Genomic DNA, 243,793 nt, shown 5'->3' with positions numbered 1-243,793 from the left:
GTGTTGATCTTCTGCCATGGTGCCAGTAGGGAGGAGTCAATCCTGGCCACATCTCATAGGATCTCTGCGATAGTCTCCTCAGGTGTCTGCTGGATGTGGAAACCGTGGACATGTCAAGATGTTGGTATGCTTGTCCGCCCTTGAGGAAGATCCTGGGTTCACCCTGGATCTGCAAAGGCGTTGCATAGACTGAGTCTCTTCTACTGTCATCAATATGCAGGGATGCGCACTTCCTAGCGTTGAAGCGGAGTCCCATCCAGTTGGCAGCCTGGCTCGTGATGTCGAGCATTTATTGAAGACTCTCAGGGTTGTCTGCGATCAGGACCAGATCGTCTGCGTAGGCAAGGATATTCATGCTGTTGCCATACAGGTCAAAACTGCTGGTCAAAAATTCTAATGTTTCTGTAAGGTCAGAAAGTGGTATATAACAACAAAGGTTGCTTCATCAGTGTCTTTTCCTTGCATAAGAAATGTGAATTTATGCCGCTAAGGGAAGATTTTTTTTTTCATGATGCACAAAGGAAGTTGAAAGTGATCATATTTTTTTTGTCCAATCTCATTGCTTCCTACTGTGGAAAATAACTGACTTCACCAACCTAATGCAATGACATAACTCTGTGTGGTACGTACTATGTCTCTCTGCAGAATGGATGTTTTTTTTTTTTAAAGTTGCAGTCCCTTGAAACAGTTATTACTATTTATAGCCAACAGTGTGATGGCTGAAATCAGCATTTCTTATTGTTGGAGCATGTGTTCCTTGATCTTGTCCAAACACTAACTACTGTTAATTATGATTCTACTGTTTGAAAAACTTGACTCACTGGAATGGTTGGAAAAAGACATAGGTGCTAGCTTGCATTCACATGTAACAATTCACCCATGGAGATGGGCCTAGCCTGCAATATACATGTTGAGACCAGGATCTAAATTTTTCTCAGTTTGGAATCCAAGATTCTTGTTCAGATCCAAAGTTCTAGTTCTTGTCATACACTATCACAGGGGGGCTTAGTATGGATGGAGAATGATTTTTAAGGTGAGAAAAGATGCAATTGAATTGTCTGGTATGGATCAGCTGATCTAGGTCCCATGCTCAGAAGGAGACTAGTCATACTGTACTATGTTTTTCATCTTGCCTGAGCCAATCCTTGTGGGTCTGTGTGTTTACTCAGTTCCTACAGAATTCAGTGAGAGTTTTGTCCAAATAAGGAGTTCAGGATTTGGCTTAGAGAAAATAAACTTGTTTAAAGGGATATCAGCAAACAGTACAGGCTCCTAAATATAGGGTCCAGAGGCAGGGAAAGAATGGGTAAGTGGAAGGGTTTTCAAAAGTGGAAGTGTTTGCAAGTGTATTTACAATTTTAAAAATATAAATGAAACAAGCTTTTTGGAATGTGAATTAATCCTCTGCAGTTTTGCGAACCTACACATGGTAGCACTGCAAGAAAACCAGAAAGAACTAATTTGACTGTCCATGCTGGGAAAAGTGCAAAAAGTAGGTGTCATAATTAACACTAAAAGAAAAGGAGTACTTGTGGCACCTTAGAGACTAACCAATTTATTTGAGCATAAGCTTTCGTGAGCTACACAAAAAATACTGGAAAATGCAGAAGATGGTTTTTATATACACAGACCATGAAAAAATGGGTGTTTATCACTACAAAATCCAGGTTTTCTCTCTTCTCTCCCCCCCCGCCCCTTGTTGGTAATAGCTTATCTAAAGTGATGACTCTCCTTACAATGTGTATCATAATCAAGGTGGGCCATTTCCAGCACAAATCAAGGGTTTAACAAGAACGTCTGAGGAACAGTGCGGGGGGGAGAGGAATACACCATTTTTTCATGGTCTGTGTATATAAAAACATCATCTGTATTTTCCACAGTATGCATCCGATGAAGTGAGCTGTAGCTCACAAAAGCTTGTGCTCAAATAAATTGGTTAGTCTCTAAGGTGCCACAAGTACTCCTTTTCTTTTTGCGAATACAGACTAACACGGCTGTTACTCTGAAACCTATAATTAACACTCATAAACCTAAATTTGATTTTGAAAATTCTTCAATCTTAAATGTTAAAATGTACCGGAAGTTGGAAATACTAGATTGTTTTTTTTTTTTTTAAAATCTGTCAGTGAATCCACACACACACACACACACATCTTGTTGTTTTATCCTTTACTACCATATGGTTCCAGAAACAAAAGATCTTTCCTTGATTTTGATTAAAACTAAAGAAGCAGAAAGTCCATCTCCCTTTAGCAAACATTGATGTTTGGGAAGCAAGTGTCTTAGTTCTATGATTTCTTAAATTTTCAAAACATCTGCTGAACAGCACTAATTTTATGTCACTTAAAAATTTTAAACATCTTAAATGCTCTCATTTTGAGGGCAGTGTTCTAAAAGGTATTTATAACTTTTATTAGTAAACACAATGTACTGTACACTCAGTGCAAAATCAGAGGTCAGCAGCACTCAGAACTCTGCCGGATGCATAGCTAATGGGGTAGATATTCTCCACATGTGCTGGAACCATAAAAACATGCATAATATCTGGGACTGCAGTCAAGAAAAACTGAAGCCTTATTAGGCATTCAGATACTGACCACACCTATATGGCTTCAATTTATACCTCTGAATTATTAAATGTTTCCAAAACAAATAGAATCATAGAATATCAGGGTTGGAAGGGACCTCAGGAGGTCATCTAGTCCAACCCCCTGCTCAAAGCAGGACCAATCCCCAACTAAATCATCCCAGCCAGGGCTTTGTCAAGCCTGACCTTAAAAACTTCTAAAGAAGGAGATTCTACCACCTCCCTAGGTGACTCATTCCAGTGTTTCACCACCCTCCTAGTGAAAGTTTTTCCTAATATCCAACCTAAACCGCCCCCACTGCAACTTGAGACCATTACTCCTTGTTCTGTCATCTGCTACCACTGAGAACAGTCTAGATCCACCCTCTTTGGAACCCCCTCTCAGGTAGTTGAAAGCAGCTATCAAATCCCCCCTCATTCTTCTTTTCCGCAGACTAAACAATCCCAGTTCCCGCAGCCTCTCCTCATAAGTCATGTGTTCCAGGCCCCTAATCATTTTTGTTGCCCTCCGCTGGACTCTTTCCAATTTTTCCACATCCTTCTTGTAGTGTGGGGCCCAAAACTGGATATACTACTCCAGATGAGGCCTCACCAATGTCGAACAGAGGGGAACGATCACGTCCCTCGTTCTGCTGGCAATGCCCCTACTTATACATCCCAAAATTCCATTGGCCTTCTTGGCAAAAAGGGCACACTGTTGACTCATATCCAGCTTCTTGTCCACTGTAACCCCTAGGTCCTTTTCTGCAGAAGTGCTGCCTAGCCATTTGGTCCCTAGTCTGTAGCGGTGCATGGGATTCTTCTGTCCTAAGTACAGGACTCTGCACTTGTCCTTGTTGAACCTCATCAGATTTCTTTTGGCCCAATCCTCTAATTTGTCTAGGTCCCTCTGTGTCCTATCACTACCCTCCAGCGTATCTACCTCTCCTCCCAGTATAGTGTCATCTGCAAACTTGCTGAGGGTACTGTCCACACCATCCTCCAGATCATTTATGAAGATATTGAACAAAATCAGCCTGAGGACCGACCCTTGGGGCACTCCACTTGATACTGGCTGCCAACTAGACATGGAGCCATTGATCACTACCTATTGAGCCTGACGATCTAGCCAACTTTCTATTCACCTTATAGTCCATTCATCCAGCCCATACTTCTTTAACTTGCTGGCAAGAATTACTGTGGGAGACTGTAAAAAGCTTTGCTAAAGTCAAGGAACAACATGTCCACTGCTTTTCCCTCATCCACAGAGCCAGTTATCTCGTCGTAGAAGGCAATTAATTAGTCAGGCATGACTTGCCCTTAGTGAATCCATGCTGACTGTTCCTGATCACTTTCCTCTCCTCTAAGTGCTTCAGAATTGATTCCTTGAGGACCTGCTCCATGATTTTTCCAGGGACTGAGGTGAGGCTGACGGGCCCGTAGTTCCCCGAATCCTCCTCCTTCCCTTTTTTAAAGATGGGCACTACATTAGCCTTTTTCCAGTTGTCTGGGACTTCCCCCGATCACCATGAGTTGTCAAAGATAATGACCAATGGCTCTGCAATCACATCCGCCAACTCCTTTAGCACTCTTGGATGCAGCGCATCCGACCCCATGGACTTGTGCTCGTCCAGCTTTTCTAATTAGTCCCAAACCACTTCTTTCTCCACAGAGGGCTGGTCGCCTCCTCCCCATGCTGTACTGCCCAGTGCAGTAGTCTGGGAGCCGACCTTGTTCGTGAAGACAGAGGCAAAAAAAGCATTGAGTACATTAGCTTTTTCCCCATCCTCTGGCACTGGGTTGCCTCCCTCATTCAGTAAGGGGCCCCCACTTTCCTTAATACAATGTAAATAACCAGCCAAGATAACAATATTGAGAGAGGAATCACAGTACAATAAATCAGAATAGCTGCCAAGTTTAACTAATTCAGTGAGGGACAAAAAAAAAAAAATTATATAAATTGCAAAACATAATGGATTCCTCTGAGAACATGTGGCAATTCTTTGGCCCTTGGGCTGCAGTGGGTCACCTAATGGGACTACTCACCTGAGTAAAGTTAAACACATGTATAAACCTTTGCAAGGTTGGGGCCTTATTTAGCTATGATCAGAAAACGATAACCATTTTAATAAAGTCTGCTTTGCTTGAATTGGTGGCAGTGATGCAATGGTGGTAGCTTGATGATGACAACAGGGCTATTATTATCAACTATTATTTGATTAAAATTCAAGTCTGGGGAGACAAAGAATTGTTTGGCCAAATAATTCCTAATGGGTGCCGCCGACTGGATAATTTCAGGGACGCGATCAGGCTACGGGGCGCCACGCTTCTTTGCATGCTTTAGCGGGCACCGTGACAACCTCTGGGATTGTGGCCCCTGGGGGAGGCTGGCCCCGGGGGAGCGCAGGCCCGCACCGCAGGCAGCCAGAAGCAACCCTGCCACGGAGCCCGTTCAGACGGTGCCCGGGGGGGGGGGGGGGGGCTGTGGGGCGGGACAGGGGCCTTGACACCTTCCCGGGGCTACGGGCGGGGTTAACCCCCCCTCCGTCCCACAGAGCGGCGGGGGGTGGGAGGGGCCCAGCCCGGCCCCGCGCGCGGGGCAGAGGATGGCGGGGGTGGCGCGTGCGGAACGGGGGTTCCAGCCCCACGAGGCAAGGGCGGGGGAAGGGAGCGCAGAGGGGGCCCCCCCCGGGTGTGGTTGGGGGGCGGGGTCGCTCTATCCCTCCGCCGGGGTCTCGGTGGTGGGAGGCGGCCGCTCTGCCGTCGTCTCTATGGTCGGCGGCACGGGATGCGGGCTGGTACTGGCACCGCGGCGGAGGCAGGTGAGGAGCGGCCCGGTCCGCGCCCCCCTCCCCCGCCCCCGGGGGATCTGAGGCGGTAGCCGGGGGCGGGGGGGCGGTCACAGTCCCGGAGCTTCCCAGAACCGGCCCGGCTGGGGACTGGGCCCGTCACGGGTCACCGCCCCGTGGCCCGGCTCCAAGGAGCGACCTGCCCTTCCCGCGAGCGAAACAACGGGGCCCAGGGCAGAAAGCGGGGCGGGGCGGGGGGGCAGTAATACCGGCCCCCTCTCGGCAATACCGCTCCCGCCCCATGCCGCCCTTGCACGGGCCAAGCACGTAAAAGCTCCCGGAGCCGGGGCCGAAGCTCCAGCGCGAGGCCCGTTGCCGGCCGGCCGCGCTCCCCTCGCGCGAGCGGCTGCGGTAACGAGCCCGCGCCGCGCTGTGCGCGCTGGCAGCTGCGGCGTGCCTGCGAAGCCCTGTTTGCGTCGCTCTGGATTTCTAGCGTGCAAATGGAGAGGCGCCTCTCTGAGCACCTGCTTTGGAGTTGTGAAGTAGTTTGGGGCTTAGCGCCACCCCCCGGGGTGTGTGTGCGTGCGTGCGTGTGTACTGGGATCAGCCCCAGCTGTGAATTTGCGGTGGCTTTGCATTGCGGTGTCTCATCAGGAGTTTGGGGTGTGAAGTGAGTGGGCTGTCAGTCTGACTTCAGAAAAGCGACGGGGTGTGTATTTAGAGGAAGCTGTCGCCTCAGATTTGGTGCAGAGTTTAGACTCTCTGAAAACTAAGTTCCTTCAAAACCCAAGAATAGTATAAATCAGTGATGCTCAGACCTCAGTGGTTCAGAAGCCAAATTAGCCATCAACATTACACTATGGCTCTTTTGGGTGACTTCATTGTTTCATTTACTGTAGTATTATTCATATTTAAACACAAGGGAAATCTTTATATATAAAATTATTCTCACAGTATATAAGTTAGTAACTGAGTGCAAGCTGATAATATAATTGGTTAACAACATAATAAAAGCGTCTTGGCTGGTTAATAATTAAATCACATAGTGTTTTAATATCATGTTCTGCAGAGAGCGCCAGGAGACACATTAAAGAGCCATTTGTGGCTTGTGAGCCGTAGTCTGAATATCACTGGTATAAATGTTTCTATGAATTAAAGAAAGAATTCCCATGGAGACAAATAAGCAATCCACTGCAATATATGTGTAAGGACAACTCATATATAGTGCAGCAATGGGAAAAGGAAATCAACTATAAACAAAAGAGAAATGGTCTTCACTGATATTTCCTTGTCTTGGGAGAAATGCAAAAAGTAAAGCAACAACATAACAATGACAAGTAAATGTACCCTTTAAAATTATTCTACTATGAAGTTATTGGCAAAATAGGAGGGAAATTTGCTTACTAATGATTAACATTTGAATGGTTAGCATATTCAAAGCACTTTACTAGCATTAGCCCTTATACTGTGGTTGGGTAAGTCTAAGTCAGGGATTGGCAACCTTTAGCCTGCAGTCCACCAAGGTAAGCCCCCTGGTGGGCTGGGCCGGGCCGATTTGTTTACCTGCCGCGTCCACAGGTTCAGTCGATTGCAGCTCTCACTGGCCGCGGTTCGCCACTCCAGGCCAATGGGGGCGAACCGCCGCCAGTGGGAGCTGCGATCGGCTGAACCTGCGGACATGGAAGTGTTATTTACCCCTTCGTATAACATAATTTCATTGGGTGAGCCCTGTTCCTTAATAGGCAGCAGGTTTAAAACAAAGAAAAGGAAGTACTTCAGACAAAACACAGTCAGCCAGGGGATTTTGTGAAGGCCAGGGGTGTAACTGGGTTAAAAAAAGAATTAGATAAATTCATGGAGGATAGTTCCATTGATTGCTATTAGCCACAATGGTCAGGGACACAATCCCATTCTCTGGGTGTCCCTAAGCCTCTGACTGCCAGATGCTGGGACTGAGTGAAAGGGGTTGGATCACTCAGAAAATGCCCTGTTCTGTTCATTCCTTCTGACGCATCTGGCACTGACCACTGTTAAAAGACAGGATACTTGGCTAGATGGACCCTTGGTGTGACCCATATTAGGAGCATTCTTATGGGTTGCTGACTGGGGAAATGCCTTGAGAGCCTTGCCTGCCCAGGCCCTTTCAGAAAGAAGAAGGATTGGTACTTTTCCCTTCTCTGTTTTTCTCTTTGGTTTCCTGAAGGCTTAGGACTGACTTTCGAGGGCTATGGAAGCATATAGACTGTTTGGACTACTTTAGCTTCCCCAGTAAGGGGGCCAGACGTCCTGAATAGCACCGTGGGAGGGCTCTGACCTAGAATCTGAGGCTGTAGCAGTATCCACCCTCTCCCCAAGGAAGATGCTAGAGAGGTATAGCCTATTATAGTGACCTATGGGGAAAGGTTAAAAAAACTGGTCTTGTTTAGTCTTGAGAAAAGAAGATTGAGGGGTGACCTGCTAAGTCTTCAAATATTAAGAGCTGTTATAAAGAAGACGATAATCAGTTGTTCTCCATGTCTGTGGAAGGTAGGACAAGAATTAATGGGCTTAATCTGTAGTAAGGGAGATTTAGGTTAGACATTAAGAAAATTGTTTTAACGCTAGGGGTAGTTAAGCTCTTTACTAGGTTTCCAAGGGAGGTTGTGGAATCTACATCACTGGAGGTTTTTAAAGACATGTTGGAGAAATACCTGCCAGGGACAGTCTAGGGGTATGTCTACACTACGAAATTAGGTCGAATTTATAGAAGTCGGTTTTTTTGAAATCGGTTTTATATATTCGAGTGTGTGTGTCCCCACAGAAAATGCTCTAAAGTGCATTAAGTGCATTAACTCGGCGGAGCGCTTCCACAGTACCGAGGCAAGCGTCGACTTCTGGAGCGTTGCACTGTGGGTAGCTATCCCACAGTTCCCGCAGTCTCCGCTGCCCATTGGAATTCTGGGTTGATATCCCAATGCCTGATGCGGCAAAAAACATTGTCGCAGGTGGTTCTGGGTACATGTCGTCAGGACCCCATTCCCACCCTCCCTCCCCCCCTGAAAGCAAGGGCAGACAATCATTTCGCGCCTTTTTTGTCTGCCGCCAGCCAAAGATGTAAAGGATCGATGGAGTGGGTCAGAACAAGACATAGACCAGATTTGTTTTGGACTCATTTTCCTCCTCCCCTGTCTAGATCACACTGCAGTCAGTCACAGAGAAGGCGCAGCGAGGTTAATCTAGCCATGTATCAATCAGAGGCCAGGCTAACCTCCTTGTTCCAATAAGAACGATAACTTTGGTGCACCATTTCTTATTGGAACCCTCCGTGCAGTCCTGCCTGAAATACTCCTTGATGTACAGGCACACCCTTTGTTGATTTTAGCTCCCTGAAGCCAACCCTGTAAGCCGTGTCATCAGTCGCCCCTCACTCCATCAGAGCAACGGCAGACAATCGTTCCGCGCCTTCTTTCTGTGCGGACGCCATACCAAGGCAAGCATAGAGGCCGCTGAGCTCATTTTGGCAATTAGGAGCACATTAAACACCACACGCATTATCCAGCAATATATGCAGCACCAGAACATGGCAACGCGATACCGGGCGAGGAGGCGACGTCAGCGCGGTCCCGTGAGTGATCAGGACATGGACACAGATTTCTCTGAAAGCATGGGCCCTGACAATGCATGCATCATGGTGCTAATGGGGCAGGTTCATGCTGTGGAACGCCGATTCTGGGCTCGGGAAACAAGCACAGACTGGTGGGACCGCATAGTGTTGCAGGTCTGGGACGATTCCCAGTGGCTGCGAAACTTTCGCATGCGTAAGGGCACTTTCATGGAACTTTGTGACTTGCTTTCCCCTGCCCTGAAGCGCATGAATACCAGGATGAGAGCAGCCCTCACAGTTGAGAAGCGAGTGGCGATAGCCCTGTGGAAGCTTGCAACGCCAGACAGCTACCGGTCAGTTGGGAATCAATTTGGAGTGGGCAAATCTACTGTGGGGGCTGCTGTGATGCAAGTAGCTCATGCAATCAAAGATCTGCTGATATCAAGGGTAGTGACCCTGGGAAATGTGCAGGTCATAGTGGATGGCTTTGCTGTAATGGGATTCCCTAACTGTGGTGGGGCTATAGACGGAACCCATATCCCTATCTTGGCATCAGAGCACCAAGCCGGCGAGTACATAAACCGCAAGGGGTACTTTTCGATAGTGCTGCAAGCTCTGGTGGATCACAAGGGACGTTTCACCAACATCAACGTGGGATGGCCGGGAAAGGTGCATGACGCTCGCATCTTCAGGAACTCTGGTCTGTTTCAAAAGCTGCAGGAAGGGACTTTATTCCCAGACCAGAAAATAACTGTTGGGGATGTTGAAATGCCTATATGTATCCTTGGGGACCCAGCCTACCCCTTAATGCCATGGCTCATGAAGCCGTACACAGGCACCCTGGACAGTGGTCAGGAGCTGTTCAACTACAGGCTGAGCAAGTGCAGAATGGTGGTAGAATGTGCATTTGGACGTTTAAAGGCGCGCTGGCGCAGTTTACTGACTCGCTTAGACCTCAGCGAAACCAATATTCCCACTGTTATTACTGCTTAGAATCATAGAATATCAGGGTTGGAAGGGACCCCAGAAGGTCATCTAGTCCAACCCCCTGCTCAAAGCAGGACCAATTCCCAGTTAAATCATCCCAGCCAGGGCTTTGTCAAGCCTGACCTTAAAAACCTCTAAGGAAGGAGATTCTACCACCTCCCTAGGTAACGCATTCCAGTGTTTCACCACCCTCTTAGTGAAAAAGTTTTTCCTAATATCCAATCTAAACCTCCCCCACTGCAACTTGAGACCATTACTCCTCGTTCTGTCATCTGCTACCATTGAGAACAGTCTAGAGCCATCCTCTTTGGAACCCCCTTTCAGGTAGTTGAAAGCAGCTATCAAATCCCCCCTCATTCTTCTCTTCTGCAGGCTAAACAATCCCAGCTCCCTCAGCCTCTCCTCATAACTCATGTGTTCCAGTCCCCTAATCATTTTTGTTGCCCTTCGCTGGACTCTCTCCAATTTATCCACATCCTTCTTGAAGTGTGGGGCCCAAAACTGGACACAGTACTCCAGATGAGGCCTCACCAATGTCGAATAGAGGGGAACGATCACGTCCCTCGATCTGCTCGCTATGCCCCTACTTATACATCCCAAAATGCCATTGGCCTTCTTGGCAACAAGGGCACACTGCTGACTCATATCCAGCTTCTCGTCCACTGTCACCCCTAGGTCCTTTTCCGCAGAACTGCTGCCTAGCCATTCGGTCCCTAGTCTGTAGCTGTGCATTGGGTTCTTCCGTCCTAAGTGCAGGACCCTGCACTTATCCTTATTGAACCTCATCAGATTCCTTTTGGCCCAATCTTCCAATTGGTCTAGGTCCTTCTGTATCCTATCCCTCCCCTCCAGCGTATCTACCACTCCTCCCAGTTTAGTATCATCCGCAAATTTGCTGAGAGTGCAATCCACACCATCCTCCAGATCATTTATGAAGATATTGAATAAAACCGGCCCCAGGACCGACCCTTGGGGCACTCCACTTGATACCGGCTGCCAACTAGACATGGAGCCATTGATCACTACCCGTTGAGCCCGACAATCTAGCCAGCTTTCTACCCACCTTATAGTGCATTCATCCAGCCCATACTTCCTTAACTTGGTGACAAGAATACTATGGGAGACCGTGTCAAAAGCTTTGCTAAAGTCAAGAAACAATACATCCACTGCTTTCCCTTCATCCACAGAACCAGTAATCTCATCATAAAAGGTGATTAGATTAGTCAGGCATGACCTTCCCTTGGTGAATCCATGCTGGCTGTTCCTGATCACTTTCCTCTCATGCAAGTGCTTCAGGATTGATTCTTTGAGGACCTGCTCCATGATTTTTCCAGGAACTGAGGTGAGGCTGACTGGCCTGTGGAGCTTGCTGTGTGCTCCACAATATCTGTGAGAGTAAGGGGGAGACGTTTATGGCGGGGTGGGAGATTGAGGCAAATCGCCTGGCTGCTGGTTACGCGCAGCCAGACACCAGGGCGGTTAGAAGAGCTCAGGAGGGCGCGGCACGCATCAGAGAAGCTTTGAAAACCAGTTTCATGACTGGCCAGGCTACAGTGTGAAAGTTCTGTTTGTTTCTCCCTGATGAAACCCCCCGCCCCTTGGTTCACTCTACTTCCCTGTAAGCTAACCACCCTCCCCTCCTCCCTTTAATCACCGCTTGCAGAGGCAATAAAGTCATTGCTGCTTCACAGTCATGCATTCGTTATTCATTCATCACACAAATAGGGGGATGACTACCAAGGTATCCCAGGAGGGGTGGTGGAGGAGGGAAGGAAAATGCCACACAGCACATTAAGCACAGCACTTTAAAAGTTTACAACTTTAAAATTTATTGAATGACAGCCTTCTTTTTTTTGGGGAATCCTCTGTTGTGGAGTCGCTGGTTGGCCGGAGGCCCCCCCACCGCGTTCTTGGGCGTCTGGGTGTGGAGGCTATGGAACTTGGGGAGGAGGGCGGTTGGTTACAGAGGGGCAGCAGTGGCAGTCTGTGCTCCAGCTGCCTTTGCTGCAGCTCAACCATACACTGGAGCATTCTGGTTTGGTCCTGCAGCAGCCTCAGCATTGAATCCTGCCTTCTGTCATCACGCTGCCGCGACATTTGAGCTTCAGCCCTGTCTTCTGCCCGCCACTTACTCTCTTCAGCTCTCCACCTCTCCTCCCGGTCATTTTGTGCTTTCCTGCACTCTGACATTATTTGCCTCCACGCATTCGTCTGTGCTCTGTCAGTGTGGGAGGACAGCATTAGCTCGGAGAACATTTCATCTCGAGTGCGTTTTTTTTTCTTTCTAAGCTTCACTAGCCTCTGGGAAGGAGAAGATCCTGTGATCATTGAAACACATCCAGCTGGTGGAGAAAAAAAAAGGGACAGCGGTATTTAAAAAGACACATTTTATAAAACAGTGGCTACACTCTTTCAGGGTAAACCTTGCTGTTAACATTACATACATAGCACATGTGCTTTCGTTACAAGGTCGCATTTTGCCTCCTCCCACCGCGTGACTACCCCCTCAACCCTCCCCCCTCCCCGTGGCTAACAGCGGGGAACATTTCTGTTCAGCCACAGGCAAACAGCCCAGCAGGAATGTGTCCCTGAAGAAAAGCACCCTATTTCAACCAGGTGACCATGAATTATATCTCACTCTCCTGAGGATAACACAGAGAGAGAAAGAACGGATTTTGGTTGAATGCCAGCAAACATACACTGCAATGCTTTGTTCTACAGTGATTCCCGAGTATGTGTTACTGGCCTGGAGTGGTAAAGTGTCCTACCATGAAGGACGCAATAAGGCTGCCCTCCCCAGAAACCTTTTGCAAAGGCTTTAGGACTACATCTAGGAGAACCGCAAATGCCAGGGCAAAGTAATCCTTTCACATGCTTGCTTTTAAACCATGTATAGCATTTTAAAAGGTACACTCACCAGAGGTCCCTTCTCCGCCTGCTGGGTCCAGGAGGCAGCCTTGGGTGGTTTCGGGGGGTACTGGCTCCAGGTCCAGGGTGAGAAACAGTTCCTGGCTGTCGGGAAAACCGGTTTCTCCGCTTGCTTGCTGTGAGCCATCTACAACCTCCTCCTCCTCCTCATCTTCTTCGTCCCCAAAACCTGCTTCCGTATTGCCTCCATCTCCATTGAAGGAGTCAAACAACACGGCTGGGGTAGTGGTGGCTGAACCCCCTAAAATGGCATGCAGCTCATCATAGAAGCGGCATGTTTGGGGCTCTGACCCAGAGCGGCTGTTCGCCTCTCTGGTTTTCTGGTAGGCTTGCCTCAGCTCCTTCAGTTTCACGCGGCACTGCTTCGGGTCCCTGTTATGGCCTCTGTCCTTCATGCCCTGGGAGATTTTCACAAAGGTTTTGGCATTTCGAAAACTGGAACGGAGTTCTGATAGCACGGATTCCTCTCCCCAAACAGCGATCAGATCCCGTACCTCCCGTTCGGTCCATGCTGGAGCTCTTTTGCGATTCTGGGACTCCATCATGGTCACCTCTGCTGATGAGCTCTGCATGGTCACCTGCAGCTTGCCACACTGGCCAAACAGGAAATGAGATTCAAAAGTTCGCGGTTCTTTTCCTGTCTACCTGGCCAGTGCATCTGAGTTGAGAGTGCTGTCCAGAGCGGTCAGAATGGAGCACTCTGGGATAGCTCCCGGAGGCCAATAACATCGAATTGTGTCCACAGTACCCCAAATTCGAGCTGGGAACGTCGATTTAAGCGCTAATCCACTTGTCAGGGGTGGAGTAAGGAAATCGATTTTAAGAGCCCTTTAAGTCGAATTAAAGGGCTTCACTGTGTGGACGGGTGCAGGTTTAAATCGATTTAACGCTGCTAAATTCGACCTAAAGTCCTAGTGTAGACCAGGGCTAGGTTAACTTGATCCTTCCTCAGCACAAGGGGATGGGGGATGGACTAGATAATCTCTTAGGGTTGGAAGGGACCTTATCTTTCTATGATAAGAAGAAAAACCACCTGCACATCTACCAATGTGATATATGCCATCATGTGCCAGCAGTGCCCCTCTGCCATGTACATTGGTCAAACTGGACAGTCTCTACGTAAAAGAATAAATGGACACAAATCAGATGTCAAGAATTATAACATTCAAAGACCAGTTGGAGAGCACTTCAATCTCTTTGGTCACTCGATTACAGACCTAAAAGTTGCAATTCTTCAACAAAAAAACTTCAAAACCAGACTCCAACGAGAGATTGCTGAATTGGAATTAATTTGCAAACTGGATACAATTAACTTAGGCTTGAATAGAGACTGGGAGTGGAAGTGTCATTACACAAAGTAAAACTATTTCCCCATGTTTATTCCCCCTGACCCTCCACTGTTCCTCAGACGTTCTTGTCAACTGCTGGAAATGGCCTACCTTGATTATCACTACAAAAGGTTCCCCCCCTCCCACTCTCCTGCTGGTAACAGCTCACCTTAAGTGATCACTCTTGTTACAGTGTGTATGGTAACACCCATTTTTTCATGTTCTGTGTGTATATAAATCTCCCCACTGTATTTTCCACTGAATTTATCCGATGAAGTGAGCTGAAGTTCATGAAAGCTTATGCTCAAATAAATTGGTTAGTCTCTAAGGTGCCACAAGTACTCCTTTTCTTTTTGCGAATACAGACTAGCACGGCTGCTACTCTGAAACCTCACAATATAAATGTCAGAGATCCAGGAAATGTACAGTTAAGGTGGTGATTCTCACAAAACACAGCCACACAACCTTGACTTTGACATCTTTGATGTCTGCCTGAGGTGTCTCTTAGGGATGTCCCAGTACATTACTCCTTCCTAAGGGTGTGTCTACACTACGAAATTAGGTTGAATTTATAGAAGTCAAATTTTTAGAAAGTGATTTTATATAGTCGATTGTGTATGTCCCCACCTAAAACCATTAAGACCATTAAGTCGGCGGAGTGCATCCACAGTACCAAGGCTAGCGTTGACTTCTGGAGTGTTGCACTGTGGGTAGCTATCCCACAGTTCCCGCAGTCTCCTCCGCCCATTGGAATTCTGGGTTGAGATCCCAATGCCTGATGGGGCAAAAAACATTGTTGTGGGAGGTTCTGGGTATATGTCGTCAGGCCCCCATTCCCTTCCTCCCTCTATGAAAGCAATGGCAGACAATTGTTTTGCGCCTTTTTTCATGGGTTACCCGTGCAGATGCCATACCACAGCAAGCATAGAGCACGCTCAGCTCACTGTCACCGTACATCTCCTGGGTGCTGGCAGACATGGGACTGCATTGCTACACAGCAGCAGCTCATTTGCTTTGTGGCAGCAGATAGTGCAGTATGACTGGTAGCCATCCTTGTTATCTCCTGGGTGCCCTGGCCGGCCTTGGTCAGATTGGTCGGGGCGCCTGGGCAGACATGGGTGTTCCTGGCAGATCTCGGTGAGGTCTGTCGGGGGTGCCTGCACATAAATGGGAGTGACTCAGGTCATTCTCTTCTTTAAGTTTTGTCTAATGAAGATTCAGTCCTGCGTGGAATATTGGCAGAGGGATAGCTCTCCCATCCAACAGCACTGTCTGCTGCCAGTCTACCCCTCCCTCCCTCTGTGAAAGCAACGGCCAACAATCATTTCATGCCTTTTTCCGTGCGGATGCCATATTGCTGACAGCATCGTCATCCACCCGCCGCTTCCGCTGCCACTTTGCTCTCTTGCTCACACCATACCACAGCAAGCATGGAGCTCGCTCAGATCACCGCAGCAGTTGTGACTGCTCTAAACACCACGCGCATTATCATGCGGTATATGCAGAACCAGAACCTGCAAAAGCAGGCGAGGAGGCGAAGGCAGCGCGGTGAGGAGAGTGATAAGGACATGGACACTGACTTCTCTCAAAGTACGATACCCAATGGCTACGAAATTTTGTATGCGTAAGGGCAGTTTCATGGAACTTTGTGACTTGCTTTCCCCTGACCTGAAGCGCTAGAATACCAAGATGAGAGCAGCCCTCACAGTTCACAAGCGAGTGGCGATAGCCCTCTGGAAGCTTGCAACGCCAGACAGCTACCGGTCAGTCGGGAATCAATTTGGAGTGGGCAGATCTACTGTGGGGGCTGCTGTGATGCAAGTAGCCAACGCAATCACTGACCTGCTGCTATCAAGGGTAGTGACTCCGGGAAATGTGCAGGTCATAGTGGATGGCTTTGCTGCAGTGGGATTCCCTAACGGTGGTGGGGCCATAGACGGAGCGCATATCCCTGTCTTGGGACCGGAGCACCAAGACAGCCAGTACATAAACTGAAAGGGGTACTTTTCAGTGCTGCTGCAAGCACTGGTGGATCACAAGGGACGTTTCACCAACATCAACGTGGGATGACTGGGAAAGGTACATGATGTTCGCATCTTTAGGAACTCTGGTCTGTGGGAACGGCTGCAGCAAGGGACTTACTTTCCAGACCAGAAAATAACTGTTGGGGATGTTGAAATGCCTATATGTATCCTTGGGGACCCAGCCTACCCTTAATGACATGGCTCATGAAGCCATACACAGACAGCCTGGACAGTAGTCAGGAGCAGTTCAACTATAGGCTAAGCAAGTGCAGAATGGTGGTAGACTGTGCATTTGGACGTTTAAAAGCGCACTGGAGCAGTTTACTGACTCGGTTAGACCTCAGCGAAACCAATATTCCCATTATTATTACTGCTTGCTGTGTGCTCCACAGTATCTGTGAGAGTAAGGGAGAGACATTTATGGCAGGGTGGGAAGTTGAGGCAAATCGTCAGGCCACTGATTACACGCAGCCAGACACCAGGGCGGTTAGAAGAGTACAGCAGGTCACACCGCGCATCAGAGAAGCTTTGAAAACCAGTTTCATGGCTGACTGGGCTACAGTATGAAAATTCTGTTTGTTTCTTGATGAAAACCCGCCCCCTTGGTTGACTCTACTTCCCTGTAAGCCAACCGCCCTCCCCTCCCCCCTTTGATCACCGCTTGCAGAGGCAATAAAGTCATTGTTGTTTCAAAATCATGCATTCTTTATGAATTCGTCACACAAATGGGGGGATAACTGCCAAGGTAGCCCGGGAGGGGTGGGGGATGAGGGAAGCACCGGGATGAGGGGTGGTGGAGGAGGGGAGGACGGAAGGACAAGGCCACACTGCACTTCAAAACTTATTGAATGCCAGCTTTCTGTTGCTTGGGCAGTCCTCTGGAGTGGAATGGTTGGGTGCCCGGAGGTCCCCCCCCACCGTGTTCTTGGCGTCTGGGTGAGGAGTCTATGGAACTTGGGGAGGAGGGCGGTTGGTTACACAGGGGCTGCAGAGGCGGTCTGTGCTCCTGCTGCCTTTCCTGCAGCTCAGCCATACGCCGGAGCATGTCAGTTTGATCCTCCAGTAGCCTTAGCATTGCTAGCATTGCATCCTGCCTCCTCTCATCACGCTGACGCCACCTCTCCTCGCGCTCGTCCCTCCTGTCCTCACGTTCGTTTTGTGCTTTCCTGGACTCTGCCATTGTCTGCCTCCATGCATTCTGCTGGGCTCTTTCAGCATGGGAGACCTGCATGAGCTCAGAGAACATTTCATCATGAGTGCGTTTTTGTTTGTTTGGGGTTTTTTTTGGTTTTTTTTTTTTGGCTTCTAATCTTTGATAGCCTCTGGGACAGAGATGATAGGGGGAGCGTTGAAACATTTGCAGCTGCGGGAGCGAAAAAAGGGAGATTAGTCTTTAAAAAGAGATATTTTAGAGAACAATGGGTAGACTCTTTCATGGTGAACCAAGCTGTTAGCATTACATAGCACGTGTGGTTTCTTTACAAGGTCACATTTTGCCTCTTATATTGAGGGCCTGCCAGTATGGTGTGAGAGATCACACATGCAGGGCCGGCGGGCAACAGAATTCGGCTTGCAGGCAGACATGGTAAGCCACAGTCTTTTGGCTTCTTTAACCTTCCTAACATGTGGGAATGGTTTCAAACAGCAGCACCTTCATTTCACATACCAAGCACCCGTTGGGTTGGCCCTTTAAAATGGGTTGGCCATTTAAAAGGAGGGGTTGCAGTTTTCAGGTTAACGTGCAGCACAAACCCAACTAACCGCCCCCCCCCCCCACACACCCAATTCTCTGGGATGATCGCTTCACCCCTCCCCCCACCACGTGGATAACAGCGGGGATGATTTCTGTTCAGCCACAGTTAAACAGCCCAGCAGGAATGGCCACCTCTGAATGTCCCCTTAATAAAATTCCCGTATTTCAACCAGGTAACCATGAATGGTATCACTCTCCTGAGGATAACACAGAGAGATAAAGAACGGATGTTGCTTGAATGGCACCAAACACCGGGACCACACGCTGCCATGCTTTCTTATGCAATGATTCCAGACTACGTGCTACCGGCCAGGCGTGGTAAAGTGTCCTACCCTGGAGGACGCAATAAGGCTGCCCTCTCCAGAAACCTTTTGCAAAGGTTTTGGGAGGACCTCCAGGAGAGCTTCATTGGGATGTCCCTGGAGGATTTCCGCTCCATCCCCAGATACGTTAACAGACCTTTCCAGTAGCTGTACTGGCCGCAAATGCATCCCAAGTCTTCAGGGCAAATTAATCATTAAACACGCTTGCTTTTAAACCGTGTATTATATTTACAAAGGTACACTCCCAGAGGTGCCTTCTCCGCCGTCAAGGTCTGGGAGCCCGGGTTGGGAGGGTATTGGCTCCAGGGTGATAAAGAGTTCCTGGCTGTCAGGGAGAACGGTTTCTCCACTTGCCTGGTGTGCGCTATCTTCAACCTCCCCCTCCTCCTCATCTTCTTTGTCCCCAAAATCCTCATCGCTGTTGCGTGAGACTCTGTTGCAGGAGTCCACGTACAGATGTGGGGTAGGTGTAGGGGCACCCCCTACAATTGAATGCAGCTCATCATAGAAGCGACATGTCTGGGACTCTGACCCCGAGCGGGCGTTTGCCTCTGTGGTTTTTTTGTAGGCTTGCCTGAGCTCCTTAAGTTTCATGGGGCACTGCTGCGGGTCCCTGTAAGAGCCTCTGTCCTTCATGCCCTTGGAGATTTTTTCAAATATTTTGGCATTTTGTGTTTTGAAATGGAGTTCTGATAGCACAGATTCATCTCCTCATACAGCGATCAGATCCATTACCTCCCGTTCGGTCCAGGGTGGAGCTCTTTTGCGATTCTGGGACTCCATGGTCACCTGTGCTGAAGAGCTCTGCATGGTCACCTCTGCTGATGAGCTCACCACACTGGCCAAACAGGAAATGAAATTCAAAAGTTCGCGGGGCTTTTCCAGTCTGCCTGGCTGGTGCATCTCAGTTGAGAGCACTGTCCAGAGCGGTCACAATGGAGCACTCTGGGATAGCTCGCAGAGGCCAATACAATCAAATTGCGTCCACACTACCCTAAATTCGACCCAGCGAGGTTGATTTCAGTGCTAATCCACTTGTTGGGGAGGAGTACAGAAACCGGTTTTAAGAGCCCTTAAAGTTGGAAAAAATGGCTTCGTAGTGTGGACGGGTGCAGGGCTAAACCGATCTAACGCTGCTAAATCTGACCTAAAGTCGTAGTGTAGACCAGGGCTAAGTGTTTGTTTAGTGTGCTCTCTTCCAACCAGAAACAAGTATGCTTTTGATCAGTGGTGGTGCCCAGAGCATGTTAGCGTGTATGAATAGGATAGCTGATTTGGAGTTAGGATAGGCACAGATAAAATGGCAGGTATTTTTAGAGATGAGTAAGGTCCTGGGGTCCCAGTTTCATTTGGTGTTCCTACAGGGCAAAGTTAAAGTTGTGTGGAGACTCTTGTCTTGCTTTGTTTTCCATGCTGCTCCTTATACATCAAATATCTTCTCAATCTTGGAGCGACAAACCTTTCCTCATTGAAATCCCTCTTAAATCCCTTCCTCCATGATGCTCACAAAAACTGAGATTTTAAAAATACATAAGACTTCCAAATTGTTTCTCAGTGCATCTTCTGTCGACCTTCTAGTTTATAAACTCATTGTGGCAGGGATTGCTGTTATTTCATTTTCTTGTATGCTGAACACAAAGAGACTTAGATAACAAATAATGATAATGAGGAGTGCAACCTGCACAACTGTTTATACTCTGGACACAAATAGGATTTTTCACTACCTGTGAATTTCTAGCCACGCCCCATAAATGCACATTGGTCTTTTTCTTTCCTTTAAATCATAAATTCCCCCTCTAAGGAATTCCGGTTGTGTTCTACACACTGACTTAAACCAAGTCAATCTGCTGTTGCCTGGAAATGTGTTGCCTATTGTCATCTTTATAAAATACTGTCAGTTCAACAGAAACCTGAGCCACCTTTTGCCATGTCCAGCCCTACCTAGCACCTCTATCATCCTGCTGCAGGAAGGTCACAAGTGCTACCATTAAACTAAAATTTAAGAAAAATAGTCAGAGGAGTGCAGAAGGTCATTGGAGCTAGAGCAGACTGTGACTGCTTCTTCCTGAAACTGACAGATGAGTGTCTGTTAGCAGCCAGTTCCTAGGCTTGGTGAGTGGTGATTGAGTAGCTGTGTTACTTACACTCTGCAGACTACTATAGGCACAGTAATTCTAGAACCATGGCTGGAAGTTTTCTATGTCAACCTAATTATGTCAGTGTCTACACTACAGCCTTTCTCCCACCTACCTAAGTTCCCTACTACACGGACATATTAACTTCACCTCCACTAGAGGCATAAAGCTTATGTCAGTATAGTTAGGGCCATGCCATGTCTGTGTAGGCACTGCATCCCTTACATCTATTTTGTCAGTTTCACAGCAGGACCCATGAAATTCACAAGAAAACCCCTGCTTCCCTGGAGAGCTAGGTGGCTGCAGACCCTGCTCCACCCGTTCTGTCAATTTCAGGGCTCCCTGATGCATGAAATTGACAAGGTTGCCTGGCTCCCAGTGGGTGGGAGAAGAGAAACCCTGGGTGGCTTCGGCCTGCTCTCAGCATGGAATGGGGAACAGAGGCAGCCTGTTCGGAGCCTGTGGGGCAGCCAGGCTCCTGGTAGGTAGCGGCCAGCGGAGCTGAGACCAGCTCTCCGCTCCCCACACTATCCCTGGCACCTCCTTATTCACCACTGTCATATACAGGCAGTCCTCAGACTTAGGACACAATTGGTTCCTGAAAATTGCATCGTAAGTTGAAACATCGTAACTCTGAACCGCAATCCACTCCATTGCGGGACCGAGCACCATAAAGTTGAAACCAATGTCGTAAGTCGAATCAGCGTGTCAATTCAGAAACGTCATAAGTGCTGTTTGTCGAACGTCATAAAGTCGAGGACTGCCTGTAATTAGGATATGTTTTGCACAAACTATGCCTTGTGAAGTATCATTCTAAAAGTCTTGATCTGCTAGACATTAATATCTCACTGGATTGTATGTGCTATTGTCGTATGTGAAGTTATGAAGTTTGGCTACATATGTGTTACTGAAACATGTTGTGAAGTTGAAAATACCCACAAGTAGCCTTTCAGGTGCAACAGTAAAAAGGCCAAACAATGTTAATGGCTTATTGAAGAAATGCACACAAGCACAAGGATTACCCCAGGAACTATGTACAATAGAAACCTCTCAGAGATAGCACTACACAATGGGAACTGTTTGACCCAGGTCACAGCAAAAGAGCTTTCCAGCAAGTGGGAAGAAGATACAAAAGGGGGAAATGACATCATGATGGTACCTCACTCTCCCTACAACACCACACCTGGAAACACCTGAGGAACAAAGACTGAACTAGGGGAAGTGATGGTCCCAGGCTAAAGGGATTTCTAGCCTGTGTAGGAAAACCCACGCTGCAAAGCAAAGGCAGCTTATGCCTTAAGACTGTGCCAGTCTATTTATCATTCAGGGTGAGAATTTGCTAATTCATATCCTACCTATCTAGTATGTTAAGCTCAGTTTGTGGTTTTGTTTATTTACTAGGTAATCTGCTTTGATCTGTTTGCTATCACTTAAAATTTATCCTTTTGTAGTTAATAAACTTTTATGTTTTAATCCAAACCAGTGTGTGTTTGACTAAGGTGTCTGGGGGAAATCTCAGCTTGGTTACAAGTGTGCATGGTCCTCTTCACACTGAGGGAGAGGTGGACCAGGTATTAAACCCATATACTGGCCAGATTTGACCAGGGCAGGATGGTACTGCTCCGAGGTCCTAGGCTGGGAGGCTGGTTGTTAGAGAGCCAGCATGTAACTGCAGCTGGGTGTGTCCCTTCCTGTGTGAATGCTGGCGAAAGAGCAGGCTTGGAGGGCTTTGCAGCTTGTCACAGCAGCACAGTGTGAGAAGACGCCCAGGCTGGTGGGTCGGAGGGCTCAGTGGTACCCCAGTTCCAGGTGGCATCCCAGGGGCAACCTGTCACACCCACCACCTACACTACTTCAAATTCTGGATTCAGTGCACAGCCTGTGTAACCACATTGTGCATTAGCAAGGTTCAAACATGTTGGAATGTTTCCCCTCAGCTACCTGACCATAGAAGCAGATGCTACCACAGCTAGAACTCCCACCTCTTAGGCTCATTGGATCAGATAGGAGGCAGGCTTCCAACTCCACCTTGTGGTCTCCTGGTAGGGAGGTGAGCGAGAGGGCATGATCACCTGTGCTTGATGCCTATGGAAACTTCCACTTACCAGCTCCTTACAGAGATGTAGAGGTTCTTATCTCTGATTATGGAGTGGCTGGGCGATTTTTTTTCACAGCCTACAAACCAAATGTTGCTGTTTTCAGTCTTGTTTAGGACTCTTCGTTCTTACCCTATACTCAGAGCAGGATTTTCCATCCAGTTGTACAATTATCTGACATTTTTATCTTTAAAACTGAAAGGGGAAAAAAAGCCAGATGCTTAATCACCATAATATAGACTTCCCTGTTAGTGATCAAAGAACTCCGGTGGGTAGATGCTCATTCCTCTTTGTACTTTTTGTAGGAGTCAGGAATTTGCTTTGTCATCCTTTGTCAAACATTTTCCACCCTTTGTTCTGTAGTGTGCTGCTTGGCTGCTGCCCTCCAACCCAAAGAGAGCTGCATTTCAATAGAATTGCATTAATACAGTTTGTGGCATGTGTTGGGATAAAAGGCATTGCATAAATGTAAATTTATCTCTAAAGTTTTAGGTAGCATTATTTCTAATACTTTTCCCTCTTATAAAAATAGTCTTCTTAGGATATCAAAGTGCTTCACAAATATGAACAAAGTCTCTCAATCCCCCTCTGTATTAAGTAAATGTTATTAACCCCTGTGATGGGGTTCTAGTGGACCAGCTATGGTAACTCAGTTAGGGTGAACTGCAAGAATGGGGCAGACAATCTTCATAAAGCTGGTGGATATTCCAATACCCAGATTTACCAAGCCAGCATAAAACAGCTTCTTTATTACTTCACTGGTTACTCAGAAGTCCAAACAACACAGTTCCCTTAAAATGATCCAGCCTCAGGCCTCAATCCAGGTACTCACATCAAATATGATGAAAATTTCTGTAAATCTTATTTCATCATATAAAAGAAACGGTTCTACCCCAATCCCAAAGGATTGGACACATTACCTCCCAGGTTATTGAATATTCCAGATCTTACCCAAATACACGTTACAGCCAATTCTTATTAACTAAACTAAAATTTATTAAAAAAACATGACATGAATTCAGTTCATTTAGGTGCAGATTCATAGCAGAGATGGTGAGCTTTGTGGTTGCAAAGAGTTCCTTTAGAATTCAATTCATAGGTCATATTTCAATGTCCAAATCTCATATTCAGGGTTTACCAGCAAAAGTGGGACCTCAGTCTTGCGACTCAAACTTCCCCTGACGAAGCCTAACCAGATCTGAGATGACAGAATCAGGACCCAAGGATCTTTTATACAATTGCATGTCTTTTGACAAGTTGGAATTCCTCAGGGAACAAAGGATGACTTTGAAGGAGATCCATAACGGGTACTTAGCTATATGAATTAACATAAGGCCATTCGCTTGTTCCTCCACCATTCACAGTACGTTTCAAAGAGAGATGAATACCGAGATATTCCATGTTTACAATTCATTTAAATGATAGGATCTTCTTTTGATCTCTGAATTATCAGAATACAGCATAGACAGGTAGGGACTGTTGATTACATTGTGGACCCTACTCATACATATGTAAATGCACAAAAAAACATTATCTCCTCACATGTCTTCTGTGGGTTATTTATTTTGCAGGATGTTTAACCCTTTCTAGCCAGGCGTCACACCCCCAATGTGAAACTGGTGTGGCAGAGCGAAAATAGAGCTCCTGGATACACCTTAATGACCTCCCAACATTGATCTGAGCTGTGTTTATATTGAGTTCTTTGTAAGGTGCACCAAATTATTGATGCATGCTTTGGCCCCAGCCAAAAACTTAGTCCATACTTTGTGAAACAATTTAGTGATTCCAGGGTTTGGTCTATGTGTTGACTTAACATAGCCATTAACGTTCTTCAGAGAGCACTTACTCTGGCATTCAGACATGAAGGCTGCGAGGTGTTGTACCTCAGTTTCCCTTTGTGCACAGCAGTTCAAGCTTGTAGTGGTTTTTCTGTCCTAGAATGTTTTAGAAATATGTCTATGCATTAGCTGTGAAGCCTCAGCCTTATTAGGCTTTTTAGCACAAGGTGTGTTGTCATGTAATGAGACAGTATAACCATGAAGGCCTTCACAATATAATGAGTTCTTATGCATCACTCCCAACATCTTCACTGGTTTTTCCAAAAAACCATGCACATTGTACATTTTTCACTTTGTGTGAGATCCTTACAGTGTGTATGATAACACCCATTTTTTCATGTTCTGTGTGTATATAAATCTCCTCACTGTATTTTACACTGAATGCATCCAAAGAAGTGAGCTGTAGCTCATGAAAGCTTATGCTCAAATAAATTGGTTAGTCTCTAAGCCCTGGTTTACACTAGGACTTTAGGTCGAATTTAGCAGCATTAAATCGATGTAAACCTGCACCTGTCCACACGATGAAGCCCTTTATTTTGACTTAAAGGGCTCTTAAAATCGATTTCCTTACTCCACCCCTGACAAGTGGATTAGCGCTTAAATCGGCCTTGCCGGCTCGAATTTGGGGTACTGTGGACACAATTCGACGGTATTGGCCTCCGGCAGCTATCCCAGAGTGCTCCATTGTGACCGCTCTGGACAGCACTCTCAACTCAGATGCACCGGCCAGGTAGACAGGAAAAGAACCGTGAACTTTTGAATCTCATTTCCTGTTTGGCCAGTGTGGCAAGCTGCAGGTGACCATGCAGAGCTCATCAGCAGAGGTGACCATGATGGAGTCCCAGAGTCGCAAAAGAGCTCCAGCATGGACCGAACGGGAGGTACGGGATCTGATCGCTGTATGGGGAGAGGAATCCGTGCTATCAGAACTCCGTTCCAGTTTTCGAAATGCCAAAACCTTTGTGAAAATCTCCCAGGGCATGAAGGACAGAGGCCATAACAGGGACCCGAAGCAGTGCCGCGTGAAACTGAAGGAGCTGAGGCAAGCCTACCAGAAAACCAGAGAGGCGAACGGCCACTCCGGGTCAGAGCCCCAAACATGCCGCTTCTATGATGAGCTGCATGCCATTTTAGGGGGTTCAGCCACCACTACCCCAGCCATGTTATTTGACTCCTTCAATGGAGATGGAGGCAATACGGAAGCAGGTTTTGGGGACGAAGAAGATGATGATGATGATGAGGTTGTAGATAGCTCACAGCAAGCAAGCGGAGAAACCGGTTTTCCCGACAGCCAGGAACTGTTTCTCACCCTGGACCTGGAGCCAGTACCCCCCGAACCCACCCAAGGCTGCCTCCTGGACCCGGCAGGCGGAGAAGGGACCTCCGGTGGGTGTACCTTTTAAAATACTATACATGGTTTAAAAGCAAGCATCTGAAAGGATTACTTTGCCCTGGCATTCGCGGCTCTCCTGGATGTACTCCCAAAGCCTTTGCAAAAGGTTTCTGGGGAGGGCAGCCTTATTGCGTCCTTCATGGTAGGACACTTTACCACTCCAGGCCAGTAACACGTACTCGGGAATCATTGTAGAACAAAGCATTGCAGTGTATGTTTGCTGGCGTTCAAACAACATCCGTTCTTTATCTCTCTGTGTTATCCTCAGGAGAGTGAGATATAATTAATGGTCACCTGGTTGAAATAGAGTGCTTTTCTTCAGGGGACACTCAGAGGAGCCCATTCCTGCTGGGCTGTTTGCCTGTGGCTAAACAGAAATGTTCCCCGCTGTTAGCCACAGGGAGGAGGGAGGGTTGAGGGGGTAGCCACGCGGTGGGGGGAGGCAAAATGCGACTTTGTAACGAAAGCACATGTGCTATGTATGTAATGTTAACAGCAAGGTTTACCCTGAAAGAGTGTAGCCACTGTTTTATAAAATGTGTCTTTTTAAATACCGCTGTCCCTTTTTTTTTCTCCACCAGCTGTATGTGTTTCAATGATCACAGGATCTTCTCCTTCCCAGAGGCTAGTAAAGCTTAGAAAGAAAAAAAAAACGCACTTGAAATGTTCTCCGAGCTCATGCTGTCCTCCCACACTGACAGAGCACAGACAAATGCGTGGAGGCAAATAATGTCAGAGTGCAGGAAAGCACAAAGTGACCGGGAGGAGAGGTGGCGGGCTGAAGAGAGTAAGTGGCGGGCTGAAGAGAGGGCTGAAGCTCAAATGTGGCGGCAGCGTGATGAGAGGAGGCAGGATTCAATGCTGAGGCTGCAGGAGGGCCAAACCAGTATGCTCCAGTGTATGGTTGAGCTGCAGCAAAGGCAGCTGGAGCACAGACTGCCACTACAGCCCCTGTGTAACCAACCGCCCTCCTCCCCAAGTTCCATAGCCTCCACACCCAGACGCCCAAGAACGCGGTGGGGGGGGCCACTGGCCAACCAGCCACTCCGCCACAGAGGATTGCCCAAAAAAAAGAAGGCTTGCATTCAATAAATTTTAAAGTTGTAAACTTTTAAAGTGCTGTGTGGCATTTTCTTTCCCTCCTTCACTACCCCTCCTTGGCTACCTTGGTAGTCATCCCCCTATTTGTGTGATGAATGAATAAAGAATGCATGAATGTGAAGCAACAATGACTTTATTGCCTCTGCAAGCGGTGATCGAAGGGAGGAGGGGAGGGTGGTTAGCTTACAGGGAAGTAGAGTGAACCAAGGGGTGGCGGGTTTCATCAAGGAGAAACAAACAATACTTTCACACCGTAGCCTGGCCAGTCATGAAACTGGTTTTCAAAGCTTCTCTGATGCGTACCGTGCCCTCCTGTGCTCTTCTAACCGCCCTGGTGTCTGGCTGTGCGTAACCAGCAGCCAGGCGATTTGCCTCAACCTCCCACCCCGCCATAAACGTCTCCCCCTTACTCTCACAGATATTGTGGAGCGCACAGCAAGCAGTAATAACGGTGGGAATATTGGTTTCACTGAGGTCTAAGCGAGTCAGTAAACTGCGCCAGCGCACTTTTAAACGTCCAAATGCACATTCTACCACCATTCTGCACTTGCTCAGCCTGTAGTTGAACAGCTCCTGACGACTGTCCAGGGTGCCTGTGTACGGCTTCATGAGCCATGGCATTAAGGGGTAGGCTGGGTCCCCAAGGATACATATAGGCATTTCAACATCCCCAACAGTTATTTTCTGGTCTGGGAATAAAGTCCCTTCCTGCAGCTTTTGAAACAGACCAGAGTTCCTGAAGATGCGAGCGTCATGTACCTTTCCCGGCCATCCCACATTGATGTTGGTGAAACATCCCTTGTGATCCACCAGAACTTGCAGCACTATTGAAAAGTACCCCTTGCAGTTTATGTACTCGGCGGCTTGGTGCTCCGGTGCCAAGATAGGAATATGGGTTCCGTCTATGGCCCCACCACAGTTAGGGAATCCCATTGCAGCAAAGCCATCCACTATGACCTGCACATTTCCCAGGGTCACTACCCTTGATATCAGCAGATCTTTGATTGTGTTGGCTACTTGCATCACAGCAGCCCCAACAGTAGATTTGCCCACTCCAAATTGATTCCCAACTGACCGGTAGCTGTCTGGCGTTGCAAGCTTCCAGAGGGCTATCGCCACTCGCTTGTGAACTGTGAGGGCTGCTCTCATCTTGGTATTCATGCGCCTCAGGGCAGGGGAAAGCAAGTCACAAAGTTCCATGAAAGTGCCCTTACGCATGCGAAAGTTTCGCAGCCACTGGGAATCGTCCCAGACCTGCAACACTATGCGGTCCCACCAGTCTGTGCTTGTTTCCCGAGCCCAGAATCGGCGTTCCACAGCATGAACCTGCCCCATTAGCACAATGATGCATGCATTGGCAGGGCCCATGCTTTCAGAGAAATCTGTGCCCATGTCCTGATCACTCACGTGACCGCGCTGACGTCGCCTCCTCGCCCGGTATCGCTTTGCCAGGTTCTGGTGCTGCATATACTGCTGGATAATGCATGTGGTGTTTAATGTGCTCCTAATTGCCAAAGTGAGCTGAGCGGCCTCCATGCTTGCCTTGGTATGGCGTCCGCACAGAAAAAAGGCGCGGAACGATTGTCTGCCGTTGCTCTGACGGAGGGAGGGGCGACTGACGACACGGCTTACAGGGTTGGCTTCAGGGAGCTAAAATCAACAAAGGGGGTGGCTTTACATCAAGGAGTATTTCAGGCAGGACTTCACGGAGGGTTCCAATAAGAAATGGTGCACCTAAGTTATTGTTCTTATTGGAACAAGGAGGTTAGCCTGGCCTCTGATTGATACATGGCTAGATTTACCTCGCTGCACCTTCTCTTTGAGTGACTGCAGTGTAACCTAGAGGAATGAGTCCCCTAGACGGGGGAGGAGGCAAATGAGTACAAAACAAATCTGGTCTATTTCTTGTTTTGATCCACTCCATCTATCTTTTACATCTTTGGCTGGCAGCAGACGGTGCAGAAGGACTGCATGCCATCCACATCTCATGGCTGCTCAGCAGAAGATGGTGCAGTAGGACTGCTAGCCATCCTCATCTCTTGCCTGCCCGGCAGAAGATGGTACAGTACGACTGCTAGCAATCTGTATCGCCTGCCTGCTCACCATAAGACGGTTCAATAGGACTGACTGCAGGACTAAAGAGAATGACCTGGTCAAGTCACTCCAAATTTAGTCCCTGCGCCCATGTCTGCCCAGGCGCTCCCAGCTGATGTGGCCAGGAGCACCTCGGACACGACAAGGACGGCTACCAGTCGTATTGCACCGTCTGCTGCCAGAAGGCAATGGGTTGCTGCTACTGTGTAGCAATGCCGTACCGTGTCTGCCAGCACCCAGGAGACATATGGTGACGGTTACCTGAGCAGGCTCCATGCTTGCCGTGGTATGGCGTCTGCACAGGTAACTCAGGAAAAAAGGCGCGAACCGATTGTCTGCCCTTGCTTTCACGGAGGGAGGGAGGGAAGGGGGGCCTGACGATATGTATCCAGAACCACCCGCGACAATGTTTTAGCCCCATCAGGCATTGGGATCTCAACCCAGAATTCCAATGGGCAGCGGAGACTGCGGGAACTGTGGGATAGCTATCCACAGTGCAACGCTCCGGAAGTCGACTCTAGCCTTGGTACTGTGGAAGCACTCCGCTGAGTTAATGCACTTAATGCACTTAGAGCATTTTCTGTGGGGACACACACACTCGAATATATAAAACCGATTTCTAAAAAACCAACTTCTATAAATTCGACCTTATTCCGTAGTGTAGACATACCCAAAGATGCCACAAGTACTCCTTTTCTTTTTGCGAATACAGACTAACATGGCTGCTACTCTGAAACCTATCATTGTACATTTTACAGTTCTTACTATCAGCAACAAGTTAGTTACAATCTTTAGCAATAACATCAGGTTTATCACAAGTGTACATTTATAATTATTTTTGTCATGCCAAGTCTTTGGTTTAGACAGATTATTCTTTAGGTCAGCTTGTTCAATGTCCTTCTTGAATCTTTGTTAGCTTTTTCTTGACCTCAGGGTCTTCCTTAACATAGGCTTTCAGTTTAACCACTTCCTTGATGTTTTGGTATTTTAGGGTTAATCTGTGGCTTTTTGCAAGGTTTAATCCTTCCTTTCCTCCCTGCCCAGTAGGGTCAAAATCTGAACTCTTTGGTGTAACAGAATCCATTGGCTGGCTGGGTACGTCCTCTTTGCTAATGGCTTTGGGCAAGTCTTTCTCTCCCAGTCAGTCAGGTAATTTGCATCAACACAGACACTAGCTTGTTTTCTATTTTTTAGATCCTCAAGTTTTACCAATTCCAAGGCTGGACTCTGTCTTAAAGAGATACCATCCATTTTCACTAGCATGTTAGACCTAATGTTCCTTTGTCCTTCCATTACCAACCTCTGCTTCCACATGGAATTAAATGTCTACAAATCATGTCCAAAATATCTAGAGATAAGAGTTTGCCTGCTCTGCCCTGCATCCTTGTAACCCAATCTTTCCTCAGTACCTGAGTCACAGACTGCTTACTTAAAGAATCAACATGGAGACATTCATGTTCCAACAACATTGTCTCCCCAACAAGCGGGTTAAGGTGATAGTGCTGTTTAAACTCCCTAACAATTTTTATTCCATCTGAAATCTCCGCAAAGCTATCCACAATGGATTTTTTTCAAAACAAATTCAGTGGATTCATTTTCATTTGAAAGACTTTGGCCACTAGGCACCAACACGCTTTCCTCAGAAGAGAGACTGTTTACTACCAACAGTCGTCCATCAAGAGTCATGGAAACAATTCCTTTTCACAGACTTCAAAGACTTCACCAAGAAATTCCTTTCCTTCTGCAATATCATGCTCTGCAACAGGTTCTTTCTGAGCTTTATTTATGTCCAGAACCAGCTTTGGCACAACAGACAAATCACCAAACTCTTTTTGAGTTTCACATACATCCAGAATTACCTCTGGCCCATCAGGAGGATTTTCACACAACTCCCTTTCAGGTAAACTGCTAGACTTCCTTGTCACAAGATTAGAAGCATTCTCCTCCTTGTTACAAGTTGCCACACTGTCAGTGGCTAACATAGTCAAATCACCTTCATGCTTTCCTTGTGCCCTGGCTATGATATCACCCTGATCAGACAAGGTTGTCATATCTTTACTCAGCAACTCACTAGCAATATGCAAAATAGGAGCACCAGAACTGCTTGGTCTGTGGGAGCTATTTGTGACCTCAACTGGATGCAACCCAGTAGCAATGTCATCATCCCTACAGATACAAATTTTGGACCACTTCCTTCCTGGGCTTTAGTTGTATCCAGAACCAACTTTGGGTCAACTGATAAATTTTCAACTGTCATAGGCTGACAGGCTTCTTCTCTCTGCTCTACAGACAGAAAAAAGCTGAAGAAACATTCCCCTTTAACAGACAAAGAGCTTGGGATATCATTTCCCTTGTCCCAGCACACATGGCTGTTCACAGACAATTGCTTGGAGATTGGGGTAGCTCCCTTCAGAGGCAAGTCATTACCCCTAACACACACAGGAACATTTCCTTCACTGTCACAATTCTCTACACTGGTAACAGGTAAGGTATATGGATACTCATGTTCCACTAACCTTGCCTTCCCAAACTGCTGATTAGACAAAGCTGCCTATGCTCATCTAAACTTACTTTGCTTTCCCCTCCCTTAGCAGTTTAGCTGTTGTTTTCCACAAATAGAGTCTTATTACACTGGGCTACTTTAAGCACATCACTTTTACCTGGGTCAGGCTTACTTTCCCAAGCTTTACTAGCCAACAATTTATCACTCACCAAGAATGTACCCCTTCCTTCCTCAGTTAGGGCTTTAACCTGATGACCAATTTTAATTTGCTCTAGAGAAACATCTTCCTGAGCCTTATCTAATGCCAGATTCACTTCTGAGATACCAGACAGACACTCCAAAATTTTTTCCACATATGCACTGCTTCTTTGCACAGATAAATAGCTATCTTCCTCAGACAGACATTTGGAGAAACCCTCCATAGGCAAATCCTTGCCCCTAGTAGACACAGGCTCAGGATTATTTCTTCGCTGTGACTGGTTTATGTCATCAACTTGACTGAACAAAGTTTTAATATCATCCCCAATCAAAAGATCCTTACGCAATAACTTTCTTACCCCAGCTGTAACTTCATGTTTAACACCATTCCATTCAAGATGGATTCTGGCTAAAGGCATACTTACAGTAAACTCACAAAAAGAAAAGGAGTACTTGTGGCACCTTAGAGACTAACCAATTTATTTGAGCATGAGCTTTCGTGAGCTACAGCTCACAGAGGATTACAATATTCACAATGACAGGTTTCAGAGTAACAGCCGTGTTAGTCTGTATTCGCAAAAAGAAAAGGAGTACTTGTGGCACCTTAGAGACTAACCAATTTATTTGAGCATGAGCTTTCGTGAGCTACAGCTCACTTCATCGGATGCATACCGTGGAAACTGCAGCAGACTTTATGTACACACAGAGATCATAAAACAATACCTCCTCCCACCCCACTGTCCTGCTGGTAATAGCTTATCTAAAGTGATCATCAAGTTGGGCCATTTCCAGCACAAATCCAGGTTTTCTCACCCTCCACCCCCCACACACACAAACTCACTCTCCTGCTGGCAATAGCCCATCCAAAGTGATAACTCTCTACACAATGTGCATGAAAATCAAGGTGGGCCATTTCCTGCACAAATCCAGGTTCTCTCACCCCCCCACCCCCCTCCAAAAAACACACACACAAACTCACTCTCCTGCTGGCAATAGCTCATCCAAAGCGACCACTCCCCCCACAACGTGCATGACAATCAAGGTGGGCCATTTCCAGCACAAATCCAGGTTTTCTCACCCCCCCCCACCCCCATACACACACAAACTTACTCTCCTGCTGGCAATAGCTCATCCAAACTGACCACTCTCCAAGTTTAAATCCAAGTTTAACCAGAACGTCGGGGGGTGGGGGTAGGAAAAAACAAGGGGAAATAGGCTACCTTGCATAATGACTTAGCCACTCCCAGTCTCTATTTAAGCCTAAATTAATAGTATCCAATTTGCAAATGAATTCCAATTCAGCAGTTTCTCGCTGGAGTCTGGATTTGAAGTTTTTTTGTTTTAAGATAGCGACCTTCATGTCTGTGATTGCGTGACCAGAGAGATTGAAGTGTTCTCTGACTGGTTTATGAATGTTATAATTCTTGACATCTGATTTGTGTCCATTTATTCTTTTACGTAGAGACTGTCCAGTTTGACCAATGTAAATGGCAGAGGGGCATTGCTGGCACATGATGGCATATATCACATTGGTGGATGTGCAGGTGAACAAGCCTCTGATAGTGTGGCTGATGTTATTAGGCCCTGTGATGGTGTCCCCTGAATAGATATGTGGGCACAGTTAGCAACGGGCTTTGTTGCAAGGATAAGTTCCTGGGTTAGTGGTTCTGTTGTGTGGTATGTGGTTGTTGGTGAGTATTTGCTTCAGGTTGCGGGGCTGTCTGTAGGCAAGGTTTGTGAGAGTGTTGGGTCATCCTTTAGGATAGGTTGTAGGTCCTTAATAATGCGTTGGAGGGGTTTTAGTTGGGGGCTGAAGGTGACGGTTAGTGGCGTTCTGTTATTTTCTTTGTTAGGCCTGTCCTGTAGTAGGTAACTTCTGGGAACTCTTCTGGCTCTATCAATCTGTTTCTTCACTTCCGCAGGTGGGTATTGCAGTTGTAAGAAAGCTTGACAGAGATCTTGTAGGTGTTTGTCTCTGTCTGAGGGGTTGGAGCAAATGCGGTTGTATCGCAGAGCTTGGCTGTAGACGATGGATCGTGTGGTGTGGTCAGGGTGAAAGCTGGAGGCATGTGGGTAGGAATAGCGGTCAGTAGGTTTCCGGTATAGGGTGGTGTTTATGTGACCATTGTTTATTAGCACTGTAGTGTCCAGGAAGTGGATCTCTTGTGTGGACTGGACCAGGCTGAGGTTGATGGTGGGATGGAAGTTGTTGAAATCATGGTGGAATTCCTCAAGGGCTTCTTTTCCATGGGTCCAGATGATGAAGATGTCATCAATATAGCGCAAGTAGAGTAGGGGCTTTAGGGGACGAGAGCTGAGGAAGCGTTGTTCTAAATCAGCCATAAAAATGTTGGCATACTGTGGGGCCATGTGGGTACCCATAGCAGTGCCGCTGATATGAAGGTATACATTGTCCCCAAATGTAAAATAGTTATGGGTGAGGACAAAGTCACAAAGTTCAGTCACCAGGTTAGCCGTGACATTATCGGGGATAGTGTTCTTGACGGCTTGTAGTCCATCTTTGTGTGGAATGTTGGTGTAGAGGGCTTCTACATCCATAGTGGCCAGGATGGTGCTATCAGGAAGATCACCGATGGATTGAAGTTTCCTCAGGAAGTCAGTGGTGTCTCGAAGGTAGCTGGGAGTGCTGGTAGCATAGGGCCTGAGGAGGGAGTCTACATAACCAGACAATCCTGCTGTCAGGGTGCCAATGCCTGAGATGATGGGGCGCCCAGGATTTCCAGGTTTATGGATCTTGGGTAGTAGATAGAATATCCCAGGTCGGGGTTCCAGGGGTGTGTCTGTGCGGATTTGATCTTGTGCTTTTTCAGGAAGTTTCTTGAGCAAATGCTGTAGTTGCTTTTGGTAACTCTCAGTGGGATCAGAGGGTAATGGCTTGTAGAAAGTGGTGTTGGAGAGCTGCCGAGCAGCCTCTTGTTCATATTCCGACCTATTCATGATGACAACAGCACTTCCTTTGTCAGCCTTTTTTGATTATGATGTCAGAGTTGTTTCTGAGGCTGTGGATGGCATTGCGTTCCGCATGGCTGAGGTTATGGGGCAAGTGATGCTGCTTTTCCACAATTTCAGCCCGTGCACGTCAGCGGAAGCACTCTATGTAGAAGTCCAGTCTGCTGTTTCGAAAACAGGGAAAGATTAAGAATGAGCTCTCAAAAATGGATACTCTCATAAAAAACCAACCTTCCACACAAACTTCCTCGTGGCTGGATTTTACTAAAACTAGACAAGCCATTTACAACGCACACTTTGCTTCTCTGCAAAAGAAAAAGGACACTAAACTTTCTAAACTACTACATGCTACAAGGGGCCACAGCAATGGTTCCCTCAACCCACCTAGCAATATTGTTAACCTATCCAACTATACTCTCAGCCCAGCAGAAGCAGCTGTCCTATCTCGGGGCCTCTCCTTCTGCCCCTCCACCCCCACAAACATGATACAGTTCTGTGGTGACCTAGAATCCTATTTTCGACGTCTCCGACTCAAGGAATATTTCCAAAATACCTCTGAACAACATACTAATCCACAGAGGCCTCCCTACCAACACTACAGAAAGAAGGATTCTAGGTGGACTCTTCCTGAAGGTCGAAACAGCAGACTGGACTTCTACATAGAGTGCTTCCGCCGACGTGCACGGGCTGAAATTGTGGAAAAGCAGCATCACTTGCCCCATAACCTCAGCCATGCGGAACGCAATGCCATCCACAGCCTCAGAAACAACTCTGACATCATAATCAAAAAAGGCTGACAAAGGAAGTGCTGTTGTCATCATGAATAGGTCGGAATATGAACAAGAGGCTGCTCGGCAGCTCTCCAACACCACTTTCTACAAGCCATTACCCTCTGACGATCCATCGTCTACAGCCAAGCTCTGCGATACAACCGCATTTGCTCCAACCCCTCAGACAGAGACAAACACCTACAAGATCTCTGTCAAGCTTTCTTACAACTGCAATACCCACCTGCGGAAGTGAAGAAACAGATTGATAGAGCCAGAAGAGTTCCCAGAAGTTACCTACTACAGGACAGGCCTAACAAAGAAAATAACAGAACGCCACTAACCGTCACCTTCAGCCCCCAACTAAAACCCCTCCAACGCATTATTAAGGACCTACAACCTATCCTAAAGGATGACCCAACACTCTCACAAACCTTGCCTACAGACAGCCCCGCAACCTGAAGCAAATACTCACCAACAACCACATACCACACAACAGAACCACTAACCCAGGAACTTATCCTTGCAACAAAGCCCGTTGCTAACTGTGCCCACATATCTATTCAGGGGATACCATCACAGGGCCTAATAACATCAGCCACACTATCAGAGGCTTGTTCACCTGCACATCCACCAATGTGATATATGCCATCATGTGCCAGCAGTGCCCCTCTGCCATTTACATTGGTCAAACTGGACAGTCTCTACGTAAAAGAATAAATGGACACAAATCAGATGTCAAGAATTATAACATTCATAAACTAGTCGGAGAACACTTCAATCTCTCTGGTCACGCAATCACAGACATGAAGGTCGCTATCTTAAAACAAAAAAACTTCAAATCCAGACTCCAGCGAGAAACTGCTGAATTGGAATTCATTTGCAAATTGGATACTATTAATTTAGGCTTAAATAGAGACTGGGAGTGGCTAAGTCATTATGCAAGGTAGCCTATTTCCCCTTGTTTTTTCCTACCCCCCCCCCCGGACGTTCTGGTTAAACTTGGATTTAAACTTGGAGAGTGGTCAGTTTGGATGAGCTATTGCCAGCAGGAGAGTGAGTTTGTGTGTGTGTGTTTTGGAGGGGGTTGGCGGGGTGAGAGAACCTGGATTTGTGCAGGAAATGGCCCACCTTGATTATCATGCACATGTTGTCACTTTGGATGGGCTATAACCAGTAGGAGAGTGAGTTTGTGTGTGGGGGGGTGGAGGGTGAGAAAACCTGGATTTGTGCTGGAAATGGCCCAACTTGATGATCACTTTAGATAAGCTATTACCAGCAGGACAGTGGGGTGGGAGGAGGTATTGTTTTATGATCTCTGTGTGTATATAAAGTCTGCTGCAGTTTCCACGGTATGCATCCGATGAAGTGAGCTGTAGCTCACGAAAGCTCATGCTCAAATAAATTGGTTAGTCTCTAAGGTGCCACAAGTACTCCTTTTCTTTTTGCGAATATTCACAATCTTATTTGGTAAATAATATTCCTCTTTGACAAGATCTGCTGTAACAAGAGTGATGTTAGAAGCTGTAATGTTCCCTGAACAGCTTTTACCATTGATTTTTACATTCTCTGCACAAGTTATGGGGTTACCTTCACCTGACCTCACAGTAAAAGCATTTACATAAAAGGTGGCAGTGTTGGGGTAAATTTGGTCACACACAGTCAACTGCTTAGAGTCAAACAACATACCAACGTTCTTGCAAACTGAATAGATTCTATCCCCATCTTTGTTGTTGAGAGGAGCTGGATTTTCAGGATGATTCAGTTCCTGTTGTTCCTTTATTCTTTTGAGTTGGAGCTTAAGTCTGTCCACTTTTGCCTTAGCTTCTAGTTCCTGCAATCAAATATATGCTATTATTTGTTGATATTCAAAACACAGGTGTTCTCTTTCAGTAGCTTCTCCTTCCATATCAGCTATTTTTTGCTTTTGTTCAAGTTCTAGCAGCTGGTTTCTTATTGCAAGCATTTTCGCTGGGTCTGCTTCCTTATCGCTGGCAATTAACAGATTTTTCAGTACCTGCTCTGGGGCCTTTTTCTTAAAAGACAACCCCCTCTGTGAGCACAATTCTTCCAGGCTTTTTCTGTCAGGATCTTGATCATGAGTCACTCACTGTAACTGATTTTTAACCCTTAATCTCTCCAATATCAAAATTAAATTTTGACAAGCATGGGGTTCTGATCCAAAAACCCAATTAACCTGTGGTAATGTGTGTCCAAGCACAACTATGCCACTGTGACCGGGGTCCTAGTGCGGGCCAGCTGTGGTCACTCAGTTAGGGTGAACTGCAAAGAATGGGGCAGGCAATCCTTATAAAGCTGGTGGATATTCCAATACCTAGATTTACCAAGCCAGCATAAAACAGCTTCTTTATTACCTCACTGGTTACTCAGAAGTCGAAACAACACAGTTCCCTTAAAATGATCCAGCCTCAGGCCTCCATCCAGGTACTCATATTTTCAGATATGAAAATTTCTGTAAATCTTGTTTCATCATAGAAAAGAAAAGGTTCTATCCCAATCCCAAAGGATTGGACATATTATCTCCCAGGTTATTGAATATTCCAGATCTTACCCAAATACACGCTACAGCCAATTCTTATTAACTAAACTAAAATGTATTAAAAAACAAAAGAGAGAGTATGGTTAAAAGATCAATATACATACAGACATGAGTTCAATTCATTTAGGGGCAGAGATGGTGAGCTTTGTGGTTGCAAAGAGTTCCTTTAGAATTCAGTTCATAGGTCATATTTCATATGTCCAAATCTCATATTCGGGGTTTACCAGCATAAGTGGGACCTCAGACTTGCGACTCAAACTTCCCCTGACAAAGCCTAAACAGATCTGAGATGACAGAATCAGGACCCAAGGATCCTTTATACAATTTCATGTCTTTTGACAAGTTGGAATTCCTCAGGGAACAAAAGGTAATTAGGATGACTTTGAAGGAGGTCCATTAACATAAGGCTATTTGCTTGTTCCTCCACCATTCACAGTACATTTCAGAGAGAGATGAATACCATGATATCCCATGTTTACAATTCATTTAAATGATAGGAACTTCTTTTGACCTCTGAATTATCAGAATACAGCATAGACAGGGACTGTTGATTACATTGTGGACCGTACTTATATGTATGTAAATACACAAAATCACAAACATCTCCCCATATGTCTTCTGTGGGTTATTTATTTTGCAGAATGTTTAACCCTTTCTAGCTATGCGTCACAACCACATTTTACAGATGGGAAAAACTGTAACAGACAGAATTAAGCCAACATTTTCAGAAGTAACCTCTCATTTGGAGTGCCTGGAGTTTTTGGATGCCCTAGTTGAAACACCTAAGTCCTGATTTTTTTTCAGAGATGTTGAACAACATACAGCTCCCATTGCCTTTAACTGGGTCTATGGGGGCTCAACAACTCTGAAAACTACACTCAAAGCATCTCGTCCTAAAACCAAGGAACCTAAAGCTCACTCTTCAAAATTTTGGTCTGACTTGTCCATGGTCACATACAGTCAGTGGCAGAGCTGAGAATAGAAGTCAGTTGTCATGACTGGGGCATGGGCAGTCTGACCTAGTGGAGGAGTTGGGTTTGGTCAGATGCCAGGAGGTCAGTCAGAGACAGGGCAGACCAAGAGTCAGGTGTCAGGAGGCAGGCAGGGTCAGGTTACTGGGGTTGGGTGTCAGGTTACTGACAGCAACCAAATAGTGAGGCCAAGGATGAACGAGGGTCGGAAACTGGAGTCTAGGATCTATTGCTAGCAGGGTCTGAAGTAGAAGCAGGGAGGTTGCTCAGACTGCTCCCCATCATCGCTTCCTGGTTTTATATACTGGTATCAGCCCACCCGGTGGCTATCAGGGGCTGCCAGTCAGGTCCTTTGGGGAAAGTACTTCCTGCTAAGTCTAGTTTTGTGGGGTCCTCCCAAGCACACCTAGCCCAAGCCTCTAGTGGTGATGTGGAGGCATCAGTAGCCCAGAAAACCCATGGTCTGAGATTCTAGCCTTGCAGGTTCTTACACCAGGAGTCTTGGGTAAAAACAACGTAGGCTTGTCTACATGAACATTAAGGGCAGCTCTGCACTTAAAGCTGCTGTAGCGGTTTAGTGAAGATGGTAGTGCGCAGATGGGAGAGGTTCTCCCATCGGCGTAGTTAATCCACCTCCGTGAGAGGTGGTAACTACGTCGACAGGAGAATCTCTCCTGTTGACGTAGCACAGTCCATCCCAGGGGTTAGGTAGGTATCACTGTGCTGCTCAGGGATGTGGATTTTTTCACACCCCTGAGCGATGTAGTTATATTGATGTAAGTTTGAAATGTACACCTGGCCTTAGTTTGCAGCAAGCTGGGTGTGACTTTACCCCATACTAACCAGCTCTGGCCTAACTGTCCATGAGGACACTGCTGACATGCATTAATAGTTTGTTAGGTTTGATCTAGTCCTCTTTGAAATGGGACTAAGTCAAAGCTCACTAACAAACTGTTAATGTATGTCAGCAAAATCCACACAAATTGTTAGTGCATGGCTGGCTAGTGTGAGGTAGAGTCACACCCTAGCTTGCTGCAAACTGATTGTTCATATAGACAAGTGCTATATCTCACTGAATCTGCCAGGGCTGTCGGAGTGCACTTGAAGAGAAGTATGTAGCGCAAAACTCTGTCCTTGATGATGTGCCACTGACTGACTTTCACTAACTGATACTGAGGGCATGTCTGCACTGGCAGAACTACAGCACCGGGAGTTACAGCGCTGCTCAGCGAGCATTGAAAGGAAACCACTGTTGTGTGTTCACACTGTCAGCTGCCTGTGCAATAGCATGTTCACATTTGTGGCACTTGCAGTGGTATTCGGAGCGGTGCACTCTAGGCAGCTATCCCACAGAGCATCTCTTCCTCTTCTGCCGCTAAGAGTTGTGGGAAGGCGGAGGGGGTCGCAGAGCATCTTGGGTCCTCTCTCAGTGCCCTGTGATGAATAGCTTCGCATCCCAGCAATCCCTGGGCTTCTGTCCACATTTGGCACCATCTTTCAACGGTTTCTGTATTACGTGCCCTGCTTCTTTGGGCTGCAGGAATGAATCCCGAACTGTTGACCTACTGGCTGCTTGCTCTGACCAACATGTCATGAGTGGCAGTGGAGTTATTCCTTAAAGTACAAAGGCAAGAGAAGTGCAACATTGATCTCACCACACGTCTTAGCTACGACATGAGATTGCTAGTGGCATTCACGGAGGTGCTGACTACAGTGGAACACCGCTTTTGGGCTCAGGAAACAAGCACTGAGTGGTGGGATCATATCATGATGCACATCTTGGATGATAAACAGTGGTTGCAGAACTTTCAGATGAGGAAAGCCATGTTCATGGGACTGTGTGATGAGCTCGCCCCAACCCTGCGGCACAAGGACATGGGAATGAGAGCTGCCCTGCTGTTCGAGAAGTGGGTGGCTATTGCCATCTGGAAGCTGGCAACTCCAGACTGCTACTGATCGGTTGCTAACCAGTTTGGAGTAGGAAAGTTGACCACTGGACTCGTGGTGACAGAAGTCTGCAGGGCCATTAATCTCATCCTGCTGTGAAAGACCGTGACTCTGGGCAACATGTGTGACATTGTGGATGGCTTTGTACAAATGGGCTTCCCTAACTACGGGGGGGTGGGGGGGGCGGTCAATAGATGGCATGCATATTCCAATTCTGGCACCAGGCCACCTAGCCACCAAGTACATTAATCGCAAGGGGTATTTCTCTATGGTTCTCCAGGCGCTTGTGGATCACCGTGGGCGTTTCACAGACATTAACTCAGGCTGGTCCGGAAAGGTTCATGACACACACATCTTTCAGAACACTGGCCTGTTCAGGAAACTGGAAGCAGGGACTTTCTTCCCAGACCAGAAAATCACCGTAGGGGAAGTCAAAATGCCCGTTTTGATCCTGGGAGACCCTGCCTACCCCTTGATGCCGTGGCTTATGAAGCCATACACAGAGCAACTTGACAGCAACAAGGAGCAGTTTATCAACAGGCTGAACAAGTGCAGAATGACTGTCGACTGTGCTTTTGGCATTTTAAAAGCCCGCTGGCGGTGCCTCTACGGGAAGCTGGACCTGGCCGATGACGATATTCCTATGCTTATAGCTGTGTGCTGTACGCTCCATAATATTTGTGAAGGGAAGGGTGAAAGCTTTACTCAGGGCTGAACCTCTGAGGCTTAGCGCCTGGAGGCTAAGTTTGAACAGCCAGAGACCGGGGCTATTAGAGGGGAGCAGTGCAGGGTCATAAGGATCAGGGATGCCTTGAGGCAGCAATTTGAAGCTCAAAGCCACTGATATTTGTTGCTATACTCAGGAGTGCGGTGCTTGTAATGCTAGGAGGTGATTGGTGCAGACAATGCAATATGTGCGTTTAACATAATTGTATGTTGCTTTGCAGGGCTCTTTTTGCTTTCACTTAGTAGAATGAAGATTGCTTTCAAACCAACAATTCTTTTATTAAAAAACAACAATCAGAGGAGAGAGTCAAACTGAAAAAAACCATCAGCAGTGAGGGGGATGGGGGAAGGGAAGGTCCCAGGAGGAGGAGGAGAAGGGGTCCTGGGATGGCTAAAGATTTGTGTTTTTCCAGGGATCATATCCAACCTTCTCCTTTGGAGTACAATGCAGTGGGTACTATGCTTCAGCAGGGCCAAACTACAGAGGGATGGGTGTTGTGGGTAGTGGGATTCCGCAGTGTTGGACTGTGAGGGGTGAGAAGTGGAATGCCACGGGTATAGACTGGAACCAGGTGATTGATAAGAGGGTGTCTGGAGGGAGCATGAGAAAGAGTTTTGCGACAGCGGCTGCAGGGGAGGGCAGGCACAGATCTGCTCGGTTTGAAGAGCAAGTATCTCCTGGAGCGTGTCTGCTTGGCACTCCATAACCTTTAAGAGCCGCTCTGTGGCTTCATTCTGGCATGCCGCGTTCTCCTTTTGGTCCCTCTTCTCGCTGTCCTACCACTCCTTCAATTCCTGTTTCTTGGCAGTGAAGTGCATCATAACATCATCCAGAAAGTCCTCCTTAGTTCTTCGTGGCCACTTTCTAATTCTGCACAGCCGTTCAGCCGCCAATAGCAAAAAGGGAGGCTGGGCTCCCAAGGTCATCTCTGTGAAGTTTAAACGCAGCATTTTGCAGAAGCAGTATTGTTTGCAACACAGAACACTGATTCAGTGATTTAAAACACCGCCAGTACTCACACACCTGTCACTAACTTGCTGACCTCAGGCAAGCACACATGAGCCACAAGATGAGTAGTGAGTGAGTAGCCACAGGGGCAGGGTAACTCACTTTTCCCAGACCCTGCTGAACACTGGGCATGTGTCTTGTGGGGAGCCAGCACTGTAGAGGGGGCCTCATAATCATTCCTGTCCCCATGCTTTCCACAGGATGTGATCATTATGGAAGATATCTCACTGTTGAGGGTGAGCAGGGACTCAAGAGAGGGTCTTCTCCAAGCCTGCGGCTTTCGCCCTGGCTCCTATGCAGCTCACCTGTGTGCAGCAATGGTCTTCTCTGCCCTCCCCCCAGTCCTGTGATGGCACAGTGGCGTGGGAAAGTTACCATTAATGGGGCAAGAAACAAAGCAGCTCTGCCCAGTATCTCCACAAGAGTTTCCTGGAGCTCTCTGAGGGAGATTCCTGTGAAGTGAGGGAGTCTATCAACAGCCTGTTCTGCCGCTCAGACTAGGCATGCGGTGGGAGACAAGCCTGCTTTCTCCAACCCTCCTTCCCCCCACCAACTCGCTTCAGCTATTCCCAAAATCAAATCCACTTACCAGGGGCCTTCTCTCCTGTTTGCGCGTCGCCAACATCCGACAGCAGTGACTGGCTAGCCTCCTCCGGGGTAGAAAAGAGCTGGCTGTATGCATCTCTGATCTCCGAGTCATCCTCTGAGTCCCCCACTCCACATCCTCCTCCAAGATTTCCTCCTCCTGGCTCAGTCCACTTTCAACTGGCACGTGAGCCACCGAAGTATTCACAGTGGTCTTCGCAGTGGAGGTGGGGTTGCCACAGAGTATCATGTCCAGCTCTTTGTAGAACTGGCAGCTCGTGGGCGCAGCACCGGAGCAGCAGTTTGCCTCCCGCGCCTTGTGGTAGGCGTTCCACAGCTCCTTCACTTTGACCCTGCACTGCAGTATGTCCCGGTGATGGCCCCTTTCTGTCAGGCATCGTGAAATCTGTCCGTAGGTCTCACAGCTCCTATGGCTGGAGCGCAGCTAGGATTGGACAGCCTCCTCTCCCCAAATGCTGATGAGGTAGAGCAGCTCAGCATTGCTCCAAGTGGAGGATTGCCTGCTGCATGGAGCAGGCACGGCCACCTGGAAAGATGTGCTTAGACCACTGCATGGGTCACTGAGCAAACAGGAAGGGGACTTCCAAAATTTCCAAGGAATTTACAAGATGGGGCTGATGGTTGGTCACCTGAGGGCAGGGCAGTAGAGTTTAAACCGATGACCGGAGAGGTGAGAACAGTCCTTGTGGGATACCTCCCAGAGGCCAATTGCAGCACTGTAATCGACCACGGTGTCTACACTGGCACTGCGGTGCTGTAGCCCTGGCGCAGAAATTTGTACTCCCCTCATTGGGGTGGGTTTTTTTAGAGCGTACCAACTGTGCAGTTTCTGTGCACTAAGTGGCTTGGCAGTGTGTACATCTCGGGAGTTGGTGTGTACACCTCAGAAAGCTGCTTTAGTGCGCAGAAACTTGCCAGTATAGACAGGGCCTGAGATAGGTGTAAGAAGTGCATATCTTCGGACACAGTGACAGTGTGATGGAGAGGTCTGTGGGTGTTGCTGGGGAGGAGGGCTTGGAAGATGGTGCTAGGCAGATTAACCTAGATAAGGATGATAGAAGCTGCACTTGAAGAATCTCTACAAGGACAGAGGCTATGGGGGCTCAGGTGAAAATCTTTTTTGTGTTTATGAGGCTCTTAATCTTTCATAATGCAGACTTACTGTTATTATTGTTCATTATTCGTATTGTGGTAGCACCTTTGGCATGTTGCCCTCCTGGATCTATCTGAACGCCTCCAGGATAGACTGCTGTGTGCTTTAAAAGATAGAGAGAAGCTCTCCGCACACTCAGAAAGGTGGGGGGGGGGGGGCATGGAGGAGGAGGAGCATGTAGGAAGGGACGAGGGAGTGGCCTGTGGGGTGGAAAAAACCGGAAAGTGTTGACTTAATTTTTTTTTCCGTTGCTCCCTGCAGTGTTGAGCTGACTCTTTCCTGGCATGTACGAGGCAATAAAGGCCTCTTTGTGGTGTGGGGTTTCATGGCTGAGAAGTGCCTGCCATTCACACAGGAATCTCCATAACACAGCACAGAGTGACTCCTCTACAGGAAAGAGAGCAGCAGCAGTAAGTAGATCTAATGTGCTTGCTTCCTCTTGGTTTGAAAAGATAAAAGGGGGGGGTGTTGGTTTGGCGGGGGTTGGTGGAAGCTTAATAGCCAGTGAATTCAGTCCCTTTCTGGGTGCAGATGGAAAAGTTGGTTGAAAAGATTTTCTTTCGGAAAAGGTGGAGAGGAAATTTTAAGCTTAGTGTGTAAGGAAGTGTCCTAAAGCGGTGACACGAATTAGAGTTAGCTTAATGGCAAACTAAAACATGTATTGACCTGAAAAAACCAGTGAGAAGGGGCTGGAATAAGCATTTAAAGAACTCAGAAGCTTGGACTGTCCTGCATGATAAGCAGATACCATAAGTTAGTATTTCTATTGAGTTGCCTGTAAAGAGATCACCTCCTTCTTGGAAGGTGTGGGCCAGAATGTCATTTTGTTAGTCCGTGCTGCCCTCGGCAATAACCTTGTTTCTACTTTCGGGATCCAGTTTGAGTACAGATGTTGAATCGTAAACTGCAGAATTCTGATCTGATAAACACTGTCCCAAGAACTCCTTTATACTTTGGTCCCTGCTACAGCATGTGTGGACCAAATGTGTTTTTCAGTATAGGTTGAATTTTATCCCGTCTTCTGCAGGTGTGGAAGGTCCTCTTTTAGTGGAACTGGTGTATTTCCACTGAGCAGGGGGTATTTGGCATCTCCTGTACAGCATGGAGCCCATTTTCATGGAGCTGTCAGCATGCTGTCATGCAAGACATGAAGAAGACAGTGGTTGGAAGGTTGGGGCTAGATTGTGCAGAAAAGGTCAGGGTCAGAGAATTTGCCACTATATGGTTCCCCTAATTGCTCTGCTGCTGCTCCCCATCCAGATTGCTATGTGGGATTCTTCCCCCTCTCCAGTGCTTAGCTGAATTACTTGGGCTGGAAAATGGGGAGAGATCTTTTCTCTGCAGGAGCCCCTTGTGGATACACTAACTCAGTGTGTGAGTATGCAAATGTCACTGGTATGTGTTATACCTGGAGGATGGGCAAATTAATTTGTTCCTTTTGGCAGGGTTGGCTGCAGTTCTGTATAGAGATGTGGTTTGCAATACATATCCTGGTATTTGTCTGTCTTGAAAAGGAGTGTCTGATGCACATAGTTCTCAAAAATTTGATAGTACTGTTCGTAAAGCCATTGACTTTGGTGTTCTGGCTAAATTCAAATTTGGATACTTATGTTTTACCTCCTTGTATTTTCCCATGGAGTTTCAGTTGCATATAATGGTGTTCTTTGCTTCCTGTCCTAAACTGCAGTATGTTTTTGCTGTGCACTAGTAAACATTCTACCACAGTTATGATTACACTTCATCGGCAGGGGGAAGTGATTCCTTTTCATATAGTTTGTGAAGTTATTGTACAAAATGAATAAAATGTTAAGGCTCTGCATGTTTCTCAATTATCTCTGCCCACCGTATGCAGGTTTATCTATTGTGAGAGGAGTTTATCTAACTGCAAAGTCAACAGTTATATCTTGGTATCCATATTTATGAGAAATAATTGTCCTGCATTAAAATACATAGATGCTGGCAGAACCACATTTGCAGGGCCTTGGAGGTATGAGTTCTTGCTGTAAAGTTTATATGATAGTATGCTAGCTGACCAGGGCTGGATTAACCTTTTGTGGGCCCTGGTGCCAAACATATTTGTGGGCCCCCTTGTAGTCACTGTGGGCTCCGAGTGTGGGCCTGATGGGCGGTGCCATAGTATACCTGGTGCTGAATCTCAGAGACATATTTCATTTTGATCACTCACACCTCTTCATGACGGTATGCATTGCCATACACAGTTCCCTCAGCCCCCAGTTTTTCACATTGAGCTGTACACCCATGTGGGTTTACCAGTGTCCATAGTGAGTAGAACTTTCATAGTGATCAGGGGAAACTTCCCACAGATTTATCTCCTTCCTCATTCAGACCTTCTATGTCTCCAGTACCACCCTATGTCACCAGTCACCGTATGTGGTTCTGGACTCAGCTCAATAAAGTTCCACAGCCAGCAGATACCTGATCAATTCTGACAAATGCCTCCCTCGGCACACATCCTGCCACATACATACATATAATATAACTATATAAAACTATATATTTATAAATAAAAATTTTATATATATATGAATAAACACATCTCATTACATTTCCTATACATTGCATTACACATTTTTGGATTGGCTTGGTTACTTTGCAGGAACCAATCATTGTCCACGCTTGACTTACCCTTTACCTCATCTCTACATTCCTAACTTATCTTGTTTATAGTAAATGGTTCTTTGGGTGTTCTCCCTCTTATCTTAGCTGGCTCAGTCATTCTCTCTTTTTAGCCTACAATATAAGGTGAATGGGGAAACTGAGTCATGCACAGTCTTTCATTAAAATAAAGAGTTCCCCAGTTCTCCAGTCTGGACTAGTAAATGTGGAAGAAATGCAAAAGAAAATTATTTCTACACAAGTATGTTGGGGTTCCCTCCGCGGCCTCTTTCAACTCAGCGTCCCAAGAATTCTGTCTGACTCCAGACTTCATCGCTCAAGTATCTTTATTTGGCATATCCCAGTGCTACGCTGACTGAGTTAGTCAGACTGAAATTGCGAGTGGGGGAGAAGCAGAGTACATCAGAGCTCCAAACTTACTCAGAAACTCCCTCCTTTTATTTATTTGTATTATATATATATTGTTGAAATAAACTCAGACTTGCTAAGGTGATCGGTGAGTTACAGGATGAATTGAAGCCTAAATCCCCAGTCCAGAGGGAGAGGGTATGCGTGTTCCCACCCTGAAAAAGGTGACAGCTTGAGGCATGAGACATAAGTGGGGGTACCCACAAGGAGGCCATGAAGGTGTCATTACGGTGAAACTGACACATGCACATTTCAGGTGTGGGTAGCTATTTTACCTTGTTTAAAGGAATACACTCTCTGAAGTGAAATCTGCTGTTAATGAAACCAAGCCTATAGATGACTGTAGTAAATTGGTCTTGGTCAAATGCATTTAAACAGAGTAAATATCCAGTTTGTTAAGAGCTATATAAAGATAACTATTTTATTTAATTTACCATCCCAAGGGTTCCTAGAGCTCTTTGCAAATCACACTATATACAGTGATAACTCACCCACCAACTAAGGGAAACTGTCTCTGGGGAGAAACGTATCAGTTGTTTAATGATGCATAGCAACACAGTGGTTTACGAAAGATAGTGAAGACGAATATTGTATCTAGTAGAAGCTAGAGGGAGAATTTAGGTAGGCAAAATGTAAATATGTGAGCTGAAATTTGGCTAGAATACCAGGGTTAACAATGCCGCCTTCTACGTGAAGGGGATTTTTGATGACCACAATTGGGAGTCAGGACATCATATGAAGTTTTACTTCAGTGAGTAGTACAGTAGAAATGACACTAGAGGAGTAGAAAGATCAGATAAGGAAAAACGTATTAAATGACAACTGAATGGGACTTGAAATTTTGGTGGAAAGTACTGATGTTTCGGCAAGCAACATTAAAGAACAAATGCTACCTTCAAAAAGAACAGGAGTACTTGTGGCACCTGAGAGACTAACACATTTATTAGAGCATAAGCTTTTGTGGGCTACAGCTCACTTCATCGCATGCATAGAATGGAACATATAGTAAAAAGAAATATATATACATACAGATAAGTTGGAAGTTGCCATACAAACTGTGAGAGGCTAATTAGTTAAGATGAGTTATTATCAGCAGAAGAAAAATACTTTTGTAGTGATAATCAAGATGGCCCATTTAGACAGTTGACAAGAAGGTGTGAGGATACTTAACTGTAGGGAAATAGATTCAATGTGTGTAATGACCCAGACACTCCCAGTCTCTATTCAAACCCAAGTTAATGGTATCTAGTTTGCATATTAATTCAAGCTCAGCAGTGTCTCGTTGGAGTCTGTTTTTGAAGTTTTTCTGTTGCAAAATTGCCATCCTTAAATCTTTTACTGAGTGGTCAGAGAGGTTGAGGTGTTCTCCTACTGGTTTTTGAATGTTACCATTCCTGATGTCAGATTTGTGTCCATTTATTGTTTTGGCCAATGTACATGGCAGAAGGGCATTGCTGGCACATGATGGCATATGTCACATTGGTAGATGTGCAGGTGAATGAGCCCCTGGTGGTGTGACTTATGTGATTAGGTCCTATGATGGTGTCACTTGAATAAATATTTGGACAGAGTTGGCATCGGGCTTTGTTGCAACAAAGCCCGATGCCAACTCTGTCCAAATATTTATTCAAGTGGAGGATAGGTTTATTTATTCAAGTGAAGGGTAGGTTTATTCAATATTTATTCAAGTGAAGGATAGGTTCCTGGGTTAGTGGTTTTTATTGTGTGGTGTGTGGTTGCTGGTGAGTATTTGCTTCAGGTTGGGGGGCTGTCTGTAAGTGAGGACTGGTCTGTCTCCGAAGAGCTGTCAGTTTGTATGGCAACTTCCAACTTATCTGTATGTATATATATTTCTTCTTACTATATGTTCCATTCTATGCATCCGATGAAGTGGGCTGTAGCCCACGAAAGCTTACGCTCTAATAAATTTGTTAGTCGCTAAGGTGCCACAAGTACTCCTGTTCTTTTTGCGGATACAGACTAACACAGCCGCTACTCTGAAACAAATGCTACCCTGTTAACTTAGTTTCAAACTCAGTGAGCAGTCATTTGACTCAAGTTATATCAGTTATAATATTTTGCCCTTGCCTTCTGTTACCCTCCTGAATATTTATTGGTGTGGCATGTCTGCTGGTGAGATTAAGCAAAATGTGGGAAAGTGACTTTTCAGAGCTGAAGTGAAATAGTGAAAATCTCAGCATTTTGTTTCCTCCTTGTTTTCCCTTATCTTTTTCCATTTCTTCCTTGTCTTTTTTCCATCCCTTTTCCTTTTCTTGTTTTTTTTCTTTTCATCTGCTGTTGCCTCCCTCTCTTTGGCCTCTTCGTGACTAAGCTTTTCCGTTCCTTTAGCAATTGCTCCTTCACCACTTCTTCTTCTTCTTCGTCTTTTCTTCTCCTCATTCTATTGCCTCTTCACTTCTTAGTAGTTTTCTCTATTCCCCTGGGTTGCTGCATGCATTCTCTCCGCCTTCACTACCTGTCCTGATAAGCTCTGAGTGTTCTTTCAGCTCATACGTAAAGGAGCAGGAGAAATGGAGAAATAGAGAGTGGGTTGAGTACTGGTGGCTGCAACTGTGTTAGCATTAACAAATCTCCATACCAATGTTCAGGTCCCTCTGGTAGCTCATTATGAGCACATGGAGACCCCATTATTGAGCTTGTTTTGGTGTTCACTGAACTAGCATACTGAGAAGTGCACTAGGCTTCCAGCATTTTAGAATGTAATAATGAAAGCCAAAGAATTGATAGACCATCCATTATGCATGCACTGAATGCCCTTGGGTAGAGATACCCATCAGCGAGGAGCAAGGTGAGGTTTTGGGCAATCTCCAGAGAACGCCGGAGGGAGTGGTCAGAAGGGGTTGGTTGGGATCTGTATACCAGGAGTGGAAGCATGAGGAATCTTCAGTGCTACTAATACAATTGTAAACCTAATCTCAGAGTGTTGGCAGCCATGGAAAGTCATGAGAACATCATGACTAACAGAAAAGTCAACCAGGCAGTGACCCTAGCCTGGTCAGTCACCCTAGCAAGTACATGAGGAGGAGAGGAGTGATGGCCAAGCTGCTGCAGGACTGCTTTGGAGTCCTGTAGCCACTGCAGCCCACCTCCAGTCTGGAGTGTGAAGAGAGCAACTGGGAGAGACCTGATGCCCCTCTCACACCCTGAGCCCCATCCCATCACATTGGACACCTGTTCCCTACCTGACACTACTCCACAGATCAGCTAACGGACCTCCAGCCATCAGGGAGACCCACTGCTAGAAGAGCTTCACTTTCACTTGATCACCCACTCCACAGCCACATGCCAAAGGCTGACCTGCCTATCATTGTCATTGCTCATGTGAGGAACAGCTCTGTAACGATGCTGGCTTTGGTGGGACCCAACTGAGAGTACCAATTCAGGAAAAATTGCTTAAAGCAGGGCAGTTACAGCCCAAGGCAAGTTACACCAAGGCAAGCCAAACCAGCCAAAGAGAGAAGACTTCGGTTTTACCCCACTGGCTAACCGTAAGTCACACAAGCAATTTCCTTAGACACTCCAGTTTCCCACTATCACCACCAGTGCCACTCGTTATGGGGACAAATGGTTATGAAAACCAATATCCCAGTAAAAGAAAAAAGGTTCTCCAGATCCCAAAGGACCAAGCCCCAGACCTAGGTCAATATACAAGTTAGATCTTACCCACAAATCAGACTGTTGCCAATCCTTTAGAATCTGGAATCTAAAAGTTTATTCATAAATGGAAAAAGATAGAGATGAGAGGTAGAATTGGTTAAATGGAATCAATTACATACAGTAATGGCAAAGTTCTTGGTTCAGGCTTGTAGCAGTGATGGAATAAATTGCAGGTTCAAATTAAGACTCTGGAGTACGTCCACAGCTGGGATGGGTCATTCAGTCCTTTGTTCAGAGCTTCAGTTTGTAGCTAAGTTCCTCCAGAGGTCAGAAGCAGGACTGAAGACAAGATGGAGGAGTTTTCAGGGCCTTTATATCCTCTGCCCTTGGAAGATCACAGCAGCAAGATCGTTGTCAGTCAAGTGTTTCTTGATTGGGCACTTACTGAGGCCTTGGCTACACTTGCGAGTTACAGCACAATAAAGCCGCCCAGAGCACTGTACCTCACTCCCTGTCCACACTGGCAAGGCTTGTACAGCGCTGTGTCTCCGCGGCTACAGCGCTGCTGGTACTCCACCTCCCCCAGAGGAATACAGCTTGTTGCGCCATGCGGTGCCAGTGTGGCCGCCCAATGCGCTCTGATTGGCCTCCAGAAGTATTAGGAAGTATCCCACAATGCTGGTTCTAGTCACTCTGGTCATCAGTTCGAACTCTATTGCCCTGGCCTCAGGAGACCAACCATCAGGCCCGCCCTTTAAATTCTCTGGGAATTTTGAAAATCACCTTCCTGTTTGCTCAGCCAGGTGTGGAGTGCTGTCAGCAAATCTTTCCAGGTGACCATGCCTCCATGCGCCAGGCAAGCCCCAGTATGGAGCAATGGAGAGTTGTTGGACCTCATCAGTGTTTGTGGGGAGGAAGCTGTCCAGTCCCAGCTGCACTCCAGCCGTAGGAATTACAATACTTTTGGGCAGCTATCAAGGGGCATGAGGGAAAGGGGCCATGACTGGGACGCACTGCAGTGCAGTATTAAAGTGAAGGAGCTGCGGAGTGCCTACTGCAAAGCCCGCGAGGCAAACAGCAGCTTGGGTGCTCCCCCCGCGACCTGCCAATTCTACAAAGAGCTGGATGTGACACTTGGGGGCAACCCCACCTCCACTCTGAGCACCACCATGGACACTTCAGTGCGGGAGGAGGAGGAGGAAAGTGAGAGTGAGGGTGCTGGGGGGGAGGGAGACACCCTGGAATCCCTGGAGGCATGTAGCCAGAAGCTGTTCTCAAGCCAGGAGGAAGGTAGCCAGTCGCAGCAGCTGGTACTTCGTGGAGGACAAACAGAAGAGCAGGTTCCCGGTAAGCGGCTTTTTTTTTCGGGAAGGAATTTTTTCGGTGCGGGCTCTTTGGGCGAGGAGGGTTAGGGCTGCATGCATGCCTAGATGCGGAATAGCGCATTGATGTGGTCTATCACATCACAGGAATCAACCTCGGTAATCTCTTAGAAGTCTCATCCAGAATGTGGGCAATGCGCTTGCACAGGTTTATTCAGAAAGTCACCGTGGTCCTTGTCCCAGTTAGGCTAACGTGTCCGCGCCATTGTGCCGCGAGGGGCAGGGAGACCATTGCTGCACACAGGCAAGCTGCATATGGGCCAGGGTGGAAGCCGCATTGCAGTAGAAGACCCTCCCTTGCTCCCCAGGTCACCCTCAGCAGCGAGATATCTTCCAGGACGGACTCCTGGGGAAATGTGGGGACAGTGTTCAGTATAGGGGCCCCCTGTGGCTGTTGGCTCTCTCCAAGGCACAGAAACCCAGAGGACAGTACAGCCTGAAACAATCAGTCCCCCTTGACCCTGTGCTTACTCACCATTTTGGGCTCCTGTGGGTTATGTGCGCTCTCTTTGGGATGGGAAAATTATGCTATTGTGTAAACTGTGCTTGCCCTCCTTAAGTTCAGGGGAATCATTACTCTGTCTGGTGTGAACAATGCTGCCTCTGTTAAGTGTTGCATTTTGACTTTACAGATGCAACCTTGAGATCTCAGCCGTCCGTGTTATCACCAGCCGAGAGACTGCAAAGACTCAGGAAGAGGCCACGTAGAAGCAAAGAAGACATGCTGCAAGAAGTGATGCAGCAATCTCTTAAAGAGAATCAAAAAGCGCAGGAGTGGAGGGAGAGCAAAAGCAGGATCCACCAGGAAAACGCAGTGCACTGGCGGCAAAGCACGGAGTTCCGGCGGCAAAGCACGGATTGGCTGATAAGCATCAGGGAGCGCCAAGCAGACTCCATCCAGGCGCTCGTAGCCATATAGGCGGAGCACTACTGTGCCTGCTCCCACATCCTGCAGCCATTGTCTCAAAACTCTTTCCCTTGTGCCCCCATGTCACCTCCAACCCACTTTTCCCAGCATCCGGGTTCTTATTGCCAGCAGCTGCCTCCAACACCTGTGGTTTCAGCACCCAGCCCTGAAAACTACGACCTTTACCCACTGCACTCAACCCCCATCCTGAATTATAGCCATCCTGAAGTGCAGCACTCATTGCACAGCACTCCAAAACAGGAAGGCTGAGTATGATAACAGGACATACGCAAATCTATGATTGAACCATTCCCCACCCCACCCCCTTGCTCTTTCTGTTTCCCAAGCAGTTGTGTTTCTTTTCAATAAATGGATTTTTTGGCTTTGAAAACATTCTTTATTATTGCATAAAGTAAAAGATACCTTAGCCCAGGAAAGAAACAGGCACTGCAATCAGCTTAGCAAACACAGATTCCTACTAACATTGAAGCCACTGCAGTTCACTCCCGTGCAGGGCACCAGACATTACTGGTGGTTTTCAGTCTCAAATTGCTCCCTCAAGGTATCCCTAATCCTTGCAGCCCCACGCTGGGCCCCTCTAATAGCCCTGTTCTCTGACTGTGCAAATTCAGCCTCCAGGTGTTGAAACTCTGAGTTCCATGCCTGAGTGAATCTTTCACCCATCCCTTCACAAATGTTATGGAGGGTACAGCACACGGATATAACCGGAGGGATGCTGTGTTCAGCCAAGTCCAGCTTCCCATACAGAGGTCGCCAGCGGCACTTTAAACGGCCAAAAGCACACTCCACAGTCATTCAGCACTGACTCAGCCTGTAGTTGAACCGTTCCTTGCTGCTGTCAAGGCTCCATGTGTAGGGTTTCATGAACCACGGCATTAAAGGGTAAGCAGGGTCTCCAAGGATCACAATGGGCATTTTGACTTCCCCTATGGTGATCTTCTGCTCTGGGAAAAAAGTCCCCCCTGCAGCTTCCTGAACAGGACAGTGTTCAAAAGATGCGTGCATTATGCACCTTTCCGGGCTAGCCTGTGTTAATGTCAATGAAACACCCACGGTGATCCACAAGCGCCTGGAGAACCATAGAGAAATACCCCTTCCGATTAACGTACTCGGAGGTTAGGTGGGCTGGAGCCAGAATTGGAACATGCGTGCCATCTATCGCCCCTCCACAGTTAGGGAAACCCATTTGTGCAAAGCCATCCACAATGTCCTGCACGTTACCCAGAGTCACGGTTCTTCTGAGCAGGATGTGATTAATGGCTCTGGAAACTTGCATCAACACGACTCCAACGGTCGACTTTCCCACTCCAAACTGGTTAGCGACCGATCAGTAGTTGTCTGGAGTTGCTGGCTTCCAGATGGCAATAGTCACCTGCTTCTCCACCGTCAGGGCAACTCTCAATCTCGTGTCGCTGGGCCGCAGGGTGGGGGCGAGCTCCTCACACAGTCCCACTAAAGTGTCTTTTCTCATCTGAAAGTTCTGCAGCCACTGCTCGTCATCCCAGAATTGCATGACTATGTGATCCCACCGCTCAGTGCTTGTTCCCCGAGCCCAAAAGCGGCATTCCATGGTGCTGAGCATGTCTGCGAATGCCACAACCAATCTCGTGTCGTACGCATTACACGACTCGATAGCATCGTCGGACTCCTCATTGTCACTCTGGATCTTAATAGCTCGACTGCCAAACGTGATGTGCTGGCGAGACTCGTCAGCATACTCCTCAGCAGTTCGGGCTCCATTTCCCGCAGACTGAAACGGAACACAAATCGTGCTGCACAGAAACAGTTGAAAGATGGCTCCAAGTGTGGACGGAAACACAGGGATTGCTGGTATGCGAAGCGATGCATCACGGGGCGTTGGGACAGGACCCAGAATGCCCCAAGCCCCGTTCACACAACCCACTACGCCAGAATGGGAAGAGGTGCTCTGTGGGATACCTGCCCATAATGCACTGCTCCCAGTGCCGCTGCTAGTGCTGCAAATGTGGCCACGACAGTGCGCTGGCAGCTGCCAATGTGGACAGACTGCAGGTCTTTTCCTACTCAGCTGTATGAAGGCGGGTTTAACTCACAGCGCTGTACATCTGCAAGTGTAGCCAAGGCCTGAGAATAGTTCTTTCTTAAGAAGCTGACCAAATGCTTCACTGGGGGTATTTAGAATCAAAGCACATTGATATTCACATACATAGCCAATATTTATAACTTCAACTACAGAGATGATACACCCATACAGATAGCATAATCATAATCAGCAAATCATAACCTTTCCATTGACACCTTACATGACAACCTTTGTACAATATTTGTTGCAAATATATAGCAGGTGACAGGTTATGTCAGTAACGTCACAAGCTACAAATTGGGTAGCCACCTAGCAAAGCTTCCATGAGGTGCTGGAAAGGAAGCAGCATGGTGGATCAAGAGGTACCAGGCTCAGCCCAGACCTAATCCATATAGCATGTAAAATACCAGTGGCTGCTGGCAGCCCATTTACACTCGGTTCTTCAGCTGTTGCTAACACCAGTGAAGCTGAACTTGCATTAGCAATAATGGGAAATGTTTTCAAAATTCCCTTAGTATAGATAAAGGTTATAGAATTTTACAGGCTTGACAAGCCTGTATGTTTCTAATTTAAAAGCAAGCAGGCAACCCCTCTGCCTCACCAAAAGGCTCACTTTTCAGGCTGCTTTTATCCATCATAAAGATGCCAAAAAAGGAAAAAGCCCAATTGTTTCCCCCTTTGCAGGTCTTCTTTAAATGTTATGACGCTGGTGCTTCCTCGATTCAAAAACAGTACTGTACATCAAGGCCACTTGGTTGTGAGAATGAAGAGTCCTGAGCTGATTGAAATGAACTTCGGAGACAGAATTCAGTGGTCGCCTAGCAGGAAGCCTATGAATCCCAGTCTTAGAAAAGGCAGACGCTGAACTGTTTCCCAGCAGGAAGCTCAAGGTGGCTCTACTTACATATTGTTCACTTGGCACACGCTTCAGGTGACTATGAAGTGAGCGGGAAGTGTTCCCGGTCTTTGATTATCGTAACATTTCACCTGTCTGATTTTATTCCGAACCAGTGAGTGTGTCAAGATTTACAGGCTCAGGAGATGGTCTGGTAATTCTGTGGCAGAAGGAAGGTGCTCTTGCCAACAGGTCTGACATTGCAAATATATGGGTGCAGGTAATACTTCATGCTCTAAACAATGCAATGGCACCTTCACCACAGAACCGTCTGTAGGGTCACCACCTTGGACACCGGTTAAACAGAGCCACAGCACATAATGGCTGCAGAGCTACAGTAGAACATAGCCAGAGTGGGACTGGGAGCCGAAGAATGGAGTGCGAGAGCGGCTGGACTCTTGGGTCTCACAGGACTCCCAAAGGGCATGCAAGCAGTGTTATTTCATAAACCAGTGTTGGAGGAATGTCAGTGACTTTCCTATCTGCTGTAACTGTGGCCCTTTCATCACCCAGGCAGTGGCCACTGGTACTCCATGTATCTTCATACCATTTTCAGTGTTATGAGTGGCAGACAAGATGTGCAGCGGCCAGTGTTGCTGCTAATGCAAGTTATGTGCACTGTTTCTTTAAATCCCATAGTACAGAGGTTGGGGGAGGTTCTAGGCAGAAGTTCTGCAGTGAAGCAGAGACAGACAGGCAGCAATCTTTATGGATAATACTGTCTTCCTTATTTTAAAAGAGTTTCTTGTTCATTGTCAGCAGAAAGTGACTCTCTAATTCTGACATTGCCACATAAATTGTGCACTGTTAGGAGTGTTAATAATATTCAAGCCTGTATATTTGCCTGAAATAGAATTTTGGCTCTTGTTTGCCCATTTAATTTTTGACATTTTTATATTCTTACTAATATGTCAGGTTTCAGAGTAACAGCCGTGTTAGTCTGTATTCGCAAAAAGAAAAGGAGTACTTGTGGCACCTTAGAGACTTACCAATTTATTTGAGCATAAGCTTTCGTGAGCTACAGCTCACTTCATCGGATGCATACTGTGGAAAATACAGAAGATGTTTTTATACACACAAACCATGAAAAAATGCATGATTATCACTACAAAAGGTTTTCTCTCCCCCCACCCCACTCTCCTGCTGGTAAAAGCTTATGTGTTCGATTATCATACACATTATAAGGAGAGTGATCACTTTACATAAGCTATTACCAGCAGGAGAGTGGGGTGGGGGGAGAGAAAACCTTTTGTAGTGATAATCACCCATTTTTTCATGGTTTGTGTGTATAAAAACATCTTCTGTATTTTCCACAGTATGCATCCGATGAAGTGAGCTGTAGCTCACGAAAGCTTATGCTCAAATAAATTGGTTAGTCTCTAAGGTGCCACAAGTACTCCTTTTCTTTTTACTAATATGTGTGAACAAAGACACTGTGTTACATCTGCCCACAAGCAAATGGGGGGAGGGGGAAGAAAGAGAGCTAAATTGTTATTAAGCAAAGTGGGAATGTAATATATGAGCATACACTTGAAGGACAGTCCTGCCTCAAACTCCTCTCCTGAAATAAGGTCAAGCAACCAGTTGGGAGGGGCAAGGGGGATGACGGGGGAAGGTATAAAAAATACTAAAAGGCCAAAGACATACCTGTCCCTGATCAAAGCATAACCTCACTCCTTACCCCTCCCGTGGGATACCAAAGGGGTAGTACTGAAGCCCACAGACTCACAACCCTCCAAAAAGGAACATGACCATAGATAGTAAGAGGTGGGGCCAAAGGCTTGCATTACAGGTATAATTATGCCTGCTAAGGAGGGGGAAAATAAAACACTGGGAAAAGGCTCTGTGGCGTCAGAGCTATGGATGTGCTTGCCTGAAACTAACCCCAATAAACATCGCATTGCCTGCACTTCGGACTTCTGGTCTTTTGCTTTCTGTCTGCATGACAAGAACCAGGGGAGGGAGTGGAGGGAAAGCCCCCTAACATGCACCTAAAAGATGCCAAGCAGATAGAGATGAGGGCCCAATCAGTGAAGTGTATTTGTAATTTCCCACTTTCCTATCTACAGACTAATTAAGTTCTTGACCTCTTATTTTTTTTAGACTGAATAATCTGTTTATTTAGAGAATAAGATCTTAAGATACAATTTGTAAAAGAAAAGCATTGCATTTAGAAAGTAAATATAAGGATCTTGTAGGGAGGCAGTGTGGTTCCCTGCCACCTTGGAGAGGGATGAGCTCCGCCGGACACCAGAGTGCGTGGAGCCAGAGCACTCCAAGCCCGCACCCCAGAGGGTCAGGTGCTGGACAGGAAGTATAAGAGCCAAACCCCAGAGCTCACTTGAGAGGCAGCCGCTGGAGAGGCCAGATGCCTCTGGCCCAGTTCCTGCTGGGGAAACTTCAGCAACCAGCGACGGACTTGGAGACTGGCCTGATCGGCCAATACTTGATGCAGATCAGTGTGTGGTAGAGTTGCTGAGCCTACCTGTTGCCAGCTACCCCAAGGATCCAGTGGTGATCGACCCCTGCCCTGAGGACACCACCTTGACCCAGGTACCTCCAGAGAGGGAGTTGGGAAGTAGCCCGGGGGCAGCTGACTCGAGTCTGGCTGCAACACAGCCGGAACCCATGTCAGTGTGTTGCCGCCAGGATCCCCACTGATACAGCAGTGGGCCTTTGGCTGCTGCTAGGGCCCCGGGCTGGGTCGCAGTGGAGTGGGAAGGCCTGCGTCCCACCCCTGCCACCCAACACATGGATGGCAGTCCCCCCATCCCTGGCTGCTCAGAGCCTGAAGCCTGGATGTGCTATTTACCTGTGTTTGCTCAGCTCCTACCTGAGCCTTGAACTCCTTGCTGCCCCGCCCTGACCCAGGGCCTGGGCCTGTTGACTATATATACTGCTGCTCAGCCCCCGCCTGAGCCTTGAACTCCTTGCTACCCCACCCTGACCCAGGCCTGGGCTTGTTAACTGCTAACTGTTACCTGTGGTTGCTCAGCCACTGCCGGATGGCTTGAACCAGGACTCCTGCGGCCCTACTGATTCCCCAAGGGCCAGTGCAGGGACTAAGGGAGGCGGTGTGGTTCCCTGCTGCCCCGGAGAGGGACGAGCTCTAAAGAACCCTCTCTACAGATCTATTAACATGAAGTCTCTGCTTTATTAATCTGTATGTCCTAAATATGCTTAATAATTTAAGTCCGATACTTTATATAATTGTTAGCAACCTGATCCTCAGTTCCCTGTAAGACCAAGAATGTTGTTTCTCTGACCCTCTTGAACTCCATGATTCTTTGTTGCTTCTTTGTCAAGGGTTTTGAAGAATGAGTTCTTTGCAGAGGTGGAAGGGAGAGGGAAATGTTGCATTGATGGAGATCAGCTTCTCTTGTCAGCACTTGATGGGGCAATACGTTCTGTGGGGTGTCGTTTAGCATGACTGGAGGTAGCACTAAAGTGGGGGAGCTCTTGAGAGGGTATTTGTAGCCAAGGTTATCTAGAGCAGAAATGGAGGGGATTAGCGGAGGCTTGTGGTGGGGTACGATTTCCACAGCTGACTTAATGTGGGGTGAGAAGTGTATAGGGCATGGCATGGGGGCAGAGAGGGGCCTGTCAGCTAGCAAACTAAGTGTGGTTTGCTGACATAGGACATGTAAAGCTGTGGGGTTTACTGAAGGCTGGGGGAGGAGAATGTTTTCAGGGGGCATTATTTGAGGGTATGTTTCTAGTGTGCTCATGGTAAGGGAGACAAAATGGGGACGCTCAGTCAATGAACTATGGGCTGCAGCTGTGGCATGGGACTGCGAGCTCCGCTCCCAACACACCCTCCATCGTGGAGATAATGTACAAGTACCTGAATTGGTTTTGACAAATCAGCATGGACACTGGCCCAAACTTAGACAGTTCAGCAAGGCTAGTGAGGATACGCTGAATTGTTTGTGCGTCAACCTGTTCAGATTCAAGTGTCTACTATGGATGACACTTAACGGTGAACGAGGGATGCCGTGCATAGTTCTTGGGCCCTCCTTTCCTCTGCACAGCTCACTTGAGTCACAAATAAGGAAGAGATGGGAAGAAGTTGCTGCTGCACTGAGTAGGAATCCTGTAGCCATTGCAGCCTACCTCTCTCCCTGCCAGTGCCTGTCCCTCTCATCAACTACTTCTAGTTTGAAGAGCTTGGTTTAATACAAAATATTATTTCATCTACCTTGTCTCTCTTCTAGTTTGAAGAGTTGATACTGAGAGTGAGCCTGGAGCACTGTTCTTCCTTCACAACTCCCTTCCCCACCAGCTAAGATAACCTCCTTTCCCACCTAATCTTCTAAAATCTTCTAGGGGAAACGCATCTACCTCAAGAATTAAAGGGATCTTTTCCTCACATTATCACTCAGCCTTTCTATCAGAGGGAACCTATTCCCAACCAATCAGCTCACAGAACTTGTGTGAGTGTGGAAGAATTCATTGATTTGTAGGGAGAGAGAATAAGGAACTGATGGATGTTTTTAGGGAAGAGTATTTTACCCAGAGAATGTTCCAAGTGTTGCTCATAGACTTTAAGGTCAGAAGGGTCCATTATGATCTTCTAGTCTGACCTCCTGCACAATGCAGGCCACAGAATCTTACCCACCGACTCCTGTAACAAACCCCTGACCTATATCTGAGCTACTGAAGTCCTCAATTCATGGCTTAAAGACTTCAAGGTTCAGAGAATCCTCCAGCAAGTGACCTGTGCCCTACGCTGCAGAGGAAGGTGAAAAACCTTCACAGAGGAAGGTGAAAGTCCTTGCCCCAAGGTGCTTAGTGTTGCATCCCTGACCATCCTGGCTAATAGCCATTGATGGACCTATCCTCCATGAACTTATCTAGTTCTTTTTTGAACCCTGTTGTAGGGTGCTGGTGCACATTGAGCGAATGTTTTCAGAGAACTATCCACAATGACTCCAAGACCTTTTTCTTGAGTGATAACAGCTAATTTAGATCCCATCATTTTGTATGTGTAGTTGGGATTATGTTTTCCAATGTTCAATACTTTGCACTTATCAACATTGAATTTCATCTGCCATTTTGTTTCCCAGTCACACAGTTTTGTGAGATCCCTTTGGAACTATTCACAGTCTGCTTTGGACTAGGGATGTAAAAATTTAACCAGTTAACCAATAAGCAAGAGTCTTATACTTCTGGGGGAATTCTGTGCGTGCGCAGAATTCATGTCCACTGCAGATTTCTTTTCTTCCCTGCAGAAAAATGACTTTGACAGGGAAGCAAAGGGAAGCTGCAAGAGCAGTCACACACCACTCCCTAGTAGTGCAGGTACAATGTTTCAGGCACCCAGTGGAGAGGTAAATCACCATGGGGCTGGGAACACCCCAGCCAGTGGCTCCTACCCTGATCCAGGATCAGCTGATAGTCCCGGCTTGGTTGGAGGCAGGAGAGGATGGGACTTCCTCTTCCCCTGCAAGGAGTGGCTGGGGCTGGGTCAGACACACCCCCAGAAACTTCTCCCAGCTGCAGGAAGCTCAGCATCCTGCCCTGCTTCCTGCCCCCATCACTCCTCAGCTGTGGAGGAGGGGTCACTGTATGGGGAGCTGCTCCCCCATCAACCCAACTCCTATGCATCCAGACCTCCCTGCCAAGCCTCATCTGATACATACAGAAGCCCCCTAGCCCTTCATACCCGAACCTCACCCCACTGAACCTCAACCCCTGTCTCTGGATGCCTACCCCTGCACCCAGACCACCCCCCATTGAGCTGCCTGCACTCAAACCCCCCCCCGATGCATCACCCTGAGCCCCCACATCCAGACCCTATGCCACTGACTGCCAACTGGCTGCACCCAGACCCCCACCAAGCCCCACTCTCCCAGCACTCCCCTACCCCCCCACCCTGTTAGCCGACGGCCAAGGATGTTTGGTGAGGTGCCAGCTATGCCCGTTTATACCATCTGTGACTTTAACCGCTAGGACGCACTGTCCCTTCGCGGCAGGCAGCCCGGGCTAGGCTGACGGATGCCCCAAGGTCTTAACCACCCGTGACTTTAACTGCTAGAGCTCAGAGCTCCTTCGCAGCGGGCAGTCAATACTGACTGACAGGTGCCCCAATGGCAGCACTAAGAGCCTCTCCACACCCGTGACTTTAACTGCTAGAGCTCAGAGCTCCTTCGCAGCGGGCAGCCAGGATTGACTGACAGGTGCCCCAAGAGTTTGCCCCGTGGAGGCAGCACAACTCAACGCTAGGCTCTTAGTACTCTCACCTAATGGCCAGGCTTTAGAGCCAAAACGGCTGAGGTTCTTTAATTGTGTTGGCTGCTTTACAGTAAACCAGAGAAAACAAGTCAGGCTTATGCACAAATGGTTACCAAAATTTATTAAGCTAGATTCTAATCATGTGGTTACAAAATTGCTAGTGCCTACTTATTTAAATGTAGAGATGTTACACACACAAACAAGTTACAAAACTGAAGCCACAATCCCAAAGAAAGAAAACAAAGTATAGAGCTCTATTTCAAAATATGTGTACACTAAAGATAGGAGATCAGGTGTGGGTGCTTCTTACCCTCCTTGCATCTCTCGATTCCAGCGGTGCCAAGCCAGGATCGGTCACTCAATTCCGCGGAAAGACGAATAAGGGACAAGGCGTAGGGACCCTCTTAGCTGCAGAAGCCTTGGGAGGCTGTCACTTATCTGACCAGCAGATAGATAGTGAAAAGCACTCAAGAATCATGGTGCTGTAGGTCCCCTACTTATACCTCTGTACTCCTTTATTCTCTTTCTCCTTTCTTATGCCAAATTGAGGCTGGTCTGTCGGGGTGACGCCAGCTTTCGCAAGAGTAGTTTACACTTGCAAGGGAGAGAAACAATAAGTTTCGACTACTGGATATTTCTTTTATCAGGGTAAATATTTTCCCACCTAGGATGTTGGTGTGTGTGCATCACGCTATTTAGTAGGGGCTAAGAGCCATGTCTGTCACAGGGCCTCTGCCTGCTGTGAGCTTAATCCTTGTATCTGTTCCCAGAGGCACATTGTAGCAGCACACCTGTGCTTTCACAGCTTCAAAGGCTGTGCTGGAATATATGTTAAGTGCCCTGTTCCGGCTTCCTCCTGTGTTTCCAGCAATGCTGGTCTGAGGGCGGGGGGGGGGGGGGGGCTGGCTGTCTGGCTACACACCCCCGCTGAGAACTCCCCCCCACAGAGCACTCTGCTGAGCCCCAACAAACTTTACCTGGAAGCCCCTGCAGAGTCTTATTGTACCTGGAACCCCCGCAATGAGCCTCTGTGCCTCCAGATCCCCCCACACCCAGACTCCCCACTGCCTGCCTGCATCCAGATTGTCTCACACAGAATTCTATCTCCTCACACTGAGCCCCTCCACACTTGGGTCCTGCCTGGTTGAGCCTGCCTGCCCCACACCTGCTGCACCTGGCACAGAGGGGCATGGCCCCAGGGTGTTTCTGGGGCAGGCCCAGGCCTTGTGCTGTGTCAGGGTTGGGTGCAACCTCTCCGCTGAGTCTGTGTTCTGGGGTGGGGGGGCTGCAGGGTGATCTTCCACCTTCGTGCAGCCAGTGGCCTGTGCTCCCCACTGCCATGCTGGAGCCTCTGCATTTATTTATTGACAAATAAAACTTGCAAAATTTTAAAATATTGTGTGCAGAATTTTTAGGCACAGAATGCTCTCAGGAGTAGTCTTACCGGTTTCGGTGAACAATTAAACTCCGCTGGCTGCTGGGACTCCTTAACGGTTAACTATTTAATTGATAAGAATTTTAATAGGTTAAACTGTTACTATTTTTAAACCCTATTTACATCCCTACTTTGGACTTAACTATCTTGAGTAATTTTTTATCGTCTCCAAACTTTGCAACCTCACTGTTTACCCCTTTTACCAGATCATTTATGAATATGTTTAACAACGCTGGTCTCAGTACAGATCCCTTGGCGACATCACTATTTACCTTTCTCCATTGTGAAAACTGACCACTTATTCCTACCCTTTGTTTTCTTTTAACCGGTTACCAATCCATGAGAGGAACTTCCTCTTATCCCATGACATCTTTGTTTAAGAACTCTTGGTGAGGGACCTTGTTAAAGGCTTTCTGAAATTCTAAGTACACTATATCCACTGGATCACCCTTGTCCACATGTTTGTTGGCCACCTCAAAGAATTCCAGTAGATTGGAGAGGCATGATTTCCTTTTACAAAAGCCAGGCTGACTCTTCCCCAACAAATTGTGTTCATCTGTGTGTCTGATAACTCTGTTCTTTACTACAATTTCAAACAATTTGCCTGGTACTGAAGTTAGGTTTACCAGCCTGTAATTGTGGAGATTGTTTCTAGAGCATTTAAAAAAAATTGTCATCACATTAGCTATCCTCCAGTCATTGTCTGGTACAGAAGCTGATTTAAGTGATAGGCTATGTATCACAGTTACAATCTAATTTCTTTCTTCCTTGTATGTTCTGCATCATGAAAAATTAACATAATAGCTATGTGATCATGATGCAGTGAGAAGAGTGTCTTCTGGACATGGAACCTGTGAGGTGGTTGGGGAAAGAAATAAAAAGTTGGATCTATCACTCTGTCTGGAGTGGCTCATGACCATGAGTGTTTACTTCAGAGCAGACTGTCAAAAACAGGGCAGACACCCCAAACTGGTGGTATGTTGGTAAAATGTAATTATACAACCCAGTAACAAATGTGAACTCCTGGATCACTGAAACAGTCTTACCATGGAGTCACAGACAGTTCCCTTAAGCTCTCCAGTCTATCTTGTCACTTAGGCAAGCTGGATTCAGTGATAAAAGGTCACTTACACCAAAAATCACAAAATAGTCAGGTTGCTTGCAATCCCAAGAGACCAGTCACTTACTCCAGCTCAGTTGGTATCTTGGATCTCTCATAAAAGATGCCTGTAGCCAGTTCTGTAATAAACTAACTAAAGGTTTATTAGCTAGGAAAAAGAAATAAGAGTTATATACAAGCATGTAACACAAATGCATTGCAATCTAAATCCTAAGAGTGATAGAGTTGTAGTGATCTGTCAATGCAAAATGTTCTCTTCCCCCCTTCCCCCCCTCCCCCCCCGGGCTAAACCATGCCAAGTGTCATGGGGAACTCTATGGTTGTGTTTAGGAATCCTTGCTCCTCCAAGTCCACACAGCCCCTTGTGCCACATGTTCTTCTAGTGAATTCGGGGGGGTGGGCATCGGAAGTGCATTGCAGTGCAGCTGAGGGAATATAAAATGACCTCTTGTCTCTGTTTTGTACTAGGGTGAGTCATGTGATGTTTGCCTTCCAACAATCACTGTACCAGAACTCCATGAATTCCAAAGCAACAGGAGGCTCAGCAGCCTTTGATATCTCCCAGCTTCCTGCCTTATTGTGACATTCCTTCTGGGTCCTTTATTTTCACCCGTCTGAGGTGTATGGTGAAAGAGCTGCATCAGGAAAATTGCTGAGAGAGTGGCTTGCATACGAGGGAGGGCCATGGGCTTGAGCTCTGCCATCCTTCACCTTTCCTACAAGTTCAGGCTGCTGCTGATCTTCATCTTCTGCATGATGGTGGTGGCATGGGCCACCTCCAGTTATCTTGTGGACACTGTACAGGAGACTCCCAAAGCAAAGAGCTTGGTGGAGAATTTCAGGAAGGCAACCATGCTGGAGAAGGAGAATCAGAAAAAGAAGTCCATGTCAACTGTAGAAGAAGTTCCCACAGTGAAGTCCACCGTGAGTCACTGCCCTGCTCTCTCTCCCTACCTGCGTAAGTGGCTCAGTCTTCAGTATCTTTAATGAATGAAATCTGCTTTTGTGCTACTGATTCCTTGGTTCCCCTCTAGCCATCTTTCACCCAGGTGCTTTTCCTGTGTATCAAACTCAAAGCTAGTGACAGTTGTATAAAAGATAAACTGCGTCCTCTCAACTGTTACATATCTGTTCACCCTAGAAATACTTAAGAAGTATAAAGAGATGTGTAGGACAGTTTAATACTTTATGGGGAGAGGTTGTTGGGTCCTTACCATGCCCAGTGGTGGTGCTTTGGCTAGGTAAACTAAACTAACTCTGGTAGCTCATGAGTTACCTAGATGCTGTCACCCTGACTTCATTCTGAAAGGCTAGCAAAAACGCACCATGCCAACACTGGAAGGAGATGGAATGGATGACATTTCTACTTGCCTATGAGACTAGTTTGGCCCATATGTCTATGGCAGCCCATATGTCTATGGCAGCCAGTTAGACAGGGGAACAGAAGGCGGGGAAGGAAAACCCATCAGAAATAGCTGTAGCAGCCTGATATCTGGATACTGTGCTCCATTGGCAACTGTAGGTACCTGGTTACTGGGCTCATTATGGGTCCCATACTGTGCTCTTCATTGTTTAATCTGTTAAATCTGCAGTACTTAAGTACAGCCCATCTTCTGAAATGTATATTGCAAAGTGCTGAACTCCAGAATAATAATTTAGTAGGGAATGGGCCTCTGCCCCTACCTGACTTGCTTGCTGGTTCCACTGCTTCCCACCCCCCCTTTTTCTTTTATGCTGAACCCTGCTTTTGTGGTAAGAGATTTCCATCCTCCTCACAACCCATACACTTCCGCTTTCCATCTCCACAGCAGATGTGAAAATCCTAATGGGAAACGAAATGCAGTTTCATAAGTGTATCTTCCTTTGACAAAGACTGTGTGACTGTTTTGGGGACTAATGCTATCCTCCTGGCTAGGGGTCAAATGGACATCTTCAGAGGCTTCCTTAGACTGGCCATTTTTATTAGTACCGTAGCTCCATGGAACTTTGAGCAGCCCATGGACCCTTGAGGTTTGCCATATTGGCCCATGCTACCTTTTTCAGCTTTACTGCCAGGGGGTGATTTCTGCGTTAGCAGCACAAAGCTTCTGGACCATGTTGTCCTCCTTGTATGCCCATGCTCATGCAAGCTGGTTGGGCGATGCTGACATTTTTTCCTGCCAAAAAAATAGTTTAAAAAAAATTCATTTTTCCTGGGAATTTTTTTCAGTCAAAACTTTGCAACCATCTCTAGTCACAGTTGTGTGATTTCTTCTCCCCCAAGTGAGCTTTCTCTATGTCAGCAGAGGCTATGATGAAAGATCAGCACAGCGGCCACTGAAAAGGTCTAATTTGGACATGGGAATGTTGGATTAGTAAGAGGCATTTTCTGACCCTAAAATGTTTACATCCTTCAGTGTCCATGGTTAAAGCCATGATGATTTCCTGCACTTCTACTCTCACATCTCTCTCCACTCTCTCTCCTCTTGAAGCCCATATTGAAACAATGACTATCCTTCTGATTGAGTGGGACTCCTTTTATACATCATTGACATTGCTTCTTCAAGTGAATAAATGCTAAGCAACTCCAAGTATCTACTCCCTCCAGGACCCATGTAATGCCTTTACAGCACTCTCCATTCCATTTGATCTGGGAAGCAAGATAAATTAGAATTTGAGATTGAACCCAAGCTTCTCATGCTGTTGTATGGACTGTGTTGTAAAGGAGGTCAGACAAGATCATCAGAGTGGCCCCTTCTGGTCTCGGAATCTATAAATGCTGGAGTGCAGAGTCACTCCCATGAAGGCACTTAGCTAGCCTGAAACCAGAAATGAATTAAGAATGCTTCCTGTACTTCTCCTGCAGAGGGCCCCAGCAAGCTCAAGTTCAAAGCATCTCTCACATTCGAAGAGGTACGGAAGGAGAATCCTCAGGTGGCAAAAGGCCGGCATCGCCCTGCAGAGTGCTCAGCACTGCAACGAGTGGCCATCCTGATCCCACACCGCAATCGAGAGAAGCACCTGTTGTACCTGCTGGAGCACCTCCACCCATTCCTACAGAGACAGCAACTGGACTATGGTATCTATGTCATCCACCAGGTGAGGTAATCATGAAGGCAAGAGAACTGCTTGCCTGGGGGGGGGGGGGGGGGGGTAGGAGATTAATTAACTCCTGTGCATCCCAAACTCTTCTGCCCTGCGGATATTTCTCCTGGCTTTGTGATGGTGCCTCAGGGCTGGCTGTCTCCTTTATTGGCTAGAGGACAATGGCATTCCTTTTGTTCAGTGATCCTGTCTGAATTAGAGAAGCTCTTTAAAAATGTCCCACCTTCCCTAACACCAATTCAGTTCTGTCTGTGTTAACAGTGCTGCGAGCAAACTGGCTGGTAGCTGCCTCTTGTGCTTTACGCAGGATGCCATCCAGCCTGCTCAGAACAAGTCTAATTATTATAGTGCTAACATGGATTTGGCAGCCCTTCTGCATTGGGGCTCACACTGGTGCTAGTACTGGGGAATCTGGACTATTGTTGATAAAGATGGGAATCTTTTTAGAAAATGTCCTTGATGTAGCTAGAGCCTTCAAAATCATACATAGAAAGCCCTTGCCAGCCTGAAGAAACTATGAAATGTATTGTAGCTTAGTTAAAAGAAACTAACCAATTTATTTGAGCATAAGCTTTCATGAGCTACAGCTCAAATAAATTGGTTAGTCTCTAAGGTGCCACAAGTCCTCCTTTTCTTTTTGCGAATACAGACTAACACAGCTGCTACGCTGAAACCTGTAGCTTAGTTAGCATTTCCGACCTAGGCCTTGAGGTGACCATCCTAATATTTGTTACTGAGAAAATTAACTTACCCAGCATGTTAAACTTAGACAAACTGGATGAAACGTTCTCAGCCCCAAAATTTTGGGGGTGTTCAGATCAAGGATCTTGGTTCATGGGTCTCTTCCACCCCTTCAGATAGTTTATTGATAGTGACAATCATTATTCACATCATAGTACTTGTGTATGAATTCCTGTTGTCTGGAATAAAACACTAAATAAGAGCTCTTTGGCATACAGATACGCTTTGAGTAGCAAAGATGAATGGAATGTGAAGTCCTGACAGTATGTTTGATACCTTCGAGATTCTGTTCACATTCAGTGGCTTTGCGCTAAATTAATTGCTAATTTTGTAGACCATTTTAACTCTTGCTTGGGTTTCTTTCATACCCAACATTGGTACTGTGGTCAGGTGAGCTTGAAGCATCAGTCTGCTCTGGGAGTGGAAGCCAGCAAATGCTTTTCTCGTAACCCAGTCTCAGGGCTTTCTGTTTTTAAACTTCCATTCACATATCTGCTCTACTTTGATTCATTCTTCAGATAGCAGGAAACAAATTTAATGCAAAACTCCTCACCCTGTCCTGTTTAAATAACCTCACAATTGTGTCATAAACCAACAAGAGGCAGGAAATTCTGAATGAAGGCCTATTTCTAGCTCTAAATCATCTAAGAACAGGAGCAGCAGTGATTGGCAGGATCTGCTTTTACTTGGAATATCCTGGGTTTTTTGTTTTTTTCATTGCTCTGAATCGGAGTTTTACAGGTTGGCTGAAGAGGGGGATGTCCTTCCTTTACTTCTTTAGGATGTATTAAAGAAGGCCCCAAAGCTCCGTCTGTCTAATCTATCACCAGTGCCAAGTCTTGTTTTCCCTGTTTTGCTGGAGGGTCTTTCTTTTGAAGACCCAGAGATGTGGACTGGGACTCTCCCATATCCTTTATTGTTAGGGGGTAGTGATGGATAGGCACACTCAAAACCAGAATGTGTAAACACAGAGAAGGGATTTTGAAGATCAGCTGTCACTTGCTCTTGTTAACGGTGAGGTCATAACCTTATTAGTTGTCCACACTGTGTTCCAGAAAAAGCAGGGTGGACCACACCTGACTTTTTAATACTAAACATGCGGAGACTGCCTCTTGGGTGATGGGGGAAAGAATCATAGACTATCAGGGTTGCAGGAGGTCATCTAGTCCAACCCCCTGCTCAAAGCAGGACTAATCCCCAATTTTTGCCCCAGATCCCAAATGGCACCCTCAAAGATTGAACTCACAACCCTGGGTTTAGCAGGCCAATGCTCAAACCTCTGAGTTATCCCTTCCCCCAAAGGGCCTTTTAAGTCTTCTCCATTGATCATGAAAAGGGCACCAAGCCAATTCTTTTCCCTCTGCAGGTCACCTTTACATTATTTTTAAAATATCATGTTTTTTTTTTTTAAGGGTGCTGGTGAAAGCCCTAAAGAACAAATCTTTCCTTTGTTCACAAAGTAGGTGCTGCACTGTTTGCCGCAATGTATTCGTTCCCCAGTGTGCCTTAAACTTGCCTATAGGGGGAGAGAGGGGAGTTTAATCTCCATGGATTATTCAGTCCTTGGGTTTAGGCTGAAACTGGCAACAAGAGGGCCAGTTAGAGCCAATGGTAATTGTGATGTGGCTTGCTGCATGTAGGAACTGGACTAGGATGACCTGATCAGTGACACCAAACAGCCTTCAGATGTTAGACTCTTTGTAACTACCAGCCTAGGCTGAATTTGACCTAATATGTAAATGAAAGGCTCCATATTCATACTCAACCTGTATGCATGCCTGCTCTTCCCCCAGGCTTACCATCCCCTGGATGTGAGAAGGAACAACTTTTTCAGACTCCTTCGCAGAGCACTTCTCTGTCTCCCTGGATGGATCCTGAAAGGACCCCCTCTTATTCCTCTGAGAAGGGCTTTTAAACTCTTAGGGCATGGCTACACTTGCAGATGTAGAATGCTGTGAGTTAAACCCGCTTTCATACAACTGAGTAGGGAAAGCGCTGCAGTCTGTCCACACTGACAGCTGCAAGCGCACTGGCATGGCCACATTTGTGGCACTTGCAGCGGCGTTGGGAGCGGTGCATTATGGGCAGCTATCCCACAGAGCACCTCTTCCCATTCTGGCGCTGTGGCTTGTGGGAACGAGGCGGGGAGTGTGGGGCATTCTGGGTCCTGTCCCAATGCCCCGTAATACATTGGTTCGCATCCCAGCATTCCCTTTGCTTCCGTCCACATTTGGCTCCATCTTTCAACGTTTTTTGTACTGCGTGCTCTGTCTTCCCTTTCGGTCTGCGGGAATGGAGCCCGAACTGCTGAGGAGTATGCTGATGAGTCTCGCCAGCACGTCACGTTTGGCAGTTGAGTTATTCCTTATGATCCGAAGTGACAGTGAGGGCTCGACGATGATATCGACTCAAGTAACGCATATGACATGAGTTTGCTTGTGGCATTCACGGACATGCTCACCACCACAGAATGCCCTTTTGGGCTCGGGAAACAGGCACTGAGTGGTGGGATCACATTGTCTTGCAAGTCTGGGATGACGAGCAGTGGCTGCAGAACTTTCGGAGGAGAAAAGCCACTTTCATGGGACTGTGTGATGAGCTCGCCCCCACCCTGTGGAACAAGGACACGATATTGAGAGCCGCCCTGATGGTGGAGAAGCAGGTGGCTATTGCCATCTGGAAGCCAGCAACTCCAGATAGCTACCGATCGGTTGCTAACCAGTTTGGAGTGGGGAAGTCGACCGCTGGACTCGTGTTGATGCAAGTTGGCAGGGCCATCAATCGCATCCTGCTCGGAAGAACCACGACTCTGGGTAATGTGCAGGACATTGTGGATGGTTTGCACAAATGGGTTTCCCTAACTGTGGAGGGGCAATAGATGGCACGCACGTTCCAATTCTGGCATCAGCCCACCTAGCCTCCAAGTACATTAATCGGAAGGGGTATTTCTCTATGGTTCTCCAGGCGCTTGTGGATCACCGTGGGTGTTTCATTGACATTAATGCATGCGAGCCCAGAAAGGTGCATGACGCACGCATCTTTTGGAACACTGCCCTGTTCAGGAAGCTGCAGGCGGGGACTTTTATCCCAGAGCAGAAGATCACCATAGGGGAAGTCGAAATGCCCATTGTGATCCTTGGAGATCCCGCTTACCCTTTAATGCCGTGGCTCATGAAACTCTACACAGGGAGCCTTGACAGCAGCAAGGAGCGGTTCAACAACAGGCTGAGCTGGTGCAGAATGACTGTGGAGTGTGCATTTGGCCGTTTAAAGGGCCGCTGGTGCTCTCTGATGGGAAGCTGGACCTGGCTGAAAACAACATCCCTCCGGTTATATCCGTGTGCTGTACCCTCCATAACATTTGTGAAGGGATGGATGAAAGATTCACTCAGGCATGGAACTCAGAGTTTCAACACCTGGAGGCTGAATTTGCACAGTCAGAGAGCAGGGCTATTAGAGGGGCCCGGCGTGGGGCTGCAAGGATTAGGGATGCCTTGAGGGAGCAATTTGAGACTGAAAGCCACCAATAATGTCTGGTGCCCTGCATGGGAATGAATTGCAGTGGTTCCAATGTTAGTAGGAATCTGTGTTTGCTAAGCTGACTTGCAGTGCCTGTTTCTTTCCTGGGCTAAGGTATCTTTTACTTTATGCAATAATAAAGAATGTTTTCAAAGCCAAAAAATCCATTTATTGAAAAGAAAATTCATTTATTGAAAAGAAACACAACTGCTTGGGAAACAGAAAGAGCAAGAGGGTGGGGTAGGGAACGGTACAATCACAGATTTGGGTGTGTCCTGTTATCATACTCAGCCTTCCTGTCTGGAGTGCTGTGCAATGAGTGCTGCACTTCAGGATGGCTATAATTCAGGATGGGGGTTGAGTGCAGAGGGTAAGAGTCGTAGTTTTCAGGGCTGGGTGGTGAAGCTACAGGTATTGGAGGCAGCTACTGGCGGTAAGAACCCGGATGCTGGGGAAAGTGGGTTGGAGGTGACATGGGGGCACAAGGGAAAGAGTTTTGGGACAAGGGCTGCGGCAGGAAGGCCGGCTTGGTAGTGCTCCGCCTGTATGGCTACGAGTGCCTGGATGGAGTCCACTTGGCGCTCCATGATGCTTATCAGCCGATCCGTGCTTTGCTGCCGGAGCACCGCGCTTTTGTGCCAGCACACCTCATTCTGCTGGCGGATCCTCCTTTCACTGTCCCGTCACTCTTGCACTTTTCGATTTTCATTATTTGAATGCTGCTTTACTTCATGCAACATCTTCCTTGCTTCTGCGTGGCCTCTTTCTGATTCTTTGGAGTCTTTCGGCTGGTGATAACACAGATGGCTGAGATCTCAAGGTTGCATCTGTAAAGGCAAAATGCAACACTTAACAGAGGCAGCATTGTTCACACCAGATAGAGCAATCATTCCCCCACTTAAGGGCAAGCACAGTCTACACAATAGCATAATTTGTCCATCCCAAAGCGAGCGCACATAACCCACAGGAGCCCCAAAATGGTGAGTAAGCACAGGGTCAAGTGTGATTGATCGTTTCACGGCTGTATTGTCCTCTGAGTTTCTGTGCCCTGGGGAGAGCCAACAGCATCAGGGGGCCCCTATACTGAACACTGTCCCCACATTTTCCACATGAGTTGTCCTGGAAGATATCTCACTGCTGAGGGTGACCTGGGAAGCAAGGGAGGGTCTTCTACTGCAATGCGGCTTCCACCCTGGCCCATATGCAGCTTGCCTGTGTGCAGCAATGGTCCCCCCGCCCCTCACGGCACAGTGGCGCGGACATGTTAGCCTGACTGGGACAAGGACCACAGTGGCTCTCCTGAGAAACCTGCGCAAGCGCATTGCCCAAGTTCTGGAGGAGACCTTTGACGAGATCACCGAGGCCGATTACCGCGATGTGATAGAGCACATCAATGCCCTACTCCGCATCTCGGCATGCCTGCAGCCCTAACCCTCCTCACCCCAAGAGCCCGTACCGAATAACCTCCTTCCCAAAATAAAAGCCGCTTACCGGGAACCTCCTCTGGTATTTGTCCTTCCCCAAGCACCGGCTGCCGCCACTGGCGACCTTCCTCCTGGCTTGAGAGCAGCTCCTGGCTGCATGCATCTAGGGATTCCGGGATGTCTTCCTCCTCCTCAGCACCCGCACTCCCACTTTTCTCCTCCTTCTACTCCTGCCTTGTTGAACTGAGCTCTGAAGAGTCCATGGCGGTACTCGGAGTGGAGGTGGGGTTGCCCCCAAGTATCGCGTCCAGCTCTTTGTAAAAACGGCAGGTTGCAGGGGCAGCACTGGAGTGGCTGTTTGCCTCCTGCGCTTTGCGGTAGGCATTCTGCAGCTTCTTCAATTTAATCCTGCCCTGCAGTGCGTCCCGGTCATGGCCCATTTCCATCATATCCCTTGATATCTGCCTGAAGGTATTGTAATTCCTACGGTTGGAGCACAGGTGGGACTGGACCCCTTCCTCCCCCCAAACACCTCGCCATTGCTCCATACTGGGGCTTGCCTGGCGCGTGGAGGCATGGTCACCTGGAAAGATTCCTTGAGAGCACTCCACACCTGGCTAAGCAAACAGGAAGGTGATTTTAAAAATTCCCAGAGAATTTAAATGGCGGGTTTGATGGTTGGTCACCTGAGGGCAGGGCAGTAGAGTTCAAAGTGATGAGCAGAGTGGCTAGCAGAGGCATTGTGGGACACTTCTGGAGGCTGATCAGAGTGCTCTATAGGACCAGTGCATCCACTCTGGCGCCACGGCGCTCCAGTAAGGGTGCAGCAAACGTTATTCCACTCGCTGAGGGGGAGTACCAGCAGCGCTGTAGCCACAGAGTCAGAGCGCTCTACGTGCCTTGCTAGAGCACCCGGGGCTCCTTTATTGCACTGTAACTCGCAAGTAGAGCCAAGCCCTGAGTGTTTTGATCTTCAGGCTCCCAGCTTTGGCAAAACAACTCTGACACTTCAACCTGGAGACAGGATCCTAGAAGCTAACAGCTTGCCCCATTGTCTTCCAAGTATGCACTTGTGGCTGCTTATCTAGGTTTATTGCATTGCTTTCCTGTTTGTCCTCCCTTCAGATCTGCATTAAGTTAGATCAGTACAGTCTTATAGGAAATTCTATTAACTCACCATAGTTACACAATAAATGTACCTCCCTGATCAGGTCACTTAAATATTCATATAATTATTGCACATCAGTAGTCCTAGATTAATACATTGCAGCTCATTGTCTGTCACAACTGAATCCTATGTGTGTGTGTGTGCTGCTGTGTCTGCAGGAAATATATTTTAGCCTAGGGTTAAGTCCAATGGCAACTGATAAAACAATATTGATCCTAATTTTTTAGCGATGGTTTTATAAAAATAAACATTTGTTATACTTATAAGAAGCACACGGGATCTTTATAAGGGAGAAGGCAGCATGCCGCATTTATTGAGAATACAACAGTTAGCATATGCTTTTCATTCACACACACAGTCCTGCCAGTCGATGTTTAGAGTTACGAGACCAGAGTCTGGATCAATCTAGTAGCCAGCCAGATTGGTCGCAGAGGGGAGCAGGGCTCTGTCTGTCGCGATCCGATGCTCCTGGAGTGTGACAAGATGAACCCAAAGTCCCATGGCCAAGCACCCTGTTCTTATAGTCTTTTTTCTCTGTTGAAGTCTATGGATTTTGCTGTGTCAGTTTGTGACCGGTTACTTCTTAATTGGTGTATCTTTTGATGTAAACTTTCCAATACACCACCGAGAGGGTCATCCTGTCCTGATTCCGATGTAATCAATTGTCCTGCCTTTAGGGGTGCCAGCCTTCACCTCAGGGTCGTCAATTTGCTCTTCCTTCATTATGGATGTGCGTTGATGATTTTGTGGTGTCATTAAGACTCTTTACTCCTTCTTCCTTGACCATCTGGCTATAACAATGGCCTTCACACCTTATCTTTTCCTGATGCATACATTCCTCATACACAAACAGTCTTTTTACAGAGACCTTTGAGAATACGAACAGTGTCTGTTTATTTTGACAGGTTTCAGAGTAACAGCCGTGTTAGTCTGTATTCGCAAAAAGAAAAGGAGGACTTGTGGCACCTTAGAGACTAACCAATTTATTAGAGCATAAGCTTTCGTGAGCTACAGCTCACTTCTTCATTTCCAGCACAAACATTCATAAACCAGTCGGAGAACACTTCAATCTCTCTGGTCACGCGATCACAGACATGAAGGTCGCTATCTTAAAACAAAAAAACTTCAAATCCAGACTCCAGCGAGAAACTGCTGAATTGGAATTCATTTGCAAATTGGATACTATTAATTTAGGCTTAAATAGAGACTTGGAGTGGCTAAGTCATTATGCAAGGTAGCCTGTTTCCTTTTGTTTTTTCCTACCCCCCCCCCAGATGTTCTGGTTTAACTTGGATTTTAACTTGAAGAGTGGTCAGTTTGGATGAGCTATTACCAGCAGGAGAGTGAGTTTGTGTGTGTATGGGGGTGGGGGGGATGTGAGAACCTGGATTTATGCAGGAAATAGCCCAGCTTAATTGTCATGCACATTGTGTAAAGAGTTATCACTTTGGATGGGCTATCACCAGCAGGAGAGTGAATTTGTGTGGGGGGGTGGAGGGTGAGAAAACCTGGATTTGTGCTGGAAATCACTTTAGATAAGCTATTACCAGCAGGACAGTGGGGTGGGAATAGGTATTGTTTCATATTCTCTGTGTATATATAAAGCCTGCTGCAGTTTCCACGATATGCATCTGAAGAAGTGAGCTGTAGCTCACGAAAGCTTATGCTCTAATAAATTGGTTAGTCTCTAAGGTGCCACAAGTCCTCCTTTTCTTTTTGTTTATTTTGAATCTTCTTAACATAGACACAGTACAAGATCCTGTCTCTTACTTACTTAACCTTAAAACAAAGAAATGTATATTTATCTAGAGTGCCTAATTTACATATAGGAAACCATAGTAGACATTATAACTTATCCTAAAACAAAAGGGTGACCATAATCAGTCATAAGGATTGTTCTGGTCTGTCCCTGCCTTAACATCAGTACAGATACTGGCAGTCAGATGCATTTCTACCAATGTCCCAGAGGGTCATTCCTTTCTGCTATTCAAATGGGGGAGTGGCTGGTAAAATGAAATCAAGACCTACATTAGTACCTCTTCTCTTATAGTACAATTATAAAATCCTGCTCCTACACATTGATAAAGATGGAAAATAGTCAAGTTCCTTTTTAAAGGGAATGTGAACTGTCATTCTCTTTCTGTTTGCACTGCAGGCCGTTGTTCACACATAGCCACAGGATGTGTTCTGCAGGCTAGCGTGTGGGTGCGTGCGTGCGTGCATTCAAATGCATGCATGCTCATGAGATGGCTGCGTCATTGCTCTAACTGAATTTTGTCACCATCATAGGCTTAAGAAACGACTAACTACAGCTCAAAATTCTTCAGCTACAATTAAAATAAACCTATAGAACAGATCCTTCTGAAAAGGGAAGAGGCACCAAACTATAGCAAAAAGTAAACATGTACAATCCAGTAAAAAATAGAATAGAATAAAATAAAATCCGAAGCCAGGAGTCCCGGTACAGCTCTGTGTATATAAAAGACAGTGTGTGTAGATTGCGAGTAGGGTACCAGACTGTGTGGTAGGAGTACCACATTTTTTCCCTAGCTCTGCACATAATGTGTGACCTTAAGCAAGTCACTAACTTCTATGTGCTTTAGTTTCTCTATATGGAAATAGCAATACTTTCCCTTGTTGTAAAGTGCTCGCAAATCAATGGAGGAAAAGTGCTAAATTTTAGAATAGAGTTATTTTTTATGTTTATGTAACTCATGCTAATAATAACTGCATTTACACTCCGCGCTTCCTAAGCCACATGGTCGTTGCTCTTTCATTACTTTGTCTGATGGAAATTCTAAGGCAAGAAGTGATGGGAGTAGGATAGCATCACACAACTTAGGTTACTTCTGGCAGCTAGATAACATTGTGCCTTGTCTGACTCTGTCTATGGCCATTCATGACAGGTAGGGGATGAAGAAACACCTCACAATATTGGCTGCTTTGTTGCCCAAATATAATGTCAAGGAATAGCTCTTTGTTTGGTGTGAGAACTTGGTACAGTATAAAGGCTGAGAGCCATGAAGGATACTGTAACCTATGCGATTAGGATGGAATCCAGGCAGGTTGCAAATAACCTTTAATGGGTTTGATGTATGCCTTGTTTTCCTTTCCTTATTCACAGGCTGGCAATACCAAGTTTAACCGAGCTAAATTGCTGAATGTAGGATATTTGGAGGCCCTGAAGGAGGAAAACTGGGACTGTTTCATTTTCCATGATGTGGACCTGGTGCCAGAGAATGACTTTAACATGTACATGTGTGACAAACAACCAAAGCACCTTGTAGTTGGCAGGAACAACACTGGGTACAGGTAGGAATGAAAGAGCTTGGAGAACATTTTGACTAGTAATTGCCAGATCGTTGGTAACATTCCCCTTTCTAAAGGACCCTTAGATTGGTGCCATCTCATATGATAGGTGCCCTTCTATAGTGCCTTCCATCCAAGGATCTTTACAAACATAAATGAATCTAGTCTCTCAAATCACCAGTGAGGTAGGTCACTGTGGTTAGCCCTGTTTCTCACATGGGGTAATGGAGGTTCTGAGGGGGCTAAGTGATGTACCACAGGTTATGCATAGACACTGTGGCAGAACCAGGAATTCATTTCAGGTCTCCTGGTCCTGTGATTTTAGCAGGATCATCCTCCCAAAAGTTACTCTAATAAAGTTTCCTCTTCTGTAAGATCTTCATATCAGGCCTACATCTGTAGAAGAGGAAACTGTATTAGAGCAACTTTAGGGAGAATGATCCTGCCTCTCTCATTAGCTGTTTTTACAGCTCATAGCACAGGGGGGTCCTGATGACAGTTGGGCCCTCTAGGTGTTACTGAAACACAAATAATATATCTAGAGTGTGAAATAGGAAATCAAGTCCCACCCGCCTCAAATAAACAAGGCCCTCAAATTTGGCCTGAATACTTAGAGGAGTTTGAGTAGGAATGTTGTAGCCTTTTCTTTGAAGATGTCCTTCCTTTTTTTATGCCATGCCAATACAAATATTAGTGATAAAAGTTGTGCTACTCAAAAGCTGATCTGCAGTGTGTAAAAGTAGAACTCTTCTATACCCTTTATAAAGAGATGTGGGGGAGGGGAGGGGAGGGGCAAGGAGAAGACTTTAATGTGCAGATCCTTACATGAGATAAACAGCCGCTTACCATATCTTTCCCAGACCTGAAGAAGAACTCTGTGGAGCTCCAAAGCTTGTCTCTTTCACGAACAGAAGTTGGTCCAATAAAAGATATTACCTCTCCCATTTTGTCTCCCTTACCACTCAGTCAGTCTAACTCCAGGATTCCAACCAGACTCATAACAGATTTCCGGAAGTACTGTGCCTTGCAAAGAGAATACCAGCCCACTGAACACAGTAGAAGCAAGCACCCCAGTTATTCAAGAGTCAGTTGGATTCCAGAAGAGTAACAATGGAATGACCCTTGAGGCACTTGAATGGCCTCAGATGCCCTAGTTACTGTATCTGTTTTGAGTAATGAATCACAGATGAATTTTTTCTCTTACTAGCGATTTTCTTCCAGTTAATTTTCTAAGCCGCCTTTTGTCCCTGGGAAAGAGCTGTTAGTTTTCATTCACATGACTTAGTGGTTTGAGCCTTGGTTTGGAGGCGGGGGGGAATCCGTCAGAGGGCTAGGTATGTTGTTAAGGCACTGGACTGGTGATCTTGGGTTAATTCTTGGCTCTGCCACACGCTTCCCATGTGAGCTTGGACAAGTCACTTTTTAAAATCTCTGCCTCCTGTACCCATCTTTAAAATTGGGACAGTTCTTCCCTATATCCCAGCAACTTCATTATCGTGTGAGAGAGACTCCGATCCTATGTTCAGGAGAGCCATGTAAGAACCTAGACAGATAGAGCCCTAGTGCCTGGAACCACGTCTTAAAACCCCATCGGGATTGACTCGGCCTTTTGTCCTGCTGAGGTGGCGAAATGAGGCAGTTTACTAGGTGCAGATCTTTCAGACAGGACCCAGGCGCTGACTTTTGTTTTTCCCAGGAGGTGCACCACCCTTGGTTGGCTTCTTCCCTGGAGGCCCTGCCCTTGCTCCGCCTCTTCCTGCCCCTGGTCCGCCGCTCCCCCGATGCTCCTCTCCGCTCCCCTCCCATAGGCGTAGTTTGACTGCTGTTTTGTGGGGAGGGAGCAGGAGTGTGCCCATGCATGCACACAGGTGCACACTGAAGCCAGTTTCTTTGGCTCACTGCGTCTCTCCCCCTGCCTGGAGTGGTACCGGGGGTGGTGGTGGTGGGGGAATGAATTGGCTTAACAGGGGAGCCCCAGCTGCTGCTGGCAGCCAGTTCGGTGCCAGCTGTGGCCGCAATGTCACTGCTCTAGTGCTGCTGCAGCCACCTCCCTGCTGGGGCTGTTGGTGCTGCCGAGCCGATGCCACATGCTGGGCTCCTGCTTCCTCCCCATCCATTCCCGTAACCCCTCCTCTTCCCTCTCCCCTCCCCCTTCCTCTCCCCACTGTCCCCTGCCCCATCTCCTTCTCTTTCCCTGCCCACTGTCTATTCTCCCCCCCCACCCCCGCACATACCGTTGTATGGTAAACAGGCGGGCATTAGGACCCAGGAGGCAGCAGCCCGGAGCACTGGAGAACAGCTGCTCTGTCCTGCCCGCTCTGCTCTGCCTGAGCCAAAACATGCCGGGCAGGGTGGGTAGAAGGGGGAGGCCTGCCCTGCGGGCCAAGCAGAGCAAGCCTGCTCTACAGCTCAGTGCTCACAGAAATCGGGGTGAAGGGGGGAGAAGTGGCACATGACCCCATGTAACACCCCCCCACACACACACACACCTCACCTCTGTTTGAGGGGAAAGTGCCTCCCTGCACTCCCCCAAACTGTGCCTGTGCCCTCTCCCCTGAGCACCTTCTGCTGGCTGCTCACTCCTTTCTGTCCCTCCTGCCTTAAGGGCGAGTGATGGGGGTGGAGAGGAGCAAGCGGTGGAGGCTTCGGGGAAGAGGTGAGGCAGGGGCATGAAGAGGCACCACGTGGGCGGGGCCACAGGGGAAGAGCCAGAGTGGAGGCAGGGCTTCAGTGCAGAGCACGGGCGGGGCCACTGTCCATGGGTGCTGAACATATCCTATTTTTTTTTTCCTAAGTACTTAAGCCCCAGAGCACCCACAGAGTTGGTGCCTGTGAAACAGGACCTTAAAATGCAAGGGCCTATCTGTTGTACATAGACACTTTTATAGGGCATTTTTTGTAAAAGGAGGGATTTGCCCTAGTGGCTTTGTAGAAAATCTCCTCTCATCTCCTGTTGCTATGTGGTGACTGTCTACTTGGCTGCTGCACTCACCCCAGAGTGGCTACATTTCGGTAGTTCTGTATTTGTATAGTTTGCAATTTGATCTTTGATTCTTTGGAACAGTAAGAACCTTTTCTCCTCAGACTTACAATATTGAATCCCAGAAGTTGAGGATGGAAAACCTTTCTAGCTCCCTGGGGCCAGAACACAGTTGTTGCTACTGTATATTTTCTAGTGTGTTTTTTTTTCCCAGTCTAGTTTTAACAGTCCCAGGTGAGAGGCTTCCACCTCTTCCCCTAAGAAAGAACGCCTCTGAGGTTGCTGGAACACTAATACACGCACAACTGGGTCATTAGGTGGAGTCTATCACTCCTTTCCTATTGCTTTGTTAAAAGCCCATTCACAAAACTCAAAAGAGATTGGCTTTTCCTGTTGTAATAAGCTGTTTTCAGCCTTAAAACCTGTTGTGCAACAGGGTGTCTTGAGTAAAGCAGGTTTGTGGAGCTTCACCTGATGAACAGCGGATTAGAAACAGCTCTTTATTATCCCCACTGTTGTGCACAACAAGTATTCACTGTTCCGCAGATGGGCATCCTGGAATTTCCTCAAGGCTGGGATGATGCCACTTGATTTGCTTCAAACAACAAAATCACATTCACATTGAGGCCCATAGGTTAATGGCTATAAACCCTTGTTTACTGTTCCAGCAAATGTGGATTATGGTGAGCAATAGGGATGATCACTTGGCAACACTATTGCAGGGAGTCCAATGACACATCCAATAGAGAGCAAAATTGGATTGTGAAATGGGTGAGGTGTGTGTATATGAGGCCTCATTATAATTCTGTTTACTTTGCACAGATCTAATGTGACTGGCCTGAAATGAATTCAAAACCTTGAATTGAAGTCAGTGGTTTTTTGGTCCCTCCCCATTCCTTGGCAGGCTTAACCCACCGTCCCATTTCAGATCGCTAGAAGAGCTACTAGTTTTAGGTGCAAGGGCTCATGCTTTCAAATGGGCTTGCACTCAAACCCCCGCATTTGTCTGTACAGATGAGGTACTTGCTGGTCCATCTAGCTGATCAAATCAGTCTGCTTTTCTAAACCACCCATCACTACAGTTTGTAGGTGGTGAGACACAGCTAAAATTCCCAGCAAGTTCTATCCAAAATAGGATCTCAAACCCTTTCCCCCCCCCCATCAATCCTTGCATGCTGCAGCCTGATGATCTCCTTTGGCATGCTGGGGGAGGAGGTGAAGGGAAAGCAGGAAGAGAAGTTGTAAGAAGGAGGGGAAGAAGAGAAAGAAGAGGTGAGACATCAGAGGGAGAGTGTATCCAGCCAGAACAGCGTCTTTCATTGCTCACAGATAGACAAGGCATGCTGTCTCTAGAGAAGCAGACTGCAGTCCCAGAGAGTGACAGGAGTACAAGGAGCAGCCTAAATCATCTGACTGTAGAAAGAAAATAGGCTGGGGAAATAGGTGGGTGGGAGCCCTTATTTTGGTCATTGGTGGGAGACTGTTCCATGCTGGGCACACTAAAGAAATGATCTTGGGTCTTCCAGGCTCAGTTTACTTTGCTTATCTTCTGTATAAACTGCAATGGACACCTTCTTCCAGTCTCTTCAGCTTACGCATTACATCTGCTTAGACTTACTCACCAACATATAATTTATAGCCACTTGCATATCACCTGGCAGGCTGTGTTGTAACCCAGGCCTTGAAGGCCAGAGGAGCGGAGTGTGTCAGAAAAAGCAACTAGCAAGAGGGTAAAAGAGCGAGTAAAGTGTGTCACCTAATTGATGTAATTTCCAGGACAGAGAAGCTAGAAGCTGAAATTAATCTCCCTTAGAGTCAAGCTTCCTTACACTAATTTATCACTATGTAATTTACACATTACAGTATCTTACACATCACCTCTGAATTTGTCCTGCAGTGCCTCTAGCTCCGTACCATTACAATCAGTTTTTCATATCCAGTCTTCAAGATTTTACTGTCAAATTGTAATACTACCAATCCACTAATTAGAAAATAGCTTGCCTTCCTTTCAGTATGTCATTGTGTAGCCTTGCTGCCTCCCTTTTCATTTAGAGCTCTTGGGATACAGAGCCATCTTTGACTGGCAAGGACAGGTCCAGAGTTAAAGAGCAAAGTAAAGAATGCTCCAGACTGCCAGTTGGAGAGAGAGTTGTTCTGATTAGTACTCTGAAGTGAATCATTCTTTTTTGGAGCAAAATGGGCCTAAATCCAGGACCTGAACACCTTTGAATTTTGGAGAAAGTTCAGACCTTGATTCAAACTTTGCAGCTTGGGCCCAAGGTTTCAGGGCTGTGTTTCCAGTAGTATTAGTTCTTAAATTTCATGTCACTTCTATCTTTCAGTTTTTTTCACTATACCTTCTTGTCCATTTCTAGGTTGCGTTACCAGGGATATTTTGGGGGAGTAACTGTTCTAACAAGGGATCAGTTTTCGAAGGTGAATGGATTCTCTAACAATTACTGGGGCTGGGGTGGAGAAGATGACGACCTCCGAATCAGGTAACCAAATGGCTAGTGGGAAATGGGTGTATATGGTATGGTATAGTATGGTATAGGATGTGGATGAATGGGATATCTGCCTATAATATCCCAAGTGTGATTTAACATGAGCACTTCAGTTCAGATGGAATAGGGAAGGGAATGTACCACTGGAAGTTCTTGAGATATGAAGAGTAAACGAGTTAGGGAATTTGCAATGCGTGTGGCAGGGTATTAGTGACTGATCAGCAGTGTGCTACTGGGTGGTGGAATCGAGATGACAACTGATTATGGTTGTGTCTGGCAGCAGGATACTTACATAGCTGCGCTGTCTGTGTTATGGGGAAATGATTGATTTCACCGAGAGCAGAAGCGTTACTTTTGAGTAGGATTTTCAGTGTTGTTTTCTTCTGGGTATCCAGAAGAGGGGCATCCCTTGAGAATCCTCCTTAGGGCTGCAGTGGAAGCAATTGCATCCGTATTCTGCTCTTTGACTCTGTATTAAACATACTACTCTCCTTTGAGCCTCCTCCTAAAGGAAGTTCTGTGAAGAGAGTCTGAGGATGCAAACTGAGTGTGTTTCATTCATTTGACAATTTACTGCTTATTCAGGATATGTCTACACTATGAAATTAGGTCGAATTTATAGAAGTCGATTTTTTAGAAAACGATTTTATACAGTCGATTGTGTGTCCCCCCACTAAGCGCATTAAGTCAGTGGAGTGCATCCACAGTACCGAGGCTAGCATCGACTTTTGGAGAGTTGCACTGTGGGTAGCTATCCCATAGTTCCCGCAGTCTTCGCCGCCCACTGGAATTTTGGGTTGAGCTCCCAATGCCTGATGGGGCAAAAGCATTGTCACAGGTGGTTTTGGGTACATGTCGTCAGTCGCCCCTCCCTCCATGAAAGCAATGGCAGACAATCGTTTTGTGCCTTTTTTCCGTGCGGGAGCCATACTGCTTTCAGCAGACGGTGCAGTAGGTCTGCAAACCGTCGTCATCGAACGACCGCTTCTGCTGCCACTCTGCTTTTCTGCTCTCCTGGTGGTCTCGCAGGTCCTCTGTCTATATGACCATCGTCGTCCACTGCTTCCACTGCAACTCTGCTCGGCTGCTCTTGTCTCGCCATACCACGGCAAGCATGCAGCCCGCTCAGCTGTTGTGTCCTGGAAGCAGACGGTGCAGCAGGTCTGCAAAACTGGTCATCCAACCACCGCTGCCCCTGCAACTCTGCTGTCCTGCAGACGCCATTACCACGGCAAGCATGGAGCCTGCTCAGATCACCATGGCAGTTATGAGCAGTGATGAGCTGCCAAAATCTTAACAACGGATTCCCTCCTCACCCCATGAGGGGGTCGTTGCCCACCCCCGCCCCCTGGGACTCCTGCCCCATCCAACCCCCCCGCGTTCCTTGACGCCCCCCCCAGGACATCTGCCCCATCCACCCTCCTCCGCTGTCCCCTGACTGCCCCCAGAACTGGGCAGGAGGGTCTCGTGGGCCACTGTAGTGGGTGCCCACCCCATCCCTAAGAGCCAGAGGCACCTACTGGGGGGGAGGTGGGGAGTCCTGGTGGTGCTTACCTGGGGCAGCTCCCAAGAAGCATCCGGCAGGTCCCTCTGGCTCCTAGGGGCAGGGGAGCGTAGCTGGGGGGGGGAGCAGGGGGAGCGACCGCTCCTCCACTGATCACATCAAAAGTGGCGGCTTAGGCGCCGACTCCCTGGGTGCTCCAGGGCTGGAGCACCCATGGGGAAAATTTGGAGGGTGCAGAGCACCCACCGGCAGCTCCCCGCCCCGTGCCCAGCCCCAGCTCACCTTACCTCCGCGCCGCCTCCTCCCCTGAATGCACCGCCCTGCTCTGCTTCTCCGCCCCCCAGCTTCCCACGAATCAGCTGTTCGGCGGGAAGCCGGGGAGGGTTGAGAAGCAGGTGGTGGCTTCCTGCTCAGGCTGAGGGTGGTGGAGGGGAGCTGGGGCAGGGAGCGGTTCCCCTGCTTGCCCGCCCCCCCCCGCCCCCGGGTTACTTGCTGCAGTGCGGGCGGCCCTCCTCGTGCCCCCCCGCCCCAGCTCACCTCCGCCTCCCTGGGCCTGAGCAGGAAGCCTGCCCCAGCTTCCCATGCGAAGAGCTGATTTGCGGGAAGCCTGGGGTGGGGGGCGGAGAAGCAGAGCAGGGCGGCGCATTCAGGGGAGGAGGCGGAGTGGAGGTGAGCTGGGGAGCTGCCGGTGGGTGCTCTGCACCCACCAAATTTTCCCCTTGGGTGCTCCAGGGCTGGAGCACCCATGGAGTCGGCGCCTAAGGCGCCACTTTTGTCCGGTTAAATTTAGAAGCCCTTTTAGAACTGGTTGTCCCTCGTGGAACAATCGGTTCTAAAAGGGCTTCTAAATTTAACAACCGGTTTTAGCGAACTGGTGGGAACCGGCTCCAGCTCACCACTGGTGAATCAGCATTGTAAACATCTCGCACATTATCATGCGGTATATGCAGAACCAGAACTTGCAAAAGCAGGCAAGGAGGCGACGGCAGCGCGGTGACGAGCGTGATGAGGACATGGACACAGACTTCTCTCAAAGCATGGGCCCCAGAAATTTGGGCATCCTGGTGGCAGTGGGGCAGGCCCATGCCATGGAATGCCGATTCTGGACCCGGGAAACAAGCACAGACTGGTGGGACCGCATAGTGTTGCAGGTCTGGGATGATTCCCAGTGGCTGCGAAACTTTTGCATGCGTAAGGGCACTGTCATGGAACTTTGTGACTTGCTTTCCCCTGCCCTGAAGTGCAAGAATACCGAGATGAGAGCAGCCCTCACAGTTCACAAGTGAGTGGCGATAGCCCTCTGGAAGCTTGCAACGCCAGACAGCTACCGGTCAGTCGGGAATCAATTTGGAATGGGCAAATCTACTGTGGGGGCTGCTGTGATGCAAGTAGCCAACGCGATCACTGAGCTGCTGCTATCAAGGGTAGTGACTCCGGGAAATGTGCAGGTCATAGTGGATGGCTTTGCTGCAGTGGGATTCCCTAATGGTGGTGGGGCCATAGACGGAGCGCATATCCCTGTCTTGGGACCGGAGCACCAGGGCAGCCAGTACATAAACCGAAAGGGGTACTTTTCAATGGTGCTGCAAGCACTGATGGATCACAAGAGACATTTCACCAACATCAACGTGGGATGACTGGGAAAGGTACATGATGCTCGCATCTTTAGGAACTCTGGTCTGTGGGAACGGCTGCAGCAAGGGACTTACTTTCCAGACCTGAAAATAACCACTGGGCAGTGATGAGATGCCAAAATCTTAACAACCGGTTCCCTCCTCACCCCACGAGGGCATCGTGGCCTGCCCCCGCCCCCTGGGACTCCTGCCCCATCCAACCCCCTCCTCTGTCCCCTGACTGCCCCTGGAACCAGGCAGGAGGGTCTTGTGGGCCACCGTAGTGGGTGCCTGCCCTGCCCCTAAGAGCCAGAGGGACCTGCTGGGGGGTGAGGTGGGGAGTCCTGGAGGTGCTTACCTGGGGTGGCTCCTGGGAAGCATCCAGCAGGTCCCTCTGGCTCCTAGGGGCAGGGTAGCGTAGCTAGCGGGGGAGCAGGGAGAGCGGCCGCTCCCCCCACTGATCACATCAAAAGTGGCGCCTTAGGTGCCGACTCTGTGGGTGCTCCGGGGCTGGGGCACCCACGGGGAAAATTTGGTGGGTGCTGCAGTTCACCTCCGCTCCGCCTCCTCCCCCGAACGTGCTGCCCTGCTCTGCTTCTCCACCCTCCTACCCCCGGCTTCCCGCGAATCAGCTGTTCGGCAGGAAGCCGGGGAGGGCTGAGAAGCAGGCGGCGGCTTCCCACTCAGGCCGAGGGTGGCGGAGGTGAGCTGGGGCAGGGAGCGGTTCCCTGCGCGCGCCCCCCCCCACCGGGTTACCTGCTGCAGCGTGGGTGGCCCTCCTTGCGCCCCCCCACCCCAGCTCACCTCCGCCTCCCTGGGCCTGAGCGCGAAGCCAAGGCCTGCTTCTCAGCCCTCCCAGGCTTCCTGTGCAAACAGCTGATTCGTGGGAAGCCGGGAAGGGGGGGCAGAGAAGCAGAGCGGGGCGGAGCGTAACTCAAGCGGGGAGACGGAGTGGAGGAAAGCTGGGGTCAGGGGTGGGGAGGGGAGCTGCCAGTGGGTGCTCTGCACCCACCAAATTTTCCCCATGGATACTCCAGCCCCAGAGCACCCACGGATTTGGCGCCTAAAGTGCCACTTTTGGCTGGTTGTTAAATTTAGAAGCCCTTTTAGAACCGGTTGTCGGCTTCTAAATTTAACAACCGGTTCCAGCGAACCAGTGCTGTCATAAATATAAAGGGAAGGCTAACCACCTTTAAATTCTTCCTGGCCAGAGGAAAAAAACCTTTCACCTGTAAAGGGTTAAGAAGCTAACATAACCTCGCTGGTACCTGACCAAAATGACCAATGAGGAGACAAGATACTTTCAAAGCTGGAGTGGGGGAAAACAAAGGGTTTTCTCTGTCTGTGTGTTTTTTCTTTTGCCGGGACCAGAGCAGGAATGCAGGTCAGAACTCCTGTAAAGGGTTAATAAGCAATCTAGTTAGATATGCGTTAGATTCTGATTTGTTTAAATGGCTGATAAAATAAGCTGTGCTGGAGGGAATGTATATTCCTGTTTTTATGTCTTTTTGTAACTTAAGGTTTTGCCTAGAGGGATTCTCAATGTTTTGAATCTAATTACCCTGTAAGGTATTTACCATCCTGATTGTACAGAGGTGATTCTTTTACTTTTTCTTCAATTAAAATTTTTCTTTTAAGAACCTGATTGCTTTTTCCTTGTTCTTAAGATCCAAGGGTTTGGGTTCACCTATGCAAATTGGTGAGGATTTTTATCAAGCCTTCCCCAGGAAAGGGGGTGTAGGGCTTGGGGGGATGTTGCGGGGAAAGACGTTTCCAAGCAGGCTCTTTCCTGGTTATATTTTGTTTGACGCTTGGTGGTGGCAGCAATAAAGTCCAGGGACAAAAGGAAAAATAGTTTGTACCTTGGGGAAGTTTTAACCTAAGCTGGTAAAAATAAGCTTAGGGGGTTTTTCATGCAGGTCCCCACATCTGTACCCTAGAGTTCAGAGTGGGGAAGGAACCTTGACAGGTGCGAACCAGCTCCAGCTCACCACTGCCGCTGGGGATTTTGAAATGCCTATAGTTATCCTCGGGGACCCAGCCTATCCCTTAATGCCATGGCTCATGAAGCCGTACACAGGCAGCCTGGACAGTCGTCAGGAGCTGTTCAACTACAGGCTGAGCAAGTGCAGAATGGGGATAGAATGTGCATTTGGACGTTTAAAAGCGCGCTGCCGCAGTTTACTGACTCGGTTAGACCTCAGTGAAACCAAAATTCCCATTGTTACTGCTGCTTGCTGCGTGCTCCACAGTCTCTGTGAGAGTAAGGGGGAGACATTTATGGCAGGGTGGGAAGTTGAGGCAAATCGCCTGGCGGCCGATTACGCGCAGCCAGACACCAGGGCGATTAGAAGAGTACAGCAGGGCGCACTGCACATCAGAGAAGCTTTGAAAACCAGTTTTATGGCTGACCGGGCTACGGTGTGAAAGTTCTGTTTGTTTCTTGATGAAAACCCGCCCCCTTGGTTGACTCTACTTCCCTGTAAGCCAACCGCCCTCCCCTCCCCCTTTTGATCACCGCTCGCAGAGGCAATAAAGTCATTGTTGTTTCAAATTCATGCATTCTTTATTAATTTGTCACACAAATGGGGGGATAACTGCCAAGGTAGCCTGGGAGGGGTGGGGGATGAGGGAAGCACCGGGTGGGGTGGTGGAGGAGGGGAGGACGGAAGGACAAGGCCACACTGCACTTCAAAACTTATTGAATGCCAGCTTTCTGTTGCTTGGGCAGTCCTCTGGGGTGGAATGGTTGGGTGCCCGGAGGTCCCCCCCACCGCGTTCTTGGCGTCTGGATGAGGAGGCTATGGAACTTGGGGAGGAGGGCGGTTGGTTACACAGGGGCTGCAGCGGCGGTCTGTGCTCCTGCTGCCTTTCCTGCAGCTCAGCCATACGCCGGAGCATATCAGTTTGATCCTCCAGTAGCCTTAGCATTACTAGCATTGCATCCTGCCTCCTCTCATCACGCTGACGCCACCTCTCCTCTCGCTTGTCCCTCCTGTCCTCGCGTTCATCCCTCCTGTCCTCGCGTTCATTTTGTGCTTTCCTGGACTCTGACATTGTCTGCCTCCATGCATTCTGCTGGGCTCTGTCACTGTGGGAGGACTGCATGAGCTCAGAGAACATTTAATCGTGAGTATGTTTTTTTCGCCTTCTTATCTGCGCTAGCCTCTGGGACGGAGATGCTCGTAGCAGCGTTGAAACATTTGCAGCTTCAGGAGGAAAAAAAGGGAGAGTAAAATTGAAAAAGACACATTGGCTGTTTAAAAGGAGTGGCTGATGTTTTTCGGCTAACGTGCAGCACAAACCCAACTAAACCCCCACACACAATTCTCTGGGATGATCTCTTCACCCCTCCCCCCACCACGTGGCTAACAGCGGGGATGATTTCTTTTCAGCCACAGGCAAACAGCCCAGCAGGAATGGCCACCTCTGCATGTCCCCTTAATAAAATTCCCGTATTTCAACCAGGTGACCATGAATGATATCACTCTCCTGCGGATAACACAGAGAGATAAAGAACGGATGTTGCTTGAATGCCAGCAAACACCGGGACCACACGCTGCCATGCTTTCTTATGCAATGATTCCAGACTACGTGCTACTGGCCTGGCATGGTAAAGTGTCCTACCATGGAGGACGCAATAAGGCTGCCCTCTCCAGAAACCTTTTGCAAAGGCTTTGGGAGTACCTCCAGGAGAGTTTCATTGGGATGTCCCTGGAGGATTTCTGCTCCATACGCAGACACGTTAACAGACTTTTCCGGTAGCTGTACTGGCCGCGAATGCATCCCAAGTCTTCAGGGCAAATTAATCATTAAACATGCTTGCTTTTAAACCGTGTATTATATTTACAAAGGTACACTCACCAGAGGTGCCTTCTCCGCCGTCAAGGTCCGGGAGCCCAGGTTGGGAGGGTATTGGCTCCAGGGTGATAAAGAGTTCCTGGCTGTCGGGGAGAACGGTTTCTCTGCTTGCCTGGTGTGCGCTATCTTCAAGCTCCCCCTCCTCATCATCTTCCTCGTCCCCAAAACCCTGATCCCTGTTACGTGACACTCCCTTGCAGGAGTCCACGTACAAATGTGGGGTAGGTGTAGGGGCACCCCCTAGAATTGCATGCAGCTCATTCTTGAAGCGATATGTCTGGGGCTCTGACCCCGAGCGGGCGTTTGCCTCTGTGGTGTTTTGGTAGGCTTGCCTGAGCTCCTTAAGTTTCACGCAGCACTGCTGCGGGCCCCTGTTATAGCCTCTGTCCTTCATGCCCTTGGAGATTTTTTCAAATATTTTGGAATTTCGTCTTTTGAAACGGAGTTCTGATGGCACAGATTCATCTCCCCATACAGCGATCAGATCCAGTATCTCCTGTTCGGTCCAGGGTGGAGCTCTTTTGCGATTTTGGGACTCCATGGTCACCTCTGCTGATGAAATCTGCACGGTCACCTGTGCTGATCAGCTTGCCACGGTGGCCAAACAGGAAATGAAATTCAAAAGTTTGTGGGCTTTTCCTGTCTACCTAGCCAGTGCATCCGAGTTGAGAGTGCTGTCCAGAGCAGTCACAATGGAGCACTCTGGGATAGCTCCCGGAGGGCAATACCATCTAATTGCATGCACACTACCTCAAATTTGACCCGGTGAAGTCGATTTCAGTGCTCTTCCTCTCGTTGGGAGGAGGAGTACAGAAATCGATTTTAAGAGCCCATTAAGTCGACAAAAATGGCTTCATTGTGTGGACAGGTGCAGGGTTAAATCAATCTAACGCTGCTAAATTTGACCTAAACTTGTAGTGTAGACCAGGGTTCAGTCATCAAGAAGCCTTAGGGCTTCAACTCTTCAAACCGTGTTTAGCTTTCTGACTGCAAGCTAGATGCTCTTTCAGCTGCTTTGGTGACAAATAGCCCTGGGTACTTCTCAATTCTGTGGCCACGAAATTTGCTTTCGCATTCTCCACTTGCAGGAGGATTATGCTCCATAAACTTTTATTTAAAAAACAAAACACCCAAAATGTTCAAAGGTGGGTGCCTGAAGTTAGGCTCTTAAATGCATGTGAGGAACTTCAGGTATCTAGTACTTGCTGTTGCAAGGAGACCCTTCAAAATGTAAAGAGGTTAAACTGATTCCATGATGTGTGGTGTTTCAGTCTGCAGACAGCCTGAAACAATAGGTCTGAGAGGTGCCAGCTGCCCAGTGAGTGCAGTGAGATGTTCATTCTGTACCCGAATGATGAATGTGAACCTATTGACTTCATTGGGGTCAGAATATCAATGTTATTATTTCCTTGCCCATGTGTCTTGGTCCTTCTAACAAACTGCCAGTTTGTGTGTTTACCCCGTTATGCTGAACTGCCTCCCCTGTTGCCAAAATCCACAAGGGTCCCCTGCCGTCCTTGTTGAAATCTTTAGCTTCCCTCTAACTTCTTCAATGCCATTGTGTTTTCAATGGGAAAGCCTGTAGCTCATTGAAAGTGGCATAAAATAATGTGACTTTAATATAAAAATAAATAATAGAATTAAATATGCATTCCATCATATAATCAAGACAGACTAGACTGTGTTGTTTTTAATTTTCCTGATGCTACCCTGGAATTTTCAACTGTCACCCGAGAGCCTCAGAATCCAGCACCCTGGCCACAGAAGTCAGGCCAAGTTCACTGTAGAATGAACGAGGCCTTGCCATAGACTCCCTGGATGAATACAGCCAACATGAAACAGGCTGCAAGGCTATAGAGAAAGACTGGCTGTTTAAATGCTCTGTAGTATAATGTGTTTAAACCCCCAAGTAAGCCATACTAACTTAACAGTTAATTGCTTGTGGTCAAAAGGAATGGATGGCTGGAGCCGTAACTGAGTGTGCTGTGGGAAAATAGATGTTTGCTAGGCTCCATTTCTATGGTGTAGTGTGGTGTGGGGGAAAGAGGAGGGCATAGCTGAGTTCTCTGGGGGTGTGGCTCTCTGTTCTGTCTATATTCGTGTGTTAGCTCCCCATCCTCTAGATGCCCTTGACAAGTCTGTGACCCCCTTCCTGCCATGCTTAAAGGTACTGTTCTGCTCACTGTACTATTATTACTTTCAGGGTTGAGATGCAGAAGATGAGGGTGATGCGGCCATCCCCTGCTGTAGGAAAGTACACTATGATCTTCCACACAAGAGACAGAGGAAATGAGGCGAATGGAGAAAGGTGAGTCAGGACTAGCATTCCATTCTACACCCTCTCGCCGTACGGGGAGACCGAAAGGACTGATGGTGCAGCCTCTCTCCTGCTAACACCATCTGGGAAAGTGCTTTCTGAGGTGTCCTTCTCCTGTGAGCCTTATAGGAGAAAGAGGCTAACTAGCTAGGCTTGTTCCTGGAGACCATTGCATGGTATCTGAGCACCTCTTAAAATTGTGCACATAAATCATCCCCCCGCCACCAACAGCTAAGACAGAGTTACAGTTAAAGGCACATATCCATCATTTGGGTGCACATTATCTTTCAAGCCTCAAAGGTTAGAAAGCCAGGAGTTTTCATGAAATTATAGGCTACCTGTACCTGTGAATCTGATCCTGCTGAGGGAAGGGAAAGCAGGACTTTGTGCTTCCCAGTACACATGCACACATGAGAATAGATGTAAAACTGTGTAAAAGGAACACAGTCTGTAAAGTGCTTTCACTTAGGGGGGAGGGATAGCTCAGTGGTTTGAGCATTGGCCTGCTAAACCCAGGGTTGTGAGTTCAATCCTTGAGGGGGCCATTTGGGATCTGGGGCAAAAATTGGGGCTTGGTCCTGCTTTGAGCAGGGGTTGGACTAGATGACCTCCTGAGGTCCCTTCCAACCCTGAGATTCTGTGATTCTCCTTCAGATCCACCAATAGCCTAGGTGCAGGGTAGAGCTTGATGCTCCTCTGCTGTGAATTGTAATGGCACCTCCAGCCCTGGAGTAGGGGTTTCTCAACTCTACAGTCCTATAAATACTTTTTTCTCTGATTTATATCCTTAGGATGAAACTCTTGCGGCAGGTGTCCCAAGTGTGGAAAACAGATGGGCTGAACTCCTGTTCCTATAAACTGCTCTCAGTGGAGCACAACCCTTTGTACACTAATGTCACAGTAGATTTCAGCATGCCACCCAAGATCTTGTAACATTGTTTCCTGTAGATTCTAGAAGACGGAAATAGATCTTCCTCTTGCGGTAGCTGCTGCAGTGACTGGAAAGGCAGCGTTGTGCCTCAAGGGGTCCCCCAGCAGCACAGAGACAATGCAGAGGAAATAGCTTCTTTCATCCTTTCTAATTGTTTGGTTACAAATTTGTTTTGTGGCAGCGCTGTGCGTTAAGCTGGAGACCTGAACTGACTGAGTGGATATGTCACCGTGCCTGTTAGTTTGTTTTCACTGGGATATTTAGAAAGTCTACTTGTTCGGGCTGTTGGCTTTTCATTGGCCTTGTTGGGAGCTTGAACTACACCCACTGAAAGCTTCAGCTCCAGTAGCTGTTTCCAAACCTTCTGCCATTAGAGAGCAAGACACAGTGTTTTCTAAAGGAGTGAGACTGTTATCATACAAAGCACAAGAATATTTTATAGCCTAAAGTCTTGTTTAGAAAGGCTGATTTGATCTCAGCCTGGGTAAATAAGGAAAGGGAGAGGGAAGTAATCATGTTAACTGCAGCCACGTTGAAGAGAATTTAAAAACTCTCAATAAAATACAACCCATTTCACTCCAAAGGATTCCCTTGTCCTTCATCAGTTCAATTCAGTACCTAGTGGGAGTGCTCAAGAGTCCTGTGCGTATATGAAAGGCTCACTTATTTCTGCAGCAAACCTGTAATACAGACAGTAGTATGGTTATCACCTACTGTGCCAGTCTGGGCTGGGCATTGAGGGAATACACACAAATAAGTAGTGTAAAATGGATTGAGACTACCCACAGTTTCTTGCTTCCTAGACACTGTTAGCCTGGTGCTCGGTGTGGTATAAATACCCAGTAATGACTTGGCTTTTTGTAGTTCTTGCTTTAGAAAAAATGGGGTGGATTTGTGGATAAACTGGTTAGCAGTTGCAGTAAATCGCAAGTTTTTCAACTGCAAATGTATGGGAGTGGTGTAAGCCCCTTCTCTACAGCAGCAGACAGCGCTGTATTGACACTTGCTTGATGGGTAGATGTTGGTTGCAATCAATAAATGTAAGATCATAGTCTTCTCAAGAAGAAAAGCTTTGATTCTGATGTTTGTTATATTAATTCCTCTAGAAAGCAGTAATTTAGTACCTAGAAACTTAAATATTAAAAACCCTCTTACGGTAGCATGAAGTCTAAAGAATTATTTCCTAGCTAGTTGCTAACCGTATTCATTCTGTCCTGCAGAGGAAAGACTCAAGAACAGTGTCCATCTTGGCCCCTGAATTTGCCAACTGCATCCATTTGACCTTCAGACTAGCTCTGAAATTACTAATATTTTGGAATGTAGCAAAAATTGCTGAGATTTTAAAACCAGTGACAGATTTTTCACTTCCACTATTTTCTGTTGTTGCTGATGGTCAGGCAGGTGGTTTTTTGAGGGGAGCGGGGAAAAAAATTCCATCTCTCCCCTCTGTAAAACTGTCCCAAAAGCAGCTGTTGCTCAAGCCCACCAGGGCTGAACAGGAGGACTGTATACAGTGAGGTCACAAAGGGGCAGGACCTCCCAGACACTGTTTCAGTCTGAAAAGTTAGATTTTTTACACTCTTACCTTTTTCCTCAAATCAAGCAAATGGGCCAAATTTTACATTTCAGTCATTCTTGCTCTCACTGTATTGTGTGCTTAGAGTGGTTTTATAATGGGAAAAGTGTGGAGGGTTTTCCTAACTTATTCCTTAAAACCAAGGATTTTATTTGTGTTTTAATTCTGCCAAAAAGCAAGAGACTGCATCTTGAAAACTTGAGACAAAAGGTCAATGTTTGGAAAATTAAAAATGTGTGGAAGTGAAAATTACAAATGATATATAATGGAAATAGCAGATGCTTGCTATCATTAATGCTATAAAAGCTATGAGATGCTGCTCCACCATGAACACTTTGAAAAGTAAATTCCATCATATGCTGCCATCTGCTGTTTCCCCCTGAATACTGCCGCAATAACTGCTCAAGGAAGCTGCAGCTGTCAAAAGTATCTTTCATGCAGCAGAGATCAGCAGCCCAGAGGAACTCCCGTGCCACCACAAATTGTGTTGTGGCTATGACACAAGGACTTCCTCATTTTGGCACTAGTAGACCTCATATGGTGCAGAGTATGATATAGTCTGTAGACTGAATACAAAGCGGCTGCTCTGGAGAAGTGGTTTTTAGAACAGACTCATCTCTAGTGCCACCTAATGATAAAAGGAAATTAAACTGTAGTTGCATTTAGTTTGGTTCACTTGTCATTCCTCCCCCCCTCCCCCCACACACAGAATGCTACCACCAGTCTACACTGACCAGGAAGGCTGAGTTAGCAAGTGCAGAAGACTGTAGCCTTTATTAATGGTATTTCTCTGCATGCCAGTGCTTATGCTCTTTCTAGTAGTTTCTGGATGCCATTTGAGAAGTTGGTTGGTGATAATTAAGTCCTGTTTTAATAGGCACAGGACATAAACTAGAGCAGCTTGGTAAGGCATAGAGAAGGAGCAAACAGCAGAGACAGTTGAGACACTGAGGCTTTTAATCCTAACGTGTGTGGATTCAGACCCTGCTAGGGGAAAGGAAATAAAAAAATAGGGCCTTCCCCTGAGACTGCCAGTCCTTACACAGCCAGTCTGTTGATTATCAGGACACAGTACAAAGCCTGTGTCTGTGTACTTCTGCCTTGTTTAAGAGGGGGTGGGGGGGAAGAAATTCAGTTTGTATTAAGAAACAGGACAGGACAATTCCAAGTGGTGCTTTACTGCAAATGTATCAAAAGGGTCCCTTTTAGACATTGATTTAATCTATCTGGGTGGTGTACACAGTCCAGCTTCAACTGCTTCTCCTTTATCCTGGGTAAAAGCAGACAGCTCAGTTCTACAATCTGTGTTCTTATTCCCATTAATGCTAAGTAATTTTTCCTTAACATGTCTCTTCCCACATCCTACAACAGAAAGGATCCAGACTGGAAGGCAGTGTGAAATGAAAGATAGGGGGCTTACTTTAGCTGGCAGTTAAAAAGATTCAACAACCTAAGAGAGTGACTGGTCTAATTAAACTTTCTTTGTTAGTGACTAGTCCTGAAGGTCACCCCACAGCTGTTTAGCAATGCTGCATTCCTCTTCCCCCAAAGAGATTAACACATTTAGCAGTGTGACCTCCAGACAACACACACAAGGAGTAGGGGACTGTTTAAATATCAGCTGCTTAGAAGATGTAACTCCGTAAGAAATTGGTTTTGAATACAGTAGGAGCAAAATTACTTTAGATTTATGACAAGGCTTGTGTGCAGTCAGCTAAGAATAAATGGCTGGTTCTAGGGGCACAGTGACACTGTTAGAATCCATAAGAAAGGCCATACTGGGTCAGACCAAAGGTCCATCCAGCCCAGTATCCTGTCTTCCGACAGTAGCCAATGCCAGGTGCCCCAGAGGGAGTGAACCTAACAGGTAATGATCTAGTGATCTCTCTTCTGCCATCCATCTCTGTGCTCTGACAAACAGAGGCTGGGGACACCGTTCCTTACCCATCCTGGCTAATGGGCATTCATGGACTTAACCTCTATGAATGTATCCAGTTCTCTTTTAAACCCTGTTATAGTCCTAGCCTTCACAACCTCCTCAGGCAAGGAGTTCCACAGGTTGACTGCGCTGAGTGAAGAACTTCCTTTTATTGGTTTTAAACCTGCTACCCATTAATTTCATTTGGTGGCCCCTAGTTCTTATATTATGGGAACAAGTAAATAACTTTTCCTTATTCACTTTCTCCACACCCCTCATGATTTTATATACCTCTATCATATCCCCCCTTAGTCTCCTCTTTTCCAAGCTGATTCAGAGGAAAGAGTGAAATGTACTAGCTGTCTCATATGATCTGTGAAAACTGAAAGATGGCCCACTGGATAGCTGAAAGGACTGGTAAAGGGGGAAGATAAGTGCCTTTAACTAGGTTGTTAGCCCAAGATTAGTTACTAAAGTATTAAGAAGTGGCACGTGTTGCAGAACTAGATGAGAATTCACACACTCACTGGAGAAAAGTGTCCATACCACAAAAGTGACAGGTTCCCCCTTTATTGCAGTTTCAGAGCTAGGCCAAGGACTGAACTGGCTGTGGAGACTGAACTCCCCACTTATTCAGATTTCTTCAGGGCAGCGTTTAGGTGGTGGCAGGAATTTAGCAAGGCCTGCATTGTACTTCTGAATGGATGAGAACTTCAGGCTCCCGCTGTCCAGCTCTCAAGGCAGTGCTGCTGCCAACAGCAGCACAGAAGTAAGGTTAGCAGTTCTGCAACTTCCCCTTCCATAACCTTGCGACCTCCCCACAACTCCTTTATGGGTCAGGACCCTTACAATTACAACACCATGAAACTTCAGATGTATATAGCTGAAATCATGAAATTTACCATTTGAAAAATCCTATAACTCTGAAAATGACCAAAATAGACTGTGAATATGGTAGAGCCCTACCAATTCCTGCAGCTGAGGGGAGACTAGTAGTGTTCTAAGTGAATAGATTTATAATTCGATCAGCGCTGGCAGGCACAAAAAATGCAGGAGGCCCAAACCCAGGTTCCTGCTCTAACGATGACTAGACAAAACTTTCTGCTATACCAAGCCGCTAGACTTCCTGTGGAGAAGCTCCCGTACACAGCAAATGGTCACATAAAACAGGAACCATAAGATGGCTGTTAACTTTCAAAATTTTTATTTAAACTTCCTGAAGAATATTTACAAATGTAACAGTTGGAAAGGGAAATATTTAACACTAATGGAAAAAAAAATCTTATTTCAAGAAAGATTGCAACTAGAGAATCTCTTTTCCAGGGAGACGGGACTGAGGTTGCTTTCAGACAAAACACAGAACATGTCCTCAGTGGGTTTAATCCCAATTACCATTTTAAAACAGTAAGCAGTAGGATATGCAGAGGTTATGTAGCTGGCATTCAACTAACTATCCAGCTAATGGGTCATGCTGATTTAAGAGTACACAGCTTAGAGTGGAGTTGTCTGGTGATGAAGGATGTACTCCTCAAGGCTGCAATGGAAGGGGGTGGGGGGGTGTGTGTGTGTGTGGAGGCTGGCTCAGTAGCATCACATTTTACAGCGCTTAAGGGATTCTCTACAATAAATTGAATCCAGTCTATTAGTGGTCATGCCTCATTCCTGAAGACTTTTCTTCTAACCCTCACATGTTTGGAGAAAAGGTGAAGTGCACAGCAGGAAACAATTCCTCAATCTTCGTAGACCTCTGATTCCTGATTAACTATAGGCTGGCACCTCGTGTGTTGCACAACTTTCAGGTGCTATACCAATGCTCAAGCTCTATGCTTTGTTTTTCTCCTCTGGAGGCAGCGTGGGAGCATTCCCAATGTCCACAGTGATGTTGGTATAAAGAAGGTGCTTCTTTCTTGAAAGGAGTTTGAACTCTACAGAATTCATTCCATCATCCTTCCATGTTTTTCTGGTGTTGTGCAGTGGAGCAGGCCTAAAGGGAGGAGAGTACCTGTAGTTAGATATTCCCATCTTTGTCCAGTCAGTTACAATACAACTCTTGAAAAATACACAACACACTCTGTTTGTGAATATGATTAAGTGGCTTAATCAGAGAGAAGAGAGGCACTGTTGGGTAACACTTGAAGTAAGATGTAGACAGGCAGATAGGGAAGCTGTTCCAGGTGGCAGCAGCTTTACAGGTAAAGTCTGTTCCACCAAAAGACCTCAGATTGTTCCTTCGCACAAAGGAAACCTGTTCTAGACAAGCAGAAAGAGCAGAGAGTGGAGCAGGGACATACTGTGAGGTGCAGGAGACTGGAGTAATTGTGTGGTGTTTATGAACGAGGACCGTTTGGAACTGCAGCCTGAAATGAATGGGGAGGACCAGTGGCATGTGAGAGTATAAGGATGATGTGGCCATGCCGATCTGTAGGTCTGAAAAGGCAGTGGCAGCACCATACTGCACATGTTGGAACATGGAGAGATGGGGCTTGAGGAGGCAAAGGTGGCAATGAGGATTTCAGAGGCAGAATGGAGATGCAGGTGGCTGTATGTCGATTTGCGAACATGTGAGAGAAGCTGTTAAAGAGCTTAGTCTTAAGGATGAGGCAAGTGGGAGGGCTGAGATGCCAATGTAGACAGCCTCCACCCCAGCATAAACACCTTCCTCCAGCTCTTGGTATGTAAGTAGGTTCTTGGGGATTTAAGTTAAAGATAAAGGTTCACCTTACCCATGTCTTCTGAATTCAGCGCTCCGATTTCACATTTTCACTGGGTCTGCATACAGCTTAGTGTTTGTCTACTGCTAGCATAATACTTTGTTACATAAAATCTTAAGACTTATTTTGTCTGAGATGTACATAAAAATCTTGAGAGGAGGGAAAACATAAGAGAACAAGCTTCAAGGCTGATTCTTAATGTTTCCAAGATACCTTGAGGTAACTAATGTGGAAGTTGTCTTGTTTCTTCATCTGAATATTTTAACAAACTATTACTGTAGTGTCTGGAGCCCTAATCATGGGCCAGGACCCCACCATGCTAGGCTGTGTACAAAACTCTTGCTAGCAACTGCCAATCAAAAGAATGAGCTTACTACTAAGGACTTCAAACAATGTGATGAAGTAGTATTAAAGCATCTACACTTTAAAAATATAACCACTGAAAGAAAGTAAGGTTCAGTTGTAATTGGCTTTTGACCAGACAATATTGCTGATATCACAAATGTTCTTTTATCCATGAGTCCAGAGGCTGCCAGCAGGACTGCAGAAATTTAAAAGTTGTAATCAAAACAAATCAAGCAAATGCTTCCACCCAGTGAATTTCCCAAACTCTGTGCTGAACAAAGTCAGAGACAGTTTCTTTAAATAGCATTTAAAAGCAGGATAGTGATAGGCACAGTCCAAGGAGCTGCTTTCTGCCCTGCATGAGGAGGAAGTTGCTAGCACTCAGTCAGCAAGCTCTTCAGACCAGGGATGGCCACACTGGAATTTGGACAAATGAGGACAGGGCCCTCCTACAATAGTTACCTTCTTAGGTGCTCTTCACTCCCTGTGTGTTGCTCAAGATCCACCATTTTGTAGCGTCCAAGATGAATAGGGGTCCTGACTATTTTCATTCCTGCTAACTGAATCCTTTAAAATGAAGACAGAGCAAAAGCTAGGTTTATATACAAGAATATGAAACTTTTTTGGGGGGGAGGGATAGCTCAGTGGTTTGAGCATTGGCCTGCTAAACCCATGGTTGTGAGTTCAGTACTTGAGGGGGTGGTCCTGCTTTGAGCAGGGGGTTGGACTAGATGACCTCCTGAGGTCCCTTCCAACCCTGATATTCTATGAATACCAGCTCTAGGCTACACAACGTACAGAGATGTTTCCTGGCAGAAACGCAACCGAAGCAAAACATACAACAGGGCTGAAAAGACAGTACTTCAAATTCAAGAAAAGGAAGTAAGATTATGGTACTCAGTGGTACCTCCTGAATTAGGCATAATGCACCACTGACTTAATGGACACCACTCATGGAGACTGTGATGGGAACACTTATTTTACTTAGAAGTAGTGTGGTACATAAATGTGAGCAGGCCAGCAGCAGTGCATTATGCTACCATTCAGATGACCTAGGGCAGTAGAGTTCCAGAGGCTGTATCAACTGCTGTGTCTGAATGCCCAGCCTAGGGAACTTTACAAAAAATTATTCCTAGTGCTACTACCACTTGTAGTGAATCACTGCCAGTTTTGGATAGATCTCAAGTGCAGAAAAGGCTCCAATAGCCAGACCCGTTGCTCCTACCATGTTTGTTTAATTTGCTGAAGATTTAGGCAGTTTAGTTTGGCAAATTAACATCTTTGAAACTTCTTTTTATTCAATTTCTTTCATTAAAAGTTTCATTTTAGAGATAGTGCTAGAGGTAGATAGCAGCAAGCTGCACTGCAATAGTCCTGCTCCCAGGCCCTTGGGAAAGGCCAGAGTGCCAACAATATTTAAATTTAGTCTAGAATTATCAAAAGATAAACCCAGAAATGGTATTAATTCATTAAGGGAGTATGTCTTAGCATTTGGTAAAGTACCATTACCTCAACCTGGGCTGTAGCAAAAAAGTTTGTATGTCTGCATTAAAAAAAACAAACCATACATTAATTACACTGCACATTCAAACAGAAAAATGGACAACTGCAAAAAAGCTGAGCTAACTTTGCTGTTGAACTCTAGTCTGGCGTTGCAAGACTAATTGTAGTAATGCAACTTTAAATACAAAAAGCTATGTTAATGCAACAATGAAAAACCCACAAAATTAGCATAAAACACCCCAAAACACGGTCTGTGCTTAATGTTAATACTTAAATGGTTTCTGTTCAGATATTGAAGCTCATTTCTCATAGGAGGTGAACGAGGAGGATACTAGTGCCTGAGATTAAGGTTCAAACACAACTAGCTGATGCTGTTGAACCCAAGTTTGCTTCATCTGTACTGACTGCAAAACTGGTCAGCACTGATTGGCCAACCTGGCTCTTCAGTTGTGTTTAATATAACAAAGCTTTAGAGAGAAGACAAGGCCAGCAAGCATTCATGCCATATTTCCAGTTTTATTTTTGCTGTTCTACAGCATAGGTGCTCAGTCCTTTCTAAAACTCAGCTCTCTTTTAGGGGTCTCAAGCTGGTCACTCAAAAATTGAGGCACCACAAATCACTACAAACTTTTGTAAACACATGCCTGTACGTTGGTGAACAAAGAATCATTATTAGCCTCCACCACTAATTGCAATGTGCCCCTCAAGTGGATGTGGTTATCAATTTGTAGTACATAATTCTCACAAGAGATTTACTTTCCTTCAAGGAAGGTATGCTTTGGGGTCTACTCAAGCGAACAGTGCCCCTGGAACAGATTTTTTTTTTTTTTAAATAAAGGAATACAAGGAAGGGCACCCTAATGCACAGGACTCTGGTATGGCACGTCTCACCACTGGCACCCCACTTGAGACCCACGTTAAGAGCTGAAATAGTGCAGAAAGCATTGGAGTGGGTCTTCTGTTTGTTTTTAGAAATTCAAGATGCACTATACCCTGATATTCCAATCATCAAATAGTACTTTCATTTAATTTTAAAAGTAATTATGTTCCTATAATAAGATTTCTCTGATCAAAGGAATTAACTTTTAAACACCTAACTTTCCACTCTCAGGAGCACAATGCTTGGGAAGACTCCCACAGTCCCTGAAGAGAATGTTCCACTGAAAATTACATAACCTGTCACACCGCGTAAGAGCGGGAAATAAATGTATGATTTTTACTGCCAGCTGAGTAGTATAACCTCCCCAACAGTTTGCCTCAATGTCCGCTACTAGAGCTGTACCACTGGTGAATTACAGCTACAATGTTTGCTAGAGTAGACAAGGCCAAGGGGTCTTTATTCTGTACTCTACAGAGCTGCACTGGGCACAGCAGCTGGAATTAAACGCTCTATATTCACACCCATAGCACGTCACCTTCCTAGCAACAAAACATCACATTTTGCCAACACTGACTCATAGGTATTTAAGGCTCTATGATACGTCACTATGTGTCTGACAGTTTAAAGATAGTAACGTAAGGAATCCAGATTCCTAGCTCCCCAAATACTGTGTACTTACTGAAACAGTCTTTCAGGTGGTAAATGCCATGTCCTGAATCCCCTCCTATTTTTAAATCTAAAGCTTCCCTAAAATCCCCTAGCTAACTTCTAGGTTTTCTACCTTGTCAGCCTAGTATTCTCTCCTATGGAATGATTAATTTTGGTGAGAGTCAACTATCAGTCACTAGTGGTTTATACAGCTCTTGGAAGAACTCCAGAGACAGCACAGGGGTATTCAATGCAACATTATCTAGCTCCTGAAGTCCAAGCTATCTGAAGAAAGCTTCTAATTTTGTTTAAAGTATCACTTTTGTACAGTAGGAAGTTAGATCTAACATGCCCTGACCATCAATTCTGAATTTAATGTCTCCAGAACTGAACTCTGGAAAGATGTTGATACACTGGAGAAGATTCAGAGAAGAGCCACCAGAATCGTTAAAACATTACAAAACATGCCTTACAGTGATAGGCTCAAAGAGCTCAATCTATTGATAGTTTAGCTTTAAGGGGGGGGGACTTCATTACAGTCTGTAAGTATCTCCATGGGGAACAAATATTTAACAGACTCTTCAATCTAGCAGAGAAAGTATAACTGTCTAGTTTCAACTTCCAGGCACTGGATTAATCTGGACTGGAAATAAGGTGTAAATTGTTAATGATGAGTGTAATTAACAATTGGACAATTTACTAAGGGCTGTGGTGGAGTCTACATCACTGACAATTTTTAAATCAAGATTGAATGTTTTTCTAACAGATATGGTCTAGGACAGGTGTTCTCAACTTTTTTCTTTCTGAGCCTCCCCCCGAACATGCTATAAAATACTCCACAGCCCACCTGTGCCACAAAAAATGTTTTTCTACATATCCAGTAGATTAAAAGCCAGGGCCAGCATTAGGGGGATAAAAAGCAGGGCAATTGCCCAAGGCCCCATGCCACAGGGGGCTCCTCAAATCTAAGCTGGCTTCATCCCCATGTGTCAGGGTTCAGACTTCATCCCCAGGGAGTGGGGCATGGGCTTCGGCTTTTTTCCCTAGGCCTCAGTGACTAGCGCCAGCCCTGCTCTCTGGTTTATTTCTGGTTGAGAACCACTGGTCTAGGAATTATTTTGGGGGAGTTCTGTGGCTTGTATTAAGTAGGAGGTCAGACTAGGTGATCATAATGGCCCCTTCTGGCCTTGGAATCTATGAATCATAGCACTATATAAAATTAAAATTGTCCAGAACCTATTAGCTCATGGAGACCATGCAATATGTTGTTACTTTTATATTTAGTTCTATTTTAAATGGCCCAGTTCTATCCGTTAGTACCTTGCAGCAATGTCATCATCTTCACCACGACTGCCCCAGTAGGTGTTTGGAAACCCATTTATCTTCATGTAATGCTCTGGAGTCAAAGCAGACACACCTCCAAAAAAGGACCAATATGGCAAACTGGAGAAGAGAAGAACAAATTGTCAAAATGGAGAGTTTGTCACTTTACAAACTGTCTTACACTGCAGTGATGAGTCACATGCATCTTGGTCTCAGCTTATTGTACTTATATTGCACAAGAAGCTGGATGATAGTTCTTTCATATTTATGTGGCAAGTATTGAACTAGAAAGATAACCTGTAGAAAGTTTTAGTCACTGAATAAGTGGGATATTAAGACTTCAGTACGGAAGATCAGACTGGTAAATTCAGCTGAGATTCCTTCTAACCAGCAAAATTCAGAGATTAACTGTTCTGCAATGGACAGGCATTTTTTCCCCCACTGTGAGGGAAATACCGTACTCTGCTCACAGAAGAAGGAAAGAAAATAATTAGCCATCCATCACAGGAAGATGAGTTTCAGTTTGCTTTGAATAGCTGCTGAAGGAAAAAAAAAAAAAAAAAAAAAAAAAAAAGGGTGGGGGCTCATAAAGGACTGGGTTTGCCCTGGTATGTCATAAAATGATCCATGATATTACATAGCTGCAGAGGAGGGAAGCCATAGTTGTTTAAAGTGATGTAGATTATGATTTCGTCAACATCTCAGTGTTCAGATTCCTACTCAGCAGCAGTACCATGTCACATTTACAACAAGGAGTCCAGTGGCACCTTAAAGACTAACAGATTTATTTGGGTATAAGTTTTTTCATGGATAAAAAACCCCCACTTCTTCAGATGCATGGAGTGAGAATTACAGATACAGGCATAAATATACTGGCACATGAAGAGAAGGGAGTTACCTTACAAGGGTGGATGAGGAGGTGTCAACACCAAGAGAGGGAAAATTGCTTTTCTAGTGAGCCAGCCACTCCCAGTCCCTATGCAAGCCCAAATTAATGGTGTTAAGTTTGCAAGTGAGCGAAAAGCATGTCATATTTGTGCTCTGTTCTGCTTAATGCTCTCCATCCTTCATCTAGGGGAAGGATCTGTCTTTCCGTTTTAATATGGGTGCATGGGGAGAGCGGCAGGAATCATTTGACTAGCTAATCTGACACATCCCTTCCTGCAACAGCCGCCCAGGTGGGAAAACACTGAAGTAACATCCTTCAGTGTCCAGTCCTAGGCTATACTATATGTTCCATGAAAAGGAACTGCTTATAAGATCATCAAAAGCATCCATCCCAAAAGCAGACCCTTACCTGTACTGGAATTTGTCTATGGCACTGGCAATGTGTTTGGGGTAGTATTCATCACAGACATAGAGGTTATAATCATTTTCAGGAATGAGGTCCACATCATGCAGGAGCAGACAATCCCAGTCCTCATCCTTCATGGCTTCCCGGACACCAACGTTAAGGAGCTTTGCTCGGTTAAAAGTAGCATTCCCAGCCTGGAAAAGAAAACGTACAGTTTACTCACCAACTCCTGGAATGGCTTCAAGGGTCTAAGGCTGCTCACACTGAAGTCAATGACAAAACTCCCATGGATTTCAATTTGAGTGAGACTGGAACCAAGTGATGCTGGGAAAAGCTTTCAGAAGTCCCTTAAATGCTTTTAAAAATCTGACCTACTGCCTTAGCAACTCTATGAACTTTGGGAAGTTGGAAGTCTTTTGCCCATGGGCATAAAGAGAAAAGGGATTCTAATCTCTGTAGCAGACTAAATGTAGATCTTCAACTATACTTCCCTGCACACAGAGATTATTGCCCTCATCCCTCTTTAGAAAGAAGCCAAAAATCAGAACACATATGCTAGTTACATACAATTGAAAGATACTCCCTAACTAGCCATCAGTTTTCACCACTAGTTAATTTCCCCTCTCTGGGGATCCTTCACAACACCAGAACTCATCAGTAACACCAACTGTTTGGCCTACGTAGGTGTGACCCAGAGCAGGATCAAATCCGAGTTTGTATCTCACTCTTGTCTAGGCAGACAGTAAAGATATCCGATTTCACTCTGGCACCTCCTTCTGACTGACTCAGAAGCAGCTCCAATGAACTTGAGAAGCGCCATATTCAGTCCTCTTTCGCAGGAAAGATTATCACCCTTTAAATTTCTCCCTCCAAAAAACAAACATGGAACAGTATCTAGTGCTAAGATACAATAAGTGCTTTAGAGATACAAAGAGAGTGGGTTAATTATGTGCCATTGTACGTTCATATTCACAAACTCCATATTTCTCATGGTGGGGGAAAATTGTGTCTCCACTTTTCATTTACAGCCAAACCACTCCTTAACTCAGAGGTGGACAAACTACGGCCTGGGGCCCGCATCCAGTGCTTCAGATGTTTTAATCCGGCCCTCAAGCTCCCACTGGGGAGGAGGGTCCAGGGCTTACCCCGCTCCAGCGAGGGAGCAGGGTGGGGGGCTTTCCCTGCTCTGCGCGTGCTGTGACTCCGTGCGGCCCCCAGAAGCAGCAGCAGCAGCATGTCCCCCCTCCAGCTCTTACATGTATGGGCAGCCAGGGGGCTCCGCCTGCTGCCCCAAGCAACACCCCCCCAGCTCCCATTAGCTGGGAACCAAGGCCATTGGCTGGGAACCAAGGCCAATGGGAGCTGCAGGGACAGTGCCTGCGGATGGGGCAGGGCGCAGAGCTGCTTGGCCGTGCCTCCGCGTAGGAGCCGGAGCATGGACATGCTGCTGCTTCCAGGAGCTGCTTGAGGTAAGCACTGCCCAGAGCCTGCACCTCTGATCCCCTCCCACGCCCCAACCCCCTGCCCCAGCCCTGATCCCTCTCCCACCCTCTTGGTACCAGCCCAGAGCACCCTCCTGCATGCCCAACCCCTCATACCCAGCCCCACCCCAGAGCCCACACCTCCAGACGGAGCCCTCACCTCCCCCCCTCCCAATCCCCTGCCTCAGCCTGGAGCCCCCTCCCACACCCTGAACTCATTTCTGGCCCCACTCCAGAGCCCTCACCCCCTCCCGCACCCCAACCCCCAATTTCATGAGCATTCATGGCCTGCCATACAATTTCCATACCCAGATGTGGCCCTCAGGCCACAAAGTTTGCCCACCCCTGCCTTAACTGGAAATCTCAGCAGCAGTGATAGACACACATGGTTTTGATTTACCTGGTGAATCAAGTAGATGCTGTAGTGAAGCTGTTGGCGCTGCAGGAAGGGATGTAGATAATAGAGAAGGTGTCGTAGGTGCTTCTCCTGGTTCTTGTGTGGTACAATGATGGCTGATTTGTAGCGAGCCAGGCAGTGAGGAGGGCTATAGCAGCCTCCAAACCGAACAAAGGGATTTTTTTTTATTATCCTTCTTTCACTGAGGAATGCATTGAAGGTGATGGTTAATGGACCAACTGTAAGAACGAGGGAAGGGGGGGGGGGAGAGAAAAGTGAAAATTTGGTGGATTTGAACAGTGATTTGGTTCAACCTCAAATTCATCAGAATAAAACCTTATACTTCTACTGCTGGAAACACTTGAGCTATACCCAACAGGGAGCAGTATACTGGGCATCTATCACATTACGGTTTGGAATCCACAAGGGAGGCCTTTCAGTGGGCTGATCCACAGTCCTGTTCTTTCGACATTTGCTGTTCTTCACTCACATTAGAAGAGAAGACCCAGACTCCTGTGAAGTACCTTGTGTAAGCAGACCACAAGGGAGTCTCGACAAAAGGCAAGATATTTATCATTGCAGGATGGTTGTTTCTCCAACTACTCTTCTACAATCATATCTGCCTTCTTTACTACCTTTTCCCATTTATTGATCAATGCCTCATTTCAGGCAAGGGCTCAAGGACAAAGTGGTCTGGAGGAATTGTAGTGACTACAAAGAAACTATTTTGGAGAAAACAGAACTTAAAGGGAGCAGGGGCACTTTCTCTCACGGCAGCCCATGCCACCCAAAGATAAGTTCCCCTTCTATTCTAAGGGCAATCTGATATTTAGTAGTAGGTGGAATATTTCCTCCTTTCAGAGTTCACAGCCAGCTCTCAGTCCATTCTGTTGTGAGAATGGGCTTTGCCACCTTTTTAGTGTCAGGAAATCAGACCATTGCTACTTTACAAATAGAATCATAGACTTTAAGGTCAGAAGGGACCATTATGATCATCTAGTCTGACCTCCTGCACAACGTAGGTCACGGAATCTCACCCACCAACTCCTGTAACAAACCCCTAACTTATGTCTGAGCTACTGAAGTCCTCAAATCGTGGTTTAAAGACTTCAAGGTGCAGAGAATCCTCCAGCAAGTGACCCATGCCCCACGCTGCAGAGGAAGGTGAAAAATACAAAGGCTTTGTAAAGATTCATAAATTCAGCCTCACAATACACCTGTTTGCTACAGCAGGACAGTATGAGCTCCAATGATTTTGGTGGCTTCTTCTCCCGCCCGCCCCCGATGAAACCCAAAGCTTTCCTACTTATTTAAAAATCAAGGAACCAGATATCTAACTAATGGAGAACTAGGAGTACTTGTGGCACCTTAGAGACTAAAAGGTGCCACAAGCGCTCCTCGTTCTTTTTGCGGATACAGACTAACACAGCTACCACTCTGAAACCTAATGGAGAACTCTGATTTTTGACTCTGTTACCAAGAATTTTCCTAACCAACTGCTGCCATGTTTGCTTAATTGCAACAAACAGAATGGCTGTTCTTCAGGTAACTATGCTATGGAGGAACAGCTCGAGATCATACCTACCATGGCTAGGTGATTACTATGATTGTATTAGCTGCTTCTATGGAACTCTCAGCTTCTGTCTTTAAAAACAAAACACTTCATTCCATTATTGTTTTTAATCTGTACATTTCTATTATACTGTTTTTATATTTAAAACAAAAAAAGTTAAAGTAACTGTTTTCATATGTAAGTACTAACTATTGCTCCAGTGTCAGTTGGCATTTGTCTAAGCGATACTAACAAAATGTGTCTATATTCAGATTCAGTTGCATTTATGGGAGTCACAACAACAAAGGGTATGAGGTTTTTTTTTTTTTTGTTTGTTTGTTTTTTAAAAAGAGATGGTGTTTTTTTCAGTATAATCAGGGCCCTGCATACTGCAGGACTAAATTCAGTAGCGCCAATCTGTAAATTCCACAACAGCAACTCCTGCTTTCTAAAAATCAACCTTAATTTATTCTACTGACGTGCAGTATTCTTACATTTTTGTTCTTCCACCCCCACGGCTCATAGATGAATTTTGGAAGCATTTTCCAACCATGATTATTTTAGAGAATAAAGTTGTTTGTCATGCTTTCCTGGCCATGTGGCTCTTCAGTTCCTATAATGTTGTTCAAGCAACCTAGCTCAGAACCTGCTTCTTTCCCTGGCACACATGGGGAGAAAAGAAAGGAAGCCTGTAAGCTGCATCTATGGCTCGTATCCCTAAGCACTTCTGGCTCCCCCACACTCCCTGGCTGCAAGCTGGACTTCAGGTCTGGGTCCCTAACCCCTGCCTCCTAGCTCCATGGAACAGCATAGGGAGCAAGCACTGTAATGCAACGAACTCCCTCTTGTGGGGAAAGTAAAGGCAGCTGCATACGGTTCTCTGCAGAGCAGGTAGACAGAAAAATCATTGTGGTCCAACAGGAGCAAAACCAACAAATTTCAGGGCAGAAGTACTGAAAAAATGCCATAGTCCACAGTTAAAATGAATGGATTAGTTCACACCTTTCAGAGCTATTATTTCAGCTCTCTGAACACTTGTGCAGACAGCACTTCATCAATTTACATTTTCAAAGTTCTCTCTACAACCATGAGTGCTATAAACAATATTTTATTTTTCAATCAACATTCAGATTCTGGAGCACAATTCCATGGTAAAGGATGAATTCCATAGCAAACTCTGCTGCCACAGAAGACAGGGCGCTGAGCACAGTGCACTCTTGTACCACAGAAGGAAGTAAGACGCTCTTGCCCTGCCCACTATCATTCATTCGCTCTCAGACGACACTATTTACATAAAGACCATGCTTCCAACCTGTGCTCCCTTGACCACCACTGGCTGACAGAATGTAACAAAGGCAAGCAGCGAGGAGTTCAGGTAGGAGATCCTCTCTTGAATCACATTACTTATGAAATGATTTGCAGAACAAACAGGTTAGAGTACTACTGAATCAAAATCTATAAAGTGTTATGGCCCCAAAGCTTCCTGAGCCTTTGCTCTGTATCTAACATTACATGGAAAAGAATCTTTTAACCATGTTTAGAGACGTATAATGGTCAACCAGAACAGGAAGCTTCTAGCTGTGTCAAGGTTCCTCCCCCACTCTGAACTCTAGGGTACAGATGTGGGGACCCGCATGAAAAACCTCCTAAGCTTATCTTTACCAGCTTAGGTCAAAACTTCCCCCAAGGTACAAAATATTCCACCCGTTGTCCTTGGACTGGCCGCTACCACCACCAAACTAATACTGGTTACTGGGGAAGAGCTGTTTGGACGCGTCTTTCCCCCCAAAATACTTCCCAAAACCTTCCACCTTACTTCCTGGACAAGGTTTGGTAAAAAGCCTCACCAATTTGCCTAGGTGACTACAGACCCAGACCCTTGGATCTTAAGAACAATGAACAATCCTCCCAACACTTGCACCCCCCTTTTCCTGGGAAATGTTGGATAAAAAGCCTCACCAATTTGCATAGGTGACCACAGACCCAAACCCTTGGATCTGAGAACAATGAAAAAGCATTCAGTTTTCTTACAAGAAGACTTTTAATAAAAATAGAAGTAAATAGAAATAAAGAAATCCCCCCTGTAAAATCAGGATGGTAGATATCTTACAGGGTAATTAGATTCAAAAACATAGAGAACCCCTCTAGGCAAAACCTTAAGTTACAAAAAAGATACACAGACAGAAATAGTTATTCTATTCAGCACAATTCTTTTCTCAGCCATTTAAAGAAATCATAATCTAACACATACCTAGCTAGATTACTTACTAAAAGTTCTAAGACTCCATTCCTGGTCTATCCCCGACAAAGACCAGCATATAGACAGACACACAGACCCTTTGTTTCTCTCCCTCCTCCCAGCTTTTGAAAGTATCTTGTCTCCTCATTGGTCATTTTGGTCAGGTGCCAGCGAGGTTACCTTTAGCTTCTTAACCCTTTACAGGTGAGAGGAGCTTTCCCCTGGCCAGGAGGGATTTCAAAGGGGTTTACCCTTCCCTTTATATTTATGACAAGCTGCATATATAAAAACCAGAGCCCCCCAGCCCATCCCTTTAGCTCATCAGCACCACTGCAGGACATATTCTCAGCCTGCTTTACTTATTAGGCAATGCGTTCAAACTGAGAGGTTTTTGCTGGATTTGGCTGAATCGAATTCATTTCGAGGGAAATGTGAGACCTTTCAGACCTCGAGTGTGCACACCTTAGGATCAGATGACCTTACAACGGTCCTCTTGGTACACATTTAATCTGGTGTAAGTGGATGCAACACCATTGACTTCAACAGAAGTTTTGCCATCAGCAAGATCTGCATGATTCAACCTGTCAAAGGGGAACTTAAACAATTAGATGTAAGCACTACCCTGAATGGAAATAGCTTGTCCTCATGGGGAAATTTATTGATAGAACTATACTAGTATGACTATACCACTATAGGTTTCAGAGTAACAGGCATGTTAGACAAGTACTCCTTTTCTTTATACCACTATAGTTATACTGGTATAACTCCCTGTGTGGACACCCTGAATCCAAAGTAAGAGTGTCCACATGTGCAGTTACATCAGCATACTGTAGGGTGACCACCTGTCCTGAATTGGGCAGGACAGTCCCGAAATGCAGAGTTCAAGTCCTGGTGTGAATGACTCCAGGACAGCATGTGTCTTGGATTTACTGCGGCGTCACTCCACGGCTGCCCAAGATTCCGGGGTGGCGCCAACCTCTTCCTTGTGTGTGCGCGCGCGTGCGGGGTGGGGTGGGGGGGATGACACACAACACGACACGACCAAGGTGGGCCTTCATCCCCCCTCGCCCCCCCAGCAGCCAGAGCCGGGCAGTAGTAAGAACCTTTCAGGGAGCCTGGGCTGTTGTGGGTAGCTCCTGACCCTCTACCTGTTCAGGACGGGGTGCCTGAGACCACAGCGGACCAAGCTCCCTGGGTGGCTCTTACTACTTCCCGGCTCTAGCTTGGCCTGGGCCACGGCGGTGGGCAGGGCTCCTGCATGTGTCCCACTTTTGCCTTTTGAAAAGGTGGTCACTCTAGTGCACTGGTATATCACCAGTTATGTCACTGTACTGGTACAATTATTCTGGTATAGTTCTGCCAGTACATTTCCCCATATAGACAAGCCCACATTGTTTAGATGAGGGAATAAGAAGCGGTAAAGGAGCATTAGCTAAAGCACCAAATCCTAATGATGGAGAATGGGCCGAATCCAGAAGTGTGTCCAAGCTAGGTCTCTCAACTGCAGCTAAAGGCTTAACCCCAATTCATAGAAATGCCCTTGCCTATTTTTTCCCCTTTAAATACAAAACAAAAGTACGAACCCTAATAGAAAAGTATCAGTTTGACACAACTGCAGGGACCACTCACTAGTACCATAGCAGATGGTCATGCTCCCAAGAAGGCTATGACAGATGGGAGTAAGGAGGAGGGACTATTTTCAAAGACATTGGACCAAGTCTGCTCCTGGTATAAACCCATTTAATTCAGCAGGTACATGAGGGAGGAAATTTGACCGATCAAGTTTTCCAGAGCTAAATCTAATCATACAAATCTAATCTAATATTACAAGCAAGGTGCAAAAACACAGGACTTTGAAGTTAAATGATAAATAGATGGATTCAGTTTGACTGGGCTCAAGTTGAGCATACAACTGCAGGTTAGACAAAAAAAAAAAAGAAATAGCAGGCATCGGACTTTTGCTTAGACAATCTTCAAGATGGAAATAAAGTTACTTGTTCCGTATAGTAATGAAGACACTGAACATTTACCACACACATAAATAGAGAAAGGGCTACACTTCATAGAAGGCCTAATCCAAAGCCCATGGGTATGGGAGTCTTTCCATTGACCTCAGAGGGATTTGGATCAGGCCCAAAGTGACCTATTACCAGTCTCTAACTTGGAGCTTCAAGAATTACATTTGAAGTCTTATTTAATGGAGACTATGAAATAAGTATTGGAAGGACAGATATTCTATTCCATATATGATGTTTTTAATTTCAATGGGACTCTTGAGAGAGGTTTTTATTAATAAATAATTTGTGTATCTATTTTAGTTCTAAGGAGGAGAGTAAATGCCTTTTACAGTAGCATACATTTAAAAGAGTTCATTTGGATGAGGTTTGAACACAATAGATCATGAGTATCTGGAGAAACAAATTTCTTTTTATGCACTAAAAAAGTGTTATTGTTTAGAAAGTTAGTAAACTAAAGCAGAATCTTATTTCACACACTGCAGCTGTTCCAACACCACACCAGGTTGCTTCCTGCAGCGTGCATTTGAAACAACATTATAATTCTAGTTTCCTCAAGAGGTTTCCATAAATGCTAATTACTCTAGAGTATTTAATCTATTTAAACTCCTTCTTTAATTTGCTCTCATTTTGGTAGCTCCATAGAAAACATTATTCTCTGATGGCTGAAAGGCAAGTTGTACAGTGCTCACCGTTTGTTTGGAGGTTAAAGATAAAGTAAAGCCTCCTATTTAAACAAAGCCTTTTAAGAGAGGAGGATTTTTGTTAGGGTTTGCTGAAAGTGAGTGCAAGCGTCCATTCGCTAGTCTACAACTTGGCTCATAGCGACTTAAAATTTTTACTATCTATCCAGGCCCCCTTAAGTGAATCAGTGAGCTCTAGTCCGCTCTACACCTCAAGAAATAATAACTGACATCTGTGCCAGTAGGCTAACGGACAATTATTTCAATGGCCACGAGGAGAGTTGTTCACAGAAGTGGCTGTTTCCAAGAGAGGATTGAGGCATACAAGCAATACAACACGAGTGAGAAACCATGCACATTGTCACTGAGATTAAATGAAATAAACACAGGCAGTGTGGTGGCAGAGGGAGAAACAAAGGATGATCAAATATTGTTATAACCCCTGTAGAGCTAGTTTAAATGCCCAGCCAGATGAGTAAATCCATGTTTTCTAACTAAACCAGGCAACTGTTCATGACAGCGGTGTTGTGCCCACACATTAAACAGAACACAATTATGTGTGAAGCAACGTTGTGTGTCCCCTCTTGCCATGCTGCCTGATCGCATTTGCGTCACTACATCTCAGAATATCTGGGCAGCTATCATCTCATGCCTCAGCAGTGGCTATTGTACATGAAAGACGTACACAGATTATGGCATTTGCAGCACGGGGGCAATAGACTGCGGTGCCCTACCACACAGAGCTGGGAGGACTGGCTAAACTGGTTACACAAGCAGTTAGGAAATGTAAAAACGTTTCCAGATTGGAACATGTGATGTAGCTGAATGAGTGCTACCAACAGTGAAACAAGCAGTTTATTTTTTAAAACCAGTGTCATCTAGCCTGTCTCAGAGTTCTACCTGATTGGATGCAGGTAATTTTGCAATCAGGCAGAAGTCTGAGAAAGGCTAGATGACACTGGAAAATATTGCATAGCACCCAATCTACACTATAGCTTGTACTGCAGCAGTTACAGTGCTACCTACTCCACTGCTGGAAAACTTTCAGAATTTCCTTGTGTACACAAAGGTCCTCTCCAAACAGCAAAACAACAGCATTACAAACTGGCAATAAGAATATGGGCCAGTCAAGGCCTCTAGGAATGTAAAACACTTAGCTGCCATGGTTACTGTGTTTTGTTAGTCTCTAAGGTGCCACAAGTCCTCCTTTTCTTTTTGCGAATACAGACTAACATGGCTGCTACTCTGAAACCTGTGTATTAACTATGTTATGTGTTGACAAAAAAAACAAAACCACCCACACACCACCTATTTAGCGTATACGACGTAACCAGCTAGAGCTGGTTACAAGCACACTGTGAAGTTTAGCATAAACAGGGCCTAAGCATACACTGAACAAAACCATCTGCACTGTTTGATAGCACCTGACACAGTCAAGACTCAGTAAATTTCCAGTATCTAGATTTAGGATGAAAGGGAGAGATTAATTTAACCCCAGAGTGGAAATGTTAGTAGAAGCTTCAAACACTATAGTAAATTATTGACAAATACGTTTCACTTTTGTAAAGTGAAAAGTGTTATTACACTGATGCACTAGTTCAGACACTAGCAGTTTATACATACCAAATATCGGTGACTGGGCTGTGCAATATGGCATAGTTTCTTCATTAGGAGCTCGGGTGAACAAGCTGAGGTTTGTATACACATCCTGTGTTTTTGAGTAATCCCAGGGCTGAGGTGCATCTAAAAATCCCCGAAACACACTTGATGCTCCACCTCGGTACAAAATCAGGATAAATATGGCTTGAAATACAGCTAGAAAGAGCAGAAAACAAGGATTTTCAACACGAGACAGGGACATGGTTTTAGGCCATCCACTGGAACTAGTCTTGCTGAGAGTTTAATTATCTAGAACAACTTCACATTTTAACTTCAGGGCTACATTTGTTTAAGTAAGAATGCTTGTCCTCTCCAAAGGGCTCAGCAAAACAATTAACGTCTTTTGACTGCAGCGCATATTTCAAGCATGGTTTCGGTTATGTGCAGTGCAAACTGCTAAACTTTAGCGATCTTCTGTGCATCCCTCTTCATTCTTCGTCAACATTCAATCTGCACAGCTAATAAAGAGAAAAGACAACTTGCTACAGTAATTCCACCACAGGATGTCTGCCAGTTTCCCTACTAATTACCATGGACAGTCAACTTCTGGTATACTAGGGCCAGGCCGGGTCTGCCTTCCCATCAGTAGCCCGCTCCCTGCCACGGCAGAAAACCAAACACGGGGTGAGCCCCCTTTGCGGGCGAGAGCTGGCTGGTGGCAGCCAGGCCGCACAGACCCGGAGCGAGCCGCGCCTTAAGGCGAGGGGAGTTCGGGCTCGTCCCCACGCCGGGCGGCTCCCTGTGTGGACGCTCCGATCCCGCCATAGCGCGGCCGGGTTTCACTCCGGATCCAACTCCAGGAGAACGCGGCGCGCTGACGCCCGAATCGGAGCGTCTACACAGTCAGCAGCTGCGTGAGGAGACGACTCCAGTCAGAGGCGGGCGGGGGGGAGGAGAGTCCAGGGCGGATACACCCCCCATGCGGGGGGGGGGGGGGGGTGTCGGAGCGGCCTGCGGGGCCTTAGGGCAGCCCTAGCGGCTGCTTCCCGAGCCCCCCGGCGCTGGGTTACGGGAGGGGCCGCAGCGACCACCCCCCTCGCCAGCGGCGGGAGCTGGTACGGGAAGGGCCGTCGCCTGTCTCCCCTCACCGCCAGAGCGAACCCAGGAGTCCGGGCGGCACCGCAGAAAGCCCCTCACCTGCCCGAAGAGGCAGCACGCGCCCCCGCTAAACTGCCAGCGCCGCCGCTCGCCGCGCTGGCCACGCCCCCTTCCCGGGCCGCGCCCACTCCCCGTAAAACCGCCCCCCGGTCTCGCTCCTGTAATTTGCATAAAATAGACCCGATCCGCGCCGCCTCATACTCGATGCGAGACCACAACGCCCAGCCTGCAAGGCGGCTCTTCAGGGACTACAGCTCCCAGCATGCAACGCGAGCGAGGGATTAAAATTCCCCAGTGTAGGTAGAAGACCCCCCCTGCCCCTTGCACTCAGATAGAACAGTGCATGCTGGGATGGGGGCGGTGGTCTTTAGGGGGTAACCCTCCAGATTGAAAGGGGTAACCACATGTGGTTATAGATGTGGGGCCCGCGGGCTGACTATGTATATCAGGCCCCATCACGGCCTGTGCTAAACCCATGATGCTGGGACGGGCCCATCCCAGGCTGAAAGGCACCGAGAAACACTTATACAGAATTCGCAAAAAGAACAGGAGGACCTGTGGCACCTTAGAGACTAACCAATTTATTTGAGCATGAGCTTTCGTGCGCTACAGCCCACTTAAATAAATTGGTTAGTCTCTAAGGTGCCACAGGTCCTCCTGTTCTTTTTGCGAATACCGACTAACACGGCTGTTACTCTGCAACCTGTCATTATACAGAATTGCCAGCTAGTGTGCTATTATGATGGAGCCCTTCACTAGGCCCTCCCACCCCGGAGAGGGCTGGGGGGGGGGAATGGGCACAACGAGACATGAGCACCAGGCTGGATGGTCTAATCCTGCTGTGAGTAGGTGGTATAACAACACCCGAGCCGTCACAAGAATGCCATGCCTGAGCATTCAAAATCAAGAGTCAGGCCTCCAAAAATCATGAGCCTGGTTGAACCGAGGTGCTGGAACAATTTTTATAGTGGAGGTGCTGATGGATACAATGGAAATCATGTATTTGGTGTTTGTTGTTAGTACTTCAAGCCAGCAGGTGTGTGACAGCACCCACAGCACTCCTACTTTCAGTACCACTGGACTGAACATAAAATAAGGTTTAGATTTCATTTTATTTATCTTCTGGTTTTGGAGCCTTTAGTGTGCACTAGCTTCCTGTTTTCAAGCTTATCTCTGTGATCATAAGGGCTAAAAACTTACTGGGGGAAAAAAAGAAAAGAAAGCTGGGAGGCTCATGTAATCACATGATTCCCACAGCTAGAGTGTAGTGGGGCAGTTACCCACTCCAGGGGAAAAAGCTAGGCTGATTGGGGAAGCAGCCACAGCTGGGGCCACGCCCCAATCAGGCCACACCTGGCCCTGTTATAAGGGCTTAGGGCGGAGCTGGGGTAGAGTCTCTCTCTAGGTGTAAAGAGAGAAGGACCTGGCTGTCTAGAAGTAGAGCTAGGGAAAGGTAAGAGGAGCTGGGGAGCTCTAGCCTAGTAAATCCCTTTGGCTGTGGGCCTTGTTAAAGGCCAAAGCAGGTAGTGGGTTTGCTGAACTACAACCTGGGGTTAGGCAGAGGCAGCTAGTCTGACCCCTTTGCCAGTGATGAGTTGCCTTTGCAGATTGCAGTTCTCCCCAGTGAGAGGAGGCTAGATGATGACTGGCAGTAGCCACTGAGGTAAGGTGGGTGTAGAGGGTTGGGGGTTCCCCTGGGAGGGGAGACTCAGTGTGTAGGGGTACAGCAGTGGGTAGAACCCCAGGGTAAAGGGGTCTGGGGAGGGGCCTGCTGATGGTGAGCCACTGGCCTGCTGATGGTGCTCTGAAGCTGGAGTTAAGCTAATTCCCAGGATGACCAGTAGGTGGTGCCACACTGGTGAGTTGTTGCTTTGCTACATGGAGTTTTAAGAAAAACACCAAATATCACAAAACTCATGATAAAATCATAAGTTGGCAATACTGCTCCCACTAAATTATGGATTCATTTTTATCACTTACTCTAGGATTGATTTAGTGCCAGAAGGATACTAGGTTTCAGAGTAACAGCTGTGTTAGTCTGTATTTGCAAAAAGAGTATTTGTGGCACCTTAGAAACTGCTCAATTTATTTGAGCATAAGCTTTTGTGAGCTACAGCTCACTTAATCGGATGCATACTGTGGAAAGTACAGAAGATTTTTTATACACACAAAGCATGAAAAAATGGGTGTTTACCACTACAAAAGGTTTTCTCCCCCCGCCCCCCCCACCCCACTCCCCTGCTGGTAATAGCTTATCTAAAGTGATCACTCTCCTTACAATGTGTGTGATAATCAAGGTGGGCCGTTTCCAGCACAAATCCAGGGTTTAACAAGAATGTTGGGGGAGGGTAGGAAAAAACAAGGGGAAATAGACTACCTTGCATAATGACTTAGCCACTCCCAGTCTCTATTCAAGCCCAAGTTAATTGTATCCAATTTGCAAATTAATTCCAATTCAACAGTCTCTCGCTGGAGTCTGGTTTTGAAGTTTTTTTTGTTGTAATATCGCAACTTTCATGTCTGTAATCGCATGACAGAGATTGAAGTGTTCTCCGACTGGTTTATGAACATTATGATTCCTGATGTCAGATTTGTGTCCATTTAGTCTTTTTTATGTAGAGACTGTCCAGTTTGACCAATGTACATGGCATTGCTGGCACATGATGGCATATATCACATTGGTGGATGTGCAAGTGAATGAGTCTCTGATAGTATGGCTGATGTTATTAGGCCCTGTGATGGTGTCCCCTGAATAGATATGTGGGCACAGTTGGCAATGGGCTTTGTTGCAAGGATAGGTTCCTGGGTTAGTGGTTCTGTTGTGTGGTATGTGGTTGCTGGTGAGTATTTGCTTCAGGTTGCGGGGCTGTCTGTAGGCAAGGACTGGCCTGTCTCCCAAGATTTGTGAGAGTGTTGGGTCATCCTTCAGGATAGGTTGTAGATCCTTGATAATGCGTTGCAGGGGTTTTAGTTGGGGGCTGAAGGTGACGGCTAGTGGCGTTCTGTTTTCTTTGTTAGGCCTGTCCTGTAGTAGGTGACTTCTGGGAACTCTTCTTGCTCTATCAATCTGTTTCTTCACTTCCGCAGGTGGGTATTGTTGTAAAAATGCTTGATAGAGATCTTGTAGGTGTTTTGCTCCAACCCCTCAGACAGAGACAATGCAGTTGTATTGCAGAGCTTGGCTGTAGACAATGGATTGTGTGGTGTGGTCAGGGTGAAAGCTGGAGGCATGTAGGTAGGAATAGCGGTCAGTAGGTTTTTGGTATAGGGTGGTGTTTATGTGACCATTGTTTATTAGCACTGTAGTGTCCAGGAAGTGGATCTCTTGTGTGGACTGGACCAGGCTGAGGTTGATGGTGGGATGGAAGTTGTTGAAATCATGGTGGAATTCCTCAAGGGCGTCCAGATGATGATGTCATCAATATAGCGCAAGTAGAGTAGGGGCGTTAGGGGACAAGAGCTGAGGAAGCGTTGTTCTAAGCCAGCCATAAAAATGTTCGCATACTGTGGGGCCATGCAGGTACCCATAGCAGTGCCGCTGATTTGAAGGTATACATTGTCCCCCAAATGTAAAATAGTTATGGGTAAGGACAAAGTCACAAAGTTCAGCCACCAGGTTAGTCATGACATTATCGGGCATAGTGTTCTTGATGGCTTGTAGTCCATCTTTGTGTGGAATGTTGGTGTAGAGGGCTTCTACATCCATAGTGGCCAGGATGGTGTTATCAGGAAGATCACCGATGGACTGTAGCTTCCTCAGGAAGTCAGTGGTGTCTCGAAGGTAGCTGGGAATGCTGGTAGTATAGGGCCTGAGGAGGGAGTCAACATAGCCAGACAATCCTGCTGTCAGGGTGCCAATGCCTGAGATGATGGTGTGCCCAGGATTTCCAGGTTTATGGATCTTGGGTAGTAGATAGAATATCCCAGGTCGGGGTTCCAGGGGTGTGTCTGCGGATTTGATCTTGTGCTTTTTCAGGGAGTTTCTTGAGCAAATTCTGTAGTTCCTTTTGGTAACTCTTAGTGGGATCAGAGGGTAATGGCTTGTAGAAAGTGGTGTTGGAGAGCTGCCAAGCAGCCTCTTGTTCATATTCCAACCTAGTCATGATGACAACAGCACCTCCTTTGTCAGCCTTTTTGATTATGATGTCATTTGTTTCTGAGGCTGTGGATGGCATTGTGTTCTGCACGGCTGAGGTTATGGGCAAGTGATGCTGCTTTCCACAATTTCAGCCCGTGCATATCAGCGGAAGCACTCTATGTAGAAGTCCAGTCTGCTGTCTTGACCTTCAGGAGGAGTCCACCTAGAATCCTTCTTTTTGTAGTGTTGGTAGGGAGGTCTCTGTGGATTAGTGTGGTGTTCAGAGGTGTGTTGGAAATATTCCTTGACTTGGAGACATCAAAAATAGGATTCTAGGTCACCACAGAACTGTATCATGTTTGTGGGGGTGGAGGGGCAGAAGGAGAGGCCCCGAGATAGGATGGCTGCTTCTGCTGGGCTAAGAGTATAGTTGGATAGGTTAACAATATTGCTGGGTGGGTTGAGGGAACCATTGCTGTGGCCCCTTGTGGCATGTAGTAGTTTAGAAAGTTTAGTGTCCTTTCTCTTTTGTAGAGAAGCAAAGTGTGTGTTGTAAATGGCTTGTCTAGTTTTAGTAAAGTCCAGCCACGAGGAATTTTGTGTGGCAGGTTGGTTTTTTATGAGTATCCCATTTTTGAGAGCTCATTCTTTCTTTCCCTGTTTGCTGTAGAGGATGTTGATCAGGTGGTTCCGCAGTTTCTTTGAGAGCGTGTGGCACAAGCTGTCCACACAGTCTGTGTGGTATGTAGATTGTAATGGATTTTTTACCTTCAGTCCTTTTGGTACGATGTCCATCTGTTTGCATTTGGAAAGGAAGATGTCTGTCTGTATCTGTACAAGTTTTTTCATAAAGCATGTGATGCAAGGGGTGTTACAGATATTTCCAGTCTAATTGTTTAATCCCTTTGGGCTGGATTCTGATCTTTATGGAGTACATCCATCAAAGTCAACAGGTGATACAGATTTACATGTGTGTATCTGTGACCAGAATCTGTCTTGCTGATCATGAGCTGGATTCTCCACTGCCTTGCACCTTGTTACTTTACAGTTGTGTAAAGTGAATGCACAGTAGATGTAAATCTACCAGAGCGAGATTCTCTGCTCCTGTTTCATTCTCAAAGACCTGCTGAATGACTGTTAAAACTGAAAGGTTATTTAACCTTTTGGACTGCTTTGTTCATATGGCTAAGTTGCTTGCAGCCTGAGTCCCCAGCATTCTGTTTTCCTCGTGTTCCCTCAATAATACCCTTCCCCCCCAGAAACATGCAACCTCTGACTATGATACAATCAACTTATAAACATTTTAAAGACAAATAATTGATGCCCAGACCCCCACCCTACATGCCTTTGCCCAGAGGTTGCTAGCCCATAGCCAGGTTGATATCTCATCTTTGCTACAGACTCAGCTGGTTACATAGTTTCTGAGGATAGGGTTGCCAACTTTCTAATCGGACAAAACCGAACACTCTTGCCCCGTCCCTGCTCACTCCATCCCTTGCTCTCCCCCACCCTCATTCACTTTCAAAGGGGTTGGGGCAGGGGGTTGAGGTGCAGGAGGGGGTTCAGGGCTGGGGCAGATGGTTGGGATGAGGGGTTTAGGGTGCAGAGGGGGATTGGGGCAGGGGATTGGGGTGCTGGAGCAGGTGTGGGTTCTGGGAGGGAGTTTGGGTGTAGGAGGCAGCTCAGAGCTGGGGTTGGGGTGTGGGAGGGGGTTCAGGGTGCAGGCTCCAGCTGGGCAGTGCTTACCTCAGGCAGCTCCCAGAAGCAGCCGGCATGTCCCTCTGGCTCCTATGCAGAGGGGCCAGGGGCTCTGCATGCTGCCTTCTCCCACAGGTGCTGCCCCCGCAACTTCTATTGGCTGCGATTCCCGGCCAATGGGAGCTGCGGAGCCAGCGCTCAGGGTGGGAGCGGCATGCGGCGCCCCCTGGCTACCCTGTGCCTAGGAGCCGGACATGCCATCTGCTTCTAGGAGCTGTGTGGAGCCAGGGCAGGCAGGGAGCCTGCCTTAGCTCGACTCCACTGAACTGCTGACCGGACTTTTAGTGGCCTGGTCAGCAGTGCTGATTGGAGCCGCCAGGGTCCCTGTTCGACTGGGTGTTCCGGTCAAAAACCAGATACCTGGCAAACCCTATCTGAGGAGTTTGATCTTCTGAACAGGCAACCACACCAGAAGTGTCTTGTCATCTGTCTCCAAGTCTAGCAAACTAGCTCTCTGTGGAGCTGGCCTCTAGATAGTTCTCAGTCTCTCTGTTCTGTCATGATCCCTGTATGTCTGTAGGCTCCCACTTAGTGTTGTGGCTGCTGGGGTGTAATTGTCCTGTTCCTTTGAATCACTTGTATCTCATGTGTAGTCACTGCATATGACCTGGGTACCACTGCACCCCTCAACTCCTTTCAGCTACTCTTTCTGATATTTCAGTGGCTGGATCCTTACAGGACTGCCTGTCTCCAGGGTCGGTAGGTCCTTGGCTAACCTTTCGTACTCCACAACCTGCTTTCTCTGATAGTTTCTCCATCTTTCAGGCTGCAACAGGTCTGCCCTAACTGATAACATGTTTTGGTCCTTCATCCCATTAATACCTGTACTGGATTGTTTTGGAACCCCTGTGATGGGGTATTCCTATATGCCAAAAATGCTAACAAAGGGACTGAAGCAGAAGAAACAGCCTTGTGTAACAATCCCTTAGCTGTTTTCACAGCTGATTCCACCTTACCCTTACTCTGTGGGTATGCTGGGGAGGTGGTGTGGTGGTCAAACTCCCATTTGCATGCAAATTCTGGGAATTGTTCTGAGGCAAACTGGGGTCTGACATCAGTGAATAGTGTCTGGAATGTCGTATCTTGCAAAGTGGGCTTTCAGTTTGCCAATCACTGACTTGCTTCTTGTAGCAGGCAGGGCATCAGTCTCCCAAAAATGTGAAAATTAGTTCACTGTAATCAAATACGGCGGCTGTTTGAAAGTAAAAAGTCTGCTCCACCTTTTCCTGTGCTCAGGTGAACGACACATATGGCAACGGAGCCTCTTTCTGCTGGTGGTTATCACATGGCTGGCAGGTGTCACATCCTTCTCTCAAGAAGCAGAGTTGTGTAATCTTTCTCGGCCAGTAAACACATTCTCAAGCCTGTCTAAGACAGTTGTCAATGCCCTGGTGTAATATGTATTTTTTGCATAACCTCCTTACATAATGAGGTGTGCCATAAATATAAAGGGAAGGGTAAAGACCTTTAAAATCCCTCCTGGCCAGAGGAAAAATCCTTTCACCTGTAAAGGGTTAAGAAGCTAGGATAACCTCGCTGGCACCTGACCAAAATGACCAATGAGGAAACAAGATACTTTGAAAAGCTGGGGGGAGGGAGAAACAAAGGGTCTCGGTCTGTGTGTGTGATGCTTTTGCCGGGGACAGAACAGGAATGGAGTCGTAGAATTTAGTAAGTAATCTAGCTAGATATGCGTTAGATTATGACTTCTTTAAATGGCTGAGGAAATAAGCGGTGCTGAAAGGAATGGATATTCCAGTTTTTGTGTCTTTTTGTAACTTAAGGTTTTGCCTAGAGGGATTCTCTGTTTTGAATCTAATTACCCTGTAAGGTATTTACCATCCTGATTTTACAGAGGTGATTCTTTTTACTTCTATTAAAATTCTTCTTTTCAGAAACTGAATACTTTTTCATTGTTCTTAATATCAAGGGTTTGGGTCTGTGGTCACCTATGCAAATTGATGAGGATTTTTACCAAACCTTCCCCAGGAAGTGGGATGCAAGGGTTGGGAGGATTTTTGGGGGAAGATGTTTCCAAACAACTTTCCCAGTAATTGGTTAAATGTTTGGTGGTGGCAGCGAAAGTCCAAGGGCAAAGGGTAAAATAGCTTGTACCTTGGGGAAATTTTAACCTAAGCTGGTAAAAGTAAGCTTAGGAGGCTTTCATGCAGGTCCCCACATCTGTACCCTAGAGTTCAGAGTGGAGAAGGAACCTTGACAAGGTGTTAACAGTTCTGTCCTCGCAATAAGATTCCATTCTGCATGCTCAGGTCATCTTTAATTTGAAAATATGGTTCTGCTCCTACTGGTACTGTTTGTTGTCTTCTGGCCACCCTCTTAGTATCACACTCTTGACTGCCTGTAATTGGGTGTCCTTTTTAGTAGCCTCATTGACTTCTATGAGCTTTGCTGTTGATACTGGGAGAGAGCGCAGCATGTTAATGGATTCAATGTCCTGATCCCCTTCCTCCAGATCACTGATGCTCAGTATATATGCCCTGTTCAGGGTGTCAACTAACACAAGTAACCATCCTGGACAATATCCATTTTCTACCTGATAACACTGCAGAAGCATCAATATGTGCTGCAGTCTCTTTGGAGCACTAAGAAGGGGCTTTACCATGATTATCTCTAGGGGTTTGTGGTCTGGTTGCACTATTATGGGGTGGCCATAGGTGTACTGATACCACAGCTGGAAGCTCTTTCTCTATTTGGGCATACCCCTATTTAGTCTCTGACAAGGCTCTTCTGGCATAAGGGACTGGCTGCTCCTGCAGAAGAGCTTCATCCAGTCTTTTCGCTGATGCATCACGCTGGAGTATCAGTGGCTCTTCTGGCTGGTAGTATCCTTGACTTCAGGATAGGGGCATCCCTTATCAATTGTTTCAGCATGCCAAATGCTCCTGGGGATCTCACCAGTCCCACTCAACATCCTACCTCGTAATTTGACATATGGGTCTTGCTACTGTTCTGTTCACAGAACTTGGACAGAAAATGTATCACTCCTCTGAAGTGTTGTACCCCTTTCACATCCACCAAAGCTGGCATGTCTGTGACTGCTTTGATCTTGTTGGGAGCTGCTTTCAGTCCCTCTGCCATGAGCAAATGTCCCAAGTATGACATCTCATGCTTTCTGAATCATGTTTTTTTGGGTTGAGGTTTACATTCTTCTACCCTAAAAGCGGCAAAGAGTTCTGTGGCACCTTATAGACTAACAGACGTATTGGAGTATAAGCTTTTGTGGGTGAATACCCACTTCGTTGGATGCATGACAGATGCATTCTCTACCCTGAATCACTGTACAAAAGTTGATAGTTTTCTGACATGGTCTCATTCAGCTTCTGTAACATTGCTTCTTTCACCTACAATTAGGATATCATCTGCAATTATTTTCATTCCAGGCAGTCCTTCCTGCACTTGAGTGAGGCTTCTGTAGAACACCTCTGGTGCTGAGTTTGTCCATTGGCATGCACAGACATCTGTAGTGACCAGCACGCGTGACTCTCTTTATCCAGGCTTATGTGCCAAAACCCATTCCTCACATCACAGGCCAGAAAGATTCTGGCTTTGGAAAGTTCTGGCAAGATGTCCTCAATGGAGGGAAGTGGACAGTGGCATCTTTTCAATGCCTCCTTCACTGGGTTTGGGTCTGTATAGATTCTTAGTTTGCCCCTGATTACTTGTTTACCCCTGCCAGACTATAGGGGCCTTTACAGGTGCTATGATACCCCTGATCTGCAGATTTTGGAGCTCCTTAAATACTAGATTTTGTAGTACCACAAAGTAGTATTCCAGTGGCAAGCACACAGGTCCCACTCTGGGGTCTACTTCCAATCACAGCTTTCCTTCACATCCTCATATGCTCTTAAAATTGTTTCCCTTGTCTGTGGGACTCCCCCTTTTGTTTCTTGCTCTGCAGCTCTAAAATTCTCATGCTGCACCCTAACCAGATCCATGGTTTGTGTGGCTGTATTCCTCAAAAGGGATCAGAGGTGCTTACTATCCACTGCCACAAACTTCAGCTGGTGATCTCTTATTTTTTGGACTAAGAGTTCACATTTTCCTATGGGCTGCATTATGCTTTTATTATACATTAGATTGTGCTTGCTCTTTGTAATGAGTGTCTTTGAGTCCAATTCACCCTGAGGAATCTCACTGCAGAAGCCCCACAATCCAGCTGAAATCGCACAAGGAATTTCCCTATTAACATTGTTGCACGCACAGAGATTGGTATTGTCCTCTGTTGCTTTCCTGTCCCGACAATCTAATATACTTTAGGCTCAAGGAGAGTGTTATGATGTCATCCCCACTGTCTGATGTGCCATCCCCCTCTTGTACAAGTCTGAATCATTCTGAGAACTTCCTCTGCTCTTGCACATACTGCTAAAATGGTTCAGCTTGCCACATTCCTTGCAATGGCGTCCTACTGCAGGGGACTTCTCGTAGGGCTTTCATACTTTTTCTTGAGGCTTCCACTGCACACCTCACATCTAAGCTGTGGAGCAGCTGGTAACTCCAATTCCAGCAGGTGGTAATTCCAAATGCCACAGACTAGCCTGTCCCAAATTAGGGAGTCAGTAAAGTCCCCAGAATTGCATGTAGCATCCAATGTGTGTAAGGCAGTAATGTAGGAGTCTATCCTCTTTGGACTTGTGTCTAGTGGAAAAACCTGTGTTGCTCACAGGATTGTTCTTCGGGGAGCACTAGGTCCCCAAGGCTCCTAGGGTTGGTGTGAGGCTTGAGGCAGTGTGGTGAGCTTCCGAGGGAGTCTCTACTTTGTTTCCCCAATAAGGTAAAACAATAGTTTTACTTTCCTGCTGCTGTCATCCTCCTGCATGGCCAGGTCTGTGTACAGCTCAAACTCCTCTCCACCAGGTCCTTCGTAGGGCTAGGTTTGTGTCATCAAAATCCGGGGCTCCAGGGGGCTTCAAACTGAGTTCCATGGCTCATGATCTTTCCGTCACAAAGACGGGTGCTGCTTGCAGGTTCAGCTGAAAGGTTATTTAACCTTTTGGACTGTTCAGGCTGGAAGCAACTCGGCCACCTGGACGAACTCCCCAACATTCCTTGTTTTCCTTGTGTCCCTGCAATAATACTCCCTCTAGGGAACACGAGTCTTCTGACTCCAGTTCCACTGATCATGATACAACTCCCACAGGTGTGATTGGAGAGTTGTGCATCACTAGCACTTTGCACAGGTATAAACGAGGACACAAGATGGGATGCAGTGGGGAATCTCCTTCTACCCTTCCATTTCTCTACAGCGCCAATCTCTACATCTTAATGTTTTATTCCCTCATCCTCTGGCTTAATTTGTCTGTTCATAAATCATCATTTCTCCTCTAAATCCTAGAGAAAGCCTTGTGCATATCATGGCAAACTGGACCTAAATTCTGTGACACTCTGGGACAGCAGCCTGGAAATTCAGGGATGGTTTCATTTACATTTAAAAACATCCATTCATAATGAGTTAAATATGAATAAGATCAGTACAGTAACCACTGCATTATTTATTCTGACATAAAATTCCTTATCCAGAAATGTACTGGAGGCAGTCTGGGACTCTGGAATAAGCATGGTATTTGTTGTTGATGTGAAATATGTACATTATTATGGTAACACCTTTTAGACCCCAGTTGAGACTGAGGCCTCTTGGTGCTATACAAATGCAAAAGAGGCATGCTCTCATGGCTTACAATCTAAAGGCACAAACAGATGAAGGGTAAAGAATATAACCTACAAGGAAATGAATGTAGGAAATAAGTGGCACAGCTTTGTTTGGGTTTTTTTTTAATTCAGTGTAAAGATGGGGAAGATTGTCACCTGCTTAGCCATCATCAGCAGGCTGCCTTTTGTTGGCATCATAGTTTCTTAGACTTTAAGACCAGAAGGGACTACTACATCATCTACTTTGACCTCCTGTGTCTCACAGGCCACTACATTTCATCCAGATACCCCTATACTGAATCCAAAGACTTTAGTTGGACCAAAGCATTGCCTCCCTGAGGAGGCAAAACTGTGTGCCACAGGCAGAGAACAGGAGAAATCAAGATGCCACTAATGCCCAAGGCCCTGCAATGGCAAGGAAATGATTAGGTGAGAGATGCCCAGATGACCCAGCAGGTGAACTATGCCCATGTGCCAGCAGAAAGCAAAAAACCCAAAAGGTGTCTGTCAATCTGGCAGGGGGTGTTCGTGGGGAAATGACTTCACATCTCCAGCTCTGGTGATCAGTTTGACCCTGAGCATGTAAGCAAAATAGATCAGCCAGGCATCTAAGAAAGAGAATTCTCTATACCATCTCAAAGCACCAGCCCACCCCATCCAGGTGTCCTGCCGTCAGCTGTGGCCAACCTCTGATGCCTCAGATGACAGCAAAACCCCTTTCTCCCAAACCCTAGAATACATATAGCCAATTATGCACTGTGGACAAAAAAAATCCTTCCAAGCCCCTGAAGGTGACTGTCTGAACCATAAGATATTCTATTCAGACTCTTAATGCAGAGCTGCAAGTGTTATGAGCATGGTAAAGACAGTGTAGGTAGTCCCATAAGTGCCGACTCCATGGGTGCTCCAGGGCTGGAGTACCCATGGGGGGGAAAAATAGTGGGTGCTTAGCACCCACCGGCAGCCCTTTGGATCAGCACCTCTCCCTCCCCACCCAGCCCTCCTGCCTGCTGGCAGCCCTGCCAATCAGCTCCTCCTCCTCCCTCCCAGCACCTGCCCACTGTGTTCAGCAGCATGCAGGAGGTGCTGAGGGTGAGGGGTGGGGGCAGAACAGGGCAGGAAGAGGTGGAGCAGGGGTGGGGCCTGGGGCAGCGGGGTGGGGTGAGAGTAGAGCATCCCCTGAGAAAAGAGCAAATTGGTGCTTTTGGGTAGTCCTGTATTTGCCATGGCCCATGAAGAAAGAGGGTGAACAGAGGAATTCATAGTCAAAGATTCCAAGGCCAGAAGGGACCACCATGACCATCCAGCACCTCCACAGGCTGCAGAATTTCTCCCAGAAACTGGATGAAAGCCTCTTAAAAAGTGGTGATTTGTCACAAAGACTCCAGGCAATGGTGAATTCACCACATCCCTTGCTAGAATGTTCCACTGTTTGGTTTACCTTCACAACTAGGATATTGCATCTTATTTCAAGGTTGAATTTACTGAACTTCAGCTTCCAGCCATTGGATCTTGTTATGCTTTTGTCAGAAGGATTGAAAAGCCCATACTCTCAGATGTCATCTTCACGTGTAAAGATCTAGATACAGTAATCGACACCTCCCAACCTTGTCTTTGATAAGCTAAATAAGTTGAGCACTTTAAGCCTCACTTCATAAGGCATGTTTTTCAGGCCCTGGATCATTCTTGTGTCCCTTCCTTGAATGCTCTGCAGTATTTCCACCTTCTTCTTGAAGTGTGGACACCAGAACTGGACAAAGGTTTCTAGCAGCAGTCTTACCCAGGCCATGTACAGAGGCAAGATCTCTACTTCTACTTGATATGCCCCTTTTCTCACACCCAAGGATTGATTGCATTAGCCCATTTTGCCTCAGTATTGCACAGATGGCTCACGTTGAGTAGTTATCTGCAATGACCCTTAAATCCTAATCTGAGCCACTGCTTTCCACCACAGCGGCTCCCATCCTGTAGGTATAACCTGTGTTCTTGGCTCTCAGAGGTATTACCTTACATTTGGAAGTGTTAAAATCCATTTTGTTGGATTGCAACCCTTTAACCAGGGAATTCAGATCCCTCTAACAGTCACCTCTCCTTGTTGTTTACTGTCACCCCAAAGTTGTCATCTGCAAACTTTACCAGCAAAGATTTGTCATCTAGATCATGGTAGAAGTGAGTTTGAAGGAGGATAAGGTTTTGCCAGAAAATCGTTCTACAATGATGAGCAGTGAAACAGTTAATATCGACATTAAAAACAACCATCTTTAGGCTGAGGTGAACAGGAAAGTTCACTTCTGTCAGAGCTCTTGTTTCATACTGACTGCAAGTTCATGCAGACATCACTATTTTTGTTAATTCAGGTCATGTTCAATCATAATGGCTACGAGCATAATTGTTTTTAAATGAAAGCTTAGGGCCTGGAGCACAATTCTACAGCAATGGTCAATGCCTTAATTAGAGAGAATGTGGTCTAGGGTATTGTACATTCACATTGGACTCAGGACTACTGAGTTCTTCCTGATTCTGCCACTGACTCATTGTGTGTGACCCTGAGCCAAATCACCTTCATTGTCTGGGGCATCAGTGTTCCCATCTGTAAATGGGGAATAATACTGCTACACTGGGATTCCTCTTGATATGGGTGGATCAGATTATCACCACAACCTGGTGACACTTTCATTGAGGAGCGCAGGCGTGTATTTACCTAGTTTTATACATCCAAGGCCTCACTTCCATCTCTTGCCAATTTTATAGCAGTGCGGCTACTCTTGCTTGACCCTAAAGGATGAGTTGAATGTAGATACCTCTTTAAAACACCGTATCAGATATGCCATGTTACTTGATTCCCTCTGATCTGGGCAATAATATCTTGATATGATATATAACAGTAACACTGCTGTGATTACAGGATGAATTTCTTTACTACAAGGGCTATAGCTTTTACTGAAAGTAAATTTGAGGATCTGTAGGAAATGACACCCTCTGCAGGGAATCTTCAAGGAGGCTGAAACAAGCAGAACTGGATTTTCCTGCCTGTGAATTCCACTCCTCCTGCTGCTAATCCTCATTTTCCTGTATTACGTATCTTTTTGTGGTCAGTAAAACAAAGACATTCACTGTTCTCTTGAAACCCCAGCTAATTATTCCAACTGCCTGATTCTCCCTGTTGTGAACTCTGAAAGGAATTCCTCTCTGCACCAGTCCTGAACCCAGCACATAAACTGTACCTGGTGGCCTATGCCTCCTCTCTCCCGGGACTGCTGGAGACAACTGGATCAGGACCTGAGGGGCAGATTAGAGCAGATGTGAGGACTGTCCAAACTTAGGCTTTGGCTGCAATGGTCCTCATGCTCTTGGGTCACTCTAGAATAGATAGGGCAGAGGAACATCCTAGCCATACCCTCTCTCTCCTCCACACAGCCCCTTAGAAGGAACCCTGGTGGACCAGTCTGTAATCCACTCTGGTCCCATGGCCTGCTGGGGATATTAGCTGCTGGCTCCTTCATGGATCTGGGAGCATAGACATGTACCTGCTGTGGTTCATGAATTCCCCTTACACCAGTCCCTTTTGAGATGCATGGGAGACCCTGGTGCACATATAAGTAGGGTGCATCAGGTTGCAGCCCTCTTGTGGCTCCTCTAGAACCTCTTACTGAGGTTCTGGCTGCACATCTCCCTGCACCTCCTGATCCACTTACCCTCCATCCGTGGCCCCACCAACTTGCAAGACTTCCTCGTCAACCTCCTCCTGGCACTGGCCAAGATGGCCATTCATCACAATGGGAGGAGGAATCTGGATTAGGGGTTGGTGCTCTGAGACACTGAGGCCTGTTTCTGCTCCCTTGTCCAGGCAGAGTTCCTCTAGGCAGTGTCCACTGACTCCCCAGATGTCTTTGAAGAGCAGTGGGCAGCATTAGGGTTATCTGCTTGATAGCCCACATTGGACCCTGATTCTTTACCTCTGACCTCACTCCTGCTCCTGTTTCTTTCATTTGTTGTCCCCCATACTTAGTTGAGGCCTGGGTCCAGTGGTTCCTCCCCCTCAATTGATCGGGAAGGACTTTAGTTTTGGGCAGGCCTAAAAGGCTCAGACTCAGCCAGCCTAAAATGGCCATCACACACTCAGTACTTGCAGTGATAATCACCCTTGATTAGTTCCCAAGCACTACCAGCCAATGGGGAAGACAGCAGCCACCTGGCCTCCACCTCAATCCATGTGTATACACTTTGAGGAAACTAATGCATTAGTGGCCAGATTAACACCATGCCAAGCAGCCAGCTAGCATATGCTTACTCCTGTAACCTTCTGCCAGGTGGAATCAGCAGTAACAAGGGCTGGGTTCAATATCTAGGGGTTCCCCTTAACAGTACAAAACAGAACCGGCTCAAGCCCCCACCCAGTAATCTGGGGAAATTAAACACTGGTCTGTAGCACCTCTAAGAGGCAATACTTTCCCACTCACAAGTCTGTGTATAGCAAAGAAGAGCTTTAATGGAAAGGAACCCAGCATTAATTTGGGAAAACACCACAGCCATTTTTCAAAAGCATATGACCATGAGCAAACACCCACCCCAAAGGACGCTGGGCAGTGTCCTATGCCTCAGTTTCTCACCTTGTAGTGTGAAAGCCTAGGGACACATGTTCCTTTAACATGCCACTCCCCTATCCCTCCACTGCCCCCACTCACAGTTGCTGTCCTTGGTCAGCAAAGACCCAGAGTTCAGAGGTGCATTCACATGAGTTCACCTCCGCCCCAGGGAGGAAAAGCATTGAGCAATGCCTCAGCCACTGCACTGCAACAGGCCCCTGTTCTCTCTGCCTTCGCCGCTGCTGCTGCTGCCGCCGCCACCATGGGCCACTGTGCTCTGTTACGGCTGTGTCTGTCCTGTCTCTGCTGCAACGTCAAGTCCTGAGGTTCCACCACGTAACCCAACTCTCCGTGATTTCAAAGCATAGTGTGGAACCTCACGGTTAGTGCAGATGGTGCCGTCTCTTACGTTGCAGCACTGCCCCACAGCAGATCTAAGGCTCAGCAGCTGGTTATCAGTGATTTCAGCTCCAGTGATCACTGAATGAAAGGAGGAGGCTCAATTGAGCCTGACCAGTCTAAAGGGTGGAGAGAGAAGGGTCAAATTGTGTCTAGGACTCCTTAGGCAAAACCCTCTCCACCAAGTTGAAACATCTTTCCCCCTTTCACTGGGATTTAGCATCCCTACCCTCTGCGCAGCAAGTGAGGTTCAGATTAGGCTAAGGACCGTTCTGCTGTCCTTCGCTCATACAATCAGGATAACACTAAAGTGATTTGTAATCCAACACCATCCAAAATTGATCACTTTGGCAAAGCAGCTCCCTCTGCTGAATACTGAGGCAGAGTAGGTGTGTTTATGCAAATTCAGTCTGTTCCTGAAGTCTTCCCCCCAGCTCATCACTAGATGTCAGGGGAGAGCTCATTTAGACACTGCTTACACCCTATGCATATTATGGGTTGTGTTAGCGCAGGGGTCTCAAACACACGGCCCACAGAGTTGTTTTCCTGTGGACCACCATAGGCGCTGACTCCACAGACGGCCTCGCTCCCCCCAAGCGCACTGTGTCCCTGCTCCTCTGCCTACCTCCTAGTGATTCCTGCCACCAAACAGCTGTTTTGCAGTGCTTAGGACTTTCTGGGATGGGGGAGGAGTGGGGATGCAGCACTATCAGGGGAGAAGGTGGAGAAGAGGCAGGGATTTGGGGCGGAGACTTTTGGGAAGGGGTTGGAATGGGGACAGGGAAGGGGTGGGGCCTCATGGACTAGATGAGCAGTCTGAGGTGTGAAGTTCAGCATGTATGATTCTTTGCTGGGAGTAGTTGGGAAGAATGTTAAGTGGCAATGTATTTTGTATGAATAGTTACTTTAAAGTTCCTACCATTACAGCTATGTTGATAGACTGTTAGTGTAGATCATCATCAGTAAAAAGAAAAGGAGGACTTGTGGCACCTTAGAGACTAACCAATTTATTTGAGCATGAGCTTTCGTGAGCTACAGCTCACTTCATCAGATGTTTACCGTGGAAACTGCAGCAGACTTTATCAGTGTTACTGACCACATAAGGAATAGTTACAGATGTTCATATTTTTTTAAAACCCCTCTTCACATTACAGTTTAAAAAAGTTAATACATTGACTTTTAATAGCACACTATTACTCTTCATTTCTTTCATTTTTGACTATACTTTTGTATCGTATGAAAAGCTTTCAGTGATGTGGCCCTCGGACCAATGTATTAGTCCTCACATGGCCCTCGTGGTGATTTGAGTTTGAGATCCCTGTGTTGGAGCTTGTTGAAGGTCTAACAGCTTCCTCCCATTCAGGTGTAACAGCTGCCTCTCATTTAGGATAAGTAACTGAACACCTTTATGGAAGCACATAGCTGAAACAATGGGAACACCACTCAAACCCTAGCCACATGGGAAGGTCTGAGTAGAAGCTGAACCATGTGGACCAAGTGGTTTTCCTGGGGACTGACAGAGCAAATGCAGGGGCTGGGGGCATTGGCTGATGGAGCTTGTAAGTCTACTGTGAGCAGCAGTGAGAAGCTGAGAAAGAAGCTGCACAAAGCTAAGAATACAAGCACAGAGGCACTGGTAAAGTGACCCTAAAAAAAAGTTGAGCACGCTTTTGGGCTAAGTACTGGCTGGAAAGGGGCTTAGAACTGTGAGCTAAGAAACTGTCTCCTGTTATTTGAGTCCCTGCGTTTTGGTGGTTTTTTTTAAACAGGCTTCTGTACATTCTTTGTAAACAAACAGGATTGAATCAAAGAAATACCTGACTCATCATCCATTTCTGCTCCTAATTGTACCCCACAGGACCCCAAAAACTGGCAATTGCTTGGGTCAAAAAGAGGTAACACTATAACCCTGTACTGTCAGGATGTTTGAGTCACTTGGAACCTTTGTCCCAAGCTCCCATTAAACCAGAAGCAAGGTCCCAGCCATTTTCACTTTAATGACTGAACCAGAATCCTTCCTCCACACATCCTGCAAATAGTGAGGAAGTTTGGAGTTGAGATCTGCATCTGGGTCAGAACTTCACAGCTCCATCCCAGACCAAACCGCTGAGCCACTCACCATTTCTCACTGTGAACGCTGCTTTAGAAACCTGCAATGTCTGGAAAGAAAAATTAACTTAATTATTTTTTTTTAAAACAGTCAACTGGCTCCACTGAAGTGAAGCAAACACAGCAGGAGTTTGCCTGGGACTGGTAAGTATCCAAGTCTGTGTTTGTTTGCTTGCTGAGGAAGTATCCGAGCGTGTGTTTGCTGGGGGGGCAGTGTGAGAGCCTGAGTGAGTGTCTGATTGGCTGCTAGCCTGCAGGGGGCGGGCAGTAGGGTGTCTGTTTGTTTGCGACAGGGAAGCCTGGCTGTTTAAAAATAGCCAGAGCTTCGCGAACCAGCTGAGCAGCGGGGACAGCAGAGCAGCACACAGCAGGAGTTTGCCTGGGAGTTCGCCTGGAGGGAGCCCAGTGAGGCTTACGTCTTGCAAACTGCTCTGAGGAAGCTCATAGTAGGAAGGTGATATGGAAGGGGGGGGTTCAGCTGTTGTGACCTGCACTGGATGTGCCATGTTTGTCTTTCTTCCACAGGACAGAAGCGACTTTGTCTGTACAAAGTGCAAGCTGGTCTCCATATTGGAAGAGAAGATTGAAGGTCTGGAGCAACAGATAACAACCCTGCGTTGCATACGGGAAACTGAGGATTTCCTGGACAAAACTCAGGATAGGCTTCTAGGGGCACAAAGCTCTACAGATATAGAGCAGGTTGCACAGAGGAGCCAAGAGACCAGTGAAGAAGCTTGGCAACATGTGACCTCCAGAAGAGGTAAGCGGAATGTCCGGGTTCCAGTAACACAGACACAGGTAACTAACCGCTTTCATGTTCTCTCCACAGGTATCGTTGCGGAGAGTGGACCAGATGATATGTCTGGGGCGAGAAAGCAGAAGGAGACTCCGCTGGTTGGAAGGCATGAGATGCGCTGTCCTGAGGTTGGGGGTTCCACGACCACCACCCCCAAGAGGAGAAGGCGGGTGGTGGTGGTCGGGGACTCTCTCCTCCGGGGGACTGAGTCATCTATCTGCCGCCCTGACCGGGAAAACCGAGAAGTCTGCTGCTTGCCAGGGGCTAAGATTCGTGATGTGACGGAGAGACTGCCGAGACTCATCAAGCCCTCGGATCGCTACCCCTTCCTGCTTCTCCACGTGGGCACCAATGATACTGCCAAGAATGACCTTGAGCAGATCACTGCAGACTATGTGGCTCTAGGAAGAAGAATAAAGGAGTTGGAGGCGCAAGTGGTGTTCTCGTCCATCCTCCCTGTGGAAGGAAAAGGCCTAGGTAGGGAGCGTCGAATCGTGGAAGTCAACGAATGGCTACGCAGATGGTGTCGGAGAGAAGGCTTTGGTTTCTTTGACCATGGGATGGTGTTCCATGAAGGAGGAGTGCTGGGTAGAGACGGGCTCCATCTTACGAAGAGAGGGAAGAGCATCTTTGCCAGCAGGCTGGCTAACCTAGTGAGGAGGGCTTTAAACTAGGTTCACCGGGGGAAGGAGACCAAAGCCCTGAGGTAAGTGGGAAAGCGGGATACCGGGAGGAAGCACAGGCAGGAATGTCTGTGAGGGGAGGGCTCCTGCCTCATACTGGCAATGAGGGGCGATCAACAGGTTATCTCAAGTGCTTATATACAAATGCACAAAGCCTTGGAAACAAGCAGGGAGAACTGGAGGTCCTGGTGATGTCAAGGAACTATGACGTGATCGGAATAACAGAGACTTGGTGGGATAACTCATATGACTGGAGTACTGTCATGGATGGTTATAAACTGTTCAGGAAGGACAGGCAGGGCAGAAAAGGTGGGGGAGTAGCACTGTATGTAAGGGAGCAGTATGACTGCTCAGAGCTCCGGTACGAAACTGCAGAAAAACCTGAGTGTCTCTGGATTAAGTTTAGAAGCGTGTGCAACAAGAGTGATGTAGTGGTGGGAGTCTGCTATAGACCACCGGACCAGGGGGATGAGGTGGATGAGGCTTTCTTCCGGCAGCTCACGGAAGCTACTAGATCGCATGCCCTGATTCTCATGGGTGACTTTAATTTTCCTGATATCTGCTGGGAGAGCAATACAGCGGTGCATAGACAATCCAGGAAGTTTTTGGAAAGCGTAGGGGACAATTTCCTGGCGCAAGTGCTAGAGGAGCCAACTAGGGGGGGTGCTTTTCTTGACCTGCTGCTCACAAACCGGGTAGAATTAGTGGGGGAAGCAAAAGTGGATGGGAATCTGGGAGGCAGTGACCATGAGTTGGTTGAGTTCAGGATCCTGACGCAGGGAACAAAGGTAAGCAGCAGGATACGGACCCTGGACTTCAGGAAAGCAGACTTCGACTCCCTCAGGGAACGGATGGCCAGGATCCCCTGGGGGACTAACTTGAAGGGGAAAGGAGTCCAGGAGAGCTGGCTGTATTTCAAGGAATCCCTGTTGAGGTTACAGGGACAAACCATCCCGATGAGTCGAAAGAATAGTAAATATGGCAGGCGACCAACTTGGCTTAATGGTGAAATCCTAGCGGATCTTAAACATAAAAAAGAAGCTTACAAGAAGTGGAAGGTTGGACATATGACCAGGGAAGAGTATAAAAATATTGCTCGGGCATGTAGGAATGTTATCAGGAGGGCCAAATCGCACCTGGAGCTGCAGCTAGCCAGAGATGTCAAGAGTAACAAGAAGGGTTTCTTCAGGTATGTTGGCAACAAGAAGAAAGCCAAGGAATGTGTGGGCCCCTTACTGAATGAGGGAGGCAACCTAGTGACAGAGGATGTGGAAAAAGCTAATGCACTCAATGCTTTTTTTGCCTCTGTTTTCACTAACAAGGTCAGCTCCCAGACTGCTGCGCTGGGCATCACAAAATGCGGAAGAGATGGCCAGCCCTCTGTGGAGATAGAGGCGGTTAGGGACTATTTAGAAAAGCTGGACGTGCACAAGTCCATGGGGCCGGACGAGTTGCATCCGAGAGTGCTGAAGGAATTGGCGGCTGTGATTGCAGAGCCACTGGCCATTATCTTTGAAAACTTGTGGCGAACCGGGGAAGTCCCGGATGACTGGAAAAAGGCTAATGTAGTGCCAATCTTTAAAAAAGGGAAGAAGGAAGATCCTGGGAACTACAGGCCAGTCAGCCTCACCTCAGTCCCTGGAAAAATCATGGAGCAGGTCCTCAAAGAATCAATCCTGAAGCACTTGCATGAGAGGAAAGTGATCAGGAACAGCCAGCATGGATTCACCAAGGGAAGGTCATGCCTGACTAATCTAATCGCCTTTTATGATGAGATTACTGGTTCTGTGGATGAAGGGAAAGCAGTGGATGTATTGTTTCTTGACTTTAGCAAAGCTTTTGACATGGTCTCCCATAGTATTCTTGTCAGCAAGTTAAGGAAGTATGGGCTGGATGAATGCACTATAAGGTGGGTAGAAAGCTGGCTAAATTGTCGGGCTCAACGGGTAGTGATCAATGGCTCCATGTCTAGTTGGCAGCCGGTATCAAGTGGAGTGCCCCAGGGGTCGGTCCTGGGGCCGGTTTTATTCAATATCTTCATAAATGATCTGGAGGATGGTGTGGATTGCACTCTCAGCAAATTTGCGGATGATACTAAACTGGGAGGAGTGGTAGATACGCTGGAGGGGAGGGATAGGATACAGAAGGACCTAGACAAATTGGAGGATTTGGCCAAAAGGAATCTGATGAGGTTCAATAAGGATAAGTGCAGGGTCCTGCACTTAGGACGGAAGAACCCAATGCACAGCTACAGACTAGGGACCGAATGGCTAGGCAGCAGTTCTGCAGAAAAGGACCTAGGGGTGACAGTGGACGAGAAGCTGGATATGAGTCAGCAGTGTGCCCTTGTTGCCAAGAAGGCCAATGGCATTTTGGGATGTATAAGTAGGGGCATAGCGAGCAGATCGAGGGACGTGATCGTTCCCCTCTATTCGACATTGGTGAGGCCTCATCTGGAGTACTGTGTCCAGTTTTGGGCCCCACACTTCAAGAGGGATGTGGATAAATTGGAGAGAGTCCAGCGAAGGGCAACAAAAATGATTAGGGGACTGGAACACATGAGTTATGAGGAGAGGCTGAGGGAGCTGGGATTGTTTAGCCTGCAGAAGAGAAGAATGAGGGGGGATTTGATAGCTGCTTTCAACTACCTGAAAGGGGGTTCCAAAGAGGATGGCTCTAGACTGTTCTCAATGGTAGCAGATGACAGAACGAGGAGTAATGGTCTCAAGTTGCAGTGGGGGAGGTTTAGATTGGATATTAGGAAAAACTTTTTCACTAAGAGGGTGGTGAAACACTGGAATGCGTTACCTAGGGAGGTGGTAGAATCTCCTTCCTTAGAGGTTTTTAAGGTCAGGCTTGACAAAGCCCTGGCTGGGATGATTTAACTGGGAATTGGTCCTGCTTTGAGCAGGGGGTTGGACTAGATGACCTTCTGGGGTCCCTTCCAACCCTGATATTCTATGATTCTATGAAGTGTGCTAGGAAGATGGCAGGCATTTTAAAATTGCCTGAGCTCAGCTGCAGTGGCGTGCGGGGGAAGGGGGAGAGAAACAATATTAGAGTGGCTATTTAAGCACCAGGTGCAGGGCTATCTTCACAGCCAAAGGTCTGTCTTTCTCATTTTCATGCAGCTGCCTGAAAAATTTAAACACGTGTGTCTATCTATAAAATGCAGAGCTTCAGCAGAGCCTGAAATTAAGTTTGTGCAAGGGATTGTGGACGTCCCAGGGGGCCTTCACCGTCCCCCCTCCTTCCAAGTGTAATTTTGCCTCGAACTTGACACGAGAATGAGAAAAGTACCTCACCATTTAATGAGATTCATTCTTTCACTTTCTCTTTCTCCCCATGGGACTATACCAGGCCTTGTTCCCCGTGAAAAACAGCACAGTGGTTGTCTGCCTTAATCCCAGGGGTGCCTGCTGAATGCAGAGTCCAGGTCTGGCTCCTTAGTTAAAGGCGAGGTAGTAACCAGCTCGGTTAGAGGTGTGTTCTCAGGGGATGAGAAGTGGGTTCTGTCCATTGGATTTTGAGTGAGTTATGTACTTGAGGACTTCAAAAAAACTACCCCTAGGTGGATTGCCTGTGTCTAGTTTTGGCTTGCCAGATCTGATCCACACAGGCGGTTTTTTTGCAGTGAATTCTGAGTTCTGTTGGGAAAGCGTAGGAGGGCCATTGGTGCAGCGAGATGCAAACTGCACTGACAGTGAGGGCCGCTGGGCTCAGGAGGGGTGGGCAGCTGGTGCTCCCCACATAGGGATAGTGTCAGGGAGAGTGGAGGGCAGCTTTAATCCCTTCACTGTAAAAGACCACAGCTGCCTGACTCATGCAGTGCAGTCTTCCTTTGGGGATCTTGTTTGTGTGGGCTGCATGCTCCACAGTTCAAAGGAGGTTTTGGCTGCCTTACACTGCTGCAATCTCCTTTTGAGAGGCTTTTCCACTTCACCAGGGTATTTGCTGACTTCTGGCAATAGATCCTATAGCAGGGGTGGCCAAACTGCAGTGTGCGGCTCTTTTATAGTTAGTGTGGCTCAGAGCCCCCTAAGTCCCCACTCTAGTCTCCACCTACCAGACTGGGGTGCAGGGAGCTCAGGGCTTCTGCCCTGTGGCAGGGTGGTGGCGCTATGGGCTTCTGCCCTGCAAGGGGGGCGGTCTCAGGGCTTCAGCCTCACAGAAGGCACCTGCCAGGCCCCAGCTTGGGGCTTCAGCAGGAGTGGGGCTGAAGTCCCAAGCCCTGGCAGGTGAGTCCAGCTCTCAAACTTCTTAAGATTATTGTATGCAGCTCACAGGGTCAGTAAATTTGGCCATCCTGGTGCTATAATCATAGCTGGCAAGTCCCATGTTGCTGCTTTTGTGACCTTTCTGCAGATGTGAACATGTGACATAACTAAGTGGGCCTTTGCCTGGGGGAAGCTCCAGCTCCAGGCCTCCAACTCCATGGATTCTTCACTGCCTCTCTCCCCCTTCCAGGCTTGGCATTGCAGGGATGGAGAAGGGAAGGGGGAAGTGGAGCCCACCTGAGCTGCTGGGCTCTTTTCACTCCCTCTTCCCCAATCCTGTAAGAATGGTGCCTCTGCTCCTCAAAACTCCTCTGGGCTCCTGAGGGGAGGGGTGAGAATATTTCCTGCTTCCTGCAGCAGCCCTGATTGGTTGCCTTCCCCACTGCCCTGCCTCCTGGAGAAGGGCAGCCAATCAGAGGGGACTTCTGACCCCACCCTCCCAGGCAGGGCTGAAGTTCTCCCATGATGGTAGGCGCCTCTGGATTCATCTTGAGGCTGGCTGCAGTGGTGGACAAAATCGTGTTACTTCTAGGAGTTTATCATCAGGAGTGGGCAACACTTTTATCAGTGATTATACTACTGGTTCAGGAAGCCCTTGTCTTTCTGTCAAAATAGAGCCCACGTGCCATGTATTAATACAGAGCTTGTCTAAGTGACCATCTCCTCTCTCTTCTTCCCCTTCTCCCCCCCCCCCCCACTGCCACAACCTGTGATTGTGTGGAGCATCTCCTATTCATCAGTTGGACTCATCTGCTCTCCCATTCACCATCACTCAGCCCCCACATCTCACTGATTTGTCAACATACAGACCCACCTCCAACTCCTCATTCACAACTGTACAAGCCAGACTTCCTCTCCCATTTGCAGTTGCCTTGATCCAATCCTCTGATCCACAGCTGTGGAACACTCTTATGGAAATCACAGCAATTGCTTGCATGGGAAAAATAATAAGAAAGTAGTACATGTATTTTTAACTTATTTTAATCTGATTTAGCAGGTGGAAATACTGAGAACCATGAAAGAAGCCAGCTCACCACAGACCAAGTGCTCTGTGGTCCACAGTTTGGGATTTACTGCCTTAGCATTTCTATGCCAGTCCCGTAGGGCCTGAGATGGGCCTCCCTTCTAGAATAGGCAGTGAAGTATACCAAAACATATACAAAATGTAGTGTGAAGAAGAACTGAAGGGAGAAAGATTTCAGATGGAGAACCACCAGGTTTTCAGCTTTATGAATCTTTTCCTGGTCCCTCCTGTTCCACCTTGTGATCTGGAGCTGATTGTCCTTACACATCCATCTCTCACTCATCCACTTCCTTAATTGCATTGCCCCCCTCCCTGAGTGAAGACAGACAGGCAACTCATCAGTAATGGCTTCTTAGGGGTAAACAATGCCAACCCTGGTTGCATCTCTGAGTGGCTCTTTTATGGGTCACTTTAGTTTTCAATGTTGCCAGCCTTAAGGACCATGTCACCTTAAGAGCATGCTAGGGTGAAGAAGCCATGATCTGAGGAATTTAGACAATGTAATAATCTTTCCCTCCATCTTAGCCCTGACCCCCATCACACCGGCAGCCTCTACAGCCCTGGAGGAAAGAAACTGTATACAATCTTTCCTCCCTCATGGGTCTAGCATCAGATGAAGACCTGTACTCAAGAGAAGGCCCTTGGAAACCTTCTGACTTAGAACAGAGGCTCCCTCCACAGTATATTCTCTATTATAAAGTCACTGCCTTTTCTTGGAAGGAGGCAGCTGCTTGCACTGTAAGCAAGACCACAGTTCTATACTGACTGCTTCACAGCATGTTTAATGCCCCAGTACCATTCACTATAAACAAACCACCATTGCAGATGACTTCCTGGCCATTCTTTCTCTCTTGTTAACATTCTTTTCTGCTAGTACAACTGGAAAGGTTAATAATATTCCTTGTTTGGTGATTCCAATGCATTGCAGAGAATATGAACATCAGACACTATATGCTGCTTAAATCCAGGGGCTGTGATGCTTTCCCCACATCGTTAGTACAGCAGGCCAAACCCACAGTTTCCCCTGTTGTTCCAGTCCTGTATCCGCCCTTCCCAACTCCAACTAGGCATCTCAAATCTGACGTACAGCACTCACTGCTGTCCCGCTCCTGGGACCTTCCTGAAAAGCTGCTATCCTAACATGTGGCACCTCTTGCTCTTCCAGTCCTTGACCTTCTCGTAGCTCTGCAAATGCACGTGAGTTCCTACTAGCACTCTCTGCTACCCTTAGTCTCTTCTATGAAGAAACAACCAGTTGTGCAGACTGATAGAAATGTCTTGTGATTACCCCAGACTGGACTGTAGCCTGATGCAATTACTGGCTCTACCACTGAGGCCTAGCCATGTTGGTTAGGTGTGTGATTTTTGCCACCATAGCTCTGCTGGCAAAAGTCCTTCTGCTGGTGTAGCTTATTGTGCTTGGGAGACTGATATAAGCTATACCAGCAAAAGGATTATTTTTTTGCCATAGAAGGCCCAGTCTACACTTAATTTAAACCAACATAGCTATGGAACTCAGGGGTCTGAAAAATCCACAACCCTGAATGTCCTAGATATGCCAGCCTAACCCTCAGTGTAGACACAGCTAGGTCAATGGAAGAATTTACTTGAAGTTTACTTGGTGCTGCATCAGTGCAGAGGATTGGACTTGATGACCTCCTGAGGTCGCTTTCAGCTCTATATTTCCAAGAGTTTATGATTCTATGAAGAATGCTTCCATCAACCTAGCTCATCTCTCAGGGAGGTGGTGTTCCTACAGCAACAGAAAAACCCCCTTCCTTTGCTGTAGGCTGCATCTACCCTACAGCGTTACACTGGCACTGTAGCTACGCCATTATAGTTCTTGTCGTATAGACATGGCCAAAGCTGTGTCTACACTACAAGGATGTGCCAGCATAGCTACACTGGTATAGCTATAGTGGCCAATCTTTCAAGTGTGAACAAGTCCTCAGGCCAGGTCTACACGAGGAACGCCTTGCTGGTATAGCTACACCTATATGCTATGCCGGCAAAGTACTTCTAGTGTGGACACAGCTTATATAGCTTACTCCAGCCTCCCCAGCGAACAAAGCTATACAAGACAAAGCACAGTTTTGCTGGTATAACTGCATCTCCCTATAGGCTTTGGCCAGCACAGCTCTGTCAGTCGGAGATCACACCTTGTTACACCCCTGACCAACACAGCTATGCCAGCAAGAAGTTTATCGTGTAGAATTGGCCTCCGTCTCTGTGTCTTTCCCATATGTAAAATGGGGAAAATAATATTTTGCTTTCTCGCAGGGTTTCTGTGAGAATAAAAAAATCCACCAGTGCCTGGGAGATGCTCAGTTACTATGGTGATGGCCATGTAAGAACCTCAATAGAAACATTCACTAGGTACTACGCTCAAAGCAACTCCATTGTTTTACTTAGGGCCCTAAGCAAGGCTTGAACCAGATTCTACAATTCTCCTTAGCTAATGGGTTACTGAACAATGTCTCTTCCTCTTGGCAATGACCCTGCCCTCCTAGTGGAGGAGCACCCTGGCTCCATAGGAAAACGAAAGATCTTAAATCAGCCCCTTTATTTCCTTTCTCTTGCTCATTGATTTATACCAGAAACAAAGGAGGCAAAAAGGTCACTTTCTCTTTTTTAATGCTGGTGTCAGTCTAGCTCCTTTCACCAGCACTAGACTATGTGATGACTGGGATTGGTGGGTTGGGCCCACCAGAATGAAAGGCCTGCCCACTCAGGTGAGGGAGGGACCACAGAGCTCAGACAACAGATCACCTCTGAATCCAGGATAGGTATAGCATGGGCAATGGCAGAGAGAGGCTTCCCTCATGACCCCCCCCCCCCCGCCAATGTGCCACACCCCTACCCTGGAAGGACTCTTTCTATGAGCAAGTGGGGAGTTCAGTCTCCATGGCCTATTCACTTTTTCACCTTCAAACTGAGATGGCCAAAATGGTGGTCTGATGATGTGGACACTGACCTGAGACCCTCCAAACTTTGAGGCCTCTCTCTGTTTCTCTATTTGCCACCCATGGCGTTCTCTCGTGTCTTCTGTTCAGATGTTTCATCTCTCTTCCGCTTTCCCTTTTACACTTCTCCCATCAAAGTAAGCAGTGGGAGTTTTGCTACTGACTTCCATGAGAGTGGGACAAGGCCTATCTCTACTCAGATTTTTTAGTGGTCCTTTTCTCAGGAGCTTCCCAGAATTCTATGGTGGGCATGTTCTGATTGAGGCAATCATTTGCACACGATCGGCCCAGGCTGCAACTGCTGGAAGAGTGGGGAAACTTGACACATTCTTAATGCCACCTGTACCTCTCACATAAAGCATCTTTCTTTCCCTTATAATTTACTCCCCTCATTTACTGTGCTTCTGATTATTTTGCTGATTAAAGACTTCAGTTTAAAAAAAAAAAAAAAAACAATCCAGGGAACAAGAACTATATAACACTTCAGCAGTGAATGCAAGATCTGCCATTCCTCAGTGAGATCTAGAAGAGTGTGGGATAACAGGGGAGGAGGAAGGGGGGAAATCCTTCATAAACATGTCAGATGATCCAGGCTAAAAACCAGGAAATAGGCAGAAAAGGACGATCATTTAAATAGGCCAACAAATAGATAAATCTCGCGTCTGCCCAATTTTTTGGGGGGTGGCTCAGTTCTGCATAACATGTCCTGCTCCAATTCCCCCAGCCATGAAAAGCTTCAATGCATTTTGAAAGCCCAGGGCTTTGTTTTTTTTATGGCGTGAGGGGAAAATTATTTTCAAGGTGTGATCAAAGGGTATTTTTAGGATTATTCAAGGACTCTTCCTGTAGAAATCAGAGTAACCACCCCCCCACACACACACTGTACAAACACTTGTGCTTTAAATCCTGTTCAGCCTCAGTTCCTATTGCCTCCTCTTTCTTTGAATTCTATCCAGGCTGCCTGTGTCCTGCCCCTCCAGGGGAATGAGGCTTGCTCTGGTTTGGACACAGTCACTTCTCCGCTCACGCCACCAAACATTCTTCTTAAAGTTCAGTCCTTGTCACTTTCACTGCTGTTTAATTGCCATTTACTGTCTTCCCACTTCCAGTTCCTCAAGGTTTGTTTCTTGATGGTGGTGTTCTCTGTCCCACTGACCTTCCTCACAGAGGGTGATCAGAGACTTATGGTTGCTCACTGTCCATTCCCCTCCACTCCTTAGAGATCTGGTTCTAGACTGGAGTCTAGAAAAGAATTCCATATAAACAGTCTTGGATCGTATATCAACTCAAATGCTTCATGCTAGTGCAACAAGGATTCCAGTGCTGGGGACAGGGCTTTAAAGTCCATCCGGGCACTGTCCCTTGCTTTCCAGTATCCTAGAGAACACATAGCAAGACAGCCTATGAGGCACAGGAATTGTAAGGTCCTACCTCTCCCTGGCATGGCAGAAGGGGTTTATCCAAAGAACTCAGCACAAGAAGATTTGACACTGTGGGGCCCCAGTTTCCAAACATGGAGCCCAGTTCTCTGTTGAGGTTCTCAAATCAGCACCCAGGCACCCAATTCCTTAGAGGAGTTATGTAAGTGCCTCCTTGAGCTCTGAAATGTAGAATTAAGTGCTCTCACTTAGACACCTGTCCAAGTGTGTGTAATGGACAAGAGGGTCTCAGACAGACAGCCCAGCCAAGCATTGCATCTTCAGAGGGACACCCCCTCACGCTGGATTTGTTTTCACACAGTTTTGAAAACAACCCTGTCTTATGCTGATGGATTTTTTTCCTTGTGCTTTTGCGAGATCTCCCTTCTCCGTCACAGCCTTGTAGAAGCTCAAATTTCATGCCCTTGCTGGGAGACCCAGGATGCACACTGAGTTCTGTCCCCTGGACAGCCCCGATGCTGTTGCTTCAGCCAAGAGACTGTTTCTAATGAAGTCATCTTCCAACAAGTGGTTGAAAACACAGGACCCAGGAGAGCTCTTGCAGGGAGCCAGGGATTGGTGGCCAGTGCATAAAGTCAAAGGTGAAATTCTGTATGGTCATGGGGCACCATATGAGCTCTGACCCTGTTTTTTTTTTTTTTTTCTGACTTTGGGGCAGGGGGGGTGTTGGTAGACATGGCCACAACCTGGGCACTCCTCCAAGGTTTCAACAAAGTACAGAGCAGAGCTGGTGAGGTGGGAGGCTGCTGTTGACCCATTTCAGGAGTAAACTCTCCCCTGTACCCCTGCAGAACCAAACAAAAAATGGAGTAAGGTGTTGGATGCAGACCAAATGCCTCAAGATTGCATCTCACACACTGTAGCAGGAGACCCAGTTCTGAGTGGGGTCTTCCCTCGGCTCAGTTCAACACTGTTCCATTTCATGGGACAGAAAAAGGGACAGTGGGTGTATTCTTTAAACATGCTATAGCCTGGGACAAGTCCAAGAGCTGGAGGGCACGGCTGAAGCATAGCTGGGTACCCTCTATGCTACAAAGTGCGATAGCTGGGTCAAGGGGCAATTTGACATCAAGCATAGATGGGCATTAGCCAGGGTTAAACCATAGTTCTCTAATGCAGCATAATCATTTTTTTCCCTGTCCGCACAGGCAAGAAGCAGCTACTGTATAACAAGTACAGTGTTACATGGGATCCTTAAGGATGGTTATTTTATATAGCATGTGAAGTCTTGACTCTAATCAAGACACGGGCCCAGAAGGGAGATGGATGATATCAAAATGTAATGGTAGATTAGACAGAACACCCAGGCAGTTCTCACACATGCCTGCTACAAAGGAGGAGGGAAAAAAAGGGGGGGGGGTTGTTCTTTTTTGCTACTTAAGATGCAAGAAGGGGGCCAAAAGGGTATCGTAAAACAGAATATTTTCTCCCTTCCTTTTTGTTTTTTTAAAAAGAATAGAAGGAAGGCATCCCTGTTTTTTCTGGAGGACTTATTGGGGGGGTCTCAGAAATGTGGCTTGTGAGCTTTCTTAAGCTCTTAATTCACAGGGTAGTGGGAACTGTATTTAACAGCAAGTGCTTTTCTCTGAAGTGTGTTTGTAAATAGGTATTTAATAATAATAATAATACACCTCTCAGATGCTGATTTTCATCACTAGATCTTAAAGCATTAACTAACACAATGTTTTTAAAAGCCTTTTAAGGAGGTTGAATGATAACCACTTCTCACCCTCTGTAATTAGTTGAGGAGATTCGGTGTTTTGCCTCTTAGGCTAGAAGGGCTGGATTGGACCTCTAAGAGAAGCCATGGTGGCATTAAGCCGTCTTTGTGTGTTCCTTATCAAGAGCTGCTCTGGGGCCCCTAATCTAGATAACCCTAGGAATTGCCTGCATTTCTGACACACCCCTCCTACTCCCAACCCACCCCAGCATACCCTCTGTGCCAAGGTTTGTAGGTGGTTCTCAAAGAACAGCCTTATAGCTGTCTTCTGCAGTGCCTGCACTGAGAGAATCCTTCACTGGCCAGATATGGGTTTTTTAAGGCCCCTTTATGTCATGCCTGCCTTTTTGCCCAGTATAAAGGGGTTGGAGTGGGGGCTAAGGACCTCACTTGTGGTCCTTAATCCTACCAGTTCTTCAATCCTCCATAGAGTACACAAGGGTGAACAAAATCAGAATTTCTAGAGCAGAAACCAGGGGAAACTTTTTAAACTTCCAGGCTTTTCTTTATCCTTCATAAATAAGGAAGACAAAGACATGGGGATAATTGTTTTGCCCTTTTATGTCCCTTTCACCATGGATAATATGGTGTTCCTTCACAGATTCACACCACACTGCACTCATTTGGTGAGACATCATCAATGGTACGGGGGCATGTGATAAGGAGGAAGTAGATGGTATTCATGGTTGCACCTGCTGGAGGGAGGTCTACATGACTTGTATGTCACTTTGCACCATGCCTGTGGTATCCAAGAGAAGTGCACCCCTGCTGCAGCCTGTGCCAGGAAGCCTTGCAAGTAGTCTGCCTGGGTCCTTATTCCCAGGATCTAAGCTATCACAGTGAAGGAAGACTTCAGGGAGACACTGGACTCTGCTGGACAGATCTAACCCCTACCAGGGACAAATCCCCAGGTGAGAGACACCACATCTTTAATAAGAGACAGAAATATGCCTACTATTCTAGCTGCAGAAGCCTGACTCAAATCAGGGGAAATATGTTACCTTTGTCTTCTCCACACCAGACTCTACAAACTTGAGTCTAGGTACGCTCTGAAACACAACAGGTCTGATATCAGGGACAGTGGCAAAGAACGCAGATGGGGGATCACAGATGTTCAGCCCAGTCACCACTGGTGGTGCTGGGTTAAAATTTTAAGTGGGGGCACTGCAACGTGGCCTGGCTCCCAATGCACTCCCCAATACAGTCTCCCTTGCCTGAGGCTGCTAGGCTTTTCAGTGAAGTGTCTTCACACCAAATATCTGCTGCTTTGGAGATCCCTACTGGAATGGGTGGTACATACAGCCTGGAATATTGGAGTAGTTGCCCTTGAATGGACCATGAAGATGTTGAGTCTATTTCACTGCTGGTGCAAGTGGGCACTGAAGTCAACAGAACTACCCCTGTTGGCACCAGCTGAGAATCTGGCCTACACAAGCTAGATAGGACAGTCACAGAAAGGGACAAAACTCTTCCCAGTAGTGAAGCCACTGGTGGTGCATGAATATCTCAACCCTGTCTGGATGGCAGATCGTTTCTTAATGATCTGCAGGAAACCATCCTTTAGATAGTATGTGTGGCACGGGCCTGGCATTTGTTACAGAGGATGACTCAGTGCCTGGACAAAGGAAAAATGAGAGAGGGAGAGAGTAGCATACAGAAGAGAGAGAGTGTCCCTTTTGGTGCACAGTAGTGGGGGAAAGGTATAACCAACACAACCTCCATCCATAATGGAGTATGCTGCACAACAGAACATGTAGCCAGAACCGTACCTCTCAGTCTGTTTATGTAGGGGGGAGGGGGTTATGTGGCTGCCTATGACCATGAGATCTGAGTGTCTTCCATGACAAGTAAGTGACAAGCACCATCTCAGCTGATACACCAGGGACTGAACTAAGGATCCTTACAACTAAACACAACAGTCTCAACAGCTTGAGCTAGAGCCAGGCTGAAGCAGCCCCAGTCCTCTGTGTCTTGGGCCCAGAGAGGGATGTGTAACACACTGACTACCGTTGGGTACAGAAGCACAGCCCTGGTGTACGCTGTTGCTGTGCGCAGAAGCTGAGTTTTTACTCTACATTTTCCACCAGTTCAGCAATGATGGGAGTGATGGTGTGGACAGGGCTTGAGGCAGCATTATTAGCACCGGTTCAAAGCAGGTCTAGATGACACAGTGATTAAGACACTGGCAGCTACCACCTTCTTGCCTAGGCTAGAGCTTCCATTATGGTTACCACTAGTAGAGCTGAACTGGGGGCGGGGAATTTTTGACAAAGCAGCTCAGTGTAGTCAAAAACTAGGGGACAAAGCTGCTGCCACAGGGAGCTTATGCACAGGGTCTCAAGTCACTCAGCATGCTGCTCATTGCAACAGGTGTGTGCTATGGCAGAAAGAGCTGTGTCAAATAAAGCAGCTTGACGGAGGGGGCTCTGCAGTGATTGGAGGGAGAAAATCCTCTCCTGTAGGCTGCAGTGAGGTTATGTACCCCTCCTGTGACTGCTACTGTCGTCCCTGGTTTCTAGCAACCCCGCACAGTTGCTGCGTCACTCCCTGCATTGGCAGGACATTGGCCACAGGACCCTGCAATTGATGAAAATCTCACAGGATCAGCTGGATTTGAAGGTTTTTTTCCTGCTGTAACGGTGGAAATCTTGCCAGATGAGTCCTGTCATAAGATTTAGGTCCCATCAGAACCAGAAAAACCCTTTTGGCTTTGGTTTTGACATGGAATCAAAACCTCAGGGACAGATATCGATCCATGAATTCACACCCCAGGTCACCTGAAATCCAAAGTGTGTTGGGTGTTTGTCACACTAGTCCCTTCCAATAACCACCAGCAGTCACTGGAACTATGTTCAGCACCAAGAGCAAGCCACTGAGGTCATTCAGTCACTGTCGACAGAACCATTCTCAACAGATCTAATAAGACAGGGGTTGTCAAACTGGGGGTCGGGACTCCTCAGGGGGTCACGAGTTTCTTACATAGGGGGTCGTGAGCTGTCAGCCTCCACCCCGAACCCTGCTTCGCCTCCAGCATTCATAATGGTGTTAAATATATTTAAAAGCCTTTTTAATTTATAGGGGGGGGGGGGCGTCGCACTCAGAGGCTTGCTGTGTGAAAGGGGTCACCAGTACAAAACTTTGAGAACCACTGTAATAAGAGAACAGTCTGGGGCAGGTGTGTTTGTGGACTAGGCTGAATGTAGATGTTTACAGAGAGATATTAACAAAAACAGTACAAAGGTCAAAGGCACAGGGATACTCACAGCCTGGGGCTGTCTCTCCATTTACACCTCCATTCTTAGGTCTGAAAATCCCTGTTTGCCTTCATTACCTAGCATCGGCCTCTCAGTCCTGGTATGCCAGACCAAAACCTACAAGGAAAAACACAGCGAGTTCACAGGTGCTTTGGATTCCATGGACAAATCAAGACCAGAAATCCCAGTGTGTTAGTTCCTGAACAGTTAGGGCTCTGAAATGTGTTAGGTCTCTGGGTGAAAGCGACATGAGTCAGAGCTGGAGTCAGAGTTTATTAGAGCTCTTATGCCCAAAAAATTAATATGCACATAAATGAAACAACCAACAACAACGAAGAGAGCTCTGACACTAGATCAACCTTCCCCCCCCCCACAAGCCCTGGAATTGGGGAGGGAATCAGGATCTGAATTCTGCAGCTGGGACGCACCTCTAATATGATAATTATAATGCATAATAACCATAATGCCTCTTTGGACTCATATGGCTTTTCATCTGCAAAGCACTTCACAGACATTAACTGATTTGCCTAACTATTGTTTGATGCTGATGTGCTTTGGTGCAAGGTCAAGTGCAATGGATGATGCAAAGAACCGTGACAGGGGGAACAGGGGGTTGAAATGCTGGGGTGGAGGGAGGGAGTATATCGGAGGTTTCATGTAGACCCCAGAAGGGAGAGCTGTGCTTTGAAATCCCTTGTCATGCTGACCTTTGTGCAGTGGGCTGCTTTGGGCTCCAGTCCATCCATAGTCACCAAATCCTTCAGCAAGCTGCTTTCTTGGTAGCCTCCTTTAACTCCCTCCAGCTTGAAAGTGGCTTGAGGTCTCTCCAAGATCAGTCTGATGCTGACTGCAAATCCAGCCATGTCAATAGCAAAGGGCCGGTTAGGGTCAAAAACCACCTTCCAGCCCACCACTTTCCCCGCTGGGCTCACTATGGGAGACTCGTACCTCAGACCCCCAGCGAAGGCCACTGGCCATACGGATACCCTCCTCGTATAGCGCATCTGTGTGCCAGAGAGAAGCAGTGCAGTGAAAGGTTCAATACTGTCATTTCACCCCCGCCTCCCTATGTGTACCACGCCCCTACTGCTCTATCCCGCTTTGATGCCTTTCCCCCAGCATCACCTGCGCAAACCACCCTGCTTTTAACTCCTTGCATCCTTCTCCTTTTCATTCTTTGCCTTCTTTCTTCTCACTTCCACCCTCCAGACTGCCCTAGGCTTTCCCTCATCCTTTCCTCTCCACCTCACCCTTATGATCACCCCAACTCCTCCTGCCCACCAAAGTGCTTTGTTTACTTTGTACTTGTACCTTCTCCACACCCTACTCTGATGCTCACCTTCCCATCCCCCAGCTCTTTCTTCACAACGCTGAAATCAAAGCAACCCTGTTCTCATCACCCCACCTTCCCATTGCCCCCACTCTCCCACTCCCCTCACTCCCATTCATCCCCTTCATCACCCCATTGCTAAGAAGTAAATCTCTCCTTATTCATGACCACAGCAGCAATCTCACCTTCCTCCGTTTTACGGACACTGGGTGCTTACCACCTGTGCCTTCCTATGCAACCAAATGGCTCTTGGCAGGATACTCTGACCACCAATACTATGGGCCAGGGAGGTGACATTGCAATGACCTGGAGGTCTGAGGTCAGTTTTACCTCCCTCTCCTCCTCTTCCTTCCAATCATTCTCCTCCGCTCAACACCTGACTGTTCCACCGCCCTTTAACCTCCAATCATCTGCCATCTACTGTGCCCCAGAGAAAGAGGGGGAAAGACAGAGTCCTACCCTCCTCCCAGAATGTTCAGATTCTATCTAACCTCTTATTGGCCTTGTGTTGATTGTTCCATAGGAACATGAACATTCCCAGTGCTGTTAAACCACCTAACCCTGACCAGGCCTTCAGGTTCCTACTAATCACACCAACTGACTCCACCCTACGACTGACTCAAGCAGTCTCCACAGCCAGCCACCCTCTTCTGACACTCCCTTGTCCTCATCCCCAGCAACCTGCTCTGTGCTCTCACCCATGCCATCCATGGCCACCTCCTAGAAGTGTGTGGGGCTCCCTAAGAGTGCCCACAGGGGATGCAGGAAAGGATGAACTAATGAAGGATGATGAGGCTTCTTGCCCTACTCAAGGGGACCAAAATAACTTCTGAGGATTGGAAATGGAGTCTATAGGATAACTTGGGCACTTGTGTTTCAGGTGGTGCCCTACGCTTTGGTGAAGCTTACTGGATGATCATCCCCTTGAGTTTGCAATAGACTGGAAAACTCAGAGCAATTGGCTTTCCCATGACATTTCTGATTTGGCTTCTTGGTTCTAGCTGGGCTGGAAATACCATGAGGATAGCCCTTTCTCATTGCATGCTTGCTCTTCTTCTCCTAGCTGGGACCAAGAGTACAGCGGAATGAGGAAAGGGAAACAATGGTGGATTGGAAAGTTGACCAAACTTTTTCCAACCTCCATAAAGTGCTCAAGGGCAGGTTTGAGTTTTGAGTGAAGTTTTTGACTGGGGCTTGTTTAAAACAAATCAGTTCACCCTGACGCTCCACTGGTCTACAGCATTCACTCTACAACCCCTCCCAGAACAGACTTTGTAAGAGGAGCCTTTCACCATGGGCACAAAGGCTTAGCACCATATCCTAGCACCAGCATGGTCATGTGACTTAGCAGGGGCTAAAGAGGCATGGAATTGTCCATGCAGATCATAGAGCAGCTGTGGAGTTGCTCTGCATCTGCATCCCGTGGCTGGAGCACTCCTTCCTCACTGGGAAAAAATGGCTGGTACATTTGCTCTCTGATCTCACTTGCCCTGCACCCAACCACCTTGCATGTGAAGGCAGAGGGAGCCCCTGTGGAGTAAAGCTCCATGGCACACACTGATGTGGAGCCCTTGAGAGGGGCTACCAAATCCTCCTCCCCCTTGGTGCAGGAGAACCATGCTAGTACCACTGGGTCAGGGTCCATTGTAACTGCAGAACACAGGGCAGGTTCTGGTCTTTATGGGCAACAGCTACATTTTGTTCTTCTCTTTCATGAAGTGCAATGGCTCCTACCTCCTCAAAGAGCTCCAGGCTGTAGGTGTTATCATCATCAGCAAAGTACACCACCCCTTCTGGTGGCCGCGTGTTGTTGAAGCTGTCTCTTAGCCAGTGCAGCCCCAGGTTCCTCTGCAGTGTCCCTCTTGGCTTGTGGGATGGGATCCAGGATCCGCCCATCTTCAGACTCTGTGGGCTCTCCACATTCAGGTGGGTGAAGTTGAGCCCCGCCTTCTCCAGCAGGTTGGACACCAGGTTGGTCCTCCGGGGTGAGTCCTCCACCACCACCCAGTGCAGGTTCTGCACATGTAGGAAGGTGTTGGCTAGCCGGGTCAGCTCAGCCTTCTGCACTGGCCGGGTGTAGGTGGGCGTGATTACAAAGATGGTCGGGAGAGTGTCCGACCAGGGGGGAGGCCGGGAATACACATAGTTCTGGATGACTTTTTGAGCCACCCCCGAGGCTTGTTGCCAGCTACATGATGGGAGCCCTTCTTCCCTCAGTGGGGATGTGCCGTTGAAGTGAGCTTTAGCTGTTGCATTTTCATCTGTCTCTTCTGAGGCGAAAAGAAGATGGAAGTCAGAGACTAAAGCACAGCCTGATCACTGCTCCATTAGGTGACATTTGATAACTACCTATGATCTATCTGGGGCAAGGGCCCTGGCTCTACAACATTTTCATTCTGCAAACCACTTCATAAGAGAACGATCCTTTCATAGGCCCATTTCTCCCCTCTCCCTACTGCTTGGCTCTCAAGAGGTTTCACCCTGCGGATTACTTGTGGTCCATGGAGAATAGACTGAGAACCACACAGGTGGGACCTTTTTGAATGTGTGAATGGTAGGACCTGCGCTCCTCCTGACCTAGCCTGTTCAGAGCTGGAAGATGTGCCAAATGTCAGCGGAAATGAAATTTTGCCTAGACTTCACTGGTGGCGCTGTCGGTACGAGGTAAGAGTAATCTCTTTACATGCAATTGACAGCCAACAAACATGAAGCGTGTTAGATATGCCAGAACTGTGCTAAACTTACATTCCTAAAGCTGAAATAATTTGTATAGGGGATGGGTCGTGAACCAAACTCTTGGGTCTGAACATCCCTGACGTTCAGGGAAATGTGCTAGAAAGCAGAGTTTCTGCAACTTTATCATATTGTGCATCACTTCTTCAGATGGAGAGATTCCCAGCCATGCCTCCCCTCCCAATCTTTGAAACTACAGTAACTATATTGCTTGGTTACTTGAAAACCCTGCATCAGCTCTAGTGAAGAGACTACATGGAAATAAACAGCTTTAATGTGTTGAATGTGTCACCCTGTTTTGTAACTGTGCTCTTTGTTTCCCCACCCTGATTTAAAATTAATTAGGTCTTGGAAAGTGGAAACTCTACATGAGTCTTAGGCAGGGTGTGTGTGTATATATATATATGGCCCTGGAAACATCTCCATTTTGCCTCTTTCCTGCTCAGACCTCTGGACTATGATGAACTTGTACTAATGGGAGCATTCTAACCAAGGGACTGAGGACCTTCCAATGATTTGGAAGCAACCAGAGACTTAACAAGCCAGCAATTTATTCCATCACTGCTACAAGCCTGATCCAGGTACACCAGTGGAGGAGGTCACTGCAGCAGATTGAAAAATGGAAAATCATTTTTGTGAACGATTAAAAAAATTCCGAAGTCATTTCCTTCTGCAGTTTTCAAAAGGGAAAGATGATAAATGTTTGTGCCAGACCCTCGGGGGACAATCTGGAATTGTGGTGGTATTTTGAGGTACAGAGGGTCACAATTTTTATTGGAAATTTTTCATTAAAATGCATTTTTTTGTTTTTCATTTTTCTCCCTTTCTCCCCTCCCTACCTCCGACATTTTACCTCTGCAAAAAGAGAGGGAGAAAGGACAAAAGGGGGAGAGGGGGAAAAAAAAACCCATTAAAGAAAAAAAAAACCAAAAAGTTCATTTTCCAAAAAATGTATTCAAATTTCCAAATTTAGAAAAAAAGCCATTTTTTGTTAAAAAATCCGGTGGTTGAAAAATTTGGATCGGATCTACGAGTCACTATAATCTACGCCCTCTCAGCGTGGTGCTCTGTCCCCCTCTAGTGACGGCTAGCTATTAATGAGTCTGCCAGAGCACCGACTAACAGAGCAGGCTCTCTTTGCTGAAGCAGTAGAGGTTCATGCAGTAAGATCCAGAGGTCCCAAATTCAATCTCTGCTGCCGATGACCCGCCCAGAGATGCTGACGTTACACGTGGGGGTTACACAATGGTATTGGTTGGTGGCTGACCCGTCACTGCTGTGACTGAATCAGCCCTGTGGCCTAGATGAAAAAGCTCTGTGGCCCACCCACGCATTGCAGAGGGGTGTGAGAACTGGAGCTCCCCTGTTGTTGTTACCTCTTTGCTGAGTGGTAGCACACTTTGGAGCTTTGCAGTGGGCCATCTTTTGGTTGGAAGAGGAAATTGGGGACACAGGCTCCAGGTATTCCCTGGTAGTCTATCTTTATTCACAAAATGGACCTCAGTCCTGTTTACTTTGAACAGAGAAGGCAAAAACAACAGCAAGCTGCACACAAGCAATTCCATTCGCAGAAACCAGCCAAGTCAACACTATGTCCCATTCCATAACCAGAAAGCAGCTCTCTCTCTTACCCATAGCCCCTTGCCCATAGCCCTACCCTCAGCCTGCGGGCTGATCCTGAGTCCTGCCTGTTCCCTGTATTTTACCTGGCATGCCCTTTAGGCTAAAGTTACATGGCAAGACTGTATGAAGTCCATTATTCTCAATACTAAGCATGGGCTAGCTCAGGTGGGCCTGGGTGTTAACTCTCACAGATTTGTTTCCTAAATTATTCCGCCAGTCCAACACCATTGTGCTAGCAAAAAAGGGGATTAATGGCATAGTCAGGACTCCAGGTGTGTGTTTAAAGCCCCATGCCATCTAACTCTGCTCAGAGTAGGGCTACAGGATAAAATGACAAAACATCAGTAGCTTCTGTACACAAGAGCTGCACCGCGGCAATGCCACGGTGGGAGGGTTTACGGAAAAATCGCACTGTAGACTAGTTGCTCTGCTGCACAAAAGAATTCCTCAAGCAGACTGGCCCAGATCCTCAAAGGTATTTAGGAACCTAGAGCCCACTGAAATCAATGGGACTTATGTGCCTAAAATCCTTTGAGGATCTGGGCCATTCAGCCATAGTGTCTAGAGTGGGCTTCTCTCTGAGGCTTCCTCCAAACAACGGAGAGTGTTCTTAAGGACTGTCTGGCTGATTGCAGAAGCCAAGCCCTGAGGGGTCCTTTGGGAAAGTTTCTCTTTGTTTCACCCTTTCAGTGAAGTGTTTCCCATCAAGTGCTCACATCAATAATTCCTTGCATGCATTTCAGGAACACCGTGGCCGTGACACTGTTATGATAAAACTGTAACCGTGTGAAGAGTCGCTTGCACTTACTTCTCAGCAGGATGAGGTAGCGGGTGGCTGGGTACTGATGCCACAAGGTTAGAAGAAGAGCCCATGGCAAGATGATCAGGAGTGTGGTCAGAAGGTTACGTCTCCTTAGCATGCTGCAAAGAGCTTCCAACACCCAGGCATCTCCCTATCTTTCAGAACAGAGTATGGAGTAAGCCACCTGTTGCTTGAACAGAGAGTGACAGACGCCAGCAAAGGCTAGCTTAGTGCTATCAGATACGCAGCTAACAGACTAGGTCCAGCTCACCTAGGGCTGGATCCTGAACGGTGCTGAGCACTCTGGCCTCGATCCAGCACAGCATTTAAGCCCCTGTTTAAATGTAAGCACATGACTAGTCCCATCACTCTCCAGAACTGAGCCATTAAGGTATTTATCTGCCTGCCACAACTGGTTCAGATATTACAGAGTGCAAGCTTCCATGTAATTTTTTTTAAAGAACAGGTTTCTATCCTTGATGGTTGTGAAGAATACCTCCCAAATGTGAATTTAGGGTACCCAGTTCACAGTTGTTTGCCTTCCTGAATCTGCAGGCAATCTGAAACAACAGCCAAAAGAGAGCTGTTTGTGAACCCATTCAACCCTAGGGGGTAACTTCTAAGCCTTGTAGTGACACTTCAGCTAGTTGAAAATTTGACTCTTGAGGTACCAGATTTGTAGTATTCCTGCAGTTGTATGCAAGACCTGAATAACTGCAGAGCAAATGGACAATGGATGGATGCAGCAATGGGCTGAAAGATGCCTCCTATTCTTTATTCTAATTTAATTTTAATTCAACTCCCTTATACGTATTAATTCTGATACAGTCTTTACTGTCACATCCTGTTTTTTGCACAGGTCAATGTTTCTTTTTATTCCCCTCAATCATTGTCTGCCCCCTGCATTATATATGACACATCATCCAAACCATGCACTACATATGGAATTATTAATCTCATCATGGGCTTTTCTATGGCTCTCATCACCATAGAATCTGAGTGCTTCACAGGTATTACTGATTTTACCTTTAAAACATCCCTGTGAAAGGAAGAGAACTGAGGCACAGAGTCATTAAAGCCCACATTTTCAGGAGAGGCCACTAATTTGGAGTGCTTCATTCGTTGAGTGTCCAACTTGAGACATCTTGGGCTTGAATTTTCACAGTTGCTGAGCACCTACCAAAGGTGCTGGAACTAGGGGTGTGGGGGATGCTGCTGCACCCCCTGACTGGAAGTGGTTTCCATTATATACAGGGTTTATAGTTTGGTTCGATGGCTCTCAGCACCCCCACTGTACAAATTGTTCCAGCATCTCTGGCAGCTATAGCTCCTGTTAACTTCAATATGGGTTGCGAGTGATCCACACTTGGTCCTAGGGTTCTCAGGTTGGGCAGCCACTCAACAAAGTATCCAAAATTAGTGGCCACTTCTGAAAACATTAATGGAAGTGACTTGCTTGCCATCACACAGAAAGTCCACAGCAGAAACAAGGACACAATTCAGATGCCAGTTTTGGGTCATAACCAAAGACCATCCTTTTTCTTCCAGAAGTCCCCTGCCTCATTCACCGTGCAACTTCCAGCATCTCCTTTCAGCTCTATGGATGCAGAAGCTCCCAGTCCCATTATTAAATGAGCTGCCTGTGCCACGCCACAGGCAGCAAAAGCCAAGCATAGTAATGGAGATACTAATACCTAATAACTAATACTAAACATAGTAATGGAGATTTAATCCTTCTGCAGCACAGCAATCCATGCGCACACACTGAGTTGAACAGCAGTCACACTGCCTCTTTGCAGCTGAAGACTCACCACTGTCGCTGTCAGCAGAGTGCCTCAGTGTTGACCTGTTTTGAGACCAGCGTGTGCCAGCCTTTGTTCCCTTTGCCCTCCTGGGGCTGGTTCCTCGGGGAGTCTTCTTGGGTGCTGAGTGCATGTAGTGAGCCCTTCCCAGTGGACCTCTTCCCTCATGCCTATCTACCAGACAGTGGCTGCACCAGTGCTCCCCCTGGAGGCCTAAGGGAATAAAATTTTCATTAGCCACAAAGACTGAGGTTTCCCCTGTGCAACAAAAGCAGCGACTGTGACCCTGCTTCCTGAGAACCATAGAGCTGCTGCTATCAGCGTGGCCCCTGAACTCCCAATGCTCCTAGCCCCGCTTTCTGCTCTTCCAGGTAAAGAGCCTGTGGAGGGGCAGTGCCCTGATACCAGTATGGTGGAAGAGAGCGAGCTTAGCACATTAGCTGAGTGACCCGAGTGCAAGTCTCTTCTCCACCACAGATTTCTTGTGTGACCCTGGGCAAGTCACTCAGTCTCGCTGTGCCTCTGTTCCCCATGTCTGAAATGAGGATAATGGCTCTGCCTTAGCTCAACATGGGTGGTGTGAGGATAAACATATTACAGCTGCGAGGCACTGTGATACTACAGTAATGGGGTCCATGTAAGCACCAGAGATAGCTAGCCAGGGGCATGACAGTAAGTGTTGTAGGTTTGAGTCCTCCTGGGACCAAGTCTTTAACCTTTTCATTACTTTTAAATGATTGTTGTTGTTGTTATTATTATTTGCAAAAAGAAAAGGATGCATCCGATGAAGTGAGCTGTAGCTCACGAAAGCTTATGCTCAAATAAATTGGTTAGTCTCTAGGGTGCCACTAGTACTTCTTTTCTTTTTGCAAATATAGACTAACACAGCTACTCTGAAACCTGTTATTATTATTATTAATAAATAATAACAATAAATAACTCCCACACAGAGGTGAGATGGGAGTTGTTTCCCTTCCTCATGTAAGCAGAGTCAGAATAATCTCTACCCTGACATCTGATGGTGAGCTGTGGAAAAGGACTTCAGGAGCTGATCTCGTTTGCATGGGCACACCCACCATACCCAACATGATGGACTGCCTGCCCAAATGGTCACTTTGGCTGCTGTGGGATCCCCAGTCTCTTTGTTATCGGGGCAGGAGTAATAAAGGGTTGTTATCCTGGTTATGTGAATCAAGGACAGTAGAACTGTACTTGGCATTTTATAATGGAGGGCCTCACCCTCAACTAAGCAACACTCGCTAGGCAAGGGACATGGGTTCCAATTCCCAGTGAATTAAGAGACTGGGGACAGGTATGTGTATCTGATAGTGTAGGTACTGTAGGAACAGCTTCCCTGACACTAGGAACCATGAAAATAGAGGCAGTCACAAAATAAATTCAAGCCCTAAAATGGAATAAGGGCTCTGAGTTCTCGTTACACCTGTGGGCATCTAGCTCTCTGTTGGCCTGTTCTCGGGTGGTCATATCTTATCTCCCTGCTTGAGCTACCTGTCATTACAAGGGTCTCTGTACTGAGGTCTTCTCAGGCAGTCTGTGTTTTCCCCTTACATAAAAGAAAGACCTGGCCTTTATTATACAGGAACTGTTTCCACAAGGCAGCCCCATGACTGCCACAAACTCAGATTGATTCTGGAGTGAAGGAGAAGACAGGAGGAGGATGCAGCTTTGTTACCAAGAGCAAAGAGGGGAGCAGATCAAAGTTAGGAGAGCACACAAATTCTGCTTCTAATTCCACATCCTCACAGCCTGCTCCCCAAACCCTGCAAACATACTGAGCCAGGGTCTCCAGGTGTTCTTTGTTCTTTTATTTCTACATGCTCATTCTCTCTTTATTGGTTTTCTCGAGTGCCCAGTACTGCAGAACCTAAGCACTGCATGACACCAGCACAGTCAGGTCCCTAGTGAGCTTCACAGAGGATTCTATTCTTCACTCTTATTGAGTTCTAACAAGCCCGGCTTGCATTACACGTCATTTCCTCTCTCACAGCTTTCCCTCTCCTTCATTTTTCTCCATCTCTCTGTTTCATTGACTCCCTGTGGTGGGGCGGCTGCCCCACATAGGCAGGAGAAGGGTTAAGGCAGCCTTGGAGAGGCTGCGCAGAACCCAGCCAATCGGAAAGGGCTCACTAGGAGAGCCAATCAAGAGAAGGCTTGCTGGAGCAGCCCATATATAAAGGGCTGCTCAGCAGAGCAAGGGCAATCTCTTCCTAGAGGGCAAAGGGGAAGGAGCGCTGGAGATACTGCAGTGCTGGGTAGCAGAGCAATAGGGGAACTCTTATCTGACCATGGCCAGACTGAGGCCCTGAATCAAGGACAGGGAAGGTGCTAGAGCTATGGGGGAAGTGGCCTAGGGAAAGTAGACAGTGGGATTAGGAGGAGGGGCAATAAGTGGCTGCCAGTTATAGGGTCACTAGGCAGGGACCCACAGTAGCAGATGGGCCTGGGTCCCTCCCTCCCCCTTTACCCCTACTTGCCAATGAGAGTGGCCTAAATCCAGACTGCAGTTTGTCCCTGAAGCCAGGGGCTAGACTAGAGACTGAAGTTGGCCGCTGAGGCAAGTGGAAGGACCTAGGACTGCTGTCCCCCGAAAGGGGGGAGACAGTGGGTTGGGGGCACAGCCAGAGGGTTGTGTCCCAAAGAGGACACTGGGGTCTGGGAGCGATGCGGGTCCAGCTGATGGAGACGGTGGAGGAAGTGGAAGTAACAGCGAGTGAGACACCGCTAGTAAAAGGCACCCTGGGGGTCCAAGAGAGCTATTTCCTAGCACGACCAGCAGAAGGCGCCGCAGCAGTGAATTGGCACCATTACACTCCCCTTTCTCCAGTCTGCATGGTTCTCAGGACTAGAGTTGTCCTTTGCCAGCTCCACCCTGCCAATCACTGCAGCTTGATCACCTGATTGTCCACTTCTGCCACAAGTGCTCATGTAGTTTCTTCCGCACTGCCCCTCCCCAAGCTAGTCAATGAACTCAGCACCCTGTCCTCCTCCAGATACCTCATTGCGACCCACTTATACCACGTTGCCTATGGGAGATTGCTAATGGACAAACCAGTGGGACCTACTGAGATCTATTTGATATATTTATTTACATCTTTAATTAAAAACAATCTCTAATTGGCTTGGAGTGATCAGTCTGTGCACACAGCTAGCCTGTGTAACTGTGTGTTCCCAGCATTGTTACCTTCTTCCTCCCGTCTCCATTCCCTCCTTTTTCATTGCTACACCTATTTGCAGTGATTTTCTTAAATGAAATACATAGATCACAAGGCCAGATGGGCTCATGATGATAATCTAGTCTGATCTTCTGCATAACACACTTCACCCAGCAGTTCCTGGCTGTAAGCTCTATGGGGAGAGGACTTCCTTCAGTTATGTGTTTGCACAGCTCTTCTTGTGATGCAGAGAGGGACCTATTGATACTGCTGTAATACAGATTATATTATTATTAATGTTCTCTCTAAGTTTCTCTCTTCCTTATTCTTTTCCTTTCTGACTATCCCTCTCTCCCCCTCTTTTTCTAGTGCCTGCTGCAATCCCTAGTTGTATTATGCACCCCTAACAACATTAGCTAGATGGCTGATGGATGCTTTCAATAGGCTGCTTGTAACCTTCTTGAGCTGTTTTCCAATTACACATCCCTCTGCTTAATTTCATCCATCAATCTTCTGTTTTATGTGCATGAGCAAACCCCCCTCCAGAGCTAGGTTTGACTGTTTCTTGCATTGTCGGACTGGAGCAGTAAGAAGCATCTGGCTGTAGCTCAGAGCACCTGATGTGATCGGCTCCCCTACTGTTGACCATCACCAGCCTGTTTAACTCCCAGAAAACTTTTTGCTACTGAAGTGCAATATTAACTGCGGGCAACTCGGATTTTGGGAGCAGCCTAAGGCGTCCCAGGCTGGACAGTAACCTCGGTTATATCTACACTGCACACCACTTGCAGCAGGGCGTACAGTATGCATAGCTACATGCTGCAGTGAAAAGCTACACCATGTGGAGCTACCCATGTTCATGAAAGGCTCTGGTACGGGGGAGGCAGCAGAAAAGGCTCCAGCAGCGGGAAGCTGTTGGGACATTTCCCAGCTGCCTCCTTATTGCCAGAGTCTCCCCACTACTGAACCCTTTCTCTGAGGCGGGGAAAGACCCCAGCAGCAGAGAAGGCAGCTGTGGGACACTACGCCGCTAAAAATAGCCATGTAGATGGGGGAGGCACTGCGTGGGCGAGTAGAGAGCCTGCAGCGTACATGGCCAGGTCCATACCCACAGGCATGTCTTAATGCTACTTGCCCGAGTTGGGCCTCACTGTCTACATTGCTGTTTATACCTGTGCTAGGGGGGCTTCCAGCGTCTGTACTCTCCATGCTGCCAAAACGAGCGTGCAGCCTAGACAGCCTCATTGCTTCCTGAGATGACGTACAATGGTAGGCATCTCAGCGGAGGTTGGGATAGTCCTCAGGAGAACTGGATTAGGTGGAAGCCCTGGAGGACCCCAGCGAAAGGCTGGCCATAGAGATGGCTCGAAAGCAGACTCAAATGGCTAAGGCTAGGGAGAGCCAGGTTGGGGAGTGAGATGTGGGAGGGCTGTGTTAGGGAGAGGCCTCAGCGCGCTGGGGTTTTTGAGGCAGCTGCCTATGTTCAGGAGCAGTGTTAGGAGACCTAGGTCTGGGAGAGCCTTGTTGTTAATCTTCCTAATCCTCCTCCTTTCTAACGACTCTAAACTCACAATAATCAGTGCAGGGCACAGGCTGGGGCGGCAGGCAAGGTCACAGGCTGGAAAGAGAGAGACTGTGGAGGCAGCACAACCAAGGAAAAGGGGGATCATACTAATGAAGAAAAATACAGAGCTCAGTCCTAGCACTTCAGCTCCACAGCCCTTTCCTGGCATTAATTAACCCTCCAACTCCCAGGAGTTCCATTCCCTCCATTTGACAGAGCGGGGCTGCAGTGCAGCGTTCACCAGCATTTGGAGGGTGACACTTTCCAGTTCACGTGGATCACCTGCTCCGTCTGTGAAACACTCTTAGCACTGGTGTTGGAGCAGGATCCATTCTCCGGCCCTCTCCCAGGAGGAGCAAGGGGCTGGGGAAGACATGGAGAAGAGAGAAGTCCATGGGGAATAAGAATGAAGGGAAAACAGATAATAGTGGAGACAAACTGTGACAGAGAAGGGACTGGCGCAAAGGAGAGAACCACATCAGAAAGGAAATAGTGACTTGAAAAGAGCCTGAGCAAATACATGGGCTTTGCAGTCTGCCCTGGAGATCAGTAAATTTAGGCCTGGGTGCTCAGCCCCCTCAAGTCAGTGGAAACGTTTTTGGGGAGGACGCGTCCCTCTGGCAGAAGGAGGGTAGTGTGGACATGAAAAACCGCAGCAATTAATGGGGTGGCTGTTCTTGACCTAACATAGGTTGATTTAATTGGGTCATGTAGACAAGGGCATAGACCATCACCCTGAAAGGGGAGTGGGTTTCAGGGACAGTGGCCATTTACCAGTAATATCCAGCCACCTGATGTATAAATCTAGGGTCTGTTAATGCAAATGCCCCCAATCAATCTCAGCTGATCAAGCCAAAATTTTCAAAGATTCCTGGTAATTTTGGGTGCCTTCGTTTTTGGCTGCATGTTTGTATGATGTGTGCGTCTGCATGTGAGTACTTGAGCAGAGCTGGTGGCAGGGCAGCACGGGGACTAGGCAGGTTCACGTTTTGTGTGCACAGGAACTTTCTGCAGTATTGTGTGTTAGGCTGCGGAATGCAGGCTGTCTCTCTCCACTGACCCTGGAGCGCCTTGAGGGCATCCATGCAGATTTCAGGAATTCCGCAACTGCCAGTGTTGGGGATGCAATGCTGAAGGCAGAGCAGTGAGCCTTCATTATTGATGAGGCCAACCTCCCTTCAAACAAGGGATGCATAATTCATGGCAACTCTTGTATCTGTGGTTCTCAGCAATAGCTCTGTCTCAGCTTACTGAAATCGACAGGCAGTTTGTCCCCTCTAACCCATTATTTTGCATCTCATCCCCCAGTATCGGCAGCCAAAGTGTCAACGTGTGCTGTTTAATACTGGTTATGGCTGAGGCGCTGCAGTATTTCCCTTGACTAGACCATCTCCTGTCTGTTTCAGATGCACAAGTAAAACAGGAATGGGGAAGCATGTAAGTGGATGACACAGGCTTGCTGTGCAGGAAAGCTGCAGAACCTAGTGTATAGGACCATGGTAATGAGGCCCACTTATACAGGCCTCCTTCTCCCCTGTGGGACAATCCTCTCCCTGAGGCAGTGCTGAATGAATGAGGACCATTGTAGGACTGACATGTTGGCTTAGCCCTAAAGCAAGCACTAAGGGTTCATTTCCAGGATGGGATGCCACAGCCTGTGGTGGGATGGGAAATGCGAGGCGAGATTCAGCTCTTTGGCTGAGCGGCAGCATTTTCTTCCCTGCACTCTGCTGGATCTGGCTATCTGAGAAGCCAACAGGGGGGAAGGATGCTGCATGCCAGGAGATAGGATTTCATGAGAAAAATGGGGCAGGGACTGAGTGTACCCTAACCCTTCCCAGGACGGGCAGTATTCCTCTAGTGTACTGCACCCCTAAGGAAAAGGGATGCTCTTGTGATGAAGAGACAGGTGCTTTGGGTTTTAGTCCTTACCCTGCCATTGATTTTCTGGGTGACTTTGGGCAAGTCACTCCTCTCATCTGTAGGAGGGGATAAATGATCTTGACCCAAGGGAAAGAGATATGAGGCTGACTTCACTGAAGAGCTTGGAGATCCTTGGATGGATGCAGTGCTAGAAAATGACAAAGCAATAAATAATATGGAGGAGGAGACAATAGTGGCTGGATCTAGAGCTAACAACACTTATGGGGACTGGATGCTCGCACACATCTAAGCTGCAGCTTTCAGTGTGTGCCCCTTTGAGGTGGGAGTGGGAGGAAACCTCTCCCTGGGAGGGAAACCCTACATCTTCTGCTTCCCCCCTGCAAGGCTTCATGGAAAGCATGGTCCTTTCCCTGCCTGCTTGGTTAATCTCTTTAACCCTATGGATCTGCGATGTCAGCCCAGAAAACTAGCTTTTCTTTTGGGAACTCACTTAGTGTCATGACCCTCACCCACCGCTGGCCACCAGACCCTGCCCATCAGGTTTGTAAACAGCTCTGCATGGCTCCTTTCCTGAGAGAGATGTGTCCCACACATGCTGATCATCTCTAAGCACTGGCTTCTATTCAGAAGAAAAAATTTGGAGGCAGTGCTAATGAAATCTGCAGGCTAGTTCCTGTGGGGTCCAATGCTTTTGTGCTAACACCTGCGACTACCTGCCATTTTAGGTAGAAAGGGAACAGGCAGGGCTTACCTTGGCTATGAGCAGGGATGAACAGCAACTGGTTCAGGTAAGTGCTTAACCGAACTTGTGTCCCAGACTCATGCAGAACCTTCCTGGGGGACAGAAAGTTCTGTTAAGTTTCATTTTTAAAGACAGGCTCAATCCAAAAACCTGATCTGAACATTAGAGTCAGACCCAAATCTCCCTAAATCCAAACCGCACAACTGGCCCTGTCTCTGCAACTGGCCTAATCAGTACCCCTGGAACTTTGGGAACATTTGGGTCTGGTTCAGAACATTGCAGCTTTGGACTCAGTTTTAATTTTTATGCTTAATCATAAACAGAACTGGAATGAGAAGTGCCAAGATACACTGAGCAAAAGTGACAGTTCAAAACCAAACAGACGCAGGAGGGACTAGATGGTCCATGAGAGAGCCAGGTCTCCTGAGAGCCTAACTCAGTGCTGCAAACTGTTTGGAACTGTCTCACCTCAGAGGACATGCATTTTGGGGTGCTTCTCTAAAGCAAGATTTGCCCTTTCTGCTGCCAAGACTTTCAGAGTGGAGATCCTTTTTAGGCAACGGTGGCTATTATGGAGTATTCATTCTGGATGTGTTGGCATTAAGCAGCCCCAGTAGATGCATTATTAAAAGATAGGAAATGGGTTTTGTTTGAGAGGCAGAATAAGTCTTTTAAGGAAGCAAAAAGCAAAACTGAATAGTTCCAGTGTACTGGTGCATTTCACCCAGAGCTTTCCCTACTGTGTTGACACATGATGTCTGTTCAGCAGGAGTGGTAGCTGTCATTGCACATATGGGTTGTAAAGAGGGAAAGGCAAACCCCAGGACATTTGCTTCCAGAACATTATCAAAGGCTGAGAGGAATTACTCTCAGAGAAAGAGATTAGGCATTATTTGGGAGATAATTAAATAGCACGAGTGCCCTTGATCACAAGCTCCTTGTTGAGATACAGGATCCAGAGGCTGACACGGCACCTCTAGCAACAGCCAGGATGCAGAGATGGGCTTTGATCTTAGCTGCCTCAAATGCAAGCCTCCAGAGGACATTGATTTATTCTGCTCATTTCCCCCTACTTTCAGAGGCAGTGTGCAAACTCTTACCTAGTGAGCCTTCCCATCACCCCCAGCAAGTGCCAAGGAAATGGAGAGAGAAACCCTGCTTTGGTTAAAATAATGCAATACACTCCTTCTGGATGGCAAAATCATATAGCAAACAAGAGCCATTGGTGCTGGTTCAGCAAGAACATGCATACCTTTAGCATGTCAGGTTTCAGAGTAACAGCCGTGTTAGTCTGTATTCGCAAAAAGAAAAGGAGGACTTGTGGCACCTTAGAGACTAACCAATTTATTTGAGCATAAGCTGTTGTGAGCTACAGCTCACTTCATCGGCGAGCTGTAGCTCATGAAAGCTTATGCTCAAATAAATTGGTTAGTCTAAGGTGCCACAAGTCCTCCTTTTCTTTTTAGCATGTTAGCCACCTACTGAAGTCAATAGGGGTGCTCACATGCCCACAGATATGCAAATGTTTTAGAAACCTGCTGAATCAGGGTCTGAGTCCACTAGAAAAAACTGAATTGTCCAAAGGAAATGATTGTTTGCCATGTGGCATGGGGTAGTAATACCCTGCTGCTTTCACTGGAGAATGATGGTTGAATTGTATGATCAATAAAGCATAATGAAAATGAAAAGTTCGGCTTGAAGCTTTTTTGTGGCCAGACCTGGAATATGACATAGGGAAGGAAAACTAGCTAATAATTGTGTAGTAGCCAGCAAAACATGTCAGAAATGGTCTGTTACCTATAGGAGTGACCACTAGGCCTTGCCAAAGGCTATACATTTATTCCAGAAGGCAAGGAATAATATACCAAGGAACATTTCTGCTGTGGAGAATACTGAGGCCTTGTGAAATACAGGTTACCCAAAGAGCTGGTTTTCAAATCTTCCTTGGGAAGAATTCGTTAAAGCGCATTAGATCTGCTGCTTATTGTCTAGCATCACATTTTTAGGTGTCAGCATAATGTTATCTGGCCAAAAAATGTGGTATAGGGCAAATTTTCTGTTATAGCTACATGCCAGTCCACTACTCAGAAAACTCCAGCAGAATTAAATCTTTAACGTCAGTTATAGAGTTGATCTACTTAGGTTGGGTTTAACCAAGAGACTGGGATGAAAAACAGCATAAACAATATACAGTATTTGCCCCTGAGGATGCAGGGGAAAGGAGTTGTCAGGGATGTAGTGGAGCCAGTGGTATACCCAGCAGAGGTAAAAAGAAAGGGACCCTGAAAAGGAAACTGCTGACCATGTCATTTTCAGGAAGGAAAAATACTACTTCTACAAAGCAGAACCAAACAAAAACATTACTACAGGGGTTAAATCTGTGCCTGTCTGTTGGGAGGACAGGGCCATAAGCAGATTCAAGACGGAAGATCTCAGAGTGAGACACAAACTCTGCTCTCTCATGGAGACTTTATAATTTCTTTCCCTGTTTTCCTTTAATTGCAAATACATGTAATCCAGACTGAAAGTGTTTGTTTTGCTCTTTGTACATAGAGAACATAATTTCCTTGGGAAGTCAACAGTACTGTACTATGCCCAGAGGCACATTTGTGCACCTTCATGCTTTCATGTGCTCACGAGTTGGGGTAAGGGAGGAATTTCCATCAAGCTCCATCCATACACAGCATGGAAAAAATGGACTAGGTAGATTACTATTTTTTCCTAAAACGTCCACTGTAGCCTGAGACAATGGCCAGTGCTGGACCAGATAAGAACGGCCATACTGCGCCAGAGCAAAGGCCCATCTAGCCCAGTATCCGGTCTTCTGACAGTGGCCAGTGCCAGGTGCCCCAGAGGGATGCCCCAAGATGGCAATTTCTATGTTCCTTCCACCCATTAAGCCTACAGAATTATCTTTGCACAGACCAGCCATCACAGTACTCTGTATACAATAGGCTGATGGTAGGAAACTACCAAAAGATTCTTCTCCCCCAACTTTTGCAGCTCTTCTCTCTGCTTTCTATTCATAGAACCACTGGTAACCTCACCCAGCAAGATGAAACACATTCTTTGTTACACCTTGTCACACATAGCCCTGGCCCCTTTCTTCAGATGCTACCAAACTGCTGAACTGCAGGCGGAGAACTGATCTTGGGCAGAATTACTCGGCAACAGGGACTCTTCAGCCAGAGTTGAAAAATGAACCAGGCTTTCCTGGAATCTCCAGCTATACTTGGAGTCCTTTTTCAGAGGACTTAAAAAAAAATCAGTTCTCTTATATCTGAGGCAAGATAAACAACAACCTTCTACAGAAATGAGAGATGGGCCAGAGCTGCAAAACTCAGATCTGGATTTTAACTTCCCCCATGTTCTGTCTAGTTTGTGCATCTGTCTGTATCAGAGAGTGGAATTACTTAAGTGCCAATCAGCTGTTGATTTCATAGAATCATAGAACTGGAAGGGACCTCAAGAGGTCATCTAGTCCAGTCCCCTACATTCAAGGCAGGACTAAGTATTATCGAGACCATCCCTGACAGGTGTTTGTCCAACCTGCTCTTAAAAATATGCTGGTTACAAACACCATTGGCAGCTTAGAAACACTAAATTAGAATCTGGATCTCAAATCTCCCAAAGCTAAGGGGTATTTGGATCTAGGGTTTTGGTTTGGCCCAAATCCATTCTGGACCAGAACCTCGCCAAAGATTGGGGGTATTTAGAGGCAGGGTTTTGGCTTTGGCAACCCATCTCTAAATGAAAACCAAAACTCAGGAACCCTTGTTTCCTCCTGATATCCCCTCTCCTGCAAGCACACTGCAGCACATTCTCTCTATCTCTGTCTTATTCCCACTGTTGGCCCACCTCCTGCTTCTCCTCACTCACCACCCCTTTTCATATTGCCCTCTGGGGCAGGCAGGCGGATTTCCCTGGAGCTTTCTCCTGATGTGCCAGTCCAACCTAGGCATAACACTAACTTCCGAGTGTCATTTTTCCTGGAGTGGATTTCTGGTTTCAGAAGGTCACATCCACTTTCCCCTAGAACAAGCATGCAGTCCTGGGTGGGGAATGTAGGACAGACTGGCATCTCTGGAGGTTAGACCATCTGGATACATAAGCAGACAGTGCCACAGACACAGAGAAGCAATGAAAGGCCCCTCATTCCTCTTAGGATAGGCTCTCAGAGTCTGCATGTTCTGTTGACTGGTGAACGGTTTTGTCTGCAGTAAAGCATCCCTCCTGGGTACTCTTCATCTTATTATGTCTCTCCCTGCAGTGGGACAGTTGGTGATCTAATGTGCAACATCAGAATGACTTAGAGGTTGTTTTCCCCTCACACACTCTGCAGTGGTGATTGTGGTGCTTTGCCTGCTGTGCTTCACTATGTGTGACAGATCTCTCCCTATCGCCAAGCAAAGGCAGGGCTAGGGCACAAGCAGCTGCTCATGTGGAAATGTACAAGTCAAGTCAGTCAAACGAGACCCCCTTCTGTGCAATCCCCCCAGAAATACCCCTGAATGCCAGTAGGAAGTGGATTGCGCAGCTCTTGGGGGGGAAATCTGGTGCCTGGATCCTGGTGGTCATCTGACTCATGTCAGGGAAGCCCACCAGGCACTGGAGAGGAGTAGTCAGGGCCACATTGTAGTGGGCCTAGAACTGGCCTAGAAGGGCTGGGGTGGGGAAAAGGATGCTCCTCAAAGAGCCTGGGAAGCAGCATGTTGTGAGGGGAACCCTTGAGCCAAGGCCCCGTGCGCAAAGCTCTCCCTGCAGCACATATGATACAGGAGTCCCAGGAGGGACTACTGCACCTCTGCACTCAACTACTACAGGCCTGGGCCTTCCAGGCACCCTCTAGCCCCTACCTCTGTCAGGGCCTTGGCTAGAAATAGGGGCCTACCCAACTCACAGCCATGAAAAACGCGTCGTGGACCGTGAGAGCTGGTCTCCCCCACGAGATCGGGCAATAGTAGTAGGGGTCACGATATTGCCACCTTTACTTCTGCGCTGCTGGTGGGGGCACTGCCGTCACAGCTGGGTCCCTGGCCAGCAGCCGCCGCTCTCTAGTGGCCCGGAGCTGAAGATAGCACTGCTGCCAGCACCAGTGAAGAAGTAAGGGTGGCAATACTGTGACCCCCCTGTGATAGCCTTGTGACTCCCCCCGCGACTCCCTTTTGGGTCAGGTCCCCCCCCCCTCAATCACAACACCATGACATTTAAGATTTTTAAAACCCTGAGTGTGAAATTGACCAAAAGACACTGTGAATTTGGTCGGGCCCTAGCTGCAACATTCCCCACATTCTGGCACGTAATCTGTGTTTGACTCTGGAGCTACATCTGAGATTAATCTGGCCCACTAGAAGCACGGTGAAAAATCTATGGACCAAATTCAACTGAGTCGTGTTGGCTTATGCCAGTGGTGAACATGGTCCTTTGTGTGTGTGTATGAACAGCTGGATCCATGTGCAGCACCTACAGAGAGTGTGCATCAGGGTGTTGCATGTATGTGTAGGAAACGTGTACCATGCATGGAGTACTGCTAGCATGGTGATGCTGAAAGGGAGCAGTGACATTATGGGGCTTGCTGCAGGGACTCTGGATATCAGAGGGAAGGGCACCTCTCTGTAGTGTGGTTATGGTGCAGAGGATTTGTGTTTAGCAGAATGAGGGTATGAGAGGGACTGGATACTCACATCAAGATCCATCCGTCCTCTCCAGTGATGGGTCTTGGGCTGTGGGGAAAGTCTAAGAGGGGAAAGCAGTATTTGGTGTTTATCAGAATCAGAATCCATGATCATAATGGTCCCTTCTGGCCATGTAGTCTGATCTCTTGTATAAGATGGGCCATAAAACTTCCCCAAAATAGTTCTTAGAGCAGATCTTTTAGAAAAAGACCCATTCTTGAATTAAAAATGGTCAGTGATGGAGAATCCACCATGACCCTCAGTAAAAGATTCCAACAGTTAATTACCCTCATTGTTTAAAAAAGTATGCCTTATTTCCAGTCTGAATTCATCTAACTTCAGCTTCCAGCTATTACATCATGCTATAGCTTTCTCTGCTAGGCTGAACAGCCCATCATTAAATATTTGTTCCCATGTAGGTGTTTATAGAGTGTAATCAAGTCATCCTGTAACCTACGCTTTGTTATCATAGAATATCAGGGTTGGAAGGGACCACAGGAGGTCATCTAGTCCAACCCCCTGCTAAAAGCAGGGCCAATCCCCAATTTTTGCCCCAGATCCTTAAATGGCCCCCTCAAGGATTGAACTCACAACCCTGGGTTTAGCAGGCCAATGCTCAAACCCCTGAGCTATCCCTTGCCCCAAAGCTAAATAGATTGAGCTCCTTGAATCTATCATTAGAAGGCAGGTTTTCTAATCCTTTAATCTTTCTCGTGTCTCTTCTCTGAGCCCTCTCCAATTTATTAACATCCTTCTTGAATTGTTGACACCAGAACTGGACACAGTATTCCAGCAGTGGTTGTACAAGTGCCAAATACAGAAGTAAAATAATCTCTTTACTCTTACTTGGGATTCCTCTGTTTAAGAATCCAAGGATAGCATTAGCTCTTTTGGCCTCAGGATCGTAAAGGGAGCTCATGTTCAGCTGATTAGCCATCACTACCCCAAATCTTTTTCAGAGTCCCTGCTTCCTAGGATACAGTCCCCCATCCTGTAAGTATGGCTACATTCTTTGTTCCTAGAAGGATACATTGACATTTAGCCCTATTCAAATGCATTTTGTTTGCACCCAGCTTACCAAGCAATCCAGATCACTCTGAATCAGTGACCTCTCCTCTTCATTATTTACCACTCCCCCAATTTGTGTCATCTGCAAACTTTATCAGTGATGAGTTTATGTTTTCTGCCAGGTCCCTGAGAAAAAATGTTAAATAGCACAGGGCCAAGAACCAATCTATGCAGGACCACGCTAGAATCAGTGGCTGAGGATTCCCTGTTTACAACTGCAGTTTGAGACCTACCATGTTAATTTGATCTTTCTAGTTTTTTTTTTAAATCAAAATGGCATGTGGTACAAAGTCACATACCTTTCAGTAGTCTAAGTATATAATATCAGTAGTATTACCTTTATCAACCAAACTTGTAATCCAAAAAGATATCAAGTCAGTTTGACAGGATCTATTTTCCATAAACCCATGTTGATTGGCCTTAATTATATTACCCTTCTTTAATCATTTATTAATTGAGTCCCATATCAGCTGCTCCATTATCTTGCCCAGGATCAATGTCCGACTGACTAGGCCTATCCTTATCCAGGTCAGCCCATTTACCCTTTTGTTTCAGCTCCTAGAGTCATGTCATTACAAGAGAATCTCAGCTCTAATTTAAAAAAAGTAAAATTTAAGCTCTCGTGGTTGCAGAGCAAAGCCTGGAAATGTGAACTTAAATGCTCAACAGCAACAAAAGTCAGACGACAAATAAAAAGAACCAGAACAGATTAGTTTACCAAAATCTCACGATTTTAAGCCAATTGCATGATTTTTAATGCTTGGGGTTGGCAATACTGTTGTAATTTATGTTCCAAGTGCACCACGGGATTGCACAATTGCACAGCATGAGAAAGAGGCCTCTCTCCTACTGTACCTGCTTAGCTAATGGGTTTCATGAGTTGAAAGAGTAGGCGCTCATATGCCTAATTACTCGGAGGCCCGAGCGTGCCACTAAACCTTCAAAAGCAATACAGTGTTGCTGACCCCAAGCATTCAAAAGCTATGAGTCAGGTCCCCTCCAGTAAAAATCACAAGATTGGTTTGAAAACCATGAGAATGTTTTAAAAGAACATGTTTTGGGTTCTTTGTATTTGCCTTGGGGGTGCTCTCACTTCATGTTTTCAAGTTTTTCTTCACAACCATGAGGGCTAGAAACTTTTTTTGGTTTAAATAGAAGCAGAAATTCTTATGTAATAACAGGACTCCAGAGCTGGAGCCTTCAGAAAAACACCAAATACCACTAGAGCTGGTAACACAATGGGGACTATCAGAGGAACTATGAGAGTCTGGTAGGCTCCTAGCTGCTGCAACAGAAGAGGGGCAGGCTCTCCACTGGTGCAAGAGGAGATGGGCCATCCAGAGATGTTACAGGATGGGCCATCATGTGGTTAATGGCAAGTGGAGGGGAAGCACTCAACCATTTATCAGATGGAGACATTGAGGGCTTGTTGGAAGTGGAGTGACAGGAGAAAGGAGTGAACTCTGACCTTGCTGAGGTCCATCTGGCATTAGGTAGCACCAGCTGTGTGACAAACACTTCCCCCTGTCCCAGACTCCACCAGAGAATGTTTTTACTAGCTGCAGTGGGTCAGTTGTAACCCCCTCTTCCTGATGACCTAGGCTGACAGGGAGCTGTAGATCGCAGCTAACAAAGGAGGGGAACTTCTGGCTGACTCAACTGCACTTTTAGAAATCGTCAGTCACAGCTCAGACTGGACTCATGCTTGACTGTGGCAGCTGCTCCCTGTGGGCTGCATAGAAGATGCTCAAGGATAATCAGGATTTCGTTTCTATTTGCTTGAGGCTCTGGTATTGGTCACTTGAGCCCCAGTTGGGAGATCTGGTTATAGGAGGATTTTATATGTAGGCCTGGCTTGACATGAGTAAGTGGACATGGGTGAGGTCTCATTTCTTGGGAGACAGGATTAGGGAGGTAAATGGATCAGGAGTCTGGAAAAAGAATGTCTGTATTAACTAAGATTATGGGGAACACCCAGGGAACCACTGACAATGGACAAGAGAAGCCTGAAACGTAAGATGAGGTAAAGAGTAAGTCATGCATGGACAGGGCATGCTGTCCAGGGATTTGTTCCTACAAAGTGACCAAGCTAATCCCAAAGCATGTGATGCAGCATGTAAATGTACATCAAGGAAGAGATTTGCTATGTAACTTTGGGTGTATGGTACACCCTATACCTGTCCTCTATGCTTAAGTCTGATCAACTCAGCATAGCCTTGCTGTATGCCAAATAAAGGAACCTGAGTAACAAAACTGGAGTGAAACTGAGTTCTTGACGAACCAAGTAGAAGATCTCAGGGAAACCCCAGTGGTACAATAGGTTGATTTAAAAAACAAAAAACCCACTTAAATATTAGCAGAGAGATGATGTACAATCAATAACTGACCAGGAGAAGAAGCCCAGAAATAGGAAACTGCTAGGACATGTATCAAAGGAGTGCAGAAGGATACTCTTGTCCCAAAGTCCCCCAACCGGGAAGGCTTGTTGACAGATGCGGCGCTGTAGTGTGTCAGTGTAGACACTCCCTCCCATTTGTAGAGGTAATCAACCTCCTTGAGAGGCAGTAATTAGGTCAATGGAAGAATCCTTATGTTGACCTAGTGCTGTCTACACTTGGGGTTAGGTTGACTTAATGACATCTCTCAGGGGTGTGGATTTTTCACACCTCATAGCAATGTAGCCGAGTTAACCTAACTTTTTAGTGTCGGTCAGGCCTGAGTATATCCACTAATCTAAAAAACAAAGAGGTAATTATTGTTTATTCCTTCTTCTCTGGGTCCAGCAGGTAGGGCACCACTGGGCACCAGGATTTCTGGGTTCTCTTTTCAGCTGTGATTTCTTCTGCAACTTTGGGCAAATCACTTCTCTTCCCTCCGTACCTCAGTTTCCCCATCTCTACAATGAAAACAGTAGTGCTTATGCACCTTTGTGAAATGATTTTTAAGAACTAAGGCTGTAAAACACTAGTGTTATTACTAAAAAAATACATAAGGAGCAAAAAGCATCATCTTCACACCTTGACAAGAAGCTTAAACTACGTGAAGGGTACAGGTTTCACCCATGAAGATCAATGTGCAGTCAGATTGGGGAAGAATAGGCTCTTGTAATAGCCCCTTAACATCTCAGCATCCCTGCTGTTTGGAGGTAAGGACTCAGCAGTTTAATCAGAATCATTCACTTAATTTTAAGCACAGCCTGTCAAGGTTTTTTGGTCAGACTTCAAGGAGAAGGCCTTGCCAGTTCTGGGGCTGTGGGTGGTAGGATCTTATTCTGCTCACAGGCACACAGATAAATGTCATATCTGTGGCATGATAACAACACCACTCAGTGCTTTTCATCTTCAAAAGACATTCATTAACCCCCCCCAAGAGGCTCTCACTGCCCCACTTGGGATGGGAGCATGATTATCCCCATTTTAGGGAAGGGGAAACTGAGGCACACAGGGGATGGATTTGCCTAAAGTTATAGAGGGAGTCACTGCCAGAATCAAGAATAGCCCCTCAGAATTCCTGGGTCCCAGCCCTATATTCAGACCACTGGACAACACATCTCCCTGAGGTTTATGTGCTCCTTTTATGCACAGGGATGAGATGGGGGGAAAAGGACAGAAATATGAAGGGATGGGAGAGTGGGTGGGAGAGACAGGAGAATATAACAGAGAGGAGTCTGAGTGAGAGGGATGTGTTGAAGTGAATGAGGGTGAACAAGTGGGGAAAAAATGAGGAGGAATAAATAAAGGGAGAAAGAGCAAGAGATTAAATGGGAAGGAAAGCAGAGGAGAGAGAGAAAGGGGAAGACACAGGAGTTGGCATCCGAGTTATCTCTAAAGAAGAGAAGACTGAACTTGCCCTCTTTCTTTCCCGATCTTGCCTTAAAATTGAAGGAATGTGGTGGCACAACATCAGCTCTCTGATTTATTAATTCCATCCCATCCCACCAGCTCACAGAACAAAAAAGTGTCTGTTTGCTCCAGAGGAGTGCATGAAGGGCCTTATTCATGTCGGAGCTGGAGAGAGAAGCCAGCAGATACAGGAAAGTCATCAGTGCCTCGCTCCTTTTCACCTTTGTGTGGATTGGAAAAAAACCCACTGAGATGAAAGGCAACAAAGCACGATGTATCAGGAGAGAGAGAAAAAAAACAGATCACCAGCAGGGTCAATCAGCATGGGATTCTCAACAAGAGAGCAGCCACCTTGGGCCTGGCTGCACCGGTAAGGGAGCCATCTCAGTGAGGTTGGTTGCATGAGATGGCTGGTTCCCTTGCTTCTCCTTGTGACGGCTCAGCTTGGCCCCCAGAGGACAATATTTTGGCTGGAACTGCTCTGCCCCACCCATGAACAGCACTCCTTGCAACCAGAGTTGCATTTGGGTAGCCCTGAAGCACCTATCCCATACAGACCACTCTTGTGGGCTACCATTAGACAGATACAAGGAAAGTCAGATAATTCACTAAATCTATGGGCCAATAAAGGAACCATCATCTTAAGATTTGGTTGGTTACTAATCTATAGCCACTTCCATCTGAGGATCTTAGAGCACTTTGTGAATAGCAATTACACCTTGCAAAGCCCCAGAGGTAGGTTAGTGTTATTCATGTTTACAGATGGGGAAACTGAGGATCAGCGAAGTGACTTGTCCAAAGCTATCCCATAGGCAGGTGCTGGCATAGAACCCAGTACGGCCGCAACAAGGAGGTGTCATGGGATTTCTAATAAACATGAGGGTTAAGAGGATACCAAACTGTACAGCTGCTCTGAAGCATGGCACCTGCAGCAGTGCACTGCCCCCTAAAGCCAAACCAAGGGTGGGTTCTGCATCGATGCAGAGGAAAGCAACCCTGCAAAACCATTGCCACTGGCGCTCAGGTTTTCTTTGGCGGTCTCCTATACATATATTGGCCAGGATCAACCCTGCTTAGCTTGCAAAAAGGGGACACGGCACTGCCTGACATGCTAAACTCATACACAAGTATCTCCACAAACCCAATTGCTCTCCATACCCAACATAAGCTTTCAGACAGACATTAATTTTTTAATGATCTTTTAACAAGAGTTTAAATTGTTAGAATGTTAACTCCCCTCCTTCCCCACCCAATCTCATTACTTGGCTTAAGTTACAGGGGCAGGGAGTAGCCAAAATAGCTGCCATGACCTCAGTGCAGGGGGGCAACAGAAAAATACCAGGACAACACAGTTTGACTTTGTATCATTCATAAACCAGCACCACAAAATGCTTCCAGGCTGATGATAGCCGTTTCGAGCAAACACGAGTGATGCCGGTTGCAGCAGTCAACCAGTTCGGATCAAATCAGAACCAACTTGATCCTTCCCCAGAAGGATGAACTGAACCCAAAGTGAACCTGTTCTGAGGCTTGAGAAGAAGGTTGAACTGAATTATTTTCCCATTCAAGTGAACCCAGGAATTGCCAGACTGGATCAGTCCTTTTGAGGTCCATCTAGGCCAGTATCCTTCCTTCTGACCAGATGCTCCAGAGGAAGGAGCAAGAAGTCCTACAAGGGACAATTATGGAAGCTTCTTCTTAACCTTAGGCAGGTAGTGAAGTATGAGGGTTCATAGTCATTCTACATTTGCAATTCTATTTAACATAAACAGTGGATGCTTCATTAGGCATCTAAATGGCTCATGCTTTTCAGCATCCTGCTAAGCTCTTAGCTTCACAGCTATGCCTGCAGCACAGCAAAGAAAACCTGCGGCTGGCTTGTGCTGCGGGACTTGGGCTGCTTCACTGCTATGTAGGCTTCCAGGCTTGGGCAGGACTCTGAGCTCTGGGACCCTCCCACCCGGCTCCAGCCGGAGCCTGGAAGTCTGCACAGCAGTGAAGCAGCCCAAGCCCTGTGAGCCTGAGTCGGCTGGCACAGGCTAGCTGCAGGTGTCTAGTTGCTGCACAGACATATCCACTGAGATCTGATGGCAGTGAATTCTTCTGGTTCAACTGTGCAAGAGTATTTCCTTTTATCACTACAGTCGCTGCCTTTCAATTTAATCAAACTTCCCCTTGCTCTTTTGCTATGAGAAAGGGTGAACAGAAGTGCCAGTCTACCTACTCTATGCCATTGGTTTCCATATGCCATCATGTCCTCTCTTACATTCTTCTCTCTGAACTAAATACCCCCAATTTCTTATACAAGCTGGACCTCAATCAAAAAATCAGGGCTCTGAATCCAAACTCTGCATCTATACTCAGGAAATTTTTAGCACTAATTTGCACACTCAAGAAGTTTGTATCGGGCTATTGTTATTTCCTCCCAAAGGCTCCCCAAGCACTTCACAAACTAGACACAGACAGCTCCACTAAGAGGCAGTTGCTCGGGGTATGGTCGGGAGAGGAAGGCAACTAAACAGTACAGCATGTTCGGTAACAGTGGGGAGGGGAAATCTTTGCCAGGAAGAGTGGGACAAATTCCAGCTCTCAAGAAAAGGATGATGGAGCCTTAATGTCCCTGCAGAGAAGAAGGGATTTTGGTCTAAAAGACTCATGTACATTAAATTGCATGGATCTCATTTGATTGAACTTAGGGTTTGTTTACAATTACAGCGCTGCATCTGCATCAGTGCAGCGGTGCTATTGTAGCGCTGAGTGAAGCCCAGGGGTTCTCAAACTTCTGCCTTGGTGACCCCTTTCACACAGCAAGCCTCTGAGTGTGACCCCCAGGTACAAATATAAAAAAAAAGTGTATTTTACTGTAACACTATTCTAAATGCTGGGAAGCAAAGCAGAGTTTGGGGGTGGAGGCTGATAGCTCGCAACCCCCAGGTAATAACCTCGTGACCCCCTGTTTGAGAACCCCTGGCGAAGACGACACTTATGCTGACTGGAGAGCTTCTCCCATGGGTGTAAGTATTCACCTCCCTAAGAGGCGGTTTCTAGGTCAACGGGAGGAGCCCTCCAGTGGGCAGAGCTCTGTCTACACCTGCAGTTAGGTCGGTATAACAACATCGCACAGGGGTGTGGAGTTTCCATGCCCCTGAGAGACAGTTATACCGATATAAATTGGTAGTGTAGACCATGCCTTAGAAAGATAAAGGATTGAGTTCATTAAAAGCAATTCAGCCACAACTAGAGGTATTTATCAGAGGTGGGCTGAATCCCCTACATGGAGAATAGTGGGGTCTGTCCAGCTTACCTCCCAGACAAGAATGAGGTTTACACAGTTATACACCAATGGCGGAGAGCAGGGTTAATACGAATAAAAATGGAGTATGTATTCGTAGTACCATAGTGATTAGGGACCCTAGTCACAGACCAGGAGTTCTGGGGCTCACCTGTGCATTGTATTAACTATTCTTCCATTGAACCAGATGCTCCCAGCAATTTTTAAACTGATCATTTTGTTAAAGTCATGATGAGCTCAGTGGCCTTTTGCTACTTTCCAGCCTTGCACCCGGGCTGGGAGTCTGATGATCTGGGTTGTATTCCCACCTCTGCCACTGTGGGACTTGGGACAAATCTTCACTGCAGTGTGTCCGTGTATAAAGTGGGGATAGTCATACTGACCTGCAGAACTTCATGAGGAGAGAGAGGTTGCAAGGATTAACTCTAATGTGTGTAAAGCACTCTGTGATCCTGATGGGAGGCAATAGAGACAGGCCACGCATTATTAAACTTAGACGCTAGTCCCAAAGGACAGACTTTAGCAGGTTTCTTATAAGCATTAGTGGCTTTCATGATGCAGGTAAGGATTTCTCCTGCCTCCCCACAGACACAGGCTCTTGGAACAGAAAGTCCGAGCTGGGAAACAAAAGAGAACCTGCTGTGGAGAGGTAGGGTCATGAGCCAGAGGGTCTGGAAGTAGCCATGCTGCAGGTGCTGATGATAGGAGTGAAGCGGGGCTGGAAGCAGTGGCCCTGTGGACACTGGCTATGGGTTGTAGGGAGGTTAGAAGCAGGGGTGCTCTGGACACTGGCCCCAAGAGGCACAGCAGGATTAGAAGTAGCTCTGAGTGCTGGCTATAGGCATGCAGGGGCCTCAAAGCAGGCTCAAACTCGATCCTGGCAAGACTGTTTTGGGTGTTGCTGGAAGCAGGGTTGAAGCGGATGGTGGAATCAGCCTGCAGCAGCTGATATGAAATACAAAGTACACCAAGTGCTCATGAACACTGAAGAGGCTGCTGGATGTAGGAGCTTGGGGGTGCTGTGGTAAGTAGGGAATGGAAGCCTTGCAGGGAGTGCTGCTGAAATTAAGCCATGTTTCACTCCCACCACAGATACATCTACACTGCAATCGGGTGTGTGACTGCAGCTGGGGTAGGCATACCCACCCTAGCTTTAATCTAGCTAACACAGCTAAAAAAATAGCAATGAAGAGGGATGCAGCAGCGTGAGCATTGCATAGGCTCGACGCGCCACCTGGAACCCTGGGTACAGAGCTTGTGTTGCCAGCCTGCCCCAGGGCCTGTACTGCTGCATCTTCACTGTTATTTGCAGTCTGCTAGCTAGATTGAAGCTAGCACAGGTGTGCCTACCCCAGCTATAATCTCACCTCCGACTGTGGTGTGGATGTACCCCCAAGAGGCAACATACTGGGTATGCCTTTGCTGCCAGGAGTTCCTGACCCGTGCGGACATGCTGTTGAAATGAAGGGAGCGTCCTTTCAAAATCACCATGGGTATGAGTGCAACAGGGGCCAGCAGCAAGAAGTTTTAATGTGTGTGCAGAGTAGATGGATTTGTATATTAAAACAAATACCATCTTAATCATCATTTGCTATCTACGTCACAGTCCTTAAAACTCCCCTGACCCTACAGGGCAACTGCTGCTAAATAACCCCGAGTCCGGAAGGAGGATGGAATGTAAGGGCCCCAGGGCTGTGTACAGCGGAAGTGTGTTTCTCTAGGTCTTTTAGGGAGAACTACTTCTTCCTGAGTCCCATACACCTCACTGGATCTTTCAAACAATACCTTAAAAACCAAAGGTCTGTGTGTACTATTTGCACCTTTTAAAAATCCCCTGTCCCTTTTCATAAGAGTAGGCATTTGCCCCAATGTCCTTGGCCCAAATTCTTTACCTCCTGCTCCATTGCCATGCAATGTGTTGAAATGCAGCCACCTCTGGAGTGAAGGACAGCAGCCAGCCTTGTAATGGTGCTCTGCATGAGTGGCTTGTGTAGTGCTCTGGGTCCTCATATACAAGTGTAAATAATTTATTAATTGTTTTTATTACTTGGCTCCTTTGCCATTTGGAATATAGCTACTGTGCTATAATTCAGTGTCAACTGATTTCTGAAAAAACACAATATTGAGTGCTCTTGCTGCTATACATACCCACCATGCAGACTAACTGTTCTGTGGAGCCTTTATTCAGTGCAGAGTTAAGTGCATTGAAAGTGGCTGCTACTGTTCCCAGGAGACCGGTTGAGCGCCTTTACCCCTCGCGGGGCGCATATAGCAGCTACTCTGTGAATAGCACTTAGGTATTGTGGGTCACATATGACATTAACAACTGCTCCCCTGTAATTCACAGATAACAAAACAAAAGCTGTCCTAATACAGTATCTTGCTCCTAGGCTTGGAGGAGAGAAGAGACGCAGCGTGTGGCTAGAAACAGGTTCTGCTTTTCTAATGCCCCTTACTCCTGACCTGCAGCACCACCTGCTGTTCCAGTCCTGAGCTCCCCACACAGCTCTTCCAATGCCCCTCACTCCTGACATGCCGTCTTTTCCCCCTGCCCAGCTATTCCACTCCTGGACTCCACAGACAGCTCCGTTCGTGTGCTTCACTCCTGCTTTGTAATCTTCTCTACGACTGCAGGCCTGCCTTCCCCTAACCCCTTGTCAGTGTACCTGTCTCCTGAATTACAATGGTCTCTCCTCTGCTGGAATGCCATGCAGCTCTCTCAATGCACCCATCTCCTGACTTGTAACGCCCACCTGTCCTAGGGCCTCTCGCAAACAGACTGCTGCTTGGCGACCGGCAGAAACGAGGCGGAGGTCTCCAAAGCCGTTCTGCACATTAGAACCAAACGGGATTTGAACCCAAGTGGATGTGGAACCAGGTTAGAGCAGAAAGCAGCTGTACTCCTTCACTCATGCACAGGCTTCTTTCCTACCACTGTCCTGCCATAGGGCAGGAAGTGCCTGCAGAAGCTGCATGTGGCCAGCTGTATATTTATCCCCAGTCACTACTGCTGGGCGGCATACATGTTTGGTTCTGCACTGCTGCTGACCAGATCTGCCTCCCCCTGCACTCAGAGACTAGCCCCTTCCAGGGAGTTACTCAGGAAACAGTGCCACTTCCCACACTTGCAACACCATGGGGATTCCCTCCCCTGACTCTTATACCTTTGGTGCTAACATAGCTTTCCCATCTCTCCCTGCTCCTGGTTCGATGGACTGATTGGCAAGGCTAGGCAGGAGAGCCAAGCACTTTCCATCCTCACTTGGGAGGCTCCAGGCCAAACGAAATTGCTCCTAAGAAACCAGCAAATTTGCAAGAAAACACCCCTTTAAGAGCAGAGGTGAAAAGGGCTAAATGTTTTTCTTCCCCTTAACACCTCCCTACCCCCTTCTCCCACCTTGAAGGCCCACTCGCTGTCTCTTCATGACCTGTTCAAATAAGGATTTGGACCCACTACAAAGGAATTTGACATCTTGCATTTGTGGTGTCTTGGGTTTCTCTGGGTATACCTACACTGCAAAAAAAAAAAAAAAAAAAAAGACCTACAGCACCGAATCTCAGACCCTGGGTTAATTGATTTGGGCTCGTGGGGCTTGGGTGACGAGGGTAAGAACAATAGTGTAGATGTTCCTGCTCTGACACCCGGCCAGAGGGAGGGTCTCAGAGGCCAGGCTCCAGCCTGAGTCCAAACAGCTACACTGATTTTTTTGTCCCCATAACTCAAGCCCAATGAATCAATTGACTTGCAGTCTGAGACCGTATTGCAGATTTTTCTTTGCAGTGTAGACATACCCTCTGTGTCATCGGACCATCTTCTTCAGGAGGCTGCAGCCTCTCTCAAACTGAGGCGGAGAGGGAGTGTTGCCTAGCAGTTTAAACAGAAGACTGGAAGCTTGGACACTTGGGTCCTGTCTCCAGTTCTGCCAACAATTCACTATGCATCGTTGGGCAAGTCATTTCACCTTGGTTTCCCCATCTGTAAAACAGGAATAATAGCTTCACAGCCCCACTGGGAAGGTGAGTTAGTGAATTTTGGTACCATGATCTGAGATCCTGTCACAGTTACTTCGATGCTACGGTGACAGATGGAAGATATGGACCCCAAGCTAGAAAATGCCAATCTGGATTTTGAACAGCCCATATGTTGGGGGCGTTCTGATCTGCAGTTTTAGTTTGGCCCATTGCAAAGATGAGGTTGCTCTCAAAATTCAGACCCAGATTTGGATTCCAAGCACCGCTAAAGTTTGGGATGCCTGGATCCAGGGTCGGCCCCACTGCTACTCCGAGGTTTATGTTATTAAACGAAGCGCTTGTGCGGCGCGGAGATGGCAAGGTCATCTCTGCTCCCCTGATCCCACGCCTCGCGCAGGAAAGGACCCGAGGTCTCGCTCTTACCTGGGGAGATGCGCGGGCGGGCGGGGTCTCACCATGAGGCTCTCTGGGAATCCAGAGCGATTCTGCACCTGAACGTGTCCGCCGGGCTGGCTCGCGAGCAGCTCCCACCGCAGGGAGGAAATAGGTCTGGCCCGGCTACAAGGCTCGCCAGCGCCCTGACCGGCAGGAGCTCGCCAGGGGTTCGCCCGGCTCCGGCGTGGATCCTGCTCAGCCGCCCACGGGCTGGATCGAGCCCTTTTATAGGCAGCGCCGGGAACGCAGCTCCGCTCGTGGCTGTGCGAAGGAGCCTCCTTAAGGCAACCCTGCCGGAGGGCGGTCTGCAGAGCGGGGAGGCACCGGCGTGCATCCCGCTGGGCCACCTTAAGAGGGGAGCCGGGGAAGGGGTGCGAGGGGGGCAGACGAGAGGAGCGGAGGGGACCGGAGCGAAATGCGGCACGCGGCCCGGCCCCGGGGGTGCGGAGCCCCCGCGCGCCCCTGCGCAGAGAGGGAGGCTGGGGGCTCAGCGGGGGGCGGGGGACAGAACCAGGGGAGCCACCCCCATCTCTCCCCTCCTCGCCCCCACCAAGGAAGGGAGTAACTCCACTGATCACTAGCCCATATGTACCACCACCCCCCCCCCGCTCGGGGTGCAAAGCCGCATGGGGTCTGTCTACACCACACACTAAGCCAGGCCTCTGACTCAGTTTTGAGCCCAAACCTCCCTTCCGTCCCCATAGAGATCAGTCTGGCTGGCTCTGCTGAGTGAGCACTCAGGACCTGGGTCCTATACCCTGCTAGTGGGGTGGGTCAGATCCAGCTGTGACTTGGGTCCAAGCCCTGCCATTTTGCAGTGTGGACATGGCTCAAGCCACAAACCTGAGTCAGAAGGTCTGCAGAGCACAGCATGGACACATTAGCACGGCTGTAAGACCCAGGTCCGCCAGTTGTAAGCCCAGGTACAATGCAATGTGGATGCTCAAATGCAGGCTTGGAAACACCAAGTCCACAAGCCCAGGTCCCACAGAATCATAGAAAAATAGAATCATAGAATATCAGGGTTGGAAGGGACCTCAGGAGGTCATCTAGTCCAACCCCCTGCTCAAAGCACGACCGATCCCCAATTAAATCATCCCAGCCAGGGCTTTGTCAAGCCTGACCTTAAAAACTTCTAAGGAAGGAGATTCTACCACCTCCCTAGGTAACGCATTCCAGTGTTTCACCACCCTCCTAGTGAAGAAGTTTTTCCTAATATCCAACCTAAATCTCCCCCACTGCAACTTGAGACCATTACTCCTTGTTCTGTCATCTGCTACCACTGAGAACAGTCTAGATCCATCCTCTTTGGAACCCCATTTCAGGTAGTTGAAAGTAGCTATCAAATCCCCCCTCATTCTTCTCTTCCGTAGACTAAATATCCCCAGTTCCCTCAGCTTCTCCTCATAAGTCATGTGTTCCAGTCCCCTAATCATTTTTGTTGCCCTCTGCTGGACTCTTTCCAATTTTTCCACATCCTTCTTGTAGTGTGGGGCCCAAAACTGGACACAGTAGTCCAGATGAGGCCTCACCAATGTCAAATAGAGGGGGACGATCACGTCCCTCGATCTGCAGGCAATGCCCCTACTTATACATCCCAAAATGCCATTGGCCTTCTTGGCAACAAGGGCACACTGTTGACTCATATCCAGCTTCTCGTCCACTGTCACCCCTAGGTCCTTTTCTGCCAAACTGCTGCCGAGCCATTCGGTCCCTAGTCTGTAGCGGTGCATTGGATTCTTCCATCCTAAGTGCAGGACTCTGCACTTGTCCTTGTTGAACCTCATCAGATTTCTTTTGGCCCAATCCTCTAAATTGTCTAGGTCCCTCTGTATCCTATCACTACCCTCCAGCGTATCTACCTCGAGTTTACAATGTAATGTAGACATAGCCATAGATACAGCAAAGTGTCAGGTTCTGGGTCTCAGGGCTGCAATAGTTTTTACTATACCCCATCCAAATCTGCTCCTCTATTCATTCTGCTCCTCACACCAAGGGCAGGAGTAACTCTTGTATACCACCCTCTATCAACTCCACCTGCTGGGGGCAGCTGGAGTTGCCAGTTCCACCGGTTCAAAAATCAGAAGTGCCCCCCACCCCCAAATTACGAGATAATATATTTCTATCTATGGTACTTATGTGGCCCTGTTTCCATAGTATCTGAGCACCTCACAGCCTTTATGCGTGCTGGCTGACTTGGGGCAAGTCGCATCCCCTTTCTGTGCTTCAGTTTCTCCAAATGTAAAATGAGGCTAATGATTCCAACCTCCTTTGTAAAGTGCTTTAAAATCAACTGCTGAAAAGCACTTGATAAGAGCTATGTATTATGCTCACAACAGTCCAGCGATATAGGGCGGTGCTATTATCCCAGTTTGATACCAGTCAGCTCTGTGTTCCTGGGGAACCAGGGTGCAATATCTAGCCTGTCTGACTCATGAAAGACACCACTCCACCAGCCTCTTCTTAAACCAAAACCCATCAGAGAAAAAAACTTACAGAGAGCAATGAAGGGCAGATGGGAGATACACCTAAACCCCTCCTGACAAGGGTGAAAAGATTAAGACATCTCCATTAGCCTACAGACTGGAAAACAGAGACAACTCCCCTAGCCTCATCTGCATGAAAGATGGGACAGGGAGACATCTCGATTTGCATACAGAATGGAGAACACAGAACCGCACTGAACTCTGGGACCAGAAAAGCAGGGAAGCACTGCATCATGGGAATCTCTGCTCCATATGTTAATGAACCTATGCCTGTACACACCCTGCTCAGCAATTATCAGACCAATTCTAGTAATAAATCCTTGATTGATATCCAAAATACTGAAGCAGCCTAGTTGCATTGTGAGCTCCCTGGAAGAAAACATCACCCATAGCCAAGAGTGATCAGCTCCTATTGTCTAGCCTAAAGAAAACCCTTAAGTCATCAGTTTACCCATAAACAAATCTAGTGTTCTCCCTTGAACCATTGTATTTTCCCTGCAAAAATCCCTACTCACCCTCCAGTCAGTGATCTGATGCATGGATCCAAACTCTACATCAGTTCCACTGGGACTCCATTTTCTGACTGATTGTACTGGGGGCTCTGCCTGTCTCCATCACTCAGTACCCTGAGCCTCCACCATCACCTGGGAACCCTGACCAGTTCAAGCCTCCTGGAATGGGTGAGATCCCTCCCTCTCACTCTCTCTCTCTCTCTTTTCTTTTCTACCTCAGGTGTTAACCTTTAATAATGTAACTGTTATGTTGGTTTAGGCTCTCCTTGTGTAGTTATCCCTATTATTCAATAAATAACTTTTATGGTTAAGCTGGTTGCTTCTCTCTCTCTCTCTGAACTTCCCCCATTTACTCTGCAGCAACAGTTCTTTTACCTAAGCTAAAGATCCCTGTAGCGCCCAAAAATCCTGTGGGGTTTGCTCATCAAATGGGTTACTACCAGTACAATTGTGACGTGAAAGTGGGGATAGGGACGTGTTAAACCTGTGGCATATAAAGGGGGCAGGGGGCAGCTGAAAGTGCTGCTTGGCCCAGCCTATTGAGACCAGGGGCACATAAGGGTGACAGCTTGAAGGTGCTGCTTGACCCAGCCCATTGAGTACAGGGACATATAAGGGGGTCAGCTTGAGAGTGCTGATCGACCCGGTCCTCTCAGACTTGCTCTGTTAGTGTGTGGGTGTGTGTGTTCATCTGGTTCTAGGGCTGGAGGAATCCAGTCCTGGGAAACCTAGGTCCTGCAGGGTAGCTCCATCGGGAGGGGACTTGCAGAAGGAAGGAGTAGAGCTCCATATGAACACACAAGTGACATAAGCAGTACATTAATAGAATTACAGAATTACCCCCGTGCCTCCCCCTGAAGAGTAACCCTAATAAATGACAAGTATCAGAGGGGAACCGTGTTAGTCTGTATCCACAGAAACAACAAGGAGTCCGGTGGTACCTTAAAGACTATCAGATTTATTTGGGCATAAGCTTTCGTGGGTAAAAACCCCACTTCTTCAGATGCATGGAGTGAAAATTACAGATGCAGACATAAATATACTGACTCATGAAGAGAAGGGAGTTACCTCACAAGTGGAGAACCAATGTTGACAAGGCCAATTCGATCAAGGTGGATGTAGTCCACTCCCAATGATAGATGAGGAGGTGTCAATTCCAGGTGAGGCAAAGCTGCTTTTGTAATGAGCCAGCCACTCCCAGTCCGTATTCAAGCCCAAATTAATGGTGTTAAATTTGCAAATGAATTTTAGTTCTGCTGTTTCTCTTTGAAGTCTGTTTCTGAAGTTTTTTTGTTCAAGTATAGCTACTTTCGAATCTGTTATAGAGTGTCCAGGGAGATTGAAGTGTTCTCCTACTGGCTTTTGTGTGTTACCATTCCTGAAGTCTGATTTGTGTCCATTTATTCTTTTACGTAGGGAGTGTCCGATTTGGCCAATGTACATGGCAGAGGGGCATTGCTGGCACATGATGGCATATATCACATTAGTAAACATGCAAGTGAATGAGCCTCTGATGGTGTGGCTGACGTGGTTGGGTCCTCTGATGGTGTCGCTAGAGTAGATATGGGAACAGAGTAGGCAACAAGGTTTGCTACAGGGATTGGTTCCTGGGTTAGTGTTTCTGTGGTGTGGTGTGTAGTTGCTGGTGAGTATTTGCTTCAGGTTGGGAGGCTGTCTGTAAGTGAGGACTGGCCTGTCTCCCAAGGTCTGGGAGAGTGAGGGATCATTTTCCAGGATAGGTTGTAGATCATTGATAATGTGCTGGAGAGGTTTTAGTTGGGGGCTGTATGTGATGACCAATGATGTTCTGTTATTTTCCTTGTTGGGCCTGTCCTCTAGTAGGTGACTTCTCAGTACTCATCTCGCTCTGTCTATCTGTTTCCTCACTTCCCCAGGTGGGTACTGTAGTTTTAAGAATGCTTGATAAAGATTTTGTAGGTGTTTGTCTCTGTCTGAGGGATTGGAGCAAATGCGGTTGTATCTTAGGGCTTGGCTGTAGACAATGGATCGTGTGATGTGTCCTGGATGGAAGCTGGAGGTATGTAGGCAACTATAGCAGTCAGTAGGTTTCCGGTATAGGGTGGTGTTTATGTGACCATCACTTATTTGCACTGTAGTGTCCAGGAAGTGGATCTCTTGTGTGGACTGGGTCCAGGCTGAGGTTGATGATGGGGTGGAACTTGTTGAAATCCAGGTGGAATTCTTCAAGGGCCTCCTTCCCATAGGTCCACATGATGATGTCATCAATGTAGCGCAAGTAGAGGAGGGGATGTAGGGGACGAGAGCTGAGGAAGCGTTGTTCTAAGTCAGCCATAAAAATGTTGGCATACTGTGGGGCCATGCGGGTACCCATAGCAGTGCCACTGACTTGAAGGTATAAATTGTCCCCAAATCTGAAATGGTTGTGGGTGAGGACAAAGTCACGAAGCTCAGCCACCAGGTGTACCCAGCCAGGGGCCCAGGGCTGAACAGTTGAATGAGCTGAGGTGGCCCTGACTTCAGTAGCAGCAGGATCACCCTCAGATAGCCTAGCTTGTGCAGTGTGATGAGATCAGCTGTGCAAAAAGCTTTGAGATCATTGGCTGGAAGGTGCCATAGAAGGGCAATGAGTTATCCTAGCTCCCTGCAGGAGCCTACAAATCCCCGCTGTTCTGGGAACACAGATTACTGAAAGCACCTTCATAGAAAGACATCAAATGGAATTTTACAGCCAAAATGACATTTGCAGAACTAGAACACGCAGGGGAACGAAAAGCTGGCAGACCAGTATGTGCAGCCAGACATTCACTCAGTGCACACACCCAAAGGGTGCTTGGCACTGTGCTTATTCATTAATCTGCAGGCCTCTCTGCAGTGCACACCAGATGGCCCAAGCATCTGTAGGTGCCCTGGCCTCTCTACACTTGCTCCCCTCTCAGCTCTAGGTCAGAAACCTCAGCCCAGTTGAACCAACTACGCTCAAGTCTAATCAATCCAGCCCCAGCCTCACAGGTTCCATTCCCCAGACTAGGGGCTATTCAGACCTGGGGATGCTTCAACTACAAGTCTAGATACAATCAGCAGGAGTGATGTTGCTGGGCAGAAGAGCCAGGTGTGCCTTCCCCTATGTGGGGGTATCAGGAAACTGCCAGATGTTTCCCCAATAGATGGCTCAGAAGAAGCCTATCTTCCTGAATCAATTCCTTAATAGCCCGATGGTCTGTGAATTAATTAGCAGGGGAGAGGCAGCTGTACAAGGAATCTCAACCTCAAGTACTTATAATGACCCCCATTAGCCTAGTATTTAAATCTTCACAACACCCTGTGAGATGGGGTGGTGCTATTGTCCCTATTTTACAGATGGGGAATGGAGGCACTGAGAGACTAGTGATTTGCTCAAGATCACGGAGGAAATCTATGGCAGAAAAGGGACTTTTCTGCTAGTGGCCTAACCACTGGACAATCCTTCCTCTCAAGGAAGAAGCCACTTAAGAAGCACTTCATGTTCGGGGGGGGGGGTCCGTCTACTGGACTGAGGACAGGAGCAAGAGTTTAGGTCCAAATCTACTGGAATGTCTGGTCACTTCTCTGGGTTTTCTGCTCTGAACTCTCCCTTTTTCTGGGGGACATCCTTTACCTCTGACCTGAATATCCCTTTGTCACACACAAAATACATTTAAGCTGTGTGTCTAAAGGTTAGAGCAGGAGGCTGTGGAGTCAATACTCAGAAGTTGTATTTCTTGCTTGGGGAAGGGAGTGTTGTTAGAGCAGGAGGATTGTGAGTCAGGATTCTTGATTCTAGTTTGTCATGGCGGGGGGGGGGGGGGGAGTGAGGGGGATAGCATTTCTAGTTAGAGCACAGGACTGGCAGTCCGTGCTGCTGGGTTGTGTTCATGGCACTCCCACTGATTTGCTGTGTGACTGTGCAGTGCCTCAGTTTCCTCGTCTGTGAAATGGGGATGAAAATTCTGAGCTGGCTCATAGGGGTGTTGTGAGGGTAAACCCATTGATGGTGTAAAGAGTTTTGAGATCCTCAGATAACAGGTGCTAAAGATGGGTGAATTATTATCATTTAAGAACATGAGAATGGCCATACTGGGACAGACCAATGGTCCTTCTAGCCAAATATCCTGTCTCCCAACAGGGGCCAATGCCAAGTGCTTCAGAGGAAATGAACAGAACAGAGCAATTATCAAGTGGTCTGTCCCCTGTCATCCAGTTTCAGCATCTGGCAGTCAGAGGCCTAGAGACACCCAGAGCACGGGGTTGCATCCCTGACCATCTTGGCTAATAGCCATGGACGGACCTATCCTCCGCGGGTCTGTATGTGTTTTACTCCTGTGAATTATTGTTATTCACTTTATTTTTCATCGGCATGCCTTGCTGTAGTTGGCATGGTGCCAGCATCAGGGCAGACTCACGGACACACACTTGACGCCTGAAAGGGTAAATCACGAAGCCGAAGTGATGGGAGATGTTCCCTGACTGTGCTTTCAGGGAATGAGCTGCGCATCATTTCTGAGCCTCTGGAGTCTTGATGCATCTGGGCTACACTGCTGCAGCTGCTGCCTGATGTCCTGGCTTCCGCAGGCTGCTGCTGCACACGTCACATGGCACGTTGGAGACATTCTTTAGGACTAGGAGGAGCTCACCCATTCCCTGTCATGCCCCTCCCTTGGCCATACCACTGCAGGAGCCACCTAGACAGCAGGGTGTGGGAGGGACAGTGCAAGCTGAACATCACTTGTGCCAGCCTGTTGAAGTCTTGGGATGGCGGGTGGAGCCCACCCATGTGATGGAAGGCCAGTGGAGAACCCCAGGCAAACTTCCAGAAGGAGCTCCTCAGAGACTGGATCCTCTGCTTGTCCACAGAACAGGTCCAGCATAGGCAGCTGCAGGGCAAGCTTGCCCCTACCTGCCCACCCATGCGACTCAATCTCAGTTCAATCTCCAGGGCCTGTTTAGTCCTTGACTTCCCCTAAGATTGTCAACAAAGGGCCCAGGTGAGGGGGTGATTCTATGCTGTGGACACCTCATCACTAGCAGCTAGACTAAGAACTCACCAGCTCATTCCATTTAGGCCGCTGAAGAGCTGTCAGATGTTACTAACTTACAGACACTACCTACATGGTCTAGGGTCATTAAGCATTACTGAAAACATTACGTGGCCCCTCTGTAGCCTCTTTTATGCAGGGATTTATAAAACTGCCTTACAAATAGAGAGTTAAACTTCACTTTGGAGGCAGGGGAATATTATGATCCCTAAAAACAATGAGGAGTCTGGTGGCACCTTAAAGACTAACAGATTTATTTGGGCATAAGCTTTCGTGGGTAAAAAACCCACTTCTTCAGATGCTGAAGAAGAAGAAGTAGGTTTTTTTACCCATGAAAGCTAATGCCCAAATAAATCTGTTAGACTTTAAGGTGCCACTAGACTCCTTGTTGTTTTTGTGGATGCAGACTAACATGGCTACCCCTCTGATACTTGGCATTATGATCCCTAATATACAGATGGGGAGACTGAGGCACAGAACAGGGACGTGGCTTTTTCAAGGTCACACAGTGAATTAGTGTCAGAGGTAAGCCTACAATGCAACCCTCCCAACTACCTGTGCCCTGCTTCAACCACAAGACAATTCTCCTCCTTCCAGGAACCAAATAGTTTGTTGAGCCATCCAGTTCCCATTGCCTTCTGTATAGAAAGACATTTCCTAACTGCTTCAATTCTTCCCTGCCTTTAGGGCTCGGTGAACAAATGACTGGGGGGGGGGGAGGGGGGGCGTGTCAGGCGTTTATCTCCCAAGGTTCCAGTTATGTCAACATCGCTCTCCTTATTGTTAATCAGGCTCAGAAGATGCATGTTCGAACAACTGGTCCTTGTTCTAAACCTGCCGTCCTTTGAACAGCATGGTCTTTAGGGAGGCATCAGTGAAGCAGCCAGTGGTTGCAGCCTGAAGAAAGCTGGAGAGCTGCACTGCCAGCTCTGCAGTTTCATTTCTCTCCTCCTAGCTGCAATAGAACTACGTACTCATCAAACTATTTCTGCTACAGGCTGGGGAGGAAGAAAGCCAGATGAGTGTTAGTTCTATTTTTAAATGCTTGGGAGGCCCTCAGATACTGTAATAATAGGGGCCATGTAAGTACCTAGGCAGACAGACAGATTGTTGTGTGGTAAATGCATCTGTTATTCTTGAGCTTGACGGGGGCTTCTCTTCATCACACAGTGCGAAGGGCTGGTTTGCTTGGGAGATTCAGTTACAGAGTTATGCTCTGCATTCCCAGTGTTCTCCTGCTGCTCCTAGCCCCTCATGGGACACAGCTACTGCAGAGGGAATCTGGGAGTGCAACCAAAGCATCAATTCACTTATGGTTCCCGTCTATATATGAGTGCAAGTAGGTGTCTGTGTGTGTGGGGGGGGGGGGGGCGGGGTGCACACAGTAACCTGCATGTGTAGGTGTGTGCATGCTGGCCCCTGTGTGTGCACGTGTACATAGGTCTCCACGATGTGTGTGCCCAGAAGTGCCCACACTTTCATGTGTGCAAATACATAGGACCCCATGTGTGTATCCAGCTTCCAGCTGAGGTCCATTCATGAGGAGGGGTGGCGTTTGCCGCTGAATGAACACAGAGGCTCAGTAAACCCTTCTATTCGCAGATAGGGAGGGGAAAACTGTCACTCTAGGACTTGGGGTTCTTTGGGGGCATGTATGGGGGAACCCAGCACTAGAGGGAGCTCAAGACTGGCTTCTGCTCATCCCACAAAAAGGAGGGAGTGAACCCAGTTATACTGATGGGGAGGTTCAAGGAAATCCCATGCTGAATGATTGCAGCCTGAATTTTCCTAGTCCAGGTAGCATGTGAAAAATGAGCCCCGTTCACCACCAGAATACTGTCATCCCATGGTGCTGAGCTGGACACCCTCAGGTTCCCCTGACCTAGTATGTAGCACAGCGGTGAACTCTGTGCCCAGCCAGGGGGTGGCAGTATGTGGATTAGCACTGTCATATTCTACCTTTAAGGAAAAAACCTACAGTAAGAAAATATGTATTGACCTTTGTATAGATTTCTGAGCCCTCCTGTAAAATTGACTAGAGAGTTATATCCCTGCTATGGAATTCGATAGGACAGCTAAAAGAAAAACCCTTCAGAAAGGAAATCATTCTCTGTTAAATTCTGTACTTTTAAATAATAGTGTCTACATCAGCTTCATCCCTATTAAATCCTATCCAGGCAGATAGCTATTAGTACTGCGCCTTTATAAAATGGCTACCTAAACGAGCTGTCAAATCAAGAATACAGGTCAGCTCCTCGACTCCATGACACCAGTTTTACGTGGGTGTAACTCCACTGACCTCAATGGCTTAAAAAGTGGTGTGAGAAAGTAGACAAGCAGGCCCTTTATCTACCACTTTACTAGAAAGCCTGCAGATACTTACTAGTGACTGGCTGGCCAGAGCAGGCCTATACACTGTGTGGTAATAGCCAGTATTAAGGAAATATTAATCTGATATAAAAACTGGCGTGAACTGTGCTGCTTCTCATGCACAACTTTACAAACACAGATGGCAAATTCTGCTTTCACCCCAGTTCAGGCAGTGGTGCATCCTCGGCCTGTTTCTTCAGGCGGAGGGAGGGGAAAGAGAACAGAAGGCAGCTGTCGCCCAGCTACACTGTGATATGAGAAAGTAGCTTCTGTTTCCCAGCTTCTCTGTGCTCCACATCTTTCATCAAAATGGAATTAACTAAGACTTGCTTTTGTACAGAAGGAATGAATGGGCTGAGTAAGGGTCTAATAGTGCTGCATGCAAAGGCTGAAACTTGCCTCACACAGCACTGGCTTGTTCTGGAAGCACAATGATTGTCAGTCATACACGTGCTCAAAGATCTCACTCCTCTCCTCACACACGGGGGCAGAGTCCATATGCCCAGGAGGGCAAACAGGCAGATTTAAAGGTGGCAAAGCAAATACTACCCTCCAGCACCAGCCAGGAGTCTTCTGATGGCTGAGCTGAGTTTTTCTTTGCTTGGGTTAGAGATGGGCCCGAGTCACCAAGTTTGGATTTTGATTTGGACCTGAACTTTCCTGAAGTTTGCCGTGGTGTTTGGATCTGTGGTTTTGGTTCTTCTCATTACAGCGGTAAAACCAAGTTGCCAAATTTGGATCTGGACCGTCTCCAAGTTTGGCTGGGTTTAGAACCAGAGTTAGGGTTTGGGTAATAGCGCTTGTTCTGATCTACAGACCTAATCTGGAATGATCACTCAGAGCCAACCATTAATTCTTGCGGATTTTACTGATCCCATGACTGACACAGCATAAGCATGTGAAGAAATCTTACATGCATGTGCTGGATCCTTTTAAACATACATTGTTACAAAAATCTTCTCTCCAACATGGAGTTACAGAAACATCTAAAGAGCTGGGCAATTGTACTCGTTGTACGCATGCAGACATTTACTACAGCTCCAGGGATTCATCCAATCCAGGGGTACCTCTCAGTATCAGTTGCTCACAGCGGCAGAGCATTTCCAGGGCAGATGGCTGGGCCTGGGCGGGCCTGCCCCAGAGAAGCTTGGGTGATGCCCAAAGGTGCATGGGGCCAGTCCTAGAGGCAGCTGGGCCAAAACTGGCAGGGTGGGCAGGCCCAACTCTAGAGGCAGCTGGGCCAGAGTCAGCAGGCAGTGGTGCTGTTTGTGTGATGATGTTGTCTGCCAAACTAACCCTATGATGTCTGGGTCAGGCGTGGCAGCTTTCACCTGTCTGGTTCAGGTAGGCTCAGATTCCTACCTAGCAAGGCAGCCTGGGAAATGTTATTTCAGTTTATTTACTCTATGCACTGACTTGTTGGAGAGCTCCTAGCCTCTGCTCAGGCCAAGATGGTCACTGCTATGGGGCACGGCACTGGAGAAAGAGCCTGATGGCGAGATCTGTTATTAATAGGTTGGTTTGCAGTGCAGAAGTTAACATATTTCCTTAAGTAGTGCAGGCAAGGAGACTGCTAGCACACAGGGATCAGTTAGGTGTAAATGAACTGAAAATCTAAAGTGCTTTATAAGTGCTAAGGAACCACATTGATGGGTACACTACACTACAGACGGATCAATCGATGGGAGGATACACAGATTAAGTGACTATTATTAAAAGGATCTCAAGCTTAAAGCTACCATCATGAAGCATTACGTGGGGGCAAGCAACCTAGCTGGGTTTAAGACGGAGCTTGATAGGTTTATGAATGGGATTATATGATAGGGTTACCTGTGACAGGTTAGAGTGGATGACCCACGAGGTCCCTTTCGGTCCTATGTTCCTGTGTAAGCACTTGTCCTGCACGGCCAGCGTATGTGTCCAGTCCCTGCATTGTGACATTGTGTCTGCATGCTGAGATGCAGTGTCAGAAGGCAACACTGGGATGTCGTGTGGTGGGACGACAGCATGTAAGTTCTGAAAGTTCGGAGGACTCTGGAATAGCCTCCAAGCTGATTGTGCTGGGGGTGATGCTGATTTTGTGCACTGAAAATTGAGACAGTTCAGTCTCACGCTGAGCTGGGTGACACGCCTGGACAAGCTTTTTCTGCAAAGGACCAGCACAAATTCATTACAGTTAGCAGGTGAGTTCCCTTCCTCCACTCCTGCTGCCCCACCAGTGACTTCTGCCTCAGCCTCAAGAGGCCGCTCTGTATAGGCAACTGAAACAGCAGTTCCGCCTTTGGCTTTGTTCGGTGTCAGGGCCCTCCCTCACACAGACCCAGCCAGTGGCTGTTGTGTGCTGGCTTAGGAGCTGCTTTCAGGGAGCAGTGTGGGGAGGGTGGATGTGATGTGTTGACACCACACCTACATCCCAGCCCCTGCCGTTTCCAGTCTGCTCCATGGAGTCCCCTGCGAAAGGCCACCCTGCTGCTCCTGCACCTTCTCTGCCCTGCGCCACCACGAATCGGAGGAGACCCAGAACTGTGACGTTACAGCATTGTGAAGCTGCGAGGGCCATGTGTGTATTTGCAGCACGACAAGTAGACCTTAGCTACCCATGTCTCGAGATACGTCCTTCCCCTCCCTCTGCACCAATGCTTTTGTCAGAGGGCCTAGTCTTGGTGGGAGGACATTTATTACACATGTAACGGTGACATGAGGGGAGCTAAAACCCACAGCAAAAAACCCGGGCAATTTGCTTTTATCCTTTAGGGCTTGTCTGCACAAGGAACTTGACTGGCATCAATATAGCACTATAGCTATACCATCACTCGCCACATGGACACTCTATTCCATGACTTTATTCCAGAAGCGGTGGAGTAGTTATTCCAGAATAAAGTCACTTTTATCTGGAAGACCATGTCCGCACTTGGAGTATGATGGAGTGAACAAACCACGCACTTGGTGGGAGGGGGTTAATGAGAGCCTGTTGGCTCAGTTAGCCCTGCCCTGCTTCACCTAGGAGAGATGCCAAGCCTGGTGGTAAAAAGGGGGAAAGCACAGCTTAGTGGGGGCTGACCAGGAGGATGAGAGAGCCCCTAGAAAGAAGACCTGGGTGAGTCCAGGATCTATCCCGGGACTGCCTGAAGGAAGGACTGGCTGGGGCCAAAAGATGACCAGACACTGTTAGACACCAGAACCTCCCTAGGGTGGGAAAGGCCTGGCATGGGACTCTTACTTGGATTTTGTTCCCTAGAACTATTGGGGGCTTTGCTTTCAGGATCTGTGAAGAAGTGCGCCAGGAAGGGGCTGGTGGAAAGGCCTAGAGGCTGGCTGTGGAAGGAAGCAGCCCAAGAAGGAAGCAGCAGGTCTGACTAGGCAGACTGTACCTGTTTATTACAAGGTCCCTAGGCTGGAACCCAGAGTAGAGGGAGGGCCTGGGTTCCCCTACCAGTCTATTGACAAAGGTGATGTGGAGGCCCTGAAGATAAGGTCTGGAAGAGACGTACGTCTGTAGCTGGGCTGAAGACGGAGCATGAAACTATTGGATGGCAGACATACAGGACTCTGTTTCTACCCAAAGTGGCAAGACCATATGCGACCCGCCCTGAAGGTTTTGTCATGAGAGTGAAGTAGACCATTTCAGGCCTGGAGTGACTGTCGGCAGGAGAAGCTAGGGAAGGAACAGCTGCTATGCCACACACTGCCCCAAGGGGGTATGCCCAGTGGTGAATCCATGCTTTGACAGGGAGTTACACCGGCGTAGCTGTAGGGGTGTAGCTCTTCTGCTATACCTAGGGCCCTACCAATTTCATGGCCGCGAAAAACATGTCACAGGCTATGAAATAAGCCCTTTCCCATGAAATCTGATCTCCCCCATGCTGCTGGGATCCTAGGGGTCCTAGCTGCGAGTCCCAGCAAGGCTGGGAAGTGACAGGACTTGTCCTTCCCCTGCATGGCTGCTCTCAGACCCATCTACTAGTGCCTCCCCCTGTTGCAGGAAGCTCAGGTGCTGAAATTGACCAGAATAGACCCTGAATTTGGTAGGGCCCTAATTATTGCAATGCTGGTCAATTTCCCCAGTTAGACATGCCCTGAGTTTACCAACATTGTTGGAGCAGAAATTCACTGCCAAGCATAAGCCTCTCCTCCACACAGAAATGCTGCATTTCTGACCATGAAGTTCTTCCTATTATTTCAGTCCTGCAGCACCCCCCATGTAATTCTGCTATAGCACGACACTTCTGAGCTGCAGCACCCCCCTGCTATTCCAGTCCTGGACTCCCCACGCAGTTCTGCCAATGACCCGCAGTTCTGCCCTGCAGCACCTCCCTGCTATTCCAGTCTTGGACTCCCCACGCAGCTCTTTCAATGCTCCTCACTCCTGCCCTGCAGCCCCACTGCTATTCCAGTCCTGGATCTCTGCATGGTTTCAGTAACACTCCTTCGTCCCACACTACCGAACCCCTTGTTATTCCCATTCCAGGCCCTCATACCCTTCACTCCTACTCTGCAGCACCTTGAACTCGCTAGTATTCTGTGCTGTATTGTGGCTGGTGACCTTGAAGAGAAGGGCTCTGTAGCCTATCAGCAGTTCCCTCCGCACTTCATGTTTGTCTTAGCGTCTTCTGCCCCTTTGTCTGGAGTCTTGGAGCGAATGCTGCTGCCCTCAACTAAGGCCTGGTCTACACTACACAGTTAGGGCAGCACAGCACAGCTTACATCGCCCTAGCTGTGGAAGTATCTTCCCTTACATTTGGCGCCTGCTGACGTAAGTGCTTCTCTACACCGATTTAGTAACACCACCTCTCCGAGCAGTGTAGTCACGATCGTCGTAACTCGGTTACTTACACTGACTGTCACTGACTGCCTTCAGGAGCTCTGGCCCCGGGTGTGAAATCCGCTGCCCAGGGGCCAGGTGGACAGGAAGCACCCCCTTCTCCTTTAAAGCCCCATGAATTTTTGAAATTCCTTTCCCTGGTTGCCCAGCTTGGCGAGCACACCTAGCAACTCTCCATTGGTGAGCTTAACTGCCCAGCTGCCCATGCTGGCTACACTCTGCAGACGCGCTCCTGCCTTCAGTAGACAGGAGGTATTGTCTCTCCTGGGCCTGTGGGGAGAAGAGGGTGTACAGGCACAGCTATGGACCAGACGTAGACATGTGGACATCTATGAGCAGATCACTCTGGCGGACACAGGAGAAGGGCTACAACAGGGACTAGCAGCAGTACCCCATGAAAGCCAAGGAGCTGCAGTAGGCGAAAGCCAGGGAGGCTAACAATCACCCTGATGCTGAGCCACAGACCTGCTGCTTTTGCAAAGAGCTGCATGCCATTCTCGGCAGAGACCCCACCAGCACCTGCAAGAGCCCTGTGGATACCTACGAGGAGCCCGCCTCGCAGGCCCTGGCTGTGAACAGTGAGGAGGAGGAAATGGACGAGGAAGAGGAAGAGAAGTATGGGGGACAGGCATGTGCAGTGAGCCAGGACCTGTTTTTAACTCCGCCGTAGTCCAGCCAGTCCCGACAGCTGAGCACGGCCGAGCCTGACGCAGGGGAAGGAACCTCTGGTAAGTGTGCCGTGTACTTTGAAATTACAGGAAAGGCACCCCAAAGTAGCAGGACACATCTTTTGATTTCCTTATTTTTTTACTTGGGCTAGAAGAGGTAGTAGAACAACGAATAGAGGTAGAATTGTTATCTGCTTCTCATTCCCCTGTAGAGTTAGGCAGAGGAGGCAACACCGAGCAGTTTATTTATGTGCACGGGGATGTCTCGTAAATCCTCCGCAGAGATCTCCATGCAACTTTCTTGGAGGTACTCTGCAATCCTCTGCCGAGGCTTTCTGTGAAGGGCTGCCTTATTTCTTCCACCATGGTAGGACACTTTCCCACGCCGCTCAGTGATTACTTCCACAGGCACCATTGTAGTACACAGGCTATAAGCATATACACCAGGGCGGCACTGGGAGGCCAGCAGCAGCTGTGCTCTCTTCCTTTGTTTCCTCAGGAGTGAGAGAGCAGCTAAAATCAGCACCCCTGTGGAACACAGTGCCAGTATTCAGTGCCGTTGCCCTGTCCAACTAGAATCATGCAAGGGATCTATTTCCTCCTCATGTCCCAAACCCCCAGAGGGCCATACTCACCATGGCTGGTGCTGTGACTGCAAGCAGAAGTGAGAATGCACTGCGTACACCTTTTGGGGAGCAAGGGGAGCAAGGTCAGTGTCTTAGGTTTCAATTTCCACTGTGAATACACTGACAATGGTACCTCTGTGTGTTGTATCTGCAGCTGCTGCCTTTGCCGCCTTCAGGGTCTCCCCCGCCACTCCCGCAGAACACCTGGGCCAGACAAAGAGGAGAAAGAAGAGGACTCAGGATGACAGACTCAGACTTTACAGTCAGAAGGGACCATTATGATCATCAAGTCTGATCTCCTGCACATCACAGGCCACAGAACCTCACCCACGCACTCTTGTAATAGACCCTGACTTCTGGCTGAGTTCCTGAAGTCCTCAAATCATGATTTTAAGACTTCAAGTTACAGAGAATCCACCATATACTCTAGTTTAAACCTGCAAGTGACCCTTGCCCCATGATGCAGAAGAAGGTGAAATCCCGCAGGGTCTCTTCCAATCTGACCTGAGCATGTGGGCAAGACCCAACAGCCAGACTCCTGGGAAAGAATTCTCTGTCGTAATTCAGAGCCCTCCCCACCTTGTGTCCTATCCCTAGCTGTTGGGGATATTTGCTGCTAGCAGTCACAGATCAGCTACACGCTATTATAGGCAGTCTCATCATACCAGCCCCTCCATAAACTTATCAAGCTCAGTCTTGAAGCCTGTTAGGTTTTTTGCACCCACTGCTCCCCTCAGAAGGCTGTTTCAGAACCTCACTCCTCTGATGGTTAGAAACCTTTGTCCCATTTCAAGCCTAAACTTGTTGGTGACCAGTTTATATCTATTTGTTCTTGTGTTAGCATTGGTGGTTAACTTAAATAGCTCCTCTCCCTCCCTGGTATTTATAGAGAGCAATCATATCTCCCTCAGCTTTATTTCGGTTAGGCTAAACAAGCCAAGCTCTTTGAGTCTCCGCTCATAAGGCAGGTTTTCCATTCCTTAAATCATTCGAGTAGCCCTTCCCTGCTCCTGTTCCAGTTTGAATTCATCTTTCTTAAACATGGGAGACTAGAATTACACACAGTATTCCAGATGAGGTCTCACCAGTGCTTTGTATAATGGTACTAACACTTCCCTGTCTCTACTGGAAATAGTTCCCCTGATGCATCCTAAGACTGCATTAGCCTTTTTCACAGCTGCATCGCATTGGAGGCTCATAATCATCCTGTGATCAAGCAATACATCCAAGTCTTTCTCCTCCTGCCGCTTCCAACTGATAAGTCTCAGCTTATAGCAAAAATTCTTGTTGTTAGTTCCTAAATGCATGACCTTGCACTTTGCACTATTAAATTCCATCCCATCCATGTTCCAGGAGATCCTGCAAGCCACTGCTGCATCAGAGAATGAGCAGAGGGCCTGGAGGATGATCCTTGCAGACAGCATGGACAAGGATAGAGCTCCTCAGACTGCAAACAGATGTTGCAGGCTCTGGTGGACCTGCAGGTTCAACAATCCCATACTCACCTTCCTATGCAGCCCATAGAGATCTCTATATTGGGATCTCCTTACATCCCCCCATAACATTCCATGTGGCATGAGGGGTCAGTGTACTACACTTACCACTCCACCCAGGTGAACATTAAAGAAAATAACTGCTTCACATATACTGATCTGTGAAAGACAGGGTTGGTGTATGTGTACCTGAAATGGAAATGCCTTTTCTTGCCCTTTCATAAGTTCTGTTCTGTTCCCTTAATTTATCAAGTTTTATTAAGTCCCGAATGTTTTTTTTTATTTGCCTGGTTCATGTCACAGAATAAAATTCTATTTTTGGAACATAAATCATCTTTATTAGTTCACAACATTTGCTGGCTGGTTCTGAGCAGTTCTGAAAGTGGTCAATTTCCTGTTACTGCACTGAGTCATGGAACCCATAATATCATTCACAAACAATATTAACAGGGGCATTGATACTGTTATATTCCTATATACACAGCACTCACTACAAGATTCATTCTGGGCCACAGAAGAGACAGGCCAGGCAGAGCACACTACAGCAACACACGCTAACACTGTCTTACTACGAAAAGCATCTTTCAAAGCCTCTCTGAGCCGTGTAGCTCTCTGTTGAGCTCTCCCTATAGCCCATGTATCTGGCTGTTCAAATTCAGCAGACAGCCATTCCACTTTCACCTCGGCCGAAACTTTCCCCCCTTTGCGTCAGAGAGATTAGGCGGGATGCAGCAGGCAGCTATCACCATTGGGATACTATTTTTCTTACTGAGGTCCAATCTTGTAGGTAAACATTGCAAGTGACCTGTAGTGGGGTGGCTGCCCCACACCAGTAGACAAAGGCGAAAAGCAGCCCTGGGGAGGGCTGTGGCTGGGAAAAGCAGCGAGAGCAGCTGAGTGAGTAGCTAACCACAGGTGTGACCAGCTCAATCAGGGTCCACCTGGCCCTGATAAGAAGGCTGGGAGCCAGGAGCTGGAGAAGTCTTACTCTAGCCCTGGAGTGGGAAGGACTAGCTGCCTGGGAGTAAGATACCTGAAGTGGAGCAGTGCTGGGGAAGGGCAAGAGGAGCTGGGGAGCTCCAGCCTGGTAAACCCCCCAGGCCTTGTTGAAGGCCTACAAAAGTACTGGGGCTACAGAGGTGCAGCCTGGGGTTAGGTAGAGGCAGTTGGTCCAACCCCCTTGCCAATGATGAGTGGCCTTTCCTGACTGCAGTTTGCCCCAGTGAGAGGGGCTAGATGATGACTGGCAGTAGCCACTGAGGCAAGGTGGGTGTGGAGGGTTGGGGGTTCCCTGGGAGGGGAGACCAGTGTGTGGGGGTACTATAGTGGGCTGAACCCCAGGGTAAGGGGCACTGGGGTCTTGGCAGGTGAGCCACTGGCCAGCAGAGGGTGCTCCAAGGCTGGAAAAAAGCTAATTCCCAGGATGACCAGCAGGAGGCGCCACACCAGTGAGTCTTGACCTCGTTACATGACCCTTCAAATGACCCAAGGCACATTCAACTGTCAGTCTGAGCCTGTAGAGGAATCTCTCCTTGATGCTGTCCAGGTGGGCGGTGTACCGCTTCATGAGCCAAGGGAGCAAGGAATAGACTGGGTCACCCAGGATCACTACTGGCATTTCAACATTCTCAGTGGTAATCTGCCAGTTGGAGGAAAAAAGTCCCTACTTGCAGGTTTCTGAACAGTCCTGTGCTCTTAAATATGTGAGCATCATGCACCTTCCCTGACCAGCCTACGTTAATATCACTAAAGCATCCCTTGTGATCCACTGGTGCTTATATTACCACAGAAAAATACATCTTTCTGTTGATGCATTCTGTGACAAGGTGGCCTGGTGCTAAAATAGGGATGTGTGTGCCATCTATTGGCCCACTGCGTTTTGGGAATCCCATTGCTGCAAAACTATCCACTATGTCCTGCACTTTGCCCAGAATCACAGTCCTGTGTAGCAAGAGGCGATTAATGGCCCTGCACACTTGTGTGACAATGGCCCCTGTGATGGATTTCCCAACTCTAACACGAGACCTGGCTGACTGGTAGCAATCCAGCACTGCAAGCTTCTACAGCGCGATCACCACTTGCTTCTCTACTGTTAGTGAAGCTCTCATTTTGGTGCCCCTATGCTGGAGGACAGGGGCAAGCTCTGCACACAGATCGAGGCCTTGTGCATCCAAAAGTTCTGCAGTTACTGCTCCTCATCCCAAACCTGCATTACGATGTGTTCCCACCACTCAGTGCTTATTTCTCAGGCCCAGCACTCCACCATCTCCATCTGCTCTGTGAACACCACCAATGACTGAATTGTTTCTTTCTACGTCCCACAGCAATGCAGGCCCCATGGAATCAGCATGTTCTCCGCGGCTCCTCTTGTGGCTCTGCAGATACTGCAGGATCACGCACCCTGTGCTTGCAGCGCTCACGAGAGCAGTGCAGGCTCCATGCTTCTGTCACAGATGGCTGACAGCGAGGAGGGATGCGCAGGTGTGTGGGAATTTTGAAAAGAAGGGTGTGAGCTATTATGGGATGCAGATGAAATTATGGGATAGAGAACAGTATCATGGGAAGTTGACCCCATGTTCCCAGTCACCCTGTGCGACTCGTTTTGGACCCATCAGACATTGCAAAAACTTCCCAGAATACCCTGGGCTGGATGGTGGCAAGTTCCACAGTGGGATACCTACCCATGGTGTACTGCACTCTGCCTTGATACAGGCTCTCCTGGTGGGGATGCGCACTGCCAGCACAAGGAGCCAAGTGAGAACACACAGAAATGATTTAATAACCGTGGTGGCTGTATGCTGACGAAAGTTAGGTTGACATCATTTTGTAGTCATCATTTTGTACATGGCCTACTGGTCACTATTAATCTGACATCCCATTAGCACGATCCATATTAATGAGTGTGAAAGGTGCATCCATGTAATTTTCTAAAGGGTTTCTGCTGGCTGGAATTAAGCCTTGGGGTGATGCTGCAGAAAGGGACAGTTCTTGGTATTGACAGAGCAAAGCGCACAATCATTACCAAGTGCTCGGCGGCTGTCAAAAGGGAGTGAAGGATATTCCTCTCCAGGCAGCTTGGCACTTGAGCAATGGGTGTGATGAGGGACCCCTTGCTCTGCCTTAACTAAAGCCAGTGGAACTTCAATTACCCACACTGCAATTAGCCACAAAATTCACTTGTCTGGGATGAGGGGGGTGTATTAAGGCCCAGACTTTCAAAGGTTTTTAGGCACTTGACTGACTTCATTGAGAGCCGGGCACCTAAATACATGTGAGGATCTGGGCCTGAGAGCCTAATCCTCTGCCTCAGTGTCCCACTTGAGTACTGAGCTGGGTGCTTTGGAGATGCATGGGTGATGTGTTAATCTCCCCTGCAAGGGGCATGGAGAAAGATGGGAGCATCTATATAGCAGTGTATCATCCAGCCTCACCCCCAACTGTACCTTGTTTTGCCCTAGTTCTTCCCCTGCTGTTTTGTGTGTGAGCCCCCTATGGGTGAACTCCACGCTCAGAGGGCCTAGGCACTTCTGCGTTGCCCCTTCTCCTTATGCCCACTGTGACGCTGGCAAATCAGGTGCCCCCTCTTGCCAAGGCTTTAGGCCTCAGCCAACCACTGACTAATTCATTGCCAGAAACCAGTCTGTTTCACCTGTGTGTGTGCTTAAGATAAGTACTGGACTTATAACACTGTGTTTAGACTTTATGAGATGCTTGTAAATTGCTGCATGCCGTAATCTCACTGGTTAATATCTGTTTCACACGCTATAAGGTTATATTTAAGCTTTGTTTTACATCTGTGTAAAATGTTTGCTCTGAAACTGTAAACCTAGCAGGAGAGATCTCACCTGCCCAGCAAGAAGGCTATCAAAACTAAATGGGCCATTGTGGAACATCACAATAAAAAGACTTTGTTAATTGTTCCTTCATACGCACAAAGAGGCTATGTGCAAAAGGGCTCATTCCATCCGCTTGAATTCTGGAAGAGGGAAATAAAAACAGTTGACAAGAAAATTTTCATCTCTTTGCTGTTTGGACTCTCACAGGGCTGGAGCTATGAAACAGAAGCAGAGATCGCCACTGTCAACCTGGCTTAGCCCTAAAAGACATTCAGACCTGACAAACTCTGTCACCTTTTGGGAACCAGAAGCTGTAACTCATTTGTGTGTACATATATTACCTGTCTTAACCTTGTAAATAACTCATTTCTTTTCTTAACCAACAAATCTTTAGTTAATTTATTATAAGATTGGCTACAAACATTGTCTTTGGTGTAGGAGCTAAAGTGTAGATGACTAGGGTAAGTGACTGGTCCTTTGGGACTGGGAGCAACCTGAATATTTTGTGATTGTTGGTGTATAACAGCCACCTATCACTAAGTCCAGCTTGCCTGGATTACAAGATAGATGGGAATGCTGAAGGGGACTGTCTGTGACTCCATGGTAAGGCTGTTATAGTGCTTCGGGAGTTCACACTTGTTATTGGGTCAGTGTAATCTAATTATGGAACATACAATCAATTTGGGGTCTCTGCCCTGCAGTCTGCCCCGAGGTTGGCACTCACAGTCATGAGTCACTCCAGGCAGCGTGACAATTGACGTAGTCTTGACAGGATTCACATGCCACAGGTCATGATATAGAGTTTTAAAGGTAAAACATTTGACACAAAGAGTAAATCGGTCATATGATGGCCTTGACATAAAAGACCTTGAAAAGTTATGTAAGGAAAGGGAAGTATCCCATAAAAAGAAAATTTTAGTTCAGGAGCAATTGTTGGTAGTTACAGATGAGATGAAAGCAGCCATCTGTGACAAAAACCTTCCCCACTTCTAGAGGCTGCATAAATTGCTAATGAATATGTTAAATCAAGGGCTCATGGGGGACACTATCTAGAGTAGCTCACAACCCTGAGTTTCAACATCAGGGCAGAGTGTCAAAAAGAGGGCAGACACCCCATACTGTCCGGGGTGTGTTCTAGAATTAAATTTTACCAACCCAGTAACAAATGTGAGCTCCTGGATCCCTGTAACAGTCAGGGAGTCACAGATAGCCTCTCCAGTCTATCTTGCTACCCAGACAAACTGGACTTAGTGATAAATGGTCACTTACACCAAAAATCACACCATGTTCGGGTTGCTTCCAGTCCCAAGCGACCAGTCACTTGCCCCTAGATCAGTTGGTACCCTAGATCTTACACCAAGGACAATGCCTGTAACCAATCCTGTAATAAACTATCTAAAGGTTTATTAACTAGGAAGAAGGAATAAGAGAGCTATTTACAGATTGAAGCAAGCAAACATACACACAAATGAGTTACCATCTAAATCGTAAGAGTGGGAGAGTTGTAATCATCTGTCAATTCAAATTTTCTTTCAGGGCAGACCCAGGAAGCAGCCCCTGGGGATCTTTAGCTTTAGTTTAGAGTGTCTGGCCCTTCAGAGTTCAAATGTTCAAAAGATAGTAAATGTTCCTGTGGCTTTATTTTATTTCCTGCATTTATCTTTCAATCCCACAAGATGAGTTTTCTTGCACATAGCATTTCCCAAGTGTGATAGGACCATTAACCAATCCTTTGTATTGTGATGTTCCTTGATGGCCCATCTGATTTTGATAGTTCTTCCTGTGGGGTGCGGTCAGGTGGAAGGGAAGGGATGATTCCTGAGCCTGAATTCACAAGTTCAGGGCAAACATTTTCAAAGTTAGAAAGCAAAATTTACATATTTTCTTATAGCATGCGTGACGGGGCAAGGCCAGATGGCTTTAGTAAAGTAGTGAGGAACAGGTATGTTAGCCCCAGGCTAAAAAAATCCCTGGTACCATGGTAACCAAATGGCAGTTGCTTCAGGTTAATCAAGACACCTGGGGCCAATTAAGATCTATCTAGAAAGCAGTAGATAGCTAGGTTGATTGGGACACCTGAAGCTAATCAGGGGTTGGCTGGAACTAGTTAAGACTCCCAGTTAGTCAGTGAGGTGTGTGTGTGTGTGTCGGAGCTGTAGGAGGAAGCAGTGCTGTTGGAGGAACTAAGCAGTACAAATCCATATCAGGTGCAAGGAAGGAGGCCCTGAGGTAATGAGATATTGAGTGGGGGCTGCTGTGGGGAAGTGGCCTGGGGAATTGTACATGTCCTATTTCCAAAAAGTCAGCTACCATAGCTGCTACTATTAGGGTCTCTGGGCTGGAGCCCAGAATAGAGGGTGGACTCAGGCTCCCCACTCCCTTCCCTGATTAATCACTGAGACTGGGAGACAACAGAGACTGTGTGAGGGAGGGTTGTTTTTCCTCACCTCCCTTGCTGGCTTGTGACGAAAATGGCTCAGTAAGCTGTGACTCTTGTCTCTAGAGAGAGAAGGGCTATGTGGAGGGTCACAGTGAGCCTCTGAGGCTAGTGTAATCCGCCAGAAAACGAGGGACCCACGGAGACAAGGACAGAGCATTGTGACACATAGAAAACTGACATTTCAAGTGAGATTAAATGTATGCAGCTGCTCATGGAGTCTAAACACTGAATACGTTGTTATAAGACTAATACCTATTTTGAGCAAAACTTACACAAAGGTGACCTAGTCTGGTCTCCAGCCACAAGGCTGTCGGCTCTTAGGGCTAATCTACACTAGAAGCGCTACAGCGGTGCAACGTGCATTTTGCCAGTACCCACAAGTCAAATCCAGTGTGCTTATGAATTTTGCACCCCTCCAGTAGATCCAGCAAGGCTTCTATTTGGGGTGTGGGGTATGGGTCAGGCTAGGTGATTTAGGTTTCTGTAATCTACACAAAATCTCATGGTTTTGTCCTTTTTAGTACCATTATAATAGGAGACACCTAGGGGTTTTTTGAACTTGGTAATTACCTCCTTTTCAAGCATGCTTTCCACCTCTTCCTGGATTTGTTTCTGCATTTCCCCTTTAGCCCAATATGCTCTACTAGGAGCAGGGCAGGGCTCTGAGGTTTCAATGGAGTGTACAATCTTGTCAGTTACACCTGGCCAGTTGGAAAATAGTTGTTTGTGGTGCTTGAAAAGGGTCAATATCTCCTGCTTTTGGGTTAGATTTAAACCAGCCCCAAACGCAATGCTTTCCAGGGGATTCTCTTCCCTGCTTCCCCTGAGCAAATCCATTAAAGGGATGGAAAATGTTTCCTCATCAACACAACAAATCATGTTCACTGCCCTCTCCCTTTCATGGTAAACTTTTAATCTATTGATATGCATGGTTTGCACAGCTCCTCTGCCATTGGGCTTCCTTACATCTTATGTGACTTTATTCACTCTCTGTCACCTCAAAAGGGCCTTCCCAATAATCCTGGCTTTTGTTTTTCCTCACTGGGATCAGCACTAACACCAAATGACCAGTATCAAACTATCTTTCTCCAGTGTGCTGATCATACCAAACTGAGTTTCCTGAATTTTTTCAAGGTTCTGTTGCACTAAATTCATCATAACCTGTAAATTCTCCTTAAAATGGGTGATATACTCCCCTACAGTCTGTTCTGTCTCCTCTGTACGGCCTTCCCAAGAGCCTCGAATCAAATCTAGGCCTCCCGTACAGGAGATCAAAGGGGAAAAAGCCAATAGATTCTTGGGGAACACTTCTGCATGCATACAGCAAATAATGAAGTAACTCATCCCAGTCCTCATGCCTGGAGACATACATTCTTAGCAGAGCTTTTAAAGTCCCATTAAATCTTTCCACAAGTTCATTAGTTTCTGGGTGATACGGTAGCAGCCTTTATATGCGTCACTCCACATAACTCCCATAAGTTTTTGAAAACTACAGACATGAAATTTTCACCACGGTCTGTCAAGACTTCTCTGGGAAAACCTACTGTGCTAAAAATGGTGAATAAAGTTATAGTCATTGTCTCAGTTTTAATATCAGACAAGGCCTTGTTTTCAGGGTACCTGGTGTCAGAATTCACCACAACAAGTACATATCTCTTTTCATTCCTGGAAAGTTTAGTAAGAGGTCCCACAGTATCTACAGACTCCTGGAAAATGCCTCTTCAATAATGGGTAAAGGCTGCTGCCTGCAATGGTGCTTTGCAGGGTCCCTTTAGCCCCTTACACTTCTGACATAAGTCACAACAGTAGTCTTTCGTTCTCTTAAACACATGAGGCCAAGAGAAATTCTCTTTCAGCCTGTCATAGGTTTTTGCCACTCCTAAATGTCCTGTGAATGGACAACCATGAGCTACTTGGAGCAATTCTCTCTTGTATTTCTCAGGCACAGCTTCCTGCTTGCAAACCTCACTGTTGCCTCTTTTTCCCTGTAGGAGTCTCCTTATACAATAAATAATCTATAACTAACAAACAAACAAAAAACACACCTACCTTTTCCATCCCCAGCTGGGGCATCATTCTGAGCTGCGATCCCCTCATGTTCCAGAAAAGGGTCGTCCTACTGGACATCACAAACTCCTTACAAGTTTCACTTAAGCCCAGAGCAGACCCTGGGACAACAGAAGAATTTTCAAATTCCTTCTTAGAAGGCAAGCTGCTACTGAAGGCATTTCCTTCCCCTTCGTAGTCTTCCCTGCTGGCCACAGACAAAGCAGGTAAATCAGTTCCATACTCTCTGGTTATAATGTTAGGCTACTTAGACATGGCTAAAATTTTATTACCTATTAACAGCTAGCAGCAAATTTCTGATGGCTATGATATCACTCTTAAAATTCTCCCACTCGGTGGACTTTAGCTAAGGGCACAATCACAGAAAATTCAGCCAAAGCTAAAATATTTAGACTTTTGCCAGAAACTCTGTCCTCTTCCCTTACCAAACTTTCCTTAACCAAAGTGGCTTGTGATGTAGTATCACTTCACCCTGTACATTCAATGCTATTCACTCGACCACTCTTAATAAAGTTTTCATTAAGCCTTCCCAAGACTCAGTCCTAATATAACAAGGAGTCCGGTGGCACCTTAAATACTAACAGATTTATTTGGGCATAAGCTTTCGTGGGTAAAAAACCCACTTCTTCATCTGCTGCATCTGAAGAAATGGTTTTTTACCCACGAAAGCTTATGCCCAAATAACTCTGTTAGTCTTTAAGGTGCCTCTGGGGGACTCCTTGTTGTTTTTGTAGATACAGACTAACACGGCTACCCCCTGATACTTGACACAATGCAAAGTCCTTATATAGTTTGAGGCCATTCTCCTCCCCTACAACTTCCTCTGGGTTCAAGGTGATAGCATGGGCACTCATGGTTGGGGAAGTGGGTGCAGATTATGGGGTGACCTTAAGTTTAGCGAAATTTGGTTTTATTTGGCCAGGACAGGGGTTTTACAATCTGGGGTCCCTTGAGGTTTTTTAAGAAAGTTAGGTGTTAGTATATAGATATTTAGGCCTGTCTGTAAAGGCCTATACTTTAAGAATGTAGGTGTATGTTTATCATTACCTGGTTATAGAGGTATAAAAGAATCAAAATCACTGTCCGCTTGTGTAAGGGCCTTCTCTCACTGTGACAGTCTGAGGCCCTGTTCTTAAGCTAAGGCCTTTGGCTAAGCAGTGGGAGTAGCTATAAGCTGGGAAGCGTATGGTCACATCCTCACATTCCAGACTAGTCATATTGAAATAAGGCAGTCTGGGGCTGTTAGAAAGGTGATCCAATCTATCACCTCCAGAGAAAGGGAAGAGCCTAGAAGATGTAAAAGGAAATTTAGTTTGATAGTTTTCTGTTTGGTAAGAACTCATGTCAATAGACAGAGCTGGGAAACCCTTATGTCTTTATAGATGTAGTTGTAAAATCCTCACTTCTGTATTGTTTTGTCATTATAGTTCCCACTTTGCTATTATTTGCATGGTCTCTGTCTGGTTCTGTGATTGTTTCTGTCTGCTGTATAATTAATTTTGCTGGGTGTAAACTAATTAAGGTGGTGGTTGGTTAGCTAATCATGTTTCAATATGTTAAGATTGGTTAGGTAAATTTCAGTAAAATGATTGGTTACGGTATAGCTGAGAATATTACTTTATAAATTAGGGGCAAACAGGAAGTAAGTTGGGATTCGAAAATAAGGAAAAAGGAACGTGGATTTAAGCTTGCTGGAAGTTCACCCCAATAAACATCAATTTGTTTGCACCTTCGGACTTCGGGTATTGTTGCTCTCTGTTCATGCGAGAAGGACCAGGGAAGTGAGGATGAAGGAATAAGCCCGCTAACATTGGGGTTAGGTTTATTCCTAGGCCACTCATCCCTCTTAACTTGTGGAACAGAAGAATTACCCTTATAGAATCATAGAATATCAGGGTTGGAAGGGACCCCAGAAGGTCATCTAGTCCAACCCCCTGCTCAAAGCAGGACCAATTCCCAGTTAAATCATCCCAGCCAGGGCTTTGTCAAGCCTGACCTTAAAAACCTCTAAGGAAGGAGATTCTACCACCTCCCTAGGTAACGCATTCCAGTGTTTCACCACCCTCTTAGTGAAAAAGTTTTTCCTAATATCCAATCTAAACCTCCCCCACTGCAACTTGAGACCATTACTCCTTGTCCTGTCATCTGCTACCATTGAGAACAGTCTAGAGCCATCCTCTTTGGAACCCCCTTTCAGGTAGCTGAAAGCAGCTATCAAATCCCCCCTCATTCTTCTCTTCTGCAGGCTAAACAATCCCAGCTCCCTCAGCCTCTCCTCATAACTCATGTGTTCCAGTCCCCTAATCATTTTTGTTGCCCTTCGCTGGACTCTCTCCAATTTATCCACATCCTTCTTGAAGTGTGGGGCCCAAAACTGGACACAGTACTCCAGATGAGGCCTCACCAATGTCGAATAGAGGAGAACGATCACGTCCCTCGATCTGCTCGCTATGCCCCTACTTATACATCCCAAAATGCCATTGGCCTTCTTGGCAACAAGGGCACACTGCTGACTCATATCCAGCTTCTCGTCCACTGTCACCCCTAGGTCCTTTTCCGCAGAACTGCTGCCTAGCCATTCGGTCCCTAGTCTGTAGCTGTGCATTGGGTTCTTCCGTCCTAAGTGCAGGACCCTGCACTTATCCTTATTGAACCTCATCAGATTCCTTTTGGCCCAATCTTCCAACCCTTCGCCTGGGGTTTGCACCCCTTATGAGCCCTTGACTCAATATATTCATCAGCAATGTCTGCTGCCTTTAAAACTGTGAAAGGTTTTTTGGTCACAGATGGCCGATTTACTGCATCAGTGATTGTGTACAATAACGGCTCTTGTATCATCAAATCGAACAGCTTGCTATAGCTACTGTCAGCTCCTGCCCCTACTACCCAGTTTTCATATAATTACACCATCTGATGCACCTACTCCACGTGAATGACAATTGTCAAACATTTTAGATTTCTATACTTCAATCAATAGGACTCTTAAAGCTTTTTGATACATTTTCTTTACATTTCTTATACTCAATAGCCTCACTCACCTCCATATCGTTAAAATCTTGTCTGGCTTTCCTAGACAGCCTGGTTAAGAGGTTGGGCATCCATTTATCCTCTGGGATCTTGTGGATCCCACGCAGTCTCGCAAAGGTGAATAGGAAATCCTCAGTGCAGTCAGTCTCTTGATAAATTGGGCAGGCTTTCTCCCACTCCTGAGCGGGGATGTACTCACAGTCTGAGGCTGCAACTTTTGCTCTCCAGTAGTTTGAGCTGCAATTTGTGAGTTCTTTCCTCAGCTGCTAGCTGCTCCATGCATGTTTGGTGAGTTCTCACCTCCATTTCAGCATTGGCTTTGACTGCTGCCATATGTTGCATACACCTTTGGAAGGTGCCCTCCTCAGCCTCAGTTTCCCAGATCCGCAGCTTCGCCATTGTTGGACGCCTGATCATAGTGAATGAGCAAAGCTCTCAGTTCCTGATCTGAGGTTTTCCTCTTAAAGGCTAATCCCCTTGCAAGCACAAATGCTCAAGGTCTTTTGTCCCAAGACCTTCATATGACTGTGGTTCACTTATTGTGACTACTCTTTAACCTTTAAAAACTGTCAATATTAAAATAAATTTTTTAACGGTGTTGGGTTTTGATCTTTAAGCCCATTTGACCGGTAGCATGTGAATCTTGCCAAGACTACGCCAGTTGTCACACCATCTGGAGTGGCTGACGACCGAGAGTGTCTACAGCAGGCCAGACTGTCAAAATCAGGGCAGACACCCCAAACTGATTAGATTTCACCAAATCAATAACAAATGTGAGCTCCTGGATCACTGTAACAGTCGTACTGTGGAGTCACAGACAATCTTTCCAGTCTATCTTGCCACCCAGACAAACTGGACTTTGTGATAAATGGTCACTTACACCAAAAATCACACCATGTTCAGGTTGTTTCCAGTCCCAAGCGACCAGTCACTTGCCCCCAGATCCGTTAGTACCCTAAATCTTATACCAAGGACAATACCTGTAACCAGTCCTGTAATAAACTATCTAAAGGTTTATTAACTAGGAAAAAGCAATAAGAGAGTTATTTACAGATTAAAGCAAGCAAACATATACACACAAATGAGTTACCATCTAAATCATAAGAGTGGGAGAGTTGTAATCATCTGTCAATTCAAAGTTTTCTTTCAGGACAGACCTAGGAGGCAGCCCCTTCTACTCCCTGCCCAAAAGATAGAAAAGTTCCTATGGCTGTGTTTTATTTCCTTCTTTTAGCTTCCAAGCCCACAGGAGGAGCTTCCAAGCAGGTAGCGCTTCTCACCTCGATAGGGCCATTAACCAATTCTCTGTACTGAGATGTTCCTTGATGGCCCAATCTGACTTTGATTTTTCTTCCAGATTCGGCGGCGGGGAAATTCTCGTGCCTGAGTTCACAAGTTCATGGCAAACATTTTCAGAGTTTGAAAGCAAAACGTACATGTTTTCTTATAGCACGGAATATTGACATTACATGTGAGATTAATGTGTGCAACAATTTACAACCCTTTCAGAGAGTCTAAACGCTGAATACGTTGGTATAATACTAATACCTGTTTTGAGCAAAACTAAAATAGAGCTGACCTGGTCTGGTCTCCAGACACAAGGTTTCAGCTCTTAGCTAATGCCTGCAGCCTGGGCAAGAGCTGGCTTTTGGTGGGCCAGTGTCAAACCCTGCCCCCCAGGTTAGGAGGGAGGAGGGGACTGGAGATAAACCTAACCCCAACTTTGACATGAATCCCTAAGGAAGCCCAGGTTTTAAAACTCTCTATCCTAAGAGAAGACAGGCAGCCTGTCATCACTGTGGCAGTATTGCCAACTTCAAGAGATAAAAAATCATTAGTCACACCCCCAAAATCATGAGATTTTTAAAAAAAGACGATATTGTGGTTTTTAGGTCAGTCTCTTGATTTTTGAACGCCCCCTGCCCATCCCCAGGGTGTGTGCAAGTGACAATTACTGTTGCCCAATCCCCCCACATGAATAAGGGCCTTTTGGCTCCTGCTGCAGGAGCTCTCACCCCACATCTCAGCACCCCCACTGTACAAATTGTTCCAGCGCCCCTGATTTCTCGTGATAAATTTGCAAGAGTTGACATGTCTGCTGTTGGGCTCCTGGCCATATAAAACCAAATTGCCGAAAATTTAAGGTAACGCCACGATCAGAGGCGTCTTAAGGTTTCCTGGGGCCCTGGGCCAGAGCCAGTGGGGGTCCCCTCTCAACCCCCTCTGCCTGTGGCTCCACCCCCATTCTGCTCCTCCCTCCTGCAGTCCTGCTCACACCCCACCCTGTTCTGCCCCTTCCCCAGGCTGCCCCTGTTCCACCGAGGTCTCCCCCATTCCGCCCCCCAACTCTGTAGCCCCAAGACAAGAGGAGCTCTGTCCCTGTGCCATGGGCCCGGGGCTGCAGCAGGGAGTGAGAGATCCTCCAGTCCCAAGGCTCCAGTTGGGGTCTGGGTGCTGCGGCTTCCCCCACCACTCCCTGTGCTTCTGCGGGGGACCAGAGTTGGGGCTCTGGGGCCAGGGGCGGCTCTATCAATTTTGCCGCCCCAAGCAGTCGCCGCCGAATTGCCACCGCTGCAACCGTGGCAGAGCTGCCGCCGAATTGCCGCCGTGGGACATGGACTGCTGCCCCATTCTGAATGTCACCCCAAGCACCTGCTTGGAAAGCTGGTGCCTGGAGCCAGCCCTGTCTGGGGCTTCTCCCTCCCTGCCTGCCCGGCGCTTCTGCCAGAGAGCGGGTCGGGTGTGGGGGCTTGCCCTGCCATCCACGGCTTCTGTCGGGGTTGGGACTTGGGAGCTTCCCCCATCTGGTGGTGCTGCCATGCAGCATGGTCAGGGCCGAGGCGCGGGGCTTGCCCTGCCCTGGCCACCTGGTGTCCAGGGCTCTGGGCTTCCGCTGACAGGGGCCGATTTTTTTCTAGGGCCTCTCAGTTGGCTGGGGCCCCTGGGCACGGGCCTCATCAGCCCAGTAGCTAATCCGCCACTGTCCATGATCCACAGCCACAACCCACAATGTTAGTGCCGCTACTGTGGCCCCAAAGGTAGAGGTGGAGGAGAAAGACCCAGTGAACTATGTTAGGACTGAGTCTTGGGAAGGCAGTAAAAGGTTTATTAAGGATGTTAAGGTAAATGGCATAGATTGGAAGGGCTGGAGGGACACGGTGTTCCAAGTTATCTTGGTTAAAGAAAGCATGCTAAGGGAGGAAGACAAACTTCCTGGTAAAAGTTTAAATAGTTTCACTTTGGCTGAATTCTCTGTAACTGTACTTCTGGATAAGGTCCACCTTGAATGGGAAGCTTTCAAGGGAGGCGTGGTGGTAGGCATTAGGAATCTACTTCCTCCTGATATTTTAATAGGTAATAATATTTTTGCCATGTCTAAGTAGGTTCACGTCATAACTTGTAGCCAGGAAGAGTATGGATCTGCCTCGCCTGCTTTGTCTGTGGACAGCCAGGTGGGTTCTGAGGGGAGAGAAACGCTTCAGTCCTTTGTCCGTCAGGAGTAGTAGTGTCTCTTCAGAGAAGACATTTGAAGATTCCAGTGCTTAGCTAGAGTCTGCTCTAAACTTAAGTGAGACCCAAAGGAGTTTGAGGCGCAATAGGCTGATCCTTCCCTGGACAAGGAAAGGAATGCAGCTCAGAATAATACTATGGCTGAGGAAGGGAAGGGTAGATTTTTATCTAGAAGGAGGTTTGTTGCACACAGAGGCTCCCATAGGAAAAAGAGGCATCCTGGTGAGATTTGCAAGCAGGTGCTGGTGCCTGATGAGTACAGGGCAGAGTTTCTGCAGTTAGCCCATGATTGCCCATTTGCTGGACAGTTAGGAGTGAAAGGAACCTGTGACAGGCTTAAACAGAATCTTTATTGGCCTCACGTGTTTGAGACAGTAAAAAACTCCTGTGAGAGTTGACTTATGAGGTAAGAGGTTAAAGGGACCCTGCAAGGTTCCTTTGGAGTCACTGCCCATAATCAAGAAGGTGTTTGCCAGAGTGTCTGTAGATATTGTAGGACCCCTCACTAAACCATCCAGGAATGGAAAGAAATATATACTTGTTGATGCATCCGATGAAGTGAGCTGTAGCTCACGAAAGCTCATGCTCAAATAATTGGTTAGTCTCTAAGGTGCCACAAGTACTCCTATACTTGTTGTGGTGGATTCTACCATCAGATACCCCAAAGCAACTGCTCTATCTAACATAGAAGCTGAAACCATGGCTACTGCTCTGTTTACCATTTTTAGCAGAGTAGTTTTGTCACACCATGGTGCAAATTTCATGTTTGTGGTTTTCAAAAAGTTATGGGAGTTGTGTGGAGTGAGGCACAGAGAGGTCACCCCCTATCATCCAGAAACTAATGGTGTTGCAGATGTATGTTACCAGGAGAGAGAATGACTGGGATGTGATACGCCCTTATTTGTTGTTCACATATAGAAGTGCTCCCCAAGAATCTACTGGCTTTGCCGCCTTGGATCTACTTTATGGGAGGTATGTGAGGGGACCCCTAGACTTGATTCAAGGCTCTTGGGAGGGCAGCACAGAAGAGACAGGACAGCATGTAGAGGAGTATGTCACTTGTTTTAAAGAGACTTTAAAAGCTATGATGGATTTAGAGCAGCAAAACCTTGAAAGAAGTCAGGAGACTCAAAAAGGTTGGTATGGGAGGCATTCTGAAGAGACGTCTTTCGACACAGGTGATTTGATGTTAGTGTTGATTCCACGGAGGAAGAACAAAATGCAGGATTGTTGGGAAGGACCTTTTGAGGTGATAGAGTGACTGAGGTCACTTACTATGTAAGGAAACCTCATGGAAGGGGAACTGTGCAAACAGTGCATGTCAAGAAATGGAAAGCTTACCATGACACGGAGATGGCAGTAAATATAATTTGTTGTGCTGATGAGGGAACTTTTACTGCTCCTTTAATTGTTTTGGTCAGGGAGAGTAAGGAAGAGACTTCTCTGGAGAGAATTGAGATATGGGAAAGTTTAAAGCAGGAGATGCTGGCCCTTTTGAAACACCACAGGCAGGTCATTTCCAACCAGCCTCGTCTGAGTGACAAGACTGTGCATCGCATCAAAACTACAGGGCCCTGCCCCACTCCTAGCAAAGCATATTATGCTACTGGAGAAGTGCAGAAGCAAATTCAGGAGGAAGTGGAAAGCATGCTGTAATTGGGGATGATTACTACATCAAAAAGCCCCTGGGCATTTCCTATTGTGATGGTACCTAAAACAGACAATATCATGAGGTCTTGTGAAGACTTTAGGAGGTTAAATGTTATCACCCAACCAGATCCAGTAGGGATATGAGTCAATTGGGGAGTGCAAAGTTCATAAGCATACTGGATTTAACTTGTGGGTATTGGTGAATTCCCTGAGACACTGACGCTCAAGAAAAATCCACTTTTGTAGTGGAATGTGGCCTATGTGAATTTAAGGTTATGCCTTTTGGCTTGATTGATTCAGGGGCTACCTTCAGAGGCTTTTCAATGAAGTGCTGCAGGGGTTACAAGCCTTTGCCAGGGCCTATATAGAGGACTTGGCTATTTTCAGTAACTCCTGACTAGACCAGTTGAACCATGTGGGAATTCTGTTACAAAGCTTTTGGGATGCCAGCCTCACAGTGTCCAAGGTGTCCAAATGCAAGATGGGGGCTGCAGAGGTATCTTATCTAGGACACAGAGTGGGCAGTGGGCTGTTTTCCCTGATCCTTTAAAAGTAGAAGCTATTCAGAATTGGCCTGCCCCACAAACCCAGAAGCAGGTCTAATTCTTCATCGGTTTGGCCAACTATTGCTGAAGGTTTGCAAAGGGGTTTAGTGACATAACAGACCTTACCAAAAAGGGGAAACCAGACTGGGTGGTAGGGACAGAGGCCTGGGAGAAAGGTTTCCAGAACATAGAAGAGGCTTTGTCTAAAGAGCCAGTTTTAGCCGGCCCTGACTTCAGCAAACCCTTTGTGCTGTGTACTGATGTTTGTAACGTTGGGTTAGATGCAGTGCTAATGCTGGATGGGGTGGGAAACAAGAGGTACCCTCCTGCCTTCTGGAGTAAAAAACTGACCCCCACTGCACAGAACTATGCTGTCATTGAGTGGGAATCCTATGCCATCAATTGGGCTGTTAAGAAACTTAAATCTTATTTGCATAATGAAAAATTTAAGGTTTTAATAGGTCATCCCCCTTTAATATGGTTGCACCAATCTGTGGGAACCAGTGATAGATCATTAAGTTGGAACCCAGTTCTACAAGAATTTGACATGGAAATAGTATTCAGGAGCATCAGTGACACACTTCCTACACCAGTTTTGCATTGGTGGTGTGATGCTGACCAACCAGGTGCCAGCTCTTGCCAAGGCTTTAGGCCTCAACCAAACACTGACAAATTCATTGCTGGAAACCTGTCTGTTTCACCTGCGTGTGAGGGTGGTTAAGATAAATACTGGACTTATAACACTGTGTTTAGTGTTTAGACTTTATGAGATGCTTGTAAATTGCTGCATGCCGTAATCTCACTGGTAATATCTGTATCACATGCTATAAGGTTATATTTAAGCTTTGCTTTACATATGTACAAAAATGTTTGCTCTGAAACCGTAAACCTAGCAGGAGAGATCTCACCTGCTCAGCAAGAAGGCTATCAAAACTAAATGGGCCATTGTGGAACATCACAATAAAAAGACTTTAATTGCATCTTCACACGCACGCTACATGCAAAAAGACTCATCCCATCCGCTTGAATTCTGGCAGAAAGAAATAAAAATAGTTGACAATTTTTTTCATCTTTGCTGTTTGGACTCTCACAGGGCTGGAGCTATGAAACAGAAGCAGAGATCCCCATGGTCAACCTGGCTTAGCCCTAAAAGACATTCAAACCTGACAGATTACTACAACTCTGTCACCATAGGCTGTAACTCATTTGTATGTGTATATATATTACCTGACTTAACCTTGTAAAGAACTCATTTCTTAACTAATAAATCTTTAGTTAATTTATTATAGGATTGGCTACAAACGTTGTCTTTGGTTTAGGATCTAAAGTGCAATTGACCTAGGGTAAGCGACTGGTCCTTTGGGATTGGGAGCAACCTGAATATTTTGTGATCTTTGGTGTATAGCAACCACCTATCACTAAATCCAGCTTCCCTGGGTGGCAAGATAAACTGGAATGCCCAAGGGGACTGTTTGTAACCTATGATTTGAAAATTGCTCATATAGTTTCTATTTTTTAAGAAACGGGAAAAAGTGATCTATGAAACTACAGGTGTGTTAGTTTGACCTCAATTGTATGCAAGGTCTTGGAACAAATTTTGAAAGAGAAAGTAGTTAAGGACATAGAGATGAATGGTAATTGGGATAAAATACAACATGGTTTTACAAAAGGTAGATCGTACCAGACCAATCTGATCTTCTTTGAGAAGATAACTGATTTTTTTAAACAAAGGAAATGCAGTCAATCTAATCTACCTAGATTTCAGGAAGGCACTTGATACAGTTCCACATGGGAAATTATTAATTAAATTGGAGAAGATGGGGATTAATATAAGGATTGAAAGATAGATAAGGAACTGGTTAAAAGAGAGACTGCAACAGGTCATGCTGAAAGGTGAACTGTCAGGTTGGAGGGAAATTACTAATGGAGTTCCTCAAGGATTGGTCTTGGGACCAATATTATTTAACATTTTTATTGGTGACCTTGGCACAAAACAAGGAAGTGTGCTAATAAAATTTGTGGATTACACAAAGTAGGGAGGTATAGCCAATATGGAGAAGGACTGGAATATCATACAAGATCTGGATGACCTTGTAAATTGGAGGAATAGACATGGGATGAAATTTAATAATGCAAAGTGCAAGGTCATACATTTAGGGACTAACAACAAGAATTTTTGCTTGACAGAGGAGGAGAAAGACTTGGGTGTATTAGCTGATCTCCAGATGACTATGAGCTTCCAATGTGATGTGGCCATGAAAAAGGCTAATGCAGTACTAGGGTGCATTAGGCAAGGTATTTCCAGTAGAGACAGGGAAGTGTTAGCACCATTATGCAAGGGACTGGTGAGACCTCATCTGGAATACTGTTGCAGTTCTGGTCTCCCATGTTTAAGAAAGATGTATTCAAACTGGAACAGGTGCAGAGAAGGGCTACTAGGATGATCAGAGCAATGACAAACCTACCTTACAAGAAGAAACTCAAAGAGCTTGGTGTGTTTAGCCTAACCAAAAGAAGGCTGCGGGGAGATATTATTGTTCTCTATAAATACATCAATGGAAATGGAGAGGAGTTATTTAAGTTAAATGCCACTGTGGACACAAAAACTAATGGATATAAACTGTCTAACAAGTTTAGGCTTGAAATTAGGTTTCTAACCAACAGAGGAATGAAATTCTAGAACAGCTTTCCAAGGGGAGCAGTGGGGGTAAAAAACCTAACAGGCTTCAAGACTGAACTTGATAAATTTATGGAGGGGCTGGTATGATGAGACTGCCTACAATGGCATGAAGCTAATCTGTGACTGCGATCAGCAAATATCTCCAACAACCGGTGATTGGACACTGGATGAGGAGGACTCTGCATTACTACAGAGAATTCTTTGCCAGGTGTCTGACTGGTGAGTCTTGCCCACATGCTCAGGTCTAACTGATTGCCATATTTGGGGTTGGGAAGGAATTTTCCCCCAGGTCAGAGTGGCAGAGACCCTGGGGGGTTTCACCTTCCTCTGCAGCATGGGGCTTGGGTCCCTTGCAGGTCTGAACTCAAGTAAATGGTGGATTCTCTGTAACTTTAAGTCTCTAAACCATGATGTGAGGACTTCAGTAACTCAGCCAGAGGTTAGGGATATGTTACAGGAGTGGATGGGTGAGGTTCTGTGGCCAGCAATGTGCAGGGGATCAGGCTAGATGATTATGATAGTCCCTTCTGACCTTGAAGTCTAAATATTGGGCCTAACTATTGAAACCCCCAAGATGTCCTCTAGGTCTGCATGTTCCTTTCCAAATCTAAAAGCACCAAAACCACAGAGGAGATCTTCCCCCTCTTTTGTAAACACAATTGTGTCTGAGGCTGACTGAACCCAGTTGATGGCTGTACTATAATAGGTAGCTGCAGAGACTGTTGAAATTAAATCTATGCTTTGCACCCCGCAGACCACCATGCCCGAGACTGAGATGGCACTACAAGAGCTATCCAGACAGATGCGTGAAGCCAGCTCCAGAAGGTTGACCTAGAGCATTGATTGTGAAATTCCTGAACTTTATCACCAAAGAGCTTATACTGCAGAAATCCAGAATAAAAAAGGAGCTGTTATGGCAGAACCAGCAATTAAAATACTGCTCTTTCAAGATTATGTCCTTGTTGTGTTTGCAGTGAAGGGAGCTTTTAACCAAGCAAAACAATTGGCCAAGATGATGGACTTGAAGAATTTTATTAAATACCTGGCAATGCTCCATATTAAAAATGGCAAGAAGATAGTGTGATTCAGTTCCCCTCAGGAAGCAGAAAAAATCTGCAAACTCCTCTCGCGCAATGGGAGACATCTATAGAATAATTCAGCCATATGGAATTTATGTAATGCTCTCTGACATCTGATATGGCTGCTCTAAACCAGCTGATGGATACTAGTCGACACTGATATATTAGTTCCTTTTCTTTTTTCCCCCTCTCTCATTAGGGTTAAAGGGTTATTATTAATTTACTTCCTATTGTCTTAACTCATGGGAAAGGAGCATCAATGTAAAATCTATCATTTGATTAGTAATTATATATATATAATGAGAGAGAGATTTATTAGATGGTGCTTCCTTATGGACTAATATATCAAGATTCTACTGGTAATAGGTGATTACTCTACTTATAATGTTTGTGGTCCCAGGGGCTATGAAAATCTCCAAGTTTCACCTGATTCGGGCAAACTCTCTGGGTGTCAAGTGTGTATTTTTAAACTATTTAAACAGATTCTTCTTTTTGATTGTATAGTATTAATGTGCATTTCTCTCTCCACTATCTTTTCTCTTTTGTTTTTCCACTTATATAATTCCTCTTCCTGCCCCCCTCCTATTACTCACCCAAGCTGGGAAGTGACACCCTACCTCTGTATTATATAACTCTTGCTGCTTAGATATGCAAGAACTGCATGCTGCTCGGGAAAATTTGCAATTTCTCATTTATTCACAAAGTGACTTTATATTTTATCTGGTATATTTTAACAATGATGGCTCTGATAATTAAATGTGTCTCCTGGAATATAAAGGGTTTTAATAACCTTATTATTAAAAGAAAAAAAATATACTCAGTGCTTAAAAAAGAGAACGTTGACATTCCATTTCCATGCTCAAGGAGACACATCTGGCACAACTTGAAGCTAGAGAATAGAGACTGGTTAGTCCTCTCAATTTCTAGTTGCTTTAATTCTAAAGCGAGGGGCGTTGCTACACTAATACATAAAGTTGAATGTTAGTATTCTGAGCACGAAGTCTGACAGTGAGGGCAGATTTACTGTCCTCAAGCCTGAAATTGGCAATTCTATAATCATTTTTACCAATCTCTATGGGCCAAACCAAGATGATCGTAATTTTTTGATGAGTATAAATGACTTGGGCCATCATATTATTATAGCTGGAGACTTTAACTAAACTCTAGGCCCAGTCTTTGAAAAATCTTCTCCCTCTCCATATAAAAACACAAATAGTCACCAGGTACTTCATATATCCATGGCTGATTTAAGCTTACACGACGTGTGGACATTGCATAATCCTCTGGCCAGAGGCTATATTTTTTTTTCCTGCAGCTCCTTCAACATATTCAAGATTGGACTCTTTCTTAGTGTCCCAAGACCTGACCAGTTCTGCCACTGCCTGTGGCATTGGCACTATTCTTCTATCTGACCATGCTCCTATACGTGTGTCTTTTAGGCCTCTCTGCTGTTTGATACATCACGGGTTAACTCTAGCCAGCAGGAGTTAGAACTTTATTTTTTAAAACAAATGCCGCCACTGTTTCATCAGCAGCCAGGCTTTGGGAAGCCTTTAAAGCCTTCTTCAGAGGTTGTCTCATTTCTTATGGTACTTTTAAAAAGAAATGGAGAGAACAAATAATTGAAACCCTGGTGAAGGAAATGAAGGCTTTGGATGTAGACTATACTTCTACCCCCTCTCCAGAGAAATTCAGAACCCTCATCAGTCTTGGATATGAAATCAATAAACTTCTGACCCATAAAGTTGAGTTTGCTTTATTCTGTTTGGAGCAAAACTACAGGGAATCTGGTAAAAGAGCTGGCAAGCTGTTGGCAGATGGACTTAAGCAAAAGGCTAACAAAACTAGATTGCTGCTATTTGCAATAGTAGCAATAAACAATATACAACCCAGTCAGATATTAATAAACAGATTCAACAGTTTTATTCAAAACTATATTTAGCTGAAAAGGGAATCAGTAAAAATGCCCTAGATAACTGTTTCAATGGATTGTCTCTGCCACAGATCTATGACTCTCAGAAGGAACTTTTAGATGCTCCTCTAGAAATTGCGGAACTGATGCAGGCTATGAAAGAAATGAAGGTTGGAAAGACTCCTGGTGCAGCCAGATTCCCAGCTGAATTTTACAAAAAGTTCTCTGAAGCTTTAACACCTAGATTACTGAATATGTTCAGTGAGGCCAAGAATGAAGAAACTCTCCCCACTACTGTAAGAGAAGCAGAAATTTCAATGATTCCTAAACCTGGAAAAGATCTTGGAATATGCAGTAATTACAGGCCAAATTCTTTACTCAATTGTGATGCGAAGATTTTAGCTAAAGCTCTCGCTATGTGACTGGACAAAGTTCTCTCACACGTTATACATATAAATCAAGCAAGCTTCCTTCGTAAAAGACATGGCATGGATAATTTGTGTCAACTGATTGCTACTTTGAGAGATTCTAAGGAACCCTTAGCTGTGTGACCCAAGGGCCTAGGGTAGCCCACACTGAAAATACCAAGATCAGGGTAGGCTGCAAAAAGGAGAGCAGATCCCCCCCAAACCAACGGTTAACATGGTAGTTAGATTCACCAACCAATCACAACCTGTGCTCCTGATCCCGCCCCCCAGGGCTGGCTCCAGGCACCAGCGAACCAAGCAGGTGCCTGGAGTGGCAAATGTAAAGGGGAGGCAGGACGCTGAGCTCTGGGGCGGCAGTCTGCCCTCGGCGGTGGTGGGAATTTGGCAGTCACTCCGTCAGAGCGCATTTCATGCTCGGCGGCAATTCGGCGGCAGGGACGCAACTCTTCTTTGGTCACTGGCGGCAATTTGGTGGCCACACCATCACTCTGCCTCCGTGTTCGGTGGCAAGGTTTTTTGTTTTGTTTTTCTTGCCGCTTGGGGCAGCAAAAACACTGGAGCCGGCCCTGGATTCCCCCCACAGATTATCAAGAAGCTGAAAAAAAGAAATCACACAGCCGCCTTTATTGCATTCCAGTCTCTGGCTCCCAATCAGCAAATAGGTCCAGTAAAGTGAGAAGTTACTTTAAAACTCTATTCACTATACAAAATGTTTCTTCTTATCCCCAAAGGGCCAGCCACATTACCAGATGAATACTAGTTTGGATCTTACACAAAATACCATGCTGCCAACCAATCCTTTAGTATCTAAAACCAAAGGTTTATTAGAAAAAATAAAAGAAAAGAACGAGAAGAGAGTTGTTAAATCGTCAAAGCAATCAGATACATACATATAACTTCAGAGAACATATATCAGGTTCTTAGCAGCATTGGTGAGTTTGCTGGCTTGTAAAGTCCCTCTGGAACACATCCAAAGCTTGGATGGGTCTATCAGTCCTTTCTTCAAAGCTTCAGTTTGTAGAGAAGTTACTCCAGAGGTGAGAAGCAGGATTGGAGGCGATGCAGTTGCCTTTTTATATTCTCTGCCATGTGGCTTGTACATCCTAAACACAAGTTCACAGAGCATCAGCATGGAAAAGTATTTGGAGTCCCCTGTTCATATGCATGTCCTGGCTTTTTTCAATAAGTTCATTGTACAGCTGTTTGCTCTTGATGGGCCATCAAGCAGGTTGGGTAGGGCTGATGCCAATCTGTCTGGGGGTGTCTCCCAGATACATAGCCCATGTTTCAGATATCAATTACCACACATATTTATAGCTCACAATACAAAAATGATACATACCTATAAACAACCGTATCATATTTAGAAAAACATATCTTTATTCCACTGTTACTATACATGGCATATCTGGTATAAGATTAATTGCAACTTTGTAATATTGGTATCAATAACATTATAAATGGTCACCCATAGTCTATACAGAGTCACAAGCTGTCATTTCTTTAGATACTAAAAAGGCCTTTGACCGCATAGCCTGGGACTATCTTGTCCATGTGTTAGGAAAATTTGGATTTGGTAAACAAGGTATTGCTTGGATTAAGATTTTATACCCTAACCCAACTTCCAGGGTAGTTACCAATGGTATTATTTTCACTCTATTCCCATTACAGCTGTCCCCTTTCTCCTCTTCTGTTTGATTTAGCTCTAGAACCTTTAGCAATTGCTATATGAGCAAATCAACCTATTTATAGTATCAGGGTAGGCCAAACAAAACACAAAATTATGCTCTGTGTGGATGATGCTCTTGTATTTGAATCTAAACCCTAGGTTACCATTTCTAACTTTCTTACCACTATTAATAAGTCTGGACTCCCCTCAGGGTATAAAATTAATTGGGGGTAAATCAGAAATCTTAAGTATTAACAGATATACTTGTGATGAGGTCCCTGGGTGCAACCTGGACTGTGGGATTACTGAGCCCTCTATCCCACCAACCTAGGGTATCCCTCTCACACTGCTACAAACCTCTGGCAGGTACTGCATTTACACAGGCCATCCACAGGCAGGGACACACCTATCTGAGTTACATGAATGCTTTCTCAGCCACTTATGAACCAACAACAGAGAAGCCCCAGCCAGTTCCCCCCAGCTCACCAGTCTTGCACCCTGGAACTGTACTATCTTGCACTTGTCAAAAGCCTGGTCAACATAAGTTCATTACCCAGTGTGCCCCTCTCTTGATTTGCAGAGAACACACACTAGCCTTTGCAAACTGAGCGGAGGTTTCCCAAGTACTTCACCCAAAACACACTGTTTTAGGTAAAATATAAAACAGGTTTATAAACTACAGAAAGCTAGATTTTAAGTGTTTATAAGAAAAAAGCGTAGAGATCAAAGTTGGTTACCTAAGAAATAAAAATCTGTTCTACAATCTAAACAGGATTTGAATCAAGCAGTGGTTTTTACCCTGACAGATGGTACAAACAGGTCATAGATCCTCAATGGACAATCTGAGACTTTTTTCCAGCTTGGGACCACCCTCCCCCAATTCAAAGTCTTTGTCCTCCAGACGTGTTTCCAGGTGTTGAGTTCTGGGGGGAGTGAGGCCAAGTGATGTTGTTACTTCCCCTCTTTCTAGTTTCTTCAATCTTGCTGGAAAAATCTATGCTGTGACATGGGGGTCTTCCCCACTGGTCAAGTAATCGCCATTGTTTACCTGCTGTCTCTGTGAAGTCTTCTGAGATGTCCCTTGGGCGAGTGGGTTCCCTTTAATGGGCCATCAGCACATCTGGCTATTCCAGTGGTGTACCTGAAAGGTTGATTATGGGTGTTCCCAACCTCACAACATACATCAGTAACACATACTGCAATACGTCATAACCTCACATTTAATGATAGCACATACAATCCAACAGGATATTAATGTTCAACAGATCAAGACTTTTAAAATGATACCTCACAAGGCATATTTTGTACAAAACGCATGATAATTATATGACAGTGGTGAATATGCAGTGCTGCTTTGAGGTACAGTGTCACAATGCTCACAAAGGACTTTTCTCGAATTTACTCCTGTTGGAATTCTGCGCCACTGTGTGTGCACAGAATTCATATCCCCTGCAGATTTCTTTGCTTCCTCACAGAAAAATGACTTTCTGAGAGGGAAGCTGCAAGAGCAGTCACACACCAGTCCCCAGCAGCACAGGTACATTGTTTCAGGCACCCGGCGCAGTCGGCGGAGAGGTAAATCACTGCGGGATTGGGGATGTCTCAACCAGTGGCTCCTATCCTGAACCAGGATCAGCTGCCAGTCCTGGCTGGGCTGGCGAGGACAGGACTTCCTCTTCCTCTGCAAGGAGTGGCTGGGGCTGTGTCAGACCCACCCCAGAAACCTCTCTCAGCTGCAGGAAGCTTAGCATCCTCCCCTGCTTCCTACCCTCATCACTCCTGCGCTGTGGGGGGAGGGGTCACTGTACACCCCTGCCAAGCCTCACCCAATACATCCAGAACCCCCCTACCTGAACTCCATACCCAAACCCCACCCCACTGAACCTCAACCCCTGTATCTGGAGCAACCCTGTACCCAGACCCCCTACCTCTGGACCTCCATCCCTCACCCCTGCACTCAGATCACACCCCACTGAGCTCCCTGCACTCAAACCCCCACCCTGACAGGGCCAGATTAACCTTTTGTGGGCCTGGCACCGAAAATATTTGTGGGCTCCCATGGAGGCACTGGAGCATGGCACGGGGAGGTCAGTCCCCAGAGCAAGGGGCCAGCCAGGGGCAATGGGGCATGGCATGGCATGGCAGGGGCGGCCCACCTTGGCCCAGCCCAGTGCAAGGGCACTATTTACAAACTGGCAGTTGCCAACATACAGTGGTCTGCCCGGTCCTGTGCTGCCAGCATGCCCCTTCCCCTCAGGGGTAGGCCCATGCCACACCACACAATCCCCCCCTCCACCCAACACCCCCGACTCCCTATGTCCAGAGCCCCCCGGACCCACTATGCCCAGTGCCCCCTCCCCTCCCAAGACCCGCCAAGTCCCCCACAGAGTCCTGTTCCCCCCACCTGTCTGAGACTGGCCAGCCTTCTGCACCAGTCCCAGGTGGCTCAGCTCCGGGGAGACAGGCAAGGCCCAACAGATGGTAGGAAGCAGAGACTGCCCGGAGCCGGAGGTACACTGGGGTCTGGCCAGAGGGCAGAGAGGAGCAGGGGGGTGGGGCGAGGGGGCGGAGGGGAGCCCTTGGCCAGCCGATGAGCAAGCCGAGAGGAGCAAGTGGTGGTGGTGGGAGGAACCAGCGGGGACTCGGGGTGCAGTGTAAGAGGAGTAGGCCGGGTCCCTTCTGAGCATGGGCCCAGCTCCATGGAGCCACTGGCACCATTGTAAACGCAGCACTGCACCTTGATGCCCCACCCCCTGCACCATCGAGCCTCAACATCCAGACCCCCACACCACCAACCCCCAACTAGCTGCACCCAAACCCCCACCCCACCCAGATCCACTCCCCCAGCATCCAGATCCCCCTCCCGCTGAGACCCACCACACCCAGACTCTTCCGCTGAGCCCCAACCACTTTCACCTGGAAGCCCCTTCAGAGTCCCATTGCCCCTGCACCTGAAACCCTCCCAACAAGCCTCGGTGCGTCCAGATCCCCCCACAACTAGACCCCCCACTGAGCTGCCTGCACCCAGATTGTCCCACAGAGAATCCTCTCACCCCACACCTGACTCTCCCCACACTGAGCCCCTCCACACTTGGATCCTGCCTGGTTGAGCCTGCCTGTCCCACACCTGGTGCACCTGGCACAGAAGAGCAGGGCCCCAGGGTGTTTCTGGAACAGGCCCAGACCTTGTCCTGTGTCAGGGTCATGTGCAGCCTCACCACTGAGTCCATGTCCCCGGGGTGGGGGGTGGAGGGCCGCAGGGTGATCTCTCACCTTCGTGCAACCAGTGCCTGTGCTCCCCACCACCATGCTGGAGCCTCTGCATTTATTGACAAATGAAACCTGCAGAATTTTAAAATATTGTGCACAGAATTTTTAATTATTTGGTGCAGAATTTTTAATTTTTTGGCACAGAATGCCCTCAGGAGTATAAATTGGAACTTTCAATGGCAATCCTCTTACAAGAAATATTTAGGAATACTGATTCCCAAAAATATTCAGGACATCCCTAAGCTAAGTATAGAACCAATTATTGCCCAAATGGCTAATGATTTGGGGAGATGGAGTTTGTTAACCCTCAGTTTGTGTGGTAAATTAATATACTGAAAATGAATGTCCTTCCCAGAATTTTGTATGTCCTGAGGGGGTCTCCCTATATCTATTCTTCACACTTATTTTAAGATTATTTAATAATATTTTCAGAACATTCCTTGTGGTACAGGTAAGAAACTTAGACTAGTTCTGAACACATTACAGCTCCCTCTATCTTTGGGAGGATTTTGTTTTCCCAACTTGGCAAATTATCATATTTCCTTTTTGTGAAGCCAGACTTCAGTTTGGTGGTGGTGTGGCTTAACAGCCAGTCAGCATGTTGTGGGAGAATCCCCACTGGCCAAGTGGCGGGACACTGCGAGACTGTTAGGGCCCTGGGCTGGGATGCAGTGGAGTGGGGTGGGCTTGCGTCCCCTACCCCTGCTACCCCACCCCTGGGGTAGCAGCCTCCCCACCATAGGCCACGAAGCCTGTGTTTGTCTGTTGCCCACCAGAGCCAGGATGACAGCTTGCTTGTTAGCTCTCCCCTGCCTCAGGATTAGAGCTCACAGATTACTTACCAGCTCTCCCCTGCCTCAGGGTTGGAACCTATAGACTGCTTGTTAGCTCTTCCCTTCCTCAGGGTTGGAGCCTATAGACTTCTTTACTGCAGTACCTGATTACAGGCCTGAGCCTACAGACTGCTTGTTAGCTCAGCCGTGCCTGAGGGCCTATAGACAGTTTGGGGTTACACCCTGTTATGAAGGCCAGAACAATAACGCCTACTCTGCTAATTCCCCTGACACTAGGCCGTGATCCCGGTGACATAGTGAGGTGGTGTGGCCTCCCTCTGACTCAGAGGGGAGGGACAACCACAACACCATTACAAGGTGGATCAAAGGACCAATTTGATATTGGTTGCCAAGTTGGAGCCCTTTCCCTTAAGTTTTATTCTTGGATATATTCCTGATAGTTGAAGATTACCTGGTAACAAGGCAGCACGGTTCCCATGTGCACATGGGTCACTAAAAAATTCATCCTGCAAAAGGGGAAAAGTCGATAGCCATATTGACACCTGGCTCAGTGCTGATCTCACAGTTAATGAATGACTGGCATTGTGCAGGAAGGGAATGCCGAAAAATTCCAAGCAATTTGCGTTGACTTTTTAGACTTCTATGATTAACAAAGACCCTGAAGGTAGATATGTCATGTTCCCTCCCTTTCCTTTATCCTGATCTTCTGTATTTTTGTACTGTGATGACTCTGGTATTTTGGTGTATTTGTAAAAATTAATAAAATAATAAATAATAAAATAATAATAATAATAATAATTAATAATAAGACAGTGTCAGCTATCATCCTGGGAGGCTGAGATACTGAAACAAATGGCAGAAGCAACTGGAGGACATGAATCCTTTCAACGAAAGAATGCAGCAGTAAATCTGATGAAGGGGTGGTAAAGTCTGATGTACGAAGACAGTTTATAACAACTAAATATGAACACTGTAGCTTGGCTAAGTGATTCACACCTGCCAAGTGACACCCACGCATCCTACTGTGCTGTCACTCTGCCCAAGACACATAATGAAGAAGCATGGCTTCCCCTACAATTCTCTCTGGCTTCTTGGGGTATTCTTAGCAACCTCTTTCCACCCTGCTTCTCTGTCACTGCTCCAGCTACTGAAATGTTCCTGATACTGAGATCTAATAGGCTGTGAAATTAAATCCTCAGTGGGCTGGGATGGAGTCCAATCACAGGGGTCATTTAAAACTTGGCTGGACAGAACTTTAGCTGATGTTCAGTGAGGAATTATTGTGTGTTGTCTCCTTAGGGGTTGGGCTAGCTAGGAGCTGTTTCAGAGTAGCAGCCGTGTTAGTCTGTATTTGCAAAAAGAAAAGGAATACTAGTGGCACCTTAGAGACTAACCAATTTATTTGAGCATAAGCTCAAATGCATCCGAAGAAGTGAGCTGTAGCTCATGAAAGCTTATGCTCAAATAAATTGGTTAGTCTCTAAGGTGCCACTAGTACTCCTTTTCTTTCTAGGAGCTGTTGTTTCTCTGAAAGGGCACAAGAAGCTCATCAGCTCCTTACCGTGCATTATAGGAGCATTATTCCAAGCCCTGACCTCCTGAGATCCAAATGTGGGTCCATAAGCTGCGCTGCCAGCTCTCCCTGAGCTACCTGATTTTGGCTGGGGCTGGAGCCAGTCTATCTAAGCCAGCCCAGTTGGGAATTTCAGCTGTGCCCAGCGAGGGGGGAAACGCCCTCTGATTGGCTGCTTTCACTACTTCCCTGCCTCCTGGGTAAGAGGAGCCAATCAGGGCTGCTGCAGGAGGCAGGTTGAGCTCTCCCACCTCCCTTCAGGAGCTGAGGTTTGGGTGGCAGGAGGAGATGGAGCAGTGGCACTGTTCTTACAGGACAAGAGGAGGCAGCAGAAAGATCCAAGCAGCTCAGTGGGGCTCCACTCTCTCCTACCCGCCTCATGAACAACAGATTAGTCTGATGCTTGTTAGGGGCTTATTCCTTCACCCGCTCACTTCCCTGGTCCTTCTCGCATGAACAGAGAGAGCAACAATACCCAAAGTCCAAAGGTGCAAACAATTCAATGTTTATTGGGGTGAACTTCCAGCAAGCAGTGATTCCAATTTCCTTCCTTAGTGTCCCCCTTCCCAGCTCTGACACCACAGAGCCTTACCTGTGTCCCTGTTCCCATTCCTCCCTTTAGCAAAACATGATTCCAATTCCCCCAACCCCATTCCCCTTTCCCATTCCCCCCCTTTCTTCTTGATTGACTGCAGACTATATAGTAAAACTTGAGTTCTGCTTAACTATACCTTAACCAATCATTTTACTGAAATTTAACTAACCAATCCTAACATATTGTAACATGATTATTTAACCAATTGTATCCCACCACCTTAATTAGTTTACACCCAGCAAAATTAATTATACAAGAGACAGAAACAATTACAGAACCAGACAGAGATTATACAGACAAACAACAGGGAAATGGGGACTATGGTGACAGAACAACAAAGAAATGAGGATTTCACATCCCAGCTATTGGTAAGTGAGTTCTTGCCAGACAGGATGCTATCAAACTAAGTTTCCTTTTACATCTTCTAGGCACTTCCCTTTCTCTGGAGGCGATAGGCATTATCAGGACAGGATTGTATTTCTAACAGCCCAATAGCAATTATTTCAGTGTGACTAGTTTGGAATATAAGGATGTGACCATACACTTCCCATCTTATGGCTGCCTCTGCTGCTTAGCCAAAGGCCTTAGCCTAAGAACAGGGTCTCAGACTGTCACAGTGAAAAAGGCCTTATACAGTCAGACAATGATTTTGATTCTTTCTTTTATACCTCTATAACTAGCTAAATTATAAACATACACCTAAATTCTTAAAGTATAGGCCTTTGCAGACTGGCCTGAATATCTATATCCTAACGCTGCTCACCACTTTATCCCTCCCACACAGGCCTGGCACGGGAGCAGGGCAATGAAGAGTCCCTTGAGTTGTTGCCCATCCAGGCTTGGGGAGTGGGAGGGGGAGATCCAGCTGCTCCCCTCGCCCTGTGGGAGGGGGTGAACAACCCCAGGAGGTGCAGGAGAGGAGAAGCCGATGGGCAGAACTGATGTGGGGGCTGGGGATGCATAATTACTTGCTTGGGCTGGGGAAGAAGGGGCAGGGGTGTGTGTGTGTGTGTGTGTGGAAAGACACAGTTAGCTAATTAGACTGTTGGGGCATGGGGAGAAGGTGGCAGCTCTGCTCCATAAGCAGCCCCAAGAGCTCCTGCAGCAGGGCTAGAATCACCTCACACTATACAGCTGGGAGAGTTGGCCACACTAAGCCACCCACATGCAGGGGTGGGCAGGGGGAAACAGACAGCCAAAGGCAGACCAGAAACACTGTATAAACTTAAAACAAAATCTCATGATTTTTGGCCAATCATGTGGGTTTTGGGGTGGGCCTGACTCATAACTATTGAACTTCTGGGGCTGGCAACACAGCACAAGGACAAACAGCTCAAAACAACAGGGGCGTGGAAACACAGAATGCTGCAGGAAATTCCACTGCAAGAGTTCATTTCTGTAGCATAAATCTCCTCCTCTAGGTCCTCAGATTCGCGACAGAACATTTTTGGATGTTAATAATTTATAAGGGGCTTAAATTTGTGGGGGACAGGGGTAACATTAGGTCTGAAATGGAGGCCATCAAGAGAAGTCTGGCAGCAAAGGAACAGGGGATCTCGCAGCGGCCTGATATCGTGGTTTATTATTTAACTGAGCATTGTGTTTTCTCCTTCCCCATAGATTTCATGCATCTGATTTAGCATCCTAAATAAGATATCAAATATTAATACAAAATATTACTTTTTCCTCAGGGACTCACAAGCCATTCTTGCAGTGTACTCCGGGCTGCCGTTAAACAGCTTGGAGCTACAATTCTGTTATTTTCCAGGAAGAGATCACTTTTTCTGTGTCAGGGCACTCAGTGCTGCAGAGAAAGAGGAGACGAGCGAATGTGTGTGTGTGAGTGTGTGAGAGAGAGGGCAGGATGGAGCAAGGGAGATGGGAAGGGAGAAAAGGAAAAAGATAGACAAGGAGGGAAGGGAGGGAGAACTACAGGGAGCAGGATGTAAGGACACAGGCAGGCAAAAAAGGAGAGAGAAAGAGGGAAGGTGGGAGAGAGGACTGGCGCTAAAGAGAGTGATAGGCCAGGAGAAAGGCAATGGGCGGAGGGAGGGCAAGAAAAAGAAACAGAAGGAGTGAAGAGAGGGTTGGAAGACTAGAGAAACTGGGAGACAGGAACTGAAGAGAAAGAAAGAGATTAGAGAGAGGCAGGATGGTGCAGAGAAAGAGAGGCGGGGAAAAAGAGGGGGGAAGGGAGGCAAAGGCAGAGAGAAACAGGGGGGTGAGTGAGAAAAGTATGTTGCTGATTCATAAGGCTGAGGCATTGTCCTGAGGGGACCCTGTAACCTCACTGGAAATGCTGAGACACCAAGTTTGATTTATAATCAACCTCAGAATAGAGTTGTTTGTCCTCTGGCTTCCCCCACTTTCTTTCTTTTACAACTTTACCCAGAATGTAGCGAGAAGGTGGCAAGCTCACTCTGTGGAGCCCAGTTCCTGCCAGGCTTACTGATAGGCATTAGATCTTTTGTTAGATCCCTGGACCCCTTGGGATCTACTGTGGGTTATGTGGGGGTTTGTCCCTTCAGCCATGGCTGGAGCACACTGGCATGTTTTCTGGCACTTTTGCCGCGATGTAAGCAGTGTCAGGATGAGCTCCACCCTGACATCTGGTGGTGAGGTGTGGCAAGTTGTGGAAAAGAACTTCAGGGGCCGATCTCATTTGCATAGGCACACCCACCCCGCCTAGAATGAGACCATAGCTGCCCAAATGGTCACTTTGGCTGCTGCGGGATCCCCAGTGTCTCTGTTATTGGGGCAGGAAGAATAAATTGTTATTACCCTGATTATGGGAACTGTACTTGGCCTTTTGTTATGGTGGAGGGACTCACCATCAACTAAGTAGCACTCGCTAGGCAAGGGTCATGGGTTCCAAAACTCTGTGACTGAAGAGAGGCTGGGGACAAGTATTAATACTTGGTGGCATGGGTACCTTGGTGAGGGCCTTACATGCTAATTGCACTTCCTCCTCTCTCCACTGTGGAATATCAGAGCTAATTTTGATTCCATTAGGAGTCTAGTTACAGGCTGCTGAGCTCACTTTGGGCTAATAGTGCACCAGCACTGAGGCTCCCCTACTGCAAGCTGAATTCACCAAAGAGCTGAACTGACTAAGAGCTGAAATCACTGAGTGTTGTGTTAAGTAGTGGGGGAGCCTGAAGATATATTGTGGAGCAGTTTGCGGGACGGCTGGAGTGCTTTGTGGACAGGCTGGTGGAGCAGTTCATAGGACAGCGGGAGCTGCTTGTGGGACGTGGACCGGCTGGTGGAGCAGTTCATGGGACGGCAGGAGCTGCTTGTGGGCCGCAGAGCAGAGCCGAGCGAAGCAGTTTGTGGTGTGGCTGGCAGAGCAGAGGCCTATGGAGCTGTGGGGCGGTCAGCTTCAGATCATGTAAGGTGCCCCTTACCTCTCTCTCTTCTCCCCCCCCGAAATCTGTGCCCAGGTTGGGAGGTAAAGCTCTGCAGATAAACTTTCGAACTCTGGGGCTGCCCTGACCAGGGACAGAGACTTTTGGGTCACTGGACTTTTGGGACTTTGGGTGATTTGGGGTTGCTGGACTCAAGAAACAAAGGGAAAGGGCATGCCCCAATTTGCTTGGGGTGGGTTTTTTGCTCATGGGTTGTGTTACGAATCCTGTTGGTGGTGTTTCCCCAACATAATGCCACATTGTCTCTCTCTGTTATTAAAAGGCTTTTTGCTACACTCAGACTATGTGCTTGCGAGAGGGGAAGTATTGCCTCTTGGAGGCGCCCAGCGGGGGTGGTATATATTTGTCCCTGGTCACTAGGTGGGGGCTCGAGCCGGTTTGCATTGTGTTATTGGAATGGATCCCCTAGATATTGAACCCGGCCCTTGTTGCTGCCAACTCTGATGGGCAGAAGGGTTACAGCATGGAGGACACCATTTAGTTTTCAAAATGGCTTCCTCCACCATTCGTGAGAGATCACACTGGTGGGGGCACAGAGGTGTTCCGGTAGTACCAGAAATGACTGGGGTCCAGGACATCTAGTCTGATCCCAAAGGTCCTCAGAGAAAAAGGTTTGGGAACACTCCATTAATCTTATCTCACCCTGCATCGGAGACATAGCATTCCTCACCAGCTGGACACCAGGATGTGCGATGATGTGACTTGGAACTACGAGAGAGAGTGAAATGTGTGCTTGGGATTCCACTACACCAGATGATACCTATCTTGAACACTTGGTTCAAATCAGTGTATGAAATCCAATGGCCTGTGTTAGGTAGCAGGTCAGACTAGATGACTGGAATCATGGGTGCTGGCTTCCTCTGGGCCCCAGGGGTGCTCAACCCTTTCCACTCCACCCCAGGCCCCGCCCTCACCTCCTCTCTTTCCCCAATCCCTGCCCTGCCTATTCCCATGCCCACTCCGCCCCCACCCCCACCCCTACCTCTTCTCCCAAGCCAGCGCTCCTGCCCCGCCTCTTCCCACCCCTGCTCCTTCCCGCCCACTTCCACCCCCTCCCCACGTGCCTCCTGCATGCCGCAGAACAGCTGACTGCAGTGGCTGGGAGGCACTGGGAGGGATGGGGAGGAGTTGATCGGTGGGGCTGCCAGCAGTGGGGGATGTGCTGGGGGGGAAGGAGGGACCTGGCTGCCAGTGGGTGCTAATGTAACCCTTCTGCCCGTCAGAGTTGGCAGCAACAAGGGCCGGGTTCAATATCTAGGGGATCCATTCCAAAAACACAATGCAAACCGGCTCGAGCCTCCACCCAGTGACCTGGGACAAATATATACCACCCCCGCTGGGCGCCTCCAAGAGGCAATACTTCCCCTCTCGCAAGCACATAGTCTGAGTGTAGCAAAAGCCTTTTAATAACAGAGAGAAACAATGTGGCATTATGTTGGGGAAACACCACCAACAGGATTCATAACACAACCCATGAGCAACAAAAAACCCCACCCCAGGCAAATTAGGGCATGCCCTTTTCCCTTTGGTTCTTGAGTCCAGCAACCCCAAATCACCCAAAGTCCCAAAAGTCCAATGCCCCAAAAGTCTCTGTCCCTGGTCAGGGCAGCCCCAGAGTTCGAAAGTTTATCTGCGGAGCTTTACCTCCCAACCTGGGTGGAAATGGGACGGGGGTAAGAGGCACCTTACGTGATCTGAAGCTGACCGCCCCATGGCTCCATAGCTCCGCTCCGCCAGCCGCCCCACAAACTCCTTCGCTCAGCTGCACTCTGCTCCGCCAGCCGCCCCACAAACTCCTTCGCTCAGCTCCACGGCCCACAAGCAGCTCCTGCCGTCCACACACTGCTCCGCGTCGAACTGCTCCACACTATATCTTCAGGCTCCCCCACTACTTAACACAACACTCAGTGATTTCAGCTCTTAGGTGAATTCAGCTTGTAGTAGGGGAGCCCCAGTGCTGGTGCACTGTCAGCCCAAAGTGAGCGCAGCAGCCTATAACTAGACTTCTAATGAAATCAAAATTAGCTCTGATATTTCACAGTGGAGAGAGGAGGAAGTGCAATTAGCATGTAAGGCCCTCACCAAGGGGCCCATGCCACCAAGTATTAATACTTGTCCCCAGCCTCTCTCTAGTCACACAGTTTTGGAACCCATGACCCTTGCCTAGCGAGTGCTACTTAGTTGATGGTGAATCCCTCCATCATAACAAAAGGCCACGTATAGTTCCAAGCACAGTTCCCATAATCAGGGTAATAACAATTTATTCTTCCTGCCCCAATAACAGAGACACTGGGGATCCCACAGCAGCCAAAGTGACCATTTGGGCAGCTATGGTCTCATTCTAGGCGGGGTGGGTGTGCCTATGCAAATGAGATCGGCCCCTGAAGTTCTTTTCCACAACTTGCCACACCTCACCACCAGATGTCAGGGTGGAGCTCATCCTAACACTGCTTACACTAAGAACCAGGTAATTTGCTGCAGCACCCATGGAGTCATCACCTATGATTGGAATGGTCCCTTCTGGCCTCAAAGTTCATGAATATGTGGAACTGTCATCAAGGATTGCAGTGCAGTTCTGTTTGACCTTGAGTAAAAGACCTCTTTTTCGTAGGCAGCTGATTTTTGATGGTCCCATACTGTATATACATGCCCCCACTCCACCAGCTACAGAATGTAACCTGCAGAAGAGAAGGCTGAGTAGTAGGAGAGGAAGGATTGTGCAGTAGTTAGGATGCTAGGCTGGGAATTGGGGGGCTGGGTTCAATTCCTTGCTGTGCCACAGACTTCCTGTGTGATGTTGGGCAAGTCACTTAGCCTCTCCATGCTGCAGTTTTGCCTGTTTTTCAGTGGTTTCTGCACAGACCTTAACGGAAACTAAATGAAGCCCACATGGAGTGGGAACATGGTGTCATGTCTACTTCCTCAGTTTCAGCTTTGCCAGGTTAAAGATCCCTTTAGTACCTGGTATTTTCACCCTGTGAAGGTACTTACCAAGGCACCTCTCAACCTTCTTTCTGAAAAGCTAAAGAGATTGATCTATTTCAGTCCCTCACTGTAAGGCATTTTCTCCCGCCCTCAAATAATTTTTGTGTCTCTTTTGGCTCCCTCTCCAGTTTTCAACATTCTTTTAAAAACTGTGCGCTGTATTCTAGTATTGGTCTCACCAGTATGGTACATAGAGATAAAGTCACCTCTCTACTCCTATTCCCCTGTTTATACATCCAAGGATTGCATTAGCCCTTTTTGCCACAGCATCGCACTCTGCTGCTTACGTTCTGTTGCTTGTCCACTATGACCCCTGTCAAGCTGTCAACAAAGTCTTTGTCCGTTGATTTTTCACAATGGCTCATTTTGTTTCAATGGGCCTTCTTAATGCTTCTTTCCTGTTTTATGAATTACAACAGTTGGCAAACACACAGTATAAGTTTATACCATGGGATCCAGCTGTTATAAGTGAGATCAATGCACGCAGCAACTCACAAGCATTTCATAAAATCCAAACACTAAACGCATTCTTATAAACTTAGCAACTGTTTTAACAATGCTAACACACAGGTGAGCCAGGCTGTTTTCTAGCTGTTTTTGAGAGTGTTCAGTGAGCTGGCACTTGGTCTGCCAGCATCACAACCCCTAAGTCATTTTCAGAGTTACTGCTTCCCCAGATGAGGTCCCCCATTCTGTAGGTGTGACATGTATTCCTTGTTCCTAGAGGTATAACTTAGCATTTGGCTGTATTAAAACACGTCTTGTTGGAATAGGCCCAGTTTACCAAGCAATCCAGATTGCTTTGTATGATTGCCCTCTAACCATCATTATTTACCACTCTGCCCATAGGCGCCGGCTTCTAATTTTCTCTGGGGGTGCTCAACCCCTGCTCAGCCCCAGACCCCACCCCAACTCCACCCCTTCTCCCAAACCCCCACCCCACCTCTTCCTGTTCCCGCTCCACCCCCATCCCCATCCCCACCCCCTCTCTACCCTTTCCCCCAAGGCTCTACCTGCCCCCCCTATTCCCACTCCTGCTCTGCTGCACTCGCCTCTTCCCTGCCTCTTCCCCACCCTGTTCTGCCCCTTCCCCTGAGCATGCCCTGTCCCCGCTCCTCCCCTCCCTCCCAGTGCCTCCTGTATGATGCTGAACAGCTGTTCCGTGGTGTGCAGGAGGTACTGGGAGTGAGAGGGAGAAGTTGATCGGTGGGGGCTGCAGGCTAGCAGGAGGGCGGGGGGGGAGCTTGGTTACCTTGGGTGCTAAGCACCCACTAATTTTTTTCCATGGGTGTTCCAGCCCTGGAGCACCCACGGAGTTGGCACCTATGAGTCTGCCAATCTTGGTGTCATCTGAAAATATTATCAGCAGTGATTTTATATTTTCTTCCAGGTCACTGATGAAAATGTTGATAAGTGTTGGTCTTAGTACTGATCCCTGTGGAACCCTCTGAGCAACACCCTCATTCAATGATGATTCCCCACGGACAACTACTTCTTGAGATCTGTCAGTTAACTAATTCTTAATCCATTTAACATGTACTTTACTGACACTGTATAATGCTCATTTTTAATTAGAATGTTTTGCAGTACTAAGTCAAATACTTTACAAAAGGCTAAGTATATTACATCTCTACACAGTTACTTTTAGCAACCAAACATGTATACTCATCAAAGAATAAAGACAGGTTTGTTCGACAAAATCTAACCATTTATGATACTTTTCAGGAATTGCCAAGGTGTCTGGGGTGAATCATTACCACCTGCTCACAGTGGGAAGTAGCCCTGCCACTACTCACCAGGGGAAATTCTCCCCAGCCACTGGCTGCTGCCAACACAGGTGCTCCGCTCTGGGCTCTGTGAGCCCTGCTTTTTCCCTGTGCAATCTAAGAATTTACCTCCCACTCCCCTGATTTTGTTACACTTTGAGTGCCCAGTCCCTTATCATCTAGACACCTGCAATGTACACTGATCCACTTTGTCTGTGGAAGCAGTGCACCCCAGTTCACCACTCTTAGTAGAAGGCACAATAGTAAAACCAAATTGAAGTTTATTGCACAGGACTTGAGATAGAGATTCAAATAAAAGCAAGCGTAAGGGTTTGGAAAGATTAGGTTACAAGCTAAAGAAAAACATAAAATGAAATCTATAGACTATACTTATTAACAAGTTACTTTCCTGTCTCGTAAAGTATTTCTCACTCACTGGTCAATCCTGACTGCACTTGTCCAGTTTAGTAAGCTGGGATCCATCTTTCAGGAGAA

General features: G+C 47.0%; 3 protein-coding genes across 7 annotated transcripts; 1 reads left to right on the top strand and 2 right to left on the bottom strand.

The window, feature by feature from the left end:
- The first annotated feature begins 5,281 nt into the window (after window positions 1-5,281).
- On the top strand, window positions 5,282-108,338 carry B4GALT4 (beta-1,4-galactosyltransferase 4). 2 transcript variants are annotated; one of them, XM_078848327.1, is made up of 9 exons: window positions 5,282-5,388; window positions 44,610-44,758; window positions 58,477-58,831; window positions 65,536-66,025; window positions 67,913-68,145; window positions 78,128-78,315; window positions 83,668-83,790; window positions 92,978-93,082; window positions 93,883-108,338. In XM_078848327.1, exons 4-9 carry the CDS (start codon window positions 65,752-65,754, stop codon window positions 94,022-94,024), a joined length of 1,065 nt encoding a protein of 354 aa, XP_078704453.1. In that variant the 5' UTR covers window positions 5,282-5,388; window positions 44,610-44,758; window positions 58,477-58,831; window positions 65,536-65,751; the 3' UTR covers window positions 94,025-108,338. The 2 variants fall into 2 exon arrangements, with proteins under 2 accessions (XP_078704453.1, XP_078704452.1); XM_078848326.1 differs by lacking the exon at window positions 58,477-58,831.
- LOC140896890 (beta-1,4-galactosyltransferase 3) lies at window positions 98,698-117,564 on the bottom strand. 4 transcript variants are annotated; one of them, XM_073309002.2, is made up of 7 exons: window positions 117,546-117,564; window positions 116,211-116,704; window positions 108,102-108,337; window positions 106,224-106,414; window positions 104,924-105,046; window positions 101,035-101,139; window positions 98,698-99,500 (listed from the first exon to the last, which is right to left on the bottom strand). In XM_073309002.2, the coding sequence occupies exons 2-7, from the start codon at window positions 116,446-116,448 to the stop codon at window positions 99,338-99,340; spliced, it is 1,056 nt and encodes a 351-aa protein (XP_073165103.1). In that variant the 5' UTR covers window positions 116,449-116,704; window positions 117,546-117,564; the 3' UTR covers window positions 98,698-99,337. The 4 variants fall into 4 exon arrangements, with proteins under 4 accessions (XP_073165103.1, XP_073165078.1, XP_073165087.1 ...); XM_073308977.2 differs by lacking the exon at window positions 117,546-117,564 and adding an exon at window positions 117,335-117,533 and having other exon boundaries at window positions 116,211-116,402; XM_073308986.2 differs by lacking the exon at window positions 117,546-117,564 and adding an exon at window positions 117,384-117,470.
- Window positions 117,565-151,958: 34,394 nt separating this feature from the next.
- LOC140896879 (galactosylgalactosylxylosylprotein 3-beta-glucuronosyltransferase 1) lies at window positions 151,959-158,729 on the bottom strand. Its single transcript, XM_073308964.2, has 4 exons — window positions 158,592-158,729; window positions 155,162-155,697; window positions 152,805-153,101; window positions 151,959-152,214 (listed from the first exon to the last, which is right to left on the bottom strand). The coding sequence occupies exons 1-4, from the start codon at window positions 158,701-158,703 to the stop codon at window positions 152,128-152,130; spliced, it is 1,032 nt and encodes a 343-aa protein (XP_073165065.1). The 5' UTR covers window positions 158,704-158,729; the 3' UTR covers window positions 151,959-152,127.
- Between the last annotated feature and the right edge of the window lie 85,064 nt (window positions 158,730-243,793).

Source organism: Lepidochelys kempii, chromosome 1 (genome assembly GCF_965140285.1).
Source record: "Lepidochelys kempii isolate rLepKem1 chromosome 1, rLepKem1.hap1, whole genome shotgun sequence".
Lineage (NCBI taxonomy): Eukaryota > Metazoa > Chordata > Testudines > Cheloniidae > Lepidochelys > Lepidochelys kempii.
This window is presented reverse-complemented; position numbering and strand designations above follow the sequence as displayed.

Excerpts from the sequence above, each read along its gene's own strand:
- LOC140896879 (XM_073308964.2), bottom strand. The coding sequence starts at position 158,703 with ATGCTAAGGAGACGTAACCTTCTGACCACACTCCTGATCATCTTGCCA. Across the intron at positions 153,102-155,161 it reads GCCTGGAGCTCTTTGAGGAG|ATGCGCTATACGAGGAGGGT; the intron begins GTAGGAGCCATT and ends TCTGGCACACAG. Across the intron at positions 152,215-152,804 it reads AAGCAGCCCACTGCACAAAG|GTTTTGGTCTGGCATACCAG; the intron begins GTCAGCATGACA and ends TTTTCCTTGTAG.
- LOC140896890 (XM_073308977.2), bottom strand. The coding sequence starts at position 117,515 with ATGCAAATTACAGGAGCGAGACCGGGGGGCGGTTTTACGGGGAGTGGG. Across the intron at positions 108,338-116,210 it reads AGCCCAGTCACCGATATTTG|TTGGTCCATTAACCATCACC; the intron begins GTATGTATAAAC and ends TCGTTCTTACAG. Across the intron at positions 105,047-106,223 it reads ATAGACAAATTCCAGTACAG|TTTGCCATATTGGTCCTTTT; the intron begins GTAAGGGTCTGC and ends TCTCTTCTCCAG.
- B4GALT4 (XM_078848326.1), top strand. The coding sequence starts at position 65,752 with ATGGGCTTGAGCTCTGCCATCCTTCACCTTTCCTACAAGTTCAGGCTG. Across the intron at positions 83,791-92,977 it reads GATGACGACCTCCGAATCAG|GGTTGAGATGCAGAAGATGA; the intron begins GTAACCAAATGG and ends TATTACTTTCAG. Across the intron at positions 93,083-93,882 it reads AATGAGGCGAATGGAGAAAG|GATGAAACTCTTGCGGCAGG; the intron begins GTGAGTCAGGAC and ends TTATATCCTTAG.